This window comes from Triturus cristatus, chromosome 12 (assembly GCF_964204655.1).
Source record: "Triturus cristatus chromosome 12, aTriCri1.1, whole genome shotgun sequence".
Taxonomy (NCBI): domain Eukaryota; kingdom Metazoa; phylum Chordata; class Amphibia; order Caudata; family Salamandridae; genus Triturus; species Triturus cristatus.
The window spans coordinates 687,143,641-687,431,998 of record NC_140595.1 but is presented as its reverse complement, the minus strand read 5'-3'; the positions used below and the strand labels follow the sequence as shown (position 1 = coordinate 687,431,998).

The window sequence follows — 288,358 nt, the reverse complement described above, 5'->3', positions numbered from 1 at the left end:
TTCAGCACTGCATTAGGTGTAGCACGTGCGCAAATGCACTTTTGTAGGTGTTGAGCCAAAGGGCACTCTATTCTGTTTGGCGTTGGAAGTACCAGTAGGGCAGTATCATGAAAAGCTGTGTTCCTCAGTGGAGAGTCGAGCACCTGTGTTTTTTAAATAGTCATCTAAACTTCATACATCTCACACAGAACGTCTCTAAACTTTAAACAGAACAAGTCAGTAGCAGGGGCACTCTGTGCTCACTGTTTGAGACTTGTGCTGCCTGTATATAATGCTCAGAGAACTAAACTTTAGACACCAAAGATGAAAACAAGAAAAACATTTTTGAAGGACAATTGAAGGGACGAATAAAAAGGCAATGGGCGGGCTGTAAGCCCACAGAGTGGATACAACATGTCTCAAAAAGACAGCGCATGCACTGCCTAGGCTCGACCTAAAAAGGAGGGTTGCAGCTCTGTGCTGAGCCAGCGCAGCTCGTCATTATAGGCCCATGCTTCTCCAGATGGTTACTGTCCATGCAAATCATGACCCTATGGGTCTTACTCATGTAGCAATGGCATTTGTTGCCCCTTTTTAGCCCCTATGTCTGGATCGTGTGCACAAACACTGGGAGGTCCTGGTGCAAGGATTGTATGTATTGTGCTATTTCTGTACCAAGTTTAACAGCCAGATCTAAATAACCACATACAATTACTCCCAAGGAGCAGCAGATGGGGAGGTAGGGGGCATGAGAGAGAGGAAGCTGAGGACAGCAGCCACATCCCTCCTCCAACAGAGGAAAAGTGTTTTTTGAGCATGAGATAGTAGTGTAGGAAGGATAATGACATGAAAACACTGTGGAACAGACTCCCTGCATGGGAAAACACATGGGACGGCTTGATAAACAAACGCTGCCCCTGAGCAGCTGGAAGTCTTTCCCCTGACAGGGTCATGGAATAAACAGTGATCTGTGTGTAACAGTGTTAGCAAGTGCTCAAGGCATCACGTGACAGCATGGATGCCGCAAAGGGCAATGTCCTGTCTGTGCTGGACCTCTGAAAACATGTCACCCTGGAGAAAACATTTACAAACGACTGCAGAGACTTCAGTCCACAGACGGACCAGAACCAAGTGTGCCCTGATCCTGTGAACGAGTGTTGGGGAAGAGGCGCTTTAGCAGATAAACGTCACTCTGAGCAGACAGAGGAGGTGTGGCTGTTCTCTTTAGATCTGATGCTCTGTTTTGTCTTTTATGGTGTTGTCTGATGAGCATCTTCACAGTGCAGTGCCACCCTCTGGACAGTGATTTCCGAGTCCAGGCACCCAGTGCACTTCTTTGGACAGTCTATTTGATCTCGTTTGGTGCTGTTCACTAATGAATCATATGGGATAGAGGCCCCCATAGATGCTATGATGGACCTTCTTGCAGACAATTTTATGGCACACAATCTGCAATTGGTATATGGCCCCTAGAGCTTTCATCAGGCTGGGGGCGGAGATGGCATTCCATGTTATGTCAATTTATGTAATGTTATGTCATGTCATGTCAAATCATGTCATGTCATGTCAAATCATGTCATGTCATGTCAAATCATGTCATGTCATGTCATGTTATGTTTGTTATGTCATGTTATGTTACGCTGTGTTGTGTTGTGTTATGTTATGTTACGTTATGTCAGGTTATGTTTGTTATGCTATGTTACCCTGTGTTATGTTAAGTTATGGTATTGCATGATTTGCTGGTTTCTTGTGCCTACCTTATTCTTGCAGGTGACCACCTCAAAACACCAAAACACCACAAGAGAGTTCAAAACGAGGGACCATAAGGGAGGATGGGAGGGAGCAATGTACAGGGAGTGAATACACCTGCAAGTTACAAAACCTATAATAATAATAATTTAACACAAAAAAGTTCCTGGAGAGTCGGCCTTGTAATGGTACAAGATTGTGGGTTTCGTAGTATCGCACATTTGCATTACTGCACAGGATTTCTAGACTCCTTTCGATAATAATGAACTCTGACGCGCTCGTGACAGTACTTGTGTGTGTTCAGGCAATTGCAAAGCAAAACCCATCAAGCGACAACACCCACCAGCCATTGCACCGGAATGTATACATAATGCTTTTGGAAAGCGTTCAAATTCCCAGGAAAAGGGAGTCCAGGCGCTTGCGGAAGAGACAGTGGAGGCGTTCATTAATTAACACGAGAATAGAAAATTCAGTTCATTTAGGAATTTGGCGAGGCAGCGGACTGAGCACATTTAAAGAGCGAATGCTCCAGGATTTGGAAGAACAGAGAAGAGACGGACACACGAACGCCTCCCTCCCCCCCCCCTCCCCCCAACACACACACACACACACCTCCCCCACTTCCCAGAAACCTAGAATCTTTCAAAGGGCAAACCAGAACTAACCTGTAGAATCCTAGCGGCCAGAAGCCAACGTCAAGATTTAAAATGGCTTCTGTTGCTAAAGCGCCTTTTCAGTCCCACTGGGAGACGAGGTGCTACATTCTGAATGGGGTGCTGTGTAGCCGAAGTGCATGCAGGCAGACATACATGAAGCCTGTGAGTATTAAACATGTGCAAGGTAACTCCGTTTCAACATGGTATGCCTCATGTTTACTAGTAAATCTCCAAATCTGGAGGAATAGCCCTGTGCGATATGAGTTCCCGAATTAGCGAACGGCTCTGAAATGAATGGAGTCTTGTGGTAATATTGGTAATCTGAGAGAACTTCAATGAAGGGCAGTCGTTAGCAATTGACGATCGGAAAATAAAACAAGCATTTACAATGCAATGGTCTCGGCATTGTTAAAGTTAGAGCTATTGGCATTGCTCATGACAATTTTTGTTTATGTTTTTGTTTTTTAAACATTTAACCCCTTCGCTGCTGCGGACATTCCGCTGCAGCGCTGGGGGGGGCAGGGGGGCAGCGCAGTGGGCCTGTGCTCAATGACGGAGCCGCTCCGTCATGAGCCACAGTTGAGCTGTGCTCATGACGGAACGGTTCCGTCATGACTCCGCCCATTCGCGTTGTCCCCCCGCACAGGCGGGGAAACAGCGCCTCGTAGGCGGAGCGGCCGCCAACGGGCGTGTCATGACGGAACCGTTCCGTCATGAGCACACGGCAACCGTGGCTCATGACGGAACCGTTCCGTCATGAGCGGGGAAGGGGTTAAAAAACCGGCATTGTTATTTACAATGCCAATAGCTTAATCACTCTTAAAGGCGAGACCTTTTGCATTTGCACCCACACACAGAGCCACACACACAAAGCCACCCACACAGAGCAACCCACACACAAATAGAGCCACCCACAGAGCCACCTACACACAGTTACCCACACACAGAGCCACCACGCATAGAGCCACCTACAAAAAAGCCACACACACACAGCCGCCCACACACACACAGAGCCTCCCACACACACAGAGCCTCCCACACACACAGAGCCTCCCACACACACACACACAGAGTTGCCAGATTACTCAGTGTCAGAATGACAATGTTTCCGGCCCTGATTTTTAATCATGAAATCAACGGATTCTACAAACCAAGTCATACACTGTTTTTAAATGCATAGCCCAATACTGTAGTGCTTGTGTACAGTCAACATGGAGCGACCGGACTTTTGTGAACTTTATTGGCCTGAATTCTTACAGGTGTGCATTTCGTTACGTGTAAGGATAGTAATTAGTAGACGACGGCGCTAAGCTGCACTGGCCATGCTGTGTGGGGTTGACAGCAGCGGAATAAGAAGGCAGGCTGCAGGGCAGGGTTGAGGGACATTGACAGAGCTGTAATAGGAAGCTGCATTGGCTTTCTGTGTAATCTAAGCGCCTCTGTTTGCATCTGCGTAAACCATTCTTGAGCACAAGTATGCTGTCAATGGAAAATGTGAAAGTTTAATGGCTGTGCGCTCTACAGGTCAACTATAGATGTTAAACTGCACCCGCAGACCACGCTTTTGCTTTAATCTAGTAGAAAAATCACAATAATCTGTTGTGCAAATGGCCATCTAGGCTGTCAGCTGCTCCCGTCTTGTGTTTCTAAAGTATATGAGACTCCTTCACGCTCCTACTAAGTATCCAGTAGTACTGCCATCAAGAGCTCCAACGGGAATGACATTGATCATTCAACCTCCTTGAGCATAAATCCATCACCTTGTCAGCTCATTGGAGTCCCTTTCAACGTTCAGGATTATTCATAAAAGTTGCATTGATACTATATAACCTGGCACTTTATTACAACTTGAAGTAAACAAACACCTCATTCCACAAAACACATTAGGCTGTTTCAAGGAGCTTTGTCCTGGTTTAAAGGGCAAATTAAAAGAAAATTCTTCTAGAAAAAATATAAGCTTAAGTTTACACTTTTTGCGTAACCCACCACAAACAAGCATTGGCAAAGCCAATAGGTCTACGTTGGCCTCCAGAACGTTGGTGCTGTCAATGCTCATTTTGAGATGGTCTTTGCAAACTGTATTGTAGGGTAAACTGCTTGGCACCTTAATCAAACACAAATCACAGCCCCCGGCACAGGGAGCTAATTTGTATGCGTGCTCCTTGTGAAAGGGAAAATTATTGTCACTCACAGTGAAGGTGGCTCATCCATCATCCCATGATGTGGTGGTTGAAACAAAAATGTGAATGACACAATAATAGACCATGGATGAAAACGGTTGACTGGAATACATATAACCTTAGTAACATTGTAATGTCTTTGTTAACACCAGTCATACGGAGCAGTATTCCATGAAAGTGGCCCGATACAGTTGTGCACATTTATAATGCAACATTTGACTGTTGTAGTGGAGCAGGAATGACTCAGACTCCGTGTTTAAAACTCCAACACGGATTGCAGGCGGAGATATGGAACAATACCACTGCGCAGGTAGGAGAACCACAGTCTGCCATGTTGGAAGAGGTAACACCGATAGTGCACCATGACTGCTTTCCAATGGAGCAACACATCGTAAGGCAATGAACCACTTCCGGGCTGTAGTTTTCTAGATGACTTCGTTTTACATTTCACGTTAGGATGTTAAAGGGCCTTGAAGTCCCCGCATGCAAGGCCAGGCGTGGGTTAATCGGTCACATGCACGGCTAAACTTGCTAAAGAGAAACACTTGTGATGGCAAACTAGTTGCCAAAGCTTACTTTGCATACATGCCAGTCCTACGAGCTTCAGATGTCCGCTTCTACAGTGGGTGAATGAAAAGCCTCGGGTTACGCCCACATCGCCTCTAAAGTTTTCACAAACGTCAGAGTGTGCATGCACCGGACATGGTTTGGGGGTATCACAAAGAAGCTATACGAACGACCAGAGCTGTGCACTAAATAAATGCAGAACTCGGGTCTCTGAGGTCCCTCTTACCCAGTCCAGCTTTTGTATTATGTGAGCTGACCTTTCCCCCCCCCCTATAATAGTAAGGACTACAAGTCCCAGAGTGCAAAGCAAAACCCTGAACTAAGTTTACTACTCGCGCACGGAGCTAGAAAACATGAAATATCTGCAAACACCAGAACATTCACCAAAAGACCACGATATACTCACAGTTCAACAATCCGATGATGAGAAGGCACCGAGCAGCACGACCGGGCCAGGCCTCCGGAAGGCTGCCGTAGCGGGTCAGAACTCTCGGTAAAAGCAAAACCCTGAACTAAGTTTACTACTCGCGCACGGAGCTAGAAAACATGAAATATCTGCAAACACCAGAACATTCACCAAAACACCACGATATACTCACAGTTCAACAATCCGATGATGAGAAGGCACCGAGCAGCACGACCGGGCCAGGCCTCCGGAAGGCTGCCATAGCAGGTCAGAACTCTCGGTCAAAGCAAAACCCTGAACTAAGTTTACTACTCGCGCACAGAGCTAGAAAACATGAAATATCTGCAAACACCAGAACATTCACCAAAAGACCACGATATACTCACAGTTCAACAATCCGATGATGAGAAGGCACCGAGCAGCACGACCGGGCCAGGCCTCCGGAAGGCTCCCGTAGCGGGTCAGAACTCTCGGTTAACTCTGCGAGTTCTCGACGGCAGTTCTTGCCAACACCACCAGTCGATCCTAGCCCAAGCACTAAACGCAACACAGCATGTCTTCACGCTGCCTGCACGCGCCAGTCGGCTCTCTGATTGGTTGACAAGGTCCACCAATCACAGTGCTTATTTGGTAGTTGCCAACCAATCAGAGAGCCGACTGGCGCGTGTAGGCAGCGTGAAGACATGCTGTCTTGTGGGCGTGTAAGGGGCGGGCTGCCAAAAAGCGAAAAGCAACAAAAAAGCAATAAAAAAAACGCCCCCGAATCCGAAAAGGACGGGGCCTGTTCGGAGTGACAAACCTCTTCTCCAATGGCTGGCCAGCATTTAAGAGGCCAGCCAATGGAGAAGAGGAGAGAAGAGGGGCGGGTTCAAGCCCCTCTTCTCCAAAACGTTAAATCTCGCGAGCGAGACTGCGCAAGCGCAGCCTTCGCTAGCCGAGACCTAAAAAGGAGCAAGTACATCGGAGAAAACGTTCTATATTAGTCACAAATGCAGGCTAAGAGTGCTAATTCTGGAGGTAATTCTGAGAAGTAACATATAACTAGAAAAAGCATAGCTTCTTAATTGCAACAATTTATTGCAGTTGAGTTGTGATATAATGCCTTTTGTCAGAGCCCATGGTCAAGGTGAAAAGAAGGTCACACAGCCTATTTTCATACAAAACATGTTTTTCTCTCTCTTCTGATCTCTTTTTCTAAAATGAACAGGGATTAGTGGAAAGGAGATAATTATAGTAACATGTTCATTTTTGCCCGCTATTGGTCATTAAAGGAAAGATAGAATCTCTCTGCATGTTTCTACACATTCGGAGCTAGGGGACGCAACAGGGGCTTTTAGGACGCAACATAGCATGTGCTGCATGCACTCTCACTTGACAGCGATATTGTACATAAGAAGGGGCATGGACCCTGGCTGTTGCTTACGATTGGTTGGCTTTATTGTCACTCTTATTTACTACCACACAGTTAGATAGTACGTGTTGGGTTCACTTCCCCTTCCTTTGTGTGGAGCATGGTCCAAGTACTGTCATTTTGCTTCTTCCCTCCCATCAATGTTGCCCGTGTTTCCTTTAAAACAGTAGTGGGAGTCCCATGAATGGAAATGACGGCTTCTGAACAACTTGGCCCGAGATAAGGCATCTGCAGTGGTATTACGGATGCCCGGGGCTAGTTGTCTGAAACAAGATGTTTCCTTTCACACATGACAATTCCAGCTGTCTTAACAACATCAGTACATGTTTAAAAGATGAGGTACATATTTAAAATATGCTCGCTGCAGGATGTTCGCCTCCACCATTGCCATTTTATCAGACCAATAGATGTTTTATGTACTTGCTCATTGTTAGATGACTTTGTATGAACAGGTCAAGAACTTACAGTATTTATATAGTAATGGTGGACACACTGAAATAGGCACTGTCCTATGCCCACAAAATCTTGCAAGTCCTAGGGGCGTTTGGATAGACAGAAGACACACAAACAATTGAACTGCCCACTGATGGCACCAATGCATGATAAATGACACAATCGTGCACACACAGAGACAAGCATTGATAGAAGACACATGCACGTACAAAAACATAGACCCCCACAGACTAGGGACTCGCAATGTGATTGGTATGGAAAATGGCTGGGATTTTTTCCATCCTTGGTATCAGTAATTGCAGTAGTCAGGAAACCCCATGCAATTAGAGGACGGACCCTGACGGTCTTCTTAAAATGAGGAATTAGCAACAGTAATTTTGTGTCTGATTCCCCTGTTTCAGCTGCTCCGCGTGGAAATGAACAGATCTGCAGAAATTTTCCAGATCTCATAATTTCAATGCGGCTTGTTCAGTGCTTAATTTGAGCCAGTGGTTTCCGGAACTCCCTGCCAGCACTTAATTGTCGGCACCTGCACTTAATTGTCAACACCAGCACTTATGACAGATGCCACATGATGGCGCTGTTTGTATAATTTAGAGACGAGCAGAACAGCAATTGTTTATTAATTCAGTATGCAATAAAAGCAACTAATACCTGTCGCCCAAGCTTTTTTATTCGCTTTGGTGGGCCTGGAATAGGCCGAATTGTCACACTTGTAGCAGTGTGCTGGTTAGTAGTTGTGTAGGTACTGTCATTGGCAACACTGGCAGTAGCAATGTGTGGTGCAAGCTGCATAGGCCTCCTGACTAGAGCCCTGGCACTAATTTGTTCACAAATTACTGACCCCTTCGAAATTAAGAGGCTACTTGTAACAATGACCTGGTTATCAGGCCTACTCAGATTTATTAACAGAAACACAAACAAGGGACAGGCACATTATGATAGGCAAGTTAAGAGATGTTGACAGATGAACACTGAAAGACACACCTACGTGAACAAACATTCAGAAGCCTGAATAAACACACTCTCAGAGATGCTTTACACAGGATTTGAAATGAGGTGGCCTAGATTGTGATTACTTTGGATAAGGTTCTGGGGCCGCTTCCTCTTCCCTGTGCCAAGAAGAAACCCCTGGGGAAACATGACCTTTATAAAATCCAGGTAACATTAAACAGTGGTGGAAGTCCCTGTCCCTCCTCGTCTTCCTGTGCTACATCTGACAGGAGCAGCCCTTATGCCAGTAAAATCTTGGAATTCAGTATGTAGTCAAAATAACAGTTCACCTGGAATTCATTCATACAAACCTTGTAAAGAAGAAAATAAATATATTCTAAGCATACAGTCACAATAATAAAACCAATAATACACTTTAGCCTTTTAATTCAACTTGAAAAGTTTTCTAACTATATGTGTAGTGTAGTAATTTGTAGCCCTTATATTCCTTCAGACAGCAGGATGACATTTGCCCATACAAACAATTTTAGAAGACAGTGGCCCAGCCCATCACACATGTGCGCCTCCTCACTAGTTTCTGTATTAACCCAGTCTTTACCGTTGCATGAGGCTTTCTTGCAAAAGCGCACCTTGCGCCGGTTCCCCTAGCAGGCTGATGCTTCAGAAGATGCTGCCCATTCTCTAATACCAAAGTTCCTGTAGTTCCCTGGGGTGAGTATTAAAAAGCGGTCACTCTCTCATTTGCATGGGGACATGCCAATGAGGTTGACTGACCACAATGCCAGCTGTAGCGCCAGCTGTAGCGGAAGTGACATAATGCAGCAGCAGCTCCTCTGCTAAGGTGCAGGAACTGAATATATGGCGTTACAACGCAAACAATTACAACGCATGCTTTTACAACTCGGTTTTTACATCGCAACTACCATTACATCGTACGATTTTACAACGCATGCCATTACAACACATTTTTAAAAACTACCATTACAACGCATTCCATTACAACACATACCATTACAACGCATACCATTACAATCAGTGCTTTAAATGGGAAAAAACAAGTGCAGGTACTCATTAGAATAGAGGCGTGGCAAGTGGACGGGGCGAAGAGCAATATATGAACGTACCTAATGACTTCTGTAGCAGATGCAGCACATGTCAAAACACACGAGAAATGCGTTTTTGGCACTAAAACAGATTAACCCACTACACATAATTACATGCTCCTCCGAAGCAGAGCGGAATCTGCCCTGGAGGAGAAACCTAACCTGCGCCTGCCGTGCTGTGGATCAGGGTACCGGTACTCTCCCTGGCTACAGAGAAGTGCCGGTACTGAGTGCAGAAAAAATCGGAAGTGCCGGTACTCAGTACCGGTGAGTACCGGCCCATTTAAAGCACTGATTACAATGCATAATACTTTTAGGGCAACAACGGGGTAAGTGATGGATAGTGTAGGGGTAAAAATAACTATTCACACTCCAGTGAGTGCAACAGCAGGGTATGCTTTGGATAGTGTAGGGGTAAAAATTACTATTCCCACTCCAGTGAGTGCAACAGTAGGGAAAGTGATGGATAGTGTAGGTGTAAAAATTACTATTCCCATTTACCCCAAAACCCATACCCACTCTAAAACTAAAAAATCTCTATTACTTACCTTATAATGCTTTGTAATGGCATGCGTTGTAATGGTATGTGTTGTAATGGTATGCGTTGTAGTGACGTGTTGTAATGGCATGCGTTGTAATGGCATGTGATGTAAAGGCAGTTGCGTTGTAACAGCTGCGTTGTAAAAGCAGGACGATGTAATGACTGCGTTGTAATGGATGATTCCTGCAGGAACGTCACCTCACTTGCAAAAAGGAAAATTAAAAAGATAACAATGCAATTTTATTATCATTTAATTTTTTCTTACTGCCCAAGTTTGGTTTTTAGTGCTGGGTGGGGTGGGGCTCGGCTGTTACACAGGGGGGAGTGGTTGATGTACCATAAGTGTGGATGACGGTTTTGCCAGCCGTCTTTGGCCGGCCATACCATCATGCACACCTTAGCATTTTTCCACCCGGCTGTGCTGTACTGCTGAGTGGAAAACTGTCCCAGGCTCCCAGTCCCGGTATGAGCGGCAAACTAGGCCTTTCTCTGCTGTCGTGCTGGTGACAGAAGCTTGTGATTGGCTAGGTGAGTCTGGGGGCCTGTGTGCTTCCTGCTTCTGTGTGTGGTGGATAGAAGAAGGACAGAGGAGAGGCGGCAGCCAGCAGGTAAGTGCATAGTTTTGTCTACCCTCCTGCCCACCTGTACTATTCAGTAGCAGCCGCCACTGATATTATGCACTTTTTGACATTAGTGCTATCACAGGGATTAAGCCTTTTCTCACCCTCAACCCCTCAACAGCATGCTTATTGGTGCTGCTTAGGGGTTAGTGGAAGGGTAAGGAGGGGAAACTACACAAGGAGCACAGGGCTCTAATACCCCTGTTCGTTTTCTGTTCCTGCCACTGACTTCACGAACCCTGTGTCAAGGGGTACCTCACGGTAAGCTGGGCCCAGCAAGGGACGTGTCTCATTTCTTTAATATATATGTTATCATTACAGAAACATACATTGAAATACATACCACCCGGCACACACTGTCTATGTGTCATTGACATTATGCACATCCCGCCCCCACCCATAGAGTCATAGATTTAGAAAACAGGTGGAATACAGAATCTATAAGCAGAGCAACTGGATATTGTGGAAGAGCAAACTCACTTTTCCCTCCATCACAAACTCCCAAAATGGCTCACCGAGTTAAACGCTCAGCGCTGATATCTGTAAGTCATAACTTTCTGCTAAGACTTAATCTGCCTTTTATCTTTCCGAGTCAGAAACTCAGTGGCAGAAAAAATCGGAAGTGCCGGTACTCAGTACCAGTGAGTACCGGCCCATTTAAAGCACTGATTACAATGCATAATACTTTTAGGGCAACAGCGGGGTAAGTGATGGATAGTGTAGGGGTAAAAATAACTATTCCCACTCCAGTGAGTGCAACAGCAGGGTATGCTTTGGATAGTGTAGGGGTAAAAATTACTATTCCCACTCCAGTGAGTGCAACAGTAGGGAAAGTGATGGATAGTGTAGGTGTAAAAATTACTATTCCCATTTACCCCAAAACCCATACCCACCCTAAAACTAAAAAATCTCTATTACTTACCTTATAATGCTTTGTAATGGCATGCGTTGTAATGGTATGCGTTGTAATGGTATGTGTTTTAGTGACGTGTTGTAATGGCATGCGTTGTAATGGCATGTGATGTAAAGGCAGTTGTGTTGTAACAGCTGCGTTGTAAAAGCAGGACGATGTAATGACTGCGTTGTAATGGATGATTCCCGCAGGAACGTCGCCCACTTGCAAAAAGGAAAATTAAAAAGATAACAATGCAATTTTATTACCATTTAATTTTTCCGTACTGCACAAGTTTGGTTTTTAGTGCTGGGTGGGGTGGGGCTCGGCTGTGTCACAGGGGGAGTGGTTGATGTACCATAAGTGTGGATGACGGTTTTGCCAGCCGTCTTTGGCCGGCCATACCATCATGCACACCTTAGCATTTTTCCACCCGGCTGTGCTGTACTGCTGAGTGGAAAACTGTCCCAGGCTCCCAGTCCCGGTATGAGCGTCAAACTAGGCCTTTCTCTGCTGCCGTGCTGGTGACAGAAGCTTGTGATTGGCTAGGTGAGTCTGGGGGCCTGTGTGCTTCCTGCTTCTGTGTGTGGTGGATAGAAGAAGGACAGAGGAGAGGCGGCAGCCAGCAGGTAAGTGCATAGTTTTTTCTACCCTCCTGCCCACCTGTACTATTCAGTAGCAGCCGCCACTGACATTATGCACTTTTTGACATTAGTGCTATCACAGGGATTAAGCCTTTTCTCACCCTCAACCCCTCAACAGCATGCTTATTGGTGCTGCTTAGGGGTTAGTGGAAGGGTAAGGAGGGGAAACTACACAAGGAGCACAGGGCTCTAATACCCCTGTTCGTTTTCTGTTCCTGCCACTGACTTCACGAACCCTGTGTCAAGGGGTACCTCACGGTAAGCTGGGCCCAGCAAGGGACGTGTCTCATTTCTTTAATATATATGTTATCATCACAGAAACATACATTGAAATACATACCACCCGGCACACACTGTCTATGTGTCATTGACATTATGCACATCCCACCCCCACGCATAGAGTCATAGATTTAGGAAACAGGGGGAATACAGAATCTATAAGCAGAGCAACTGGACATTGTGGAAGAGCAAACTCACTTTTCCCTCCATCACAAACTCCCAAAATGGCTCACCGAGTTAAACGCTCAGCGCTGATATCTGTAAGTCATAAATTCCTGCTAAGACTTAATCTATCTTTTATCTTTCCGAGTCAGAAACTCAGTGGCATTAAGCTGGCTAATAGTTATGTTTGTTGTTTACATATTCTCATTTATAGTTTTCCTTTTAAAATTCAAAATATTCTTTTAACATTCATTCCACCATGAAACTGTTCAGAGTGCCAAATTGGGAGGCATGATCAAATTTTAGCATGCTGGAAAATTACCAGTACGAGGTTCCCCCGCCACTCTCTGAAGAGCACTTTAATAAAGAGGGGGGTATAGTTACTGTTCATGTGGCACCAAATATTTCTCCATCACTCACAACCCAGTGCTGCACAAATACTAGCCGTGTTGCACCAATGGGCGGATTTAGAGCAGAGCCATATGTAATGCGTCGCGAGGTAATGAGGCCAATGCAACTGCAAATGTCCGAGAACTAGCGTGCCGCAAAACGAGATCTGGCGTTGCACCGAGGCGCAAAGGCTATTGATGATTGTCTTTCATGACTATTGCACTTGAGGGTCTTGTAAACTTACCTTCTCTCAGACCAAGGATGCATGGGACAGTAAGGATTGTTTTCAGGATGTTTCCATGTATTACGTACAGAAAACTCGTGCAATGCCCCCCAACCTCTACCCTTAGTTTGCTCCTGCTTTCATCTTGAGTTAGTATACCTAGCAATGCAAGGGAATGGTACTTTGCATGACTTCAGTGAGTATGGGTTTGGGTTGATTCCTTGAGTTGTTGATTGAGTGTTTGACTCTTTTCCATCCTAGAAAACCCACTTTTCATACATTGTGAGGGTTGCGCACTACTTGACTTAATGTCATTGAGCACTGTGCTCGTTGAGACTTTAGGCACAAACAACATTTATGCATTAGAGCTGATAACCATTATCATTCATGTTGCTTTCGATCATGAGTATCCTTATAAAAACTTTAGTAAATCTGGAGCTATGATCCCTATTTAGAGTTTGATGGATGGTATACTCCATCAGAACGTGATGGATATCCCGTCCACGACAAGTGCCTTAGGATTTAACGCACTTGTAATATGGCAGATGGGATATACGCCACGTTTACGATGGAGTATCCAGTCCGTGAAACTTTAAATAAGGCCCTAAGTCTCTTACCTGAACCTGAAATCTGGAATGATAATTGTACATGTCACAACTGCTAATGAGTACAAATATTTATTTCTCAATTTTCAATGGCATTTTAATTCTTCTGTCCCTATTGCATGATTATGTATTGCTGCCTTTACCATAAACTGTTCGGTATACAAGTTGCAAAATGAGCCAATCATTTAAAAAGAAATCATAAAAAATACTTTTACAATTGAAATAATTTCACAAGCAAGAGCAATGATATAGGGATAACTGGTTGACAAATGTCCATTAATGTACACTGGTTGTCAGCCAACACCTTCTATGTATCCCACAAAGAGATGAGGATGTAGAAAGGATCAAGTTTTGATAAGAGATTCTTTCTATGATCTGGTATCTTGATGGGTTCCACAAATCCTCCTTAGTAAGGTGGAAGTGCTGCGTTTCGACCCACTAACAGACAAGTGAATATTTTTGGGGACTTCCTCAGGGCAGGCCCATGTTGTCTTATATGGAAAGTCTGTTTGGTTTGGGAAGTCTCTGGCATGGTGCCTAAACTTCTGTTGCATGACTTATCCACGGCTGCTTGGTATACGTGACACTATGCCTAGCCTGCAAAAGACATAAGTGCCTGACAGGAAGAAGAGGTGAACTAATGCCTGAGAGTTATTGACATGTATTACATAATCCAGGGCACTGTGGTGCCACCCCTTGATAAAAGAAGGGGCTGGTGGTACTTCCTTGAACATGATAAGCCTGTGTTTGGAGAACTGAAAATGAAAGTGTGCAATATAAAAATGTGTGTATTTTCCTAAATAGACAGGCTGATGCGTAAAGGCAAAAAGCAGATATCTAAATGATAATCAATACCTCTTTTTTAAAAGCTAGCACAAAAGATTAGTGTAACCTGTGTAAACTGTCTGCTGGCCGAAACTGCAAAAAATCTGTAAAGGAATCAACAGCACTTCTGTTTAGCCTGTAATACCAGCCTATCTCAGCTGTACAACCTGAGATTGTGAAATGTGTGTCTTTTTTATTTTTCCACCCTCTTTATTCAAAGAAGATTCACAGTCATGACGCATAATTGAGATGCTACTTCCAGGGGGCAGTAGAAGTGTGGATAGATTTGATGGTGAATCAAAAAACCACACAAAATGTAATTTTCTGAGCTGTCTGTATTGATTTTACATTTTTGGTGGAAATTGTGCTGAAAAGTAAACCATTTTGCCACCATTTTCATAAAAACTCCTAAAAATCATTCAAGAATGGGGGATTCTGCTACACTCCTGTAGCGAGAAGGGCAAACTTTAACACGCTAAGAAAGTACTGGAATATTTCATGAATGCATTTTTGGAGCTTATGGCTTGTTTGCAAATTTATGTGGAAGAACGTGCTTTATAGCATTATTTTAAAGCATTTTTTCCACATTTTTTCCGCTGCGAAAATGTCACAGATCCTCTTCAAGCAGTGCGGCTCGTTTGCTTAATTTGCTGGCTACCTGCAATTGACAAACTGTATTGTGCCCCATCACTTTCAAAGATCTACAGCCATCAGCATTCACTTTGTAGCTTTATGTCTTGACAATGACCCCTTTAAGCCCTACAATGCCTTCTCCAGATAAACAGGGGCGTCGCTTTGAGGGGGGTGTTTGGGGAACTACATGCCCCTAATAAATGTATTTATGTGATAAATAGCTGAGTACAGGTGCTTTTATTCAGGTATGGTGAGGTATCTGTCAGATTTCACCAGGTATCTTTACACACAGAGACTAAAAATACACACACACACTCTCCCTCTATCTGTTTGGAAAGAGAATGAAAACAATGTTGGTTATTTCACATAATAATGTGTTTTCTCACTTAGTACCCCTTCCAATCTGCATCACTCTCCCTTTACACTGCCCCCTTAAGCCCCTCTTGCACCTCCTGCTACTTGTATAATGTATTTTAACATTATGGGGTATATTTACTAAGATTTTGTGCCGTGTTTGCGTCACTTGGATGCAAAATCTTTTTTTCCCAATTTGCTTTCTATGACAGATTTTGTTTTGCGCTGGAAATTCACTTGAAAGTGATGCAAAGCAGCACACTGAGCTGCTTTGCATTACTTAGCGCCAAGGAGGCGTTCCATGGGTGATGCATGGGCGTTCATGGGGAGGAGAGTGCCATATCTCTGTAAATATGGTGTTCTCCTGCTCTCTCCTCCACAAGCAGCCCAGCATTTATGGCTGCTGCGCTGCATGAGAATTTGGGGGCATATCAGCAACAACCGGCAATAATTATCGCTAAGCGCTCTTAGCGCTAGGATAATTATCGCCGGCTAGTGTGGATTTTTATCACTGAGATAGCGTGCTATTAGCAACGCTTATCTAAAAAGCAATAAAAATCCTAGCGCTAACTGCCTACCTTGAGATTATCGCTGGAAACCAGCGATAATCTCACGCAGTGTGGCGTTAGCTTGTTGATAGGGCCCCACAAACTTAGCCATGATATCCACCTTCCATAGGATATCATGGCTAAATCAGTCCTGAAGCAGGCGTAAGGAAAGTAGCGATAACAGGGGTTATCGCTACTTTTCTTGCCGCTATGCTTCATAGCGTGGTGCTTGATGATAGGAGAAATGTCGCTTAGCGACATTTCTCCTGTCATGTTAGGTCTGGAACGCCCACTTTGCATCTCATTAGAGATGCAAAGCTGGGTGTTAAGATTTTGTGCGCTACTGCAAGGTTTCACGCGTTAGCGTGGCCTTGCTAATTAGGCGATAAAATTATCGCCGCTTTTCGGCCGAAAACGGCCGCAAAAGCGGCGATAATTTTCTATCGCCGCCTTGCTGATATGCCCCTTGGTATATAGACCCTCCTATGTGCCAGCCTGACCAAGGTTGACCCCTGCAGCCATGCCATCCCAGGACATGCCTGTTCTAATACTGCTCTATCTCATAGCACATTTGTCATCCTCGCAAGGAACCCCTATCTTTTGCCCCTTCAGTTCTGGTTTGATGTCACACAGGTTAAAGGTCATGCTTTACGGTTCAGCCCCCATGAATCCTCGGCTACAAGACTCTCCCAACTTCTGCACCCTTTCCCATCATGCACCTCGCCTGGCATAGCTCCCGTGAATCCACCCAATGAGGAAAGGAGAGGAATGGTTCCATGACAGCAGCAAGCGTGCATCGGACCAGTGCTGTCCTAATGGCCTTTGATGACACAGGCAGACGCAGCACCATCATGACTATGGGCCCAGCACGAATTCTTACAGGTTCATACGATGCTGTCAGTCAGAACACAGGTATCAGGCCCACGTCATCCTGATCACTGTTGCCCTGACCTCCCACTAAAATAAAGCAGAGATGTCCCAGCCATTCCCATGGACCTAGCCCAGTTTCCCCCAAACAAAGCTACAACCCAACAACTGCATCACACTGACAATGCACACCCCTGCCACCCACCTCATCTGAACCTCTGTCGCAAAAACCCAAGGCAATCTCGGCAATGGAGAAGAGGCCATATGAGCAAATGGTCCAATGATTGGCCAGTGCGCAAGGCCCTGCTCAGACCCGCTTTCCTGGCCTGTCCATTTACCCCTCCTGCAGGAAGCATCTTAAATGCCCCTGAATGAAACCAATCAAAAATGGCACCAGGCAAAGTGGTCCACTCCAAAATTGTCCAAGTCCATGGATTAAGAGGGTGACACCCACAACTCCAAAATGCCTCATACCAGAAAAACCCACTGAAAAAGGAATAAAATGCCCACCCACAGGACATTTGTGTATGTTCCAGGTGATGTCCTTGTAGACTCGGAGGTGTCCAGACGCCAGTGCCTGGTCCTGGCTGATATGACACAGTCCCGTTAAATTGAGTTCTGTGAACAGTTAAAGGCCTACTCTTAGAGACTGTGCAACGATATATATGACTTTTATTCGTATTACTAAGGGAATAAGCCTGCTAACTTTGTGTTACTGCATTAACAGCATTCTCTGGCTGTATGTCTTACATTACTCTGTGTCTGTACTCCATTCTATACGAGCTCTGCTGTGAACCACCTGCTTGCAACTGCTCTCATTTCACTGTTTCTGGTAGCAGGGGTGGAGGGTCCACACACTAGTGCACAGCAGTGGTTTCCCAACTACTTGGGGCTGCAGATTGTGGAGTGGCAGCAGCTTCAGCCACACCCACACAGAAGCATCAGCAGTGGCAGGGACATGAGCTTGCGTCCCTGGGGGGAGGGAAGTATGAACGCAGTTGCAAGGGGTCATGTGAACACAGACGTCACACGCTCCTCACTTGTTTGAAGAAATGACGTGGTGTATGAAGTAGAGGGCACAAGGGGGATGCACAATTGTCAGTCACTAGAAGAAATGATGCGGTGTACAGAGGTCAGAGCACTGAGGCCACACAAAGTCATCAGTCACCTGAGGAAAGGGTGTGGTGTACAGCGGTGAGAGCCCTGAGGCCACACAAAGTCATCAGTCACCTGAGGAAAGGATGCGGGCAGAGAGGTCAGAGCCCTGAGGCAACACAAAGTCATCAGTCTCCTGAGGAAATGATGCGGTGTACAGAGGTCAGAGCACTGAGGCAACACAAAGTCATCAGTCACCTGAGGAAAGGATGCGGGCAGAGAGGTCAGAGCACTGAGGCAACACAAAGTCATCAGTCACCTGAGGAAAGGGTGCGGGCAGAGAGGTCAGGACACTGAGGCAACACAAAGTCATCAGTCACCTGAGGAAAGGATGCGGGCAGAGAGGTCAGAGCACTGAGGCAACACAAAGTCATCAGTCTCCTGAGGAAATGATGCGGTGTACAGAGGTCAGAGCCCTGAGGCAACACAAAGTCATCAGTCTCCTGATGAAATGATGCGGTGTACAGAGGTCAGAGCCCTGAGGCCACACAAAGTCATCAGTCACCTGAGGAAAGGATGCGGGGCAGAGAGGTAAGAGCCCTGAGGCAACACAAAGTCATCAGTCTCCTGATGAAATGATGCGGTGTACAGAGGTCAGAGCACTGAGGCAACACAAAGTCATCAGTCACCTGAGGAAAGAGTGTGGTGTACAGCGGTCAGAGCCCTGAGGCCACACAAAGTCATCAGTCACCTGAGGAAAGGATGCGGGCAGAGAGGTCAGAGCACTGAGGCAACACAAAGTCATCAGTCACCTGAGGAAAGGGTGCGGGCAGAGAGGTCAGAGCACTGAGGCAACACAAAGTCATCAGTCACCTGAGGAAAGGGTGCGGGCAGAGAGGTCAGGACACTGAGGCAACACAAAGTCCTCAGCCACCAGTAAGAAAGAAGGGAGATCAGGTGGTAGTTTGCTAGCTGGATGGGGTCAACTGCGGGTTTCTTTAGAAGTACTTTTACTGCTGCGTGTTACCAGGTCTCTGGGAACATTGAAGTGATGATGAAGGTGTTCAGGATGAGTGTTTCTGGGTTCTCTTTTGGTTGTTGTGTTTGAGGGGTGACAGAGAGTTTTCACATTCTGTGATCCATTTGTCGAGTTGCTTGACATCACAGTTTAGATGACTAGTGCTGTTGGGCTGGTTCATGCGCCAGATGTGGGACCAGTCTGATTCTGCGATGCTGATCCAGCAGCCTTTGACCTGATTGCATTTGTTCCTGCTGTGCAGCTTTGCAGGCGGGCGGGGCTGCTCTGCTCTCAGAGCATGGGAGGAGTGGTTTGCCCACTCCTAAGCACATGACTGTTTGGCCAGTCCTCTCGTGCCGGTCAAACAGTCATGCACACATTACATGTTGTCCTTGCAGGCTGCATTACAGCCTGCGTGGATCGCATGCCCAGTCCCCCATTCACTGGCTGAGTGTCGAACCACGGTGCTCAGATCAATCACAACGCTGCATTGCAGCATTGTGATTGGATTAGGGGAGGGAGCCTGGCTGCTTCCTCTTCTGACCCCGGAGAGGAGAGACTGAGACGACGTAGGAGAGAGTGGCGAGGAGGAAATCTTTTTTTTTTTTTTCTTTTTTTTTTACATCCCACCACCACCCAGCTCGGCCCACCACTTCCGATTAGTGCCGGCAGCTACTGGTACACGGGATTCATCAAACAGCTCCTGAACAGGCTCCAAACCATCCAAAATGCATGCATTGTAAACATGTGTAGTAATATCATACAGCTGCCACGGCACATCAGAGCCTCCTCATCTCTTCTTGAACTCTGCAAAAAACTGAAGACCTGACTCTGAGAAATCTCACCTTGGGAGTCCACAGCCTACCTACCTGCAAACACCGGGATACACTCATAGGTGATTAGTGCGCTATGCAAATAGGCATAACATATCATAACGGGGAAATATAGGCCCAACAAGTAGAGCATGCAGAGAGAGGGGAGAGGGGAAACAGATATCTCTGGCTATGTTAGTCCTAAGGGGTATTTTACAACTTTAAGGGCTACATGCACACATGGGGGCCCCAAGATTTGCACTACACCTCACATTCCAAAAGCAAAATCAAGCATGCGCGACAAGCAGTGAGTGGGAATGAGGAGACCTAGTCATAACGAAGTTCATGGATCTATTTGGAAGAGTCAAAATATAGTCTCCCCACTGGTGTTCAAGTAAAAAGGCCTGTCCCCCACTTACATAATCATGTGCCACCCATGGTCGGTAGTGTCATGGCCTAGTCAATGACTAGATAGTCACTCACACTAACATGAGTGAACATCAATACCCCAAACGAGTCTAAAACTCTGATGGTGAATAACTGAGCCATATCATGTAGAGCTCTGATTAGGGGACATGTGACACAGGTCTCCTGCATCAGAAATATACAAGGTCTGTCAGAATTATAACATGATGAGCATGTTGCCATGAAGAAACTGAGTCAAGAGACTTTTGACCCTGCAGCCAGGCTGACCCTTCTCAGTTACTGAAGGCAGTTGAACAGCACCTCAATCTACCTCTCGCTTTTCTGAGGCAGCTAAGCCAGAGTTATCTGTGGTTCCTGGACGGTCTCAGTTCATTGAGCAGTCCTCATGGTGGTCCTTCCAGTCAGCTGGGTCCCATGCTGCCTTCCTCAGCATTAGTAGCATTCCTCCTGGTTGAAGCATCCCATATCCTCCAGCAGGCAGAAATGTCTTCCCTTCCTTCTAGGTCCTGCAGCAAAGGAATTCTGCAGGATTCCCAGATTTAGACACAATGTGGAAGGAGATTGGCAACCAGGCAGACGTTTCACTCCTGGACCAATTGTCTCCTTTCTCAGATCGGTGTGTAAGCCTACTGAGTGCATTGTTAATGAAGACTGGCTAAGCACTTCCTGAGGTAAGCGATCCCATCCTCCTGCAATGTCCAAAGCGGACTCACTGAGCCAATCAGAGGGCGTTCAATTTTCAAAACACTCAAGTCTCCTATTTCCTCTGCTGCTCGCCAAATGTATCTACTTCCTGGCCAATGTCCACACTGGGATTATTTTGAACAGGCTCAACTGTGATGAATAGTTGTCTTGTGTGGAGGCTTCATTGTCAGGGAAGATGGAAGCAAATCAGGAAATACTGGAAGGATGGGTTTAACCAAGCCAAAGGTAACCTGCATCAAAACAAAAGCAATAGGCTGATTGCCTTTCCCATGCTCGAAGCCCATATGTTTTACGAAAGGGTAGGCGAGTATATGTATGCAGGCTAGGACATCACCAGTCCGAAACAAAAGCGACCGCCATCTTGAGAAACACACACATGGGTCCAGTGAACCCGAGCACTTACCAGTCAAGTTACAGGCATACAGATCCATCCAAAAGAATAATTATTCATATACATATCAAACAAGAGGACCCAAAAACACCACCTACAGCGACTGCATATATGTATTCCAGGGGAGACCCGGAAGGCCTTTGCCTCTGACTACACATTCACTGCTACCCCTGTCAGTCACCCTAGAGTCCGGGCTGAGAAGGCAGTAGCCACTTACAATCACAATAGTGCACAATATAGTGGTCCCTGTCAGTAGAGCAGAGTTCTGACTGCTACAAAATCAACTGTAATAGGGAGCACGTCCAATGGGCTTGCACGTTTGCCACATCCAAGGGATTGCACGTTTGTTGAGTTCACTGGGGGAAAGTGCAGGGCAGTCCAGCATTGCACAAGGGAAGAGCAAAAAAATGTTTTACCAAAGCCATTCCGAGGACTTTCATTCCTACACACAGTTGCCAAGTTTCCCAGGTCCATGCAGGAGGTGCTGCTCCAGGCCAGGTTTTTTCCTTTGAATTTTGGGACTTGCAGTCCTGATTTGTAATGGATTAAACAGGACTACAAGTACCAAAATGCAAAGGAAAAAAAAACAGGACTGGAGTAGCATTCCACTTATGGACCTGGGAAACCTCCCAGCTATGCCTACACGCATACATGCCAATAGACCTGATTCAGGCAGGAGACTACAGATTTTTCAGCTGTCTCCTGCCTGAAATTGGATTTTCTACAATAGCAGTCAATGGGGAATTTTCATTCTCCCGATTTTTACTTTAAATCTCCCACTTCTCTGGCCTATGCCTGCACGGTGCACTGTCCTTCCTCGTCCTTCTCTTCCTCCTTATGTTGTTGCCACTCGCAGGCTCCATACATTCATGGATACTACATCTGCAGAAGGCTTTTGTGATTCAAAAACCTTAGAGCATGTCACTCTATCATATCTCTCTCATCTCCCCTTGGCATTGGTCAGGTGAAGCACAAGATGAACGCATGAATGCACCGTTTCCAGAAGAGAAATAGCCTGGCAGGGGGCGTCTCTATGCACGTCACGAAGCACGTGGCTGTCATCTGCACGCCGTCCGCCATGTTGGAGTGAAATGGGATAGGCAGCTGTAACGTGTTATTTTTGCTGCCGAGTTTGACGCAAGCAGTAGAGCCCCTCCCACTACCCCTTGTGGAGAATGAGATTCCTGCAGGGATTAAATGACTTAGGCTCCTAATAGTTAGGGGATAATGAACAGTCCCTCCCGCGCTGTTTTACTGGCCCTCCAACCCTAAATAGAAAACGGAATGAATGTCAGCAGTTGCTCGAAAGCCAGGGACTTATCTTGTGAGCCCCTCGTGACTCCGGACACAGAAAATAGATTACATGGGGGCAGTTTGGGGAAATAACCTGAGCACACATGTAAGTGACAGCTTTATCACACACTCCATTCTAGAGACAGGGCAGAGTATCTTGGAGCTAAAGCTCTTGGCAGGACACGTAACCATAGAGAACGTGTGTGCATTACACCTCCTGTATGGGAAACCTTTGCGCATGTAAACAGACTCCCCCCTGCAGGGAGTCCGAGGATGCAAAAGGACTCTTCCACATGTAAAACAGCTGGTGTCAACCACCCAAGTGAGCTGGCTCAATGTGACATAAACAGATGGAGACGTTGGCCCTTATTATGAGTTTGGGGGTGCAGGAGCGGGACCGCCCGGCATTACCAAACCCACGTTTGAACCGTCTGCCAGATGAGGAACTTTCTCCTTTCTGGTGGGCTATTCTTTGCCGTTCTCATGGCGGTGCCTGTGAAATAGACACTGCAATGGGAACTTCAAAATCAGTACCTGCACGGCATGGACTGTTATAGTCCATGCCATGCAGGTACATGGGTGCATGTACACAGAGGGGCACAACAAGTGCCCCCATGCATAGCACCCATGGCGCATGGAGATGAGCATTAATTTACAATGACTCATAACATGATCTAGCCCGTAGATACTGAATAGTTTTCTTAATGGGTATACAGTTCCTTTAAAGTTGGCGAGATGTCTTGTACAGATGGCCATGTATAGATTCAACTTCTAGGGATGCCCCGATTCTCATGCACCAGTCCAATAAACGACTGTGGGAAAGAGGTCCAAAAATCCATCAACAACACTTGAAACAGGAATATAGAAGTATATGTCCTCAGACTCCTCACTAGCCCTTAGTAACTGCTACTGAGAAGAGTTGGTACTCACCCATTGAAAGTAGTGCATCTCAGTTGAGAAGTGCAGGTACTCTCCTTTTAAAATGAAAGAACATGTACTCAGTAACTGATAGCACCTGCCCATTTAAAGCACTGCCCATCAGCCATAATGAGATACAAATAGAAATAGAGGAGGCTAGGAACAGCTGTGTCCCCGGAAAATATATAAATGTAGACCACAATCCGACATATTTGGCCGCCAGCTGGCACCAAAGCAATAATAGAAGGTTATTGTGGGCATTCGTTTGTTGGATTACGTTTATTGTCCTATACACTGGTCCTATGGAGGTTACTTTTTACACAGTTTGTATTTTCTTGTGTATGTGGCTGTTCTCCGGTTTCTTACTTGTTTCTTAAAGTATATCGCCTGTAAAGCACTCTGATGACCTCACAGGTAATATTCGCGCTACATAAAACGTTATAAATAAAAATAAATATACAGAAGTATTGCTAGGAAGTGATATTTCAGACGCAGGTGAGCGAAGGCCAGCGGCAGAATTCCTGGGGGTGCCAGCGTCAGTGTGCCACCCCAATTCCACCACCATCCCTGGGACTCCTTGCAGGCACCTGAGAGAGGTGTGGGCTGGTAGGGTAGGTGGATGGCCATCATCGGCCAATCCACAGTCTTGCATGGGTCTCTGATGGCTAAGGTGATGTAGGGGAAGCCTAGGGAAGTGACAGGTTCCCTGTGAATTCACAGCAGCGGAAAAATGGTGAATATGTGGATTTGAATCTCGTGTTCACTCTAATGGTTTCCAAAGAAAGCTGTACATAACAAATTCACTCACTGCTGTTCTACTATCATTTTACCGTCAGTAGATAAGTACTTGAAACTTTTTGCATTTGTAATTTTGCAATATTTTTATGGAATTATGTGAAATTTCAAGAAAAAAAACATTATGCAATTTGAGTCACTCTTAGTCAGTTTCTTAGGTAAGTATTGATATATAATTCTTTACTCCACATCTGCGTAGCTTGACAATGTATGTATCAACAGGAATGCACTTCCCATATTATACAATAAATACTAAAAAGAAAATTGTGCATCTCTACTTGACACATTTTAAACAAAGAAAAAAATCCTATGACAAACAAACACAAAACTGGAATTTTCTATAGTGGTTCGCATTGATCACTTCTTGATTTTGGTGTAGCTAATTATGATAAGAGCATAGCATGATTTGATGTTTCAGGAGTGGCGGGTGGTGACCATCAACAGTGGTGAGTCGTGGAGCGGAGCACCAAAGTTAGTGGCAGGCACTGTAATATATCATAATGCCTTTAGGCTGTCATTCCGAAGCTCTCAATCATGGCTCTTTTACAGATTTTATAACAGATCGTGACTGTGAGCCCTTGAATTAATGCTTAAAGTCAATGCAAGTTTCTCACAGTGCCTTTCAGTGGATCAAAAAATTAAAAATATAAAGTAAAGCGTACTTACACATGCTTCCTCTGCAGTCAGCTCAAATCCTCCTGGAGGCTCAGCGATCCCTCTCCAAATCCTGATGCTGCTCTCATGCTGCAGATGAGCATCATGAGAACAGCCTCAGGATTGGCTGGGGCAGGGTACCTCTATGCTCCTGCTGGCACTGGGGGCCTGTGGTTGCTCTCTACCCAGCTGTCTAAGACAGCTAGGTGGAGATGTTTACACAGTGCATGACTGGCTGGCCATCACAAGATGGCAGGCCAAAATGACATGCTCAGTGTAAACTGGAGTGAGCACCACTCCCCTTCTGCAGCTGTGCCTCGCCCCGAAATATTGCTCGGGCTGGGAGCAGTGAAGAAAAAAATAGTAATTCATTTTATTACTATTTTATTTTCCACTTTTGTTGCACTGGCTGTACGGGGGCGTCGCTTCTCTACCTTAATGGGGGGGCCACCGCTGTGTTTCAGGCTGGTTGTCCTGGCTCTGACATACTGACGGTGATAGAATGCTAACATCAGTGCTTATTAAAAAAATCTATAGTGCAAGGGCACAAAGTGTTCCTTAGGAGCCCACCAACATCAGTGCCGAATGCCAGGGCTGCCAAATGCCAAGACTGCCCTCCCTTAATCTAATCTCATGCCCCTTCCCTCTACCACTCTACACTTCCTGTATTTTTATCTCACTCTTGCAAGTTGTTTTTCATTCTTGCTGTTTCTCCCTGTCACTGTTTTCCTATATTTAATTTCCTCCTCCTTTTCCCATTTGCTGCATTTCTCGCTCTGGTTAAAAGTATGATGATTAATAATAGGAACTGATTACCAAAAATTAGTACTGGGGCCCACCCATTGAGGCTGAGCTGACTTTTCTCTACCTTGGGCTAAGCTAGGCATTAAAGAGCATATTTGCAACAATTATTCAATTTTCCTTTATGGTAAAATAATAATAATCCACATTTGTAAAGCACGAACAATCACCCGTAAGGGTCTCTAGACGCTGGGGGCTGTCGGGAAGATTAAGCAAGCTATTGCCCAGAGTCACATGGTGCTGGGCTAATCTGCCTCCGGCTCTGGGGATCGAACCATGATCCCCAGATTCCAGAGTCAGTCGACCTGGCCGTGGCGCCACACCTCTTACTACCCTGGCACTAGTATTAGGCCAAAAACATATTATTTTGAAGAAGATGTATGTATCAGAGGAGCAGTCACAGGTGATAGATGGCAATGGGTCAGAATCAATACAGTGGGAACAATAGAGGCCCAATATGTTTACATTAAAATGTAGCTTGTCCTTATATGTGTGTTTGACACACTCGTTGTTTTCCCCTGAAAGGTATCAACAGGTCAAACCAACATTTTATGTGGATAGTATGAAAAAAGGCAATACATGCAGGATTAGGTGCTTGATATATAGATTCTGTATGTTTAATTTATTGTCCGAATGAAAGACTGAAAAACGAGCATTTACCACACACTATAAATAACTCACTGTTGGGCAATGGTATTTAAATGGTTCTGTAAGTATCTCACCTCATCCAGCCCACATGTAATCAGGGCCATTATGGCTTACCATCTTATCAGGTTTTGAGGGGGTTTGATGTAATGATAAGGCCTAGACGAAAATTCCGTTCCGCTCGTGGAAATTGCGTATAATTTGACATTTTCGCGTTCTGCGGAGAGCGCGAAAATGTCAAAATTTCCGCAATCCACATCTTACCGGAATTTTTTTTCTAGCTCGCGCTGTAAAAAAATACATTCTCGCGTGCGCGCAATCGCCTTACCTGAATTCCCGCGTTCGCCGACAAGTTTTCCCGATCCGGTTGCGTTCTCCACGAGATGTTGGATTGTTGGTAGCCATTTGCGCTGTCTCGCGACAGTTCGCACCCGCATTAACGCATTTATCGCGCGATCATGTCATTCGTTGCGCGATCACGTCTTTCTTCTCGCGATCATGCACCACGAGAGTATGAGATGCTTGAGATCTCGAACACGTCATTCTCCACCGCGAGCGAGAGCGTGAGGACGCGGGCACGCCATATAGAACACGAGCGGGCGGGACAAGTGAAAACAAGATGGCCGCGCCCGTGAGCAACCAAATGGGTAAGTTGGCGAGCCACAATCATGCAGAAAATACCGCGAACGGGCGGGAAAAAAACTTCCGAATCTTCGCGATATTTCCACGTGTTTGCGGAGATTTTTAACATTTTCGCGATAGTTTGCGAAAGTGAATTTTGCAAATTCCGCCCACCCCTAGTAATGATCATCTACCAGATTTGCTTTTAGAGAAGAATAATTTCAAAGGCAAAGTGAGCAAGGGACCCACGTCTGGGCATACCCTGCCAACTTAGGGTGAACAAAGCAAACACAAGCAGATGATGGGTCCCTTGCTCGCTTTGCCACTGGATTCAAGCTAGCCTGGCTGATGAAGGGTGTTACCCAAAAACCGGTCCCAGGATGCTTGTTTCCAGTTCAGGGAATACCTGGCTTGATATTCGAGCTGGAATGTTCGCATGGGGCTCAGGGTCAAGACTGATTTGCATATAACTGGGTCTGAACTGAGGTGGCGAAGTGTGCTAAAGAACGATGATGGATTCAACCCAGATCTGTGACTGGGGGTGAGTGTCTGAAAAGATTCAGCACACCGTCCATCATCTCCTTGTGTTTGCTTTGTTCGCCCTAAGTTGGCAGAGTATGCCCAGACGTGGGTCCCTTGCTCACTTTGCCACTGAATTCAAGCTAGCCTGGCTGATGAAGGGTGCTACCCAGAAACTGGTCCCTGGTTGCTTGTTTCCAGTTCAGGGAAGACCTGGCTTGGTAGTTCAGGCTGGACTTTTCCCATGAGGCTCAGGCTCAAGACTGATTGGCATATAGCTGGGTCTGAACAGAGGTGGCGAAGTGAGCTAAAGAACGATGATGGATTCAACCCAGATCTGTGACTTGGGGTGAGTGTCTGAAAAGTTTCAGCGCTCCAGCCATCATCTCCTTGTTTTTGCTTTGTTCGCCGTAAGTTGGCTGGGCATGTCCCGATGTGGGTCCCTTGCTCACTTTGCTACTGGATTCAAGCTAGCCTGGCTGATGAAGGGTGTTACCCAAAAACCAGTCCCAGGATGCTTGTTTCCGGTTCAGGAAAGACCTGGCTTGGTAGTTCGGGCTGGACTGTTCCCATGAGGCTCAGGGTCAAGACTGATTTGCACATAGCTGGGTCTGAACAGAGGTGGCGCAGTGAGCTTAAGAACGATGATGGATTCAACCCAGATCTGTGACTGGGGGTGAGTGTCTGAAAAGTTTCAGCGCTCCATCCATCATCTCCTTGTGTTTACAGGAATATTGTTGACATTAATATCGATTTTCTAAGGTAATATCGATGTTATTTCTAACCAAATGAAGGAACTACACTGAGCTGAGACAATTTGAGACTGTCGTATCTAATTCGGAACCATGTCACTCTTCCTTGATGAGGGTGCCTGAATCATCAGAGCGGTAAAGTACCGGCAGCCATTTTGTATTAGTTTGTCCCCTCGCAGTATTTCCACTTTACCAGGAGATTATCACAGTGACATGTGCTCCTTTCATCTAAAGCCTCTGGCATTGCTTCAGTTTATTAGCTGCCTCTCTTAATCTTGGTCTGCTTTTTGCTTGCCTGCTTGCCCTTTCTTTTAGTCATGATGTTCATCTGCTGAGAGAAGGCAGAGCTGACGACGGCCATTTTAATTTCGGCGTAATTCATACCATTTTCTTACAGGACCAGCATCTGGATCCCCAAATGAAGAGCTTTTGGTGACCTACATTAGACGCAGCAAGTTCCTCTTCATTTACAGTAGCTTACACTGTAATTAAGTTATTTTCTACATTTTAGCAAAGACACGCTCTTTACGTCTCGACTTCCTTTCTTTGATACTGTGATACTACTCATTTTTCTCTTTGTGTTACATGGGCAGACTAAAGAAATTTGAGTCTCTTTCTTCAAAACCCACCAAATCTTTTATTAAGAACTCAAAGATTTTTACTGAATTCTCCAGGATGGAAGACGCTGCAACATCCTCAGCTAAGAGTCCTAATTCAATGAATCCAGCCTCTTCTGCTGTGGGAAAGGCTAATATAAAACGCTTGAAAAAGGATCCTCCATCTTCACCAAAATCTTCCTCCCCTGTTTCAATGGAGACTCTGTTGGAAGAGATACGGGCTCTTCGGCTCTTAATGGAAAAAACTAACACCAAGTTGCAATTTCTCACTGACAATTGGTTTCAAATGAATGAAAGACTTTCGGCAGTTGAACATAGCGTCTCTTTCTTTGGGGCCATTGATAGAAAAGTCTTGGCACTTCAGTCCCAAGTTTCCATGCTTAACAAACAGGTTGAAGATCTTGAAGAAATAATTTGCGCATTTATGGTTTTCCGGAGAGGACTGAGGACCCAGACCGCCTTATTTTTTTCAGATCCTTCCTCCCCAAGGTACTCAATATGCCAGAGGAAACAGTCCTTAACATCCAACGTGCCCATAGACTTGGACGCCCATCATCTAATGCATCATCCTCGCAAAGACTGAGAGGAGTCATTTTATATTTCCTCGAATATGCTGACCTACTAAAAACTCTTTCGGCTGCCAAGGCATCTCAATGCATCGTGTGGTCTGGATAGACTCTATTTTTTTCACAGGACTACGCCAAAGCTACAGCGAAGTAGCTAAGTATGAGACCGGATTTGCGATCTATGGAAGCTCGCAATGGACTCTTCCACCACTGCTTGTTCAAGGTCACATATAGAAACAGAATGACAACCTATGAAGAGCCAATGAGATTACAGAGCTTCATTAATTTCTGCAAGTCAGAGAACATGGATATTTCGAAAGCCTCAACTTCATATAATGTGTGATTCTTGCTGGTGGTTTGGGACTCTCCTGTCCTTCGATTTACATTTTTCCTTAGGTTCTCTCACTGGTTTTATATTCTAAAGTTGATAGATGCTTTGTTTTGTTATTTAATCATTTGCATGCCTTTAATTGATTGTTTGTTTAGCTTGCTGAGATAATTCTTTTATTTGTTCTTCTTGTCTTCCCTTCTTTTTTAGAAATGTGATGTTCGCTGCCCGCAGCAGTCTTGTCCCTCTTTTTAATGGCGTGATCCCATCCCTGCTCTCCCTTTCGTCGCATTTGGTCATGCCATGTGTTCCATGTGGTTTCACTAACCACCTCATTCCTGGTAGATATTTGTAGGTATGGTTTCCTCCTACAATTTTTCTTTTTTCTTCTCTTCTTTTCATCTTTATCTTCTCCTTTCACTTCTTTCTCAGGTGTCTATAATGTTCTTTTATTCCTTTCTGTAACTTCTCATCTTTTTGTACTCTCACAATGGACTTTCCTTCTAATCTTTTTCTCATTTTATCTGGTTAACCTTTCATCTTGTTGGTTTTCTATTCCCTATGTTTTCTATTCTTTATTTAACAAATTGGATTGGTATTTCTTGTTTTTTATTTTAATTGTTTCATGTCTTTAAATATAATTTCTTGGAATGTCAGGGGTCTTAATTCTCCTATAAAAAGGCAGAGGGTCCTGACTCATTTGGCCAAATTAGAAGCTGATCTAGTTTGTTTACAAGATTCGCATTTAACGGTTGATGAATCTTTAAACTTAAAGAAAGGTTGGGTTGGGGAAATTTTCTTTTCTCCAGGTGATGGTAAGCGTAATGAAGTCATGATACTATGTGGCAAGTCCCTTTCTGTTAAGTTTCTTTCCCAGGTTGCTGATAATGATGGACGCTGGTTACATGTTAAATTGTTGATTGGGAATGCTCCGGTTTCTTTACTTAATGTATATGCCCCCACTGTTGGCGACTCCTCGTTTTGGACTTCCTTAGCCCAACAGATTTCCCATTGCATTGAAGACAATTTTATTTTAGCTGGAGATTGTAACCAGGTTTTTGACCCATTTATAGACCGTAATTCAAAGGTTTCTTTTATTCCTAATAAGGCCCATAAATCCTTTGTTCAAACCATTAATCAGTACAAACTTATTGATGCTTGGCAGCTCTGCAACCCTTGTGCTAGATGGTGTTTTAATAATGCTCTTCTTCTGGACCCGGTGTTCACTTTTTCCTTTACTTCCTCTTTCAATGAATATTTTTTATTTAATCAGAATGAGACTTTGCCAATTCATGTTGTCTGGGATGCTTTTAAAGCATCAGCTAGAGATTTCATCATTGGTTATGTGTCCAAGAAGCATAGAACTGCACGCAAACTAACCAATGACCTTCTATACAAGATAAAGGAACTGGAGCATTCCTATTATACTAATAGATCAAAAGACTGCTTACTGCGCTTATAGAGGCTAAACTTCAATTTCACAAATAGTCTACTGATAATGCCTCATTGTGCTTGTTAAAATCTAGTGCTAAATTCTATGGCGGACAAAACAAAGCAGGACAAATCTTAGCTAACTACCTCAAGGTAAAACATAAAAAGCTTAACATTGAATCTATTTTTGACGAACACTCAACTTTGAAGTTTAAAGACACAGAAATTTTGAATGAGTTTTTACTTTTTTTACAAATCACTTTACACCTCAGAAAATCATCTGTCACAGCTTCACATCTCTCAATTTTTCTCCAACATTCAACACTCTTCAGACACTACTCCTGACCTTTCTTCTTGGGAACTTAATTTAATACAGAACAAACTCCTTGTCGCCCTACAAAATCTCAAAATGGAAAAAGCACCAGGCCCAGATGGTTTCACCATCGAGTTCTTTTTTTTTTTGCATTTTTCCAAATTGATGCTTCCCAAATTACACTACCTCCTAGAATCCTTTTTGCATTCAGGAGGCTATTTTGGTTTTTTTTCAGAAGCATTAATTTGTCTAATCCCCAAAGATGGTAATACTGCAAAAATTATAGACCTATTTCATTAGTTCACATTGATTATAAATTGGTTTAGAATCACTTTTCCCCCATTTGTTAAGAAGGGAACAATATGGATTTTTTAAGGGTCGTCTTATTACTGACTATTCTCGTTTATTTTTTGATATTTTATCTAAATCATCCCATTTACCTCATTCCTTGGCCACAATAGTTCTAGACGCGGAAAAAGCGTTTGATAGAGTCGAGTGGCCTTACCTTTTTCACGCTCTTAAGTGGTTTGGCTTTGGACCTAACTTTATTTCTTTAATATCTCTCCTTTATTCAAACCCACGTGCAGCAGTTTGTGCTAATGGTGCTACTTCCTCTTTTTTTGATTTGGGCAGAGGTGTTCATCAAGGTTGTCCTTTATTCCCTTTTCTCTTTAATTTGGACCTTGAACCCTTTTTATCCAAAATTCGCAAAAATCAAGATATTCATGGATTTGACTTCAACATATCCCAAACCAAATTAGCGGCCTATGGTGACAATATTCTGTTATTTATATCGCAACCACAAACCTCCCTTCCTGCCTTTTTAGGGGAGGTTCAGTCTTTCTCCGCAGTATCTGGATACAAACTGAACAAAGATAAGTGTGAAATACTGCCTCTCACTAAATACACTTTTAAGGAAGATTTTGCCACTTCAAATTTTGCCTGGAGCCCCAACCACATTAAATATTTAGGTTTACATTTTACTCCATCCATTTCGGACGCGATCTCTTTGTGTATGACTAAATGTATACAAAAGATCTCTGAACTAACTACCAAATGGCATCCCCTATATCTATCTTGGTGGAGTCGTTTAGACACCATAAAGATGATGATAACTCCCATCATACTTTACATAATTTCTAACATTCCAATCCCCATTCCTGCGAAATTATTCAAAAAGATTAATTCCATACTTTCCTCTTTTTTGTGGCTTAATAAAAAATCTTGCACGTCTTTGTCAAAACTAATGCGTTCCAAAGCTGAGGGATGGGTCAATTTTCCTGATTTTCCCACATATCAGAAATCGTTTTTGCTCCGTCAAACTTCACACTGGTTGACCGACCCTTCAGAAGATTGAACTTTATGGACCGTACTTGAGCGCCTTTTTTTGTCCCCTTTCTCCTTTCAAGAATATATTCCTTTCTCTCGCAAACCCCAATCTCTTTCTACCCCTATATTTAAATACACTTGCAGAATCATAGACTCCAGTTCTTCCTCACTCCCTACAGATTTTGAATCATTTCTTAACTCCAAACTCTGGCACAATAAATTACTTTTGATTATAAATATACCTTTCTACTGGAGTTCTTGGAAGCAGAAGGGTCTCATTTGGGTCCATCAATTGTTTGCACAGAAGGAAATTTTGCCTTTCTCTGTCATTAGTAGACTCTTTGACCTACCCACCTCCTTTCGCTCCAAATATAGCCTTTTGAAACAAGCCCTACTAAATGCTTATGCTCAATTTGTATCTACAAGTACTTCTTCTCCCTTACCAATTAACCGACTACCAGCCTCATGCATCAAGCCAAAATCCAGCCGGTAAAATACCGATTCGCTAATAGCTCCCGGTATTGAGTTAAAAATACCCAATCCCAATGCATCAACCCAAAAGCAAAAATCGCTATTTAAGGAATCCTTAAATAGCGATTCCTTAAATAGCGATAGCATTTAAGGAATCCCAAATTGAGATTCCTTAATTTAAGGAATCTCAATTTGGGATTCCTTAAATGCAATGCATGAAAGTTAAAAAATTAGCGATTTCGCTAATAGGGGGAGCAAATTACCATGAAGATGAACTGCATGGTAATTTGCTAAAAGTTTGAAAAATGCACGTTTCATGTTGCGCACACACATGCCCTTAGAGCATGTGTGTGTGCAACATATGTGCACATATCAATTTCAGGGGTGCAATAGGGTGTCATTTTGACACCCTTACACCCTTGAAATTGCATGAGCAATTTGCGAGAACCTACTGGTACTCACTATTTGCTCATGCAATCTCCATTTCATTCCTATGGGCCTGGAGGCCCATAGGAATGATTGGGATGGCATTCCTTAATTGCTACTCGCAATTTGCTAGTAGCAATTAAGGAAAGTTAAGGAATCGCTATTTGAATAGCGATTCCTACATGCATAGCCTTTTGCTATTCCTTATTAGCGATTCCTTATTTTTCGCTAATAAGGAATCGCAAATGGCATTGTTGATGCATGTGCCCCTACATGTCCTGCTTCACTCTAGACCCAAAGCTTCTGCTATTTACAAACATTTACGCTCTATTTCCATCACAAGAGATAAAACACAGGTGGAACTTGCCTGGGAACACGATCTGCAGGTTTGTTGGCTGGTACCTTTATGGAATAAAGTCTGGACCAAAATCAGGAAATCATCCCGAGCAGCAAACACAACGCAGACCCTTTTCTTTATATATAATAGACTTTTGCTTTGTCCGGTTGTTTTAAATAAGAGATACTCTATTACACCAGATACATGTTGGATGTGCTCAACTCCACATGCAGACTTACATCACCTGCTATTTGTCTGCTCACACGTTCGTACTTTCTGGCAAGATGTTCGGTCCCAGATCAATTTAATCTTTGGTTCTGGTTTTCCCTTTTCTATTACTCATGTCTTCCTGGGAAGTTTATTTCATATTTGGGCAAATTGCACTATTAATACTAGGATCATTGATTTGTTATTGGCAGTTGCCTTCCAACAAATTACCAAAAATTGGAAAGACCTCTCCAAAATATCATATCAAGCATGGTGGTATGCTGTATGTTATAACTTATAATCACAGATAAGATACCTCTTTTGTTTATCCTATCCATATGGTCACCAAGTGTTTAAATCTTTGGTTACCTGTTTGTTACACTGTTTATTGATCGGAGTCCTAAAAAGCCTTTTGCATTAAAACCTGACCAACAAAAAGTTCTACAACCCCCATGACTTTCCTAATTGTTGCTTTGCATTCTTTTGTATGAAATGTATCATATCTTTCTCTCCTCTTTCTTTTTATTTTGTTGTTCTTTGTACCAATCCTACTCATTGATTTTTTGACCTATGTTGTATTTAGTAATATTTCATTGTTCTATTGTATTTTGTATTGACACCCCTATTTCATCAATAAACTTACTTTTGAACTAGAATTGATCAATAATTATGTAAATTGTGTAATTAAAGTCTTTTTAAAGTTATATTTTTTATGCGATTTGCGGCATGTGTAGGGGTACAGGATGGGATATAATTTAATTATTAGTAATTAACAATACATTTTTAATTATTATTATTTAATTGATAATTACTTATGTAAATTACACAAATAATTAAAATGTATTTATATTTTTGATGCAGGCAGTGAGGTTTGTAGAAGTAAAGGGCGTGAAATTAATTAATTATAATAATTAGTTATTAATGTTAATAATACATATTTACTTGAACATTAATTATGTAAATTGTGTAATTAAGATCTTTTAAGTGATATATTTCAGATGTGGGTCGTTGGTTTTGTAGGGGAAAGGGTGGGAAGGTAATTAAATATGATTAATTAATTATTAGTTAATTATTATCAATTTTTTCATTGATAATGAATTATGTAAATTGAGTAATTAAGCTATTTTTAAAGTTATATACCAAGTGTGAGTTGTTAGGTTTGTAGGGGTAACGTGTGGGAGTTTACTAAATATAATTATTGTATTATTAGTTAATTAATATTGATTGTTTAATTGATAATTAATTGTAAATTGTGTCATTTTATAATTTTTAAGATATATTTTATGTGTGGGTTGTTGGGTTTTTAGAGGTACAGCATGGGGAGTTAATTAAGAAATAGTTTATTGATAATTAATTATTGTGTTATTAATTAGTCAATTGATAATTATGTGAATTGTGAAATTATCATATTTGTTAAGTTATATTTTAGGTGTGTGTTGTTTAGTTTGTAGAGGTATGGGGTGGGAAGTCATTTAAGTAATAATACATTTAAAAATATGTATTCATTTATTAAAAATTCTGTTGTTTATTACATTGTATGTTAATTGTGTTATGCTTTTAATTTCAATTATATTTTATTTGTTGGTTGTTATGATTGTGAGAATATATTGTGGTATTTTAATTACCTTAGTATTATTTGTTTTAATTCATAATAATTATTGAACATTGTAATAAATATGCTAAAATTTAGACATATTGGGTGAACTGCCACAGACAGGCCATCAGTCTGACCACCACATTTCAATGCAGGCGGTTGAACCGCAGAGGTTTGGGAAAAGGCAGCTGCCTTCGACAGGATCTAGGATCCCATCGTGGTGGCGGTCAGAATCGTACCCCTAACATTGGGGCAGTGCCTGCACAGGCACCACCTCAGGGATTACGATGTCCTTTTCCGACAGCCTTTTCATGGCGGTCCGACTTTCATGAAAAAGCAGACAGAGATGGACTTTAGTGGCCCCAAACAGGGCCCCCTCCCCTGTGGACCATTGCTAAGTGGAACTAGGGGCACATGAAGTGCCCCCCCACACAATCATGCACTGTGTACCAGTCACCACATGGTGCCTGGCACACGTTGCATGGATGTGCACAAAGTGCTTTTCCTACTGTGGCTTGTTCTGTGACCCTTTTCCTGGGCCGCAGCAAAACCCGCAGTAGAAAAAAGCATTTTCCATTCCAGTCAAATTGTAATTGGGTGGTCGGACTGCTGCCTGCATGTTGGGCGGTACCAGGACTGCCGTGATGGTGGGCGCTGGTCCGACCGTCGGGCATCAAAAGGATGCCCATAATTTTTTTATTTAAATATTTAATTTTTTTTGTTATTTAATAGATTTGCTAATATACGCTATTTGTTTGAAGTGAACTACTTTCTCTCTACAGCTGCACTGACTAGAGTGGGAATTTTACACCTCCTCATTCCAGCACTTTCCCTACTGTTGCACAGACTGGAGTGGGAATAGTAAGTGTTACTTCTCCTCATTCCAACGCTTTCCCCACTGTTGCACAGACTGGACTGGGAATAGTAAATGTTACACCTCCTCATTCCAACGCTTTCACTGCTGTTGCACAGATTGGAGTGGGAATAGTAAATTTTACCCCTGCTGAGTTTAACACTTTCCCTAATGTTGCACAGATTGGAGTGGGAATAGTAAATTTGGCCCCTCCTGAGTTTAAATCTTTATTTACTGTTGTATTCATTGGAATGGGAATAGTTTATTTATAATTTATAGAATTTGGGGTTTTTATTAATATTGGTTAAATATATATTGTTATGTGTTTGTGTATTTAATTTTATATTTTTTATATATATAAATGTATGTAACTTTTAAGAAATTTTTAGTAAAACATATTTTTATATATTGTTTACTTTTTAAGTACAATTAAACTGGAAATATCTTTTTAAAAATTGCTGTTTATTTAGTTTACTTTTTTTTTATGTGCAGGTAAATATATATGTGAAATAGTACCAAATCCCAGATAAAAGGATTACTCGGACTCTCCAAGATCAGAGTGCACAGTGTTTATTTGGAAAATCTGGTCCTCTACAAATTGAAACCTGAATTAATCATGGATTCTGAAGACAACAGTGAAAAGGTACACAGTGGATACAGTAATAGTACAATGTTCTAATTCATTAAGTTGACCATAGAGTAAGGGGCATCTCCATAGGGTGGAACTATATAACTAGTATGCGCCAGTTTAAAGTAAAAACAATGTCAATCCATCATGAAGAATGAGGTCCAAAAGGGTGGGAAATATGTATCCATCATGTGTCAATTTGGAGTAAATACAATTTTCATGCACCATTAACAATAAGTTTTGAAATGCATTTTGAGATACATAGGCATGTGAGGTGCAAAGTATAGAATAATATTTGTTATGCGCCTAAATACTGTAAATTGTATGATGTGAGAAAATTATGCATTTTAGCAATTATGTTTCTATGTCTCATATAGTTTGTGTTTGAAAAGATATGTCCTGATGAAGGTGGTGTGAACCATATCAATTTCCACCGAAACGCTGCATCGACAGAGTCATTTTAATCAGTGCTTTTGACGTGAATGGGAAATGATTTTTGTACTTGAACTTTATGTACATGAAGTAAATATTTTTTAACTAATGGAAGTGTTTTAACATATATATATATATATATATATATATATATATAAGGTGTATATTTTTTAACTATATAATAAATAATAATTCTTTAAACTATAGTGAGGCAGAGACTGTTTTTAACATTGTTGTATTTTTCCTAAGAAGTACTAATTTAAAAAAAATATATCTTTATTGCGTTTTTTCAATTTTACAGGGGTCGTTCAGAATCGTATACATACATATATGAACGTGCATTATTATATAAAGATCTTATTATGAGTTCACCATGTGTTACATTGTCAAAGCATTTTAAGGCTATTTATTCATGCATCATAGTAAGGTCAACAGTGGTGCACAGTGTTCATTAGAGTCCATGTCACTTCTTAATTCCTGGGTAATAATGGCGCCGTTGTGAATCACAGTTGGTCAGAGCATATGTGTACCCAGTCACACTATGTAGTGCATTAGTTGTGCGTCCTGTAGAGGCAGCTTACAAGAAGTTACCTCAGTATACACTTGCGGAGTCAATGAGGGATGCAAATAAGATATGTGTGTTTCTAAACTATCAAAGTATTAACAAACTAAATCGCCATCAACACCTTGGTACAGCTGGGTCGGGGTGTTTGTGACATGTGTGTGTTTAACCTGGTAGCTCGCTGGGGTAGCTTGCCGGCTTGTTTGTGCTGTTATGGCCAGGTTCGACAGGTCTAAAGTAGGCCTGGGCTAAAGTTTTGTTCCGTTCGCGGAAATTGCGATAATTTGACATTTTCGCGTTCCGCGGAAAGCGCAAAAATGTCAAAATTTCCACATTCCGCAGCGTGGCTATAATTTGATTCTTGCTCACGCTGTAAAATAATACATTCTTGCGCGCGCGCGATCGCCTTACCTGAATCCCTGCGTTCGCCGACAAGTTTTCTTGATCCGGTCGCGTTCTCCATGAGATGTTGTATTGTTTTCAGCCATTTGCGCTGTCTCGCGACAGTTCGCGCCCGCAGTGACGTCATGCGTCGCACGATCACGTCTTTCTTCTCGCGATCATGCACCGCGAGACAACTGAAAACAAGATGGCCGCGCCCGCGAGCAACCACATGGGTAAGTTGGCGAGCCGCAACCATGCAGAAAATCTCGCGAACATGCTGGAAAAAAACTTCCGCATCTTCGCGATATTTCCGCATGTTTGCGATAATTTTGAACATTTTCGCGATAATTTGCGAAAGTGGATTTCGCAAATTCCGCCCACCCCTACTCTAAAGTTGCTGTCTTAAATGTTGCGTCTAGTCTGTAGACACTAGTCACGTATTGATGGGGGTTTGGGTCTCGTCTTGAGTTTGGGGTGTGGTACGCCTATGTGTTCTTGGCTGCTTCACTCGTGCTGTTGCCCTGTGTGGGGGTGTTGCTATCCTCCCTATTCCCATGTATGAGTGCTGTGAGGATAGTGTCCCAGTATTGCGTTATAGGGTACTTGCGTAGCCCGGCTGTTTCCTCCTTATGTAGTGTTGTGCTCTCTGCTTGTGCCCATACCGTGAGAGACTTTTTCCAGCTGTCTACTACTGGGGGGGCTGTGTGTTTCCATCTCTTGGTTATTAGTCACTTCGCGATGATCAGTCCTAGGTCTCTAAATCTAGAGGTGACTCTGTTCTTCTTGGATCTGCGGTAGAGGCCTAGAATACAAACTTCCCATGTGTATGTCAGTGGTTCGTCGATGCAGTTTGTGAATGTTGTGTTGACTGCATGCCAATAGGCGTTAAGGGAATTGCAAGACCATACCATATGTAAGAGATCTACATTTAGTTGTTGGCATCATGGACATGCTGAGGTGGTTAAAGCATCTCTTTATTTTATCATTTGAGAGGTATCCCCTCTGCGTTATGTATGTTCGTATAATCTTGAATTTCGAGCTTCTTGGTATGTGCGTGGAGCTGGCTAGAATTGCATCCCATTCTTTCTCTGTTCATGGTTGTCCTCTGTCAGTTTCCCACCGTTCACGGATGGTCGACATGGGTTTTAGTGTGTGAGTGAGTAGCACCTCTACTAGCCAATGTACTATGTGTGATCCTTTTCCCATGATGTGTAAATATTGCAGCAGTAGATGCGTTTCCAGTGCGACTGTTAGGTCTCCCCATGCGGCCGTCAGGGACCTCGTGCGAGAATTATGCAGGAGAAACTGTCCTGTCGGTAATTCTTATTCTGTTGTCAGTGCCGTCGGCGTAGAGGTTACCCAGTGTGTCTAAGCCTATTTCATGCCAGTGCACGAGTGTCCCCTCTGAGGTACCTGTCCTCCCTGTAGGTGTCCCCGCAAGCGGCAGGGACGGAGCAAAGGGGATGACATTCCTGGTAAGGTGTAAGCATCTCTTATAGCATTTGAGTGCCAGTTCCATATGTATCTGGGATGGGCGTGGAAGTCAGGCAATAGTGTGGAACAAATGGTAGATCTGAGATTGAGACAACGGCTGCTGCATGGTTACCGTGTCTCCTAGTCCCAAGCCACTTAGCCATCTCGCCACCCACTGTAACTGCGCCGCTAGATAATACAGCTCCATGTTAGGGACCGACAGTCCTCCTTTACTGGTGGGGACATATAATTTCCACAATGCAACATGGGGTCTGCCCTTGTTCCAAATGAGGTCTCGGAACAGTTGTTCATGTTCACCGAATGTTTTGGCCGGGACATAGATCGGGAAGTTCGAAAAGTAATATAGCAGTTTTGGTAATATAATCATTTTTGTCAATGTTATTCGCCCCATGACACTTAATGGAAGTGTCTTCCAAAATTGCATTTGAGCTCTGACAGCAGAAATGGCCCTGTGTACATCGGCATGGCTCTGGTAATCTCCCTTGGACTTCAATGAGTGTTACTGCACTGTATATTGGATGATTTTAATCTGGTACAACAAGCAAGAGACTGAAGGTGTCTTAAAAGGAGGGACACAAAATATGAGGATGAATAAAGCATTGCAGTAAACATGGGTTGCTCCTAAAAAGCAGTGCAGCTAATTAATGTAAATTAATTCTGCAAAAAAAGATACCCATCAACACCATTAAGAAGGATGGCTCATAAGAAGACACCTGAGGTACTGAGGCAAGAACTCCTAGGCTTCAGAAAAGATAACCTAGATAATTGCACTCAGTTAAAAAACAACATGTCATGTATAACAATGGAAGACCCCTTCACATGTAGATCATGCTGCTTTCAGAGCATGAAACAAGCTACTTATACTCCTAAGAGTAAGATGTCTGGTGGGAGCATATGGTCAAATGGTGAAAGTTGCCAGCTCGACCAGACTGACTCCTCTCCCCTGATTCCTCCGGAATCTCAAAACTGTAATTGTCTATTATGTAATGTGAGATCCTTACCCAAACATACAGCGGAAGTATGGGACCTGTTCTCATCCAAACTCCCTTATATCAGGTTCCTAACGGAAACCTAGATGAAACCATGCTCAAATCCAGCTATTGCTGTGACTCTCCAGGAAGGATATCGGATCCAAAAGTTGGATAGAGCTTCCAAGATGGGTGGACATAGCTATTATCCACAAGGAGTCAATTAAAGTGTTTATACTTGATCAACTAAGTAATGACACTTTGGAAGTTATGATTTATAGAATAGATCTGCTCTCCCAACATTGCTGGAAAGGGGCTTTGGCCTATCGGCCCCCGGGTTCCCTTTCTAATTTTTCGCTTCAATTGATGGAATTTATTTTACCACATGTGAACTCGACTAGAAACGTTGTGCTTCTAGGAGATTTCAATATCCATAGTGAAAACACTACAGACCTAACCGCACTGGAATTAGGTAAGATCAACAGTGATCCCACCCACTTAGCTGGACATACACTAGATATTATCTTTAACAACTCCCCTAATATCATCTGTGGTGCCACCTCTCCACTCACCTGGACAGACCATTCACTAATAGAGTTCGATATTAGGGGACCAGCGACACCCAACAATTCTTGCACTAATTCACCTAGGTGGCACAGACAGTGGTACAAACTCACGCCCGAGGATTTTCAAAAGACTTTCCCTAGCCCTCAGAATTCTGATACAGACAATGTGGAGGTGCGCCTAGCTACCTTTAACTCTACCATCAAAACCACCATCGATCGTCTGGTGCTGCTGAAAAAATGCTCCAGTGTAGCTAGGCGTCCTCAGACAGCTTGGTTCTCTCTTACCCTCCGATTCGAAAAGAGCAGCTGTAAAAAATTGGAATGACTATGGCGTTTATCACATCACATACAGGATAAAGAAAGATATAAACTTGCACTGGCCCAATACCATAAATATATTAAATATGCTTGTGGAACCTATATAGTGCAGGAACTCGAACTGGCAGGGAATGCCTCAAAAACCCTCTATCAGATTTTAAAAACTTTTACCAATCCCAAGGCATGCGACAAAGAAGAAACACCCTCCCAAGTCCTATGCGACAAATTAGCAATACACTTTACTCAAAAAATTGAATTGATTTACAACAAAATCACTTCAGCTGGAAGCCCTCAGACCAAATCCATGGATAACCACCACGCAGTTACAGACAACGCACAGAGGTTGGATACATTCACAGCACTCAAGCCTGAATATGTAGAGGTGCTACTTAAAACTATAAAATAAGGTTCCCCGCTGGACATCATCCCTGCTAAGACCACCTCATTGCTGGCCAAACAACTTGCAGCTCCTATCTGTTCAATTTTGAACTGCTCTATAGAAAAGGGTAGCCTCCCCTCCGCATGGAAAGCAGCACAAATAATTCCCATCCGGAAAAATCTTAAAGCCCCTATGGAGGATTTATCCAATTACCGACCCATTTTGTTATTACCTCTCCTGAGCAAAGTACTAGAAAAGCATATTAGTATACATCTGTCTGATTTTGTCGAAGCCTCGAACTGCCTTGATTAATCTCAGTCAGGCTTCCGACCCAGACATACTACAAAGACTGCTTTGATTGAAGTTATTGACAACATCAGAATGTCCCTAGACAACGGACAAGCGGTGCTGCTGGTGATGCTTGACTTATCGGCAGCCTTCGATACTATTTCCCATCAGACCTTGCTCAGGAGGCTTGGGGAAATTGTCCTCCAAGGGAGTGCTTTGAAGTGGATGACAAGTTTTCTGTCTGACAGAATACAAACTATAAATCTTGGCCCATTCCGTTCAAGAACCACAAAAGGGAGTGCCACAGGGCTCCTGCTTGAGTCTCACCCTATTTAACATGTATGTTGCCCCCTTAGCAAGATTATTAAGGAATTTAGGTTGTGTTCCTATGTCTTATGCTGATGACACTCAGCTACTACCCTTTGACAAAAAAAATCCTAATGTTCAGTCTATCTTCTCGGAGGGTCTGCGCACCGTTGTAAGCTGGATGCGAAATAACTTTCTCCAGCTTAATGCGGTGAAAACTGAGATAATGCAGTTTGGCGAGGCAATGCTGAGGTGGTCTCCTGGGTGGTGGACCGAGGAAATGGGCACCGCACCCATTCCCAAACTAATGGTAAAAATGTGGGTGTCCGGCTGGACCAGAAGTTGACCATGAAAGAGCACGTTGCATCTACTGTCGGGTCATGCTTTCATGTGCTTGGTCTCCTAAGGAAGGTATTCCCCTTTCTGCCACTAAACACGCGGAAAACACTGATCCAGGCATTAGTGTTAAGCCGGCTAGACTATTGCCTGAGACCACTAAATTTCGGTAACCTTGCTCCAGCTGCGGAGATCTTATTCCTGGTGATGGTGTGCTTGGCATTGGTGATGGTGAAGTGACCGATGGTGTGGTCAGTCCAGGTGAGTTCTGTGGTGTGGCTGATTTTGATTCTGTTGCTGGAGGTGAAAATGAGGTTGAATGTGTGTCTGGTTTTGTGCATGGGTTTGTAGACCAGCTGGGTGAGGCCAATGTTGTTCAGGTTCTCCAGGAGGGTGATGGATTTGGCATCATTGGGGTAGTCGATGTGGAAGTTGAGGTCACCAAGTAGGAAGTAGTGGTGGAAGTCTATTGCTAGGGGGGCAATGAGGTTGTGGATGTTGTTGCAGAATGTTGCTTGAGGTCCCGAGGGTCTGTAGGCGAGGGTGCCTCTTTTTGAGGTCTTCGCGTCAGTTTGTATTAGGAAGTTGAGATGTTCCATGAGCTGCATGGGGTTGTCGTTGGTGATGGTGCATCTGATGGTTTCTTTGAAGATGATGGTGATTCCTCCACCTTGTGTTTTTTTGCGCAGTCTCGTGTTTCATCTTGTAGCCTTCAGGAGTAGTGATGGTGATGTCGGAGTTTGAGGAGGGGATGACCCATATTTCAGTGATGAAAGTGACATCCGTGGAGAGGGTGGTGATTGTGTCTCACATTTTCGTGCATGTTTGCAGAGTGAGCAGGCATTGAGCAGGATACACTGGAGTGGTTGCAGGGTGTTCTTAGTCTTATGGGCAGGAGTGGTGCAGGATCTTTCGTAGGTTGTGTTGCATGAAAAGTGGCAGTGTCGGCAGGTGAAGGGTCCTTTGGTGGATCGTGGGGAAGAGGAGAGGCAGCTGTTGTTCCCAGGAGTTCCTTGGTGGCCTACTGTTGGATGGCGGGGGGCCAAGGGTCCTGGCACTGGGCGTTGTCCAACCGACGATGTGTTGGCAGTGTGACCGCTGCGTGCGTCTGTTGCATGCGTCCGCTGCGTGCGTCTGCTCCGTGCGTGTGCTCCATTGTCATGTAGTGGCCCTGGTAGGACATCCTAGTGGAGTAGGGTGCTGGATAAGGCTCTGGAGTGGGTATCCAGGGACAGGGACAGCAGGCAGTGCAGGGTTAGGGATAGCAGGTATACGAGGGAAGGGATGGCAGGAAGTGCAGGGACAGGGACAGCAGGCAGCGCAGGGATAGGGACAGCAGGCAGCGCAGGGATAGGGACAGCAGGCAGCCCAGGGACAGAGACAGAAGGCAGCGCATGGACAGGGACAGCAGTCAGCACAGGTATAGGGACTGCAGGCAGTGCAGTGACTGGGACAGAAGTCAGCCCATGGACAGGGACAGCAGGCAGCACAGGGGTAGTGTCAGCAGGCAGCGTGGGGACAGGAACAGCAGGCAGCACAGGGGCAGGTACAGCAGCCTGCACAAGGACAGGGAAGGCAGGAAGTGCAGGAACAGCAGGTAGCTCAGGGATAGGAACAGCAGGCAGTGGAGGGACAGGGTCAGGAGATAACCCATGGACAGGGACAGAAGTCAGCGCAGGGATAGGGACAGCAGGCAGCGCAGAGACAGCAGGCAGCACAGGGATAGGGACAGCTGGCAGCGCAGGGATAGGGGCAGCAGGCAGCGCAGGCACAGCATGCAGGGCAGGAATAGGGACAGCAGGCAGCGCTGGGACAAGGATAGAGGAGCAGGCACAGTACCTGCAGATGGGGGTCAGGCGAAAGAGGGGTGGACCAGCATAGTCCCCTCTGGGCTTTGACCGAGGCTTATTTAACATTCCCAACCCACACCCTGCTCCTCAATGTCTCCCCCACCTCTACCTGCTCCCTGATGCTCCCGCCGCTCAGCAGCGTTTGCTTGCTTCCCCTGCATGCCACCCATCCCTCCCTGTTACATTATTTTTGCTATTTGTTTTTACTTATTGTTTTTTTCTGTCTTTTTATTCCGGTCCATGGATCCAGGATACCTGGTCTGTTTCTTTCATGACAATGTGTGCGTGTCTCTTTATTTCTTATTTCATCCCTCCAAGATGAGCACCTGCCGCCATGAAACTGTGAACCAAAAAATCGCTGACCTCAGTGTTCTTGACACATAGGTGCACATGCATGATGATGGTTAGGGCTGCTTTTTGGACTTTTTATACAGATGCTGAACAAAATTGCCAGGAAAGCATTTATTTTCTTTTTGTCTATGCAGTTAAGCAATGGTAATAAGCACTGGCAAAGCTAAAGATTTGGCTAATACTAATTAATCCCCGAGTATCTCTGACAGTATGAAGGATTTGAATACCCTACAGGAGAAAGGGGAAAACAAGGAAAGGAAAGTGAGAATTATTGGCTCAAGTCTTTCCCAGGTTCCATTGCCCAGTCTTCCACAGTTTCCAGTCCCTTTCCTATCTGTATTGAATTAGTCTGTGCTTGCTGCGGGATGTTTCGCAGCAATATTGGGTCTCCTTTTGGTGAATAGTAGAAAGCCACGGTTTGAGCTCAATGCGCCTTTCCCTGGTTGTTCTTGGCTGGAAACCCTGAAATTGACACTATCTCTACAAATAACAGATCTGAAACTTTATAGAGTGTCTCCGGATCCTCTGAGTTTTGCATTTCCAGCTCTATGGTTTCTGGTTTTCGTCTTCATTCCTTTCTGCTCAGTTCTCTTTCCACTTGGTTCCCAGTGGACACATATCGCGTCTGCGGCTGGGGTTTGGGCACTAATCTGCAATGTGGATCAGGAGCGTTTTAAATAGTCTCTCATTTGTGTTCTTGGCCACAAAATACTCAGACTTCATTAAAAATCTCAAAAATAGCCAGCTGGTCGCTTACCATACAGAACAAACATATCAAATGGCTTTTCGGGAATTGGCAGCTTCTCACCAAAAAAAGCATAAGTGATTGAATCCAACAACAAAGCTGTCCTGCCTGTCTAGTTTCTGGGATTTTTGAAGGGAATCCCATTTTTGGAACCATTGTTGTGGCCACCTGTAGTCTCAATCTCTCAGCCTCTCACTTGAGACAGCAGCATTGAGAAGGTGATCACAAGCTGTTGACAGCTGACTCTGAAGCATAACAGCACTGCCCTATGCAACCCTGGCCATTCCTACCCTTGGTTGACGTAAACAATGTGCGGAATCCTACAGAACCAGAGGCGCACGCCCAACTCTTTCAATATTAAAAATACCACAGCCAGATGTTTTTCAGAAAGAGTGAAAGCGCTTTCAACATATCTGAGCTGATACATTTCTTTGCAGAGTTTTATATGGCGCGAACTAGACCCGAATCCAATCAGGTATCAGAGCGCTTTACATAGCACCAGTTGCGTTACATGAGGACACACATTCATTTTGTTTGTTAGGCACGGGGAGATTAAGTGATTTGCCCAGAATCACAGGATGTTCGGCGTCATTACCGAGACTCGAACCCAGTTCCCCGAGCGCCCTAGCCGTTAGGCCAACTCCTCTCCCTTAAGGGCTAACCCCTGTGTACACACGAGTGTGTGCACAGAGACTGAAATCATGAGCTGTGTGATAATTATCATAGTTTTTACCCTTATTGATCCCAGCAGGTCAAATCTGCCAAAATGTATCAGGAAGAAAAGGCTTGTAACAGAGGCAAACCATGTGGAATTTGGTGTGTTAAATATTGGTTCTGCATGTTATGATTCATTTTGAAGTTTAAAATTAGAAATAGGAGGTATTTACCACAGATGGGGAATAACTCATCATATTCTGCTCAGCTTGTAATGATGCCCTAAATCTTCAGGAATTAGACACCACTATAATCAATAGTACACTCACCCATGAGAACAACAATCATACTACTCATGCATCCTCACTCATCAACGTGCAATATGAAACAGTGATACTCAATAAATAAATCATTACACCAAGGCCATCAAAAAACACGACTGTGCATAGTAATGAATCTCAATACTATATTTTACACAAGATTGGCCGTAGAAGAAAAAAGGTCTACGCATGGTGGACACCACGAGAAACGTTACTGGAAAGACGTGAAAAATCAAAAACGGAGAGAATTGTTTGCGTCTCTACATTCAGCCCAACATCCAATTGGTTTAAGAAAATCATCAACCAAAATTGGCACCTGATAAAGAACTTGGATAAAACACTAAACGAGATCCCGTTGTTTGCATTCAGGAAAGATAAAAACATCGCAAACCAGATAGTGCGAGCAGCGCTACCCAAAACAAAAGGTGCTGACATGAGAAACATGTTGAGCCTTCCGCCCATACAGGGACACCACAGGTGCGGGACATGTGTATGCTGTGACTCTACCATTGAAGGAAATTTTTTTGCCCACAATCGGATTTATTGGAAACATGAGAGTTTTTCGAATTGTAAATCAAAGTTTGTAGTATATGGCATTTGCTGCCCGTGCAATAAACTCTATATTGGTAAGACCAACCAGGAGGTCAGATATCGAATCCAGCAACATAAATCCCGGATTCGAAAAAATGTCCCAAATGCCCCATTGGTGAATCATTGGTTGCTGAAAAAACATACAGAAAAGGATCTCAAATGGTCAGTTATTTCCAGAGTGGAACAAGACCAGAGAGGTGGCGACCTGGATACTAAACTACTCCAAAGAGAAGCCATGCTTATCATCAAATTTAATACGTCGGTAGACGGACTAAATGAACTTTCTGAGATATACAATTTATGATCATCGTCTACACAGTGATCGATTAAGCTCTGTCTTCATTTATACTATCGATTGAAATAATCCTTGGAGCAAACCTCAACTCTCATGTACATTGGAGTTCATCAGCACTAACGCACCAATCATTTAAAATTACAACTTAGGTCCCCTAAGTTTGTCACTCCACCTGAATCCGTTTCATTCCCGTTATTCCACAAATTTCTTCGCTTTGTCTTTTTTCACCTTTGGAATATCCTCAAAAAAACAGATTCTCTATACATTCAAGCAAAACTACAAATCCCAGAAGTCCCTCAGTTGAGATTCCGCGCGTGTTTAAAAAGTGGCTCCAATCAGATAGCTCGTACCTACTGGGTGACAAACAACTGAGGCAAAGAAACACGGACACTGCCGTTTCCTGAGGTAAGAGCTTCCGCCTTGTAACAGACTCCATAAACTCTGTCCGACTCTCAGGCGCACAGTACCTGATGCCGCATTTCGTATTCCTTAGATTCTTCACTTGTGGAAAGTTGTTTCCCCTGATGGCCGGCTTAGTTCCTGCCTCGCTAGTCCGTGCTCCGGAGAGCAGACGAACGTGTGAGCAGATTGACTCCTCCTGTTTTCGCTCGTGGAGGTAAGCGCCCACACACCCCCATACAAGCTCAAGTAAAAATTTTACATTACCGAAGCATTTCTTGATAGGTTGCTCCTCCATGTTTACAGATAGTCCAGAGCACCTGTAACACTCGTGACTCTTCAAATGTTCGTTGATTCCAAAACGCCAGAAAGAAGTTCCTTTGGTTGACTCGACACCCCTCTATACACCCTAAAGCCTCACTAGTAAGAAAAGCCAGGTTTCGTTTTGGTTGTTTTTGACAGCGTTTTCAAGGTGGTGGTCTTGATTTGTTGTTAAAACATAAAGAGGTAACAATTTGTCAATTTTTGGCTTGTTCTAGGATTCGGGTTGAGTTCCCCCCTCCTTAGATTAAGGTAAGAACTCTCTTCACACAGCAGTCTAACGCCTACAAAGTGGGTCAGCTTAGTAAATTATTTCTTCTCTGCTTTGTTTGCAGCCAAGTGTTGGTCCTGATGAGAATCCCTGTCTACAAAGGGATTCGAAACGCGTAGACCTTTTTTCTTCTACGGCCAATCTTGTGTAAAATATAGTATTGAGATTCATTACTATGCACAGTCGTGTTTTTTGATGGCCTTGGTGTAATGATTTATTTATTGAGTATCACTGTTTCATATTGCACGTTGTTGAGTGAGGATGCATGAGTAGTATGATTGTTGTTCTCATGGGTGAGTGTACTATTGATTATAGTGGTGTCTAATTCCGCAAATGTTTATATTGTTGAGTTAATTGTATCTATGTTTTTGTAATGAATATGTATCGTCAATTGAAAATGTCTTCAAATGTAAACTGAAAATATTTACAGGATTAAATCCAACGGAACAATTGGTTGCTAGTGTTACTGATTCACTCAGTTCACTTTTCAAAGTTTAGGTAATTTACATGCAGCACTGGCTTTTGCTTTTGTTTTCTCATTATAATTGGTTTGGCCTTGCTGCCACTTGAGCCAGAACCCCTTATTGGTTTTCTAAATCTTCAGGAGCATATCAACATTGTAGTTCAAAGCATCACATTATAAAGTGTGCATGCTATGCTAACTGTCAGTAGGGTCTAAAAGAGAAAAGTATAATCTATATTTATTTGATACTCACAATAAGTCATTAAAATCAATAGGAACGGAAATGTAAAAGAACCAAGGGAAGAGAAAAACAGGGGAGTGGTCTTAGGTCCTCAATGCAAGTTGTAAAATTAAGAGATATAAAAGTGAGAAAAGAATGTGTATAAGGAACATATAATGTTTGTAAACAAAAACACACAGCTTCGGTTAGTATTTAACAGGGCTTCTACTTGCTTGCAGCCCAGTTTAGGAACATGAGTTCATTAAGTTTGTGGGTAGCATTTTGTCAACGACGTTTTCGACCTCTTTTGAATTGTTGAGTCTCATCAGGCCTAACAAGAGGTGGGACACTTGGATGGAGAAGTCATACCCAATAGTATTAGAAATTGGTAAATGAGAGGAATGTACTAGGCTAGATGAAGTTTGAGAACTGAGTTGGCCAAGCGAGCAATCGCTGAAATCCTTGGTCCTGGTAGATGTTTACAATGCGAAAACCATAATTATTGGAATTGTCTTAGACCTGACTAATGCGGCTACATGACAGGATTGCAGCCTCTAGAATGTGGGCATGGCCGGGGAGTCACAAGAGTTGCAAGCAGTGGAATAGACAGTATCTGCATAGGGGACACCTTCCATAGAGCCACAGCCCAACTCCTGCCCCTGTACTCCCTTGCGACAACAGGAACAATTTACCACTGCTATGAAGGAGCCAACTTCATGTATTTATTGTACTTTGTGAGCTTTACACTTTGCAAAGCTCGCAGAGTTTTAATTTAAAAAAAAAATCAAAGTTGTATGTCTGATGATTTAGTAACTTTATACTCCCCTTTCTACAAGACACAAGGTAAACCAGCACCAATTTGTCATAACTGTACAATCTAACATACACTTCACACAGGCAACCTAAGAAATGCTGAAAGAAGCAAGTATGGAAGGGAAATACGTTTTATGTGACACACACACATTAACATTCTAATGCACACTTACAGGCGTGTCAATGACCTCACTGCCTCTACTAAGGATGAAACATCACTTGACCTTGACAAATGCACATTCTAATATATGTGACCTGATATTAACCCTGGGAGGAGCAGGCATGTAAGACTACGTGGAGGTCCACGGAGCTGGGGGGAAGCTCATTGGAACTTCGCTACGCTCCGCTATGCTCGCTCCGCCACTCACACTCCACAAAAAACAGTTAAGATCATTTTAAATTTATATAAAAACACACTTACCTGTCCTGAGGAGAGAGAGAGATGGCGAGAAGGCGAAGGGCAGCCCGAAGACACCGCAGTACAGGTACGTTTTTTTTTAACAATTTTAAAATAATCTTTAACTGTTTTTCATGGTGGCGGGCTGGTTAACTCCGCTCCGCTGCAGAGTCAGAGTTTTGCCCTATACTCCGCGTTCTCAGCGGAGCGCTGAGTGGGCAAATCTCTGCACACTCCGCTGGCGAAGCAGAGTAATATGCCCAGGGTTACTTGATATAGCAACAGACTGGGGTAGTACTCAAAGCAGCAGAAAACTTACCACAGGTGTGTATCTTCAGTAACAATGCCTTCTGTAACGTCCAGTAGCATTGTGGGAGACGTAGACTTTTCATTGTTCTTTTCCTTTGTCAGTCTGTTCAAAGCTCTTCAGTGGAACGTAACCTTGGGCCTAATTTGGATGTCAGTAGGACTGCCACCACCAGCCCGTTGGTGGTGGTCCCTCTGACATCCAGGACAGCGGTCCAACGGCTACATTACAATACTGGCAGTCATACCGCAATGGTCTGAGGGAAGGACCGTCGCCTCCGACAGGATAAAAGATCTAGTCAGGGCAGCGGTCGGAATCCTATCCCTATAATGGGATGGTGCCTGCACAGGCACGGCCGTAGGGATTAGGATGTCCCTTTCCCTCAGCCTTTACATGGCAGTCCGACCGGCATGTAATGGCAGACCGAAACTGACTTTCATCCACATGGGCCACTCCTAACTGGCCTGGGGGGCACATGTGGTGCCCCCCGCACATCCATGCACTGTGTGCCATGCACCACATGGTGCCTGGCACACGGTGCATGGATGGTCACAAAGTGCCTTTTTCTACAGCGGCTTGTGCTGCGGTCCTTTTCCTGGAATGCAGAGCAAGCCGCTGTAAAAAAATACATTTTATGACTGCTTACATGGCGGTTTTATCATAATTGGGCAGGTGGGACTGCCGACACATTGTCAGACGGATACCTGCCCGCAGCGATGGCGATCGGACACTATATATTCTAGAGGACATTTGCAACTCCCAAAATTATTTGAACACATTGCAATTGATTGCTCACCCTCGCAAAGTATGCAGCATTGCACAGCGCAGACTTTGCAACACTGAAACCGTTTTATACATCAGGCCTGACCCACTGAAAAAGCAGCCTAAGGGACCCTTACCAAGATAATTTATTTGGAAATGACTTGCTTTGTCTGTCTGTATATGAATGATATAGGAAATCCTTATTGCTCATTGCGTTGGGGCAGTGGCTTAGCTAGTGTGTCGTGGGCCCTAGTGCAAGAGAGACCCATGGCTGCTGTTTGAACTGTAAAATATAGCAATAATCAGGCTTCACTTGGTCCCTCAGGCCTGTGGGCCCCAGTGCCACTGCACCTGCAGCACCAATGGAAGGTATGACCTCGCGCTGGGGGACGTATTAGCTTGAACAAGTACTGCTGCACAATGAGTCCAGTTCTGCGTAAATTTGGATAAACAGGAAACAGCACAAACATATAATAAATAAAGGATGCTGCAGAGAATTAGCCATTCTGCACAAATGAAGTCTGCGGAATGGTAAGCGCTGCTGTATTGCGCTAAGATTGGCCGCGCCCGCTTGTAAAGCTTAATGAAATAGTATGGATTTACACTGCGGGCCAGATCGAAAACCCAGCAACTCGAACAGAACTAGACATTAACTGAATTAGTTCACCTAGCAAGGCAATTTCAACTGAAAGGCAAATCCTACTGACCTATGCAGGGGCCAACTCACAAAGGTATTTTTGACTGTAAATTTACACCCGCTTACAGCGGAGAATACCACCCTTTATGGCATCCAAGAATTCATAAAAGGATTCCTGGCAGGTGAAAATGGTTTTACTGCCCCAGGATTCCTCCACCACAAGTATGGAAAAATATGCAGGAGTTAATCCCAAGCTAGGTGTGGAATATGGGCTGAGCAAAGTGTGGTTGGCCTTGTAAGTTTGAGAACACCCACAGACTCCTGTCCGGCTCTTCCCCACCTTGACGATCGTGAGAGATGTACTTCAGCCCAGGGCTGGAGTAAGTGCCCTTCTGTGTTGGGCTTGATCACCACCAGATTTTGTAGAGATGTGGTGGAAGGGCTTTCTCCACAGGCTAAAATGTTTCCTCCACAGAGAAAATAAAAATATTCTAAAAGTGTGCGGTTGCACAGTGGGCTCCAGCCCCCCCCCCCCCTACACGTACTTAATTATATATCATGTAGAATTACCCGAAAAGTTAAAAGGAGTTGCCAGATGGCATTCCCACTACTACTTTTGCATTTCACATGCATTCACTTTCCAGTAGTACTGCTCGGAATGTATGTGAACTACAAAAAGTAATAAATGTGTCCCCGCATGTAGGCTGACTTTTATGGTTACACATTTATCGCTCACTCTTTGTGAATTAGCCCCACAATCCTTTGTCTTAAATTCGAGCCACATAAATAATAGTTGTAAAACCTCTCTGCGTGTATTCTCGTAGAGTACCGGCTGCTAAATGCTTCTGGCACAGACAGGTGGCGCTCTTATTGTAACTGCTCTGGAGTGAAACCTTAGCGAGAAGTTCTGTGAAACCAAAGGACGTCAAAACCTAGAAAGCAGAAATGTATTCTACAAAAAGATGTACAACAACACGTAGTCCAACAAAATCTTGACCTTACATAAATTTACCCCTACAGAAATGTTTGCCCGAATCTAATCTCACGACCAAGCACTTGCACCACTCATCACCAAAAACAGTGGGACTGGATATAGAATAGTAATACTAAGGTAGCCCATTTGTAAAATATGAGGGAAATATTTTTGGCTGATTTAGTATGTGAAGATTGACATTGTTGAAAGCAATTTGGGGGCATATCAACAAGGGCTTTATCTCTGCTTTTTTGGCTTCAAAAGCCAAAAAAGCAGAGATAAAACTAGCGCCCTATCAACAACAGGGTGCTAACATGCAAATTTGCATGTTAGCACCCTTTTACTCTACGCTTCCCCTTGCATCTCTAATGAGATGCAAAGGGGGCGTTCCAGAGTAAAATAATAGGAGAAATGTCGCTAAGCGACATTTCTCCTATTATCAAGAATATCGCTAACCCTGTTAGAGACAAAAAAAAGCAGCACTAACCGCGGTTAACGCTGCTTTTTTACGTCTGCTATTTTTCTGACTTAGCCATGATATCCTATGGGAGGAGGATATCATGGCTAAGTTTGCCTGTCCCTATCAACAAGGTAACGTGAGATTATCGCTGGGTTTCCAGCGATAATCTCACGTTAGCCTGTTAGCGTGAGGATTTTTATCGCTATTGAGATAAGCGTTGCTAATAGCACGCTATCTCAGCGATAAAAATTCACGCTAGCCGGTGATAATTATCCTAGCGCTAAGTGCGCTTAGAGATAATTATCGCCGGTTGTTGTTGATTTGCCCCTTAGTGTTTGGTGGATAAACTTGGCAGAGTACCCTGTCTGCCAAACTCCCAGTTTACCTGTTCTATTTAGAGTCAGATAAACCATCATGTTTTATGTTGTGTAATGTTTTGTTTTGTTATGTTACGTTACATCATTTCATGTCACGTCATGTCATATCATGTTGTGATATGTTATGGTGTTGGCCAGTTGGGTTGTATGACGTTACAATGCATTCCGTTGCAACGCATGCCTTTACCATGCATGCGTTACAACGTGAAGGCCTTCTCCACGCATATCCTTCACCACGAAATTGCCTTTAACACGCACACTTTTACAACGATTTTCGTTGTTAAACTATGCATGTTTATGGCATTTTTATGTTAAAGGATATCTCCGATCACTATTTATTAACCCTAAAAATCAACCCTTATAATTTACCCCTGCGCAACACCACCCCCTCATTCCCCCTAACCTCTCCACGTCCTCTCCACTCCAAGCACTTCTGAGATGACGTTTCACGTCGTTAAGAGGACACGGAAGTGTCTTTCCGTTTCCTCTAACGACACCGATTGCCTCCACATTTTTTTTCTTCAGATTCATAAATTGACGCAATCAGCTGCGTTTCTTTTTTTGGGGGGGGGGAGACCCCCCAAGCCCCCTTTTTTAAATCCACGTTGTTGTTTTTTTGGGTGGGGTACCCCCCAAGCCCCCTTTTAAAAAAAATCTTTAGCACACATGCCTTTACTACGTATCTCGTAGTAAAGGTATGCGTGGTAAAGGCTATTCGTTGTAACCACGCATGCGCTGTTGCATACGTGGTTATGGTTACGCGTGGAAACGGCCGCGTTGTAGTGGCCGTTTCCCAGCCAGTTGTGGGTTTAGCCACACTTTGGGCCTAGTGGGACTACATGAAAATCCACATCTTCAACTTCTTGTGGACTTCAAGAAGTGAGGTTGAAGTTCTTAAATGTAGCGGCAGGTCATTCCACGCTTTAGGAGCGATGTCGAAGAAAGCTCGATTACCAGATCTGGTTTTCCGTATGCGTGGGATGTGTGCAAGTAGCAATTAAGATGAGCGGAGGTGTCTGGAGGGTTTGTGAAAGCAGATGCGATTGTTGAGGTATGTTCGGGCAGTGTTAAGTAGTGCCTCGAAAGTGTGGGTGAGGACTTCGACTTGTGCTCATTTGTGAATGGGTAGCCCAGTGTAGCTCCCTCGGGTGAGGTGTGATGCGAGTGCAATGAGGGAGGTTGAGGATGATTCTGGCCACTGAGTTCTGAATAGTCTGCAGCCGTCGGGTGAGGTTTTGTTGAACCCGGCATGTTGGTGTCTGTTGGTGGAGGCTCTGCTGGCTTTGTAGATTGGAAGATTGGACTGGCAGTCTGACAGACATCGTACTTCAGACTCTCTGCCCTGTTTAGGGCAGGGATTCCAACATACTTTTTAGGTCTCGGCTCGAAGGCTGCGCTTGCGCAGTCTCGATCCGAGATTTAATGACTTGGAGAAGAGGGGCTTGAACCCGCCCCTCTTCTCCCCTGTTCTCCATTGGCTGGCCTCTTGAATGCTGGCCAGCCATTGGAGAAGAGGTCTGTCATTCCGTTTAGGCCCCGTCCTTTTCGGATCGGGGGGCGTGTTTTTTTCAGAAAGTCTAATTATCTCCTCCAGCCAATGGCTGGAGGAGAGAAAAGACAAACACGCCCCCGAATCCGAAAATGCCGCTGCCTTTCTCCAAGGCATTTCTTCTTGACCTCGGAGAAAGGCAGTGGTGTGCCTTTTGCTCTGCCTTGTTCAACGTTCCTTGTTCGCTTCCGCACTTCCTCCGGGTCTCTGCGCCTTCGCCAGGACCTCACTCGCCCTTGCCACCCCGTCTCTGGCCTGAAGTGCCCTGCGGCCTCGGCCAAAGCAAGGAAACTTACTGCTGTGGATTTCCCTGCTTCGAGCTTCCCCAGGCTGCCTGTGCACAACGTTAAGGTCCAGCTGTCTGGTGACACTTGTGGCGGCCCCTACACTCCCACCTCTCTACTCCTCCCCCACCCCCTTTACTTCCTCCTCTCCGTCCCCAGGGACCGGGCTCGCTCCGCGCGAAGTCACCGCTCGGCTGCGGCCGTTCACGAGGAAAGTTGTGTCTGGAGAGGCCTGGAACACGGCCAGGCGCCCCTCCCTTTACTACAGGAACACAATCCTCTCCTTTCAGTCATAAAACCTTTATTCCGTTGAATGTGGACACAGGGGGCCCACGCCCACCCGTGCAGAGCGCACATTGGACGACCCCCAGCCCCCTCCGCCCAGAGCATGGGCGGGCCATCACTGCCGCATTCCCGGGGTTACCATGGCTGAAGGAAATCCAGGAACCACCCCCCCTCCAAAGACCTGCCCCAGCTAACCACAGCATACCAGTACCCGCGAGGGGAGGCGAGGCGAGGGCTGTCAAAGCAACAATAGGCATGGCCCCTCAAAACCGGTCACCCCGTGGGTTTAAAGTTTTCCTACAGCTCTTCGCTGCCTCCTAAGTGCAACCAGACACCCCTGAATGGGACACGGACGCTCTACACCCCATGCAACCCTAGGCCTGTGTCCTACAGCTGCACCTAGTTTTACAATCCCACGGGGCACTTGATGCAGTGAGGTTGTATCTGCTCCTATGGAACCCGTCGCTCAAGTTTAACATGAATGACGACTCCTTGTGATGGAAATCTTTACTGACGTCACTCTCTGCCACGGGGATGCACAGCAAGGCTAGCGGACTGCCAGACCACTCGGAAGTCACGGGGATGCACAGCAAGGCTAGCGGACTGCCAGACCACTCAGAATAGAGCTAGCCCCTTCCCCACCACAATCAATGACACAGACTTAATGCCGACTAATGTGTAATCCTAGAGTTAACACTGCGCCTTTGTTCCCGCCAATGTAAAACTTCTCTATTAATACGGAAACAAGCAAGATCAAAGTGACCCTGCTCCCTTCAGTTTCATGCAACCCCCCTGTCCCCCCCCACACACAAGGGTTGTCAGGGCTTTACAATCACATCTGTGGGGCTCCCCCCTGTTCCCCCCCACACACCCTGCGCGAATGGACGCGGTCGCCATGGTTACCACGGTGTGTGCATATGGTGACCACTTCACTGCGTTTGGGAGTACACGAGATCGTGTGACTATGCCATGCCTTTGGAATGAAGTGATGTTGCAGTGAGAGCTCTTTTCAAGACGTATGCGATTCAGTCTCCTCTGAAATAACCATGCAGGAGCAGGGCCAGTACAAACAACAACCATGGTGAGTTCCCCGACGAATGCCCGCAGAGACCGGTGCACGAATTTTCTGGAGGGTGAACTTTAAAAAAGTCTATAATCATTATGACTACATAGCTTCATCACCTCCTGAACAAAGACTTTTAAATGCTTAATTTTTAGTGATAAATGCAAAGATCTAGAAACAACGGTGCCACTTCTGCTTTGGCTCCCAAGATCAATGTGTATGTGTCTAGATGTATGTGTGTGTGTGTGGTTCTGTATGTGTGTGTGGTTCTGTATGTGTGTGTGGTTCTGTATGTGGCTCTGTGTGTGTGTATGTGGCTCTGTGTGTGTGTGGCTCTGTGTGTGTGGCTTTGTGTGTGTGGCTCTGTGTGTGTGGCTCTGTAAGTGTGGGTGGCTCTGTGTGTGTGTGTGGGAGGCTCTATGTGTGTGTGTGTATATGTGTGTGCCTCTGTGTGTGTGGCTCTGTGTGGGTGGCTTTTTTTGTAGGTGGCTCTATGCGTGGGTGGCCCTGTCTGTGTGTGGGTAACAGTGTGTGTGTAGGTGGCTCTGTGTGGGTGGTTCTATTTGTGTGTGGGTTGCTCTATGTGAATAGCTCTGTGTAGGTGGCTCTGTGTGTGTGGGTGGCTCTGTGTGTGTGGGTGGCTTTGTGTGTGTGGCTCTGTGTGGGTGCAAATGCAATAGGTCTCGCATTTGAGAGAGATTAAGCTATTGACATTGTAAATAACAATGCAGTTTCTTTAAATGTTTTAAAAACAAAAATAATGTCATGAGCAATGCCAATAGCTCTAACTTTAAAAATGCCGAGACCATTGCATTGTAAATGCTTGTTTCTTGATGGTTCAGAATAGAAAATGAAATAAAAGATCACCACCTACTGCGAGGAAACCCCCAAAGTGCCAGGGACATTTTTTCTGTTTTTCAAAAATAAACTCCCGCTTGGTTTCTGAAAGACAAAAAAAACTTTTCTGTGTGGGCGCACTGACATTGGTGTCTAGACAGCAAACCTTCAGTGACTTTAGAGGAACTGCCTCCATGGAACATACATCTCCACCAGGCAGGTAAAGATATCTAAATGTGCCGGATTATATTCCACCATGGCAACAGGGTACAGCCTCCGCTCCCCTGGCTGAACAGTACAGCCCGCCAAAAGCTATACGAGCCTCTTTGTTTTTGCAGAAGTAGCATTTTACTGGCTATGGGATTATTTAGCATTTACAGAAATAGGAAAATCACCACAAATCAATTGTTTTCCAGTTTCTGCCAAAATCACGGTTTCCGTGCATCACTTAAAGGTGGAGGATCTGGCAGGTTTCGGATGGCGGGCGGACCCTCCTCCAAGAAAACACCTTTGTCAATGTATGAAAGGCTTGTTCCATGTAGGACGGGGCTTAAGCCATTCATCTTTACTGCTCAGTTACATCATGAGAGCCATGGGAGACCCAGGCAGGAATATTCATCATTGACCCCCCCCTCACCTCCCCCCCCACACACACACACAGGGAAAACTTCCTTTGCATCAAGGATACTGTTTTTTTATGTTCTGCAGAAAGAAACTCCCACTTTAAAGGTTGTCTCTGCAAAACAATACAAAATGTATTATTTTTTTGACACTTGGCGGAAATATTTTCATCAGCTACTCCCCACCAGGGGTGGGCGGAATTTGCGAAATCCACTTTTGCAAATTATCGCAAAAATGTTAAAAATTATCGCAAACACGCGGAAATATCGCGAAGATGCGGAAGTTTTTTTCCCGCATGTTCGCGAGATTTTCTGCATGGTTGCGGCTCGCCAACTTACCCATGTGGTTGCTCGCGGGCGCGGCCATCTTGTTTTCAGTTGTCTCGCGGTGCATGATCGCGAGAAGAAAGACTTGATCGCGCGACGCATGACGTCACTGCGGGTGCGAACTGTCGCGAGACAGCGCAAATGGCTAAAAACAATACAACATCTCATGGAGAGCGCGACCGGATCAAGAAAACTTGTCGGCAAACACAGGGAATCAGGTAAGGCGATCGCGCGCGCGCGAGAATGTATTATTTTACAGCGCGAGCAAGAAACAAATTATCGCCAAGCTGCGGAATGCGGAAATTTTGACATTTTCGCGCTCTCCGCGGAACGCGAAAATGTCAAATTATCGCAATTTCCACGAACGGAACAAAATTTTCGCCCAGGCCTACTTCCCACCAGAGTAGGAGTGGGCTGTACATACAGTGGTCTGTGTGCTGGAATAGACTTTACCCTGAAACATGCCTGTGGATGCTAAATCATGAATTCACAAGGGTGAGTGCAAAGCTGAGGGATGCACAATGGGGTGACTTAAGCAATGTGATTAATTCTCAAAAATAGCTTAACAAGGGCCTTCCTCCACATGTTTATTTTGTTTATGCTTATTGTCATCTGACTTAAAATTATATAGCAATGAAGGAAACATTATTAGAGAACACTTGTACCTTGGGAAAGCTCAAAGTGCATCCACCTGTGGAGAGCGAAACATGTGTTTGCGTTATTAAGAATCATGCCGCTCTCTTAATGAAATATACATCTCAAGAGCAACTGCTGTTCTTCTTCCATCTTTTCAGATAGTGTGCACTTGAAGAGTAGAGGGAGTTCTAACTCCAGTGAAAGGTTTTCTTCACACAAAAAGGTCACTGCACTTAACAGCACATGCCAGTGATAATAATAGCATTACATCAGAAGACAGCTCTGGTGGTCTTTTAAGTCCCTAGTCAAATAATTGAAATATTTTGCCCTAAAAAAGATTATGGCTCAAATGAATTCAACCAGAGCATTTTGTTTGAAATTGTTTAGAGTTGGGGTTTCTAGCTTCTGTCCATAAAGACCGGATGTATGTCATATTGTTTTGGGATATGCACACCAAGCAAATTTGCATTTAAAATATCTAAATGTGATGGTCATCCTAACATTCTAGCTTGGATCCAGCCCTCATGGGCCTCGACTTTTTTCGAAATCGAGATAGTCAAAGTATCTTTAATCATAATTTGCTGAACATCCAATATATTGTACACACTTTATGTAGGAGGGGAACTCACCAATCATTCCATTATGGCAATGGCTTGGCTCTTGCATCAGGTCCTTCATTTTTGCCTGGGAAAGGCCAAGTTCCGTGGGTCGACGCAAACCCATTTATTATTCTAAAATGGGGAGGGGGCATGGGTGGGGCCTGTTCCCCAGATGCTCTTTTGCCCCTGGGCATCTCATCTCTCAGGGCCTGAGGCAAGTATAGATGTGCCGGGACCCCATCCACGCTGGACAAAGAAGAAGAGAGCATGAGCCAAGAACCAAAAGGTCTGCTCACCATGAGGTTGGAACCAAGAAGAGAATGTGCCAGCCCCATGCAGTATAAATCAGCAATGCTGCAGCAGGAGCTGGTAGGGCACATGAAAGTGGTCTACCCCCATAGCCCCAGCCCTAGATCCATGCCAGTTTCCTCATCAAAGAGACAGGGGCACACGGCTCAAAGAGCAGGGTGGCAAGAGGCCTCGCAATGTAGGAAAAGGAAAAAGCACTGACTGGGCGATAATTTAATGAGTGTTGTTGCGTACCAGCGAGCTGAAGTTACTAGCCCACTCTCCCCTGAGTAGCCATTGGCCTGCTCTGTTTCACTACCCTGAAAGAGCTAAGTGCTACAATGGGGTAGTTGGTCCTAGTAAAATTTCTGACTTATTGCTTGAGAAGGACTCACATCCTTCCCACCTAATAACCCAATTTCCTGAACCTTTTTTTTAATTGAATGTAATCATAACGCAAACACCAAATTCATTACCAACATTGTATACAAATAAATTGGTTGTGATAGTCTACAGTAGTTTTGTATTCAAAAGATTTAAAATGTGAAGGGTAGAAACTAGGTGGAATTTGAACCAGCTGAATTTGAGAAGGAAAACACCCCACCCCAGGAAACTCCACTGGCTCTCCGTACAGAAGGGATGCCAGTTCAAGCTGCTGACCCATGCACACAAGGCTTTACACAACCAAGGACCCACCTATATTAACCACAGCCTGAACTTCCACCAACAATTGATAAGACTGTGATCCACCTTCCTTTAATTTTCCCATACTCCCCGCATCTACCGAAGCAGAAGTGAAGGATGCTACTTCTCCCACAAGGTAGCAAAGAGCTGGAACAGCCTCCCCACATACCTCCGAACCATCACCTCACTTCCGGAATTCCAAATGGCCCACAAGACATGCCTGTTCAAATAAGCCTCTGAACCCTGCACGCGCCTGGATACCCATCGGGTGATTAGCTGTGCTTTATAAATGCTGATTGATTGATTGATTGATTGATTGATTGATTGATTGATTGATGATTGATTGAAAACAGGGTTAGCACAGAGCTGGACTAGAGAAGAGATAAAGGGGACACGTCCATGGGCACATTTGAAGATCATGCTGAGGAAATGAGTAGCGGAGTATTACAGGAAATAAAAGCCAGTGCAAGAACTTGAGATTAACTGAAGGGTGTGCAGTGGAAGAAAAGCTGCAGAGAAGATTGATGGCAGAATTAAGAGACTGCGATGGGTGAGGGACTAAGTGAACCGGAAAAAGAAATTATAAAGAACACTAGTGTGTCTGCGTTTTCTCTTGTGAACTTCCAGTACTTCCCACAAATACTACAATTACTACCTGTGGTTTACAATGTACTCCGCAAATAGATTTTCACATTAACATTATAAGTTTTGTTTGCTTTTTAAGTCATGAAGATTTGTTTTTGGAATTAATACCTGTGTTTTCCGCCATAACTAGCAGATGCAAGGAAATATTGCCAGTTTGCATTGAAAAAATATATGAGGACCTATTTGTCTGAATAGCCAAAAATTCTGCGACCTATAATTAGGTCAATATTTGGGATTTTTCCAAGACTTTGCTCGAATAATCAAAACTTTGCACATCTCTAGTCAAAATGAGATAAAACTATGACGGGGTGTGGATTTTAGTTGCAGCAAAAGTAAGGTTGGTGGATCTTGTAGACTATAAAGGTGGAAATGGCAGAGGCAAGCGACCATGGGAAATACCCTGGGTAAATGTTAAGGTGGAATTGAAAATGAAACATAGCCTCTAAATTCAAATTCAGGCCTAAATGTGCGGGGCAAAAAACAAATTGCAAGGGTGGGGAAAGAGAGTCAGAATCTAGAAAATCTGATAGTTTATTATGTAAAAATGCATTCCAAAAGTTTGAAAAAGAAAGGGAGCAGGTAAAGGGCACAAACAAATTTCATAGGGAACAAAGATGTAGATTTTTTTTTTTTACAGTAGTAGATTTGTGTTATACTGTAATTAGTTAGGGGAAGAACCTGGGGGAAAAGAAAGATTAAGAAGTTTCAAGAGATATGGGGAAAGAAGAGCAAAGAGTTGATGAGTGAGTAGTGGAGGCATGGGATTAGAAGAAGTGGCAGTGGGTTTAGCATGCGAATGGGAAGATAGTAGTTCAGAGCCTGCTATAGGAGAGAAACTAAATAAAAAGTGGGGGCAATGTAGTGTAGCATGGTCATCAAGGGTAAAAGCTGAATGAAAATAATATTTTGTGGAGGTAAGAAAAGAATCAAAGTCAGAAGTAGGAAGGTAAGAGTGAGAAGAAAATAGCGGAAGGTGGTATTAAAAAGTAGGCCAACATTAGTCAAGGGATTACAAGGGTTTGAATAAGAATTTGAAAATAGCTTTCCTTACTTTTTGAGGCGCAGGATCATAGGCTGAGGAGAGTATAAAAAGAGAAGCTTGGACAGAAAAGGAATGTTTGCTCAATTCCTTAAAAACAACTTTGAAACCCCCAGCCAAAGGTTTAGGATCTAATTGGAAGAAGTTCTCAAAAACGTCTAGGAATATACCAGCAAGCTTGAAACAGTTAGAAGTTTCCACGCAAGCTCCTAGAAAATCTTTATGATTCAACACTAGCAAATTAACATATGTTCATTTCCTCATACGGAAATCTTTTTTGTCTACACTAGAAATATATTTTTCCATTTAAGAAACCTCTTCCTTGCCTACGCCATCAATTTTAGTAGGGTTCTGATTCCAGGACCCACTGTCATCATTCAAGTGTCACTCAGCCATTTGCAAGGGAAATGTCAAGGACTGATATGAAAGGCTGAACCTAAGTTAGCAAAGGTTGAACGATAGTTTGAAGAAATGAAAAGGATATGCAGCATCACAGCCAAAAGTATGCTATATTAGATAAAATTATGCAAAATTACGTCTTAATAGCAAAATATGGTTGCCGGTAGAGCTTAACTTGAGCAGTGGTTTCTGGTGCTCAGCACCGACACTTAAATGTCAACATGTGCACTTATGACGGTATGCCAAATTGTGGTGCTGTTTGTCTAATTTAGTGTTGAGCAAAACTGCAGTTGTTATTAGTTCAATATCCATTAGAAATTACTAAAACCTGCCATCCAAGCCATTCTTATAGCTTTGTGGTCCTGGAATAGCCTGCATTGTCACACTTGTAGGAGCGTGATGCTTAGTAGTTGTGTTGGTACTATCTTTGGCAGAGCTAGAAGGGGCAATGGGTGGTGCAAGCTGCAGTGGCCACCTGACGAGGGCCCTAGCACACATTTTTTTGCGTGCAAATTAAGCACTGGTTGCAGTATCTCAGTGTTTTTTTTGAGCGAGAGCACAATTTTTAAAAAAGCAGAGCAGAAAATGTCTCACAGCAAAACATTTTTTGTTATCCAGTTTCCTGCTGTATCTCGCAAGAATCTTTTTTAAATGAGGAGCACACTAAAAAAGTTACTCCAAATTGCCAAATGAAAACTTTTTTGCAATTTTCACAAATTTCAAATAACATGAAATTCTGAAATTTTTCTGATTTCTATCTGTATTTAAAATGTTACCAGGCCTAGGAAAAAATGTCAAATAGTAAATTGCTATGTGTTATTCCAAATTAAAAGTGAGGAAGCTTTGAATTGAGAGGAAAACCAGCTGGATACTGTGCTGTAATACTTTTTACTCTGGCTATCTGTTATAACTGGCCTATCAATCCAAATGTTACCAGATGGAAATAAATAAGGCTGGTAAAATTGTAGTAAACTCACTGCAAGTGTTAAGCAGTCCTGGACCCTGTTTTACAGCAAGGAGGAGTGCAGTACACTTTCTTCCACCTCATACCATCCTCCCCTGCTCTGATGACCTCATATACTTTACCTCGCACAGTCTATTTCTCCCATTTCCCATAGAAGCAGCAATGGCAAAATTAATCACCATAGATATGGATTACTATGCGCAATTTGACCCAGAAAAAGCTGGTCTGCATGGTTACTCTACATTCTGTGGTTTTGCACCTAGCTACCCTAAGGAGCCCTGCCCTGATGAAGAGAGCCTGAGTCAATAGGGGTGTAACCAATGTCACAAACAATAGCTCTTTATGCATGTTAGAACTGTTCTCAAACATCAACAGGCTTTTTATCCAAGAGTTGTGTCACTCTTGCACCACGTTAGGGGACGTAAGGACAACACAACTACTGAGTTAAATTTATAAAAGCCACGCAAGGCCAACTTGGTAGGGGTGGAGTGGGTGTGTGAGTGGCTATGTGGGTCAGTGAGTGGGGTTTGTGAGTGGTTTTGTGGGTCTGTGAGTGGCTATGTGAATGGCTGTACTGGTGTGTGAGTGGTTGTGTGGATGTTTAAAGGGTTGTGTAAGTGGATATGTGAATGGCTATGTGAGTCTAGAAGAGGGTGTATGAGTGGTTTTGTGGGTCTGCGAGTGATTGTGTGGGTGTGTGAGTGAATGTGTGAGTGGGTGTGTGGGTATGTGAGTGGGTATATGTGTTTTTTTATTGGGGGCTGGATCCACAACTCTATTCAAATTCCTGAGTATCCGCTGATCCTCACACATTTCTTGCCTGTGAGGGGTGCCTCCCAGACCCCTCCATCAGTCCCATGGGCTCAGGGTTCCTGTACTCTGACTCCTTGAATCATTTTTACATTTTATTTCCCCCTGAGAATCCTGACCTGATGCACAAAATGTCAGCCACAACTTTCCTCTTAGGTTGCGGCCACCCAACTACGGCATTGCTGTTGGCGTGTGGATCTGTGCATCTGCCCAGATCCGCAGGGATCCGCTGCAGATCAACATCTCTAGATATACATACATCTTTTTACTTTAAGAACTCCAAAACTGCAGAACAGATTTACACCAAATTACAGAAAGCACTTTTTCTGAACCAAGATTAGCATTCTGCCCTATTTGCTCTAATGTCATGTCTAAAATCCCTATGGGAAATTGCATGGGTAAAATGAGTTTTGAGACCCCCACCTTCTTCTTGGACCCTACTTAAGGGATCACCCCGAAACTGTCCACTCAGCAGCTGAAGTTACTGGCAAACTAGTTTTGAAAATTCCATGAAGATTTGTCAAACGGTGCCAGAGTTATTAGCAAAAACAAAAATAACACTTTTCCTATGGAAACTAGGTCCTAACTATAACAATCTACTGGCGACTTCCAGTATAACCTGAGCCCATGGGTGCATTGGAAGGGTGTCTGAGGGACCCCTTATCATTTTCAAAATGTGGCAAATAATTTTTTTCCACAGGGCGAGAGTCGCAGACCTGTCATGACACTCAGCCCTGCACCCCCATGTAATTTTGTGGCAGAGTTATGAACCTTGCCAAAAACAAATTAACAAAAATATACAATCACTCACTTACATACTAATGCATGCACTCACAGACCCACACAGAGTCACACACTCAGTCTCAGACCCTCTCAGAGACTCTTACTCACAGACTCACTCAGATACTCACTTATCCACTCACTCACTCAGAAAATCAGGTACCCACTCAAAGATGCACACAGAGACTCATGCACTCACAGACCTACTCAGACGGTCACACCGTCACCCTCCCACTCAGAAGGTTATGCACCCACTCACAGAAACTTTCAGACACTCACCCACTCACAGACCCACTCAGAAACTCATTCACCCACTCACTCATCCACTCAGAAGCTTAAGCACCCACTCACAGACCCACTCAGACACTCATGAACTCACTCACAGACCCACTAAGAGACTCACACATCTACTCGCAGGTCCACTCAGATGCTCATGCACCCAGTCACAGACCCACTCAGAGACTCATGCACCCACTCACAGACCCACTCTCAAAGCCACTCAGACACTCAGAAGCTTAAGCACCCACTCACAGACCCACTCAGACACTCATGAACTCACTCACAGACCCACTAAGAGACTCACACATCTACTCGCAGGTCCACTCAGATGCTCATGCACCCAGTCACAGACCCACTCACAGACCCATGCATCCACTCACAGAGTCATGCACCCATTCACAGACCCACTCCAGGACTCATGCACCCACTCATACACCCAGAGACTCACACACCCACTCACAGACCCACTCTCAAAGCCTCTCAGACACTCATGCACCCACTCGCAGACCCACTCACAGACCCATGCACCCACTCACAGAGTCATGCACCCATTCACAGACCCAATCAGACAGTCATGCACCCATTTACAGGCCCACTCATATTCGCATGCACCGACTCACAGACCCAACTACACATACTCATGCTCCAAATCACTCACCAACTCAGAGACTCATGCACCCACTCACAGACCCACTCAGACAGTCAAACACCCACTCACAAGCTTATGCACCCTCTCACAGAAACACTCAGACACATGTGGCAAATGTTGGAGTACACCAAGGCAGCGCAAGGAAAAAGTGCTATTAATTGGTCACAGGTCACCGTCATTGTGATTTCCAATCCTACCCCAGTTACAGTGCCTAGGTCATAGCCACCACAGAGCACAGTTGGGTATTGCCAATCTTCAGTGCTCTCAACCAAATTTAGCAATTGCTGCCACTTTTACCCTCGCTGGCCAATCCAAGTCCCTGTCAATGCCACTCTTTCTAGAACACTGGCCCAAAAAACATAGCTGTGACCCACAGACCACACTCTAACCATTTTGAAGGAAGGAGCAGTGGCACACAGGAGAAAGCTGCAGCTGAATATCACAGCTTTTAGAATGAAAGGTAGTTAAAATGGAGGAGGGAACCTGGTTTAGGGAAACGTATTTGATTGGGTGGTGTAACTAATTTAGTAATTAAAAATAGATAGCGATTTAATAGTCAAAATAACTAGATGTGTGATTGGCTCTGGATAAGTTGAAGAGAAGTTACACAATTGTGAATATGCTTACATTTTCAAGCACTCAACCTCACCTGCTACAGATGAACTTGAAGCTAGTATGCTGCAATTAGAAAGTGCTGTGAACTTTTGACTTACTGGTGCAGTAGAGTGTTTCAAAGGAGGTTGCTATGGTAACTGAGGGAAAACAGTGTGGGAGTAGGGTTCTAAATACACTGTACTTTGGAACTAGAAAACAGAGTACTTTAGAGATAGTATATATTGTCAAATAGCAATTTCCTAATTCAGTAGTATGATAGGATGTCAAATATAGTTGTAAAATGATAGCACTATAATTTTAAATGCTTTACCAGGCTCCTGTGTGGATTTGCGACTCCGTCGCAAAGTTACATGGGAGGTCTGGGCATCGCGATGGAGTCGAGAATCTACCCACAGGCACTACCAGATTAGGCTTCTTAGGCTTCTTATCAGGAGACTAATAAAGGGTTAAAAAATGTAACCAATGAAAACTGTAATAACAACAGGAAACAAATTAAGGGAATATTTTGATTTGCTAACTACATCAGTATATGAAACTGTGGACTCTTTTTCAATAAAGGGGCAGCTGCTGTTTGCTTATGGGTCAGTCACTGACACCGCATAGGAGACACACATATAGACACTTAGACATCCACTCACAGAGTGGCTATGTGGGTCAGTGAGTGGGGTTTGTGAGTGGCTTTGTGGGTCTGTGAGTGGCTATGTGAATGGCTGTACTGGTGTGTGAGTGGTTGTGTGGATGTTTAAAGGGTTGTTTAAGTGGATATGTGAATGGCTATGTGAGTCTAGAAGAGGGTGTATGAGTAGTTTTGTGGGTCTGCGAGTGATTGTGTGGGTGTGTGAGTGAATGTGTGAGTGGGTGTGTGGGTATGTGAGTGGGTATATGTGTTTTTTTATTGGGGGCTGGATCCACAACTCTATTCAAATTCCTGAGGATCCGCTGATCCTCACACATTTCTTGCCTGTGAGGGGTGCCTCCCAGACCCCTCCATCAGTCCCATGGGCTCAGGGTTCCTGTACTCTGACTCCTTGAATCATTTTTACATTTTATTTCCCCCTGAGAATCCTGACCTGATGCACAAAATGTCAGCCACAACTTTCCTCTTAGGTTGCGTCCACCCAACTACGGCATTGCTGTTGGCGTGTGGATCTGTGCATCTGCCCGGATCCGCAGGGATCCGCTGCAGATCAACATCTCTAGATATACATACATCTTTTTACTTTAATAACTCCAAAACTGCAGAACAGATTTACACCAAATTACAGAAAGCACTTTTTCTGAACCAAGATTAGCATTCTGCCATATTTGCTCTAATGTCATGTCTAAAATCCCTATGGGAAATTGCATGGGTAAAATGAGTTTTGAGACCCCCACCTTCTTCTTGGACCCTACTTAAGGGATCACCCCGAAACTTTCCACTCAGCAGCTGAAGTTACTGGCAAACTAGTTTTGAAAATTCCATGAAGATTTGTCAAACGGTGCCAGAGTTATTAGCAAAAACAAAGATAACACTTTTCCAATGGAAACTAGGACCTAACTATAACAATCTACTGGCGACTTCCAGTATAACCTGAGCCCATGGGTGCATTGGAAGGGTGTCTGAGGGACCCCTTATCATTTTCAAAATGTGGCAAACCATTTTTTTCCACAGGGCGAGAGTCGCAGACCTGTCATGACACTCAGCCCTGCACCCCCATGTAATTTTGTGGCAGAGTTATGAACCTTGCCAAAAACAAATTAACAAAAATATACAATCACTGACTTACATACTAATGCATGCACTCACTGACCCACACAGAGTCACACACTCAATCTCAGACCCACTCAGAGATTCCCACTCACAGACCCACTCAGACACTCACTTATCCACTCACTCACTCAGTGAATCAGGTACCCACTCAAAGATGCACACAGAGACTCATGCACTCACAGACCAACTCAGACGGTCACACCGTCACCCTCCTAGTCAGAAGGTTATGCACCCACTCACAGAAACTTTCAGACACTCACCCACTCACAGAACCACTCAGAAACTCATTCACCCATTCACTCATCCACTCAGAAGCTTAAGCACCCACTCACAGACCCACTCAGACACTCATGAACTCACTCACAGACCCACTAAGAGACTCACATATCTACTCGCAGGTCCACTCAGATGCTCATGCACCCAGTCACAGACCCACTCAGAGACTCATGCACCCACTCACAGACCCACTCTCAAAGCCACTCAGACACTCAGAAGCTTAAGCACCCACTCACAGACCCACTCAGATTCTCATGAACTCACTCACAGACCCCCTAAGAGACTCACACATCTACTCACAGGTCCACTCAGATGCTCATGCACCCAGTCACAGACCCACTCAGAGACTCATGCACCCACTCACAGACCCACTCTCAAAGCCACTCAGACACTCAGAAGCTTAAGCACCCACTCACAGACCCACTCAGACACTCATGAACTCACTCACAGACCCACTAAGAGACTCACACATCTACTCGCAGGTCCACTCAGATGCTCATGCACCCAGTCACAGACCCACTCACAGACCCATGCATCCACTCACAGAGTCATGCACCCATTCACAGACCCACTCCAGGACTCATGCACCCACTCATACACCCAGAGACTCACACACCCACTCACAGACCCACTCTCAAAGCCTCTCAGACACTCATGCACCCACTCGCAGACCCACTCACAGACCCATGCACCCACTCACAGAGTCATGCACCCATTCACAGACCCAATCAGACAGTCATGCACCCATTCACAGGCCCACTCATATTCGCATGCACCGACTCACAGACCCAACTACACATACTCATGCTCCAAATCACTCACCAACTCAGAGACTCATGCACCCACTCACAGACCCACTCAGACAGTCAAACACCCACTCACAAGCTTATGCACCCTCTCACAGAAACACTCAGACACATGTGGCAAATGTTGGAGTACACCAAGGCAGCGCAAGGAAAAAGTGCTATTAATTGGTCACAGGTCACCGTCATTTTGATTTCCAATCCTACCCCAGTTACAGTGCCTAGGTCATAGCCACCACAGAGCACAGTTGGGTATTGCCAATCTTCAGTGCTCTCAACCAAATTTAGCAATTGCTGCCACTTTTACCCTCGCTGGCCAATCCAAGTCCCTGTCAATGCCACTCTTTCTAGAACACTGGCCCAAAAAACATAGCTGTGACCCACAGACCACACTCTAACCATTTTGAAGGAAGGAGCAGTGGCACACAGGAGAAAGCTGCAGCTGAATATCACAGCTTTTAGAATGAAAGGTAGTTAAAATGGAGGAGGGAACCTGGTTTAGGGAAACGTATTTGATTGGGTGGTGTAACTAATTTAGTAATTAAAAATAGATAGCGATTTAATAGTCAAAATAACTAGATGTGTGATTGGCTCTGGATAAGTTGAAGAGAAGTTACACAATTGTGAATATGCTTACATTTTCAAGCACTCAACCTCACCTGCTACAGATGAACTTGAAGCTAGTATGCTGCAATTAGAAAGTGCTGTGAACTTTTGACTTACTGGTGCAGTAGAGTGTTTCAAAGGAGGTTGCTATGGTAACTGAGGGAAAACAGTGTGGGAGTAGGGTTCTAAATACACTGTACTTTGGAACTAGAAAACAGAGTACTTTAGAGATAGTATATATTGTCAAATAGCAATTTCCTAATTCAGTAGTATGATAGGATGTCAAATATAGTTGTAAAATGATAGCACTATAATTTTAAATGCTTTACCAGGCTCCTGTGTGGATTTGCGACTCCGTCGCAAAGTTACATGGGAGGTCTGGGCATCGCGATGGAGTCGAGAATCTACCCACAGGCACTACCAGATTAGGCTTCTTAGGCTTCTTATCAGGAGACTAATAAAGGGTTAAAAAATGTAACCAATGAAAACTGTAATAACAACAGGAAACAAATTAAGGGAATATTTTGATTTGCTAACTACATCAGTATATGAAACTGTGGACTCTTTTTCAATAAAGGGGCAGCTGCTGTTTGCTTATGGGTCAGTCACTGACACCGCATAGGAGACACACATATAGACACTTAGACATCCACTCACAGAGTGGCTATGTGGGTCAGTGAGTGGGGTTTGTGAGTGGCTTTGTGGGTCTGTGAGTGGCTATGTGAATGGCTGTACCGGTGTGTGAGTGGTTGTGTGGATGTTTAAAGGGTTGTTTAAGTGGATATGTGAATGGCTATGTGAGTCTAGAAGAGGGTGTATGAGTGGTTTTGTGGGTCTGCGAGTGATTGTGTGGGTGTGTGAGTGAATGTGTGAGTGGGTGTGTGGGTATGTGAGTGGGTATATGTGTTTTTTTATTGGGGGCTGGATCCACAACTCTATTCAAATTCCTGAGGATCCGCTGATCCTCACACATTTCTTGCCTGTGAGGGGTGCCTCCCAGACCCCTCCATCAGTCCCATGGGCTCAGGGTTCCTGTACTCTGACTCCTTGAATCATTTTTACATTTTATTTCCCCCTGAGAATCCTGACCTGATGCACAAAATGTCAGCCACAACTTTCCTCTTAGGTTGCGTCCACCCAACTACGGCATTGCTGTTGGCGTGTGGATCTGTGCATCTGCCCGGATCCGCAGGGATCCGCTGCAGATCAACATCTCTAGATATACATACATCTTTTTACTTTAATAACTCCAAAACTGCAGAACAGATTTACACCAAATTACAGAAAGCACTTTTTCTGAACCAAGATTAGCATTCTGCCATATTTGCTCTAATGTCATGTCTAAAATCCCTATGGGAAATTGCATGGGTAAAATGAGTTTTGAGACCCCCACCTTCTTCTTAGACCCTACTTAAGGGATCACCCCGAAACTTTCCACTCAGCAGCTGAAGTTACTGGCAAACTAGTTTTGAAAATTCCATGAAGATTTGTCAAACGGTGCCAGAGTTATTAGCAAAAACAAAGAAAACACTTTTCCAATGGAAACTAGGACCTAACTATAACAATCTACTGGCGACTTCCAGTATAACCTGAGCCCATGGGTGCATTGGAAGGGTGTCTGAGGGACCCCTTATCATTTTCAAAATGTGGCAAACCATTTTTTTCCACAGGGCGAGAGTCGCAGACCTGTCATGACACTCAGCCCTGCACCCCCATGTAATTTTGTGGCAGAGTTATGAACCTTGCCAAAAACAAATTAACAAAAATATACAATCACTGACTTACATACTAATGCATGCACTCACAGACCCACACAGAGTCACACACTCAATCTCAGACCCACTCAGAGATTCCCACTCACAGACCCACTCAGACACTCACTTATCCACTCACTCACTCAGTGAATCAGGTACCCACTCAAAGATGCACACAGAGACTCATGCACTCACAGACCAACTCAGACGGTCACACCGTCACCCTCCTAGTCAGAAGGTTATGCACCCACTCACAGAAACTTTCAGACACTCACCCACTCACAGAACCACTCAGAAACTCATTCACCCATTCACTCATCCACTCAGAAGCTTAAGCACCCACTCACAGACCCACTCAGACACTCATGAACTCACTCACAGACCCACTAAGAGACTCACACATCTACTCGCAGGTCCACTCAGATGCTCATGCACCCAGTCACAGACCCACTCAGAGACTCATGCACCCACTCACAGACCCACTCTCAAAGCCACTCAGACACTCAGAAGCTTAAGCACCCACTCACAGACCCACTCAGACACTCATGAACTCACTCACAGACCCCCTAAGAGACTCACACATCTACTCGCAGGTCCACTCAGATGCTCATGCACCCAGTCACAGACCCACTCAGAGACTCATGCACCCACTCACAGACCCACTCTCAAAGCCACTCAGACACTCAGAAGCTTAAGCACCCACTCACAGACCCACTCAGACACTCATGAACTCACTCACAGACCCACTAAGAGACTCACACATCTACTCGCAGGTCCACTCAGATGCTCATGCACCCAGTCACAGACCCACTCACAGACCCATGCATCCACTCACAGAGTCATGCACCCATTCACAGACCCACTCCAGGACTCATTCACCCACTCATACACCCAGAGACTCACACACCCACTCACAGACCCACTCTCAAAGCCTCTCAGACACTCATGCACCCACTCGCAGACCCACTCACAGACCCATGCACCCACTCACAGAGTCATGCACCCATTCACAGACCCAATCAGACAGTCATGCACCCATTCACAGGCCCACTCATATTCGCATGCACCGACTCACAGACACAACTACACATACTCATGCTCCAAATCACTCACCAACTCAGAGACTCATGCACCCACTCACAGACCCACTCAGACAGTCAAACACCCACTCACAAGCTTATGCACCCTCTCACAGAAACACTCAGACACATGTGGCAAATGTTGGAGTACACCAAGGCAGCGCAAGGAAAAAGTGCTATTAATTGGTCACAGGTCACCGTCATTGTGATTTCCAATCCTACCCCAGTTACAGTGCCTAGGTCATAGCCACCACAGAGCACAGTTGGGTATTGCCAATCTTCAGTGCTCTCAACCAAATTTAGCAATTGCTGCCACTTTTACCCTCGCTGGCCAATCCAAGTCCCTGTCAATGCCACTCTTTCTAGAACACTGGCCCAAAAAACATAGCTGTGACCCACAGACCACACTCTAACCATTTTGAAGGAAGGAGCAGTGGCACACAGGAGAAAGCTGCAGCTGAATATCACAGCTTTTAGAATGAAAGGTAGTTAAAATGGAGGAGGGAACCTGGTTTAGGGAAACGTATTTGATTGGGTGGTGTAACTAATTTAGTCATTAAAAATAGATAGCGATTTAATAGTCAAAATAACTAGATGTGTGATTGGCTCTGGATAAGTTGAAGAGAAGTTACACAATTGTGAATATGCTTACATTTTCAAGCACTCAACCTCACCTGCTACAGATGAACTTGAAGCTAGTATGCTGCAATTAGAAAGTGCTGTGAACTTTTGACTTACTGGTGCAGTAGAGTGTTTCAAAGGAGGTTGCTATGGTAACTGAGGGAAAACAGTGTGGGAGTAGGGTTCTAAATACACTGTACTTTGGAACTAGAAAACAGAGTACTTTAGAGATAGTATATATTGTCAAATAGCAATTTCCTAATTCAGTAGTATGATAGGATGTCAAATATAGTTGTAAAATGATAGCACTATAATTTTAAATGCTTTACCAGGCTCCTGTGTGGATTTGCGACTCCGTCGCAAAGTTACATGGGAGGTCTGGGCATCGCGATGGAGTCGAGAATCTACCCACAGGCACTACCAGATTAGGCTTCTTAGGCTTCTTATCAGGAGACTAATAAAGGGTTAAAAAATGTAACCAATGAAAACTGTAATAACAACAGGAAACAAATTAAGGGAATATTTTGATTTGCTAACTACATCAGTATATGAAACTGTGGACTCTTTTTCAATAAAGGGGCAGCTGCTGTTTGCTTATGGGTCAGTCACTGACACCGCATAGGAGACACACATATAGACACTTAGACATCCACTCACAGAGTGGCTATGTGGGTCAGTGAGTGGGGTTTGTGAGTGGCTTTGTGGGTCTGTGAGTGGCTATGTGAATGGCTGTACCGGTGTGTGAGTGGTTGTGTGGATGTTTAAAGGGTTGTTTAAGTGGATATGTGAATGGCTATGTGAGTCTAGAAGAGGGTGTATCAGTGGTTTTGTGGGTCTGCGAGTGATTGTGTGGGTGTGTGAGTGAATGTGTGAGTGGGTGTGTGGGTATGTGAGTGGGTATATGTGTTTTTTTATTGGGGGCTGGATCCACAACTCTATTCAAATTCCTGAGGATCCGCTGATCCTCACACATTTCTTGCCTGTGAGGGGTGCCTCCCAGACCCCTCCATCAGTCCCATGGGCTCAGGGTTCCTGTACTCTGACTCCTTGAATCATTTTTACATTTTATTTCCCCCTGAGAATCCTGACCTGATGCACAAAATGTCAGCCACAACTTTCCTCTTAGGTTGCGTCCACCCAACTACGGCATTGCTGTTGGCGTGTGGATCTGTGCATCTGCCCGGATCCGCAGGGATCCGCTGCAGATCAACATCTCTAGATATACATACATCTTTTTACTTTAATAACTCCAAAACTGCAGAACAGATTTACACCAAATTACAGAAAGCACTTTTTCTGAACCAAGATTAGCATTCTGCCATATTTGCTCTAATGTCATGTCTAAAATCCCTATGGGAAATTGCATGGGTAAAATGAGTTTTGAGACCCCCACCTTCTTCTTGGACCCTACTTAAGGGATCACCCCGAAACTTTCCACTCAGCAGCTGAAGTTACTGGCAAACTAGTTTTGAAAATTCCATGAAGATTTGTCAAACGGTGCCAGAGTTATTAGCAAAAACAAAGATAAAACTTTTCCAATGGAAACTAGGACCTAACTATAACAATCTACTGGCGACTTCCAGTATAACCTGAGCCCATGGGTGCATTGGAAGGGTGTCTGAGGGACCCCTTATCATTTTCAAAATGTGGCAAACCATTTTTTTCCACAGGGCGAGAGTCGCAGACCTGTCATGACACTCAGCCCTGCACCCCCATGTAATTTTGTGGCAGAGTTATGAACCTTGCCAAAAACAAATTAACAAAAATATACAATCACTGACTTACATACTAATGCATGCACTCACAGACCCACACAGAGTCACACACTCAATCTCAGACCCACTCAGAGATTCCCACTCACAGACCCACTCAGACACTCACTTATCCACTCACTCACTCAGTGAATCAGGTACCCACTCAAAGATGCACACAGAGACTCATGCACTCACAGACCAACTCAGACGGTCACACCGTCACCCTCCTAGTCAGAAGGTTATGCACCCACTTACAGAAACTTTCAGACACTCACCCACTCACAGAACCACTCAGAAACTCATTCACCCATTCACTCATCCACTCAGAAGCTTAAGCACCCACTCACAGACCCACTCAGACACTCATGAACTCACTCACAGACCCACTAAGAGACTCACACATCTACTCGCAGGTCCACTCAGATGCTCATGCACCCAGTCACAGACCCACTCAGAGACTCATGCACCCACTCACAGACCCACTCTCAAAGCCACTCAGACACTCAGAAGCTTAAGCACCCACTCACAGACCCACTCAGACACTCATGAACTCACTCACAGACCCCCTAAGAGACTCACACATCTACTCGCAGGTCCACTCAGATGCTCATGCACCCAGTCACAGACCCACTCAGAGACTCATGCACCCACTCACAGACCCACTCTCAAAGCCACTCAGACACTCAGAAGCTTAAGCACCCACTCACAGACCCACTCAGACACTCATGAACTCACTCACAGACCCCCTAAGAGACTCACACATCTACTCGCAGGTCCACTCAGATGCTCATGCACCCAGTCACAGACCCACTCACAGACCCATGCATCCACTCACAGAGTCATGCACCCATTCACAGACCCACTCCAGGACTCATGCACCCACTCATACACCCAGAGACTCACACACCCACTCACAGACCCACTCTCAAAGCCTCTCAGACACTCATGCACCCACTCGCAGACCCACTCACAGACCCATGCACCCACTCACAGAGTCATGCACCCATTCACAGACCCAATCAGACAGTCATGCACCCATTCACAGGCCCACTCATATTCGCATGCACCGACTCACAGACCCACTTACACATACTCATGCTCCAAATCACTCACCCACTCAGAGACTCATGCACCCACTCACAGACCCACTCAGACAGTCAAACACCCACTCACAAGCTTATGCACCCTCTCACAGAAACACTCAGACACATGTGGCAAATGTTGGAGTACACCAAGGCAGCGCAAAGAAAAAGTGCTATTAATTGGTCACAGGTCTCCATCATTGTGATTTCCAATCCTACCCCAGTAACAGTGCCTAGGTCATAGCCACCACAGAGCACAGTTGGGTATTGGCAATCTGCAATGCTCTCAACCAAATTTAGCAATTGCTGCCACTTTTACCCTCGCTGGCCAATCCAAGTCCCTGTCAATGCCACTCTTTCTAGAACACTGGCCCAAAAAACATAGCTGTGACCCACAGACCACACTCTAACCATTTTGAAGGAAGGAGCAGTGGCACACAGGAGAAAGCTGCAGCTGAATATCACAGCTTTTAGAATGAAAGGTAGTTAAAATGGAGGAGGGAACCTGGTTTAGGGAAACGTATTTGATTGGGTGGTGTAACTAATTTAGTAATTAAAAATAGATAGCGATTTAATAGTCAAAATAACTAGATGTGTGATTGGCTCTGGATAAGTTGAAGAGAAGTTACACAATTGTGAATATGCTTACATTTTCAAGCACTCAACCTCACCTGCTACAGATGAACTTGAAGCTAGTATGCTGCAATTAGAAAGTGCTGTGAACTTTTGATTACTGGTGCAGTACAGTGTTTCAAAGGAGGTTGCTATGGTAACTGAGGGAAAACAGTGTGGGAGTAGGGTTCTAAATACACTGTACTTTGGAACTAGAAAACAGAGTACTTTAGAGATAGTATATATTGTCAAATAGCAATTTCCTAATTCAGTAGTATGATAGGATGTCAAATATAGTTGTAAAATGACAGCACTATAATTTTAAATGCTTTACCAGGCTCCTGTGTGGATTTGCGACTCCGTCGCAAAGTTACATGGGAGGTCTGGGCATCGCGATGGAGTAGAGAATCTACCCACAGGCACTACCAGATTAGGCTTCTTAGGCTTCTTATCAAGAGACTAATAAAGGGTTAAAAAATGTAACCAATGAAAACTGGAATAACAACAGGAAACAAATTAAGGGAATATTTTGATTTGCTAACTACATCAGTATATGAAACTGTGGACTCTTTTTCAATAAAGGGGCAGCTGCTGTTTGCTTATGGGTCAGTCACTGACACCGCATAGGAGACACACATATAGACACTTAGACATCCACTCACAGACTCAGGCACTCACACAGCCACTGACAGACCCACACATCCACTCACACACCCAATCTCAAAGGTTACAGTTATTAAATAAAACAATTTAAAAACGTAGAAATTCACTTAAAAAACACAGAGGTTACAGGGATGTTATATGTAGGAAATAGAACTTAAAAAACCTTAGAAATGTACTGGAAAAAACAAAGGTCACAGGGACGTTATTTTTAGGAAATAGAGTTTAAAAAAACCTTATAAATTCATTGAAGAAAACAAAGGTTACAGAGATGTTATAGTTAAGATCATATTTGACTTGTACAAAACCATAGAGATTCAACATTTATAGTTACCTGAGCCAACTATAACTAACGCCCCCACAATGAACAGCTTATGGCCTCACATATTATATCACTCATTACATGGTCAGTGACATGATAGATAGATAGATAGATAGATAGATAGATAGATAGATAGATAGATAGATAGATAGATAGATAGATAGATAGATAGATAGATAGATAGATAGATAGATAGATAGATAGATAGATAGATAGATAGATAGATAGATAGATAGATAGATAGATAGATAGATAGATAGATAGATAGATAGATAGATAGATAGATAGATAGATAGATAGATAGATAGATATTCAATAATGCTTAAGTGACTCTTAGTTTTAGATCTAGTGTTAGCCAAGACCTTTTGATTTTACTAAAAAAAAATATATATATCTACATCAAGGGGCTTTCAACCAGCTTTCTTAATTCATTGGTCTTTTGTTGAGTCATTCAAATTTTGATTACACCCACTACAGCATACATCGTGGGGCGATGAGTCTGCTCACTTCAGCCACTGGCTAACTTCATTTTGAGTGACTACATTTTCCTCTTTCACAAAATCGTACATCCCCACACAAGTGTTTTGTTTTTACTTAATAATTACTTTAGTTTTACCTTTGTGTTTAGATTTGAGGTGAAAGTAGAATCTTTCTAACAGATGTGAGCACAGGCCACATTCCACACTTCATCAGTTCCTGACTCCTGCAAATGCTGTTGTAAAATCCTTTTGAGGTTTCCTTTATTTACCTGACTGCTAGAATTTCACAGCATAACAGATTGCATCCATTTAAAACTGTTCTGTATTAAAATATACTATTTTTCTGTGCACATAAATCTTCAATATTAAATATGTGAATTCATAAACAAGAATTATTTGAGAACACGTTTATCCTGGACTCAGTTTCAACAATGGATCTTTAATAAACTTTGCCCAGGAAGAAAATCAGCTTTTATCATGTTTAATTTGCAGCACTTGGCACACTTTTTTTTTATTTCTTTCCTTGCTTCCCTCTTTATTTATTTTCTCCTTTTTTGTTCCTTTGCTCCCTTCTTGATTTTGTCACTCTTACCTTAATTTCTTTCCTTCATTTGCTTAATCTTTTTTTCTTCCTTTCTTTCTTTCTTTCTTTCTCTATGTCTTTCCTCTTTTTTTCTTGCTTGTTTCTTTCTTTTATTTGTCTTCCTTTGTTTCGGTTTTCCTTTTGTTCTTTCATTCCTTATTTCTATCATTCTTTCTTTCTCTCAGTCCTTCTTTCATTCTTTCTTGCTTTTATTCTTTCTTCCTACCTCTTATTTCCTTCTGTTTTTCCTTCTTTATTTCTGTCTTTGTTTCTTCTTTTCTTTCTTTGCTTCCCTTACTTTTTTGTCTTTCAAGCCTTCTTTCTTTTTTTCATTCTTTCTTTCTTGCTACCCATATTTCCTTTCTTTCTCTTCTTTCTTTACTTCCTTTCTCTCCTTTCTTTATGTCCTTCTTTCTTTCCTTCCTCCCCTCTTTCCCTTTTCCTACCTTCTTTCAATCTATTATTCTTTCTTTCACTCTTCAGTCTTTCTTGCCTTGCATCTTCTTTCTTTCTTTGATTCTTTCTTTCTTTCTTCCCTCCCTTCTTCATCCACATTTTTTGCTACTTTGTTATTTTCTTTTCTTCTTTCCTGCTTTCTGTCTGTCTTTCCTTCATTCCAATATTTTTTTCCTTCCTCCCTTCTTTCCATCTTTCTATCTTTCTTTTTTCTTTCTTTTTGTTCTATCTTGTTTTCTTTCCTTCTTTCTTTCTTTCTTTCTTTCTGTCTGTCTTTCCTTCTTTCTTTCTTGCTTTCTTTCCTTCCTTCCTTCTTTCTTTTCTTTCATTTTTAGGTCTCGCCTATGCAGCGCGCATGTGCTACATAGGAGACCTTTAGCCGTCGTGCAGCTCTTTTTCAAAGCACATACTCGTGCTTGTGGTGGCATTCGCCTTGCGAGAGTGTGCAGCGGCGCGCCACAAGTACGAGTATGTGCTTTGAAAAAGAGCAGACTGCTCTCCCCAGCGCGCGCGCGCGCGCACCACTCGCAGGCTCACCTCCTCCTCCCCCTCTCACAATTAACTTTCGCGGCCGTGGGGCCGCGCTTGTATTTAAGTGCTTGTTGAAATCTCTCTCCATCTTACCTTTTCCTGCTTTTTCAAGAAAGGAACCGCTTCAGTGCAGCAAACACTATTAGTCGATCCTGAGTTAAATCGCATCCACAGACAAGATTCGGACAAACAAGGTGGGATTAGCAGGGCTGTGCGCGGCATTGCCGGGACGCCCCTTGCTTGTCTCCATCTTTTCACACCCATCATTGAGGGAAGAGAATAACTGGCTGCCCTCATAAGCACCCGTGTTAGCCTGCACTTGTGTTACCTTGCTGTACCAGCTCTGAAGTGTGTGAAGTAAGTGCACTGCTGCTGCCCATTTTGCATTCGTGGTACTTGAGAAAACAGTTTTACTTATACAGGCGCCTAAAATATAGGCTTCGTTCAATGTATGTCCTGTATGTTATTCAATTCCTTGTCCCATACCCACCCCATTCACTCCCGTTGTCCTTTTGCTTTTAACTTGTTCTGTGGTTAGATTTTAAACCTTTTAAATCTTTTCTGGAAAATAAACAATTGTTTTCTTTCTTTTCTATCTATCCTGACATTTCCCGCACACCTTACCCCCTATGCCATCGAGACCTTGTTTTTCAACTTCCCATGTCAGTTCAGTACCGTGTCAGATCTTCCTCCCGCCTGTAAATAAGCAACAGTTATGCAAACAATTATCTTTCAGTTATTTGTGCCTCAATCTCTCTGCTTTAATCTGTTTCCAGCCTTGGCAGTGCATGTCGCAGGCACAGCCTGCCGTTGAGGTTGAGATCCCCTGTAAAGTTTATGGGCATGGATGGGAAAACACTTTAACGTTCTTTAAGTGCAGCTACCTTGGCTTCTCCTACCTTAAGCTAATAAAAAAAAGTCAAGCCAGGGCATAGATGTCCTACAGGGGCATATGTTCTTCCTCGTGCATGTCTGCCCCGTGCACTTCTGTTTACTTAAGTTTCTTTCTTAGATTTCAAGTGCAACTTTGGAATTCTTTTAAGCCTATGTCTTTGTCCGAGTTCAAACAGTGTTTAAATGAGAAAAATAGATGGCGTGATCACTGGATTCCTGTGCCCTCTGTGTGATACCACATTCTCCACTTACAAGGTCTCCTTCCAACTACTTTATTTGCTTTCACATTTTCCATATTCGAAAGTTTGAGGTGAGCCATCATGGAAAATGTGGAGTAAGCCATGCTGTTATCATTTAATGCTGCTCTTAAATAATATGAGAATGTGGGCCGTAATTAGAGGGCGTGTTAGTGCTACAGATGTATACCTCAACTAGCGTAACCAAACATGTAGCATCCTCATTTTGCCGGGTCTCATGAATAACATATTTTTAATATATATATAGGTCTCACCAGACCCGTCAATTATTGTGATCATATTCTTCAAAATCCGGTTATTTACTACAAACGTGTCACAAGAGTGAAAAGCAAAAATTGTTTGCCACTGCTGTGACGTAACAATGTTCACATGCCAAGCTGCATTTAGCAGGTCTGCAATAAAAAAGGGAAAGCAAAGACCTTTCTTAATTTAATGTGACAAACAAATAAAGTAGTACACCCTTGTGAGAAACCATTCACGTAGATCCAAATAGACATGTCATTCCTTATATACAACAATTGTACTACGTAGAATTACTAAGTGATAGTGTATGTGTATGGAACCGATATACATAACACAAAATTATAGATAGGAAGCTCTGAATAAAAGGTATGTCTCATTGTGTATCAGATCTCATTCAGAACCCCCAGCAAAAACATCCCTGTGATTCACAGTCACCCTTCGATAATTGTCTTTTTTCTGTGCTTGCAATATTGGCACACCTGAAACAAATCGCTTTTTAAAATATTTGCATATCTTCATTTGATTGAAATTACTATGTTTTGTCAACGCCAGTGGCTTGTGATGTCACCTCAAAGTGCCTTCTGTATTTTGTGTGTATGTTTAGATTTAATGTGTGCACACATCCCATAACAGCAGTGAGATTGGGCTCTGTCCAGATGACACACTTTTTAGCTATTTGTCTAAAGATGGGACTCCACAGCTCTCCCATGCCTCCACCTCCTTGAGATTTTTTTCCCAACAGCAGGGGCCAGTGTCTTACTGGCATGCTGAGCAAGCACCCTTAGTTCAAGTTCTTTAATATACGCATTTTCAGTTGAATTTACATGTTAAGTTATGATGGTAAGTTCGCCTAGGTAGGATTGAGCCTCCGCTCATTTATTCTGTTCAGAATTTTTGAGCATTAACTTTTAAATCTGTAGCCAATTCATGAGGCATGGTGAATGGCCTTAAATGTCGCCATCCTAGCATCGCAGCTGAGCACAGTGCACATTGCCTACGGTATTGTAGAATATCTCACTTACTTGGGCAGTCCCTGACCCTAGTATTACATAAACAAAAGACATCATGGTCGCCTTATTGCGGTAGGACATGGAGGACCATCAGCAATGGATGGATGCTACCACATGAAACAGAAAAAGCATTGGCATAGCCAATAGGTCTCGCCATTGGGACCTTATAAGTGTTCAGTTATCCAGCACAATATCCTTGGTGCAACAACATCAAGTGTTGCATGGCTAAACACTTATAAGGTCCCAAAGGCGAGACCTATTGGCTATGCCAATGCTTGTCTTATCTTCTTACCTTCTTTCTATAAGCAAAGATGCTGTCAACCAGTGGCAGAATGATTGGCTTTTTTAAGTCTTTGTTAGCCAAGACACTTTGATTTTACTAAATGTATGTGTATGACTTAGTTATGTTATTTATAGGGGTTTTCAGCTACACTTCATCCGTTTGTCTGTGGTTGTGTCATTCACATTTTTCTCCAAAGCATGCATCAATGGCCAGTGCATCAGTCCACTTCATTAATTGGCCGGCTTCACTCTGAGTTACAGCATGCAGACCTTTCACAATGAAAACATATAAAGTAGTTCCTTTCAGTGGCAGGGAGTACTATAGGAACATGTGCTTTTTAGAGACCAAGAAACATTTTTGCCTTTAGTCAATGTATTTTTGTTAGATTGATGAAGGCCCGTCAGCTTGCCGAACAATAAACTTTTGCAAAAACAATGACAAAACAAGAATTGCCAAAAGACTTGCGGACAATGCCAGACCTATTGGCTTTGCCAATGCTTGTTTGCATGGACAGATTACCTTGAGTACTGATTCTTAGAGTCTCTGAACCCGACCTGACATTCTACAAGTGTGAAAAAAGCCAAATGTTGCAAAGGGAGGGAGTGTGTTACCCAGCCACTTGGCTCTCCTGCATTTGCTGATTCAACCCGTTGATGAGTGGTGAGGCTTATTTCCACACCAGGTCAGTGTCTCTGGATGCCTTCGGCTGGCTTCTATGGAAGCAAAATCAGCAGCAAGGTAGGCCAGCGGAGCATCAGCAGGACACAGTGGGCATTAACATCAGCAGAGCATGAGGTCTAGCCCTAGCACAGGGCAGGTCCTAGCTCCACATTTACAAAGCACCATAGCAGGGTTCTTGCGTGTTGGGGTCAGCGTGCCTCTTTGAATTGCTAGAGTCCAGGTTTTACCTACTCCAAAAGTTTTTTTTGCTCCCAGTGTGCACTGTGCATGTTGTCTGTGTAACATCACACAAAAGAATAGCCTAATGGGGCTGCTTTGGTAGGAATCCTTGTGTGTGACAGCCAGATACGCCCAAGAGAGAAGAAATGGGATCTGCAGTGTTGCTGACAATGTGAGGATTGAGGGGCAGCAGCCCCTACGGACAAAAGCTCGAGAGGTGAGGTGGGGACAGAGCCCTTTCCAGTGTTTAATTTGTAAAAGAATCAGTTACTGTGGAAAGTTTTGCTCAGAAACCTGCAGCGGGTGCTATTGGATGCCACGGGTGCACAATACCGAGGTTACATAGTCTTAATTCTACTTCAAGTCTCTTTCATCCACCACCAGACACTACCTGGCCCTTTATCTCACTGTTTCAGCTTATTTTTCATCCTTGCTTTCTTAGTCTCATTGTTCTGTCTTTCTCTTCCTCCTTATTTGCCCCTTTTGTGTTTTTCTCTGGGTCAAAGTCTGATGAAGAAAAATAAGTGCCACTCCCATGGTCCCCACATGCAACCACCTGCTTAAATTAAACACTGCCAGAAACACTTTGCACTGGGGCGCACCATGAATGCCTCCATGTGTTTTGTTTTTCTCAGACAAGCTGAGAGGAGAGGGAGTACTTTGCAGCCTTGGCAGTATTTTATCTAAAGAATTTTGTTCAGTGGTGGTTTCAGAGGCCATAATTAATCAAAGACGCATTTCACCCATGAATTACGGCTGTAATGTATAGATAACAAACCCCTGAAGTGATTAGCTAGTTACACTGCAGCTAATCTTTCAACTACAAAAGCAACATATCGATCTCTGCTCTCATACTGTTGCATCTTGTTGCTAGTGGGGTTGACTTCCTCCTTTCTGGGTGCATCAAGGAAGATTTTAAAGGAATCCCCCAGACACCTGTCGGAAACCGGACCAAGGTTTTGGGAGCTATGAGTTTCAGGAGTGATATACATTGCATACGAAGAAATAGTTCACAATACAAAGATGAGCAGATATGGGGAAATTATGTCAATCAATCAATCAATCAATCAATCAATCAGGTAATTGTGAATCTTGCTACTCACCCGTGAGGGCCGCAAAGCGCTGGGGGGCGAAGGGGGTGCAGCTTCGAGTCAGCTGAAGAGCCAGGTCTTGAGGGTCTTCCTGAAGGTGTGTAGAGTGGGGGAGCGTCTGATGTTGATCAGGAGTTTGTTGCAGGTTTTTGCTGCAATGTACGAGAAGGCTCTTCCACCCGCTCTACAGATGCGTGGGGTTTTAGCGAGGTCGGCAGAGCGGAGGTTTCTCTTGGGTACGTGGAAGGAGACTCTTTCGTTCAGGTTTTGGGGTCCGGTGTTGTAGAGAGTTTTGTAGGTGTGAGTGAGTAGCTTGAAGGTTACTCTCTTCTCGACGGGAGACAGTGGAGGTCTCGTAGGTGTTGTGTGATGTGTTCATGTCGTGGGATGCAGGGGATGAGTCTGGTCGCGGTGTTCTGGATGGTCTGGAGCTTGCGGAGCAGCGATTTGTTGATTCCGGCATAGAGGGTGTTTCTGTAGTCCAGTTTGCTTGTTATGAGTGTGTGGGTGACAGTCTTTCTGGATTCGAGGGGATCCATTTGAAGATCTTGTGAAGGATGCAGAGGGTGTTGAAGCAGGTGGAGGTGACAGCTGTTGGGTCATGGTGAGGGAGGAGTCGAGTATGATGAAGAGGTTCCGGGTCTGGTCCGTGGGAGTGGGGGGGTTGCCGAGGGCGGTGGACCACCAGGTGTTGTCCCATGCTGAGGGGGTGGGTCTGAGTACGAGGACTTCTGGCTTCTCTGAGTTGACAGAAGCCCTCGGAAATAATGTGACCCTCTTTTAAATATTCTTAACCTTAGATGCCTTTGTAACTTTTGATCATCATCTGCCATTGGTCACCCCGCAACTCTGCGTCGTTGACAGTGACCCTTTAAGCCCTTTCTTATGGTGCCTTTTCCACCCCTTCCATCCCTGGCAGTGCATCCTGCAACACTCACAATTTCCTTTGCCGTCCTCTCAGTGCACCCACTGCTCTTTACCCCTTCACTTCTGGTCCGATGTCACACAGTTCAAGGCTTGTGCCCTGCAGCATAGTCCCTTTCGGGAAATTATGGGGAGGTCTCTTCTGGTAGGGAATGACCTGTCCTTATAATTACTGTAAGAGCATCCATCTTCCATCTTGAACACATCATCATTTGAACAAAGAGATGTATGCTAATCCTAATGACAGGTCTACCAGAAATGACTGTGTTCATCTCTTTATTAGCACACCTTCCAAACTTTGTGATCCTTATTGCAAACTCGACACAGATCATCCTCACAAACATGAACATTCATTAAATATTAATAAAATAAATAATATTTCAATAATTAATAATAAAATAATATCAGGCGACCTAATATGCATAGAGACAGCAGGTATCACCAATAGGTGTAGCTACAACAACCTAAATTGATGGAAATGTTGCCATAAGGAAGCACTAGAGAGCAGCCTAGCGAGATCACCACCTCAAGGCTATGAGGTAGAAGGACTGCTTTTTGTCCCACATTGATTCAAAAGTGTCTGTTGATATGGGAATGTCCTCTGCATGGTATAATGGTATGTTACCCTGCCTTGTGTGTCCAGCTGCCGGTGAATCTGGTCTTTTTTGTTTTTTTGGGCCTTGGCATCACAGTAATCGAGCTTATGCGTGGAGGGCTAGGTCAGCCCATGATAATGCAAAGACCAGGACTTGCCACCAAGCGTGCCCTCATGTGCGCAATCGACTACTGTCCTTGTCCGTAACCTAGTATGGAGGATGATAATAGCAGGATCCTCACCCTCACAGGGGGAGATAAACATTGATCCCTTTTGATGTCTCCCTCAGTGGGAGAAGATGATCTATTCCTTTTGATTTATCCCCATTACATTGTTTGGCTTTCTCACATTAAATTGGTTCCATGATGAGCATGGACTCTTTTTGAAATATGCCTCAGGGGCATTTCTGGCATTATTTTGTATTTTGTATCTTTTTAATGTTAATTGGTGCACAATAAAAAACATGGATTTGTTTCTATACATTGCTTTGTATGAAAAAATTAATATTATTTGATTTACCTTTGCATTATTGATATACTCAATTTATGAAGACTTTATTGCTAGTGTTTGATTTCATATGGCATTGTTAAAAGCAGACAATCCACCTTGAATAATTTCACAACTGTTCTCCTTGAGAGTACTTCCTTGTTTTTGGTTGATTTCCTCAACTCTATGGAGTTACAGGTAACACCCTACGTCTTGATCCGTCACCAAGACAGCTGCCACCATCCTCCACTGGGTCAATGCCCGGGACACGATCCATAAAGAGATTGTCTCTGGCTCTTACCATTACAAGTTCAGTGTTGTCATTAACCTGTAAGGTGCTAGGGGCCTAGTGAATTTTCCTATTCGGTTACTTCTAGTCAACGATGGCCCAGCCGTAACCGTATTGACCATGCCAAATCATGTCACAATTAATGCATGTGTCACCTACCATGGCTAGTATAGCTCACAAGTTTCTCAAGACAGTCACCCTCTCATAAATAATCAATGTGAGTATCGGTGGGCACGGCTGAGATTTGAGTGAGAGACTCCTGGTCCTCAGTCATATATCTAGGGACACCATGATCACTTCAGAGGAAGCAACCAATGGTTCTTATTTAATGTCAAATGCCAGGATGACTATGAGTGAACCCTCCCTTAGGTCTGGCTGAGTGAATGGAAACCCGATTTGGATTGGTGCATACAGGCTGAGAGGGTGTCCCTGAATCCATCCTGGCACTTGTTCCCAGGCTGAGACACCAATGCATTGGAACCCGAGGCTTGGGTCCATTACATGGGGGGTTTTCCATGGGCTTGAATCCTTGGATACTGGAGGATGGTTGGAAGAGTTCTTGGCTGACTGTTATGAATGTTCATCTGACCTTTGTGACAGTTTCACATGTCATCCCTTCTGCGGACGCACTGGTAGCTACACTCCTGTCTGATGAGCGACTTAGGTGTCAGCAAGATACTGGCTCAAACCTACCTGACAAGCATTGAGAATGTACTCAACCCAAAAGGAGGTTAAAAAGATCTTCAATTAATCAAATGTTTTATTTTTTGGGTTATAAAAACTACAAAAACCTCATTAACACATACAGTAATTCAATTACAATATAGAAATGCCAATCAATAAATATGACATGACAGAATCATTCATATGTGCCATAATTAAATGGGCAGTATCTTAAAATCTAATTTATTCCATTACCACTTCTATAATTTGTGATGGTGGTAATTGAAATTGCATACAGTTATAAAATATATTTTATAACAGTGAAACAAAAATGCAGGTATCGTGTATAGTGATTTATTATGGCAATCGCCAAGGATCTGAGCCTCACTCCCTAAATTATGTTTCATCAGTTGGTATTACACTCTCTGTACAAGAAACGAAACCATATACAAATAAGGCTCTGGATGATGCTGACTAAAAACGTTTTTAGTATAAATAACAAAAATCCTGTTGGTAATCAATTACATACAAGACCAACATGAATTAATGTTCAAACGAAGAACTGATCAACCACAACACAATAAAACAGAAAACACAACCAGGGAAAATTAATTACTTGCAAAAATACATGTATTTTTATAGCACAGGCACATGAAGATATCTATGTGCAATAGATTTAAAGTTGCTCCAAAAAGAGTGAACAATGCGACACATGTGCTACCGCAGAGTGACCATGTGAGGAATAAAGTGGCTGTTCATGAAAACTTCAATAAAACATGAGACGCAGTGCAACAGCACTCTGCAAGCTGTCTGCCCAAACCAAAATGAACAAATCCTCTTCCAAAGGGTCTTCTAGAAGTTTGTTATAAATCCAAGGTGGATTATTGCTTTTGTGCAGACGATGGATATCGTTGGTGTTTCGACTAAGATAATAGTGGCAGTATACAACCATTTCAGAGGGTCTTCATCAGGACGGGTAGGAGGGGCAACTTGTGTGGGAAGGAAAGGCTGTGATTACATAAACTATGGCTGGTGTGTTTTCTCTGAACAGTGTGGTTTTCATCCAAATGCATACCTAGATTTGCATGAAAGGTCCCTTCCATGGAAATCCTATGGAGGTTGGAAAGACGGCAAGCCTGCTTGTCTTAAATGGGTTCTAAAAAAATTGAATGAACCAATCAATAAAGGTCCCTGAAAGGTGATCTACCTGTAAAGTGGTAAATAAATAGGCACTCACCAGAATCAATAAACCAATATTTTGAACTTGATATATGCCCTTCAAAACATTGAATGCAAACAAATTGGCTGCAAAGGCAATAATTAAATGGGCAATAATGAGTTTTCATTTAGCAATTTTCAAGGAGCACTTAAAGTTAAACAAAACATTTTTTAAGGGACCTTTATTGATGAAGACCCTCTGAGATGGTTTCAAACTGCCACTATTATCTGGGTGGAAATGTCGATGATATTCATTGTCTTCACCAAAGCAATAATCCCTCTTTGACTTTTAGGAAACTTCTAGAAGCCTGGATGAGGATTTGTTAATTTTGTTTTTGGCAGACCGCTTGCAGAGTGCTGTTGCCCTGCGTCTCATGTTTTATTGAATTTTATATGTACAGTCACTTCATCCCTCACATGTTCACTCTGCACCTGTTTCACATTGTTCTCATTTTTTGGAGTAACTTTAAATCTATTGTATATAGATATCTTCATGTACCTGCACAATAAAAATACATGCGTTTTTGCGAGTAATACATTTTACCTGGTTGTGTTGTCTGATTTCTTGGTTTAAAAAAAAAAGCATTTAAATCTATTTATTGCAATTAAACACATGACAGCAATATTCAGCACATTTGACAAGACATTGTAGAGTATCTGGCATTACAAGTGTCAGGACATTCATTTTGCATTATTATTCCACTTCTTTCTCTCCCTACACTTAGGGCCCTGTGGCGTGACTACGTCACTGCACCCTTAGTCGTCCACCATCTGGGGAATCCTACTAACAGGTAAACAGAGCATTCCCCTACTCTCGTTCCAGTGCCCCCAAATTTTCATCCATTTATGCGGACAACCTCTACCCTCACTCACCACCCTCTCCGACTGTATGCACCAATCCATATAGGTTTTCCATTCACTCAGTTTAGGGCCTAAGGTCGCCCTCCATCTTCTTGCTATGTTGCGCTTAGCCACCATAAGGCCTAGTGTGACCCATAATCACTCCCCTGCCGTTAAGTCAGTTGTTTCCAAAATATTCAGTAGACACCACAGAGGCAAGGTTTTTTATGTCTTTCCCACATAGAGTCATGATACAGGTTATGACCGCAACCCAGTAGTCTTGAATCACCGGGCAGTCCCACCATATGTGGAAAAACGTACCCAAGTGGCCGCAACACCTGGGACACTGCATTGAATCTAGTCTGCCCATCTTAACCAATGTTATGCTTGTGTAATATGTCCTATGTAATATTTTCAGATGGACTAATCTGAAACGGGACCTTACAGTCACTTCCCTGGGAGACACCAGCACCTCCAGCCACTCATCGTCACCCAGTTACCCCAGGTCTTCCGGCCATTTATCACATCGTTTTTTTAAAACATCAGAGGAGTTGTTTAGTACCTTACGATACGTCAGAGATATGGTCTTCCTCTGTAGGTAGTCATCTAACAAAAATTTTCCAGAGGGGTGGAGTCTGGAAGATCTGTCCCCTTCGGAATGGCTTTCTGTAGTACATGTTGTATCTGGAGATATCGGAAGTCTTCCATCAATGTCAGCTCATAGTCCCTCTGATGGTCAACGAAGGGTCTTACATCCTGTCAGTACATAAGTCGCCCACCTTTGAAATACCAATAAGGTCCCATTTATCAAAACCTGGTTGATTCGCTAGTAGACCCAAACTGTTTCGAGTCCCACAGCAGAGTAGTTTGCGTAATCTTAATCTGCCACCCCAGTGCCACCATCGCTATCTGCCATATTCTCATGGTCACCAAGGTCAGGGTGACTTTTGGCATTTCATATCATTCCCCCATAGAGGGCTCTGAGGTATCCCCCTGTTCGCATATTATGTCTGTCCATCCTATAGGCTGGTTCGTCCTGTGCTAGATGGACCTAATGATTAACCACTATGAGTTGCGTCACCCAATAATAACACTGGAGTGCTGGAAGAGCAATCCCTCCATCGTACCAGCTTCATACCAGTTTTAGTAATGCTATCCATGGGGTCCCTCATCTCAAAGGAGTGTTTGCACTAGCGTGTCTACTGCTCGAAAGCATGTAGGTGGAACTAAGTATGGTGTATTATTTTGTAGAACATATAAAAAGCGGGGTAACACCATCATTTTATATAGGGAAGTCTTTCCCAGCAATGATAGGGGCAGCGCCCTCCAAAGCTGTACATCTTCACAAAGTCGTTGCAGGGGGGGTTCTAAATTATGCTCTTGAAAAACCACTGGATCTCTGGTTACGTATATGCCTAAGTGCTGAAATCCTTTCTGTCATAATCTTTGCCGTACATGACCAAGGGAGCCTAGGTCTTGTTTCCACGAAGGTTATATATCAGCGATTTATCCCAATTTATGGTATAACATGAATAATTTTGATACAGGGCAAAAATATGGAGTATCCTGTGCAGTGTAGAGTAAGGGTTCACCACATAAAGAAATATGTCATCTGCATAGAGGGAAATCCCATCTTCCCAGTTCTCGGACCCTTAATCAATGGGTCCACTGTATCCAAACCGCAAGCGGCTCTTAAACTAAGACAAAGATTATTGGGGAGAGAGGGCAGCCTTGTCTCATGCCCCTCTGCAATTTGAAAACCGCTGAGCGTCCCCCAATCACTATTACTTGCGCTAAGCGGTCCATGTATAAGAGCCGTATCCAAGCTAAGAATTTTGGTACGAACCCCAGTCTCTCAAGGATAGAAAACAGGAAGTGCCATTCTATCATGTCAAAAGCCATTCTAGCATCTAATGACACTACCACTGCCTGTAAGGAAGTAGGTTACTGTTGCAGTAACCCCCCACTTTTTGCCTGATACATGATGCACTTTTCCTTGATGTGCCCTGGGTCCCTGCCAATCAGGTACCCACGGCCTGTGTTCCTTCCCTAAAAACTGTACTAAAGCCTAAACCTAATTGGCATCTCTGGCCACATGTCAGCCCCTGGTATATGGTACCCTAGGTACCCAGGGCATTGTGACCAGAGAAGACCCCTAAGGGCTGCAGCACTTATTGTGCCACCCTTAGGGACCCTGTACCCTGACACACACACACACTGCCTTTGCAGGCTGAGTGTCCTGGTGCAGAACTATACATAGAGTCGACATGGCACACATCCCTGTGTGCCATGCCCACAAACCCACTGCCCTGGCATACACCAGCCACCCCTCTAGCTGGGTGCCCTATGCCAGTGGCATAGGGCACCCAGTGATGCACCCAGTGGCATCACTGCACTTACAGTGCCCAGTACCCAGGGCCATTCCTGAGCACTGTAAGTGCAGTGATGCCATTAAGAGTATATGGTGCTGGGAGGTTGTCATTACGAACTCCACAGCACCATAATAGCTACACTGTAGACTGACAAGTTTGATATCAAACTTCTCAGCACATTAAGCCCACACTGATGCCAGTGTGGTATTTAATGTAAAATGCACTACAAAGGGCATCTTAGAGATGACCCTGAAACCTAACCTACAATCCACATCTTGTCTGAGAGGCTGCCTAGGCTGCCACACAGCAGACATGTTGCTGGACCCCTGGGTGGAGAGCCCCCGCTCTCCTGGGTCTGCAACAATGCACATCCTGGGCGAGGTGCTACGTCTCCTCCCCCAGGATGGGCAGGGGGAAGCTTCAAAGGCATGCCGCCTTTGTGACCTTCTCCAGGCCACTTGCTGTACTCCGCAACTGGTCCCCACCGGTTCTGCGTGAGGAAAGGGGGTGTGCCAGCCTGTGCCAACTCCACCCCTCAGGTGGGAGAGGCGAGGTGAAGCACAACTCCGGGCTCTGGCCATCTTGAGGATGGGGAGCCCTGCCCAATCACAGCTAGGCTCCTGCCCCCCTCCCACCGGAGAGGAGCAGGATAGGGGGTGTACTCACCCTAGGACAGGGACCCATTCGTCCCTGCCCTCACCCTACCTGTAACACCCCTAAATTTAGTATTTAGGGGCACCCTGAACCTTCCTTCCTCAGATCCCGATTCAAAAACAAGCAAGAAGATCAAGAAACCAGAAGACCCGTCGCGCAGCTGCTAACAAGAGGACGACACCAACTGACTTGGCCCCAGCCCTACTGGCCTGTTGATCCTTGAACCTGCTCCTGTGGAACACCGGCACCTTCAGTGGTCAGCAACCTCAAAAACCCCGGAGTACCTGACCACCTTGAGACTCTACCAAGACTGGGATTTCCACGAGCAGTGGTTCGGCTCAAACAGCAAAACCCCTGGTGCCAGCCAGGAACCGCGAATCCAGCACACTCTGCACCCGCTGAGCCCGGCCTGTGCCCGAGTGGACAAAGACCCTGAGGACATCCCCCCGGCGATTCTGACCTGGAATCCAGTGCCCAAGGACCCTCCTCGATGACCCAGACGATGCCTGCAGCCTCAGAACCAGGGAACCCTTCAACCGCGACCAGCAGGGGGTAAGATATTCCGACGTTAAAAGACACCCCTGCACCCGGCGCCCCACGGCCCCCTGTGCCCAACTCCTGGGTGCCTACCTATCCTCCAAGATCCCAACTTACCCCTCGAAGTGTTGGTCGCTCCTGAAGATCCTCCGTCCCGAGCCTGCAGCCTTTGTTCACTTTCCAAGATCTCCATTGAATAACATTGAGCGCCCGACGGCTCAAAAGCACTCTGCACCCAGCCGCCCGAGTGCCCCTGGCAGTGCAACCTATGTCCTAATCTACTTCCCCATTTGCCCTCAGCAAACGACCAGGAGCCCAGCTCCCACAGCCGCGTGGCCTGCTCGCCAGCAGCCACCAACCGAAGGCCCCCTGCCTCTCATTGGATAACATTGGGCCTAACTACCTCTGCACCCGGTTGCCCCTGTGCCGCCGAGGGTGTACCAACTGTACCTACCTGACCCTGGGAGACCCCTGAGTCTATGCCCAGAACCTTAACTCTGCCAGTCAAGTACTTACCTAAAAGCCCATAACTCACTTTTCTTCCATAGGCTAACATTGACTGGTTTCACTTGGAAATTCTTGTGTGTGGAGTTTTGGAACTTTAAAATATTCATCTAAAATCAGCGGAACAACGAATTCCGATTTACTCACCTGTTATCAGGAGAGACCTCAGTGCTGCATCTTGTAGCTCAGTACTGACCCTGAAAAGTAATTTTAACCGTACTTACCAGTAACTTGAATTTCCTTCCATAGGATATCATTGCCTGCTTTTTGCTGAAAAAGTTTCTAAGTGTCGATTTTTGAAACTTACAAATATTCTTTAAAAATCGTGCCAACGATAAAAACGTAATTACTTGCCTGTTTTAGATAGATGTCCCAGTGCTGAACCTAGGAGCCCAGCACTGGATTACAAAAGTAACAAGAACATACTTTACTCGTAACTCAAATTTTCTTCCATAGGAAACCATTGACTGTTTTTCTGTGAAATTTCTTCTAAGTGTCGATTTTGCAAACTTATAAATATTCCTTAAAAATCGCCTGTATAACTTAAACGCAGTTTCTCAACTGCTTACAGGTGGTACACTAGTGCTGGATCCAGGATCCAACACTGACCAAGAAAAAGTAACCATAATCCCACTTACCGGCTTAGTGAATTTCCTTCTATAGGATAACATTGGTAATTTGATCAGAAAAAGTTTGTGTCACTTTTAAAATAGCAAAATATTGCTTAAAAATCATAACAGTAACTAAAACGTATTTACTCACTTGTTTCCAAGAACTGTCCCAGGACTGAATCCAGGATCCAGTCCTGGAGTTAGAAAAGTAATCCTGAAAGTAATCAATTGCATATAACTTAAAATTCCCATTGAGCTCAATGTATTATTGTGTTTGAAATTGTGTTGCCTATTGCAACAAACTGTAACTAATGCATTTCAAGTCAATTGCCTCTTGCAAAGTATTTAACTAAAGCATCTCATTCTGAGAAAGTATATTTTGATACCTCTTGTTGGTTCTAAAATAAAACAAAGCACTCAAAGTACAGAGGGGTGAGAGGAAGAACCCTCTTCGACCTCCCGCTCAATAATCAAATATCACAAAAAGAAGAGGGATTAAAAAGCTATGTGGAGATGAATAAGTGTGTGGGAATGCACCAATTTTGTAAAACTGCCCTCACACACAGCAAGCTGTGTCATGCTTCATCATAGGGCTGCTAACACACCTCTGCGCCAGCCAAACGCTGGAGGTGGAGCAATAGGGAAGTGAAGACAATACAACACACAATGTGAAGTGGAACCATAGGTGAGCTAATGGTGTAGAACAAGTGATAGTAAGTGATATAAAAGTGGTACCGGGAAATCCTTATTCCAATCTTAATATTAGGTGCCCAGTCCAAAGTTTATAAAACAAAAACAAAAAATCAAAAACGTGGGTGGTAGGTTGGAGAGCTTATAATGAGATTCCAACCCCCCCCCCACTTTGCATAAATGTCGACATGTTTCAGCCAGCACTAAATAATCCCTCTTCTAAAATAAAACGACCATATATTTTTATATACAAACCATTGGCCTAGAGTTCAGTTCTTGAGTGTGTGAGACCATTTGCTGACTGTGTACATAAAATGCTTTACACTGTCCTCTGATACTGCCTTACTGCTCGACCAAGCTACCACTTTAGCCTCTGCCAAACCTCTGGGGACTGTGGACTCTGTGCACATTGTACCTATTTGGGAACAATATATGCAGAGCCACTTTCTCACACTTCCTCCTCTTGAATGTAGTCTGCCCTCCCCAACACTCCGTGAAGGCCTCTCAAGTTGAGTGCGGTATTCCTACCTGGCATGAATCCCGATTGATCGAGATGGATCAACCTATGCAACATTGGAGCTAATAGGGTTGCCAACACTTTTGCTAATATTTTGACCTCAGCATTTAACAGGGAGATTGGTCTCTAAGACGCGCAACTCCCCGGAGGTATACCGGTTTTATGTATTACTACAATATTGGCTAGGCTCTGATTTTCTGGTAAATTCCCTATCTTGAGACTTTCCTGATACATCTTCAATAAATATGGGGCAGACTTGGATGCAGTTAACTTGTACAATTACATTGGGAGGCCGTAAGTGGCCCATACCTTCACGGCCTTCAGCCACCTAATGGCTTGAATCACTTCACTATCTGTAAGGTCTGTTTCCAAACTGTCCCTGTCAGTTGTTTCCAACAAGGGCATGTTTAGGGTGGGCAGCAAGTCATGCGCTTCATGTACACTGGCTTGTGACAACGGTGTATAAAGATATTTATAGTATGTAGCGAAGGCATTGGTCACCCCCTGTCTGTCTCTAACTGGTGTGCCATCCTCTTCAGTGATCTCAAATACCCACCAAGAAGCTGCTTCCCTTTTGCCTAACAATGCCAGAAGTTTACCCGATCTATCCCCCCCTCGTATAGGTGGTGTAATGTTGCCCAGTATTTTGCCTTGGCTTCCTCCCCTGCAAAAACCCTGTATTCTGTTGGTTTGACCTGCAGACTGTGCTGCGCATCTTCTTTTTCTGGCAACAGCAGTTCAGACTCTAAAGCCCTCATCTCTTCTTCTAGAACTGCCAGTTGTTTCATTTTTTATTTTATTGTGGACCTCAATAAGTGACACCCCTTGAACTCTTACTACTGCCATAAAGGTTTTTCATAGGACTTGGGCTGACTCGACCGAAACCTCATTCTCTTCAAAATAGTGGGCAGTGGCCGCTTGCAGGCCAGCTCGGATCAATGGCACCTTGAGATACCATGGGCTAAGTGGCATCACATTATTTCTGGACGTAAATCTTCTGCCATAAGTTGCGCAGAGCTGGGAAGGATCTGAGATTCCCCTTGGGAGGTGGTACACCTATCTGAATGTCAGGAGTCATTCTACGAGTCCAAACATGTAATCAATATGTCACAAAATGCAGTGTGCACCAGACTGAAAAGTATATTGGCGAGCCAGTGGATTGCTCATCCTCTACACATCCACCAGGCCCATTGCTGATAAAATAATCTGCCAATACCTTGCCAGAGGGGTCTCTCTGTCTTGCCGGCAAACGGTCCAGTTCTCCACAGAGAGCCACATTGCAGTCATCCCCTATGAATAACTCCCCCTGTGGCAAAGAAACAATGTGCGAGCCCAGATCGAGTGTCGCTGCATGGAATATCGGGGGAGTGTATAGGGAAAGTATGTGGAACAGCCTGCCCTCCCAAAGCACCTGTGAGAGTCCTGAGCAATATTTGAGATGGTAAATTGAAAGGAGCTGCGCAGTAGGAGACCCACCCCTCTCGAGCCCCTAGTGTAGCCAGCATTTACTACCAGCTTGTAACCCCATCTATTAAGCGCACAGTAGGTGGGTGGTTCCCTGCAGGTGAGTTTCTTACAGTAGGGCTATCTCGGGTGAATGACGTTTTAGATGTTGTAGCACTATCCCCCGTTTAATTTTGTCCCCAAAGCCATTTACATTCCAAGAAAGGATTTTAAAACTGAAGGAGACTTGGGTAGTACTCATTTTATAGTGCATATAAACTGTCGTAACATCTCGACCGGGACGTCGGTTGTCCAGGGTAAGAATCTCAGTCTAAACGTGAAATTTTGGAGAACAACGGGGGAGCCCACAACACAAGCCCTAAGGTCCACTGGGGAGACACTCCTACCCATACTATCCAAAAGTCCAGAACACTTGCCATACATCAATAACACTGTCATCAACATACATAGCCAACAGAACACAGCACAACTTAAATAACAGTCCCCCACCTTGCCCCTCCTTGCCTCCCTGCAGCGTGGACTCAAAACTGCCCACCCCCCAACATTGGAGAGCAGCTGTGTATCCCATCCCTCATGACTTAAGAAAGGAGGGCGTGCCCCAACCAGGGTGTTTGCCCCCACATACCCCAAGGTAAGCATGTGTCTTTTTTACCACACTGCAGCTGTCCAAACGGGTCACACATGGTCCCGGGTCCTCTTGGCATCTTTTCACAAAAGCAAATACTCAAGTTTAGTGATGGGGGAATATTCATCAGCCCGGCCCCTCACTCCCCCAGCAGATCCATTGTATGGGGGCAAGCTAGACCCGCTCGAGGCAAAGCCGCTATCTCTGTTCAAGTTTCTGTAAGTTTTACCAAGGCATGTATGGCTCCAGAGCCCCTTGGGTTCCAGCCAGGTCCGGACAAAGTATCCCTACGGTGGAATTGCATCAGAAGGCATCTCCTCAGCATCTTGTACCTTCTGACTTTGCTGTAGCACCTGTCGCCGTCTCTCCTTGCTGCTCTTTTGACGGTGGGTACACGTTCGTCTGTTCCCAGGTTGACGCCATTCATCAAGCCAGTCCCAGGCTTCCTCCGGTGAGCTGAAAAACTATATTTTCCCTCTGCTTCCACCCTGAGTTTGGCCAGGAACAACATTGCATATTTTAGTTATTTTTCACGTAGCACCTTCTTCACCTCAAGGAAGGAACATCTCAACTGCTGAACTTTTATCATAGGGTCCGGAAAAAATGTGACTGTGGCATTGTTCATATTTGAGTGGAGAGGCAGAGTGAGCAGTTTGCAGTATTGCATTCCTGTCTCTGTAGTAGAAGATCTTCGCAACTATAGGACGCGGGGGCACACCCGGTCCCGGCAGGTCCCTGGGACTCAATGGGCATGCTCCACCGAAAAGTAATTGGAGAGACCACGTGGCAGTAGCTATTTCACAATGAGATCCTCCATGAAGAGATCCATGGCCTGGCCTTCTGCCTTCTCTGGCACCCCTAGGCCTTGTGCTGTTTTTGATCAGTTCTTCGTTTGACCATTAATTCATTTTGGTCTTGTATGTAATGGATTACCAAAAGGAATTTTGTTGTTTATACTAACTGTTACCCAGAATCCTTAGGTTTACTGAGTCACCCTATTAGAAAGCAATGGTTAAAACAATTTTAGGACAGTTGTATATGTTCTAATCGCAACTGATCTAAACAAACAGGTGAAAATGATATAATTCACTACATTTTAAGCTGAACAAAGCCAGTGGGACAATTCCCTAAGGCAGCCTAATAAACAGTAAATTTACTTTTTTAAGACTTATCCAGTTCACGTATAGATCATACTCCCAGGGAATCTTATTATCTAAACATTGTTTCAGGAAAATGTACCTTTTTAATCGTGCAACACCTGACATTACGCCACCAATAAAACTCTTTTTTATGTCTGGCTGTCAAACTTTTGGGAATCAAGTTGTGCTTATCCCAGAGGGCTGGGTAACCTATACCGAGTAGTAAACATGCAAAAGCCAGGGTTAATGCCTCCATTTGGAATCCTCCATTAATTTGATTATTCCAGCTCTATAGATATGTGCAGAAGACCAGAATTTAAGCAAATACAGCAGTTTTCACCCCACCTTGTACTGTATTGGATCATGCCTCAGATATGTATACGTGGGAAGTAGGGTTGACGAGGAAGACCAACTAGCCACTCAAAAATGCATTTTCTAAAGTTATTATTTTAGAGACGTGTCTAAAGTTATTATTTTAGAGACGTGAAATGTCTCATACTTCTGTACTATGTCAATGCAGTCAAGGTTTTAGCACACTAAACCTTTAGGGTCTGCAATCAGCCTCTGCTAAGAAAACGTAAAGAGAATCTGTTAACTAGACCCAATCTAAGGCAACAGATAGACTGACTCCTCTTAAATACATTCATCCACTTGCCATTGACACCTGTTCTCTCCCACCCCAAATAGTCACTGTCCATACCTCTCTAAATAAATTGATCTAATGTTAATGTGGAACAGAAGGACTTGTGGGGCTTGAACGCCGCAACGTGCTCTTGCTTCTACTTATGGTGCGCCCTCTATCTCTGCGGAATTCCTCGCCTAGAGAGTAAGAGAGTCACATTGGGGCCTCGGATACAATAGCTGCATCATCTGCAAATAATAGAGTGGTTATATCTTTGCACCGCAGTGCTGGAACCTCTGCAGTATTTTTGGCAGGGATGAGCAGGGATGGTATTGATGTATAAAGTAAACAAAGCGAACGCAAGGACACGGGCTTGCCAAACCCCGCTGAGGACGCTGAGTTCTTCTCCTAACTCCTCTCGTGCAAAATATCTAACACTCTCAAAGTCGCTGGAATACCATGATTTAATAGCCGCAGGGAGGTAACTGGGACTACTTAACTGGGGCACCTAGCTCTTCCTGCACAGCCTGGGCTTAATCCTGGCCATGCTATCAAAAGCACACACGAGGTCCAAGAGTGCCCCTACAAAGGCGTGTTTTTAACGCACTGAGAGATAATAGGTTTCAGGTAAAACACCTGGTTCACCGTGATCCTCCTGGATGGAGATCCTGTTTGGAATTTAGAAGTTACACCGTCTAACTTAGTCAATTCTTCTAATTTATGGAGCAGAAGATAACCTTAGGTTTTATACAGTACATCAGTAAGCCCGATATGACATGGGACCTGGATGGCCACACTGGTCATCTTTAATGATCGCCACAAACTCAGCTCCCTACCATTGTTTTGTGAGCTAGGCACCCACAATTAGGATGTTCACAAGCTTGAGACTATGGGGCCCCTAATTGCAGACCCATGATGGTGTGCGCTCTCTTACGCAGCCTATTACACACACACACATACACACACATGCATACGTAGTGGAGTGGGTACACATGGCTTACTAATCCTGGAGGGTTAGTCGTGCGTCTGGTACCTCCCTTCTCTCGCACGTGCCATTCAGCATTGCAGAAGGACCCACTAAACGTCCTGTGCACATGTTTGCCTCCGCTCTTCCATAAGGGAGGGATGTAAATCTGGCAGCGGTCCTGCTCGTGAAGCAGTGTGTGATCACAGCAATACTTCATGTCTACTCTACTTAATTAAGCAAATGCATGGGGATATCACCCCCCCGTGCACTTGGCCAGAACTGAAGATGCATTTTTTATCTGTTCTGACAGGGAATCAATGCTCCAGGCACTGCAGCGATGGGGATGAGGGAGAGGCTGAAGGCGGCCTTCGCCACACTGAATGGGAGAGCCTGGAGGCCGGATCTTGGGTGATGTGAGGAGGGAGAGGCTGAAGGCTGCCTTCGCCACACTGAATGGGAGAGCCTGGAGGCCGGATCTTGGGTGATGTGAGGAGGGAGAGGCTGAAGGCTGCCTTCCTGACAATGAAGGGGAAAGGCCGAAGGCTGGGTCTTCACTGATGCTGATGAGAGAGATGCTGAGGCTTCTTTCACCACAGCAAAGGGGGGGAGGCCGAAGGCCCTATCTTCAGTGATGTGATGAGGAGGAGGCTGACGGCTCCTTCACCACAATGAAGGAGAGAGGCTGAAGGCTGGGTTATCAGTGATGGTGAAGAGAATGGAGGTGAAGGCTGCCTCCTGTAGTGATGGTATGTATGTATGTATGTATAGATATACTTATATAGCGCAATGACTGTCACCCAACGGGCATCCTGGCGCTTTAGACATTTGATGGAACCTGCACGATATGATCAAACCACTGTATAAATTACGTCACTCTTGGGAAAAGATGTGTTTTGAGGGGAAGGTTGAAGGAAGCCTGGTATTGTGATAAAGGAGGTTCTGAGGCTGCCTCCTGCAGTGAAGGTGATGAGGGACAGTCTGAAGTCTCCTCCTCCAGTGAGGGTGGTGCTGATGCAGGGTGATGGAGGGTGATGGGCAGGAATCAGACATCAGACATCCTATTAGTCCCCCAGTCTTGGAGTCCTTGCCTTGAGTTGAGTGTGCCATGGTGGGGGTGTGCGTGGTCGGTATTTGTTGATGTCTTTAGTTTGGCCTGAAAGATTCTGTTGGGCCTGTGTCTTGAAGTGTGACCTTTGACTGCATGTCCTGGTCTATTCTCCCACAGGACAGCTTAACATCCAACAGTTACTGATAAGCAGATCATCTTGACATTCAGACCCTGCATCCAACAGGAAACGTGACGGGACATCTTGCATGCAGCCAGCAGGTCCAGACCCCCATACAGTTTGGCATCAATGATCTAGCTCACAACTGCCTGCAGGACAATGAACAACATTCACATCCACACTCTGGGCGGGGCTGCACACACGAGTGCAGAGACAAGCAGAAGGGGCAGCTACTTGGATGTCGCTGTGCGCACAGCATCACCCTCAGAGTGAAACAACACACTGCACCAGCAGAACACACTGAGAACACTGAACACAGGTCAGAGACTACTCCTTGTGGTTGGCCATCACTGAGCTCACGGCAGCACTGACTACAATAACAATGCAACATCCAACGGAGAGCATTGGTCAGGACAAGGCACCGACATCCAACCCGGATCAGAGGTACCAGAGTCCCTGCTGCATAATGCGGCGCTCCCCCGCCTGCATAGCTGCAGTGGCCCTGAGCACAGCATGGGGGTACTAGGCCTCCTCATGCGATGGTGATGGTGAGCGAGAGACTGCCACGCCTGGGGTGATGCTGATGGCAGGCTCTATATTGCCCCCTGCTGGGATGGTGATGAAGGTGAGGTTGAAGGCTGTCCCCTTCGTGGATGGTTATGGGGAGTGCCTGCAGGCCTCCTCCTGAAGTGAGGATGATGAGGAAGCGACTGCAACCAGCCACATTGAATGCTGGTGACCGAGGCTGAATACTGCCCCCAGCAGGGGTGGTGATGAAGGAGAGGCTCAACGCCCCCTGCTGTGATGGTGGTGTGGAAGGGGCTTCCCCCCACCCCCTTGTAGCGATGGTGATGTGGGAGAGGCTGAAGGTTGCCCCCTTCATGGATGGTGCGGGAGTGACTGAGGCCTCCTGCATGAGCGAAAGCCTGAAGGAAGCCCTCTTCATTGATGGTTACGAGGGAGTGCCGGGAGGCCTCCTCCTGCAGTGACGATGGTGAGAGAGGGGCGCCCGCCCCCTGCCCTCCCCTGCAGTGATGGTGATAACAGAGGCCGGAGGCTCTCCCCTGCACACTCTCGAAGCCTCTTCCCGCCCTTGGTTATTAAAGCCCCTCCCGTCGGCCACCCCGTCTGGGCGGCCTGCTTTGAATAGAGCCCCCGGGGGCCGGGGCTTCCGCTCCCGGGTGCCCGGCTCTGCGGATCACGTTCCTCGGGGGTCTGTCTGCGGGAGGGGGGTCCCCAGCCCCGCTATGGTCGCCTGGATAAGCGGGGGCGGGCACGAGCGGCTGCTGAGCTGGCTTATCGATCGGAGGGGCATTTGCAGATTAGTTTGTGCGGCTGCAGGCCCTGGAGCCGTCCGTTAAAATAACTGTCAGCTGCCAAGAAGCTGCTGATTGGAGGCAAGAAACTGCTGAGGGAAGGAGACGGGAGGCAGAGACAGAGTGCTGCTGAGGAGGGAGCGGGCAGGGCTGGGTGCTTGGGAGCGCGCATGGAGGGGGCAGAGAGGGCTTCGAAAGGAGGGATGGGGGCCATGGAGCGAGCGAAGGGACAAGGCAGGAGAGAGACACGAAGAGGAAGATTGGCAGACGTGGAGGGAACGACCAGAGACGTTTTAAGGCAGAGGAAAAGTGGGCCCTGGCCTTGGGCCCCAACCTTACAGGGGGCCCCCTGACAGTGCCAGCTCTGTCCTGCAGAGAGTCTCCCCTGATGATCTTCTAATTCTTAAACACATGGTTTAAAATACCGTTTTCCTTTCATTTATTTTTAATGTGGCTGATGTGTGGGTCTATTACAGATATTTTGCAGAGAAATGTTGTGTTTATGTTTCATGCAACAACCATAAATAAGTTACAGGACCTCGCATATTCCTATGCTATTATTTGCAGCAATATTAGTGAGCTTTTGCTGTCTTACAATATTGAACACACACATCACAATTCCTAAATATTAGATGTTAACACATTTAGAAATTTGACCAGTGTGCATGTGTACTGTCAGTGACCTGGGGAATGACTGCATAAAAGAACTGAAACTGGATCATAAGTTCAAAGCTGTTCCGAACAGGGGCCCCCAAAATTCGGTTTGGCCTAGTGCCCCCAAAATCCTTAAAATGTCCCTGCGAGCGACGAGCGAGGCCCACGGGTGTCAATAACGAGACAGGACAAGAGTAAGAAGGGGATACAGGGGGAACTAGGGAGAGGTGAGCAACAGAGAGCAAATCAAAGGTACCCGGGGGGAGGGGGAGGCATAAGAGGGAAAGGAATGAATACTGGGACACTGGAGGGTCAGTACATGTACAGAGGGCGAGACATGGGGACTCCGTCCACAAGAAGTGCGTGTGAGGAAAAGAGACACACGAAAACTGGGAGATTGGCGGGGGTGTCAGTAAATGAATAGAAAAAGAGCGCTCAAAGGTGCCTTCTCTTGTTATGTGTGCCCTAGACCCTTAAGGACACGGATTCCCTCCAATAACCTTCTAGTCCCTTTCACGGCGGGGTAGGGCTTGAGCAGCAGTACTCCTGACAAGGAGAATCATTTGAGTAGACATTTCATATCTACTACCCACAGGTTATGTGTATCTCAGCACATGCACAGCAAGCCTTGGGGTACACCCAGAGACCTGCCTCTAACCCATTCAATGCAGCAGTAAAGGAAGCAGCACAGAGGGTAGACATGAACTGTAAAGTGGGGCCTGGTGATGCAAAACCAATGAAGAGGCTGATTGGACTGTGGAAGGTCAAAGGTAAGCAGAGAGATGAGTCTTCACCAGAGCAGCTGTCTGAGGACGTCATGCCCTGTTTGGTGGTATTAAAACAGTGTAATTATACCATTGTTGTGCCTACCTCGCCTTATTTATCTGAGCCACTTTGTGCGCTGTGCAGACGTCTTGGAATGAAGATCAGATAACGCCTGATGTGTTGTTTGTTTCCTTAACAAGTCCATTGAAGGAGCATGTAGGATGCTGCAGTCCGGTGTAGAGGGGAGACACCTTCTGCGTCAACCTTGGAACGCCCTCTCCTAAGTCTCAGTCAAAAGTCAATGTCATTTAGTGAGACCTTACACTTGGCCTTTATGGGCAGGGGCGTAACCCAAGTCCCTGTGGTGCAAGGGGTCCCCCACCTCTTTAGATGTCCCCTAATTCTTTAGGGGGTCTCCATTCAGACCAAGGTCAATGAAAATATCTGTGAGATATGGAAGACTCAGGATCCCCTCATCACATTCTGCAGGCCCACCATTTTGCGGTATGCCACTGTTTACAGTCATCAGCTTGCCTCTGCTCATAGCATGTCTGGTAGACTGAACTTCAGCAGTACGCAAGGCATGCCTCTGTGTCTGTGTTAGACCCAGCACCCTATCTGTCCCTTAAGCACCCTTTGTGGTCTTCCTGCTCATCTAGCTAGCTTACGTCTTGCTTTGCTAGCATCAATCATCGCACCTCACGCTCCTCTCCCAAAAGTGTCTGCCTGACATTTCCATCACATCAAGTGTGATGTTTTCATTTGGCAACAGTGCCAGACTGGCCGTAGCAAGCATCAGGCATTTCCCCAGGAGGATGGAAGGGTGGGGGCCAATTTTACAGTGGTGGGGGCCATATTGGTTACTGGGGGCTGGTTTTGCATCGGTGCTGCTATATCAGCCCCCAGTAACAAAAGCAGTGGGGGAGCTCGTCCGTCAAAAGTGCCAGTACTGCTTTGAGTTCCCAGTCCGGCCCTGTTCAGCAGCCTTTGTGTGCTCCATAGAGATCTGCATTAATGCTTCTAAGTGATGCCTAAAAGCCAGAATGTATGTCATTGCAGTCTGAGCCACGTGCCACTTGGATGCCTGCCATGTAAAAACTCAGACTAATCTCTGTGCTTTCTCGTAAGGGGAATAGCAAGACGGGAGAATTATTCCACCGTGCTGCCTCCTTTTTCATCAAGATTTGCAACATGCTCCTCAACGTATTACTAAAACGTTCTATGTCAATTTGCTTTTGGGTGATATCTCATGCTTCAAAAGCTAGTTATCCCCAATCGCACGCCACAAGGTGTGTATATGGAATCCTGGGATCTATAAGCAAAGGTCCAAAACCACTAGAGCACAAGGTCTACCCTGCTGACCACACACAGCATTGAATCTATAATAGTGTTTAGCCACAGCAGAGCGGTTCAGCTTCCAAACAGATTAATACATAGTCCGCCGCCCACACCTCCCAAAAAGGCCAAATCAAACACCAATGACTCAATGGATAACCAGAAGACAATACCTGAAATATATATTCACAAAGAAATTTAGACTCTGATCTGTGGTTATCATAAAATATATAATCACATATCGCATGCAAATTCAGACTCCATTCTGTGATGGAAGCCATGCTGAAAGACACTATGCCCCCCCATCCCCGCTACTGCACTTTGACACCCTACAGCACTATGAGGCAACACTGATGTGTGACCGCGTACTACAGAAATACCAATAGATAAAAATAACATATGAAACAAGTACCAGATTAAAATTCTTGCAACTGGTAATTTAAAGTGCAAGTGGACCAGTCACATTATTAGTAGGTTTTCTGAGGGATTCACTCCCATCAAATTCAAGGTAGATTTACATGCCAACCTGTGTACATCCATCTGGGTTGTGCAATGAAAGAAGAGAGAGGTAGACATACAGCTATAGTGTTGGACTTGGCCCTTTCTGCAGTGTCATCCCCAAACATTTTGTCTTCCATTTTCTTATTTTTGCTGAATTAATTTGTGCCCTCTCCTTAAAATACGGTAGAATTGCCTTATACCCAATTGACATATTTAATTTACTTGTAAATCCCAGTAAAGTGTCACTACCTATGCCCAGGACCTGTAAATGAAATGCTACTAGTGGGCCTGCAACACTGCTTGTGTCATCCACTTAAGTAGCCATTGAAACCTGTGTGTGCAATTCTAACCTGCCATGTTGACCTGGCAAAATAAACTTTTTGTCATGCCCAAACCTTCCTTTTTAATACATATAAGTCACTTCTAGTGTAGGCCCTGGAAAGCCCAGATGGCAGGGTGCAGTGTACTTAAAAAGTTGAACATGTACTTTTACGTTTTACATGTCCTGGTGTTGAAAACCTCATAAGTTCATTATCACTACTGCAAGGCCTACACCTCCAAAGGACAACAGTGGAGTTACCTTATTACATTTAATACGCTGTAACTTCCACTTGGGACCAGATAGACAGATCGAGTTTGGTGTCTTTGGAATTGTAATGAAAAATCATAACTTATGGTGAAGTCAGATTTTGAAATACAATTTGAAATGGTACCTTAAAAAAGTTGCCATTTTCCTGCCTCAGCCATTTGGTGCATGCAGCATATTTTTTGATTAGATGGCTGGGTGTAGTTGACAGTTGGGCTTTGTATATTCTTCCTAGTCAGCCACACAAAATAGGGAGCTTAGGTGTGTCTAGATGGGCCAACACTGGCAGGATGGAAGGTGGGAGCTAGGCACAGCCCCACTTATACTTGAATATGCTGTGTCCTGCCACCACACAAAGGGCTGCATACCCTGTGTAGTTTATTTATTTATAAAGTTTTATATAGCGCAAACATGACCCACGAGGATATCAGAGCGCTTTACAATACACCGTAGTTGAGCAATTAGATGGTTGAGATAGTATACATATACATTCGGTGTTCGCCATTCAATAAAAAAGAGGTAGGTAGGAATATATGGTTAGCATAGGGGACTAGTAACCATCAAGGAATGATCCACGAGGGAATCAGAGCGCTTTACAATACACGGTTATTGCATATTAGGTGGTTGAGGTAGTATACATACATTCGTTATTTGTCTTTCAATACAAAAAGAGGTAGACAGTAGTATAAGGGTAGCATAGGTGACTGGTAGTCATCATATAGTTAAAGTATTAGGATGTGAATTTGTTCATTAGAAGCCGTTTTACTTTTTTTTTTAAAGGAGGTAAGGGAAGAGATGTCGCATAGCACTGGAGGTAGGGAGTTCCAGATCATCGGAGCGATCCCTGAGAATGCTCTGCAACCGGTTCTCATTTTGTGGAAGGATTGTGGTTTCAGTAGGAGTGAACTCGCACTTCGCAATTGTCTGCATCCTCCTGATCGTTCTAGCTTACGTGCTAAGTAACTGGGGGTATTGCTATGCAGGGCATTGTGGGTCATGCAGGCGATCTTTAGGTGTAGTCTTACCTCGTAGGGTAGCCAGTTCAGAGCTTTCAAGGTCGGAGAGATGTGGTTATTTCTTTTGGTTCCTGAGACCAGTCTGGCCGCAGCGTTAAGCGACGCCCTCATTGGGGCCAGCTTGTATTTGGGGAGACCGCATAGAGTGGTGCTTCCATAGTCCAGTCTTGGTAGCACTAGGGCTTGTACCGCCATTTTTAAGTCTTTCTGTGGGAGGAAGGGTTTAAGTTTCCTTAGTATGCTCATCTGATGATTAGCTCCCTTGGTGGCAATACTGATTTGCGCCTGCACGTTCAAGTGTTTGTCTATGGTGACACCCAAGGATTTCGCGGAGTCAATGATGTGGGGAGCACAATCAAAGGAAGTTAGATGCTTCAATCATAAGTCTATCTTGGGTGTGTGATTGGGAGGGGAGATGAGAAGGAATTCGGGTTTTTTGGTGTTAAGCATGAGGTGGTTGCCAGTGAGCCAACTTTGAGTATTCTGTAGAATAGCGTTGAGGGAGATGAAGTTTTCTGGTTGGGATATTTTCATATACAGTTGGGTGTCGTCTGCATACAGGTGATATAGAATGTTCGCAGAGTTCAATGCATTTGCCAGGGGTTCCATGAGTAGATTGAAAAGAATGGGGGAGAGAGCTGAGCCCTGTGGAACCCCTGTAGTGACCATGGAGGGCTTAGAGAGTGAGTGTTTTGTCTTAATTCTTTGTGTTATGTTATTTAGGAAGGAGGTGAACCATTGTAGCACTGGGCCAGTTAGGCCCATCCTTCGTTCCAGTAGGGTCAGTAGGTTGTCATGCTTAACCGTATCAAATGCGGAGGATAAGTCAAGAAGTATCAATAGGCATGATTTGTTGTGGTCTATCATTTTTAGTATGTCATCCATTATGTGGGTGAGTGCAGATTCTGTGCTGTGCTCTAGACGGAAGCCGGATTGGTATTTGTCTAGGAGGTTGTAATTCTCGATATGGGTGCATAGTTGTATTTGCACACATTTTCCAGCAATTTTGCGGGGATGTTGGATATATGGCGGTAGTTGTTGAGATCTGAGTGGAGGGAGTCAGATTACTTTAGTATAGGTGTGACCTGCCCTATTTTAAGACAGTCCGGTATAGATCCTTGTCTCAGAGAGGCGTTTACAATCTTTGACCATAGGGGTAGAATAGAGGTTTTTATCATTTTGAATATAGAAGGAGGTAAGGGGTCCGCAAAATGATTGGAGGGGTTAATCGCTAGAAAAGTGTTATAGATTTCTTGTTCAGGGATGGGCGAGAAGGTGTGCCAAGATGCATTGTTTTTTGGAATTTCCATCTGAGTCCTAAAATGGACCTTGATCTGAGAGTGAAATTTAGTATCCAGAGCAATAGTGTGTGGGAGGGCCTTCTTAGATTGGATATCGAGTTCAATGGATTTTGTTTTTTCTAGGAAGAAATTGGCAAGCTCATCGCAGTTAGGAGTAGCCGAATCGCTTGTTTCTATGGATTTAGGCGTGTTGCGTGCTTGTTGTTTGATGATTTCAAATAGATGTTTGGGGCGGTTTAAGGCTTGGTTCAGCTGGGTTTTGAAAAGTCAGCCTTAGCCTTTAGGATCTTCCTGTTGTAAGAATTCCTCAGCATTCTAAGTTGATATAGGTGATCAGAGAAGGGTGCTGATTTCCCTAGTCGCTCAGCTGATCTTAGCTTGCGCCTATCCGAGTTCAGGTTCTCATTGAACCATGGTTTGGAGATTTTGAAGGAAATGTTTTTTTCTTGGAGGGGTGCTGCCGAGTCAAGAATTTCAAGCATAGTGAAATTTTAAAAGACTGTGAGGTCATGGACGTCGGCCATGTCTGTTTTGGGAATCACGGTGGAGTTGCATCGGTTTCCCAGGTCGATGGGGTTGATATTGTGTATATTCCTTTTCCATTGTTTTGTTTTTGTGGGTTGGCCCCTTTTTGGAGTTACCTCGATATTGATGGAGAAGAAAATGCTATAATGGTCCGTCCAGTCACATGGGGTGATGGATTCTAGTGATACCTTGTTCATTTTAACTATGATGAGGTCTAGTGTCTCTCCCTTGTTGTGGGTTGGACTGTCACAGAATTGGGTCAGATCCTGATCTGACAGAAAGGATTTGAGACAGGTTACGTCATGATCGCCAGTGTTGTTCCAATGGAGAGTGAAGTCTCCCGGAAAAATCTCTGGCACTTGTGAGTTGTCGTTGGATATATTGGCTTCCATTAACTCATCGATGAACGACAGATTGTCACCAGGGGGGGTGGTATATTATATTTAAGTTTGCTGGTGAGGCCCATATCATCAGATATGTTGGTGTAGAGCTATTCTCAAGAGGCTAAAGAGATGGAGTCTGCTTGATTGACTGTAATTGTGTTTCGATAAATGCAGGCTAACCCACCTCCGGGTTTCACAGTTCTATCTAGGCGTATTATATCATGACTAAGGGGGACCAGTAGGTCTAGGATGGGAGAGGAGGAGCTATTTAGCCATGTTTCGGTGAGGACGGTGATGTCCAGATCATTCGAGAGGATGAGATCGTAAATGTAGAAGGGCATGTTTGCTAGCCGATCTGCAATTGATTAGTGCACACTTTAGCTTGCTAGTCGAGTGAGTGAGAGTAGTCTGCACTAAGTTGATATTTGTGAGGTTATCTCTATTTATGGATCTGTAACTGGGAGTGGGTTCTCCGTAGGGGTTGGATTGGATAGTGCCACATAGAGACTTGTTGTCTTCAGTACTGGCATAGGATATGAGGAGGTCATGTATGTCATTTTCAGGTAGTTCCTCAATTATCCTCCTAGGACGAGACGGGTCTATGGACGAAGGAATCTTACTCTGTCTAGTGTTCTCAAGGTGTGAATTCTTGGTGACGTATCTGCTAGTTTGGTGACTAATTGGGTTCTCAGGGTGTGAATTCTTGGTAAAGTATCTGCTTGTTTGGTGACTAATTCGTTTCACGTGGCACTAGTTGCTTTATGTGAGTTTAGGATCTCTTTGGTGATGGTTGATAGATTTTGCATTTCGTCCTTGAGATGGGCTAGGCCTATGGCTAACTCGTTGAATCGTGCAATCCAGTCATGGTTAGGTTAATTAGTTATGTGTTTTGATGTGAGATCTCTTATATGGATAGGTCCTCCAGTTGGGCCTAGTTGCATGGGGATCTCGTTATCTAGTTACATGGGGCAATCTTTATTAGTTTCCGATGGGGTTAGTTGATCATTGAGGTTTGTTGGTGGTTCAGAATGAGTGTGTGGGATGGCCTTGAGAGGTGATGGCATGAGAGGGGTTGCTGCATGTGAGCGGGGTATGATCGATTGGTGTTGAGTTTGGATGATCAGAGAGGGTAACAAGGGCGTTAGGGGCCGATCAAGGATCAGGGTAGATGTCAAGTTATGGTGAGTTTTGCATGATAGCTCAACTGTATGTTGAGCAAGTGGGATGTCGGGGTGGAATTTAGGTAGGTGGATTCTCTGTTGGTCATCAAGGAAATCAGGGGGGTGCCTGCATTGGGATGGGCGGTAGCTAAGTGTATCCCTGTCCATGCTGGGCCAGGGGACTCTGGTGTGGTTGAGATCCTTGTGAGGGTCGGGAAAGGGTCGTTGGTGGTGTGGGGAAATTTAGGATCCATTGATGTCGTTATGGGATTTTGTAGAAGAGTTGGCATGTCATCCGGATAATCGGGGGGAGTAGTGGCTGGGAGTGTGTTTTTCTTGCTGTTCACTGCTTTCTTGAGAGTAGAAAAAAGATCTTGCCTATGAGTGCATTAGAAGCTTGTATAAGGATATTTCCATTGTTGCATATGGATATGGTTGCATTTGCCGTGCAGAAGTCAGAGGCGGGTACCAACAGTTTGAGGGCATGTTTTTTTTTTCACATTGGAGATTCGGAGCATGGAGTAGAAGGTGTTCCTCCACTGCGCATGTTTTTTGGTGTGGAAGATGAGGTCATTCGATAGTATGCCTTTGTTGATGCAGAAATAGGGTCTGAAATAAGAGTCTCCGGGTGCATTTTTAGTAGCCTATTTGAACTTCTTGGCTGCATTTTTGGATAGATTGGGGGGATAGCAAATAGTGAAGGCATTGAAACCTGATGGTTGTAGGCTTTTTTCCATTTATTTTTTTATTGCTTCACTTTCCTCCTTCTTTCTCCTTTTCTTTCCACTTTCTCTTTTTGTCTTTGTTTCTATCTCTCCTTAGTTCTCGGAGACACCCTCTCTGATTCCTTCTTTCCCCGATTCACTGGTAGCTTTACATATTATCTGTCTGGTGTAGGCACTGATGGAAGTTAGTACCGTTCCAAGATTGCCGCCACCTTAACACGCTTGTTGGACCTTGTTGGTCCTGAATTCGGGACCTTCTTCATTAGGTCCTTATTTCTTAGGGATACTCTTTTCCTTCACTTTCTGCCCTGTTTAGAGTTGATCAACACTGATTCTTTTGTAACATCTCTTGACTGGGCAGTGCATTGATTATTGTTGTAAGCCAATCCAAGATGTCCGCCGCTTTTGCTTTACTTATTAAGTCCTCTTTTGCTGGCCATTAGTGAGGGAGGTGGGCGCCATCTTACGATGGAGAGCTGAGTGCCCTCAACGCAATATCTAACCCAAAATTGAGGATTGAGTCCCCGAACACCGGGGGGACTGACCCCCCCCCCCCCACAATCAGGAAAAATTGGAATTAGTGGTGCCATAGACCGGAGGCTTCAGGGCAATTGAGATTGTTGGTGCAGATGACCGGAGCCTTCAGTGAGGTACTTTCTCTTCATAATGTTAGTAAGAAGTTTCAGGATGCTTTAAGAATGATGCTAACGCTTTATGATTAATGCTGCAATTGACTGGAGGCACCCGAGGCAAGCTTCCTTTCATTATGTTTGGATAGCACGAATAAAAACACCCCTGCGATGCCCCCCTCCCATGCAGGTTCCTGCCAGTCTGCTGTGCATATTTATTGGAAGTGTTGATCTTCACCACTGCTCCAAGGGGCCAGGGCAAGCCGCCAGGCGTCAGTATCTGCCTCCCCAATGTGCGTTTGTCAAGCAGCCTGCAGTTCAGGAGTCACGCTGCAGTTCTCGCTGGGACCCGGGCGATCGAAGCACTTACCGGCATGTCAGAAAACGATGTGTGTGCACTCAACATCGACACGTTTTAGGACCACAGGGAGCCACCAGGAGTCCGATTCTCTCCGGTCCTCTCTTCCCGGTGCTGGCTCGATAGGCGATCCTCTTCACCGGCCTGTCCGCGATGGGTCCGTCGCCAATTCAGTCCCAGCTGGCAATCTCAGTTCCGGTAGGTGACGGGGCGTGCAGGAGGCCGATGGAGGGGAGTGGTGATTCGGGTTAAATTGAGGATTATTACCCGAAGGTAATCCCAAACTCTAGGAGCTCCCATGTAGTGCTCCTACACCGCGGCCATCTTGCACCACACATTGCACCACATAGTTAGTCTGGAGACAGGGCAAGGAAGGCAGGGCACCTGTGCACTTCAAAGGCTTGCCTCTAGAAGATTCTCCCACTTCAAAGGCAGAGCTGGGTATAACTATTGGACCTCAGACACTAACTCTTCAGTACAGTTCTGGACCTGATGATACTCTGCCAGGAAGAAGGACTGCTGAGCTGCTGAAAGCACTGACAATCTATTGGACTGCTGCTTCACAGAACTGCTGCCCCGCTGACCTGCTGCTTGCTGCCCTCTTGCTTGGGAGAGAAGGACAGAACATTCATCTGCTGAACCCAGGAACCCAGAGTGACTCCAAAGGCTATTTGGCTGGCCTTCTGACTATAGCCTCAGGGATAGAAGGCTCCTGCGACCTTGATGCATGCAGCCTACATGGAGAAAATGGAGAGTGCGCATGACTGGTTTACTCAGCCCCAGAGGGCTGACCAAACAGTCTGGTCCCGCAACATTGGGCTAGCCACTCCTCACCTGCCCTCGAGCAGGACCACTCACCAGCCCGCCCCCAACCAAACCCGTCTTCTGCTTTCTCATAGTCCGAGAAGCAGAAACATAAAATTGTATTTATAATACCATTTTTATGTTTCTGCTTCTTGCACTGCGAGAAACCAGTGGGGCGATGCTCCCCTGCCCACATGGAGGAGCTGCCTCTGGCCCATCGCCAAAACTGCGTGGCTCTCCGCTGTCACAAAAACCCACATCACATCGCAGCCCGCCACCTCATTGGATCCGCCACTGCACAATGCATCTTCATCACAGGCACTCACATCGCTTATCAATGGCAACCTCAATGACAACGCCAGACTCCGCATCGCAACCTTGCAGCTCCTCTGAACCGATGCATTTCGACGCGGACTCTTGCAATGGTCCACAAACCAGGATTTAGGGTATTTTGTTCAGTGTCCCTAACTGGACCCCTTTAGCCAGCCCATGCTCTGTCGTGGTCTGCCTGGACTTGTGAATGTGTTCCGGTCCGGCATGACCAGAGATCCACAGTTGGCGTTTTGTGCTTTTTGGTGCTTTCTTCTCTGAAATCTTTGAAATTACTAATCTCTGGTTCTACAAATTGGATTTTTGTCATTTTGGTCTTGTTTTATTTATTAAAACATTTTCAGTGTGTCTAATCTGTTGTTGGATCCTTTTCATATGGTGTTTTCACTTTATTACTGTTTGAAGTGTTGCACAAATACTTTACACATTGCCTCTAAGTTGAGGCCTGACTGCTCTGTGCCAAGCTACCAGAAGGTTTAACACAGGTAAATGTAGGATTGACTTTTGCCTCATCCTGACAAGGATTGTGGTCGCTACTTGACCGGGGTTCACATCCCAGCCAACCAACAATATAATTTCTTACATATAGCTTTTTTCATCTTTAGATTTGGCTGTACAGTGTACCTGTCTGTAATAGCTATTCTTACCAGTTGTTCAAAATAAACAGAGTTGGCTTTGGCTGCATCCAGAGGAACATGCTCACTCACCACATGTGATGGTCTCTTTGGTATATAAACTTCACCTCTTTGTCGTGTTTCTATTGCAATGCACGTGGAACTATTTACAACCCCTTAGTAAATGGTATACAAAAATCATTTTTTTAAATTGCGACAGGCTTTTTAATGTTTTAGCCAGGAATCAAAATGCAGGCCAAAACCTATGGACTTTTCAAATGCTTGTTTATTTCATGAGGTTTAGGGTGGACGGAGATGTTCTCTGAAGACCAAAGTTAGGACCATGTGGAGGAGACATTTCTCTGTTTTGGACTACGCTGGCTCCTTGTGCTGGTAAGATGTATACTGGACTCAGTTTTGCTGTGAGTTTTCAGGCACTGAGCCCAAAGATATTTATCAGCACCTGGACTTAAATGAATTACTGGTTAAGCTGCCTTTGCATTCCATGTCATGGCTAGTACAAAGAAGCTCTGGCTTTCATATGGATAGCATTATTCGACCGTTGCTGATAAGTCTATAGTAAATCAAGGTAGTCGAAAGGACAAAGTGGATATGTAGTAGCTAGGGTAAGACTGTGGCAGAGGCAGATGGGAACTGCTCTGCACTAGCTGAAACAAGTGGCCTGAGTGATCACACCATTCCTGGCATACGTCTCTTAAACAATATACAACAAGACAAAAAAGAGAGATGTTCCAAGAACAAAGATAGGTTAAAAGAATCCCTAAAGGAGGATTTCGCTAAGTGAAAAACGGGGTCATACTTTCTCACCATTATGTATATGTTGCATTATTGCTTATTTACAGGTCACTCAAGGGAAGCATCCTTTATCGGATACACAAGCCCTCACCCACAAAGTGGCATGCTTCACCATCGGGCTCTGTCCCTCACTGGGTGGGCACTGCAATGCCCAGTGGGCTCCTGCTAGGGGGCTCTTTTCCGGAGTTCTTTTTATTACTTGGGAAGACGAGTAATGCCCTGCACTAAACTGGGATGAAGGAGTGGTAGATTGGAAACATAAGTGATTACAATTGGCTATGGGTTCAAAAAAGAGGAGACCTTTAATGGGAACTAATAAGAACTCATGCCAAGAATAAAAATAAGCATAAAATCCAAGGGGACACCAATGAATCCTGTATTGATTAGGAGTTCCGCAGTTTTCTTGCCTCAAACTGCTCAGGAAGGAGTCAACTGCAATTCATCAGGACTGGAAAATAGACCTAATCTCCCTTTTGAGTGGCATGCCATTGAGACACTGTCTGGGCTCCTCATTTGAATTGGCAAACAGCATGGTGGACAGAACTGACCCGGTCACAGCTCGGGATGCTGCTAACCATGTAGGTTCTGTCCACCACGCTGTTCACCAGTTCAGATGGGGAACTCGAAAAATCCTTAATGGCATTTAATGAGGCCCGCTTACTCTAGATAGCGGGTCACAATATAAGGATCAACATTGTGAGACTCCTTTGATATAAGTCTAATATGACAATCTGTATCTCATTTAGGATGTAATAGATATCCACTCAGTAGGTAGATGAGGTCTATTTTACAGTTTTGATGAATTGCTGTAGACTCATTCTTGAGCAGTTTGAGGCAAGAAACCTCCTAAAAGAATCCAGGGTTCATTGGTGTCCCCTCCTGTGTTTATTCTTGGCAATGTGTTCATGTGAGTTCCCATTAAAGGTCTTTTTTTAACCATAGCTAATTTTAATCACTCGTATTTCCAATCTACTACTCCTTCATTCCTCGCTCCTGTTTAGTGCAGGACTTTACTCACGTTCCCGAAAAATAAAAAGAACCCCGGCAAAGAGCCCCCTTTCAGGGGCCTGCTGGGCATTGTAGTGCTCACCCAGCTAGTGCCATTTTGGTGGGTGAGGGCTTGTGTACCCGATAAAGGAGGCTTCCCCTGAGTGGCCTGTAAATACAGAAGAATGCAACAAATACACAATAGTGAGAAAGCATAACTTCCTTTTTTCACTTAGTGAGAAAATCTACTTTTAAGAATTTTTTTTTACTAATCTTTGTTCTCGATACTGCTCTGCACAGACAGTGGACTTATGATAGTGTCTGATGCCGTCGTAAAGGATGGGGCACCACTTCTTTTCCATTCACTTCACTTAAGAAGAAAAACAAAGCACACCCTGCATGCAATAGTAACATTTAAAAAATGTTTTTTTTAATGAACCTTAGTAAGGTGCTTGCAAGTGGCAAATTCTGGCTACAGTGCTCACTACGCCACTGGAGTCAAGCTATCCTGGCTGAAGAGGGGTGAAACCCCAAAACCAGTCCTAGGATGCTTGATTCCGGTCCAGGGAAGACATGGCTTGGCAGTTCGGGCTGGACTGTTCCCATGAGGCACAGGGTCAACACTGATTTGCATATGGCCATGTCTGAACTGGGGTGGCGTGGTGGGCAAAATAACGATGGATTAAACCCAGATCTGTGACTGGGGGTGAATGTTTTGTCAATGTGCAACATTCCGTCCATCATCTTGTGTGTTTTACAAATATCTATTGCCAGTTCCCCTGAGGTGTTCTAATGAGAACATGGAATTCTCAGTCACATCCTACATTGCTGGATGTATGGTGTAAGACAGTGTATATTACCTCTCTCTTGAATTAAAAGTATGCCTTAGACTTCGCTCCCATGGCCTGTGCAAGCCCATGTGCTAAGAGATACTCTGTGGTGCTCGGGCCCTTGTGCAGTACGTTGTGCCAGCAGTAGATGTAAGTTTCACCAACAGGAACCACAGTAACAGCCACCTGGCAATTATTTTTTATTCACAAATCGGGCCCTGGATTTCTTTCACCACTATTAGCTGATAAGGCACTAGGCCTAATGTGAATCCTGGCAAAGGCAAAGCCTACTTTCTCACTGCGCTAAGTTCAAAGATATCTGCGGGCACCTCTGTCCATTCTCCTGACCTACTCCATACAGATGGTGGTGCTTTAGATCATCTTTTTCTTCTTCTCTCCCCTGATCTAACCTGGGGCCGGAGTTGGATCTCTCACTCCTCTACAAGGCCTGCTTCCAGCAATTTCTGAGTGGCAGAAAGAAGCAGCACCTTCTTGCACTGCACATGGTGCCGTTCGCGCTGATTTTGTAGCATGGGACAAACACCCGGCACTAAAAATCAGCGTGAATGGCGTGAGGTAACGCACACTGCCGCTTGCAGAACTCCACTTAGGTTGGCGGAGTGTTTTTGTCACTTCGCGGAGTTCTGCATAGCGGATCTTATTCTTCGCAAGCTCCGCCCATGCTTAGTAGGATCTAAGGAGCTGACTTGTTAGACTAGTCTCATATTCCAATCCTACTCAGTTAAACTAGTTTTCCTGGAGGGTAAACTTGGATCAGAGCTGAAATCATGGCTTGAGCAGTAAGGCTAAACTGAAGATGTTAATGTGTGTAATGGATGACAGCATTGTCAATATATATATATTTTTAACTTTAAGAAAGTGTACACAAAAAAAGATTATCCAGCAAAAATTAAGTTGGATTGAAAGCTGAATAGTCAGCAATTATAACCAGCATTACTGAAGTTTGAGCTATTGGCTTTGCTAATAAAAATGCAACGCCAATAGCTCAAGCTTTTAGTAATGCGAGATCTATTGCATTGCAAACAAACTGTGTTGCAGTCTCCAATGAGACAGCTTTAAATCTTGGTGAAGGGGCTCGATTTGAAGAAAAATACAAACGTGGTAATAATTTCTTGCTGTATGCCGGTCAGTCTGAACAGATACTGACCACATTTGACCATTGTAGAGGCATTACAAACACACTCAGGCTGCTAGACTCTCTTTAAAACCCACAGGTCAGCGGCAAAGGAGCCCAAGAACATACTGGGACAGGACAGTCAGACCACACCAGGGGAAACAACCTTTACAACACAGTCATTACATCTCACTACCTTTACAACACAGTCATTACAACGCAACATCCTTTACATCGCATGTCATTACAATGCAGCCATTATATCGCATGTCACTACAACGCATGTCATTACAACACATGTCCCTACAACGTAGGCATTACATCGCATGTCATTACAACGCATACCATTACAACGCATAGTACCCCTACACTATCCAACACTTTCCCTACTGTTCCACTCACTGGAGTTAGAATAGTAATTTTTACCCCTACACTATCCAACACTTACCTTAAATGCAATATAATGGTATGCGTTGTAATGATATGCATTGTAATGGTATAATGCGATGTAATAGAATGCGTCGTAAGTGTAGTTTCTAAAAATACGTTGTAATGACATGCAATGTAAAATAATGCATTGTAATGGATGTTGCGATGTAAAAACTGTGTTGTAAAGGCATGCATTGTAAATGTTTGCGTTGTAACGTCACACATTCCACCGAAAGCCTCACAATAGGCACCTGTAGCAGCCTGCATCCCTTCAACAGTCTGCGGGAGCCTGTCACCGGGACTCAAAGTCACAAGAGTGGTTTGCATACCCTCAGAAGGCAGTTTCCGGGGACTCAGTAAGAAGCGCTTCATATTTCCTCTTCCCAGTCCCAGTGCGGTCCTGTGGAACAGTAAACCTTACAGGGTTATTCAAAGGGTGCATACCTGTGCAATTAGAGGAAATCTTCTCATGCCAGGTTATACCTTTTTATCTATGAAATGGTGTATTTCAGCCAAAGAAGTGTGCCTTTGAAGTAAAACTCCCAGAGACCTTGTCACAGAACCATATCCAACATGGCGAAGTGCAAGCTCCCTAGAGCAAAACTCTTTCCAGGCTGCACACCTTGCCCTGTTTGCCTAACCCAGCCCCCGTAAAGAACAAATAGAGTTCTAACACTTCACAGCCTACAGCTGGCAGCTCCCATGCTGTACATGTGCAGTCAGTGGCTGCTTTCAGCCTCCAGCATCTATAGAACTGTTATTGGGGCCTGAAAAGTAATGTAATTCTACTTTTGGAGATTTTTCCACAGAAGCAATACTTCTTTTAACTCCCCACACCATAACTGCAGTAAGCTTACTGTGTTTCAGATGTTTATGTGACCTTGACACCCACCTGGTGGGTCAAAGTTAGAAGGCCAGACCCATCTTGCAGAGACTGCTCAGAAAAGAAGAGTTATCATTATCAAACAATACACAAATCTCTCAGGCCTGTTCCTCACATAAAATTTAACTCCAATTTCTTTTGTGATTTTTTTTCTTTCTGTATCAGTATAATGGGCCAAACACTTTAAGGTATAGTTGTAGGAGTCTGACCCTTGAAATGCCTATTTCAAAGACCATAAATGTGGTTTCTTCTCTGAATTCAGTGTTACTAAGCATGAACCTTGAGTTAACCTTATCTAATCATGTCTTTCTTGTTCTCTTGGTGTCATAAGATATTCCTGTGAGTGTTTTATGGATATTAACATAGTCACAGCAGGCTCAGGGGAGCGGCCGTTAAGCAGGGCACCCTGGTGTCCCAAGATGCAGAAAAAGATCAAATGATTGACGAAAGTATGAAATAGACCATTTTGTAAAATGCTTGACTAGTGTAGCCCTAGCTGTCATGTTTTCTGCTAATGCTAACTCTGTACCTTGGATGTGTCCATTTCCAAGGTGAGACGGGAAGTGCTTTGCTACCCGAGGTGAGGTTCTTAGAATCCAGCTTGTTCAGGTGAAACTTTACTTTCTGAAGGACACTTGCATCTTCTCTCTTGAGCTCATTCGTGTACCACCTCTATCATCGTAAGACCTCAAGATGTGTGACTTATACTGGAAACTTCTGCCTTGCCTCGGGGAGCTGGCCCCCATTGCAAGTGTTAGTTAGATGTCCGTGTCGGTTTGCTCTGTGATTCACAGATCTCTTTTTGCAGTATTTTTCAGACTCATCCCAAAATTTGGAGTCAGAGGGGCTGATTTTGTCCACAGAGGACGATTTTTACACCGTCAGGGCAAAGGAGTGAAATACTCCATCGTCCTGGTGGAGTACCCGTCCTCCGAATTTAGATATGTCCGCCGGCCCAGCAGTCATCTCATCCATACGTACTGCTATTACGGCATTCCTGTCAATGTATTAAACGTTTGATGGATAACTCCATCAACAGGTCGAGCACTGTCGGTATCACCCATCAAACTTTTAACCTGTTTTTGTTTTTTCAGAAATATAACCCGAAAGCAGGATTATTATTTTTTTAAAATAAATAAACGAATGATCCCCGTCACCATGGGAGTCATCTTCCATGTTGTGAGGGTTCCTTTTGCAGTTTTCAATTCCCGTTTTTGTCAGGTTTTACCTGGTGTTAACAGACAATGTAAACCCGACTGGTGATCAAATGGCCAAACCTCTGCCGGCCCTTACTCCACAGGGCCATCGGAGGTTGTATGTCAGCAGCAGAGTTGAAGTAGTCTCCATCGCTGACATACTCACAGACCCACCAACTCACAGCGTGCCACCGCGTGTCACACGATATCAGCTCTCATCACACGGTCACCCGGTGAGGTGCCAAAATCACAAGGTGGCAGGGAAAACGAGCTGAAAAACAACTGTAAATAGTGGATTATCAGCTCGTTTTCGGGGGCTGTCAGCAGCCAATGTCTATAAAAGGTGTGAAAACAAAACGCCCCAGGATATCGGCAACAGCCTTGATGACCCTTTCTTTTTTGTTTTCCTTGGAGGGGTGGGGAGGCTTGGTGAGGGGTAGAGGGCCCCTTTGTTAGCTCTTGGCACCAGGTCCTGCCCCCTCAAAGGCACCTCCTCACACTGTAAAAATATTTTGCAATAAGTTCTGGCCGACTGTAAATGAGGCGGGCAGAAGTTCCGTTTAGCAGAGAGGGTCCGTCGAACTGTAAATCAGGGCCAGAGTTTTTTCTTCAAAAGGAGTGAACTCCAAAGCAGGTGCAACCGGCACAGATAAGAGCGGTGAGGCGGCGGGGCAATGGGGCGGTAGGGCGGTGAGGCAGTGGGGGGGTAGTCGACAGACGGCGGGATAGGTAAAATTAAATAAAAATGTATTGCCTTACCTGGGACTCAAGAGCTGAACTGAGCCTGCCGTTTTTAGGAGCACCAGAGTGGGGATTTCATCTGCCTTTCACCATAGCTCCTCGCCGGACCCGCTGCGCGGGTCCCGCTTCATTTTTCCTGTTTGCCTGATTGGCGGTGAGCCTGCCTGCTTTTCCCGAGGTGACTGTGCCGAACTGTTGCTGTGAGTGCGTGCGTGCGTGCGGGACTACAGTGCTGCGAGCTGACCCGCAGGGACTCAAAGTACCAGGACTCCCTGCGTGAGGTCGAGACCCGCAACACCTGGGTCGCTCTCCCTGCCTGCCCCGCCCCCGCCTCAGCAAATAAGTGTTGGCAGCCTCGTGTCATCGCTGGGATTATTGCCTTACCTGGGACTCAAGAGCTGAACTGAGCCTGCCGTTTTTAGGAGCACCAGAGTGGGGATTTCATCTGCCTTTCACCGTAGCTCCTCGCCGGACCCGCTGCGCGGGTCCCGCTTCGTTTTTCCTGTTTGCCTGATTGGCGGTGAGCCTGCCTGCTTTTCCCGAGGTGACTGTGCCGAACTGTTGCTGTGAGTGCGTGCGTGCGTGCGGGACTACAGGGCTGCGAGCTGACCCGCAGGGACTCAAAGTACCAGGAGTCCCTGCGTGAGGTCGAGACCCGCAACACCTGGGCCGCTCTCCCTGCCTGCCCCGCCCCCGCCTCACCACTATCTTTATCACTGGCCTCTGGCCCCGCTGCGCGGGAGCACGCGGGGCTAAGCCCGGGCAAAGGGCGGGCCGTCTAAGGCCGTCCAAGGGCGTACAGGGACGGGCCGGGCCCTTTCTCTTTCATCGCGGACTTTAGGACTCAAAGTATGTTTTAGCCATAAATGTGATTAGGTTTTTAATTTAGTCATTTCGTGTAAGTTTAGTCTTATTTTCTTGCCTTATTTGTATTTTAAATTGTATATATTTTTTAATGATGTCCTTATTATCAGGGAAGGGTAGGCAGGTCACAGTAAAGTCAAGTAGTGGTAAAGCCACTGGAACCCTAGATGACTTCATTATTCGGGCTACGGGGATACTGGATAAAGAAATTGCCCTCACAGAAAAGCGTTTGTCTCTGGATCTAGTTACGGGGAAACGTTCATCCCTGGGACGGATTGGCTCTGCGGCCACCCCTGAAAAGAGCATAGTTAATGACTTGGAAGCTAGCCCAAATCTATTAGTAATCCCAGACTTCCAACAATCACCTATGGATGATGTAGTGGATTGCCCAATAGAAGATCGTACCGTACTGAGTATTACTGGGGATGGTACCCAACACTGTAATTTGAGTGTATTGGGGCCTGTTCCCTTACAACCTCAAGTTCTGGATTCTGATCAAGTAGTCACAAAAACTAGCAAACGTAAAAGAGGGGGGGGTCATATTAAGGGAAGGGGAATGCGGTTGGGGGATGTCGGTTATTTGACTCATTGCTGCCAAAATATTAACAACGAAGATCTGTTAGTACACATCGAGAAGTTGGTAAAAAGCCTCTTGATGCCCCTTATAGAGAGAACACAAATTGTTAACTTAAAATTAGACCAATTAGAGCATCTAATATCAGTTAGCACACACTCGCTGGAAACTCTGGCTAATAATAGTAAACCCCCTGAGTCCTTGGGGAATCGTATTACAACAGAGAAGGGGGCCCAGAAAAACCTAATCCAAAATCAAAGCAAACCACCCCAGCCTACTGCATCTGTTGATTCCCATGGAATCCCCGTACAGACAGTATTAAGTAAACCTACATTGGCGGCTGTTGTGGGCTCTCAGTCAATGTCTGCAACAGCCATAGCATCAACTTCAAGCTCAACTGCGTCTATGCTAGTGGCCGCACCTGGAGTTAAATCAACTCCACTGAGCGGATCATTAGTCCCGGGTAAAATAGCTCCTCCAAGTACATCAATTTGTGTGAATATACCCCCTGACTCTGCCCCTTTCATGGTAATCCTGACAGGTGTCCCGGTGGTTGCACCGAACAAATATGAATCAAGTCAGGACCTATCAAATAAAGTAAAATTTTGGCTCAACAATAATAGGCCACTTCCCCCAGCTTCTGCTACAAAAATACTAAGCGTACGAAGGGTCCCTTGGGTTGGACCAAGCAAGAAGGACCTAGAGGGGGATTGTATCCTTATCAATTTTAGGGATAGTTGGGTCAAAGACTTGATTTGCAATAAAGCAAGGTTTGCCAGAATGGGGGATATTCAATGTATAGGCCTTGAATATTTTTACCCCAATCTGTACCATGCTCCCCCTAAACTTTGCCACCCTGGGTCAAGATTTTAGGGCAATAGTCATTCTGGGTTAAGACTGCAGGGAAATAGTCACTCTGGGTGGGTACAGAGCAACACTGCACTTCGACCTTCCCAAAATCATCCTGGTATGTGGCACCAGGGTGATGGATGTCTCATGGGGCCGACAAGTATCAATAATTTTATGCAACTGCCCTATAATCAACCAAGAATAAGATTTCAGGGGGAGGAATACCTAGGGTGGATGCCAAATAACAATATTCCCCTAAGAAACCGTTTTGACCCACTGGCGGGAATGGAGGGTTTAGACTGACCGCTAGCCAGGAAAAAGGAAAATGTTTCATTTATACCAGATCTGGTCATGGGGGAGAACGAGGGAGAAAGGCAGAAGGATAACCCGGCGGTGGATGTTCCCGACCGCAATGTACAGTTTAATATACCTTTGGACACAGAGGTTGTCAGCAACTTAGGCTACGAGCCGAACCCACTTATTATTGGGCAAGACCTGGTAACTCCAAAAGAGCCTGTGGGTGATAACCTAGGGCACGGGTACTCATAGTACGGCCCGCGGGCCGGCGGCGGCCCGGCAAGCCTTCCGTGGCGGCCCGCGGACCTTACAGACATCATACCTGTGTGTTTTTTACATCGCCGGTTGCAGCAGAGTGGAGCTTCTGGGGCCCGGGCGATTTCTTTTAAAGACCATTAACTTGTAAATGAGGCTTTGTTGAATTTCACCTCTTCTTAGCGCCCCTGATGCAGGGGCGCTAAGAAGAGGTGAAATACAATAAAGCCTCATTAACAAGTGAATGGTTTTTAAAACACCTGTTAAGTACTTGGGTGCGGCGGGGGCTGTGTGTGTTCTCGGAAGCTGTCTCAGCGTGGGTGAGGTGTCAAAGGGTGAGGAGGACAGCAGGGTGAGGTGACGGAGGGCAGCAGGGAGTGAGAGCAGCAGGTGAGGTGACAGGGGGAGGAAGACAGAGTGCGCAGAGGGAGGAAGACAGAGGGAGAGGGGGAAGACAGAGTGAGACAGATAGGGAGACAGACAGGGAGACAGAGGGAGAGGGAGGGAGACAGAGGGGGAGGGAGGGAGAGCGAAAGGGAGACAAACAGTGATTCAGAGAGAGAGAGAGAGGGAGGGAGACGGAGAGAGAGAGAGGGAGACAGAGGGAGGGAGACAGAGAGAGGGAGGGAGACAGAGAGGGAGAGGGAGGGAGACAGAGGGAGGGAGACAGACGGAGGGAGAAAGATGGAGAGAGGGAGGGAGACAGACGGAGAGAGAGAGAAGGAGACAGGGAGACAGAGAGGGAGACAGAGAAAGGGAGACAAACAGAGTGAGTGAGACAGAGGGGGAGAGAGAGAGTGATAGAGAGAGGGAGGGAGACGGAGAGAGAGTGGGAGGGAGACAGAGAAAGGGAGACAAACACAGAGAGGGAGACAGAGGGAGGGAGAGAGAGAGAGAGAGATAGGGGGAGGGAGGGAGAGAGGGAGGGAGGGGGGGAGAGGTAGGGAGACAGACTGAGACAGACAAGAGGGAGACAGAGGGAGGGAGACAGACAAGAGGGAGACAGAGGGAGGGAGACAGACAGAGGGAGACAGAGGGAGGGAGACAGACAGAGGGAGACAGAGGGAGGGAGACAGACAGAGGGAGACAGAGGGAGGGAGACAGACAGAGGGAGACAGAGGGAGGGAGACAGACAGAGGGAGACAGAGGGAGGGAGACAGACAGAGGGAGACAGAGGGAGGGAGACAGACAGAGGGAGGGAGAGGGAGGGAGACAGACAGAGGGAGGGAGAGGGAGGGAGACAGACAGAGACAGAGACAGAGAGACGGAGAGAGACAGAGAGAGACAGACAGAGGGAGGAAGACAGACAGAGGGAGGGAGACAGACAGAGGGAGGGAGACAGACAGAGGGAGGGAGACAGACAGAGGGAGGGAGAGGGAGGGAGACAGACAGAGAGAGACAGAGACAGAGAGACAGAGAGAGACAGAGAGAGGGAGGGAGACAGAGAGACAGAGAGAGACAGAGAGAGGGAGGGAGACAGAGAGACAGAGGGAGACAGAGGGAGGGAGGCGGAGACAGAGAGAGGGAGGGTGACAGGGAGGGAGACGGAGACAGAGAGAGGGAGGGTGACAGGGAGGGAGACGGAGACAGAGAGAGGGAGGGTGACAGGGAGGGAGACGGAGACAGAGAGAGGGATGGTGACAGGGAGGGAGACGGAGACAGAGAGAGGGAGGGTGACAGGGAGGGAGACGGAGAGAGAGAGAGGGAGGGTGACAGGGAGGGAGACGGAGAGAGAGAGAGGGAGGGTGACAGGGAGATAGATAGATAGATAGATAGATAGATAGATAGATAGATAGATAGATAGATAGATAGATAGATAGATAGATAGATAGATAGATAGATAGATAGATAGATAGATAGATAGATAGATAGATAGATAGATAGATAGATAGATAGATAGATAGATAGATAGATAGATAGATAGATAGATAGATAGATAGATAGATAGATATGTGTGAATGCCGGGTCTGGTGGCTCAGTGGACGAAGGCGTCCGCTGCAGGGGCCTGTGTTCAACCTCATGGTCATAGGTTTTTTTGCTCTAGCCCCGCCTCCTCCCCCACTGCCCCCGCCCCCACCGGTGCGGCCCTCAGCCACAAACCACACTGTAAATTTGGCCCCCGAGAGAAAGTTTGTGAGTACCCATGACCTAGGGGAACCCATGCAGTGCCTAATTTCATGGAATATTGCAGGTCTTGCGGGCAGACTGGAGGACGAAGCCTGGCTGGATTATGTGGGCGGCCAGGATATCCTGTGCTTTCAGGAGACATGGAGCAGAACGGGAGGGAAAATTGGGGGTTTTCAATCTTTTAATGTCTTGGCGGTGCCATCACCAGCTGGGAGGGCTAGGGGTGGGATAATGACAGCACTCTCCATCAAATTGAAGAATTTGATAACTTCAAAGATAGTGAACGCTCCCTGGTACCAGTTCCTCCTGCTGGAAAATGTGTTCCCCGAGCCCTTGTTATTTATCAATTGGTATCACAATGTTTTTGATAGGAATGATGTATCCATAATTCAGAGTTTGGAGGAAGCAATATGTAAGGCACGTAGCGAACGACCTCTATTATTTGTTATTTGGGTTGGCGATTTTAATTGTTCATTGTGTAAATTTAGTGGTTCAAATGTGTGTGGTTTAAAGGACTTAAATGAACAGCCCTTGATGCACTTTAAACACACGCCCCAGGGGGACGCTTTAAATAATATCATTGTTTTAAATGATTTATGTATGGTAGAGCCCTGGGTTGCCCCAAATATATCGCCAATACCAACTTTTCAGGGAATAAGAGGTGCGATGAGCACTATTGATTTTGTATTTGTGTCCAGTAACTTTCTCCATTATGTTAATAGGCTTGAGGTAATAGCAAATGCTGTAAGTGATCATAACCCTTTAATGCTATCCTTGTGTACTCCTGTTAGTGGAAAACATCCGGTCTGGGAGCAGCCCATAAAATATAATAAGAATCGAGGCGTCACTTTGAAGTGGGGGAAAATAGACGCTGTAGGCCTAGAGTCGGAGATCTTTAATGTCTGTAAAATTGAAATTGATTCATGCCTACTGCCAACATCTGATCCGGAAAAGGTCATTGGGAGCTTCGAAAAACTATGCGGGCACGTGGCTGAGCATCTTAAAAAACCAGCGGGGAAAAAGAACTCAAAGTGTTTTAGATGGTTCGATTCCGCGTGTTCCACTTCACATAAATCCCTAAAAGTGGCCCTCATACAAAAACCAAGGAACAGAGAATTGGTAAGATCGACTAGAGGGGCCTATAAAGAGGCTACCATAAAGAGGAAGCAGGATCTAAAAAACTGTGCCTGGGAAGATCTAGAGAAGGCCTCTGAGTTAAAAGATAGTAGGCTCTTCTGGGAAGTAGTAAATCGCCCTCTGTTTAAAAGTGATGCCAAGGAAAGCATAGTGATGCAGGTCACTGGTGAATCCTGGGAAGCTCATTTTGGTAAAATTTTTAATCCCAAGGCACTATTACCTCTGGACTTGTTGGATGATGTAGGGGATTTGGTGGTACCATCCACAGCTTCGTCCCTTAGCTCTTCGTTCACATTGGAAGAGGTCGAGGAAGCCTTGAGGAAAGGTACATTATTAAAAGCCCCGGGTTCTGATGCTGTCCCTTTGGACTTTTTTAAGCACAATATTGAAGTATGGGCACCGTTGTTGTTGAATGTGTTTAGGGCTGTTGTTGTTGGTCGTATCCCTGTATCATGGAAGGAGGCAGTGGTGGTGCCGATTTTTAAGAAGGGCGATAGGTGTGATCCCCGATGCTATCGCCCTATATCCTTAATCGACGCATCGTGTAAATTACTGGGAAGGGTCATTTTGGCCAGATTGGAAACATGGGCAGACTCTGTTGGTCTAATTGTGAATTCCCAGTATGGATTCAGAAGAGGGAAGGGGACGGTCAAACAGTGTTTGAATTTGGCGCTAATTATTGGCAAGTACATGAAGGCAAGGAATTCTGCAATCTACCTTGCCTTCATGGACTTGTCAAGCGCCTTTGACACTGTTTGTAGAAGCAAGTTGTGGCAGATGATGGACGACATGAGTTTTGAAGAACCCTTGGTTACACTACTCCGCAGATTGCATGCAGCAACGACCGTGGCCATAAGGTTTGGACCTGGGGGTGAAACAACAAAATCCATTCCCTCAACCGAGGGGGTGCGTCAAGGCTGCATTTTGGCGCCTTTTTTGTTTCTAGTATACACAAACGGATTGGAGAAGTATTTGTTGGATCACTGTTGTGACTTTCCAAAGGTAAATGGTAAGAGTATTCCCATACTTTCATATGCAGATGATACTGTATTAATGACCCTCACTGGAAATAGTATGCAGGCGTGCCTAGATGGCTTTAATACCTTCATGTTGGACCTTGACCTGAAGGTAAACTTTGCAAAATCCTTTGCAGTGAGCTGTGGTCCAAAAGGGTCAAAATCTAGGAAATTTGTAGTGAATAACTTTACCATTGAAAAGGTGGATAACTTTAATTACCTTGGAAACTTATTTAATAACAAATTAAGTTGGGCTCCATTAATGAAGGCTCGAGTCCAGAGTGCCAGCCGCTCCATAGAAGGTCTTTTCCGTTTTTGTGGTAAGCTGGGTCAAAAACCCGTTGCGCATCTCAAAACCCTATATATATCTAAATGCTTATCTGTGGCCACCTACGGGGCGGGGGTATGGGGGACCGAAAATCCCTCAGCAATACAGGTGATGGAAAATAAATTCCTAAAACGGGTATTATCGATCCCATCGGGCTCATCAAATAGTTTTTGTCACAATGAAATGGGAATGACCAAAGTGACTGATATCATTCGTTTGTCGCCTCTATTATTATGGGGTAAAATATGGTTATCTGATGACCTGCAGCTCTCCAGAGAAATTCTCCTAGACTGTATGAGCCTGGATAATGCAAAGCAGATCCCTTGGTTGTCATATGTCAGTGATATGTTGCATAAGATAGGTTTGGGTTATGTTTACGAAAATCCTGAAAATATCCAGGGAAACATAAAAACCCAAATTAAAGTAAGTTATTGGAAATCTTTAAATACACCTTGTTTGGGAGGCCCAACAAGTTATGTACATAAGTTACAACATCAGTTTTATTTAACTTTTACAACTAATGTGCAATGGCGGTTTTATCTTACAAGGTTTAGGCTAAATATCCTTCATTTTCTTTTTGCCTTTCTTAAACAAGAGGGTTGGTGTGAGAGGCTACCCCCTTGCCCTTGCAATGACAGAGTTAGCCAAAGTACCATACATGTTGTCCTCTTTTGTTCTTTATATCAGGAACCAAGGATTAGATTTATTAAGCCTATCCTGAAGGGGCGGCAACCATGTACTTATAAAGAAGGCTACGACTACTTGCTATCGCTATCTTCTGTTGGAGTTTGTTGTGCCATGTTAAATTTCATACGAGTGTCACTCCAGATTAGGAAACGCTATGGATAATTTAGCTGTAGACCTGTATTCTGCCATGGGAATTTGTATCTATGCTGTATGATGGTCTCTCAATTACAATTATTGTGTCACAGATGGTTCAGCTTAATTGTGTACTCATGTTTTGTAACTTTGTGCTTTTATGATTCACTGTATGAATCGAATAAAGATTTTGAACCGAAATAAAAATTCAATAAAACCATTTACCTTGCGCTCACCGCATCGCCAAGTTAATGTTACCTATGTCGTCTGTCGACTTCCCCACCCTCCATCTCGCCCACCACTCTTGCCTGTACTGGCCACGCCTGATCTAAAGTGCCATGTAGATAAGCTAGACCATTTGATAAGGCCATACTATCAATATATAGGGTCACAGTTGTAACTCAAGAGTTCAGAATTCCAGATCTACCGCTCCGCCATCTTGGAATTCCTCACCATTCATAAACTACACTGAAATGAAAAGGCTGCACACAAGGGTGTTTCCCCTGTCCCGTTGTCTCGTGTCACTCCATGTCGCACTCCTGTACTGTCCTCACCAGCACATCCCCCTCCCTCGAGTATTGTCTCTTCATCTCTCCTGGCCTATCCCTCCTTTGCCCGCCTGCCCCTCCCTTTCAGTTACTCCCTTCCCTTCCCCTAACTCAGTCTTCGCTGCCCTGCCTCCTGCCTCTCACCCGCGCTCTAGACCTCTCGTTCTCTCTCTGTCCTACCATATCCTGTCTCTCTGGTTCCCCTTCAGCCTCCCCAGCCGCTGTCTCTCTCACTCCGCTCCCTGTCACAATGTCTGTCACTCTTCCTGTCTTTCTGTCACTTCTTACATCTCTAGGTCACCCTGCCTCTCTAGTATTCCCTCTGCACTCCTGATCTCGTGTCCTCTCCTCTCTCAACCCCCCTCACCGCCCTCCCCCTCCGCCGGTGTCTTTCCGTGATTACCCCCTGCCCCTCCATCACACCACTCTCCCCAAACCTTCCTGTAGTTTATATGCCCGTGGTCAATCCCTCACGCCTTATGTCTCCCGTCTTCCTCATGTCTCTCCAGTCCCCCTCCTGTCTCTCGCCCCCTCCCTCCTGTGCCCCTCCTTCCCAAGTCTCTCCCTCTCTCTTATCTCCATCCGCCTCCTCCATCTCGGATTGTGCTGTTCTCTCCGTACCAACCTCCCCCCCCCCCCCCCCCCCCCCATGCTTCTTAGCGGGGTGAGTGCTGCAGGGAGGGCGCTCGCGAGATCTGCGGGGACGGGTGGGGAGGGGGCGGGGGGAGGAGAGCCCTGAGCAGCAGCAGCAGCTGAGAGGCACTGGAGGAGCTGACAGCGGAGAGAGGGGCAGCGCTGCCAGGTGAGCCCCGGGCACTGCGCACTGCAGGTGGCTGGCAGGGGGTGGGGCGCTGCCATGGGCGCTGCAAGGGGTGCCGCGTGGGGAGCTGGAGGACTCTGCCTAGGTTCAGACGGAGGTAGGGGTCACTGCAAAGTCGGGGAGGGGGGGGGGGGCAACACTGCCAGCGGAACCACAGAAATTACGCACTGCAACTGAAACTGTTGGGGGTAGTCTCGCGATGGAGGGCGGCCTCTGCCAGGAATGGAGATTGGCACTATGACGGGCGAGCTGCTCGGAGTAGGGTACTGGTTGCAGTGCACTGCTGAGAGGTAGGGCATTGCATGCTGTCCTGTGTGTAGTCAGACGGAGCACTGCATGCCATGGTTGCCATATTTGGTTCCGGAGGGGCACTGCAGGGGACACGATGGCACTGCACGGAGAAGTAGGGAGCTAACCTGCATGGTACCCCAAGGGGCACTAGTGAGGGGAATGACGAAGAGGGTACAAAGTGGGCAAAAAGTGCGGTAAGCACTAGGAATGGCGCTCTGTGGTAGCACTGTATGGCTGGCCTTAGAGGCTATGGGCATTGGGGTGCACGCATAGGGTGAGGCGCTGCTGGTGCGTGCAGAGGCGTAGACATCCAGAGTGCAGTCGGTGCAGTGGCGTCGGGACCCTCTTTACCAACATGACTGACTGTTTTGTACTACAAGACCACGAGGTGACGCAGCCACTCTTGCTACCCCACCGGGTGGGCGCAGTGGCTCTGGGTGCCCATCACTAAGATGGGTATCCAGTCACCGAAGGGTCACTGCCCAGCACCCCGGACATGTTATGGGGTGAATCAAGAACACATTGGCATTTTAGGGGGAAATGAAGCATGCGTGGTATTTTTTAGATTGAGGGTAGAACACCTGAGCATTCTAGGGGTGCTGAACGGACCCCACATGGGCATTGTGGCAGCTGAGAGAGCGCTGGGGCATGAAAGGGCTGCGGAGCCCACAAGGACCTTGCCAGGTTGAGGCGACTTCACAGGGTGCACTTTATAGACCGGGGCCGGGGGAGGAGGTGATTTCTATGTTCTAATGCCCACCCCTTCATGCATTCTTTGTTTGTTTGAGATGCTGTTTTATAAAATGTCTTCTTACGCTCGTTGGATTGTTTGTTTGCTTTGGGTGTGAGTTGGGGAGGAGCCCTTCTGGGGTGTGGGGTTCAGCCCTCCCGCCATGGCGCGCGCCTGAGCGCAGTCTGAGCAGGAGGCTTGATGTTCAAGTGCATTGGCCGCCGGCGCCTGTCGGGATGAAGCAGGGTGCAGGGTACGGTCTGTGCATGAGGATTGCCGCGGTACACGAGGCGGCCTGTGTGCAAAGGACCACCTGCGAACACTCTCTGCACACGCCTGGGACAGCATGGGCTTTGTATTGCATCATTTATATATATGTAGATAGCGCTATCACTGCATGGAGCACCGACGCGCTTGCTTACATAGGCATGCTATGCCATGTAGGGTGTGGCGAGATGGGTGTAGGCCTTGGTTTCGAATCGATCCTTCATGGTGTACATGGCGCCTACAAGCAGGGACACCGAGGTTGGTCCGTGTTCACGGGGCAGTCCGTGTCCAGCGGACAATCTATATACAGCTGACCTCGTATGCAAATGAGGTAGGCTGCCGAGGGCGGCCGGCCTGTGTGCCAAGGGCAGCCTGTGCGCACGCGACAGTCTCTTCAAAAGGGTGACCTCTTTTCAAGTGGCACACTGTGTGCAAGGGTCAGTCTGCGTACCTTGGGCAGTCAGTCTCTAAGGGACAGTTTGTGTAGAAGGGGCAGTCCGTGTTCATGGGCAGACCGTGAAGAAGAGACATCCGACACACAAGAGAGATACCCCCACGAGCCCAAACTGATTCCCACTGTCCACCCCCGCCCGTCCCGCACACACTGGTGTTTGGAAAGACCCCCCTCCCGGTCGGTCTCCCCCAGCAAGGAAACCCACTGTTAGTGGGGTGCGCTCTAGCGAGTATCCAAGAGACAGCCGGCAGCGCCAAGATGCTGAGAAAATTAAAAACGTGATTTATAAATACTCCGTAAAATATCCTAGTATTGGGTTCTTTGGCGGCTTGTTGTGGATGAGGGGTCCTTCCTGGGGCCTGGAGCTATGGGTAAACTCCGGGATCCTTGGCACAGTCTGAGAACGGGGCGCGGGACCAAGGGCAGGAGCAGAAGGCAGCTGTCAGGATGAGGTAGGGGCAGCCTCGGGCGTACATAGAACAACTGGTATACCGGGGGCGCCCTGTGCACATGAGAAACCCTGATTTATACATGGAACAGCCTGTAGAAAAAGAACAGCCTGTGTACAGGAGAGAGCAACATCCTATATTCAATGGGTCGCCTCCTGCGCCGATGAGAAAGGCCGCTGCTGGGTGAGGTCGGCCTGTGTACAATGATGAGGGCGGCTCTGGAGACCAGAGGGCGGTCTGTGTGTGCATTGATTAACAAGCATTTGCAATGCAATAGGTCTCGTATTTACGCGAGTTTAAGCTATTGGCATTGTGAATGACAATGCCTTTTATTTATGTTTTAAAAACAAAAATAAAAGGCATTGTCATTTGCAATGTCAATAGCTCAAACTCGCATAAATGCGAGACCTATTGCATTGCAAATGCTTGTTTTTATAGATGCTTCCAGCTCGTTGTCAGACCTCATGCATCATCTCCATATAGGCAAACCACAAACAACAACCTTTAAACCATGCTCTACGGGGGGGGGGGGGTGATGCAAATTGAGGTGCTTCACAACCTCCCCAGACTTATAAAGAGCAATGTAAATATTACATGTGAACCACCCAGAAATCACTTCATCACAATACTTATGCATTGCATTCACCAAGGGTTGTTACACTTTGTATGAGGCCGTATATTGAACATCTTCTGCCATCTTGTGTGCAGCCTTGCTGGGAGTTTATAGACTTTCTACATAAGCGTTATTGCCTCAAATGCCTTTTTTTATAATGCCCCCTTGTGATTTTATTCAGTAATACTGTCTAGATCAGTTTTTTTTTCCTGTTTGTTTTGCATTTACACAAAAGCTTAGTAATACTTATTGAAATAAAAAAAGATAGCAGTTTAACCCTCAGAAGCGGTAAGAAAGCACTATGCCAATACAGTTGAACTAAGTTGTTGTGCAGTGTCCTGGCGCTTAAAATGGCAGGGCCCTAGCGCTCCATATCTGTAAATAATGTAATTGGGAATAATTCTATGTTGTAGTAGAAGCAAGCCCTACAAAAAGGGACAATCGTGAGTGAGAAGAGAGGAGGGGTGTAAACTTATGGAATGCTGATCAAGGAAAGATCGGTGAGAGGCGTAATAAGGAAGGAGGGGCAAGAGTTCAAGAGCCCCACTCGTCCTCAACTGCAGTCAGTCCCGATCGGAGAGCCCCTATGTATGGTGAAGGAAGCAGCTGCATCTGTGGTTGCGCGGGAAAGGTTCGGAGTCCGAGGATGAGCATCAGCATCAGGGCGCGCACTTAGCTTCAGGCGCCGGAGACCTTCACACACTCGGCGCTCGGGATGGAAATACAAAAACACACATAGCCCTGTAATCCCACCCCGCTCGCAGAGAGCCGTTGCGAGATAATAATTATATACCTTTCCTTTCTTTATCTTTATTTCGGTCTCTTGGACCATAAAAGAATTACAATATATTAAAATTGTGATAGATGGTAAAAACAATAAATTACAAACAATTGACCAGAATATAAAACAATCATTCGGTTGATAATAACTTACTACATTGGTTACGACTGTACCACATTGCTGTTAAAAATTTTGCAACTGCAAATACAATTGGGGCCGACAAATCTCTTTTTAAAATCCTGTATGCGGGAAGATACCGCCTAAAACCCAAGTTCTTAAGCAGTGGAACAAGCCAATAATTCCTTGCTCTTCTGTATGCTGGGCAGAAGAATATTATGTGCAAGTCACACTCCCTCGGGTGGGCACAAGCTGGACATTGTAATGTAGTCTCGGTACTTGTCCAGCGAGAAGTATGCACTTTAAGAGGGAGGGTACTAAAACGCCACTGCATAAAAAGCTTTCTAGTAAGCGGGGGGCCTATGTTATCATATACAAGCTCTAGATGGTATGAGTCTTTTGACCCCAAAAATTTTCCCGTTAAAGACTTCTCCTCAGTATTAACAATGTGAGCGCATAAGTGATACTCGTGATAGGCTTTGGAGAGAGACTTTCGTGAGGTTCTGGGGCAGGTGTTTTCAGGGTCCGACCATAGATTCTGTCTACCTAATGCCTCACAAGTTTGTTTGATATATCTCAGCCAAGGGATCCGTGCGGGATTACAAAGCCGCAAGATCTCCTGAAGCTCAGATCTGTAATTAGATAGTTCAGGTGTGGACCAAAGTTTTCTCCAGTACATTAGGGGCTTAAGGCCCAACTCTTCTGTAATTGGTCTAAGGCCTAGATCGAGTCTAAGGGGTAGGAGGGGGGTGCTAGACAGGAGGCCTGTCAGTTGCCTAACAAAGTTATTCTCAGTGACCTGCATGCTCTTGGTGGCAGTATGCCCCCATAATTCGGCTCCATAGGTCACTGCCCCTTTTGTCTGTGTTCTATAGATTTGCAAGCGAGGGGAGAACGGCTGGAAAGTCAGTCCTCGGGTCATCCTTGATAATCCTCCTATCATTTGGGTCAGTTTTAAGTTCGCCCTAATTATATACAGAAACAAGCATGGCCGAAGCGGACCGCACTGAAAATACAATTAAAAGAGTGCTTACCGACTTCAGAAAGAGACCATGTCAGGCTGCAAGGAAACAATCCAGTCCAGGTGGGCGATCCGAAAAGGAGACAGGGAGAGAACAAACAAGCCTCACTTCAAATAGAAAGCGAGCGTTTAATATAAAGGATGACGCGCGCCAATAAAAAGGATGGGCGGAGCTTCCACTCCACTTCCAAAATCTGCTCGATGACAAGATGTCTCACAGAGCGAGCAGCGCATGCGCTACAACGCTAGACGAGACCTAAAAAGTGCACAAGGGGCAGTTTGTGCAGAAGGGAAGGAGTGCCTTTGTACAATAGAAAGCGTTTATACATTTGAAGGGGCTAGCCCCTTTCAGCTGTGCGAATGGTCTTTGTCCCTCCCGGCCGACCTGAGCACCTTTCACACCTTATTGAGTACACTGAACCCTGGCGGCCCACCGGGGAAATGCCTGTGCCGCTATCGCCAGTCCGGCCCTGCTTATGGCGCACACATGCCACAGTTTATCTTGCGTAACACATGGTTTACAAAAAACACATTACTTGGTTATTGTAATCACAAGGCATAAATGGACAGTATTTACACAGTTTTTTAAAACATATTTTTATTGACATTTTCAAATTTTATATACTGTACATTATACAGATCCATCGAGCAGTTCCGCCATATAGTACAATATGCGGCATCACGTATCATCTGCATAGACAGGTGGAGAGTCAGCAAGGGAAACAAACGATCAAATATATCACGATGTGTGTACCCTATGGGCTCTGATATATAATATGTCACTTGAACTGGGGTGTAACACAGGTATAAACTAGGGGATGGGCATGGAAGTTCATATCCGGTCCTCGCAGACGAGTGCATAAACTGTCGTATGGGTGCGGCGCCTCTATGACTCGCGATTGCACCTCCTCTTAGGTTCGACCTGCAACTGTGATAGTATACCCAAGAATGCTGCTTTGTATGCGATCATGTCAGCGGTATATTACGGGGTTGGTCGGTTAGGGTTTGGGTCAAGGTGTGAGACTGCGCTTGCAGGGCTGGCAATGTGGATGTGTCGTCTTTAGGGTCCTCGCCTGGGGTTAACTGCTTGAAACGATATAATAACATGGCCCATTCCATGGAGATAGGATTCTTGCGGACCCCTCTCACCTCCTCCTCTCGCAATGTCTCCTCCGCCGCCGCCGCCCATTTGTGTGTAGCTCCCACCCAAGCCGCAAGCAGGGCCAGTGGGGGAACGCCAGTGCATGGCAATGCTGCGTTTGGCTAATAGCACCGCCAGGGAGAGAAAGCGAGTTCGCATCTTGTGTTGCTTGCGTGTGCGAAATATACCTAGGGCGCTGGCCTCCCATGCGTTCATGCAGGTAATCCCTGTAAGGGCACCCAGAGCAGTGTGAATGTGTTGCCAAAAAACTTGGATGATAGAACAGCTCCAGAACATGTGTTGGAAATCTGCATCCTGCGCATGACATCTGGGGCAAAAGAACTGCGTGTCGGGGTAGAATCGTTGGAGGCGTGCTGGTGTTAAATAAGCCCTGTGGAGTATGTAATATTGAATGTTTTTAAGGCGTGCGTTTCTTCTTGGGGTACTCCAGGGCCCTCTCCCACTCCTTCTCGTGAAGCGCGCGCCCAATTTCAGTCTCCCATGTGGCCCGCAGGGTCTCTAGTGGTTTATTAGTCAGTTCTCGTATGGCTTTATAGAGCCCTGTAGTTAGATGGCGCCCGCTCCCATGTGTAGAAGCGTGTGAAGAACTGGATGCGTGTGCGGTTCCCCCTTTGCGAGGTCTTGGTATGGCCGGTAGCTATCTAGTAGTTGGCGGTGAAGCAGGAACTGCCCCGGGGGAAGATCGTATTCATCCACAAGATTGCGGAATGGTCTAAGCTGCCCGTCCTCAAAAAGGGACTCCATCTCTGTAATGCCACAAGATGTCCACGTATGAAGCACGCTGTTTGTGTAATAGTGTTCCCGTTTGGGCCATCCAACCAGAGAGAGTAAAGGGGAATACAATGGTGTCCCCGAGGACATGCGGTGAATTCTTTGCATGCACTTACGGGACAGTATTTACATAGTTATTGTCCCAACTAATACTTTGGTGGAAAGAGGAAGGGAAGCAAGGTTTTCTCACTGAGACAGTAGCATGCAGGTCAAAGGTGGGATCCGGAACAGAAGAAGAGAGGAAGGAAAAAGAAGACAGGGCAGAAAGTGACAGGGGAGGGGCGTGATGGAAAGTGGCATGGGGGAGAGAGAGTTGGAAAGAGACAAGGACGGTCAGGAATGGAGAGTTGGCAATAAAGAGCGACAAGGCATTATATTCATTTCACACACTTTGGGGGAGCATTCTCCCACCTGGCGAAGCATAGCTCCAGACCAGTATGCACTGATTCGTATGTCTCGATGCTCATGATTTAATATGTGTGTGCCAACATGCGTGTTTTAATTGGATTATGTGCAGCTTTTATTCCTAGACATTTGCTTCACATGGACGTAAAGAATCTCAAGGTGGCAATAGAAAGCTTTGTCTTGACTGTCATCGACAGCTTTCGTGTGCAGTCTGTAAAGGATATGCAGTCAGCTCCCTCGCTAGTCAATGTCGTTTTTAGAAGATTTGTAATGGTTTTTGTTAATCGTACAAATACATTAAATTTAAATTTGAGCTACAAGGATTTAAATTTCAGCTACAAGGCAAAAGGTGCGGACAGTAGCAATGAGTTGCGCAAAATGAGGTGACACTGGTGATCATGCAAAAAAGACACGGAAGGAGATTCGAAACAGGCTGGTCCCACCTCACCTCAATGTTAGCATCATGGACACTGATCTAGTCCTGGGCTTTCCGGTGGCACCCTAGAGCATTCTGTGACTTGTAGTCTTGTGCTTTTACAGAAGAAGCTGGATAAACACACCTGACAGCAGCGCTTCATAGGTTAAAGCAGCGAACACGGTGTCTCTGATCACCAAGGCGATCTTAAGGATCTTTGAGGCCGCGGCCAAGTCATATGTTGGGGCCCAATATTCAGAGAAACTTTAAATGTATTACCTAATTTGAGTCCTTTTGATGCAACACTATTCTAAATTATACATTAAACTTTCATAAAGGGGTAAACAAAGCTCAAGCTTCTGGCATCACCCAGCCAAATAGTACTAAAAGAGAAAACGAACAAGCATTGCCCTGGGCCATTTTATTGTGTTTATATTTAGATTTGGTGTCTTACAGCAACAATTTTACTAGGAATTCAACGTTTAACAGCCTGTGCCTCCCTTGTACAAAAGACAAAAAAAGGTGACTCGGTGGGTGTTAGTGGGTTTGCGCATAATACTAAATAAGATATATTCAGATGGCTCTTAAAATTGTACCTTAATCCCCGTAATCATAAATAACTGCCGCTCTTCATAAGTGACATTCTCGCTGCAACAGGATACATCAATGCACTGATATCTAGATTCTCTACACTCTTCGGGATGAAATCTTATACTAACTTCAGGATACATCAAACCACTGCTATCTAGATTCTCTCCACTCTACGGGATAGATTCTCTCCACTCTACGGGATGAAATCTTATACTAACTTCAGGATACATCAAACCACTGCTATCTAGATTCTCTCCACTCTACGGGATAGATTCTCTACACTCTACGGGATGAAATCTTATACTAACTTCAGGATACATCAAACCACTGCTGTCTAGATTCTCTCCACTCTACGGGATAGATTCTCTACACTCTACGGAATGAAATCTTATACTAACTTCAGGATACATCAAAGCACTGCTATCTAGATTGTCAACACTCTACGGAATGAAATCTTATACTAACTTCAGGATACATCAATGCACTGCTATCTAGATTCTCTACACTCTACGGGATGAAATCTTATACTAACTTCAGGATACATCAAACCACTGCTATCTAGATTCTCTCCACTCTACGGGATAGATTCTCTCCACTCTACGGGATGAAATCTTATACTAACTTCAGGATACATCAAACCACTGCTATCTAGATTCTCTCCACTCTACGGGATAGATTCTCTACACTCTACGGGATGAAATCTTATACTAACTTCAGGAGATATCAAAGCACTGCTATCTAGATTGTCAACACTCTACGGAATGAAATCTTATACTAACTTCAGGATACATCAAAGCACTGCTATCTAGATTGTCAACACTATACGGGATGAAATCTTATACTAACTTCAGGATACATCAATGCACTGCTATCTAGATTCTCTCCACTCTACGGGATGAAATCTTATACTAACTTCAGGATACATCAAACCACTGCTATCTAGATTCTCTCCACTCTACGGGATAGATTCTCTCCACTCTACGGGATGAAATCTTATACTAACTTCAGGATACATCAAACCACTGCTATCTAGATTCTCTCCACTCTACGGGATAGATTCTCTACACTCTACGGGATGAAATCTTATACTAACTTCAGGAGATATCAAAGCACTGCTATCTAGATTCTCTCCACTCTACGGGATAGATTCTCTACACTCTACGGGATGAAATCTTATACTAACTTCAGGAGATATCAAAGCACTGCTATCTAGATTCTCTCCACTCTACGGGATGAAATCTTATACTAACTTCAGGATACATCAAACCACTGCTATCTAGATTCTCTCCACTCTACGGGATAGATTCTCTACACTCTACGGGATGAAATCTTATACTAACTTCAGGAGATATCAAAGCACTGCTATCTAGATTCTCTACACTCTACGGAATGAAATCTTATACTAACTTCAGGATACATCAAAGCACTGCTATCCAGATTGTCAACACTATACGGGATGAAATCTTATACTAACTTCAGGATACATCAATGCACTGCTATCTAGATTCTCTCCACTCTACGGGATGAAATCTTATACTAACTTCGGGATACATCAAACCACTGCTATCTAGATTCTCTCCACTCTACGGGATAGATTCTCTCCACTCTACGGGATGAAATCTTATACTAACTTCAGGATATATCAAACCACTGCTATCTAGATTCTCTCCACTCTACGGGATAGATTCTCTACACTCTACGGGATGAAATCTTATACTAACTTCAGGAGATATCAAAGCACTGCTATCTAGATTCTCTACACTCTACGGAATGAAATCTTATACTAACTTCAGGATACATCAAAGCACTGCTATCTAGATTGTCAACACTATACGGGATGAAATCTTATACTAACTTCAGGATACATCAATGCACTGCTATCTAGATTCTCTCCACTCTACGGGATGAAATCTTATACTAACTTCAGGATACATCAAAGCACTGCTATCTAGATTCTCTACACTCTTCGGGATGAAATCTTATACTAACTTCAGGATACATCAAAGCACTTCTATCTAGATAATCTCCACTCTACGGGATGAAATCTTATATTAACTGACTTAATGCTCTACCCCTGTCTTTTCCTCCCAGTCATCTTTCTCTGTGTATACTTCTCTGGCTAGACAGTGACCACCAACTCCTCGTAAGAGAAATGGGAGGGTGCAGGAGATGAGTAGAGATAGAGGTGAGTTAGAGAGTGGTCATGTAAAGAGAAGGATGAGAGAGAGGTAAAGAGGGGTGAGGATGGATATGGAGAGGCGAGATTAAGAAAGATGAGTCTGAGAGAGGTGAGGTAAATGGAAGAGCAGGGCTGGAAAGGCCTTTTATTGCTCCTGGCATTTCCCTGGTGAGCTGGAATCCTTGGAGGACGTTTTTTTAGGGCACGAGGTTTCTACTGGTGTCTCTGTCACTTTCCCCAGCTCCTGTGGTTGACCGCAGCAGGCACAGGGAGGAAGGTAGAGATGGAAAATAGAGAGGTATGGGAAAGCAGAGAGAATGCCATCTGATAGGGAGAAAACTTCATGCCCTGTTCTCCGATGACTGGCTTATGGGATGTATGGGATAAATTAAGATCCCAGTTACACAGCTCCTGTGACTGTTGGGGTGAGTAGGATCGGAGACGGGTTTCATTTGGTCCTTAGTTGTAGGGTGCTCGCCTTTCTTTCTTTCTTTCTTTCTTTCTTTCTTTCTTTCTTTCTTTCTTTCTTTCTTTCTTTCTTTCTTGGCCCTTTTTGCAGGGTTAGCCCCAAATTGTTTGCTTCTTTCTCCCATTTGTTTCCTGACCTGTGGTTGTTGGCTTTAGGACTCTGGGCACTTTACCCCTGCTGATCAGTGCTAAAGTGCATATGCTCTCTTTGTAAATTGTTATTGTGGTTGTTTATCCATTTTTGGTATATTTGTTTTACCAATAGGTCCCTAGTAAAGTGCACTGAGTGTGCCAGGACTGGTAAACCAAATGCTACTAGTGGGCCTGCTGCACTGATTGGGCCACCCACATGAGTTGCCCTAAAAGAGGTCTCAGGCCTGAAACCGCAGTGCCTGTGCGCAGTTTGTTAACTGCCATGTCGCCCTGGCAAGTGCACCCACTTGCCAGGCCCTACCCTTCCCTTTCTGTGCACATAGGACACCCCTAAAGCAGGTCCAAGTTACCCCCCTGGGCAGGGTGCACTGTATGTGAAAGATAGGACATGTACTGATGTGTGTAACATGTCCTGATAGTGAAATACTGACAATTTCGCTTTATCACAATTGAAAGGCCGTCTTGCCCATAGGACAGAAAGGAGAATGCTGTGTACCATTTTACAAGAATATCTTCCCATAGGGATAAGATATGAGAGATGGAGTTTAGTATGCCTGAACTCAGAATTTAATAATACACCTTTTAGTGGAGGTGGTTTTTAAATTATGTGTCTGAAAACAGCACTTTTAGAAAGTGACTGTTTTCTTGTCCAACATTCCTGTGTGCCTCTGCCTTCTTGGGGATTGACTGTCTTGCTTTGGAAGTGACAGGGGCTGGGGAAGTGCCATGGCTCCAGGAATCTGGGTGAGTCAGCCCTAGGCTGAATAGGCCAATCTGCATTTGGAGTGGTGGGAGGAGTAGCACCTGTGCCTGACTAGGGCTGTGCCTGACTTCCACAAAAGACTGGCTCCACCTCCTGCAGTGTGTCTGAAGACCCTGGCCCAAACTGACAAAGGCAGAAGTTGTGCACGGGCAGAGTGCACCCAGAACTGGTTTGGACTGGGTTCAGAACCCCTTACACAAAGAGAACAAAGATATTTTGGGGTATAAATATTAGAGCTGAAACCCCTGAACGTTAGATCATCCTGGAATCAAGAGGAACCTTCGCCGAGCAGATGAGCGGAAGAGACTAAGAATAAGGACGGCCCTTGATGTGAGTTCTGGGGCTGACTTACACTGGCCTCCTGTTGTGGAAACTCAGGAACACCAACGTTTCCAAGATCTCGGCAAAGCTGTGTGCGTGTGCCTGGGCACAGCGTGTACCCTTCATGAAGCCTGCATCTCCCGAGAGTGCTTTGTTCCCCAAGATCGTCTCCGCGACGCTGTGCGTGTGTGTCGGTGCACAGCTGTGGACAGTTGGGAAGTTGACCGAAGCCGCGATCCACTGAGAGGCCGTCACCGCCGCTGGCCCGAGTCGTCAGCCAAATCGTAATCGTCAGAGGAAGAAGCCGGGCAGGAGCAAGATCAGCTGCGAGGCATCTACTAGCAACTGGGACACCTCCGACGCTGAGCTGCCCAGCAGGACGTCAACTTCACTGCCGAGTGAGCGGGGCTGCGCTTCCACCAGGAAGAAGCTACCCCCGTGCAGCGTAGAGAGGATCGGCGAGTCAGAGTCCTGAAGAGCCTCGAGCCGGTGTTCATCTCATCTCCCAGGTAACGCTCAGAGCCGGGCACTCAAGCTGCCATGTGGGGGTGCTGCTGGGAACTGTTTTGCGCTCTTGTCCTGATTACGGCCCGTACCGGCATAACTGAGAGTTGCAGTACCAGGGCTCCCTTTTCTCTGACACTGATTTGAGCAGTTGGGGGCGTATCCTTTTTGTCGCTGGCCCCGGAGGCAGCCATGGGAGAGTATTAAAGGGTTCAGAAGGGGCATCGTCCGTCGGTGCCGAAGTAACATGCGGTTGTAATACCATGATTGGGCCCATAAATTACTACCAGTCAAGGACTGTTTTGCCCTATCACTCTTTCGCATAAAGAAATACAGAGGCTTCAAGTTTATTTTTGCAACACCTTTGAAAGACTACAAAGTCTACAAGTTTATTTGTGGCAACATCTTTAAAAGACATTTTTACTGAAAGACTTTTTCTGTGTATGTTGGATTTTTGTCTTTTTTGTGTCTTGTCAAGTTTAGATAAAGAAATTCTATTTTTCTAAACTGGTGTGGTGTCCATTTGTGTTGTTTCACTGTATTACTGTGAGTGTTGGTACAAATACTTTACACATTGCCTTGAGGATAAGCCTGTCTGCTCATGCCAAGCTACCAAGGGGGTGAGCAGGGCTTATCTAGAGTGTGTTTCCCCCTTACCCTGACTAGAAGCAAGGGTCCCTATCTGAACAATGGTACCTACCTCTGCCAACTAGACAACCCATTTCTTACTCTTTCTTTCTTTCTTTCTTTCTTTCTTTCTTTCTTTCTTTCTTTCTTTCTTTCCTTTACATAGTTTTAGCTCATGAATATCTCATAAGTCTCGCATGAGTCTACATTTCTCTGTTTTATGATATATTTATTGTCGCTGGTCAAACCATTGGGGCAGCTTGGTATGAATGCTGTACGGATGTTGAAATAGTAGTTATTTTATGCTCAGGATTTCAAACTGAGACTATTTTCAGCTTCTTTTGTTGTATACGTGGATTACAAGTTTTAAATTAATTCAGAAATGCAACCAAAAGAGAGAGACACAGAGAAGGATAGAGAGACAATGGATAGATGGAAAAAGAGAGATTGCATGACGAAATACCGAGAGTTGGTCTGGTTTGGACATTTTTACCAGGGGTGCTTTTGGTTCTCTAGTCCGTCCCTGTGAATGAGAGATAACGGGAGGTGCAATGGGAAAAAGACAATGTTGGAAAATAAAAAGACTCACAGGCGGAAATAGAAAGAAAAGATTAAAAAAAGGAGCCAGAAAGAGCATAAAAGAGACAACGAAAAGAGAAGAAAAATAGAAGGACAGGGACAAAAAGAGGCTTAAAAAAGAGAGTCAGAAGTTGAAAGAGACAAAAAGAGGAGGGCAGAAAGAGAATGAAAAGACAGAGAAAGGAGCGGTGGCTAGAGGCAGAAAAATGATGAAAGCGCCTTAAAAGTAGAAACTGAAAGGAACAGTGAATTGAGAGAAAGAGGCTTAAAGGGACAGAAAGGGGCAGAAAGGGACATTAAGAAGAAAAGGAAAGACAGAAAGATGACTGAAGATTAATAATTGGGAGAAATGTAAGAGAAATGACCAACAAAGGAAAGATAGGACAATGATGAGAGAGTTATAAAAGAGTAACTAAGAATGACAGAGAAAGGGCAGAAAGAAAGTGGTTGAAGGAGGGAGAAGGGAAAGGCGGAAAGAGATTGAAAGAAGATGAAGACACATAAACAGGAATATAAGTCAAATTCTAGACAGAGGCTTTGGGGGTGGTCTGGATCTGGAAGTGCACACAGTATCATATTCCCATCTTCTTGGCCATTGCCTCTGTAGCTCATTTTTTCTAGGCCTGGGCGGAGCTCGTGGAGTTTCACTCCGCAGAATTCCACAGTTACAGAAAACCCCCGCCAAATTCCGCAGAGGGCGGAGTATTGCTCGCCCACCCCGAAGTTTTTATTTATGCGTGCAAAGGTGATAATGATAGGTGCTGCTGGGCTGGAAAACAGTTTATGTCCCTTAAATGGACTCTGAAAGTGAAAAGAAATGAATACAAATGCTTTTTCAGGCATGAAGATAAGACAAGTCAAACACAAGCAGAAAACGATGCAAAGGCAAGAAAACTGCCTCTTGGTTGTTTCACAAACTGCTCATTTCGGGAACTGTTACCACCGCACGCTGAGGCTCACCAAGTCAGCATGACCCCGCTTTGTGCCAAGATCACACAAGGTGCCAGCCACTTTCCGCTTGGACATGCCTGGCTAGCTAGAGGTGTGGCGGGTGCCACCCACAGCCCAGGATTCTGTTTACATCATTTGCAGGCCGAAGAAAAGACAGAGAGGAGAAATAAGCACTTTTGACGGCACTGGCTTATCTTTGCAGTGAGGTGGAAATGTTCAGCAGGCAGCACTGCTGGGCCAAAATAAACAGCGTTGCTGGGGATTCAGCGAGCACCTGAGGGGAGAGGGCACCAGGCAGGACAAGACTCTTGCTCAGGACTTTCTGAGGTACTATGCAAGGAGAGCCGCCCCTATGGAATTAAAGCTGAGGTTTTGTCCTCTTGTGACAGCAAAGGGGCTGCGTGAGGAAGCGAGGCCTCTTTTTACCAGTGTCACTTAAGGGCCAAGGTATGCCTGATGGCACCCACCTGCCCTTATGCCTGCCCACTCTTGATAGACAGGTGCAGTGCGCTACCAACTTTACCCCTATACGTATGTTTCTTACCGGTGTTGGAAATTTGCCCTGCTTGCAGGGTCACCCCAGATTGTTGTCTTCTCAGAGTTATAAGACCATATAAGCGACATTTGCACTCACTTATCCAGAGTGAAGATGGAAGGCATCCGTCCACTCCGTCTGCAAGGCCGATCTGTCCTCCAGGGTCTCCAAAAGGGGCTGCAGGTTTGGGTCCTCAGTACGTGTCAGGGTTCCCCTGGAGCCTGCAGAGATGATGCGGCATTACAGCGTCCCAGAGAGACACCAACAAGGAAGGGGTGCTGGTTGAGGGATTGGATAAACTGAAGCCATGCAGGGATGTCAGAACAGAAATATGGTCTGATCTGCCAGAAGTAGGCGCTTGAGCCACAAGCCTTGGGGTTTGCATACAGCTGGGGGAAATCCTGCCTCTTCTGCGCAGTCAGTGTCTGGGCCCAAAGCAGTGCGATGGTCAGTGCTCAGCGGGAGCTGCAGCTCACAAATGCACTTTCGTGGGTCTTGCACTTAGATCTCCCAGCCTCGCCTCTTTTTGCCCCTTGCTCTGAAGCCTCCTCCCCATTCTCCTCCTGAATAAAATGACACACCGTGTAACAGAACGTGTGTAGTGCGCAAAATTGAGACAAGAACGTATCCATGGAATGTTACAACAATCGTTGCCAGGCACTCTGTGGCAAGCAAGTGCAACCTGTTTACAAAATAAGCTTAAATGAAGCAAAGCTCACTTAATGATATGGACATTGAAAGACTGTTCAACTCTAGGGGTGAGTGCACGCTGGTAAACTCCGCTCAGCTGGTGGTTGACGGAGTTTATGAAGAACTCCACACTCCAAGCGAAGCGCGGAGTGGGAAAACTCCACAAACTCTGCCGGCAGAGCGGCGTTTACCACCCACCCTTACTCATTACTTGCACTGCACTTCTCTGTCTCTCACATTTTTCCTAACCTTGCTTCCTCCATTACTTACTCTTGTAGCTGTTACTACTTGGAAATTTCAGTTTAATGTCTATTATTGCTTTGGAATTACAGTTTGATGTGAACGAAGGAGATATATTTTGAATTGAAAGTCTGGAATTGAATGTTCAATCTGTTTTATTTGAAAATCAGACTTATAAACTATACTTTACATTATCTCAGAGAACTGCGTTGAATGAATGGTTATACATAAGAAGTAACACTGGAAAGGGCTCTGAGAGGATGACAAGTGGTCTGAGAGGAGCGCTGGGCAATATCCTTGTTACCTGCTGTTAATTTAGACAAGGTGTATTATACATATGACTTTAGTAAAATTAAAAGGGCTTGGCTAATGCCAACCGGCAAAAAAACTCGCGTACATAAAGTTAAGGTAGTAGTACTGTTCACAAGGAATTTAAGTGGGTAAAGATTGAGATCACCCCCTTGTTAGTTTTGAAAAAGGGTTACTTTTCAAAGTAGCAAGTCTATGGGGAAATTATAGAGCACTATAGTGCAGGTAGTTTAGGGAATTATAGAAAGACAATGATTAAGGGGATTATAGAGCCAGTGGCTTCCCTAAACACTGGACCCCCTGGATCTACATCATGTGCCTTGGACTGTCCATATGATTCCCCCCAGCTGCACATACAGGAGGGTACTAGGTTGTATATGTCTTTTGATAAAAACTGTCATGAAATCACATATCCAAAGACGTTGTAGACAATGGCAAGGGTGTGCGACAAATCCATGCCAGATTCTCTAAATGATTTCCATTTATATTTATTGCTTGCACATTTATCTTCTGTGGATATCTTACATTTTGGTCTGGATCCAGTCTTCCGGAAGGCCCAGTGGCACCAGGAGGGATTTTCTCCTCGTGTCACTGGGCTTTCCTGGTGTCAGAGCACCTGTCTGCATGTTCTGTACTCACCTCACATTGTAGTTTATTGGCCTCATTCCAAAGCGCTGATTTGTTTTGAAAGATTTGGTAAGAAGCCTGTATTTATGTAATGTATGTGGTATTTGTATTGCGCAAACGAAGCCGAAAGGCAGCAGAGTTGTGTACAGGGTCAAAGGCAAAGATCTAGTCAATGAGTGATTGGAGGGATAGCTGGATGCTGGAAGTGGGTTGGACTGTTAGTTACGTCGCCACAAGGTAGTTTTATTTAAAGAGATGCACAGGAGCAGGGTTGGGGTGGTCTTGATGGATATGGGGTGTTGATTCAAATCCTGATGCATATATGGAGAAGGCCTGTTGCCTCTTTTTTTGTTGCACTTCTTGTTTACTATTCAGATGGGGTCCTGGCTGGGGGTGCCGAGAGCCACCAGAGGGGGTGAGCCTGGCAGCCGGATCTACGGGTTGACGGTCCTGATGGTTTTGGAGATGATGTTGCTGGTTTTGGAGATGGTGTGAGCTGGAAGGTGAAGCAAGTGAAATTACATCAGAATAGTGGTGATGGTGTCACATTTCTCCAGGCACTCAGCAAGGTGTGCTATGACATACACTGTGTCCATAAGAGGACCAATGAGGAGTGCAGGGGACCATGGCACAGGTCATTGCTACTGTCCAGATGCAAGAGTACAGAGGCTTAAACAGCAGGTCTGAAGTCACTTCCTGGGAGGAATGGTTTCATTGTTTTTAGTCGATAGTACTGGTACCAGGTTGCCTTGCTTTATTGACAATGTGTTCCTTGACGTTGAGGTCAGAAGAGTCTGCCATTGGATGAAACCTCAGGTTTAAATACATTTAGGTTCATGTTATTGAGTGAGGTTTGGACCAATTTTTGCTTGTTGCTCTTAAACAAGTAAAGTCTCCCACCAGAACAAATTCCCTTTGCCACCCAGTTCTAAGGACTCTCTCGCCATCCTAAACATACTCTGATCTCTACCTATCTTTATCCCACTCATTGTTTTGATCACCTTTGTCTCTGTCAGTCACCTTCCTTTCTCCACCCCTCATACTCCTTCTCTTCCTCATCACACATTCACCCCCTTCTCGTTTACCCTCTTTCCCCATGTCTCTCGCCTCTGTTTCACGTTATCATGCTCCTTCTTTTTCTTCTTTCTATATCTTTCTCTCTCCCCATTCTTGCTGCCTTTCTAACTTCCCTACTTTACCTCCTCAGTCAAATAATTTACTTTATACCACAAAAGAATACATGTTTCCCTCAGAAGCCCACTGCCAGAGCTAACTAAAGCTCTGTGGTCTTGATTCCACGTCATGCCTCTTTAATTCGCCACCAGACACTTCCTGCCTCTTTTTCTCACTCTTGCTGGTTCTTTTTCATCCAAATTTCTTGTTTGCTCCCTTTGTCACTGTTTTTCTGTCTTCCTCTTTCTTTCCCAATTTGTGTTGATCTCTCTCTTGCTCTGGTTCAAATTCTGTTGAGGAAACATATGTGCAGGTCCCCAAAAATGAGTGCAAATGTACCCCACCTGCAACCATGAGCTCAAATTCAGCACTGACTTCACCGGAGACGCTGCAAGACAGGCGCACAGTGAAGTGAGGATTCTGTCACCTCACAGCCTCTGGGGTATATGTTTACCTAGTTTTCTATACAGTTAGCCATCACTAAAGTGTCTGTGTACTAAGACTTCCCTTCAGTTCACAGCCTGTGAGGTATGCATGCATTGAGAATCCCCTACAGTTCACAACCCATCAAATATCCACATTTTGAAATTTGGCTGCCATCCCTCACAACCCATGAGGCATAAATGCATCATGCCTTCTATTTGCCTCAGTACCTCTAACATGACTGTGGACTGAGGCTTCCCATCACCTCAAAACCCACGAGATATCCACGCAATGAGACTTCTTTTCAAATCACAGCATTGGTTGAAATGGGCGGGATGTATTGGGAACAGTTTTTCAAACAATTTTTAATTTTACAAAAAGAGTTTCCTTAATTTTTGTCAAAAACAATCTTTCTTGAACAGTTAATGCAGACTTTGAGGTCCCTCTGGCTGAAAGGGAAGGGGGCTTCTGTAGTGCGGAGCCATGGGAGAGGCAGGCCGTGAAAGAAGACTCAAGCCTTCTGGCTAGGGCGCCTGCTAACTGAAGGAAATGTAAGTGTGTGGAATTGGTTAATCACTAAATCTAAAGGCTACTTGGGAGGCAGTATATGGTTTAAGTGCTGGAACTATTTGAGGCTTCCCGGTGGCAACACATTATTTTTTTTAAAAGGTAATGCAATGGTGTTAGTGCTGATCTGTGGAATAAGTCATTTTAGTGGAAACATATAAAAAATGTTTGCACTAGGTATAATCTGATTGTGCATTATTAAAAATGTATATTCTGTAAGCATTTGTTTTAGCTTAAACATTGAATCGCTTCACAATTTGTGTCAGCCTCTCTTATAATGTGTGCAATGCAATTTTATAACAATGATTTGCACATTTCTTAGTGCTTCCACTGACAGGCTGGGACCCGACCCCACAGCACTATAAATACACATCACTATTCTCCGCTGTACCAAACAGGATTCAGTTCTGTCCAGTGCTTAATTTGTAAAAGAATACATGCCGGTGCCCTAAGTTTTGATTAGAAGGACGTGGCCAGCTCTGTTGAATGTCTGGGGTGCTGAATACCAGGCCTGCGTTGGCTTGATTCCACCTCATGCCTCTTTCATCCACCACCAGACACTCTCTCCCCCTTTATTCCGCTCTTCTTCTTCCTTGCGTTCTTTCTTTGTCACTGTTCTTCCATCTTCTTATTTCCCTTGTGTATTTTTCTGTCTCTTGGTCTGGATAAAAGTCTGTTAAAAAAGGATCCTCAAAAATGGAAAATTCCCAGTTTCCATATTTTTGTTAATGCACTTCCACCGCTGCATCACAGACATTGAGATAGCCATACATGGGGATGAAGAACATATTTGCTCCATCTACTCACCTCACCAGGGGTTTTATGGACCTTGCTGCCTGCAAGGCTGGGTTGTGGTTGCTCAGAAGACTAATGCATCGACGGTCTTGTTCTGGGCTTCACCCAACCATCACATGTTTGATTCCCGACAGGTTATTGCAGACTTTTACATTGAGATGTTTCTTCACCTCCCGGCCGGTGCAGTAATAGTGCACTCGAGCATTATTTACTACACAGTCTGTAAGGTGTATGTGCTTTGAAGTGAATCTTCACAATATGTGCCGTATCTGCGGATCGATCCCAAGCCAAGTTTTTGCCTCCCATGCTGGGACGCAGATGACAAAGTCCATCCAAAGTAATCTCGAATATCCCAAAATGCAACACATTTTTAGTCCCTCATAAACCCACTCCCACAAGGTATTACCAAGCAGTACATCATTGTACCTTGCAAAATACATAAGGCCTGATTCACAAAGGGCCCCCGCAGTCGTGGGGGAGTCTCTGCACTCGGGCATAATCTCCACAATGAGAATTCTCAATACGGAGATTCCGGCCTCCCCATGACTGTGGGACCTCCGCCACGGGGGCGGAGAACTTTTGAGAATCATATCCTTGTGCATCAGTGCATAGACAGAACAACGTCCTGTCCTGATGGACTACAACCACTAACAATCAATCTACATTGGATAGTTCACTGTGCAGGCGTACGCCTCCATCTCGGTGAGGCCCACACCCAGGTGCGGCCCGTGCAGGTAAGAACGGAGGGGCAGTGAGTCGGGTTGGGGGGTATTCGACAGACGACCACGAGGGAAAATTAAATGAATAGCCCCAAACCCGACCGCTCCTACCTGCACGGGCCACTGCTGCCCACACCCACGCGTCCGTTTGACTAGTCTAGCAGTGACTCTCAATGGCGATGGAGAACTCCTCCTGCACCGCCTCTGCTAACGAGGAACCTTGTAGATTGCACCCCTGAGCCAATGCTCATTCAGTGCTCCTTCTGGGCTGAAGACTCAGAGGGGCACAATTACTCACTCGATGCTCACATATGTGCATGTAATTGTACGGTTTCGTGTGCACACTGCCCTGACGCTGTCAGGAGCCGGGTGCACGCTATATAAAACCACATTGGTTAAGTATTAAATAGCTATACGGTCGATTGATTAGGGTGACTAGATATTGAACTCCACAAACCGTGACATTCCACAAACATAGAAGTAGGACTGCAATTTTTCCTGGGACGAGGGTCACAGGGTGACCCATTTGACAGCTCTTACGAACATAGAAAACTGCAACTGTCGCTGCCAATCCGGGGTGCCTGGTCACAGAAACAATAAACCGGCTAGGATGACACAAGCTTTCTGAGTCTGTCACAGTGTGGTTTATAGTGATTTACAATACACAAATATCTAAAGCTGTGTGTGAGGCTCACAGAACAATAATAGCGCTCTGAGGCCTACATTGGCCTGACTCCAGCTGAGCAAGTCTGTAAAAATAAATACAAAATAAATCATCACTCCTGTTCCACAACTCTTACAACCAAAACCACGAAATAAACAAAAACGAATGTTTCACAACTCTCAGAGGGTTTCATATTTACAGAAACAGAGGACTCCCTGAACCGAAATGATTACTGAACTGTATAAGAAAGAGGGACAGCCTGTTATATTTATAAACAAACAGTTTATTTTACCAGAGAGTCTCTTGGAACATTTACAAGAAAAAGGGGTCCACATATCTGATATACACAGGGAACAGGAAAAGAAACACGTCAGGGAAAATACACTGGTGCGCATTAAGCAGCTGGCCAGAGAATGCCCCACAGCTTGAGGATAAAGGTACAGAGTTACAGAAACACACCAGCAATTTACAGAAGACACCGCAGCCTGAGGGGGAGATGCAAAGTCACAGAAACACACCAATAACTTTCAGATGACCCCGCATCAAAAGGGTGAAGATACAAAGTCACAGAAACACAACAGCGACTTTCAGAAGACTCGGCTGCATGAGGGTGGAGATAAAAAGTTACAGAAACACACCAGTGGATTTCAGAAGATCCTGCAGCATGAGGGTGAAGATACAAAGTCACAGAGGTATACCAGTGGATTTCAGGAGACCCTGCAGCATGAGGGTGAAGATACAAAGTCACAGAAGCATACCAGCAACTTTCAAAAGACCCAGCATCATCAGGGTGAAGGTACAAAGTCACAGAAACACAATAGCAGCTTTTGGAAGGCCCCGCTGCATGAGGGTGAAGCTACAAAGTCACAGAAACACACCAGCGACTTTCAGAAGACCCCAGAGCATGAGGGTGAAGATACAAAGTCACAGAAACACACCAGCGATTTTCAGAAGACCCCAGAGCATGAGGGTGAAGATACAAAGTCACAGAAAAACATCAGCAACTTTCAGAAAACCCCAGAGCATGAGGGTAAAGATAAAAAGTCACAGAAACATCCCAGCAACTTTCAGAAGTCCCTGCAGCATGAAGGTGGAGATACAAAGTTACAGTAACACACCAGCAGCTTTCAGAATACCCCGAGCACCAGGGGGAAGACAAAAAGGGTCTGATTTAGATCTTGGCGGGTGGGTTACGTTGTGACAGATATCCTGTTCGCCAATATATAAACCCCATAGGTTATAATGGGATTTATATTTCAGTGGACGGGGTATTGGCCACCATTGAGATGGAGTAACCCGTCCGCCGAGATCTAAATCAGTCCCAAAGTTACAGAAAGTCACCAGCAATACAGAAGACCAAACGGCAAGCGGCGGAAGATGCATTGTTACACACAGAGTGGCAACGCATAGAAGGCTTCAGAAGTGAAGGGAAATATAGCGATACACGTGCACCAGACTCACAGAATGTCCCACATCAAGAGGAAAAAGAGGCAATGTTACAAACATGCAAGTACATCACAGAAGACCCATCAACATGAGGACAGAGATATTTATGCCTCTATCAAAAGCTTTCACAGTATGTGGGAAAAACACTTTCACATCCAAGCAACCGTCTCAGGAAAGACCCACAACAGAGGAAAGAGACATGCCCCGGTTTACTATCATTTTGTGTCATGGGTGTGACAACTGTTTAGCAATCCTGTGCATCCGCCAATGTATTTTGATGCAAACCCAGAAGTACTAAAGTTTGTAAACTTGGGTTTGCGCCACAATGGTGTACCCAACTGAGGCTGGCGTGACAAGGGGAAATAGCTTTATTTCTCCTTGTTGCATCCTCTCTGCATGTGTACTGCCTTCTGCAGGACATATACCAAGACTCTGCGTGCTTTTGCAATGTATCATACCTGTACCGGGCACTCTGCATGCTTTCACTGTGTATTAAACCTTTATTGCACACTCTGCGTGCTTTCACTGTGTACTATACTTTTATTGCACACTCTGCGTGCTTTCACTGTGTATCACACTTGAACTGGGCACTCTGAGTGCTTTTGCAATGTATTATACCTGTACTGGGCACTCTGAGTGCTTTTGCAATGTATTATACCTGTACCGGGCACTCTGCGTGCTTTCACTGTGTATTAAACCTTTATTGCACACTCTGCGTGCTTTCACTGTGTACTATACTTTTATTGCACACTCTGCGTGCTTTCACTGTGTACTATACCTTTATTGCGCACTCTGCGTGCTTTCACTGTGTATCATACTTGAACTGGGCACTCTGCATGCTTTCACTGTGTATCACACTTGAACTGGGCACTCTGAGTGCTTTTGCAATGTATCATACCTGTACTGGGCACTCTGAGTGCTTTTGCAATGTATCATACCTGTACTGGGCACTCTGAGTGCTTTTGCAATGTATCATACCTGTACTGGGCACTCTGAGTGCTTTTACTGTGTATTAAACCTTTATTGCACACTCTGCATGCTTTTACTGTGTATTAAACCTTTATTGCACACTCTGCGTGCTTTCTATACCTGTACTGGGCACTCTGCGTGCTTTTACTGTGTATTATACCTTTATTGTGCACTCTGCATGCTTTCAATGTGTATTATACTTGTACTGGGCACTCTGCGTGCTTTCACTGTGTATTATTATACCTTTATTGCGCACTCTGCGTGCTTTTACTGTGTATTATACCTGTACTGGGCACTCTGCGTGCTTTTACTGTGTATTATACCTTTATTGTGCACTCTGCATGCTTTCAATGCGTATTATACTTGTACTGGGCACTCTGCGTGCTTTCACTGTGTATTATTATACCTTTATTGCGCACTCTGCGTGCTTTTACTGTGTATCACAGTTGCACTGGGGATTGCGTGCTTTCTCTTTACATTAAAAACTTGATTTAAGCACTCTGACTGCTTTCACTGTGTATCATACCCACGCTGTGCACTTGAAGAGAGATTTAGGGTCGCCCTGCAACCACTCAGAGGGCCTTCTCTCACTGATGCACACATTATGAACCACTGCCCCACGTTTCGGGGGGGGGGGGGGGGGGGGGGCTACTAAAAACTTTGGGGAGGGGGAATTCTTCCAGTGGTAGTCACAGTGGAGATGCAGGGGCTCTAAGAAGGGGTGAAAAGACAACAAAGCCTCGTTAGCAAGTACATGGTCTTTTAAAGACCTGTGAAGTGCTCGGGTGCGGCTGTTTGTGCCCAGGAAGCTGTCTCAGCCCGGGCTGCCACACACGATGGGGAGGGGGGGGGGAGGTGGGGGGGGGCTGAAGCCCTTTCAGCCCAATGGCGTTGCGCGCCTGCACGTGAAGTGCTTAAGACTGACGAGCAGCCAGAGTGAGAGAAGAGGTGAGTGAAGGGAGGCAGGCGCGCCTTTTTACCCAGCAGCCCTGTAGCATCTTGTATTCCAGAGGTGGCCAGACTGGTGATGTGCTCTCCGTTGCCATGGCAACTGGCCATGCCCCCTGCAGCATGTGGACAGCACTGAGTGATGCTCGTGCCCCACCTGTCATCGCAGACCTCGCCTCGGGAATAAGGAATGAGCTCCGGGAATGCCCGGGTCGCGGGTTGTCCTAGACCCCCCACCCCAACTCGCCCCACCCCACCCCTGGCACCCACAGGGCTTTTTAGGCAGATGAAAGGGCGTGATTTTGCACTGGAGTTGGGCGCAGGCCCTTCTAGCAGTGGGGCAGGCATGCTCACGTGGACACGCTGTACGTTTCCACCCTCACAGTTCAGTATCCGTGCACCCACAACATCACAGGTCTCTAACCACATGCCACATACACAACATCCAGTGGTGTCACAAAACCTCAAGGGCCCCCGTGCACGGTAAGATGAGGGGGCCCCATTACCTATTCCCTAACTAACTACCTTGCTGCTTCTGAGTGTTTTATTTTTTTTCAGCTGGCCAGCCCAAGGGGGCCCCTTTGAGGTGGACGGTGATGGGACCCTGCCACACCACAAGAGTTGCGGGGGCCCCGTTACGCCCCTGACAACACCTGGCACACATCACATTAGGCAAAACATTACACACACATTCAACACAGCATAGATATACCATGATGCTGGCTATCTCGGTGCTCACAAAATGACTCCCCACTGGAACACACCATGCACTGTCATACAAGCAAACACATTAAAACAGAACTCTTAACATACACCCAACAGAGCCCAAAATGTGCCACAAATTGGTTGTTATGGCACACAACAGAACTCACTAGCACCAGTTGTCACAGACACACTCATACACCTGTATGTCCACATGCTTGCATACTCTCCCAGAAGATACACAAAGGATGTTTTACAGCCCTCTGGTTTCTCCCATCAAGGACTCAGAACATTCACCTACAACTTAACTGAAGTTGACACACTAACCCAGCCTAGAAACAAACTCACTCACTCTAGTGACAGCACATCCTCCCCTGCCCAACCAGACCCTGGTTGATGATGGAAGCCCGGGGACCACATACAAGATCACCTCCAGTCTACCAGAAGAGCTGCATTGCCACCCCAGTGGCGGATGATTGTGTGCTGTACAAACACTAATAACAGAACATTCATTTCCCCTTCAGTTAAGAGCACACTGCGTTCCCCAGGAGAGGGCACTGAAGCCCTTAGCTCAGTTTTGGCTACGCAGATATAGGGGCAAGCCATGGGCCGTGTACATATATAAAGCACTGTATAGGAATGCACATGAAAGGCCTGGCCTCAACGCCGGTGGGCATCCAGGCCACACCAGGGAGACCAGTGCCGCTTGCCTGGGACGGCCATCGGTGTGTGACGCTATGAACTGACGCGCAGACTGTAGAGTACGTGGCACCTGACCGCTAAAACATTTGCTCAGCTGAGATATTGAGGAACCCATGACGCTGGGCCTCCACTTTAGTGAGAAGTCCAAACTGTTTTCAGCAGTAAAGCAAGTGGTGCAGAAAAGATGGAATTGAGTATGAAAGAATTGGCTGGTCCCAGTACACCAGGGTATCCATGATTGATCTCCTCAAGATAATCTGCCCATCCCATGTATCGTGCCCAAGAATGTGGGGTAGAACACTATGGATAATTCCGATCAAGCTGGAAGCCCTGCTGGAACTGTCTTGGGGCCACTGCCATGGACGGCTTGTGGTCTCCTCCCCTGCAATGACCCATCCTCTTCCTGTTCATCAGCTGACCTTGTCCTTTTTAGCTGTGAGGATTTGTAAGATAGGAACGGGGTTTCTGAGATGCCCAATGCCAACGCACATCCCGGAAACTGTGTGTTCATTCACTGATCATCAGGGCTTCCCAATTCCCATTTACCAGAGTCCAGGGCACCATCTTGGTGTCTTAGAAGGAGAGGTAGGACTGGCACGGCTGGGGTTATTAAGGCAGCCATGTAAAGTTATGTGGTTGCTGTCCCTTTAAATGGCCGACAGGACACAGGGGTGTCTATAAGTGAGATTATTTTGAGAGGAGGGTCACGCATCCGATCACTGATTGGCAGGGGCACATTGGATCATGGATACAACTAGTAGGACCGCATACAAAGGTTATATACACATACACATATTTGCTTAGACTGTTTAAATCTGATTTTGCATGCAAATGCCTACATATAACTGTATCCGTGTAGTGAGATATATATCTATACACACATGCACTCAAAGTGACATTGAAACATTTTTTGCAAACAACAGTGCATTGCAATGAAAGGTAATTGGACAAATGAATGTGTGTGTGGCAAGGTGCGCTGTCTGTTTTTCTGTGTCACCTCCTGGTACATTCAGCAGCTGTGGTGGTGGGGCACAAGTGGATGGGAGGGCCGGGACAAACACAGCTGGGGCACGGGGCACAACTGCCCCCCCTCAAGAGACACCACTGACATGATAGGCATTAGCGGACGCAGGCACCCCTGATTACGGGAATGCAGAGGTCACTGGCATGTTCAGCTGTACCTTCCCCACATGTTGCACGGTACTCTGAGCAATAGCTGTGTGTGTATCACGGTGTGAGGCAGGGTCTTCTAGGAGCTCAGGGGGTTTTTAATGTGCCGTGTTACCATCTGATACTCCTTTCAGTAAATAATGTATAAATGATGCCTCAATTCAATGATGACAACTTATCTTTGGTGATATTTCCACATCTCATCAGAGCAGTATAGGCGGTGTTGTATCGTGTGCAGTTGCCGTCATCATGCGGTGGGACATTCTCTGAGCCTGGTGTGTGCATGACACTTCTGTTTCCCCTCATATTTTGAGGTCTTCTGTGACTTGTTCATCTTTATAACAATTCCCTCATGCTGTGGCACATTGTGTAGGTGTAAAATTAACATTACATCTCCCCCCTCATGTTTTTTGGATCTTCTGTCAAGTGCTTGCCTGTGTGTAATGTTTTTCCCCCTCATGCTGTGCGACCCCTTTAAGCACTCTGTGTGTCTTCGCCTCATGTTTTGGGGTATTCTCTGAGTCGTTCGCCTGTGTGCATCTTTGTATGTTTCTCTTCATGCTGTTGGAACATCCTTAGACTTTAGAGTGTGAGTGCAACACTCACATCATCATGTATGTATTGGGCCTTCAGGCAGGTGCTCGTCTGAAACATTGTAACTTTTCTCTTAGGCTGTGAGACATTCTCTTGGTGTATGTGCAACATTGTATTTTTCTTCCTTTGTTTTGTGTCTTCGGTGAAGTGATTTCCAGTATGTAACATAATAACTTTTCTCTCATTATGTGGTGTACATATAACTATCCTAGTGTTTCTGTGTCTTCAGTGAGCTGCTTGCTTGAATGTAACACTGTAACTTTCCCCACATAATGTGAACCCTTCCATGGGGAATGCATTTCTTTCTTCTGTGATTGGTTTGTCTGTGTGTCAGACTGTAGCCTTTTTTCTTCTGTTCTTGGCCTTCTGTAAGGTGATTGCTTTCATGTAACACTGTAACTTTTCCTTCATACATGAGAAACGCCCCCTTTGTATGTGCCTATCTTTCTCCTCGTTTCCTTGGTTCTTCTGCGAGGGGTTTATTTGTGTGACATTGTGACCTAGATGCACAAAAAGGTCAGGAAACGCAGCACAACAATGAAAGTTGCTGTACTGTGTTGCATGAATGGTAGAAAGCTGAACCCAAAGATAGGGTGCTGTTTAGCTCACACCCTGCGCTGTCACACTTGTGGCACCCTTGTTGTGGGCAGGGTAGTTTTTGTGCAGGAAGATGTGCCTTCTTGCACAAAAAACTATACATAGAGGCCTATTTGTCGGGTGTGCAGTGAAAGAATGCAGGGTGTACAGTGAAAGAATGCAGGGTGTGCAGTGAAAGAATGCAGGGAGTGCAGTGAAAGAATGCAGGGTGTGCAGTGAAAGAATGCAGGGTGTGCAATGAAAGAATGCAGGGTGTGCAATGAAAGAATGCAGGGTGTGCAATGAAAGAATGCAGGGTGTGCAGTGAAAGAATGCAGGGTGTGCAGTGAAAGAAAGCAGGTAGTGCAATCAAAGAATGCAGGTGCACAGTGAAAGAATGAAGGGTGCACAATGAAAGAATGCAGGGTGTGCAGTAAAATAATGCAGGGTGTACGGTGAAAGAATGCAGGGTGTGCAATGAAAGAATGCAGGGTTTGCAGTGAAAGAGAGCCGGGAGTGCAGTGAAAGAATGCAGGGTGTGTAGTGAAAGAACGCAGGGAGTGCAATGAAAGAATGCAGTTGTGCAGTGAAAGAATGAAGGGTGCACAGTGAAAGAATGCAGGGTGTGCAGTGTAAAAATGCAGGGTGTGCAGTGTAAAAATGCAGGGTGTGCAGTAAAAGAATGCAGGGTGTGCATTGAAAGAATGCAGGGTGTGCACTGGAAGAATGAAGGGTGTGCAGTGAAATAATGCAGGGTGTGCAGTAAACAAATGCAGGGTGTGCAGTAGAACAGCACGCGCAGTGAGAACATTGGAAAGCGGAATGGTGAACGATGGCCGCAAGGACAGGGGAGTGCACAGTGGCAGCAGCCAGAGTGCAAATTTGAGTGACGTAGTTTGTGCATTGCTGGCAGGTTACACAGTGGCAACAGATGGTTAAAGCAATCCAGCCAGGATGAGCCACAGCAATGCAGTGTGCACAGCGCAGTCTGAGAGCAGTCGTGCACGCTGCATAGCGTCGGCAGACTCCGCAGTGCAGGCCGCGTGCACACTTGTGACCCCTGGTTACCTCATTCTTCGGTGGAAGTTTCGTCACGTGATTTACCAGGAAACTTTACTTCAAACACTGCTTATAAATAAGCCGGGCTCGGCTCGAGTGTCAGGGAGTTTATTCTCAGGGCGTCGAGCATTTCCGGTGAGAGAGATCGCCTGTCAAGTGATGGGAATAGCAGGCGGCGGGGCACATCTAAGGGGCTTCGGCTCAGTTCGCTCCACCATCCCAGGCCGGGCTCTGCTTTCACCAGCCTGGGGGGCCCCCCAACCCCCGAGAGACTGCGCAGGGGATCCCCTAGGCCTTCGAAGTCTGAGCAACAGGCAGAGTGCCTAGGTGAGTGTGATCTCGTGTGCACCCCGATTATTGGACTGTGCATGGAACACGTCATTTCTGTTTTCCATTCGTTTGCCGTGATTGGGTAATGTTCGTGGCCTGGTTTGCGAAGAAAATACGTTTCCTGCACGAAGTGTGAAAGTGGGTGATGCCAGGGCCACGTGCGCACCACGTGACTTTGGAAACTGTTTGGGCTTTACTTTGATGTGGTGTCTCGCGTGCCTTTTGAGGGCTCACCTCGTGTACATCTCTTTTGTAACTCACTTGTAACTTACTCAAACTGGTAGCCCTCATGAGAATTGCAGATATTAGTCATGGGATTGCCTGCTACTTATCCAGTCCCCATGGAGGGTAGTGTGAGATGACTCTCTGCGTGACCTTGGTACCCCGCCGTCTTTTCTAGGAGTAAACCCCAAACTCTACCCAAAGGGGAATAGACCATTGGGTGTTTCTCCTGGAATGTGACACTCTGTGTCTGGGCACAGACACAACAGCCTTTTTTCGACATGTGAAGGTCACCTGGGACTGTGTTATTCAAGGTTGCAACATCCCTTGTGTGTGCACGCTCTCATGCATAATGGTAGTGCTGCATACACACATGGACAGTGAGCCCCTGTAACAAAGCATCCACCTTCAAGTGCAGTGACTCTAAGTGCCTGCACAGGGTGTCTGTGCAGCAGACGATGACACTGAGGCTGATGACACACTCCATGAGTGTGTGCATGGGACCTCTCTGACCCTTGAGTGGAGACCTGAAGGGTGATTTGCCCAGAATCACAGGATGTTTAGCGTCATTGCCGAGACTCGAACCCAGTTCCCCAGGTCCGAGGTCGAGCGCCCTAGCCGTTAGGCCAACTCCTCTCCCCAAAAGGTGGAAGCATGCTTCCACACTGGAAGCATGCACGCAGGCAAAGCACATATCCTCATCTGCAGGAAGGTATGACCGCCGGAAATAAGGTGAACGCCCACTACTGTCACAAGATGGCGTTCATCATCACAGAAGGGCTCACGGGTACCTTCTATGTTATCTAAGTGCAGGACTTGCAGGGCAAGGGGAACGATGTGCCGTTCTAGCGGCAGCCTCACTTTCTGGAATGCCGCCCTAAAATAAAAAAATAATGTTACAGATGTGGAAAACTGTTTGTGCTGCCTTCATTGCTCCTAATGCCCATGATGGACTCAGGATTTCCTCTGCTACCCAGTCCTCAATCCCTTACGTTTATTGACCTAAAGAGAATAATGCAGCGGCTTGAAGCCTCTATGCTGACCGTAAGCCCTGGGGCTGTTCTAGGGCAAAACAAGTCGAATTAGCTACTTATGTGGAGGAGGAGGGACGCAGCATGGGGGCAGGAGTGGGGGTGGGGGGTAGTGTACATTTCCCCTATAAGTACCAAAACCTATCTGTAACTCCGTGAAGCAGAGGAATTTGAGGAGCTGTCAGATATGTATCATCGCTCCTCAAGTAGTGAGGGCCATAAGGCAGACCCCTACAGCCCCTATGATGCATGTGGATGTCACCCTTCAGGGACCCCTCTTTCATCCTAAATCCTATTTATAGTTGTGAGATGCTAGGATCTTAAGGACCTCTCTCCTCACATCATTTTGATTCACCCCTTCCAGCATAGGGTTCGCCTTACGTTGGGCCTTCAGCAGGACAAATAAAACAAGGGGAAAAGGTTATTTATGTTACTGTGGAGCGGAGACAGGAATGGTCACAGGAAAAGTCTAGGGTTGAAGTCCACTCGCACAAGGTGAATCCATAAGCGGGCAGAGAAAAGTAGAAGATGTGTAAATGCCTTGGACCAGCCCTCAGGCTTCACCTTTATAACCCACAGCTCTCCAAGGCAGTCGCCTAGCAGAGGCGCACTCCCTGTCCCCAACGACTGCTCATCTTCACACAGTGAGTCAGGCTCTGATCTGAGGTAGAAACTTCAGAACCCCTCGTGAAGTGACGGCTGGACCACCAAAACCAATGCCGTCACAATGACTAATGTCTGTGATGCAAGTAGCAAACACAACTAACAACAGAGCAGCGAGGAGATGCAATAGCAAAGGGTTGTCTGGGAATATTCTCTTTGCACAGCTGTGGGGCTCCTCCACCATCTTGATTTTTCACAATTTAATCTGCAGCTTTTAACATGGATGATCATCCCAGCCTCATGCAGGCAGCTGCCCTCAACTGTGGTCAGTGTGTCCGTGGAGGACAGCGCGGAGGGTTTCCACTGCCCTGAAGAGTCACCAACAGTGAAATTGGGCCAACAAGTCTCTGAGCTTATAGGGTCCACGTATAGGAACAAACAAGTCTCTCCGCAGCACCAATTCTATTCAACATTTATACTAGGCCATTTGTCTCCCAACCGTCCTTCCACAGCACCTCACTTCATGTACACATGTATTTCCAAATCCCATCCCAGACAGCCAGCCACAACCATCTCAACATGTCTCAAGAGACCTAAGTTTTAAAATATGAATTAGCCCCAAATGGATGTGTGGCCCCGAAAGACCTTCTCTGAAATCATCGGTCTCCAGATCAATCCCCCAATCTTCATCACGATTGTACAGCCAGCACCCACGGCAAAATAGGATTCACATTGCAAATAATTACTTTTTTCTAGTAACAAATAGAAAATATTGTGCCTTTCTGGCTCAGAGTATTATATAAAATCCTACTTTTTCTGCCAGACTTTCTGTACATTATTGCGATAGGGCCTAAGAAAACAGTCATGAATGAATTAATCAATGAACTACTGTAATACCCCCATACGATCACTATTCACAAGTGGATACATTAACTGTAAACTATCCAGACCCTGGCTCTCTAGATCAGGGGTCTCCAACAGGTCGATCGCGAGCTACCTGTAGCTCGCCGACCCTCTGAGAGTAGCTTGCGCTGCTATTTAATTTTTTGAGACGTCATTTACAATTTTATTTTGTATCCCGTCATTTTCTTTCACAACTTTCAGCCCTTTTCCACAACTAAATAGCCCTTGCCGGCCCTCACACAAACCAGCTCTCTGATTGGCTGTAGTGAGCTTAGCTGGGGCGGGGCTGGCTGAAGACGGTGATGTTTTTCCTCCTACTAACGCGCCACCTGCCTTTTCCAGGCTGGCACCGCGCTTTCCATCATCTTCCACTCCACTGACTTCACTTGGGCCTCCCGGAGCAGCTCTGAGGTAAGAGGGGCCCCTGACCCTGCATGAGCCGAGTCGCTGGGTAAAAGCACTCAGTGCTTGCAAGGCCTTTTGATTTTAGTGTTGTCTGCCACTGCACTCTAGATCTGCCTTCAGTAAAAAAGCGCAGTGGCAGGCAACGTTTAAAATTAAAAAGTCCTTTCAGGCACTGACTGGTGCTGGGCCAATATTCAGTGGCGTAGCTAGGGTGGAACGGTGGGAGCGGTCCATCCCAGGCGGCACTATATTGGGGACGGACAAAGGCATTCAGATAAGGCTCGGCTTGCTTTCGTGGACGTTCGGGGACGGGCAGAGAAGGAATAGGACTCGGGCAATGTCCTCTTCTTTTTTGTGCTGGCAGCTGTCCCGCCCTCTCTTCCGATTATTCCCTCTCTTTCTGTCTTGCTCCTCACTTACTGAAAACCGTGACTTGAAGAAACGGTTCACAACCTCTCTTTCCTTCTTTCATTTAGTTGCTCCCCTGTGAAATGGATCCAAAAAAGAAAAACACTCTTGCGGGAAATGCCCTTTTTCTGCCATTTTTCTATTTCAAAGTGCAGCGGGATGGAGAGAAATAGAAGGTTTTAAATATGAAAAATAAATACATAACTAAATAAAGTAAGACAGAGGGGTTGCAAAGTGGCCAGATTGGTTTTATTTACATCCAAATACATCAGCATCACTTTACAGAGTTTGCCAGCGAAGCGCTACTTTTGTTTTCTCGTCTTTCTTTGAACAGCATTGTTGTTCCCAGGTGGGAACGTGTACCATTCCTGGAGGTACTGCAATACCTGGTTGATGGGTGGATTGGAAAACACAATGTGTACCATGGCTCTGTGTTTATGAATGGGGTCTTTAAACCATACTGCTTAAATTTGTAAGGATATAAGCAATGGACATTGAAACGGTTCCCTTCAGGGCCCTCTTGTCATGTCCTTAACTTTTCAGGTAAAACCACTCGCTGATTTCTGAATAGTGAGTGAGAGATCCTTAAGGTAACCATGTTGTTTCTGCTCGCATTTCACATGATTTGTTTACTTAATCTTGCATTCCATATGAGGGGTTGCTTTAACTTTTTTTTTTTAGGCAGCATATTACTCTTATCAAGTGCATAATTTGAATTGAGCCACATCCAAGTGTTTATAGCTGGCACAATTAAGTTATAGCTGAAGGCAGTGCGAGTTTCTCTCAATGGGGAAATATGGTGTTCAGTGGGGGAGAGGATGTGGCACTATGGCCAGAGCTGTCAAATTTGGAACTGGGGAACCGGGTTCAGCCTTCATGACCAGTCCACCAGACCACTGTACTGAGGGAGCACATTCCCATGCTAGACCTTAGAAGGCCCCACTAGACCAATCTAGACGGGAACTCTTTAGTATTTTTTTCAAACCACAGTATGGGCTCTGAAGAAATTAGGCTTAAAATCAATGAAATTGGACGTGGGGGGTCTCTCGGAAAAATGTGTGAGTTGCTTGGGGTTTAGTAGCTCACGACGATTTTCACTGACCAGAAGTAGCTCTCACTACACAAAAGGTTGGAGACCCCTGCTCTAGATCAATTGGCTCACCTTTAGACAAGTGCCTTGGCTACCAATAGTAGCTCTTAAAACCTTCAGTTACACTGGGATCACAAACAAATGAACTGATGGCCAAGCTGCAGTCATCCTAGAAGACGGAATTCAAGTTAGCCTGACAACTCACATGTGCTCTGCCTCCTGTATATTCTGGAAACCCCAATAACCCCCTTGCTCTCTGATTGATGCACAGATCTCTGTCTCTCGCCTTCCCACAATTGCGGAACTTGCTCCCATCTGAATTAAATACTGCAACAGCTTACTGTGTTTAAGGGAAATGTGAAGCACGTACCTCTACAGTACTGCTTCACAAGTGCAATATAAGACATGTGGATAGTGATTATGTGTCTAGAAGACATTAGATTGGTAGTGTGGGCTCTACAAATTCCTTATTAAACAAAAGAGAAATGTGTAAAATCCATGAAGCAAGTAGAGAAGTATTTTCAAAAAATTCCAGAGACGCTTTAGTGAGGCAGAGGGGAAATATTGGAATTGTGAACGGGAATGTGTGCTGGACATTCATGTTGGGGACACTTGTGGAAACCTTAAATAGGACAGAATATTCCATCTTCATCACTGGGGTGGTTACAGGACCCTTGATCACAGGGCTTCACGAGCGGGAGATTATCGCAGGCGAACTGCGATGGTTGCAGGACAAGAGATGTAGCTCAACCCCACGTCGTCCCCGTGATAGACGTGGACGCGAGTGAAGCATTTTGTGTACGCACAGAAGTCCTGCAGACAGCTACCTGTGTTATTTATTCATTTGCTCATTAATCTCGTGTGACTAATCTCAGAAGGATTGATGTCGGATTTCAATGTTATTTTATTGGGTTTTGTTTAACAACAGGGCCTTTATTTCATGGAATTACAAGTTTAATATTTTAATTCCTGTTGTTATTTATTTTTATATTAAGTACCTATTTTGTTAGGAAAGGACCCTGTTTTCTTTACCACCAACCCCATTTATTTATTTTTATTAGAGTGTTATATAGCGGGAACTAGACCCGAGACATCGGGTATCAGAGCGCTTTGCATGAGCACCAGTTTCGTTACAGATGGATGGGTCTGTTTCCATTTATTTTAACTAAATGTGCCCTTCACTTTTTGTTTTAAATTGTTATTTTAAATAAACGGGGTGTTCTCCATAACACCTCTATTTTACATCTGTCCCCTATTACATTTACCAGTGTTTTTATAAACAATGTAATTGCCCTACATTTATTGTCCTGAGGTATTTGACCCGGGAAAAAAAACGTCACCTTGTACACAATGTTAACCTGGGAGCCAGGCTTCCATTCTGGGTTAGGAACTGACTGAGCATAGACAGCAGATGGTACACTTCAACGGGGTCACTCAGAGGCGAAGGGAAGGTGTCTGGGAAGACAAGTTGGGTACCACCTTCATCCGATCTCCATTGGACTGTCTTCAGCGCTAAATGAACAACACTGCCGAGGAGATGGGATGCGAGGGAGCCCTGTTTACTTGTGATCAGCGGCGTAACGAAACTTGAAGCCCCCCTCTGAAAAGTACACGGAGCTCCCCCTAACCACACATAAGGACGCGCGCGCCCTCCGGACCCAGTCCCGTGCTCTCACGCTCGGGCACAGTGCCGGAGGGGGGCCCTAGATTACGCCCCCGTGCCACCGCTGGGGATGTTGCTATGCCGCTGCTTGTGACTGAAAGACCTGTCACGGGGTTGACACCGAGAGGGAGTGACAAAGGTGAGACGTGGTTGTGTAAAGCTGCGAGACCGGTCTGGGAGGAGGCAGGCCTTAGAATGTCCTGCGAGGGTGAGGCTGTGTGCGGAGGGAGCCGGATCCTGCCACACCGTCAAGGAAAGGAGGTAAGGAACACAATGGGACCGGGATCTGGGAGGTTTCATGTTTGAACCATCGGAACGAGACGGCCCAATGTTGAAATGCCTGTTTGTTTTACAAAGAGGCCCGACATCGAAGCAACGTGCCCACAAAGCACTTCTGAACTGAGCGCCAAAACTGCACTCGAATAAGCACAGACTATTAAACATTCACGAACATCAGGCACAATTTCTTAGCGAGAAAGCAAAGCTGCCTTTGCACTCCTGCGGGCGAGGGGGAAGAAACGGGGCCCCCATCTCCCGATCTGGTCATCCAAATAGCTGTACTTTTATGCAGTGGCCCCTTATACCGGTCAGAAACATTCACCCCATGGTGGGGCTTTCTGCGGGGCTTTTATTGGTCTTGAACAGGAATAAAGATGCATCAAGGGTATAAGGTACCAAATTTAATAGACATAAAAATGGGGCCCCACCCTGGGAGGTAAAGGTAGCCTACACAAGTAGTCTTGGAGTCAGAGCCCGGCAGTCCTGTCCAAGGTGCTGATGTGCAATATTGCAGGTGTCCTGAGCACCACGGCTTGGAACGGGTATCAGCAGCTGCTTCCCTCTGTACAGCCTCACGCCTTTCACTCGTGAAGGAACACAGAGTGGGTCGTGGGTGTAAAACTGCACATTGGAGTGCCGCTATAGACCTCCAGGCACTTCCTCAGAGTGTCACTTGTCTATCTTCAGCCATTGAGACCTCAGTGGACAGAGAAGAGAAGGACCCTTCCACTCGCAGCATCCTCTATTGTACACGACATGAGTCATAATCTCAGGGCCGCGACCCCTCTAAAAGAGGCTCCTGCTCTACAGCTTTGTCTGTATTTTAAACATACAAGAACATACATGCACACCATGCTTTACCACTACTTAGCGTGTTTCACTGCATTCCCTCAGTGGTGCTTGGATCTGTCAAGGGCCCCCGGGGTTGTCTCGCCAAAATGAAAATGCAACAAAAGGTGACGAGTTATAGGTTTGCAAATGTCTCAGCCAATGGTAATCATTCAACCAATTGCTCGACCAAAACTAATTTGAAAATGATTGTCCCCTGTTTAAAGTGGTGCAGTAGGTGGACTCGACCGTGATCCCTGCGATTGCCAAGGGTTGAGACTTTGCAAACCTTTCACCCCATATTGTTTTACTGTAACTCTCGAAATGGGGCGGCAATGCCCAGACGTGAGTCCTAGGCCCGCTCTACTAAAGGATCTAAGATCCTTCGAACTGTTGAGGACAAACAAGCATGCATCCAATCGACGATTGCTTGTCATTTTGCTCAGAGGGAACATTGCTTGCAGGTTAGCTCGACCGTTTCTATTGGATCAGGACCAAGATTGTTTTGAATATGGTAAACCTCACCTGGAACGGTGCAAAAAGCAACGAACTGGGTCGTGACTTGAGCAATTTCCATTGGCTGAAACTTTTGAAAGCATTCCACCCATCACTTTTCTTAGTCTGGCAGTAGGCAAGAATTTTTGAATTTACTAAAATGATACATATTATGTAATTACTTATGACTGACTAATATCCACCACTCAAATTACTTTCATATTTCACCATACTAATTCACCACTAATCCTTTATGGTTTTCCGGAGTAGCGTGCTACTCACCCCAAACGGAAAAAAAGCACTTCAACACCCCATCAGGGGGTAACAAGCGCTATACATACCTTTTTTCCTCTTCTATCCTTCTGCTATCATTCCGAATCCAAATAACTGACTAACCTATCCGCCACTTAAAATTACTTGCATGTTTCACTATCCTAATTCAACACTAACCCTCTATGGGTCCCGGAGTAGCGTGCTACTTGCCGAAAAAGCGCTTTGACGCCTCGCCAGGGGTAGTAAGCACTATATAAATGCAATTACAATACAATACAATAAGGGCTTTAAGTCAGCCCTCTTCACCCTCTGGTCTGTTGAGTCATTATTATTATTATTATTATTATTATTGAATTTGTTAGGCGCACAGCTTCTCTATTAGGGTTTCCCGGCGCAGGTATGTCTGAATCAGACTAAGTAACTAGGCCAATTGCTGAGTGAAGAGCCAGGTCTTAATGTCTCGGCGAAATTTTAAATAAGAAGGTTCCTGCTTCACATGATTAGGACGGGAATTCCAAAGTTTTGGTCCAAGGTATGAGAAGGAGCGTCCGCCCATTCTTGTCAATTTGAACCTGGGAAGCGTCAGATTACTCTGGGCGGAGGAGCGCAGAGCGCGTTACGGTGTGTAAGGGCAGATGAGTTCCCGTAAATACACTGGAGCTGCACCTTGCTTTATTTTGAAAATATGACAAAGAGCTTTGAATTTAATGCGATTGCCAATGCAGAGCCAATGGAGATCCTGCAAAAAAGGAGTAACCGAGGCTCTCCTTGCAATGTGGCAGAGAAGGCGTGCTGCAGAATTTTGGACCATTTGCAGTCTCCTCAAAGGTTCCTTATTGCAGCCTAAGTAGAGTATGTTTCCGTAGTCCAATCGAGACATGATAAGGGATTGGACTTCGTTTCTTTGTGAGGAAAAAGGAAGCATCCAAATTATTTTGCGCAGCCATTTTAGTATGGAAAAGCAGGTACCCACAGTGCTCACTGCTTGTTGCCGCATGGAAAGTTGGCTGTCAATAATGAAACCTAAATTACGGGCTTGGGTTACCGGCTGAGGAAATAGACTCATTCACATATTTCTTCCGCCCACTACTACATACACCATGGGGCAATATGTTAGCCTAGTTCAGCTATTGGCTAACTTCGCAGTGAGTGACAGCGTTCTTCCCTTTCACCAGAGCACCTGGATACTCAAAGCATTTCCTTTAAGCTCCAGGGAGTACATTGTCAATATGTGTTTTTTGGGGCCAAATGCATCATTTTGCTTTTAGAAAATGTGTTTTTTAAGACAGAAGCTTACCCCACAATAAAGTTTTTCGAAAACCTTGAGAAAACAAGCTTTGACAAAGCCAAAAGACTGGGAGCCAACACCATACCCGATGGCTTTACCAGTGTGTTGTTTTATTGTAAAACTTTAGGTCTCACAATGCCCTAGAAAACGCCATATGAACACCATTGCAATACCATTCAAAGGTTGCTCTGCCTTCAGATGACAGTGATGCCCGGTGTCCTTAAAGGACATGGACAACATTGTGGCTGACCTTCAAGAATCAGGACACAAACAAGCAAGGCAGCTTCTCAGCAGGGCAGGTTTGCAGATGCCTCTCGCAGGTGGAGGGTGTTGTTCAAGAATGATTGGTCTGCACCTTGGGCAGGGCAGACAGTAAAGTTCACAAGAATCTTACATCAAGGTCAAGTCAAGGCTGTCTGACCCTGCACCGTAGACAAGAACTTGCCTATTATTAGGGCAGGAGGTGCAGTGGCACCAGGGCCCGAGGTCTGAGGGACCACGCAGCAAAATTATGGGGGTGTTTTCTTTACTTGCATTTTGGCCCTTGGCGCCCTTGCTATGCCACTGACTGACGTCAGAGTTTTCAACTCGGGTGATTCCTGCTGCCCAGCCAGGGTGCTGGCAGTGACATGACCCAGCACAGGAGCCATCATGACTGTACATGTTTAGACTGTTAGTCAAGGCAGTGGCCAAAATACTGGCAACAAGCCAGCACATTAAAAAAGGCATTGTCACGAATGTAGGTGAACCACTCAGAAGGTATTTTTTATGTAAAATTGGATAGGGGCGATGCATTGGCTGGAGGAGGGGGCGGAAGTGGGCAGGCTGGTCAAAGCAGGGGAGGCTTTCCTTCCAGCACATTACTCTTACCCTATAGGCTGGTAGCTACAGCAGAACCCAGACACCTCAAAAGGTGTGTGTGGGGTGTCTTGGAAGGGCCCTACCTGAAAGAGTACCGGCCCAGCAATCTTTTCCCTATTCCATTTTCACCAGGGAAATTCCGATGGAATTTGTGCAGGAAAAATAGTTAACAGTCTAAGATTTGCACTTGGCAGTGGGGTAATACATGGTTTTACTGTGTTATCCCTCATTCGGAGATGTGAACTTGGAAAGATGTGATAATACGGCAGTGGGTAAATACCACAATGTGTGGTCATGCTAGGTCCCAGGTGCGGTATTATCGCCTCATATAACAGGGATCTTGCATCAAGGCATGAATGTGTGTCCAATGGTGGAGGCTTTAACAATTCCAAATTGAACAAATGTCGTACTAAAGGCAGAATCTTCCAACAAAAGATAACTGTGCCCAGAACAGAGGCCCGTGTTGGTACTCAAGGGAGAAGTAACATTAGAGCACCTGTTGTTCATAGAAAGGGTAGTGGATGTGACAGACTAGTCCTGGCAGAAGGCCCAAAGAAGCCCCAGTATTAGGATGCAAGGGTAAGGCTGGTGGTCGTGCGTGGTTGATTAGCCTCATTCTCTAATAAATCGTCTCTTACTTTTAACTCTTGGCATATTTTATGGTACATTACATTTCTTTATATTATGCTATGCTATGTTATTTTATTTCATGCTATGCTACACTATGTTATGTTATGCTATATCATGTATGTAATGCTATGATATGCTATGGTACAATGTTTTTGTATGGGGCATGGTTGTCAGTTCCTTTGCCTCTTGATGGTCTTGGGTGTCTCGCTCTACAGTCTGCTTTCAGTTGAAAATGTGAGTTTCTGAAGAAAGATCAAGTCTTGTGACCATCTACTAACCATGGGTGGTACCTTCAGTCCTTGGTGTGCTGACTGCTGTGTGTGTGTGTTTCCCTAAAACAAGGGTTTGGCATCGCAGCAGGTTTTGTGATCTTCCGCTTCCTTTCTGTGGGTGCATCTTCTGTTGTTATTCAGGTGAGGACATTTGCTTCTGTGTCTGCAGCCCGAGGTTTGTTGAAGGTTGTCGGCCGGGTTAGGTTTCCTTGATGGTGTGAGTCAGGCCTAACACGTGTCTCCATCTTAGGGGCTTTACAGATGTGTTTCTGCTGGTTGGGGGTTGACGGAAGGGGGGGATGCAGGAAGAGGAGGTGGTTTGGGAGGGTGTGGCGAGAGAGGGAGTAGGGGCAGAGGCAGATAGAAGGGGGTGAGTAGGGAAGTTGAAGATTGTCAAATAATAGATATTGTATGCAAATTAGGAAAGGAAGGAGTAGAGGCTAAAGCTGGTGGGTGGATGTGTGGCAGGAGTAAAGGATGGAAGTGGGGAAAGGAGAAATGGTAGGAACAGCTGTCCCGGCAGATTTCAGCATTTTGGTTCATGCCGCGGTTTTTAGAGCTGTCAAGTGAATACAGTGAGAGGCACTTTTTTAGGTTTTCCAAGGCAGGGCCAGTTAGCAGCTGTGATAAGTAGGCACGTTTATTAACAGGTAAGATCAGGTTTTAAAAATTACATTTTATTTATGTGCTTAGTGCTTCTTCTGTGTTTTTATGCTGTTCTTCTTTGCCACTTCGTTAATTCAAAATGGTAGTCCTTCCTCTGTTCTTGCGGAATGTTCCGTTTGTTTGGGTCACAAGATCTGGTCACCCTATGATTGGGGTTTGAGGAGAAAGATGCTGGAAGTGGGGTTAACGTGAGGAAGGGTGTAGCTGATGGTGGGAAGGGTGCTAGAGAGAAATGGTACAAGTGAGGGTAAGGTGGGAAGTTGAGAAGTAAGAGGGTGGGGGATGTGGGAGGGTGCAGATATCCGATAGAAGGAATGGAGGGTGGGGAGGTTGAAGGAGGTTGGTGGGAGATAAAAGGTGCAGGGAGAAGGTAGTGGGGGTGAAAGGGAGGAAGGACAGTAGGTAGGAATTTGAAGAGCCCCTTGTCTCTGATCTGTCCTTTTTGGAAGTGGGCCCCTGACTGCACAATGTTTCTCTGTGCCTGTCCCTGTGTCTGGCTGTCTGTCTGTCTGTGAGTGTTTCCTACGGAGAAGGATCTGCAAAGCTCTGTAGCCCCGTATTTAGTGAGGTATATTCCCTTTCACAAGGGCGCATTGCTTTATTTGGGGATGGTTTCGTTAGGCAGATACCATGATGAAATGACAGGGGACACCTACTTGCAAAAAGGAGGGGCTTCCTTGAAGGCGGGTGGGGTCACCCGGAGTATGAAGGGCAGTCTGCAGAGTGGGCAGATATTCAACGCCGGGAGGAGTCGGAGAGTCCCTGCTGCTCGGAAGGTGGTGAGACCTTGGAATGGAGGAAGTGAACCCCCCCTCACCTCCGCCTTCCTCGGCTCCATCTCATTTACCTCCTGCCGGCTCCCTCTAGGCTGCTGTCTGTCCTGGAATCTCTTTGATGTAGGACAAGGGGAGGAGGGTGGGGGTAACAGAGTAAACAGCTGTGTGTATGTGGAGGGGCCTTCCATCTCCCCCGGTCCGAGGCCCACTCCTTCTGGCCCCCCAAATAGAGCATCTAATTCAAGCTGGAAGGCCGCGGCCCAATGACGCAATAGGCGTGGAAGGGGATAGGAATACGGAAAACGGGAGGAAAGAGGCAGAATGGAGGCGAGAGAAGGACAGAGGGAATGAGGGAGAGACGAGTGAAGGAGAGAGGGACACAGTGGAGAGGATGTGGCCTCACTGCCAGAGCTGCCGACTTCGGAGCTGGGGAACCAGGTTCGAGCCTCAGCAATGACGCTGAACATCCTGTTATTCTGGGCAAATCGCTTAATCTCCCCGTGCCTACCAAAAAGATGAATGTGTCCTTGTGTACCGTAACTGGTGCTCGGGTAAAGCGCTATATAAATCTACAACATAAAAAAACATTGTAGGAGAGAACGATTGAGGAAAAGGAAATAGGAACTGCGTGGAGGAGAGGACAGTCAAGAGAAAGAAAGTGGAGGGGGAGGTACAGCGTGGAGAAGCAAGGGAAAGAGGATAAACAAGCATTTGCAATGCAATAGGTCTCGCAGTTACACGAGTTAAAAGCTATTGGCATTGTAAATGACAATGCCAATAGGCATTGTTATTTGCAATGTCAATAGCTCAAACTCGCGTAAATGCGAGACCTAATGCATTGCAAATGCTTGTTAGCTTAAGAGTTTTAGGCCCCGCCCTTTATTACATCGGCCACGACACCATAAGCCCCCCCCCCTCCCCCCAGTTTTTTCATCCCAATTAAAGCCCTGGTATTTTGAAATAACAATGGTCTGGGCTGAGTCCGGGTCAGTCTGCTCTGGAGTGGTGACTGTCTTTGACTTTTGAAGCGCGGCGTGCTTTTTCGAAACTCGGAAGCCACCTCCCCTCTGAATACTAGTGAGTTCCAGGAAAGCACGGGCGGCAATGCTTTACTTTGTTAATATTTCACAGAGATCTTAAATCACTGTTTGAGGAGTGGGGCCGGGGGAGGGGGTGGGATTCGTGGTGACGGCGGCGAGAGCTCCGTAAGAGACACTCTGCCCTAAACCAAACCCCCCTCCCCCTTAAACACTCACACAAACAAAACAGAAACTGCCGGGACCAAAAGGAAAAGCGAAAGGAGGTGGGAAGGGGAAAAGAAGCTGCCAAAACTGCCATGAATATTAAAGTAAAGCTGGGTCAAAAGCTTCCAGCCACGGAAGTCTGTGACTCTTAAACGGCTGATAACCCAAGACCTCTGCTCTCCTCGGCCCTGGGCATGTTCACAGAGCCGCAGAACAACAGACATCATTAGTATCGGTGCAAAACCAGATGGCACAGTAATTCAAGCAAGTACTGGCACTCTGAATTGCGTGACAAAATATTTTGAGGGAATGCGAGAATACCAAGTATGCATTGGTGCGGAGTGACGCTTGGCAGTGCTGCGGTATTACTGGGCGCACTTACCTCCATAACCTGCTCCACCCACGGACCCTCGACATGCCGAAATGGTGAACTGTGAGGAAGTGAAGCTAAATGCACCAAGCAGCAATGCCCTTCCCCCGCAGCGCCCGCGGGGGAACAAGACTGATCTGAGCGCAGTGTCCCTGAAAGCGGGCGCCGTGTTGTTAAAATTAAAGCCCTGTGGTGTCCAAAACTATATAAACATATGTTTTACAATTGAAACAACAACAGGAGCGTAAAGTCAGAAAGCAAGCAGGAAGTGGAATAAGGGAGGGGGTGGCAAATGGTGTGCACTTTCGCGGGCGCTTTAATGTTCTCAGTGGCCACGCGGCTCACTGAGAACATCAAAGCGCCCGCGAAATGTACACTCAGGCTGCCAAATGGTGCGCGTGCCCGGCGCACATGCACTGTAGTTGGGGGCCTGAAAAGCACTCGTTTGCACTTCCAAATCCCCGTTTTCTATAGCTCTCGCCAGAGCAGTGCTAAAGCGCTGGCTCAGGCGAGACCTAAAAACGGGGGACAGTGAAGAATGAAAGGAACAGAGGGTAGGAGAGAGGGATGAAAGAGTGAAAGTGTGGAGTTGAGAAAGAGGCAGAATGAGGAGAGATTGTAGATGAGAGGGACGCAGAGGAGGAGAGAAGGACAGTGGAGACAGACAGGGTTGAGGATGTTGATGCAGAAGAGAGTCAGTGGGTCAGAATAAGGAAAGATGTACAACGAGGGAGAGATGTGCATAACGTGGAGGAGAGAAGACAGACTAAAGTAGGGAGGGCAAAGTGAAACTGAGAGGGGCAGGGCAGATAGGAGAAGGACAACATGGGCAGAGAAGGAGAGGCAAAATGGAGCACAAGGGGCAGAGAAGGAGGGAGGAGTAGAAGGGAGAAGACAGGGCGGATTGGTGGAAATTAGGCAAGAGTGCAAACTTGGAGGGTGGGAGGGATGGAAGTGAAGCGAAGAGGCATGGCTTCTAGTCGAAAGAGGAAAGCATAGAGAAGCAGGAAAGGCTCACACAGGCCTGGGACACTGTATCAGATCATAGAAAAGCTGGACAGTGGCACATGGAGACGCACAACAAGCACTGGCAAAGTCAATAGGTCCTGCGTTTATAATGAGCATACCCAGCCATTTCCTCTGCCAATGCTCGATTGTAAGCATTGATTAGAAAACAAATTTAAAAATTCAAAGTACTGCAGGAAGAGCAAACACATAGCTTATGGCGACTGAAATCTGTAAACTGAATCCAAAATGTTCACTTTTGTTTCATCAATGGGTTACTTTTCAAAAACTTTTCACTCAGGAAAATTCTGAACAGAATTAAAAGATTTAAGGAAGTTTAAAGGAGAACACTTGCCGAGGCCTAGTTTACTTTCCACAGGACTGAGAAATGAAACATGCTCCAGCCATTTGGTCCCCTGCAGCAGCCCAGGGAGCAGATTTATTTGCCTATAGTAGAAAAGATATGTCCTTTTCAGTTATGCCAATTACACCTTCTACCTCAAATGCCAGCTGAGTGAGCAGCAGCTGGCCCCTTCCCAGTGCAATAAAAGCCTTTGTATGCCAATGCGCCTTTGTATGTCAATGCGCCTTAAGATGCTAATGCACATGCTCTTGTGCAATATGATGAATGCAGGAGTTAAAACTTTGAGAACCCATGAAGTCTGGGCTTTATTCATACTGTAGCAAAAATATTCCTGTTACTGTGCTTTTACAAACAGACTGGGAGGGGTGGGGACCAACACTGAGAACACATATGGAAGTATCACACCGGACAAGCAAAGCAAGAAAATACATGCACTCTGATGGAGTGCTGAATGAAAATGAAAAAGTAGTTCCCTGAATGTGAGCAGTGGAAGAATACAGTCTCCAATCGAAATAACAATAAAGAAACTCTACTTCAGGGCAGGGAAAAACACAAGAAAAGGAAGGAAAGCTATAGCATAAAAAGAAATTAAATGAAAGTGACAAGAAAGCCAACCAATGATAAGCATGGGCTGGCACAACACCCACTGTAAAGTTTTTTTATCTGGTCTACAAGAAGTCTTTCAACAGCAGACAGCTAAAAGTAGTCTGTAGGCTAGAAGACCTAAACAAGCATTTACAATGCAATGGTCTCGGCATTGGTAAAGTTAAAGCTAATGATATTGCTCATGACATTATTTTTGTTTATGTTTTTAAAACATTTAAAGAAACGGCATTGTTATTTACAATGTCAATAGCTTAATCACTCTCAAATGCGAGACCTATTGCATTTGCACTCCCACAAAGGGAGAATGCACAGGCCGGTGTATGGTTGATCACACGTTGGCTGCAAGGCCACTCTATGAATTACAAAGGCGACACAAAACTCAGCGAACCAATACACTCTATAATTACCCAGACACAAGGGCCGCCTTGGAAATTCGGCATATGACAGCAATCAGGTACAGGCTGAGCTCTTCCCCGTCCCCATTCATTCCGCTCTGGGAAAATGTGGAATATACCCGGACCTGCATAGGACCTCATAAAGTGTGTTTAACCATGACACTAGAAGCCATTTGAGAAGCTCAAAAGAGGAACTTGCACTCCCAGAAGCTGAACGCTTCAGCTATCTACTACTGCCCCCATCGGTTGCTTTCCCCTAGAATCAGCAGACATCCGCCAGAGCTCTGACCCCATTCGAAAAATACCTATTATACTCTGACCCCATTCGAAAAATACCTATTACCTACCGTCGCGAATGGCGATGAGGGGAGGAAGAATGTTACTCAAATGGGGGGGGGGGCTTCCCATCAGTGACGCAAGCCCCTCAGACCACACTCAACACCCCCATCACCCCCTTAGCTCTTTCTTTCATCTCGAGGATCCTGGCTGGATGGGCATGCCAAACTGGGATTAGCAGTGCGCGTGGGATTAGCCAAGCCTCTGCTCTGAGTATCCAATCAGTGGCAGCAACGAGGGCGCAGAGTAAAAAGCCCAGACCTCCACAAAGGGAATGTCAACACAGTGATACAGCGAGGGCTACCATTAAAGAACTGCATTATGAATACCAGAAATGGGTCGCCAGGGTAACGGCCTTAAAAATAATGTCAGTCACCGGACTGGCACATCGCTCTCTGAGACGGCAAACGAATTGCGTGACAATCTCTGGTATTTGCTACGATATGCGGAAATGCGTAATTTTAACCAGTGATGCTGCACTTGACTTGACCGCTCAACCGGACGTTCATCAGCGTACTTCTCAGTTCCGTGCGTAGATAGCTAATCCAGGCCAGTCACTAATGTTGCATGATGGGATTTGTAGTACTTACTCCATCATAAAAGCAGGACTACAAATCCTACAATTAAAATAAAATACTGGAAGAATGAATGAGGCACTCGCACGTGGAACCGAGAAACTTGGGAGCTCGGTTGCATGTATGTGCCAAAATATGCAAACTGATAAGAAAATTCGTATTTCATATTTCCTGTGTGATTAATACTAATATGTACCCAGTTGTCCACCCGAAGGTATTGGAGCACTTTACCCTATGATCACCAGTTACGTTACTCAAGGACACGTTTATTATTGGGTAGGCAAGGGGAGATTATTTATTTGACCAGAATCACAGAATGCTGAGTCGACGCCAAGGCTCGAGCCCCGTTTCCCAGCTCAAAATCGGCAGTTCTAGACGTAAGGCTACACCCTCTCCCCAACTGTAGAGCGCTTACCTCTGTTAGTCCTAAAAGTGAAGTATATATATTAATCATGTCTTGTGCGCTCCTTGTAAGAATAGGCTTGCGTCAGATGCTGCCATTGTAGCCCTATTGTCACAATTTGCATATTTACTGGCTTCTTCGGAACATGAAAGATTTTGAAATCTGGTCAGACAGACAATATGATGCCGGCAACGTCGTATTACAATTACTTGGGGGGTGCGTGGCCGAGCCGTGCAGCAAGATGGGCGATTGGTGAAGGGGCTCTGCCGGCCTAGCACACTATCCGGCAATTATCCTGTTGAAAATTGCCCCATCCTGGCTCCCAAGTACGGGGCACTCACGCTGAAAACAAAGCGGCATGCAGTGATGTGATTGGTGCTTCGACATTCGGCTGCCTGTTGCTGTGATCGCCGCTGAGATTTGGCGGCCTGGTTCCGCCGGTGCAGGGGCCCGGACTCCAGGCCGAGATGATGCCCCACACGGGGTGCGCTGATCGCTGGGACCTAGTGTCCGTGTTCTGACTACCCGGACAGGGAGGCCGCGGTGGAGCGACGCGCACACGTGGAGAGGCAAGTGGAGCTGCGGGGGGGAGCCCCAGGACCCAAACCGGCGTGTAAAGCCTGGCCGCACTAGCGTGGCATGAGAGGCGGGCCTGTGGCTGCGGTGGGGCCCGACTACGAGAGCGGCACTCGGTGATTGCTGAGGCTCACGGCGTGGATGGATGGAGCCTGCTGAAGAGTGGGCCACTGGGGCGCTCCCCCCCCCGCTGCAGATTGGTGATGGAGCCGCCATACAGCGCTGAAGCGGTGGACTGCATATAATGCCTAAACGGTGCGACATTTAAGCACCATTGGGGCCGCACAGAGGCCTGGGAGGAGAGGCAGCGCGAAGTGCACAGGACTGCTCCCGTAACACTGAGGTACGAGGCCGTATTTAAAGAAGGGAGTTGCTGTGGGGACTGGTAGGGGCCCCTCTACAATTGATGCTGCTAGCTGCAAAGGTGCTGTGACTGGGCCCTGTTTACACGACCAACTTCGGCGCCAGACTTGGTGCGCTTCAACTTTACCTGACGATTGCTGCACCCACCCTGCGGCTCCGATGCGAACTCCTGGGCAAAAGTATAGGGGGAGAGGACGCCAGGAACACCGCCGCCTTTCTCCGAGGCGAAGCAGAAATGCCTCGGAGAAAGGCAGCGGCGGTTTCGGATTCGGGGGCGTGTTTTTCTTTTCTCTCCTCTTACCATTGGCTGGAGGAGATAATGAGAAAAGTAGCAAAAAACACGCCCCCGAATCCGAAAAGGACGGGGCCTGTTCGGGGAGACAAACCTCTTCTCCAATGGCTGGCCAGCATTCAAGAGGCCAGCCAATGGAGAAGAGGGGAGAAGAGGGGCGGGTTCAAGCCCCTCTTCTCCAAGTCATTAAATCTCGCGAGCGAGACTGCGCAAGCGCAGCCTTCGCTAGCCGAGACCTAAAAAGGGTCCCGGTTAGATTGAAATGTAGGTTCTGTTATTGTTCGCCCAGGTTTGCCCTCTATTGATTGGAGGTGCTAGGGATTGGCCTATGCACTTGCATTCTGAGATAGAGAGCCACTTGTCACAACGGTTCTGTAGGCAAACTTGTACTTTCTTTTGGGGTTCATAATAACAGACAGGAAGTGGGTAACCATGATATGCAAAAAGATGATTGTGTACTATTTTTAGAGTTATTTCTTTGGGTACACACACACAAAAGAGAGCACTCCCATCAATGCATTAACATGCTTCGTTTGCACAGCCTCTACAAGGTTACTAGAACACGTCCTGATAATAATAGTGGGTGAACTAATTAGCAGAAATCCTTCTCTTTTAACAAAATGGGCCAGTTTTCCTTCCTAGTTCTCAACTGTGTAAGCTTTATCAAGACAAAGCCTGTAGACTAAGTGGTGGCTCTCAACAATCTGAAAAAGTGCAACACCAAGGCAGGGATTGCATGGTGCACATACATTCAAAACATTTTTGAAGACTTTGGTGTGGATGTGCACCACCTAAAATTAATTACCTAGGATATTGTGGGACTGCTCCAATTAAAAATGACTTAATTGGTTAAATATACATCTGTAAAACCGTAACAGCAGATTCAGTGACAGTGGGAACACAGCAGGATATGATAACAATCCAGTGCTTAATTTGATTTGGTGGTTTCGGGAGCTCAGCACCAACACTTATGATAGTCTGCCACATGGTGGCGGCGTTTGTCTAAGTTAGAGATTAGCACAACAGAAGTTATTTATTAATTGAATATGCATTAAAATGACTGATACCTGCTGCCCAATCCCTACTTATAGCTTTGGTGGCTTCAAATATTCTCTGTGATCACACTTATAGGCTCTGAGGGCAGCAGTTGTGTTGGTACTGTCATTGGCAGTGCTGGCAGGGGCAATGGGTGGTGCACGCTGCAGTGACCTCTAGACAAAGGACCCAGCACTTGTTCTTTTACAAATTAAGTACGCCAACAATGGAAGTTACCTCAATGGAGTTGGTCTCAGTGACCACAGACGCATTTGCAGTAGGGCGAGAACCTTGAACTGTTGCTGCTTTACTTGTTCAATAGAGAATGAACGCAATGATTCCTGCTTCATGTGCACCTCTTTCGTGATGAAGAGAATCTTGCACTATTGCTGTGGGGTCCCTGTTCTGTGTGACGTCAGCTTATGCTACTCTACCTTCTCTCTATTAATGGCTAAGTTGAATGTGAAGCACGGTTCCAGACCTCCAGGGGTCATCACTTTAGATGCATGGGGGACACACCCATGGTCTGTGCCAATGGTAAGGTAGTGGATAGCCGTGGCCGTGAACTCCTAGGCATTTCAATCTCATGAAACAGTGTGCCAGCGCTATTTATTTCTAAGTGTCCTTATCCAGGACTGTTGAGTGGATTTTACCCAAAACATATGTGAGCAACTACTTCAAGGGGATCTTAGAATCAAGATTAACTTGGTGATTCCGCTCCATAGCCACAGGGTTGTGGGGGGGGGGGCGGGGGGGGGGGGAGGTGGGTCCAGGTCAATTTAGTCAGGGAATTCATCAGGTTAATCTGCACTGTAGTACCGGCTAAGGTGGGTGCTTTTGGTGGGGGGTGGGGTGGGGGGGGTGTTAAAAATGAAAAAGCCAAAGGATTGTTAAATGCACATTTAGGGACTGTTTTGTAGGACATGATCGGGTTAAGGAGGGACATTGGTTGGGAATTATAATTGGAAGACAATGTCTAGAATTCATATAATGTGTTGGAACGTAGCTGGCCTGAACTCTTCTATTAAGCGCTGATTAGTGTCGGAAGAACTGAAAGCATATAGACCACAGATTGTTGGATTATCAGAGACTCATTTGGCTTTTAAGGATCGCAGTTTTTTTAAGCAAATGGGGTTTGAACTAATTACGTGTACTACCCAGACTGTGTCAATACGTGGTGTTGCCCTCTTGCAAGCGCGAACTTCTAAATTTGTGGTACTCCGCTCACTTAGCGACAGTAAAGGTCGCTGGGTAATCGCTCAACTCCTGGCCTATGGTCAGAAGCTCACGATCTGTGTGGTCTACGGCCCAAATAACGACTGCCCAGAGGTTATCTCTTTTTTAAATTCAGAGCTGCTGGACTCGGATGGCGAACTTATAGTCATGGGGGACTTTAACTGTGTATTAGATCAGAAGTTAGATACCACAAACACTATGGGTAGGGCTAGAATGATACATACTAGGACGGCCATTAAGGATCTACTGCATATACATCAGTTGGTTGATTTATGGCGGGAGGCTTATCCACTAGTTAATGGCTTCATATATTTCTCGCAACCACATCAACAATATTCCAGGATAGATATGGTGTTCGCAAACCAATCTAGAACTATAGATTCTAATATTGAGATATGTCAGAAAATCACATCGGATCATAATCCCCTATTATTTACAATACTTTTAGGATCAATGCCACAGCGGACGATAAGGGGTTTTTTGTTTCCCAAATATCTACTTAAAAGCCACGATTATATTCAGTACATGCAAGGGCAATTAGTGGATTTTATAGAAATTAATGCCCATACTGCTTCATGGTCTATAGTGTGGGACAGTCTAAAGGCATACGCTAGGGGCATCACCCAACAGTATTTGTTTCGACAGAATCAGGTTAAATCACGACTGGCAGCGGCCGGACGCAGGGAATACCTAGTCTTAGAACAGCGGCATATTAATTTAATATTAACTAAGGATGCTCGGGAAGCTGAGATCTATAGGCAATTTATAACAGTGAGAGCTAAGATTACTCGTGAGTTAAGGGAGAAAGTTGCCAATCAGTACCATAAATTTAGAGCTCAACAATACGAATATGGGGAGAGGATTGGACGGGTATTAGCCTATCAATTGGCGGACTTCAGGGCCAACATCCAAATTAAAAGCATCATTGGTGGTGATGGCCTAATGTATCATCAATCTATAGAGATACTGGAGCAATTTAGGCAATTTTACATCGGCCTTTATAGCGATAATATGGCTTGTGATCAACAAGCGACGGCAGCTTATCTACAGGAGAGTGGTATGAACGTATTAGATTTCCCTACCACTGTCTCAATGGATAGGGACGTGGATAGAGCCGAAATCTCGGAAGCAATCAAGGCTCTCCCCCTTGGGAAAGCCGTTGGGGGGAATGCTCTACCCCTGGAGTTCTATAGAATTTTTATAGGAACTCTTGGTCCGGTTTTTATGAAGGTAGCGAATGATATATTGGATGGTGGGGACGCTCCCCCGTCTTGGAAACGGACTAATATAATTGTGTTTCTTAAAAAGGGGAAGCCTCCAACCGAGAGAGGTTCTTATCGCCCAATCTCTCTCATTAACCATGATGCTAAGATCTTTTCTAAAATGTTGTCTTCTCGTCTTGCATCATCCATACATTTAATAGTGTCTGACCAACAGCATGGCTTTGTCCCCGGGAGGGATACTACAATGCACATCAATACCGCTATAGCCGTGTTTGACGCTGCCCATTGTTTGGGCGGTAAAGCAGCGATGCTAATGCTTGACGCCGAGAAAGCTTTCGACCGAGTTACCTGGGGGGCACTCTGGGCTATAATGTTGGAAGTAGGAATTGGTCGCAAGTTTGTCTCGGCTATTCAGAAAATATATATGAACTCGCAGGCTGGTATTCGGCTTAATGGATTGATATCGGATCCACTTTACATTCAGAAGGGCACCCGTCAGGGGTGTCCCCTCTCACCTTTGCTATTCGCAATATACATTGAACCATTTATCCGCCATCTGCTACGAAATCAGCATATCAGTCCGGTTTCTTATAACCAAATACATATTAAGATAACTGCGTATGCGGACGACATAGCTGTCTTTACTACAGACCCGGTTCAAGCTTTGGGGGAGATCGTCTTGGAAGCGCAGCGATTTGGATCATTCTCAGGGTATAAGGTTAACACTAATAAAACCCAAACAATAACTAATTTTGGAACTATCCCTCTTGTACCCGCTTTGGGTGTCACTCATAAAGCTACTTATTTAGGGGTTTGTCTTAATAGTCATACGGAAGAAATAGTGAAACTTAATTATGAACCACTATTCAAGAAAGTAGCTACGGATTTGCGCAAATGGCATCAATTGCCTTTAACTATCTGGGGACGTTGTAATATTATTATGATGAACGTCCTCCCTAAGTTTTTGTATCTTTTTAGGAGCATCCCATTGCGGGTTCCGTTTTCATTTTTTAAAAGACTGGATGGTATTATAGGCAGCTTTATCTGGGGGTATAAAAGGGCCAGGAGGGCCATCAAATTTCTTAAACTACCATATGAAAGGGGGGGTCTTGGGCTGCCGGATTTTAAGTTATACTTTTGGGCCTCTTTTGCTACGCGCTTACAGAGTTTGATGGAAGGTTTTGGTATGTCACAAATGTGGCTAGCATATCAGTTAGTCGGCGGGCCTGAGTATAGGTTCGTACTCACTAGGATGTCTGACCCGAACTACTTCAAGCGCGTCCGCTTCAAGACAGTGAGACATGCTACTTGGATTTGGCGGGACTTAGTAAAGTCGTACAATATCCCTGAATTACATGCAACCACCTATCTAAGGGGGAATCCACGTTTGGGGGCCCTATTTGGTGATTTTGCTTGGAAGATCTGGCAACGGTGCGGTGTACTACAGTTAGGGCAATTGTACGATCAGGACGGTTTTAGATCATTTTCTTCTTTTAGAGACGAATTTGGGGTCCCGAACAACTCTTTCTTTAAATTTTTGCAGATTAGAGATTTTTTTATCAATGGGGAAGGTCTAGTGACTGTTAATGCACAGGGGAGCCCGCTAGCTCATTACCACAGTTTAGAGGCAGGGGTTGTATGGGAAAAATCTATGAACACCTTCTTACAGGTGTAGCTGATGATGACGTTCAGGCTGTAGAAAAATTAAATCGCTATTTCGGAACTAGTGTAAATACAGCAGACTTGCATAGGTCATTATTGACTATCAACTCCTCTGTTACTTCTATTAATTTAAAACTTCAGCAACACCGCATGTTATTTCTTTTGTAGTACACACCCGAAATTCTCTCTAAGTGGGCTACGCCCAGTTTGACACTAAAGACCTGCTGTCCTAAATGCTCACTTTTTGCTGCAGACATTAGACATATGTTTATAACTTGCCCGGAACTTTCGGTTTTTTGGACATTGATTACTAAGGAGCTGTGTAACTTGTCAGGCAGCAATATTATCATTTCTGAGAAAGAGATACTGATGGGATTTATAGAGGATCCCGGCTTAATCTCTGTTGCTTTATTTTCTATTATTATGGCTTGCTGCCGCTTATGTATTGCTAGGGTCTGGATCGAGTCAAAACCCCCAACACTAGCGGAGTTCTGGCAGCTACTGAGAGGGGTGTATGAGATGGAAATGGCTCTTGCTAAGGTCAGGGGCCTTTCTTCACGAGCCAGAATAGAACGAATTTGGCTCTGTCTACACTGGGACTAAGTGATATTGATTTTTCTTTTCATTCCCCTCCCAACTCCTGCGCCCTCTTTTTTCTTACTTTCACTGTGCGTGGCTATTGTGCCCTTGTACTATGTTTTTGAATCAATGTTATGTGCGTTATCTTTCTTTTGGAAAAAATAAAACATTTTAAAAGAAAAGAATAAAGATTAACTCATAGCCGTGACAATGGATCACTCTCTGGTCCCTGTTAGCTTTGACGCAGGAGACCCGGGAAGGACATAGGGGCTGAAAGATGTGGCCTACTCTAGGGGCAGTCAAATACGACATCAAAAACAGACTCCGCTTAGCCAATTAAAGAGACAAAAATCAGCAGTTCTCCAAAACAGAAAGAATCTCTCCCACCAGCAATTTGAACCCATTTAAAAATACATGTTTTATATGTGTATATATGTATACAAGGACGTTATGAGACTTCATGCATAAGACAGAGCACTACTTATGCGTTTATATTTTGTAAAAAAATGTTGTTCAATGAAATATTAAAGAATCTAATGAACTGCACCTGTGCCACATTCTATATGTCTTGGAACACTGCAAAATAAATTACAAAAAATAACATATAAGAACGTATATAGCAAGCAGGTGATTGATTTGACCATTTTGTATACAAATAGCTGATGGCTTCCTAGTTGAAAACATTTGGGTTTTAATAACTCCTACTGCTGACGTCTATTCTGTACCTATTTTATGGACAAGGGAAGCTTGCACTGATGGCTGTTTCGCAGTTCCTATGTTGTGTATCAATGAAGCTTGACATTACCCTTAGCATTCAGATGGAAAAACTATTGGTATTGTTAATTCTGGCCTCAATGCATGATCAAAAAATTGAACTCTCACAAAACTTGAACAAAGTTTGCTCTTTGCACATGAAACGATAAATCTCAGGTTTCAAAATGGATTAGAACATTTTATAAAATATAAATAGCTGTCAAAAGGCTCAAATTCACGTGTGAAACATCGTAATTCCTGGCTTGTAGCAAAAATAGCATTGCATATTAAGATTTCTGATACCATACTAAAATTCTAGTGTTAAAGGAAAAACTACAGGCCCCAGAGCCCAACAGGCACCTGGCTGAAAAGTCAGGATTGTCTGTAAACATGGAGCCACTTGGCCATGTGTTATTTGATGCGTTTTTTCACCTCTTCCTCCAACTGTGTACTTTTTTTGGGCGATACGCCATTTTTTTTGCATTTTGGTATAAAAACCCTGATAACAGACCTGGTGACGACCCCACCACTGCCCATGTTCTCTGGCAATGCCTACTGCCTGGGACCCTGCTCCAACGGGACTCTAGTAGTAGATCTGAAGAGCAGAGTGATCACCTGTTGATCAGGCAGGAGTGGGCGAGGGCAGGGATGGCACTCAAGTGCAGAATTTAATACACCTATCGAACAAAGAGCTATTAAAGAAACCTTCTGGCCCAGGACAGTAAAAGCCCACAGGACATAGTACCACCAGGATACTGAGGCCTTTCTGTAATTAGGACCCTTAGCAGCAGCCCGTTTACGGAAGGGGCATACTGAGTGAGAACCAATTTGCTGCACCAGAGCACAGTGAGACTGCCGGCGTCCTCTCTCTAAAATTATTTGGTGGACTCCATCCAGCAACGCCCACCCCCAACTTGTACCACGATGGCTCTACACCCAGTTGTTATTGACCTTTTTGAGGGTTTTCTGCTTTTGGCGGGGGTTCCTGGTGTCTTTGGAGGTGGTAGGAAGGGATCCAGAAAGATAACAGTGCACACCAGAAGGCAGTTCTTGTTTCCAGAGGCCAGTGTGTGTTCCCATGTCATTCTGGTTGTTAGAGCGAACTCTTAGTAAGATGCAAGCCAACGCAACTTCCCATTGGGTTGCGCTTTCTTGTGAGACGCTCGCTGCTGTGAGGATATATATCCATTTGAGTTGATGGTTCGCTGCTTCCACTTACAATGGTTTCTTTCTTCAAGGATTTTAACCCTTGATTTCCAGTGTCCTATTTCCTGCACTAATTCAAATGTATCTTGTATTCAAAACCCATCAGGAAATCTGGGCGCTCCACACGACTCTCATTGTATGAAAGAAAAGATGGAAGCTTGACCAAAAAAGTCTATCATCTTAAAATGCTTATTTGTTCGTTTTTGTAATTAAATCAGAGAGACTTTTCCACAGAGAATTTTATAGGGATGATGCCCACCTGCACTCATCTTTCTTACCTATGGGGCAGCCACAAGAATGTGTTTTCCAAGCATCTCTAATTTGTGTAAGAGGCTTGTTAAACTTGGCGTGCCTCTTTCAATAGTCCGACGAAGCGCTATAAATGTACAGAGGAGTTGAGGGCCACACCTTAAACTCAACTCATGCTTTTTCTGGAAATCAGTGCAACTGCCCAGAACCACTTTCACATGCACCCTCCTAACAACCTTGGCTCCTTGGTGCTGCAGCATCTGAGGATCTCAGCATCTAAAACTCCTGCTCGAGCCCTGGTTTCTTCTGATCCATTTGTTGTCACCAGTACGCAGAACAGCGGTCTTTTTTTTCTTTTTTTTTCTCTCAGTTTTATATAGCGCAAACTTGACCCGAATCGGGTATCAGAGCGCCTTATATAGCACCAGTTGCATTACATAAGGACACATTCATTTTTGTTAGGCACAGGGAGATTAAGTGATTTGCCCAGAATCACGGAATATTCAGCTGTCATTGCCAAGACTCGAACCCAGTTCCCAGATACGAGGTTAACAGCCCTAGTCGTTAGGCCAACTCCTCTCCTTAGATCATTCGGGACAGAAGTTCCCAACCAGAAGGTTCTGGCTCCATTCAGCTCATCCAGTCCAGAATTTATGAACAAGCAAAGACTTCAAAGAGATCTTGTCCCTCTTGTTGGATTAGAACCCCGAGGATTTTTTATGCCTTTTTTCTTATTAGTTTTTATTGCTGATATTTTCTAAGGGGATACCTTTGCAATACCTAATGTCTTTTGGGACAAACAGGGTGAATTTTAGCAGGGGGTCTTCTTTTTTTGAGAAAGGGACAAGACTGGTCACTATGCCCGACTCTTGACAAAGGCGAAATGAACAGCACACACTGAAGCAGTCGCACAAAGAGCCGCGGGAGCTTCAACAGGGACCATCAAATGGAAAATCTCTGTCCATGTGGTGCACTGTGCACTTTAACTCCACGCCATACTGTAATCTTTTTTAGTTCTTTTAAAACCGAAAGGAAAAATAATGTTATTACCGGTTATTAGAGAGCTTCAGATTCGACATACTCAAGATCTACTATCCCTAATACAGTATTGTAGCAACATAAAACCCATGTTCCAGCATTAGCAAATGTTTAGAGACCGTAAATAATAGGCTGAGTAAAGAAGTCGATGGTCAGCTATAATAATGGCAACCACCACTACTCGCGGTGATAACCGTATTTGAGAAGCAAATCCTGCTGCATTTATAAAATCTGTTTGTATATAAAATATGTTGGTTCCAGTTTTAATCCAATTGCACTTGTACTATGCTACAAAGTTTTTAGGTCTGAGATGAGTGTATAAAATATTTGAGTTAACTATTTATCAGGTTGTGCTTATCTTAAGCTATATCAGGTCTATTCTCAAAGGAAGCTATGGTCAATCTATCAGAGCTGGGGTAGTTTTGTGAGATGAAAGACATGATTATGGTTTTATGTTTTTATCATGTGGCTATGTAAAATATACGTAAGATTTTATCTTGTTGCCATGTGTATTATATATAGGGCTTCTGTGTCTTGCTAGGCGCAAATCAAAGGAATGAATAAATACATAAATAAGACACAGGATCGAATAATAAATTTGCCACACTGTCAAAGAGGTGTTTTTGTATTCTGTGCAACATTCAGCTGACTCAAGGAGTGATATATAGCGACGGGTGCATTTCGATTTCACACCTTTTACTTCCAATATACAATGGGTAAAATAATTGTTTATTTTTCCTACCTGAAAAGGCCCCAAACATGGATAGGTTTTCCTGAAAATGGACTATGGAGGCTGTTTTGTAGAGCCAAATCTTAACAAGAAACTGATGATAGGCAATATAGGACACTCTCCCATTATCCTTGACTTGCATTGCCTTCTTACACATTGTATATAGAAGGAGCATAAATATCCTCTGGACATAGTAGTCACTTGTTTTCAAGGAAACTTCACAGTGAGCTGATTGATGATGGACATTTAACAGTGAATTCCAGAGCCACAATAAATGATGCTTACAAGTTGTGGAGCTGCCACCACATCATTAGTAAACGCATCCAGCTGGGTGGATGTTAGGACTCATCAATTCTGTTGTTGTGAAATTAAGAAATGGAAATGTTGTTCTATGATTTAATTAACTCTGATTGTCTTTTTGATTGTGTATAAATGATGGTTTGGGAAATTGACTACACATTAACTCATTCTGTGTGTCTTTTTGATTGTGGATAATAGTCTGACACTAAATACTCATTCATGCTTTCTGAATATCTGTTTAAATGTGGATAATAGAGGATTTAGGTTATGAGATTCAGTGCCAATTGATTGCATTAGTATGACCCATAAGCCGTAAAGTGAGAACCATATGAAAAATGTTAGATGACAATTCACGTGGGCTGATGATTTCTTGCAGTAATATTCTAGCCAGCTCTGAAGTAATCTGGCTTATTTGCTAAAATATGAGATGTGAGTTTTGTAAAGTAATCTACTACCAGTCATATGCCTATAGTTTCTCATACAAGCTACTAGGTATATTTCCTGTTCTTCCCTCTGAGACACAGTAACTTCTGATATCATATTCTAAGCATCGGTTTTAGCTGTGAGGGGCCATTCCACAGTTTTATGTTGAGTTCACTGTAAGATGGCATGGCTTTTGTACCTTATTTGTACCTCTGATTCAAAATGATGAATTAAAAAGGAAAGTATTTCCTAAATTGTATTTAAAATTTCCTGGATAGTCTCAAGATGTTTTTTGTTTTTTTAACAGAGTTTATATAGTGCGAACTTGACTCGAATCGGGTATCAGAGCGCTGTATATAGCACTAGTTGCATTACATGAGGACACATTCATGTTTTTTGTTAGGCACGGGGAGATTAAGTGATGTGCCCAGAATCACAGGATGTTTAGCGTCATTGCCGAAACTCAAACCCAGTTCCCCAGATTTCAGGTCGACAGCCCTAGCCGTTAGGCCAACTCCTCTCCCCATGTTACTGCGCAGTCTTCAAAAAGATCAGAATATACTCAGAGTAGCCAAGAGATAGAATGGAAACAACGGATAATACAAAATAAAATTAATAAAGAAATGAACAAATAAAACTAAAAATCTAGGATATCTATATAATAGATATGTCTAATAAGAGAGACATCAATTAAGTATCAAGTTAAAAAAAGCAATGGTTTGCAATAATGTGAGAAGTTGGCCTGGTATATGATGCTCACTAGTTAAAGTGATCACCTTGTACCATGCCAAGCAACCCTTATGGTGTGGTTGTAAGTCAACCTTTTCGGACTAGCTGCCCTAGTGGTAGCGTAGGCTAAGCAGTCTTTGAGGCTAAACTCGTGAAGCGTGTTAAGCCAGCTGTTTTACCAAATGCAACCCCCTTTTATACCAATGAAAGGACACCACACAGATATATATTCAAAATATATATGTATTTATTTCTCAAAGTAACCCCTAGTCTCTTTATGAGCACAGGAGCACAAATCGTCAAACAAGATTATCACAGAATACACAGAAGTTGCACTTTATATGGATAGGCCCTGGTGGCCACTCGAACCATATACTAAAATAGTGGTATAAGTACCACGAACAGAAAAGGGAAAAGGCCTAGGGCCTCTAGAATCGCTGGGCCTACAAGGAGCTAATGTCAGTTAGTGACCAGGAGGTCCACGGGTGGCGTGTGCAGCGCAAATAGTCACACGCGTGCTCCCGTAGGTTTCAATGGGTGCGTAAAAAGTACAAAGTTACTGCAAAGAGGATCTTCCGGATGGACTAGGAACTCAAGATTTGGAACACAGGCACTAGAGATGTAATACTACACTTGGGCACAGGTGTGCCAGCTTTACCTCACCCACAGGAAGCGGGTGCATAGGCCTCGAAGTGCGTCGGGTTTCTTCTATCTGTTCCGTGGAGCTTGAAGACAAAGATGCTGCAGGCGGTCGGTCCGGGAGAGATGCAGTGGATCCCAGAGTGGATCGGAGATGTTGAAGACCTGTAAGCAGAGGGGACAGTGTTCACAGTCACTAGCCAGTGACCAGCGTGGCACCAGGTGGGTACCAGGCAATGTCGGGTGCAAACAGGAAGAAAGGGGTAGCTTGTCTCTGCAGCCACGTGGTCCCTGGAGGTCGACGACGTCCAGGAGTCGGTTCACGAGCTGTCCCACGCAGGCTCTCGTTGTCGGCGGTGTCGGCGACTTGATCGAAGCAAACAAGCCTTGGCAAAAGCAATTGTTGTAGGAGATGAAATAAGCTGATGGTTCTGACCAGCAAGGTCAGAAGGACTGCTCCTTTGGAGGGGAGCAAGGGCCAGTCTGGAGCAACCAGACCAGCGGTGTATTTTGTAGAGTTCGTCGCCAAGATGGCTACTAGCCAGCGGGCCAGCAACCGGTTAGGCGCGTCGAGTGGCAAAATGCAGAAGGGCCCCACGCAGATCGTGGAGATGCTGGAGGGCTCACCTTTGGTGCAGATGCTGCTCGGGTGTTGGGCTTCTCAGATCCCAAAGCACAAGTTGGAGGGAGCCTCGGTTGTTGCACTTGTCAGCTTGTCGTAGTCGTTCCAAGATGGCTGGCTCCACGTGTCTCGGTGCCTCCACGGGTCTCTTCTTTTCAGGGACTGTGGATCGGGCGGTGAGAGGTCTGGAGGTCCAGGTCTTGTCAGTCTCTGGGCTCGGGCTCCGGCGGGAGGCGGCGGCAAAGCAGACGTTGATTCGCTGGATGGTGCTTGCGTTAGCAAGGTGGTCACTCCCTGACCACAGGGGAGATTGGCTTCAGTCCTCTGTGCAGCAGAGCGTCGAAGTTCCCGTCTTCTTCTTAGTGTTAAGTTGATTCCAGGATGTCTGAAGTCTTAGGACACAGCTCCTACCTTTAAGCGGATTCTAGGGGCCGGACTACCTGCTAGGTCCCTCCCTATGGGTGGGACCAGGAAGGGGGGTGGTTACACCCCCAATCCTTTGTCCAGCTCGCCCCAGGCCCGGGACTGGTGTGCCCCAGGACCGGTTTGAACTGGCATATGCACCGAGGCTCCTTGTGAGCCACAGGCATGTCTGGTTTCTTTCAAGCCCTACCTGACCAATACACAAAATCCTGTCTGGGGTGGTGCACGCACCTCCCCTGGCAGGAAACCCTTTGTCCACACCTCCCAAGCTGGAAGGACTCGCAGCAGCAGGAGGGCAGACTTGTGTCTGTGGTGGCAGCATCCATTTTGTGGAGCTGAGGCTATGTCTGATTTTACCCGGGTTTCAGGTACTGTACATGTCGTGTCCCTCTAGAAGGGTGGAATGCTAACCCCGTCGCCAGAATTGGCGAGGGGTTAGTATTCCAATTCGTATGACACCTTACTCGACATGTTTTGATAAAGTCAAACCAAAGATAGCATTTAACCGCGAGGTTCATAATGCACTTAAGAGTATATGGTATGACGATATCTGGAAACAGTAGAAGGAAGTTGTTCCGACCACTGCAGACAGGCTCAGCTCATGCCAGAGCACCATCTCACATGGAACCAAGCACTCTGCCTTCAGGATTGTTAAGGCCTGCCATAGGAGTGACTTATAGGTTACCAGGTGTCCCATTTAAGGTTAGGTATAGGTATACTACACCTAAGTAAGAGGTGATTACACCAATTTACCCCAGCTGAGTGATCAGCCAGTTGTGTCAAATTGTTAGGCCAAGCCTGGGGTGGCATAATACATGCTTCAGCCCTTGGCAGGCCTTGGGTACACCAATGCCCTGGGTACCTAGTGTACACTGGTACAGGGGCTGACAGGGTGATCCAACCAATTGGGTATGTACCTAGGGTACATGGAGTCCATTTTAAAGAGAGAACAGCCAGGCTGAGATCCTGAATAGCAGGATCTCAGGCCAACTAAGTCGAAAAACCAGCTAGACACTAGGCAAAAATTTGGGGGTAACCATAGTCAGATATCCACCTTCCTACACAACCCCCCCCCCAAACGAAGGGAGATAAGGCTGACCTTGACCAGGTAAGCCTATATTGCCCAAGTGGCCATATAAGGAGGAACCAGCACTGGCATGGTTACCCCCTGTCTCATGGTCCACTAAGCAATCCCTCACCCTAAGGGTATCAGAGGGTCTCCACCATAGGGAATCTCTACCTTTGGTGTGTCTTGGCAAAGTAAAAGGCTGGTGTTGAGATGGAGTACTGAAGTGAGTGTCCTCAAAGTGAGGCCTCACCTTCCTCCAATCCCCCTCCACCATGGATGCCTTTCTTTCCTTAACTGAGTTGCACTGTGCTCTCAGGGTCAGCCTCTGGCTACCTAAAGCTGGAGGCTGGGTCCCTTTTGTGGGCTTACTGGAGGGACAGGTCAGGTTTGGGGCCCTAAGGTCCCAGGTTTGCCTGTGCCCAACAGAATCCCTCTGGGGGAGGTCCCTAACTACCTGTAAAGGAGATCCCTCAGGAATGTTTTTACCCATCACCTGACTAGGGCTACTAGCCAGGCAATCCTCATTCTTTTGATGGGGGGGTTCTTGTGGACAGGGGCCCTCTGGGGGTCCACTGGCCTCCCTGACCTCTGCAGCCCTGGGCTGACTGAGGCAGGGTAGAGAGAGGCAGGCTACCTGCACCAGACTGGGTCCCACCTTGGAAGGGGCCACTGACATCAGAGGCTCTGCCAGGCCAGGCCTGGCTACCTCTGGGGCAGTTCCTTCACAAGGGGTGAGGTCAGATCCCTGAGGAGGCTGACCTTTTCCTAATGTCTGGGGAGAGGGAGACTTTTCTTCCTCCCCACTACTCTCAGTTTGTGTGGAGTGATCCATTGTTTCAGGCTTCACTACACCTATGTCAGTCTGAGTATAGGCTGAGACCATTACAGCCTTGCCAACCTTTTCAGGGGGGCACTCAGTTTGTGTTTGAGCTGTGACTGTCACAGCTCTGCCAGTCTCTACAGGGAAGTCTGTCTGTGCCTGGGCTGTGGCTACCACTGCCCTTCCAACCTTTTCAGGGAGGAAATCTATTTGGACAGGGGTTGTGAATGGCACAACCCCCCTACCCTTTTGTGAAAGGCCTACCATTTTAGAATGGGTGTCTTGTTCAACTCCAGCCCAAGCTGAGAGTTCTAAGTCATTCCCCAGCAAGCAGTCTACAGGCAAGGTTGGGGACACTGCTACCCTTTTAGGGCCAGTGACCCCTCCCCAGCTGAGACATACCTCTGCCATGGGATGACTGTTCTGTTTGCCATCAATGTTAGTCACCTGGTAGGAGAAACCAGGCAAAAGCTGCTCAGAGGGAACTAGCCAATGGGCCACCATTGTGATGCTAGCTCCAGTGTCTCTGTAGGCCTCAGCTTTTGTACCATTGATGTAGGGCTCCTGTCTGTACCTACCCAAAGTGTTGGGACAGGCAGTGAAGTTGGCAAACCCCATGCCACCATCACAGACAAGAGTATCTGCTGCAGGGGAATTGGCTAAGCCAGGGTCCCCCTGTGTTCCCCAAGTAAACCCACCCAAATTTTTGGGGGCACTCCCACCACCTGGGGGATTACTGCTGACAGTAATAGGTGGTGTGACAGGAGTAATTGGAGGAACAGTTTTGTTTGTAGCCCTTGGGCAACTGCTGTCAGTTTTCCAATGCCCAGGAGTTTTACACTCATGGCAGTAAGGCTTTTTACCTGTGGTAGAGGAGGGAGCTTGGGACCCACCACCCTGTGTGGAGTTTTGGGGCCCTGAGGAAGATTTCTCTTTTGCCTTATCCCCTCCCTTCTCTTGAGGTTTGGTGGTATCTTTCTTTTGGTCACCACCCTGATTCTTAGGCCTGATCCTGGTCCTGACCCACTTATCTGCCCTCTTTCCCAATTCTTGGGGAGAGGTCAAATCTGAGTCTACCAGGTGTTGATGGAGGAGCTGGTTTTGACAGTTACTTAAAATCTGTTCTCTCATCATCAAATTGTACAATCCTGTATAATCAGATACCTTACTTCCCAGCAACCAACCCTCCAAAGCCTTAGTGGCACATTCAACATATTCAGACCAGTCCTGAGTCTGTGTCTTTTGGGTGTCTCTGAACATTAACCTGTACTGTTCAGTGGTTAAGCCTAACCCATCTACCAGAACACTCTTCAGGACTCTGTAGTTTCTGACATCCTCTTCTCTAACAGTGAGGAGTCTGTCTCTGCCTCTTCCTTCAAAGGAGAGCCAGAGGATTGCTGCCCACTGGTCTTCTTGAACCTGCTGTACTTTGCAGGCTCTCTCAAGAGCAGTTATCCATTTGTGGATGTCATCCCCACTTTTGTAGGGGGGCACAACCTTAGACAGGTTCCTATTATCAAAGACCCTATCTTTGTCCTTAGGGACAATGCTGCCACCAGTGGGTATAGACCCACTCTCTCTAGGTTGCCTAGCCTTCCTCAGTTTTTCTTCCATCAGGGCTACTTCTAGCTCCTGCTTCCTGATCCTCAGCTGGGCTTCCTGCATTCTGGCCTCGTGTTCCCTCCTCTGAGGGGTGGTCATCCTTTTCCTGGAGTGACCTTGAGAGCCTCTAGAGCCATGAGAAGCATTGGAGTCACCTGAGCGATTCCTTTGCCTCCCAAGCCCTGTGTTAAGTCCACTGGGGAGATCCAATGGGGTAAACCCACTGTCAATCCCCAATAGCCTTGGTTTAGCTGGGCCAAGTATAACACTTGGCACTGGGCTAGTTCTCCCTTCATCCTCACCACTTTCTGTATCCCCATCACTTTCCTCCTCTGTAGTATGGTGCTCATCTAAGGGATGGCTATTGGAAGGGGGTACCTCTCTGGCATCTTCAGAAGGGGGGCCTCCTGTTCCTGACCCTAAGGGGGCTAACTGGGAAGCTTTCTTGAGTTCTCTCTGATTCTCATCATTCTGTAAGAGTTCTCTGAGCTCAGCAGAGGTAGGGTTCTTGGGCTGTTTAAGGCCTCTAAGAGTTGCCAAATGCCTGAGCTCATTCTGGTTAAGGGTAGCAAAGCTGGATGGTGCCCTCTGGGGGTCACTCTCAACAGAGATGGGTACAGTGGACCCCTCTGCCCCGGCCATTGCTCTTAAGTGTGGGTGGATGTGTTGCAATCTACCTACACTTGGGTTTACCTACTAAACCTATCTAGTAGTTGTAGTCAGGGTGTGCTACTCCCTTTGCTCTACAACAACTAAGTTCAGTAGAACTTATGTATATCTAATCTTGTTTTATATGTACCTATAGGTACCTATGTGATCTTTCAATTGGTAACCAAGAGATTACAATGGTAAAACACAGCAAGCTCAAATCCAACCGCTGCTCACCAATGTGAGAAGTTGGCCTGGTATATGATGCTCACTAGTTAAAGTGATCACCTTGTACCATGCCAAGCAACCCTTATGGTGTGGTTGTAAGTCAACCTTTTCGGACTAGCTGCCCTAGTGGTAGCGTAGGCTAAGCAGTCTTTGAGGCTAAACTCGTGAAGCGTGTTAAGCCAGCTGTTTTACCAAATGCAACCCCCTTTTATACCAATGAAAGGACACCACACAGATATATATTCAAAATATATATGTATTTATTTCTCAAAGTAACCCCTAGTCTCTTTATGAGCACAGGAGCACAAATCGTCAAACAAGATTATCACAGAATACACAGAAGTTGCACTTTATATGGATAGGCCCTGGTGGCCACTCGAACCATATACTAAAATAGTGGTATAAGTACCACGAACAGAAAAGGGAAAAGGCCTAGGGCCTCTAGAATCGCTGGGCCTACAAGGAGCTAACGTCAGTTAGTGACCAGGAGGTCCACGGGTGGCGTGTGCAGCGCAAATAGTCACACGCGTGCTCCCATAGGTTTCAATGGGTGCGTAAAAAGTACAAAGTTACTGCAAAGAGGATCTTCCGGATGGACTAGGAACTCAAGATTTGGAACACAGGCACTAGAGATGTAATACTACACTTGGGCACAGGTGTGCCAGCTTTACCTCACCCACAGGAAGCGGGTGCATAGGCCTCGCAGTGCGTCGGGTTTCTTCTATCTGTTCCGTGGAGCTTGAAGACAAAGATGCTGCAGGCGGTCGGTCCGGGAGAGATGCAGTGGATCCCAGAGTGGATCGGAGATGTTGAAGACCTGTAAGCAGAGGGGACAGTGTTCACAGTCACTAGCCAGTGACCAGCGTGGCACCAGGTGGGTACCAGGCAATGTCGGGTGCAAACAGGAAGAAAGGGGTAGCTTGTCTCTGCAGCCACGTGGTCCCTGGAGGTCGACGACGTCCAGGAGTCGGTTCACGAGCTGTCCCACGCAGGCTCTCGTTGTCGGCGGTGTCGGCGACTTGATCGAAGCAAACAAGCCTTGGCAAAAGCAATTGTTGTAGGAGATGAAATAAGCTGATGGTTCTGACCAGCAAGGTCAGAAGGACTGCTCCTTTGGAGGGGAGCAAGGGCCAGTCTGGAGCAACCAGACCAGCGGTGTATTTCGTAGAGTTCGTCGCCAAGATGGCTACTAGCCAGCGGGCCAGCAACCGGTTAGGCGCGTCGAGTGGCAAAATGCAGAAGGGCCCCACGCAGATCGTGGAGATGCTGGAGGGCTCACCTTTGGTGCAGATGCTGCTCGGGTGTTGGGCTTCTCAGATCCCAAAGCACAACTTGGAGGGAGCCTCGGTTGTTGCACTTGTCAGCTTGTCGTAGTCGTTCCAAGATGGCTGGCTCCACGTGTCTCGGTGCCTCCACGGGTCTCTTCTTTTCAGGGACTGTGGATCGGGCGGTGAGAGGTCTGGAGGTCCAGGTCTTGTCAGTCTCTGGGCTCGGGCTCCGGCGGGAGGCGGCGGCAAAGCAGACGTTGATTCGCTGGATGGTGCTTGCGTTAGCAAGGTGGTCACTCCCTGACCACAGGGGAGATTGGCTTCAGTCCTCTGTGCAGCAGAGCGTCGAAGTTCCCGTCTTCTTCTTAGTGTTAAGTTGATTCCAGGATGTCTGAAGTCTTAGGACACAGCTCCTACCTTTAAGCGGATTCTAGGGGCCGGACTACCTGCTAGGTCCCTCCCTATGGGTGGGACCAGGAAGGGGGGTGGTTACACCCCCAATCCTTTGTCCAGCTCGCCCCAGGCCCGGGACTGGTGTGCCCCAGGACCGGTTTGAACTGGCATATGCACCGAGGCTCCTTGTGAGCCACAGGCATGTCTGGTTTCTTTCAAGCCCTACCTGACCAATACACAAAATCCTGTCTGGGGTGGTGCACGCACCTCCCCTGGCAGGAAACCCTTTGTCCACACCTCCCAAGCTGGAAGGACTCCCAGCAGCAGGAGGGCAGACTTGTGTTTGTGGTGGCAGCATCCATTTTGTGGAGCTGAGGCTATGTCTGATTTTACCCGGGTTTCAGGTACTGTACATGTCGTGTCCCTCTAGAAGGGTGGAATGCTAACCCCGTCGCCAGAATTGGCGAGGGGTTAGTATTCCAATTCGTATGACACCTTACTCGACATGTTTTGATAAAGTCAAACCAAAGATAGCATTTAACCGCGAGGTTCATAATGCACTTAAGAGTATATGGTATGACGATATCTGGAAACAGTAGAAGGAAGTTGTTCCGACCACTGCAGACAGGCTCAGCTCATGCCAGAGCACCATCTCACATGGAACCAAGCACTCTGCCTTCAGGATTGTTAAGGCCTGCCATAGGAGTGACTTATAGGTTACCAGGTGTCCCATTTAAGGTTAGGTATAGGTATACTACACCTAAGTAAGAGGTGATTACACCAACTTACCCCAGCTGAGTGATCAGCCAGTTGTGTCAAATTGTTAGGCCAAGCCTGGGGTGGCATAATACATGCTTCAGCCCTTGGCAGGCCTTGGGTACACCAATGCCCTGGGTACCTAGTGTACACTGGTACAGGGGCTGACAGGGTGATCCAACCAATTGGGTATGTACCTAGGGTACATGGAGTCCATTTTAAAGAGAGAACAGCCAGGCTGAGATCCTGAATAGCAGGATCTCAGGCCAACTAAGTCGAAAAACCAGCTAGACACTAGGCAAAAATTTGGGGGTAACCATAGTCAGATATCCACCTTCCTACAAATAAGTAATGACCTAACATGCCACCCATGTGGCTTAATTGTTTATATATCTTTTAAAAGTAATCAGTGTTTATTTAATGTGGCAAGAGCTACAATGTCTCTTAAGATTTTTCAGGAGTAGATTCCTTAAATATTATCCATTTGCATGTCACCCAAACAAATTCTAGCAACTGGTATATACTGGATGGGCTTCATAAAGCGTTTTGACGCCTCGTCAGGGGTAGTAAGCGCTATATAAATGCAATTACAATTACAATACAATAATTTGATCATGAGATATGGATAAGTATGAAAAGAAATTATGAAATCAGACAAGTAACCAGAGGAAGAACTGTTGATCAATTTCTCTATCATGTTCAGGAAATAAGAGTTGATTTGGGACTCCAGGAACAACCAACCTGGTTCTTTTCACCATGTAGGGTGATTGTTGTAATGTTTAGATCACGGGGAATCCTACTGAGCCTGTTCTGGATGGCCAGAAGCTTGGGAACATTCAGGTATTGTGCAGTATAGATGACACAATAACAATACAGCCTGAAGCAGCAGCTTCAGCGGCTACGTTCGAGTAGTGTACACATTGTGGAAAACTAGCAGAGATAGAAATGCACTGTATTCACAACTGCTGTCTCGTGAAGTTTGCAAGAGAACCTGTTGTCACAGAACGCTCCAGGATTCCTCAATGAATCCATAGGTGAAGCTGTGATTCCACATCTACTGGGCCATCAACTGGAAGTGGAGGGAGGTTGGGTAGGGCGAGTCAGCAGCAGAACATCTGCATTCAGTGGATGTATGACGTTACAACGCACACTTTTACAACGCATGCACTTACAACGCATTTTTTACAACGCATAATCCATTACAACGCATGACATTACAACGCATGACACTACAACGCATTTTTAAAAAATACCTTTACAACGCATTTCCATTACAACGCATACTACCTTTACAACGCATACCATTACAACGCATAATATTAAATTACATTTAAGGTAAGTATTAGATAGTATAGGGGTAAAAGTTACTTTTCTAACTCCAGGGGGTGCAACAGTAGGGTAAGTGTTGGATAGTATAGGGGTAAAAATTACTATTCTAACTCCAGGGGGTGCAACAGTGGGGTAAGTGTTGGATAGTGTAGGGGTAAAAATTACTATTCTAACTCCAGGGGGTGCAACAGTAGGGTAAGTGTTGGATAGTGTAGGGGTAAAAATTACTATTCTAACTCCAGGGGGTGCAACAGTAGGGTAAGTGTTGGATAGTGTAGGGGTAAAAATTACTATTCTAACTCCAGGGGGTGCAACAGTAGGGTAAGTGTTGGATAGTATAGGGGTAAAAATTACTATTTTAACTCCAGGGGGTGCAACAGTAGGGTAAGTGTTGGATAGTATAGGGGTAAAAATTACTATTCTAACTCTAGGGGGTGCAACAGTAGGGTAAGTGTTGGATAGTATAGGGGTAAAAATTACTATTCTAACTCCAGGGGGTGCAACAGTAGGGTAAGTGTTGGATAGTATAGGGGTAAAAATTACTATTCTAACTCCAGGGGGTGCAACAGTAGGGTAAGTGTTGGATAGTATAGGGGTAAAAATTACTATTCTAACTCCAGGGGGTGCAACAGTAGGGTAAGTGTTGGATAGTATAGGGGTAAAAATTACTATTCTAACTCCAGGGGGTGCATCAGTAGGGTAAGTGTTGGATAGTATAGGGGTAAAAATTACTATTCTAACTCCAGGGGGTGCAACAGTAGGGTAAGTGTTGGATAGTGTAGTGTAATATTATGCGTTGTAATGGTATGCGTTGTAATGGTAGTATGCGTTGTAATGGAATGCGTTGTAAAGGTAGTTTTTAAAAATGCGTTGTAGTGTCATGCGTTGTAATGTCATGCGTTGTAATGGATTATGCGTTGTAAAAAATGCGTTGTAAAGGTAGTGCGTTGTAAAAGTTGTGTTGTAAAGGTTGTTCCCCGCATTCAGTGTTTGCTTCTTGGCAAGTGAGAGTATCAGATGTATGTGTGCATGTGTGACAAAGACTTTGTATATGGGTGGATGAGCATACAAGCCCTTGCATGAATGTGTGTGGGGGTGGATGGATGAGTGAACGTTAACCAGTGATTTGGTGGAAAGGAAATAATTAAAGGGATGAGTGTATGCCTCCCATTAGATTGAGTTTGAAAAGTGAATGTGTGAGTGTATGGAGAAGTGGGTGAAAATATTATGTTGGTTTACGACTAGATGGATCAATGGGCTGCAATCTTTGATTGTAGTTCAAAGAAAGCTGCACACAAAATGGTATGAGTGAAGTTTCCCTGACTGCACGTTGAATTTATATTAAGGCGGAGAATGAGTTGCTGCCAGCTCTCAAATTGTATATGTTGGTGGTGCAGTGACCATCCATCTCAGGGTGAGGGTGCGAATAAATATGGACAGGGAGGGAGGTGTCTGGGCAAATAATGGACATTATCAAGGCAAAGGGGTTAGTATTATTAATGAGGACAAGAATCCTCAAAGCAGACATTGGACATCCAATGTTGTCTGCCATTTTTGTTTAATAAATGATGACAGTGGAATTTGTGTTTATTTGTCCCAAGGTCATATTTACGAGCTGCGAGGAGCTGGTGAGCACCGGCTGAAAGTCAGATATGGGTTGATGTGAAAAACCACAGAATCGTAATAAGGTGTATTTTTGGTTTCATGTTACTGTATTTACATACATATATTTTAAATATGTTGTGGCATTAACTTTTGAATAATGTGAACATGTATTTCAATACATATAGCCTCCACGTTACCTATTAAATAAACACATTGTGATTGTCTATATATTATAAGTAAGACGGACTAAGACATAATGGCTGAACTTATGACAAATAGTACACCATTTTTTAAATAATAAACAATATTCAAACCTTCAGTTTTGGGTGTAAAACATTTTATTTAAATTTAAAACATATAACTGTATTACATAGGTTGAAAACCCTACTTGACCCAACTTATAAACCTTTCTCTTCCCCTATTTAATGACAACACTGTTAAGTAAACCTGGTCATGACACATGCTTTGATTACATGTAATAATTGGATTGTGCATCACAATTCAGTTTGAGATCTTGATTCCTACCATAGGTTTCCTACACTATCTCCTTTCTTTTTGTGAAAGGATTGGTACCTGCAATGGGGCATTCTGCATCCCGTTCTGCATCCCGTTCTGCATCCCATTCTGCATCCTTCCTCTCTTGAGACGCTCATTCTTCAGTCCTCTGAAACAATAATGATAAAGAGGATCATAACTCTGTTACCCCAGTTCTACTAACCCATGGATGCGGGGCAGTTCACTTGAGCACTGTTTGCCTCAGTGCGCATGTCACATGCAGCAGCACTCTGAGGTGGACAGTGTGGTTCACTCAAACACTGTTTGATGCCCACTCGTTCGATACGCCTGAGAGAAGCTCACGCAACTCTCCAAATGTAAGAGCTATCCCGGGGTTATCTGTGCCCAGGCTTCCGCAGAAAGATACAAATCTCGGCCTCCATGTCTTCTCTGGTTAGCTTCTAACTTCAACCCTCTCTGCCTCCAACTCCCAACTGATGAACAGTCTCCTTCATCTCAACAGTGATGGCCTCTCAGGTGGCTTCAGCTCTGGCAGGCGCTGAACTTTCTGCACCACAGCACTCATGCATACTTCTGGTATAGAGACAAACTGTGTACATGCAATTCAATCGGTAAACAAGGCAAACATTGCAGTGAATTCTATTTAGACTGAATAGCACAAACAAGCGACCATTGAATCATTGCTACTGTTAAAACAGACACTCGTATGCAACTGTGTAACGTTCCTCATGGGTGCTACATACAGAATTGGGCATAATGTGCCAGTTGTTTATTCTAGTGGTAGGAGCAATACTCCAGGAGAGGCATAAAAAAATAAAAACCCTCCAGGACCACATTATGTAAAGGGCGCACTGTTCCCGTTTGATCTGCGGCACACTTAAGGGTGTTCTCGGGGCTCACACAGTGGAGGTGCACCCCATTACAGACAACGTGCAGCCCTCAGGGCAGATGCAAACACACGGATGCCCCGGTGGCAGCGCATCAATGAGGGGCGGAGCTGCTGTTGGAAGCTGCTGATCCATCTTTCACAGAAGCTGCAGAATCCAGCCTTCTACTGAGAGGGGAACAGAGAGCTCCCTGCAGCAAGGATTGGTGAGTGGCGGCACTCACCTGAAGGGAGTGCCTTGGGGGGGGGGGGCTTTCCCCTTCTTACAAGGGGTTCCCTGGGGGTGACCTGACTCTGTGGCGCTTCCTCAAGGTATCTATCCATGATAGGGTACAGGTGCAGGGATAATGTGACTATGACCCATGCGAATGAGGGACACCCCATTACAATCAAGCGGGTGTTGAACGTGCCCCAGTGCAATCTGTATTACAGAAGGGGCCACAAAAGCATCCGCAGCCCCTTCTGTAATACTAGAGTGCCCTGAGGTGCAGAAAGCAGGCGCACATGTCCTTTGCATCCTCAGGGTACTTTGTGTAAGACAGCCCTAGACATGGTGTCTACAACTGGATGCAGCCCATTAGATGTGTCATTTAAGGCAAAAGACTGTACTGCATTTAAAACCTCCATAAAACTGATCACAATATTCATGATGTGTTTTTTTCTTAAGAACTGGACACATATGGGTTCTGAAAAGTGCAGCAAAACCCCAGGTGAACCGTGTAGAACTGAATGTAAAACTACAAATGCGGCCTCTAGAATTGAACAGAATATGACAGAGGAGGCCGTGAAAACTGGAGAAACATTTCTAGATTAAACCCTCAGAACCGGACACTGCATACCTGATGCGGCGTTTGGACCTGGAGGCAGTGCACTAGGGCAGATACCTAGACCGTGGCACACTATGCTATGCTGGAAGTGATCCATAAATGTTCAGCACAACATTCCAGATGAGTCACCCAGAACTGACCAGAATAATTTAGATAAGAGCACTAGAACCGGGACAACATTCCGAGTGTGGCCTCCTGAAATTGACGCAATACTCAAGATGAAGCCTTACTGTAGATGCGTATACCCTAAAGGGGTAAAACAACCTAGCTTTGCTTAAAGTGGTATTACTTACTCTGCACCCCAACACTCTTCTTTTCCCTGTGACTGTGCCATATTATTTACCCACTTTGAGGTCATCCGATAGGAGAACTCCAAGACGCTCAAAGACAAAGGAAATTTGCACGGCTGCTGCGTCTGCTGTGTGTGTGCATCTGCAGCTTTCCCATTGGGTGTCTGTGTTGTATGTGATGGAAGCTTGCCCCACTGCTATACCTAACACAGCCTGTCAACACCCTTTCACATACAGAAGGAAAACTATAGCATTTGTTGGTACTTGCTTGTTTGTAATGCCGAGCTCTGGATAACCAGCGAATGACTAAGTTCCCCGTTGTGCTCCAGAACAAAAAATAATGGGTTTCTTGTAGCTAAAATTGAGTAACAAGTAGTGCCTTAGGTTTTCTTCTATATACTTTTGCAGTTCTTATAATTTTTCTTCCAATGTGTACCTTGAATTGTGGAGATCCCAGAGCCTGGGGGATGGCCAGACTAAGAAATTAATTATCTATGGATTCATCCATATGGAACTCTCTTAACATCTTCAGATCTAAGTCAGAGTCAACAGTCAGCAGACCCGGAACACCGGTTGTCTGACAGTACTTTATAGATAAGGGCAAGGTTTATAGAAAATACAAATCTGAAGTTGGGATAGTGACGTTGCACGGTACCTGAAATCAATTTTAGGCAGAGTGTGTCAGGCCAAATGTATGCTTTCCAAACACCCATTTGAGGAAAGTTATATAAAGCGGAACAGTGTCCCAATCCGCAATCTCGATGTCAAAGGATTGTTTTGCCCAGCAGATTATCTTCCTCCAAAGAAAAAAACCTATTGATTAAAGGACTCTGGGTTTTGTGAATCCCAAAAGGTGAATATGACCACTCCAACTAGGATTTGTGTCAACTCCTTGGCAGTCGCGGCTGCTGTCAATATGCAGTGGTGGAGTGGCAGGGCAGCAGCAGCGGAGGGGGTAGGAAGGGAGGGTTGAATTAAAAAAAAAAATAACGTACTTGATCCTGTGGCCGCCTCGCGGAGCTCCTCTATTCTCCTGCTGTTCCTGGCAGTCCCTGGGACAGACTCCCCATCCAATCCAGAGGCTGCTCTCATACTATGAGAGCAGCGCCGGGATTGGCCTGAGAGGGCTGTCTTGACGCTCCGCTCAGGCACAGGGAGTCTGTGCTGTTTCTCCACACAGCTGTACAATTAGGGCTTTAAGTGGGCCGGGTCTCACCGGTGCTGAGCACCAGTAGTTTTTTTAGGGGGGCCTTGAAAGGGGTCTCTATCGGGCTCTTTTATGTGCCCTGGCACAGGCGGTCCGTTTTTTCCCGGACTGCAGTGACATGATGTGCGCGTGCTCACACTACTCACTTCTCACTTGTGAAGAAGTTACGGCATGACGTCATGCCAGGTGAGCGTTGTAGGGGAAGGGAAATCCTTTAAAGAGAGTCATTTTCTCTCTGGATTTCCCTTCTCTTTTTGAAACTCAGGAGCAGCAACATTGTTGTGGTGTCACCGGGGCCTTAAGTGGAAGCTTTTTCAATATTATATAGAAGCCAGAGTTGCTGCTTATTTATCGTATGCAACTAACAACCATTGAGAAAGGCAATAGTCCTGACTTGTTGTAGGTCTGATGTCACTTGGGGTATCATATATCTGGATGCAATGACAGAAACAGCAAAATACCAGTCGGGCGGCACACTAGGCTAATCACAGATTTTTACTTTACATGTTTTAAGCCACGCCCTTAATTTCATTGGCCACGCCTCTTTAGGAGACCCTCCAGTTTTTTCATCCCACTTAAAGCCCTGTGTACAATACAGCCAGGTTAGAGAAACCCAAGTGTGCATGTTTGTTTGGCCGACCTAAGATGGCCAGGCAAACGGACACACGCACTTACACATGCACAAAGCACTCCATTTCTTCTCCCTGCCATGGCCCAGCCCCGCCCCTCTCTACATACTCTGGCTCAGCCAGCATATGAAAAATAAAACGATAAAAAAATATAGTTTTATTTTTAAGCTGCTGGCTCTGAGCCAGTGGGGACACGCTCCTCCGCCACTGCTCTTTGTTTTTTTGTCATGTGCTGGGGTTTGTGTCACAGGCCGTGTGCCAGCCTCTAGGGTCTACGTCACCTCATTGGGATCGTGGGAACTCCTAGGGTTTTGCTCCAACTGCTGGGCTCAGCTCCAAGGGTTTGTCCCAGCTCAGATGGAAGGACGACTCAGTGAGGTAAACATCAGCTGGTAACAAATGAGGCATTCCTGAGGTCATCAAACTGAACTCTGGCAAGGAACACTCCGTCTTCCATCTTTCTGAGGTGGCCAACGCGAGTAACATAAATTGGGTGCTAGTGACGTATTAATTATAGTGCTTGGAAACGCAACAAGTGCGCGATTAATTGCTATATAAAAACACGTTATTATAACTAATAGGTTTTGTATCAGTTGCGAGAGTCTGCCAACTTCCCAGGTTTTCGTCCAACTCACAGTTGCTATGCCAACTGCTACGGTTCATGCCAGATATGGCCAGATGATATGGTGCAAGCTCGCTCGTGCCAGCGCCAGTGTGTTGTGCCAGCTCCAATGTTATTTTTTTCGTATAATGAAGGGTCCTTGGCATCTGTGCCAGCTCCACCGACGGCATTGCAGGTGACTGTTGCACAGACATTGGCTGACCGCGGCGGTGAGGAGGTGGTCTGGCCCCTTGCAGGCCTCTGGCTTCCAGACCTCCCAGTCTGGCTATGGGCGTCGAGGGAGACCACGGCCTTTTATGGGAAGCCCGCCGACTGCCAGCAATCGTTTGTTTCAATCTGAGAGGATTTCATTAGGGGAGACAGAGTGTGCTGTGCCGCGCGCAGGGCCATTAGCCGCCCCCTGAAGGCTCATATCTTCTCCTGCACGAGCGGAGGGTGGGTGAGGGGGCGGGGCAGCGCGTGCGTTAGTCTGCGCCAATAGGAGCGTCTGATCTGCGGCTTCGCCTTCCACGAAGGCACGGGAGCTGCATGGATGAAGCAGATAAGCGCCCTGGGCCCGAGTAGCACCGGGCCTCCGGATACATGGGCGCGGTGTTTCAGCCTTCGGAGCTCCGGCTACGGTCGAGCAAAGCGTTCACCTTTCCAGGTCAGGGGAATGGAGATTCCATGCATGCTCAGACCTCACAAGGTTCCCAGTCTCATGCGTAAATGAGCTTACACAGTCCAGATATTTTTTGTGCATTGTGGGAGCTATAGTCCTATTGATTCCATCATGAAATCAGGACTGCATGCCCCACAATGCACATTAAGAAACTGCCGTGCGTGAGCTACTCTTTCATGAACTCCCTTATGCCAACATTTAGGCCCAGGGAAAATCTATTTATGGAAAAAATCGTCGGCTGGGGAATTTCATTTCTCCGTTAGCATTCAGTGAAGTGGGTGACCTTTTAAGCAGAAAAATGGTAAAATAATAGCACGTGTGTTTTTTAAAAACCATTGTGAGTGTCCTGCCTAAATCGGTAGCATTGCCATGTATTGGTTATGAAAAAGACACACAACGGCTGACCAAGGTTCAGCACTTCAATCCCTGTTACTTTTGGTACAAGTGTCCTGTGCATCTACTTCCAGCACTCGCAGCCTTTGAGTGCCACTGTTACGAAAAGATTCTTTGGAATGGAGGGTGCACCCAGAAAATGTTCTAGAGAACAAATTGAGTCCATCAGTTTTCTTTATTCAAAACATATTTTAAAACCCGCCCACAGCCAACGCGTTTCGTTCCTTGTGCAGAAGGACCTTCATCAGGGATTAATAAATAATGTAGAGTGTTCACAACGAAACCTACTAATACACAGCAGAGTAGTCCCAGTGTTCAAATCACATTGAGGGGGAAACGGATCAGATCCCAGCTCGAATTCTTAATAAAAAGCAGAGTGTTCACACTAAATCCATGTAATGGGTTGAGAAGTTGTCCCGTTGTTACACTCTCAGTTGGGGGGGAAAGTTAAATCCGATTCTAGTTTACATTCTTAACAGAACAAAAATCATAGTAACGGCATGGGAACAACGGGATGCCGAACCATACAGTGGGACATGGAAACACAGACTGGGATATGGAACAACACAGTGGGACACAGAAGCACAGGCAGTGGGATGTGGAAGAACACAGTGGGACATGGAAACACAGACAATGGGATGTCGAACAACACATTGAAATGTGGAAACACCGACAATGGGATGTGGAATGATTCAATGGGACATAAAACACAGGCAATGGGATGTGGAACAACACAGTGGGACATGGAAACACAGACAATGGGATGTGGATTGATACGATGGGACATGGAAACACAGACAAGGGGACAGTGAAACACTGTGACTGGGAAATGAATTGGGACAGTCATCCAAAGGTATGGGACATTGGAAAAAGAGTCACTGGAACAGTTAGACACCAAGATAAGGAGTCAAAAATACTTGGAGAGGAAGACACCTGGGCAAAATGCACAGGGCCACGAGGCATGGGACATTGAGAAACATGAGCAGCACAGAGGACTGCAATGAACATTGGAAGGTTGAAGGACGGGCAGGTCATGCACCCTCAGTTGGGGCCAGGGACTGTAACCTCATAGGCAGCCCATGATTTGGTCTAGGTATTTGTATAGCACCGTTGTGCCACAGGTAGGCCTTGTAGGTATGCACGTATTTAGCTGGATACTCTCTCCCATCGACTGCCTCTCTGTTGCTTGGTCTGACTATTGTGTCTCCCTGTTCCTATCTTGTTGTAGTCCTATCCCAACTTCTGAGTCTGGGTTTCTCTGTCCCAGTTTTTGTTTCCCTGTCCTTGTGTCTGTTATCACCCGTCTCTGTGTAAATGTTTCTTGTCCACTGAAAGACGCTGAAACATGGGAGCACCGGGACTAGGAGACAATGTGACGGGGACACACAGACAAGAGGTCAGCAAGTCAGAGCCACTAGGACATACAAGATGCCCAACTGGAACTTTGAATGTTGTGGACTCTCAGTAGTTCTTTCATCAAATTGAGTGATCCTCGGCAATTCACTTTATGCCCATGGGCCTTAGTTCCTTTTCCCTCTAAATTTTTGAGGTTGCCATGAGGCAGTTCATTTTGTCTTCTTCATTGTTTCATGATTAGGGTTATTTATTCATTCATATGTTTTTACTGTGATCTTTTTTGATCAAAAAGATCTTTTTATTGTGTTTTGAAGAAATACATTGTATCATAAATTGTATTGTAATAAATTGAAGTCAGAAACCCATCCACTTTGAGTCCTTGTGCCAATGCATAACCACTGGTGAGTGTTTTTTTAGAGTGGCCCTAGAGTGAGTGGCGTGTATAGGATGAATGTAAGTTGAGGTAGTGTTGGTATTCCTCCCAGAGGACAACTTCTGATATATTTCCGTGTACGAACTCTACTCCTTTGGGTTTCCAAGTGTTCCTCTCTTTGTTTATATATTCATTCATATTGAGCCATTGCAAAGCTCTCGCCTTCTTCTGATGTGAAGGCGTCTGTCACTCCCCCCTCCCACCCACAATGGCCCGATAGTGCCAGACATTTGTGAGCAGCGTCTTGGCTTGTGATGAGGTTGCTGCAGCCAGACTCTTTCACAGAAACGAATGAAACTAGGGTGAAGGGAGGACTCATGGCAGCCGTTCCTGTTCTTGATCCCACTTCTTGTGGTCCAGCCTCTTACTGGCACATACTGAACTGCAAACTGGTTTTGATCCAGGAAGTGACATACTGCATGCTGATGGAACCCGTACGAAATATGTTTAAGTCTCTGCTCGCTCCTACTTGTATCCAAGCAGAAGCTCAACTCTCACAGCAGTGGACCCTGACTTGTTCATGCCCTCGGTTATACTGACAGAAGACTCTGATCTGCTGCCACCCGTTTTAGAAGCATTAGGGTTCTAGCCCACTGCCAAAGTCTGGATCCCCAGATTCAATGTCAGTATGGCTTTGGCCTGCGATCTGCTGCCCTGTCCCTCAGTTTTAATGAATGTGTGCGGGAGTCCCACAAACACAATCTGCGGCTGTGCTATCCCTTCTGTTCTTCCTTTGTCCCTGAAAGTTTAAGCCCATGGACCCCTAAAAATACACACTGGTGCTCCTCAGGGTCGGTGCACTCTGATACAGGAACCCTTAACAGGATCTCCCTACCCTGTTGTCTCTAGGAGGTACCTCTGTTGAGGTGCTCTGCACGAGCACCAGCTGTTGTCAGCTTCATATTGTTCGTTGTTGTACCTGGTGCCAAGCAAGGGCCCCTATTTGTAAATTAGGTACTTATGCTCTAGGAAGGTGATAATGCTTGGGAATATTGTGGGCATTAGTTGCTGCTGTAAACATTAGTGACCGTTAGATAAAAAGTGCAAGGTAAATGACTCACAAACACTACGAGTGCATGTGTCGTTGGGGCTGCCCCTAGCTGGTCTCGTACTTTAGTTACAACTGTGGCTTGCAAGATAGAGGATGAGTCATTCCTCAATTCTTCTTGTTCCTTTAGCTTCACACCAGAACCCTCCAAAGCAAATTAGCATTCCATGCCTCCCACCCCCCCCCCCCCAACATGGCCAACCACCGTCACCCTTAATCCAGTATAAGGGAGGGTCGACCCACCCCACTTCCTGTAGAACTACCAAGCCCCAAAAAACACATAAAGCCGATAGCCAAACAGGGATGGAGAGGTGGGAACTCATGTGGCGAGGAAGACAATAGAGGGGGTGCACACAGGTCCGCCCCATATGTCCCGGGGCATGACAGGGCATTTGGTGAAGTGTGGAGGGAGTTCTTCTAAATTTGGTTTCACCCATGGCACTGTCTGAGCCAAAGCCGGCCTTGGCTGCATCTTCATGCCCCTAAGACCGATCCTGGCAGCATGCTCCTGGCCTGCTGCCAGCGTCTGGTGCCCTCTTCTTGATGCCAGTCTGGAAGATGGCAGGCCATGCATGAATTCTTGATTTTCACAACCATAGTTTTCTGGATTGTCGCAGTGCCACAACCTTAACAGTACGTGTCTTATGGGCAGGTGGCATTTGGAGACAGGGTTGCGGGCAACAGTGGTGTGAGTGGGCACAGATGCTTTTCTACTGGCCTGGCCCCAACAAAAACCGGTAACAGCTGCACTTGCAAGAGAGACTAGAGGCAGAGCCCACCATTGCAGACCCTACTTTCAGACATCAGCGGACGGTGCTGAACTTGTCATCAGTGGCGGCTGCAGGCCCCAGACATCCACAGAAGTGTACAGACTCTGGGCTCTCAATATAGGTTACGGACTTGGCCTCTCAGTGGGGCTAATGGCCACTGATCGGCCAATGAAGCTTACTTTCCTGGACCCCAATTTAAATGACATATACCCTAGTGATAGATAAAGACAGACTGCACCCCCACACGTTGAGGTTACAGACCCTGGGCCTTCAGAGGCGGTTACAGACTCTCTCTCCTTTAGAGTTTAGATGCTCTGGCTCTAGAAGTTGCTGACCTTGTGCCCCTAAAGATGTCATAGACCTTCGGCTTACTATAAAGTATCTCTGGGTCCTTCAGGGATGGGTACAGACCACTTCTCTGAGGTTACACATCCTGGGTCCCATGGGAGGCACTGCCCTTCGGCCTCCGATAGAGTTTAAAAACCAGGCCTCCCTCGTGAACCATACAGACCGCTCAGACAGGCAGACAACTGGGGTGACTGGTCCCAGACCTCAAAGGAGGCCACAGACCCTCTGCCGTCTTTAGTGGGTACAAATAAAATCCTTGCCCCCCCTCCCCCTCTTGTGATGGATAAAGCCCCCCACCCACTCAACTGAGATTACAGATCCTATAGGATGTCACAGGCACTCGAACTTCTACAGAGGTTAAATATCTTGGGCTCCCAATTCAAGGATACAGCCCCCCGCCCCCCGGCCTCCCTCCACCCGAGGTCAGAGGCCCCGAGTCTGCGGGGTTATCAATTGTGTCTCGCGACTGGAGTTGACACACGGAGCCGCACAGACGTCCAATGGGGTCTGGGGTCAAAGAGACATCCTACGTGCTGCGCCGCCAGTAGCGAGTGCGCTTGCGCCGGGGGGCGCGACGAGGGGTTATTTTAGGTGCGTCTAGGATGTCGGTTCGGTCATGTATTCTTTCCGATTCAGGCATATTAATATCTCCAGACGCAGGGCTTTTGGGCCCTGTGTATTTTGATAGTGGAACAACTGCGTCCATGTATATGGCATGTCTTCCGTGCCCTAAATAGCCGCGGGCAGCTGCTCCCGGGTCACTTTGATGCCACACTCCATTCATATACTTCACAAACTAACAGCAAACTGCTTCTACCGCAGTCGGGTCTGCCATTCCACGTGCCCAACAACAGACTTAATAGCTGTCACTCTCTACACCCAGATGCCAGTCTAGCAAGTAGTATCTTCCAAGTCCGATGCCTGCAGAAAAGTTGCCAGCCCAGCAGCTGTGAGCCTCTGTGCCCAACATCTAGTTTAGCTGGCAAGCCCAGAGGCCAAAACCCATCCCACGGTATGTTGTGCCACCCTTTATGTTAACAAGCAGTCAAACAGTTGCCATGGTCTATACCCAACAGTCGCTTTCACAGCTGCCACCCTCTGTGCCCAACGACCACTCTATCTGTCACTCTTGATGGCCAGCAGCCAATCTGACAGATGTCGCCCGCTTTACTATCAAGCAGTTCGACAGCTGCTATACTGTATGTTCAAATGCCATGGTAGAAGGTGGCATCCTCTATGTCCGAGAGCCAGTAAAGCAGTTGGCATCCTCTGTGCCCATCCACCAGTCTAACAGCTGCCATCTGTGGTGCCCAGGAGCCAGTCGAACAGCAGCCAGTTTTTGAACGCTGTCGTCGCTGTGCCCCATGGCCATCACCGTCGCCCATGACCAAATGCCTGCCTAATTTTTTCCACCTTCAAGGCTATTAAGGAAAGTACCATCTAGTATTCTGTGTCCAACAGCCAGCCTAACGGCGGCCTTCTTTGTGCCCTACAGCCATTCCCACACATGCTTCCTCTATGCCCTACAGACTGTCGTAAGCTGCAGCCAGCCTCCTTCTCCAGGAGCCACATTTACCACTGGGGCGATCTCTGTGATAAACGGCATGTCTAGAGAAGTGACCTCTGTAACCCAGAAGACAGCTGCACAGTTATCGTCTTCTGTGTCTTACAGGCTGTCTCTCAAATGCCTTCAGCGGTGCCCCATATCCAGTCTTAGTGCTGCCATCCTGCAGTCTCACTGGCATCTACCTATGGTGCAGAACAACCGGTCAGATGCGCCCCTGTGCCCCATAGTAAAATACGCCCATGTCCATAATCCACACCAGGGGTGGGCATAGTGGGCGTAGTGGGGCTACGTGAAGCAGCGCGTAGTGTGCCCAAATCTACGCACACTCGCGCGCTCCGTGTAGCCCCACTACGCGCCGCCCGCCTCCCGCCCACCCTCCTTTTAAATTAATACCCTGCATGTTAAATAAATAAAAGTAAAGAGACTTACCTGAAGCGCGGCGTCTCCGGGGCTCCCTCTTCCTCGTTTTCAACTTCTTGACAAATGCGCATGCACGGACGCCCGCGCATGCGCATTTCTTGCGATTAATTAATTGTTGCTGTGGTCATCTCTAAATTAGCCAGACATCGCCACCTTGTGGCAGACTGTCACAAGCGCCGGTGTTGACAATTAAGTACCGGTGCCCAGCACCGGAAACCACTGGCTCAAATTAAGCACTGGTCCAACACACTTTTGCTAGTTTCTCTGGAAACCACTCTTGACACTCTCTGTACATTCTTCCACCTCTATGGGTGCTAAGGTTTTCCCTTATTTCTAATCCAGTTTCCAACACTGTCTATCAATTTCCTTTTCAGTCTGTGTCTGTAAAATCCTTCGTTACCAAGCTGACTCCTACTCAAACTTTTCATGAAGAACAGATAGTGACACGTTTGGTTCCCCCAAACAACCTGTCACAAGGTTGTCATTTTCCATTCACCTGTAACCAGTCTTACAGCCACCATCAATTATGCCCAGCAGCCAGCTTCACTACTCCCATCTTCTGCACAATGCATCCTGCTTCACAGCAACCTCAGCTGTGACCAGCAGCCACCTTAGCATTGGTCTTCTTTTGTGCCCTTCATTGAGATGGCAGAGTTGGCACCCTTATGGCAGCTACTCCCTGTGTCCCATATCCCATCTTACGTCTCCCATGCATTGTGCCCAACATGCAGATTTGCAGCTGATTTACAAGCTGTCAGCACTCCCACAACAGAAATTCTACATTCTGGCATCTTCCTTGCCCAACAGACTTTCACCCGGCTGACATTCCACAAGCACAGCAGTCAGTCCAACTTTTACCATCCTCCGTGAATAACAGAGTCTCACATCTGCCATCTTCTGTGTCTAAAGGGAAGCCTGAAAATGTGGCATTCTTTGTATCCTACACACAGTCCCAGAACTGATGCCCACTTTGCCCAACAGTGTTACAGCAAACAAATGATGGACGGAATGCTGACAATGCAAAAATTCTCCAACAGTCAAAAGATCTGGGTTAAATCCATCGTTCTTTTGCCCACTACGCCACCTCTTTTGGACCCTGCAATATGCAAATCAGTCTTGACCCTGCACCCACTGGGAACAATCCAGACTGAACTGCCAGGCCAAGTCCTCCCTGGACCGGAAACAAGCATCCTGGAACCGGATTCAGGGTATGTCACCCTTCTTCAGCCAGGCTAGCTTGAATCCAGTAGCACAGTGAGCAAGGGGCCCACGTCTGGGCATACCCATCCCACTTAGGGCGAAATGTGTTACAGCAAACAAATGATGGATGGAATGCTGACAATGCAATCATTCTCCCCCAGTCAAAAGATCTGGGTTAAATCCATTGTTCCTTTGCCCACTACGCCACCCCAGTTTGCCCAACAGTCACCCTCATCATTGCAACCACGCATACACAAGAGCTATTCTAGAAGGTACCAACCCATGTACTCAACAGCCAACCACAAGGCTATGGTCATGCATGCCAAGCATCATGGTTCACGGCTGCCACCCTCAGCAATCAACAGCTAGCCTTTTGTCTGCCATCCTCTGGGGTCAACAGCCGCTCTCACAGTTGTCATGCTTTAGAGCCAATTGGAAAATACCCATCCTCTGCAGCCAGCATCCATTGTGACCATTACAGTCTCATATGCCCAACATCCATTCTAGCTCCTGCTACCCTGTATACTCAGGTACCAGTCTAAAAGATGTATCTTCCAAACCCATTAAATGGTCTCACACCTCCAGATATTACTGACCAACATGGCGGGTAAGGATGTCAGCCCTCTCTGCCAACAGAAAGTCTGCCCACTGCCAACCTCTTTCCAAGGAGTCTTTACATAGGTGTTCTCTTCCATACACAAACAAGCATTTGCAATGCAATAGGTCTTGCATTTGCGAGATTTTGGCTTTTTACATTGTAAATGACAATGCCTTTTATTTATGTGTTTAAAAAACCTGCAATAATAAAAGGCTTTGTCATTTACAATACCAATAGGTCAAAGTTACGAAAATGCGAGACCTACTTGGGGGCCATGTGGGAGGAGGGGCGCACTGCGGCAGCAGCCAGGCGTCAGGCGTCACGTCACAGCTATCGCCTTCTTTGCAAAGCTAAATGGGGGGGTGATCGCACAGGTACCTTCATGGTGCGGAAAGCTCTTAAGGGGTGGCAACGGTAACAAGGTAGCCAGCACGACGAGAGGAGGCACAGTTCCCATATTTTTTTAATGCACTTCCATCGATGGTCATAAAGACCCTTCTCTAACCACCGTGGCTCTTTAGGCCCCCCCTGCACCAGTGAACCAAAGCATTAAAATGAGCTTCCAAAAGAAACATTCGAAAGCGCGGTAGCAAAAACACAGCCATGACAGCTCCAGGCCTTCTGTTGCTCCCAGTGCATTCTGCATCACACGGCAAGCATCAGACAGGCGTCCGGAGCCAGGGCCACTAACCAATCACATACTTCATTAAAGGAGGGCAGAAGAGGGAGAGCGGAAGCCCTCCGCCAGCCTTTTGTTGAGGCAGGGGGCACGCGTGTACAGCGGATGCAGATGCTCCTCTGCACACAAACTGCTGGGATGTTCGGAGGAATTAAACAGCTGTGTCTATCGCAGTCTGCTGGGAGCAGACTGAAATACTGGCGCATGAACACACCACGCTGTTGTTTAGTACTTCTCTAAAGTCTGCGCTTCGAGCAAGGGAGAGGATGGCTGCATAGACAACATTTCTATCAAACAGCAGTCACTTCCGTGCCCAAGCAGATAAGCTACATCTTCATCAGCAGCACGCGATCTCTGCTGGCACATTTGTTAGTCCAATGGAGGCAGCCACGTTTGCCGCTAGGAACAGAAAAAGACGCGCAGCAATGCAAGCACGCTGACGTGGCAGGGGAGAACCACTAGGCATACACATGACGCAGCACCTACTAGTGCTAGCCGATTCTTGGGGGTCTCAATGTTGGCAAATTAAGAACTTCGGCTCAATTTGATCAAGCAATTTGTTCAGGATCACACAATTTGGATAGTGGAGCAGACTAAATTAAACTACTAGGTTCGGGAGAAACTTCCAATACGCCGGAGTAATCTTACGCAATTTCGCATAATGCATGCTGCCCAAAAATCCTGAAATTATGATTATGCCTCACGGAAAGGTGTTAACAAGAAAGAACAGGCGCAATGCTGATGACCATAACGCGAGTGGACGCCGTTCGCGGCACTTGTGATTTTTTAGCTATTTTTAATAATTGTTTGAAATTAATAATCATCTGGGACTATTTTGCATTGACATGCTTTGAATATTTACACCAATTTGGCCCGTTGACATGCTGCATAGATGAAGAGGCATGAATCAGCAACTCAATCTTCTGCCACGTTAATATCCTGACAACGTGTTCCTTTTATAACATTACCTGAAGCGAAACAGAGAGAGGTGATTCATGCCTCTTCATCCAAGCGGCATGTCAACGGGCCAAATTGGTGTTAACATTCAAAGCATGACAATGCAAAATAGTCCCCGACGAGCATTCATTTCAAACAGTTATTTCATCTTTAATAGATTTCGAGTCTGCGTCCAGTCACTACTATGGATATTTTTGGCTATCAAGTTCAAACCGCAAATTAAAGTTTTAACGTACGTGGTAGCTTGTAACCACGTAATTAGTAGGCACGCATTTTTGATGATGCATAGATTCAACAAAGTATATCGTACATTCAATGTAAAGGTAGAACACACAAAATATCAATTAAGTTAGTATTGTAACTAACTGTAAGCACGTAATTATTAGCCACGCATTTGCAAAGCCACGAGTACAGCGATCGCGAAATCGAAAGCAATACCTTTTAGAAACAGAGAAATCCGCGAGTGGTGCGCACGCGCGCGCCTCAGCAAGCCATATGCTTTCAATTATCACGCCCGTGTCTGGGCATGATAATTGAAACCATATGGCAGCATTGCGCGTAATAGACACCAATGGTCTATGGGCGGAGCAATGCGCCTGCCTTTGGCCTATTGCGTGCTATCTTAAAAACAAACACGCAGGCAAAAGCCAACAGCACGACATGTAACTAAAAATACACGCACGCGCATGTAAAATACACGCACGCGCATGTACAATTCCAGGGTCCATTTCGGAACCCCGGACAAAAGGACTCTCGCTGCACGAGCAGTGCTATGCACTACATCGCTAGGCGCGAGACCTAAAAATGGTTTAGGAACAGCCACACTCTACAAAGAACAGCGAGTTTTGCATCTTCTCTTCTTTGTGCCCCACAACCAGTCTCACTTCTGCTCTGGTGTTCACCCCCAAACCAGTCCAACCACTGCCAGTCCATCAGCTGGAATCTTCTGTGGCCATCAGCTTGTCTGACATCACTATGGCCAACTGTTTATCTTACAACATTTTCTCGACGTGGCGGTAGATCATTTAGGTTTCTTGCCCCACCCATTTAGAATTATCTTCCTGTGTTTAGAAGGCTGTTGAAACATGCCTATTTAGTACCTTCATCCTCTTGGTACGTGCCACCTGCTCCGTAATTGGACATGGGCCAGAATACCTCTGGCAGTTCACTGCTGTGCTTTAGCAAATTGTGCTGTTCATTCATTCATTCATTCATTCATTCATTCATTCATTCATTTATTCATTCATTCATTCATTCATTCATTCCACTTGCAATGGTTGTGTTGCTGCTTGTTGCATTTATTGTCTCACAATATTTCTATTACTGACATTACATAGAAATGGGGTGGTTGGAACCCTCCCTCTATCTCTGGCAGTTTTGCGGTGGTATAACCCATCTTACTCCATTTCCTACTTTGCCCAACTTGTTTAGATTCTGGAAAATGCTAGTGAATACCAAGGATCAAACTGACTGTGATTGCAGACTGTGGGAAGGCCTTGAGTGTTTGGCATTGACTCATCCCTCTTGTGCAGTTTCCACTTTTATAACATATTTCTGAAGATCTTGCCTGAGAGTGCTGGTTGGCAGTAATAATTCTCATTGGATTGTTTTCATATACCAGTGCTATTAGTGCAGGTGCAAATCATACATTTACCAAAAAATGTACGCTTATATTACAGGCCGTATCCATAGTGTATTCTAATTTACTAGAGCCACACCACACATGTAATAATTGGACCCAAATGCGACAATGTACAGATCAATTAACTTTATTTATTCCTTTTAATAGGAGTGTATATATTGCCTCTATGTACATTTCTGAGGGTTCTTTAAATTGTATAGTTCTATGGTTTTCAACTGAAGTAAACTTGACATTCATGTGTTTTTCAACTGTTGGTGTTTTACAGATCCCCTTTGGGCAGGACTGAGTCATTATATTGTGACTTATTCAATAGAAACTTCGGGGTTTGCGGGTTATCTTTTAAAAGTTAAGGGTATTAGAATACTCTTTGTTTCTTCGACCACTTTCTACCTTGCAGTTGCCCACGGTGCATTATGACTAGGGCTCCCGGTTTTATGGTATTTAGGTTTTTTACCATTTCCGTCGGTATTTATCCATATTTATTTTTTGCCCATCTTATTGGTATTTATCCATATTTATTTTGAGTTTTGAGAATATATGGAGTCACAAATGGTATATTTCCACATTTAATTAACTGATAACCATGCACTCATACTTTGCAGCCTGTCGCTTTTTAGCAAATTAAGCAGCCAAATATAGCAAAACTCTACACTTAGAAATACATTTGAGCATTATAATACAAATATACGTTACCATACACCTACATTTAGGAAAATCTCAACCTATTTTTAACTTCTCATGCTGCATATCTGCTCAGCTAGAAATCACGAAAAACAGCATGGAGAGTCACCCACAAGAAGCACAATGTTCTGTATTTTTCTGCTTTTAAAAATAAATACAGACAGGAAACACTTTGTTTTTTGTCTGTAATTAGCTGTAAAATGCAGTAAAAATGGAAAACCGGGAGCCTTAATTATGACTCATTAATCTGTTGATTATTCCTCTGTGCCGAAGTGGTTTGATGGTGCCTTTGTTTAGTTTTGGGTCAGCATGTTTTCATTTTTTTCCCTAGATGCTTTAGTGTGTACAGGGTTCTTATATACAATTTGGCTTAGCACAATCTCACTTTCTCCTTAGCCACTTTCTGGTTTGTGCATCACCATTGTGCAGGTGGTTGGTCCTCCTCCACTCTGGTGGGTTTGTTGGTCTCTTCTTTTTAGTTTTGGGCTCAGTATGTTAACATTGATCCCTTAATTGCTTGTATGTATTTTCAGTTTCTCTGGACTGTTTGGGGCCAGCATAATCTACTACACCATTGTGCAAGTGATTTTCCCTCCTCTGCTGAGGTAGTTGTGTTGGGGATTATTTTTGGCTTGGGGTAAGTGTGTTCTAATTTGATCCTTAGGGGACTGGGTAGTTTTCTAACTACCTTTCGTACAGTTGTGGGTCTTGGCAATCTCCTTTGCTCCATCTTTGCCACTTTCTGGTTGGCAGGTGCCTATTCTACTGGATAACCCATTAGGTTCTTGATTGTTCCTCCACTTGGGTGGTTTTGGTTGTGTCTTCTACTCAGTTTGAGATTAGATTGTTGTCATTTGTTCCTTGTTTGCTTGGATGGGATTGCAGGTATTGCAGAACATATTTAGGTGAATGTCCTTGCTGTTGTTCCTGTGCCACTTTGTGGTTTTGCAAGGGTCTCTTGTGCAGGACACGAAGTTTATGCTCATGGTTGTTCCTGAGCCGTTGGATGGTTTTGCTGCTGCTTTTTGCGTCTGGCTAGAGACAGCTTTAGCCATATACCAGAGCCGATGTAATCACTACAAACAGTATATAAAGAGGCATATTGGCTTGCTAATATGTGTATCTTCTTTATGGGCATTGGATAGGGCAGCAGTGATGCCAGCGGCTCCTGGCGTAGGGCAGTGGCTGGTAACCGATAGGCATATTAGCACAGACCCTGCATCAAATACAGTAGGAAGGGTTTTCCATGGTTTATCTGTGACAAATACAACACAAGGAGGGTTTTCATTCTAAACTGCACGCAAAACACCATAGGAATGGACTTTACGTTAAGTCAAAACTAACAGATCTTCTCACATAGATCTCTAGTTGCGGAGAGGCAAAAGAGGCTCGGGTTTCATTGTATATATCTGTAAATATATATTTTGCGGCAGATTTATCATTATTTCACACAGCGCACACAGCCACCCGGCTGCACTGCATAAATGGAAAGGGCAGAAATGCGCAGTATTTAACATGACGCAGCACATCCCTGTCCTTTCCTTGCTCTGGCTCACAGTCTGCTGCCTAGCACCAGTGCAGGCCCCCCTTGCACCATGGTGCAACGGTGACTGTTTTGGAGGCAGGATTGGTTTTGTCCAGGAAGGGGCACCATCCTGCACAAACATCAATCCTCGGAGGCATTCTCCTCTTTCTAAGTGTTGCTGCACACTTTGGAAGAGGAAGCAACAAGGAGAAATAAATATATTTCTCCTCATAGTTCCTCCCCCAGGAGATGCTAGTAAACACAACTGCTTGTGTGCTTGATGTGTGGGTCAGTGAGCCATGTGTTGGGTTGGGGGGGTGGGGCGATGTGCCAGCGGTCACTGGGAAAGGAGCCTCGAAAGTAAATAAAGGGTGAGGTTGGGCTATCATTGCACCTCCCAGGCCCCCAGTCTTTGGCAATTCTCCTTAGTCGAAGCATTCCCACAAGGCTCACAAGCGGAGGAAGACGGCTCCCGCTTACAAAGGGTCTCTACCACATTATATCATGGGTAAGTGTCGTCCATCTTTAAATAAGTACCCAGCATGCCTTCTCCCATGGCCTCAACCAGAACAAGGCAACTTTTAAAGCCCTTATGGTGGAAAAGCAAAACACCCTAAACTCTGACCGCTCTATCACGGCTCACACACAAGAAGCCAATCACAACCAGAAGCAATCTCGCGCGCCTCACAGAGTACCAGTAACACACTAATGGCAGCATTCTTACACTATCATCTTCCACTATTGACAGCCCCCTCACACCCTTCACAGTAGAAGTCAAAAACTTTCAGAAGGACTATCAGCCTTCACACACTAGTCATCTATCACTATCGACAGCACTCACACCCCTAAATAACTTGCACTCCTAGACCACTGATGGCACCCTCACAGCTGACACAGACTGGCAGTCACACACTACTAGAGGCACTCTCGCAGCCCTCACAGACTAGCAGTTGCACTCTGCAGTAAGTACTCTTACACTTCTCACCCACTAGTAGTCACACAGCACCTGAAGCAATCTCACAAACTACAAGTCACATTCTCCCAGAAGCACTTTCACACCCCTCACAAACTAGCAGCAAAGCCGGTAAGTCTGGCCAATAGCTGAAATTGGCTCTTTTTTTTCTCCAGTGTTTTATTTAACATGAACTTGACCCGAAGGTATCAGAGCGCTATACATGAGCACCAGTTGAGTTACAGATGGACACATTCATTTTGTTTTTGGGCACAGAGAGTTTTTAAGTGATTTCCCAGAATCACAGGATGTTGAGCGTCACTGCCAAGACTCGAACCCGGTTCCCCAGCTTTGAGGTTGACCGCTCTAGCTGTAAGGCCACATCCTCTTAATTGATTGGGGAGTTTGTGTTTATATTATTGTGGCTGGGTAGGTGGGTGAATGCAAAATCGGCTTAGTGAGTCAGAAAATGGAGGCATGAGTTCACAGATGAGTGGCTGAGAGCATGTATGTCCGTGGGTGTGTGGATGGATGAATGAATGAATGAATGAATGAATGAATGAATGAATGAATAACCAAACCAGTTAAAGCATGAGTAGAGGCATCCAGGCATCCAGACATTTTTTGTTATAAATCAACATTATTAGAGTTGCCAATTCTTATTATATAGGTTGGAATTAGAATGTTCTTAAACTGTCCCCAACTTCTGTGAAGCCCGCCTGAGTTCTTGGTTCTTGTAAGCTTGTAGAGACCTGCTGGCAAATCATAAGAGGGTAAATGTTGGCATGGAAAAACTTCTCTCATCTAATCTAGTGGTACCATATGCTTAGCCCTGCCGTTTGATTCGTCACATGCAAATTCAGCTTAGGGTTGGTGTCATGTTGTACTGCTGTTCGTGGAACAAGATGTAAGTGTAATGGTGAGTTTACATCGTGTGTTTTATTCTGATACTCTTTCATCCTTCTTTTACTAAACACAAAATTAATAATTTTTACTTCCTGTTTTTTTTTTCTTTTTTCTTTGTTGCTCCCTGTTTTTCTAGGTGTACTTAGTTTTTTCTTCCACTTCACCCCTAACTTCTATTCTCACTGTACATTTCAGATAATCCACAGGCGAGCAGCAATGGTGGCCTCCGCACACGACTCATTTCCTCTGCTTGGGCTCTGTCTGCTAGCCATCTCTGCCACCCTGGTTGCGGCACAGACCGACAGTGAGCTCGTGGTCAGCACCAGATCTGGCAGATTGAGAGGTGCCAGAGTTCCACTTCTAAATGGCCACCTTTCGGTCTTCCTGGGGATCCCTTTCGCTGAACCACCTATTGGTAAGATGAGATTCCGCCCGGCTGAGCCGAAGAAGCCATGGAATGGTATACTGGATGCCACGGAATATTCCAACGCATGTTATCAGTATGTTGACAACCTATTTCCGGGGTTTTCTGGTGCTGAAATGTGGAATCCTAACAGGAACCTGAGTGAGGACTGTCTGTACCTTAATGTCTGGGTACCCTCTCCCAGACCTAAGAATGCAACTGTGATGGTCTGGATTTATGGCGGTGGCTACTACAGTGGCACCACGTCATTAGATGTGTATGATCCAAAGTACCTCAGCTTCACCGAAAAGGTGGTGGTGGTGTCAATGAACTACCGTGTTGGGCCGTTGGGCTTTCTGGCCCTTCCAGGAAGCCATGATGCACCAGGGAACGTCGGGCTGATTGACCAGCGGATGGCCATGCAATGGGTTCAAAACAATATCCAGTTTTTTGGAGGAAACCCAAAATCAATCACCATTTTTGGAGAGAGTGCAGGGGCAGCATCTGTGGGAATGCACCTTCTTTCACTTAACAGCAGGTCTTTGTTCCAACGGGCGATCTTGCAGAGCGGGGGACCCACTGCCCCCTGGGCCACTCTCACTCCAACTGAAATCCGTCGGAGAACCAAACTGCTAGCCAAGCTGGTTGGGTGTGAGAGGAACAATGACACTGACCTAGTGAACTGCCTGAGGACCAAGCACCCCCAAGAGCTCATCGATGAAGAGTGGTCTGTCCTACCTCATCCAAGCGTCTTCCGTTTTGCATTTGTCCCTGTTGTGGATGGAGATTTCCTTCCTGAGCCTGCAGAATCCATGCTGAACTTGGGCAACTTCAAGGAGACTGATATTCTGGCGGGTGTAAATTCGAATGAGGGTTCCTACTTCCTTGTGTACGGTGCTCCAGGCTTCAGCAAAGACAATGACAGCCTCATCTCACGAGAGGACTTTTTAGGAGGTGTTAAAATGAGCGTCCCCCAAGCTAATGAAATTGCTAATGAAGCTGTGGTCCTCCAGTATACAGACTGGACAGACGAGAACAATGGCTTAAAGAATCGCAAGGCCATGGACGATCTTGTAGGAGACCATAATGTCATATGCCCTGTAGTACAAATAGCATCAAAGTATGTGGAGCACGGCAACAAAGTGTACACATATCTGTTTTCTCATCAAGCATCTAATCTAATGTGGCCCAAGTGGATGGGTGTGCTTCATGGCTATGAGATCGAGTTTGTGTTTGGACTGCCACTGGATAGGACACTTAACTACACGGAAGAAGAGGAGATGCTGAGTCGGAAGATGATGCGCTACTGGGCCAACTTTGCCAGAACTGGGTAAGAACATGATGAATTCAGGAGCTCTGGGTGATGGGTTGGATAGGGATAAAGTTGGAAGCAATCACCCTAGAGGTACCAATAAGGTTGGAATGAGGAACAGAATGGGGCATTTCTTTTGAGATATCAGTGATGTTGTAAAAAAGATCAGAAAGGCATAGGTTTGGTGGTTAAAGCTACAAACGTGCCCTTAATGGACACGCGGGCCAAAGAAGGGTTTGAAGACTTCATAGTGCTTGTCACAGGAAGTGTTGGATATCTGACTTTCTATCATCTTACGGACATCTAGAGCTCAATTTCTGCTCTTAGAAAAGTTTAATGATTGGGCTGATAAACCAGAACACCCGAAATTAAAATTATTGTTTGATTCCCTTGACATTATTAATAATATGCTGTATCATGCTACTAGACCTATAAAGTTCCTAATCCTAAACCAATTCCTTTGACAAATTATTTCAGAGTGAAGATGGCACAACCAACTGATCTACAGATAACATCCTCCAAATGAGTCTGGGCAAAATCCCAATCCATTTAAGCCAATTCCTAGCCACAACTCTCAGACAACCCTTATTTTGCAACCGACTACATGAATATCTGGATTCACAGACCAATCTCCATCTATTTATTTATTTAAAGGATTTAGAGAGTAACTGGTTACCCCAAATAGTGTCCCCGCTCTAGGCGATAGCACCATATCGTGGTCAGATAGAGTCAGAAAGGGTTAGGGCCCACTCGTTCCACTAACTCTGCCTAAAGAGCCAGGTCTTGAGGTTTTTGCGGAAGCTCGTCTCCGAAGGTTCGAGTCTCGGGTTCAGTGGCATTGAAATCCACAGCTTGGCTGCCTGTAGTCTAAAAGAGCTACCGCCCAATCGAATTGGGGACTCTTGGGATGACTACCAGAGCTGCCTCTCTGGATCTGCGATGTCTAGAGGGGAAATAAGCCATAAACAGGGGAAAAAGGTAGCTAGGATCCCTTTGAATCAGTTTCCTCTGCGCAAAGCAGAGTGCTTTAAAAGAGACGCTATGCTTAATGGGGAGCCACTGTAGTTCAGCAAGACCCAGACTAATGGTAAGCCATTTTGGAATTCTTAGTAAAATCCCGGCTGCTGCATATTGTACTCTTTGAAGAATTCCCAGTCTGTCTTTGGAGACCCCCAACTAGAGCACATTGCCATAGTCCAGCTGAGACGCCAAGAGAGCTTGTATTACCGTCTTTGTACCTGAGTCCGGTATAAGCCCTATAATCTTCTTCAATGGCCTCAACACTCTGAAACACGTGCCCACCGTGGCCATGATCAGACTTTCAAATGATAACTGCGCATCAAAAATGATGCCCATTTTTTTCACTTTTGATTTAAGGAGCGGAGTAGCGGCCGGTTCACAAGGCCACCATGCGGAGGACCAGATTGAAGGCTGCTTCCCGAACACCATGACCTCTGTCTTGTCTGCATTTCGTTGCATGCATCGATTTTTTCTGATTTCTAGCCGCAACCCTCAGACAGCCCTGATATCACTACAGAATATGAATTCCGCGATCTACAGATAAATTCTAATCTATTTTAGTCGATTTTTTGGCAGCAACTTGGTGACAACCCTAATATAACAACAGAACATGTGCACACCTGGATGCAATCCGGGTTTCTTTCTGTTCTTTCTCTTCAGCAGGTATTATATAGACACACCTTCCCCTCAGATCCTTGGTATATGAGTTAGAGGGCCAAAAAGTGAAAACACATGCATTGAGGAATCCATACATTCTGACGGAAAACTGTAAATATTCAGGGCTAACTCCACATCTACGTGACTTGGAGATGTATGTACCGCATATGTATATATATGTATCGGAAGCAATAGAAAATCCAGAATTACTCGCCTGTCAATATTTATTTTCGATATTTTGTCCTCCATATTGTGTTACATCGATATCCTGGGATCGATATTCAGGGAGCACACTATTGCAAGGGCTTGATTCTACAAGCATGACCTCTTATCTACAAGGGTGGATACATCCCTGTCTTGGTACCAGAGAGTGTGCTGCTTCCCTTCCCCATCGCAATGTGCCCCCCCCCCCCCCCCAGGTATCTGCACTGTTCTCTATGCTCTTCAACACATATGCAGCAGTGTTAGCTGCAATTATACAATACTCTGCCTTCAATGTTTACTTACTCTGACAAAACCCAGATTCTTGTAGGATTGGACAGCTCTACTGGCACGGCTTCCTCTGATTTTCAAAAGTTCCATTCAGTCTTGGCCAAATGATTGTTGGAAAACTCACTGAGACTTAGTTGAACAAGACACAGAGGTATTATTTACTTCTGAATTAGGCACAATGCCGGAACCAGTATATTCTGCACAAATAATTTTTGGTTCACTGCTTTCTTTTGTACCTTGTGTTAACAAAGTTACTGATTCCTGCTTTCTGCCATTAAAATCTCTGCGGAAAATGCTTCCTTTCCTGATGCAAGAAGCCAACAAAGGTTAATCAGGCATTTATTTTGGTCAGATTGGGAATGTCCTCCATTTTGGCCAACCATGTGGCGGATAGGTAGAATTGAGATTATTTCTAATATGGCAGCAAGACTCTTACTAGACTTAAGGAAGCATGATCCTGTAAAATCTCAAATGGCCCCATTACAGTGGCTGCTGGTAGGCAAATGCAAAAAAACAGAGCCATTGGAATTATGCGGCAGGGGGGCACCACATTATGCAGCAGAGTTGACTAAGTTATGCGGCAACAAAGCGCAAATTATGCTTTATAATTTGACACATTGCTTGATAGTATTGCTTCAATATTTTGTCATTTTACTGTCTGGGCAAAGATTTCACATAATTAGTACTAGTTTAACAACCCAATTCAGAAAAAAGCAACTGAAAGATAACCAGTTAACCTTTGCACTGGGCCTTCCACTGCACCTGAATACTTGTTGCCATGTTTTTAGTAAAGTTTGATCTGTTTGAGCTAGCAACAACATTTTTTTGGCCAAATTGGCAGATTATGCAGCAGATAATGGATTATATGGCAAACGCTGAAAATCCATAACTATGCAAAAAGAAAAGCTGCAGCCATAACATTGCATAATTCCAGTGGCTCTGCTTTTAAAAGACTCTACATTATTCATCGGGCAGTACATGCAACAGAATCTAAATCTATTTAAACAAAAATAAATTGTGTGTGTACTCCTTGACAGATCCATTTGTTGCAGAAGGAAAATGCTCCTTGGTCAACCTCTAAGTAAGAGAGCAAGGCAAAGAGACAAATTGTGTTCCTATCCCTGGAAATCTTTTCAGATAAAACTGCAGTTCCTGGCTGACATCTTTCCTGTTTGTAGGATACTGAAAACGTTCCTGTTCTCACACTAGTGTAAATGACTTGGTCCCACATCCATAAAGCTTTGGAAAAACAGGAACTGGTGCTTTTGTCTTGGTCGCCGCTCCATATAGATTGAAGTCACCACATCTGGGGCAGACAAAGCTATGAGAGTAGTTGCATAGCACCACCTGGTGGTGTTGGGGAGTTATTGTTAGGGGAAAAGATTTAGATTTCTTGGATCCAGTCTAGTGCCTTAAGGGCATTCATAAGGTGAGGAATCTGTTGTAAGATATGTTACCAAAGGTACGTAACCTTTTCTTTTCAGCCTATTGTGAATAGCCTGACTTGCACAAGGGCACCTGCAGGCAATAGAGTGCGACAGAAGTACAGAAATGAAACCGAAAGGACAATGGTGTCGGGTAGGTGGGGTGGTATGATGGTGCACGATGAAGGTGGGGCACAAGACAGGTCCTTTGATGGCAGAAGATGCTGCCTTTCTAAGGGTGGAAATGTTTGGAAGTGGGAGTTCATGGTAGAGGGGACAAGCAAAGGGAAGGGAGATTGGGATGGAGATAGAATATTATGGCATGGACCAATCCTGTGAGTACCCACTTGCTTTATACTCCCATAGGAACCCCAATGAGGCGAATGAGCATGAGAGGAGGTGGCCCTTGTACAATCTGAGTGACCAGCAATTCATTGAACTCAACACCAAGCCCGTCCAAGTCCACAGCGGACTGCGCGTGCAGATGTGCACCTTCTGGAACCGGTTCCTCCCCAAACTTCTGAACATGACAGGTAAACACCGCCAGCACCTGCCCGGCAGGTCCATGCCTTGCATCTCATGTCACCGCTTATGCATAGCTCATTGCATCCTCATAGCCATCTGTACAGCTCAGTCCCAGATTGAGATGATCCATAGCTTATCAAAGGCATGGAAGGAAAGCAAAGACCCTGTACAGAGAGGAGCGGTGTGATCTTAGAGGCTGGTACCAAAGAAGGAATCAGTGACTGAAGAGGAGAGGCCCAGTGGGCAGGTGTATGTAAAGGAGCTCAGAAGCAGGTGTTGAAAACCTGCCAGAGTACTCGAAAAGTAGTGCAGTACAGATAGAGCAGTGCAGCACGGGTGAGTGCATGACTAGTGAGTGATAGAACAGTGCAGTACTTGTGATAGAATGACAGGTGAGTGATAGAACAGGGCAGCAATTGTGATAGAGCGACAGGTGAGTGACAGAGCACAGCAGCACAGGTGAGTGCATGACTAGTGAGTAACAGGTACAGCAGTGCAGCGCTTGTGAGAGAATGACAGTTGAGCGATAAAGCAGTGCAGCACAGGTGAGTGCATAACTAGTGAGTGATAGATACAGCAGTGCAGTATTTGTGAGAAATTGACAGGTGAGTGATAAAGCAGTGCAGCACAGGTGAATGCATGACTAGTGAGTGCTAGATTCAGCAGTGCAGCACTTGTGAGAGAATGGCAGGTGTGCGATAGAGCACTGCAGCACAGGTAACTGCTTGACTAGTGAGTGATCTATGCAGCAGTACAGTACTTGTGAGAGAATGACAGGTGAGTGATAAAGCAGTGCAGCACAGGTGAGTGCATGGCTAGTGAGTAATAGGTACAGCAGCACAGCACTTGTGAGAGAGTGACAGGTGAGTAATGGAGCGGTGCAGCATAGGTGAGTGCTTGACTAGTGAGTGATAGATACAGCAGTGCAGTACTTGTGAGAAAATGACAGGTGAGTTATAAAGCAGTGCAGCACAGGTGAATGCATGACTAGTAATTGATAGATACAACAGTGCAGCACTTGTAAGAGAATGACAGGTGTGCAATAGAGCACTGCAGCACAAGTGAGTGCATGACTAGGGAGTGAGAGCTACGGCAGTGCAGCGCTTGTTAGAGAATGACAGGTGAGCGACAGAGCACTGCAGCACAGGTGAGTGCATGACTAGTGAGTGATAGAAAGAAAAACAAAGGGGGGAGTAGAGAGGTTCCACTCAACGAGTGGTGGAGGTGGATACTTCCTCCCAATGAGGCGTACTTAAACAAAGGGATCCACCCGCATGTATAGTAGATCAAGAGACTCCCGTTCATACCATGTGTGTCCCACGGTCGTGGAGAATACACATCAGTTGTTAAAATACCCCTCACACACCAAAAGGGCCCTTGGTGTCATGCTTCATCATAGGGGTCTTCCCGCCCCTCTACGGGACGGGGCGTGCTACGACCAACGTATACGTGGGAGCACTGTTCTTGGTGAGACTACTATGTGTAGTGCAAGGGTGTGCAAGGAAGGGTCAGGAGTGAGTGGAGAGTGATTTTAAAAAAATACCTGGCTCACTGGACTAGGAAATTTTTTTTTATTCTGCCATCTAAGCTGGTATTGGTAAAAAGGTGGGGGTGGAGGGTGTATGCCTCAATGAGCTTGACCTCCTGGTGTCGACATGTTTCGAAGCTTCCCCAAGCTTCTTCGTCAGGACCTAAGAAGATCCCTTCCAACGACGCACTGTGATGTGGTGAAAAATAGTGGGTGAAAAAAAAAAAAAAAAAAAAAAAATAGGAGGTAAATAGCCTCCAAGAGTTGGTAACGCCCCAATGGGTCTTACATACTCCTTGTAACTTGCTGCAAAGAGAACAATTTCCTCGGAGCCGACCGGGGTGGTTATTTGAGCGGGACACTGATCCTAGGAGGCGTAGCCTATTTGGCACTCCAACCACTCGGTATATGAGCTCATGAGGAAATTGTTCTCTTTGTAGCAAGTTACAAGGAGTATGTAAGACCCATTGGGGCGTTACCAACTCTTGGAGGCTATTTACCTCCTATTTTTTTTTTTTTTTTTTTTTTTCACCCACTATTTTTCACCACATCACAGTGCGTCGTTGGAAGGGATCTTCTTAGGTCCTGACGAAGAAGCTTGGGGAAGCTTTGAAACATGTCGACACCAGGAGGTCAAGCTCATTGAGGCATACACCCTCCACCCCCACCTTTTTACCAATACCAGCTTAGATGGCAGAATAAAAAAATTTTTCCTAGTCCAGTGAGCCAGGTATTTTTTTAAAATCACTCTCCACTCACTCCTGACCCTTCCTTGCACACCCTTGCACTACACATAGTAGTCTCACCAAGAACAGTGCTCCCACGTATACGTTTGTCGTAGCACGCCCCGTCCCGTAGAGGGGCGGGAAGACCCCTATGATGAAGCATGACACCAAGGGCCCTTTTGGTGTGTGAGGGGTATTTTAACAACTGATGTGTATTCTCCACGACCGTGGGACACACATGGTATGAACGGGAGTCTCTTGAACTTAGTGAGTGATAGATACAGCAGTGCAGCACTTGTGAGAGAATGACAGGTGAGCGATAGAGCACTGCAGCACAGGTGAGTGCATGACTAGTGAGTGATAGATACAGAAGTGCAGCGCTTGTGAGAGAGTGATTGGTGAGTAATAGCCCAGGTGAGTGCTTGACAAGTGAGTGATACATGTAGCAGTGCAACACTTGTGAGAGAGTGACAGGTGAGTGATAGAGCACTGCGGTACAGGTGACTGCTTGACAAGTGAGTGATACATGTAGCAGTGCATCACTTGTGAGAAAGTGACATGTGAGTGATAGAGCACTGCGGTACAGGTGACTGCTTGACAAGTGAGTGATACATGTAGCAGTGCATCACTTGTGAGAAAGTGACATGTGAGTGATAGAGCACTGCAGCACAGGTGACTGTTTGAGTAGTGAGTGATACAGATGTGCAGCACTTGTGAGAGAATAACTAGTGAGTGATAGGTAGAGAAGTGCAGCACAGGGAAGTGCATCTCTCATGAATGACAGATAGAGCAGTGCAGCACTCATGAGAGAATGACTGGTGAGTGATAGAGCAGTGTTGCACAGGTGAGGAAATGACTGATGTGTGGTAGGTAGAGCAGTGCAGCACGGGTGAGTGCATGACTAGTGAGTGATAGAACAGTGCAGTACTTGTGATAGAATGACAGGTGAGTGATAGAGCACTGCAGCACAGGTGAGTGCATGACTAGTGAGTGATAGATACGGCAGTGCAGCACTTGTGAGAGAATGACAGGTGAGCGATAGAGCACTGCAGCACAGGTGAGTGCATGACTAGTGAGTGATAGATACAGCAGTGCAGTACTTGTGAGAGAATGACAGGTGAGTGGTAGAACAGTGCAGCACAGGTGAGTGCATGACTAGTGAGTGATAGATACAGCAGTGCAGTGCATGTGAGAGAACGACAGGTGAGCGATGGAGCACTGCAGCACAGGTGACTGCTTGACTAGTGAGTGATCTATGCAGCAGTGCAGTACTTGTGAGAGAATGAAAGGTGAGTGATAAAGCAGTGCAGCACATGTGAGTGCATGGCTAGTGAGTAATAGGTACAGCAGCGCAGCACTCGTGAGAGAGTGACAGGTGAGTGAAGGAGCAGTGCAGCATAGGTGAGTGCTTGACTAGTGAGTGATAGATACAGCAGTGCAGTGCATGTGAGAGAACGACAGGTGAGCGATGGAGCACTGCAGCACAGGTGACTGCTTGACTAGTGAGTGATCTATGCAGCAGTGCAGTACTTGTGAGAGAATGAAAGGTGAGTGATAAAGCAGTGCAGCACATGTGAGTGCATGGCTAGTGAGTAATAGGTACAGCAGCGCAGCACTCGTGAGAGAGTGACAGGTGAGTGAAGGAGCAGTGCAGCATAGGTGAGTGCTTGACTAGTGAGTGATAGACACATCAGTGCAGAATTGTGAGACAGTGACAGGTGAGTGATGGAAAAATGCAGCACAGGAAAGTGCATGACTAGTAAGTGATAGATACAACAGTGCAGTGCGTGTGAGAGAATGACAGGTGAGTGATAGAGCACTGCAGCACAAGTGACTGTAAGACTGGTAACTGATGGAGGAGTGCAACACAGGTGAGTGCATGCCTGGTGAGTGATCCATGCAGCAGTGCAGTACTTGTGAGAGAATGACAGGTGAGTGATAAAGCAGTGCAGTACAGGTGAGTGAATGACAAGTGAGTGATAGATATAGCAGTGTAGCACTGTGAGAGAGTTACAGGTGAGTGATGGAGCAGTGCAGCACAGGTGAGTGCTTAACTAGTGAGTGACACATGTAGCAATGCAGCACTTGTGAGAGAGTGACAGGTGAGTGATAGAGCACTGCAGCACATGTGACTGCTTGACCAGTGAGTGATACATGTAGCAGTGCAGCACTTGTGAGAGAGTGACAGGTGAGTGATAGAGCACTGCAGCACAGGTGACTGCTTGACTAGTGAGTGAGACAGCTGTGCAGCAATTGTGAGAGAATGGCTGGTGAGTGATAGGTAGAGCAGTGCAGCACAGGGAAGGGCATCTCTCATGAATGGTAGGTAGAGCAGTGCAGCACTCATGAGAGAATGACTGGAGAGTGATAGAGCAGTGTTGCACAGGTGTGACTCTTGAGCCATAGATAGAGCAGTTCAGCACAGGGGAGGGAATGACTTATGCGTGGTAGGTAGAGCAGTGCAGCGCCGTGAGTGCATGGCTGGTGAGTGATGGAGCAGTGCAGCACAGGTAAGAGAATGACTGGTAAGTAATAGAGCAGTGCAGCACAGGTGAAAGAATGACTGGTGATAGAGCAGTGCAGCTCAGGTGAAAGAATGACTGGTGAATAGTAGATCAGTGTAGCACAGGTGATGAAATGGCTGGTGAGTGGAAGAGCAGTGCAGGTGAAGAATGACTGGTTGTTTAATTGATAGAGCAGTGCAGAACTGGTAAGAGAATGACGGGTGAGGTATAGAGCAGTGCAGCACAGGTGAAATAATGACTGGTGAATAATAGAGCAGTGCGGCATAGGTGAAATAATGACTGGTGAGTGATAGAGCAGTGCAGCACAGGTGAGAGAATAACTGGTGAGTGATAGAGCAGTGCAGCGCAGGTGAAATAATGGCTGGTGAGTGACAGAGCAGTGCAGCACAGGTGAGAGAATAACTGGTGAGTGATAGAGCAGTGCAGTGCAGGCTAAATAATGACTGATGAGTGGTAGATAGATCAGTGCAGCACAGGTGAGAGAATGACTGGTGAGTGATAGAGTAGTGCAACACAGGTGAGAGAATGACTGGTGAGAGATAGATTAGTTCAGTGCAGGTGAGGGAATGACTGGTGAGTGGTAGATAGATCCGTACAGCACAGGTGAGAGAATGACTGGTGAGCGATAGAGAAGTGCAATACTGGTGGGAGATAGATTAGTGCATCGTAGTTGAGAGAATGACTGGAGAGTGGTAGAGCAGTGCAGTGCAGGTGAGAGAATGGTGAGTGGTAGAGCAGTGCAGTGCAGGCGAGAGAATGACTGGTGAGTGATAGATAGATCAGTGCAGCACAGGTGAAAGAGTGACTGGTGAGAGCTATATCAGTGCACTGTAGGTGAGAGAATGACTGGTGAGTGGTAGAGCAGTGCAGTGCAGGTGAGAGAATGACTGGTGAGTTGCAGATAGATCAGTGCAGCACAGGTGAGAGAGTGACTGGTGAGAGCTAGATCAGTGCAGTGCAGGTGAGAGAATGACTGGTGAGTGGTAGAGCAGTGCAGTGCAGGTGAGAGAATGACTGGTGAGTGGTAGAGCATTGCAGTGCAGTTGAGAGAATGACTGGTGAGTGGTAGAGCAGTGCAGTGCAGGTGAGAGAATGACTGGTGAGTGGTAGATAGATCAGTGCAGCGCAGGCGACAGAATGACTGGTGAGTGATAGATAGATCAGTGCAGCACAGGTGAGAGAATGACTGGTGAGAGATAGATTAGTTCAGTGCAGGTGAGGGAATGACTGGTGAGTGGTAGATAGATCCGTACAGCACAGGTGAGAGAATGACTGGTGAGCGATAGAGCAGTGCAATACTGGTGGGAGATAGATTAGTGCATCGTAGTTGAGAGAATGACTGGAGAGTGGTACAGCAGTGCAGTGCAGGTGAGAGAATGGTGAGTGGTAGAGCAGTGCAGCGCAGGCGAGAGAATGACTGGTGAGCGATAGATAGATCAGTGCAGCACAGGTGAAAGAGTGACTGGTGAGAGCTAGATCAGTGCACTGTAGGTGAGAGAATGACTGGTGAGTGGTAGAGCTGTGCAGGTGAGAGAATGACTGGTGAGTGGTAGAGCAGTGCAGCGCAAGCGAGAGAATGACTGGTGAGTGGTAGAGCATTGCAGTGCAGGGCAGGTGAGAGAATGACTGGTGAGTGGTAGAGCAGTGCAGCACAGACGAGAGGATGACTGGTGAGTGGCAGATAGATCAGTGCAGCACAGATGAGAGAGTGATTGGTGAGAGCTAGATCAGTGCAGGTGAGAGAATGACTGGTGAGCGGTAGACCAGTGCAGCGCAGGCGAGAGAATGACTGGTGAGTGATAGATAGATCAGTGCAGCACAGGTGAGAGAATGACTGGTGAGTGGTAGAGCAGTGCAGTGCAGGTGAGAGAATGACTGGTGAGTGGTATAGCAGTTCAGGTGAGATAATGACTGGTGAGTGGTAGAGCAGTGCAGTGCAGGTGAGAGAATGACTGGTGAGTGGTAGAGCAGTGCAGTGCAGGTGAGAGAATGACTGGTGAGTGGTAGAGCATTGCAGTGCAGGTGAGAGAATGGTGAGTGGTAGAGCATTGCAGTGCAGGTGAGAGAATGACTGGTGAGTGATAGATAGATCAGTGCAGCACAGGTGAAAGAATGACTGGTGGGAGATAGATCAGTGCAGCACAGGTGAGAGAATGACTGGTGAGAGATAGATTAGTTCAGTGCAGGTGATGGAATGACTGGTGAGTGGTAGATAGATCCGTACAGCACAGGTGAGAGAATGACTGGTGAGCGATAGAGCAGTGCAATACTGGTGGGAGATAGATTAGTGCATCGTAGTTGAGAGAATGACTGGAGAGTGGTAGAGCAGTGCAGTGCAGGTGATAGAATGACTGGTGAGTGGTAGAGCAGTGCAGTGCAGGTGATAGAATGACTGGTGAGTGGTAGAGCAGTGCAGTGCAGGTGATAGAATGACTGGTGAGTGGTAGAGCATTGCAGTGCAGGTGAGAGAATGACTGGTGAGTGGTAGAGCAGTGCAGCACAGGCGAGAGGATGACTGGTGAGTGGTAGAGCATTGCAGTGCAGGTGAGAGAATGACTGGTGAGTGGTAGAGCAGTGCAGTGCAGGTGATAGAATGACTGGTGAGTGGTAGAGCAGTGCAGTGCAGGTGATAGAATGACTGGTGAGTGGTAGAGCATTGCAGTGCAGGTGAGAGAATGACTGGTGAGTGGTAGAGCAGTGCAGCACAGGCGAGAGGATGACTGGTGAGTGGTAGATAGATCAGTGCAGCACAGGTGAGAGAGTGACTGGTGAGTGGTAGAACAGTGCTGGAAAGGGGAGTACATGGCAGAGGGGTGCAGGGTAGAGCAGGGCAGGGCAGAGGAGTGCTTGGCAGAGCGGTGCATGGCAGAGCAGGTTAGAGCAGTGGAATACAGACGCGCAGGACAGAGGAGTGCATGGCCCAGCACTGCAGGACAGAGCAGTGGAAGACAGACACAGAGCAGTGCATGGCCCAGCACTGCAGGACAGAGCAGTGGAAGACAGACACAGAGCAGTGCATGGCAGAGCAGCGCAGGATAGAGCAGTGGAAGAGAGACGCGCAGGACAGAGGAGTGCATGGCCCAGCACTGCAGGACAGAGCAGTGGAAGACAGACACAGAGCAGTGCATGTCAGAGCAGCGCAGGATAGAGCAGTGGAAGAGAGACGCGCAGGACAGAGGAGTGCATGGCCCAGCACTGCAGGACAGAGCATTGGAAGACAGACACAGAGCAGTGCATGGCAGAGCAGCGCAGGATGGAGCAGTGGAAGAGAGACGCGCAGGACAGAGGAGGGCATGGCCCAGCAGTGCAGGACAAAGCAGTGGAAGACAGACACAGAGCAGTGCATGGCAGAGCAGCGCAGGATAGAGCAGTGCAGGGCAGTGCAGTGCATGGCAGAGCAGCGCAGGATAGAGCAGTGCAAACAGAGGACTGCATGCCAGAGGGCAGGAGAGACAAATGCTAGAGAGAAGATTATTCGACAGGAGTGGAGGGAAGAGGAGTTCTTTGTAGCGGAGTGGAGGGATCAGGACAGAGAAGTGTTAGTGCAATGCTGGAGAAAGAAGTAGAGAAGGAGGAAATGTCAGAGGCGGGGAGGAGATTTGAGTGCAAGAGGACAGAGTGCCAGACTGTAGTAGGCGTGCGGGGGAGAGGACGCTAGACAAGTGAGTACAGGGACAAGGGTGCTATAGAGAAAGTGCCAGAGGGGTCTGTGGAGTGCAAGGGGTGCATCATAAACAAAGGCTGGCACACCTCTGCGCTTTGGGGGGCATGGCACTTACTGAAGGTTTGCTTGCTCTGTTAGTGGCATACTTGTACACGGCGGCTGACAGGGGTGCATCCTGGCATGGCACACTACACATGGCGTTCAGTGCGTCTGTGTTCGAACTGCTGCCTCGTGGGATAGTACTCTGCATGTAGCACTAAATGTATATTATCTGATTCTGGCACTGCAGGCTCCTTATTGTCTCTGCTACCTCCTAGGGTATGTCTTCTCAGCACTTCACGGTCTCCTAAAAAACATCCTATGATCAACTATTGATAGTACTGTCAGGTTATGTGTGTTTGCAGCCACCAGGGGATCTCCTTAGACTTAGAGCGATTGTGGAGGTTTTCAGCATTAGCCATAGTTTTGTACACAAATGATTGACAGATTGACATACTTTGCACACTCCTGACATCTAGTGGCTGGTTGCAGAAGAGGCCAAAAAGCTCTGCAAAAACTACCATTGTCCCCTGTGGCATTAATCTAAACACCAGAACACCCTCTGATTCAAAAGCATCCTCATGTCTCTTAGTCCACCAATCCACTCACTCAAGGGAGCTTCAGCTGAAAATACTTTGGAGCTACTTCTGCAACAACAGAGCATCCCAAAAGGAGAGGGCAGGGGCCCAATTCACAAAGGCATCAATGAGTAAGTATGTGAAGTAGCACGTCAGTAATACTGCGTCAATTACTCTTAAGTGCCTTTGTAAACTGGCCCCTAAACATCTAAAATGGGAGTATTCAGGGAACATTCATATATGCAATTAGTACAAACAGAAAACTCTGCGCCTTCCTTGTAGTTCTAGGTGGAAGAGATGTGGCGCCACTGCCAGGGCGACTGACTCCGGAATCTGGGGATCGCGGTTCGATCGCCGGCGGCAGATTAGCCCAGCACCATGTGACACTGGGCAATAGCTTGCTTAATCTTCCCGACGGCCCCCAGGGCCTAGAGACCCTTACGGGGGATTGTTCGCGCTTTACAAATGTGGATTATTATTTATTTATTTACTAGTAGGAAGTTCACAGAGGCGTTTGTGTGGCAGGACTCCTTTAGTATCATTTCACGTACACATAATGCCGTTGTGAGTTGGCCCCTGAGGCTGCACTTGCATTGAGGGCAGATACAAGCTGTACAACTGTATTTGATTTTGTGATCAGAGGTGACTTGGCCATTTTGCCACGCTGGCACTTTGCTAGCGGCCTGCAGGCTCGGGATCTGCTTTCAGAGCAGGGTAGGTTGCGGTGATATGACCACACCGCGTGGACGCATTCTCGTCACAGGACCCTGCCATGTTGTGGCTGGTTTTGATGTTTTTTTTTACCAGGGCTGATTTTGGTTTCCTGTTTAATGATGTATTGTGATTTCTTTTCCCTAAATTGATTATGCCAAGGTGTTGGGCCACAGAGAGCACACTTCCAAGGTGTGTCATAGCTGCAGTTGTAAGCATGAGATCAGTGTTGACGTCGGCTCGAGAGCCCGCTGTTTGTCATCAGATCACGGTGAGCATGTCGACGCTTAGGATAGGTTCCCAATCAATGCACTAAAGGTGAAAGGAAACCATTTTGGCACATAAAAGGGCTTGAAGGACAAAATGCTCGGATTATTTACCAGTAATCTTCATTACTCCGAGTCGTAGTCCTCCTCGTCGCTGGAGGTGAAAGCCTCATTAGTAAGGACTGGGACTAGGAAGACAGATCAGGAGGTGATGGTAAACGCACCCCTGTGGGTATTTGTCATTACCAAGGATCTCAAGAACCATCTTGGTACGCACAAGCCTAAAACGGGTTCTTCCTTGGCGATTCTGGAATCAGGCACACGTGCGTGAGGGCCAACTTCCTTAATACAGAGTAAGATGAGCCCAGCTGTGAGTCTGTTCCACTCCCTTCAGTGTGCCGCGGGCTCTTCCTAGACCATACCTAAAGCTGAACATTTGTTGACCCTAGCCACGGAAGAAATGGACCAATCTTCCAGCACTTTCAGATTCAGCATCGGCTGAAACCTTTTCTATACAAATTCACTGTAATGTAATGTAATGTAATGAGGTGCTTATATAGCGCTCTATCACCCGACGGGTATCCTGGCGCTTAAAAGGAGAGTCCCCACCAGAAGTTAATAGGGGCAGCCGAGGTGTGACACAGGAAGGGAGGAAAAGAGAGATGATATCAGAGGGAAAAATTACTCCAGCCTTGGGAATAAAAACGTTTTCAACTTTTTCCTGAAATCCATAAGACTTTGGACCTGACGTAGATCCAAAGGGAGAGTGTTCCATAGCCGAGAAGCAGCGGCAGAGAAGGATCTGCCACCTGTTCTGGACCGCCTGAACCTGACTACATTCATCAGAAATGCAGAAGCAGAAAGAAGGTTTCTAGTTGGAGAATACCAGCTGAATTTTCTTTGCAGGTTCTTAGGGCCCATCCCATTCCTGTCGAAGTCGAAAGAGAGGAGCATGAACCGAGAGCACTGAAGACGTGCTTTGTAGACTTCGAAAGCATCAGAGTTGAGAACTGTTTAAACCACACATTTCAGCATCAGAAACTACATCTGTGGTGTAGAAAATCCTCACTTTAATGGTTCTTATCGAAGTGGTGGCGGTTCAGCCGACAGGATACACTTACGATGATTGACTTGATGGCCTGGATTCAAACCCTACTTCCGAACTTTAAATAACAGTTGGGCCATGTGCGCCAGAGCACGCACAGCTAAACAAGCACTTAGGCGCCATTTTGTGAAACGCTGTTTCTCTGTGAATTGACCATGATGCGTGATGGCCACACTTTCCATCGCAAGTGCAATCTCTGCCTGACTATTGGAGCTGTGCACAGAGGGTCATAATGTGCTGTGTGTGCTGCCAATGTAACCTTTCACAGGTAGGAGAGCTCTCTCTTTTTTTTTTTTACATCTCTGCTCTGCAGTAACTTATTTTATCACATGTTTTCCAAAAAGACAGGTTTGGTTTACCCTGCAAGCAGTGCGAATTATGAGCCAGAGGTTGCTTGTGGGGGCCATAGCCTCTCATTTTTGGGGACTGGCACTTATTTTTCTGCATCAGACATTTACCGATAGCAAGAGAGGAAAAACGAAGCAGAGAGACGGAGGAAGAGATAGCCAGGACAACCATCACAAAGTGAGAAAGCAAAGAGATATATAGAGGAGCAGGGAGTGTCTGGTATTAGGTTTACCAGGCATAAGGTGGATTCGCGCACAGACATTTAATTGCACCAGCCTCTGGCTTCTGTGCAGAGCTCTGCGTACCGACTCTCATTCGTTTAGGATCTAAGCACTATTTGCAAGTATGCTGTCTGCAGGGCTGACAGGCCCATCTGTTTCCCACTTCCTGGAAGCATGAGTGGTAAGAATGATGGTGCCAGGCCTGTCTCTTTGGATGCCAGCCCTGTCTCCTTTTCCTTAATCATGCAGCATATCACAGAGACTCGCTAGGATAAGCTGTGAAGAGGAAACCCAAACACCTGTCAGGCTTGTGTTTATTATCTGCGCACCATATTGTGTGTGCTGTCAATGAATATTCTTTCCTATGAGCGTGTTAAAGAAAATCTGCTCTCCAGCTTAATTGAAGTCTGAACATATTTATTAAGCAAAACACAATATCGCCATGCAAACTGCGAACATTCCCCCTCAGAGCAGATAAGCAGCTAGAGCTGTTTGCACCCCCCCCCCCCAATTACATGGCCAAGTTATGGACATTTTACCCTAAAAAATCTAAAGAAACTACTTATGAGAGAAACATAGATAGCACAGCAGAGGCACAGCTTACATGAAGGCAGAAGACCTTGAGAAGAGATACAGGATTGTATGACGGTATTCTGCATGCGTTTAGCACGCATGCCTTCTTAACGCTGTCATTAGTAGGAATGCCTCTTTAGCACGCCTTTGTTCAGCATGCAAGTCATTATAATGACTTGCCGTATGGGGCACTGGATTTTGGAATAGTTTTATTTACTATTCAAACTTCAGTCTGCCCAACAGTAGGGAAGGTGTTGGACTTTAAATCCAACACCGTTCCACTAATGCGTCCCCCCTAAAGCAAGTGATTCTAACGACTTGCATGCTGAACGAATGCGTGCTAAAGATGTGTTCGTACTATTGCTGGCACCGTGAAAGCACAGCATGGTTCAGGCTTCGTCCTAAAGGACTTTTCCCGAGATACAGACATAATAAGTTTTAGATGCTGAGCTAGGAAATAAAAATCCTCACTTAGGATTGTCAAGTACAAGTCTAATACTTCAGAGGCTAAGCAGCCTTGGCAACCATGTTTGACATGGAGTTAAAATATGGTCTCAGTTAATACAGTATTTTTAAAGCAAATTTGTGAGGTTTCTCAGAATGTTTGGCTTTTATTGGAAGATCGTAATCCACAGGTTGCAGAAGCGGTCTCAGAGATGACTGACTGACTGAGACATTTATAAAGCGCACTAATGCAGAGGCGTCTTGGCGCTAAGATAAGGTACCTGCGAGTGCGACTAGATCGATTAGCATTGAAAGTAAAGCCAGGTTTTAATTTGCTTCCTAAAAAGTATTCTACTTGGTTGAAGTCGGAGTGGTGTCGGAAGTGAGTTCCACAATTTTGCGGCTAAATATGAAAATCGCTTTCCTCCCCACCTCACTCTATTTATCTTAGGACATAACACCAATCCCGCATTAGAGGATCTAAGATGGCGTGATGGGTTATAGCGAAGGAACAGAGTTTGTAGATCAGATGCCCCTCCTCCGTAGAAGGCTTTGTGGCCTATACACAGAACCTTAAAATCCACCCGTCGTTTGACTGGAAGCCAGTGTAGTTACTTTACCCCGGCAGATGTGGAGTGATGCTTTGGAAGATTAAGTAATACTCTTACGGCTGCGTTTTGTAATGATTGGAGTTTGGAAAGCTGGGCTGCCCCCACTCCCAGATATAGAGCATTGGAATAATCCAGCCTTGACAGCTCCAAGCTCCAACCACCGTTTTCCTCAGTGAGAAAGGGATGAAGGGTAGGATCTTCCGGAGGACCTTCAAGATGCAAAAACAGGCTGAGGACACCTGGTTAATCTGTGGGGCAAGAGTGAGGTCTTTATCTATCAGGACACCCACATTTCTTGCTTTGGGTGCCGGCACCGGACACGTTACTGCTTCAGGGGGCCACCATGGTTGACTCCAAACAGATGCTTTAGTGCCAAATTCCACAACTTCGGTTTTACCCGCGTTTAGCTTTAAAAAGTTGTGGTTCATCCAGATCATCAGGTCCGTGATTCAGTTTCGGAAGCGTTCCGCCGTAGCGTCTATACTGAGTGTTACGGACACCACTAATTGTGTGTCGTCAGCGTAGGACACAATCGAGAAACCGTGGTTCTTTATTAAGCTGGCTGAAGGAGTCACATAAATGTTAAACAAGGTGGGAGATAGAGCAGAGCCCTGAGGGACTCCACCCGGTAGAGTGAACCAGTGTGACTTAAGTCCATTCCAATTTATTAGCTGTTCCCTAACTGACAGAAAGGATGATAGTAGGGTTAGGGCCTTTCCACTGATGCCAACCTTCTGGAGCCTATGTATCTGCACTTCGTGATTTACCGTATCGAAGGCAGCTGTGAGGTCAAGCAGGATAAGGGCCGCCCACCCATCTACATCCATTGCTTTACGAACTTCCTCTGTCGCCAGAATCAAAGCAGACCCAGTGGAATGCCGGGCTCTAAAGCCATGTTGAGTGGAATCTAGTAAGTTGTTATGATCTAGATATGATGTTAGTTCGACATTCATGGCTTTCTCCAGAACCTTGGACGGCAGAGGAAGACACGAGATGGGGCGATAATGTTTGGCCTCTAGAGGATCAAGCGAGGGCTTCTTCAGTATAGGTCTTATGCAAGCCCTTTTCCAGTCAGAAGGGAAAATTCCGGTACTAGTGACGTGATTTAACAGTGGGGTCAGGGAAAGAGCAATTTCCTCTGTAGCCAGATGTGGAATAAATGGGGGGCAAGGGTCAAGAGGAGACCCGGATTTTGTTTGAAGCAAAAGCTCATGGACCTTTTCTTTCTCCAACACAGAAAATTGTGTGAAGCTTCCTTGTGGTGAATTCTCTGATACATCCCCCTGATGAATAATGCCACCTGCTAAAGCTGTGTTTGCAAAATCATTGTAAACATTCTGAACATTGCTTTGAAAGAACACAGCCAGATCATTTACAAAGTTCTGATCCGGAGCAAACACAGCGTCTATCGGGCAACTAGACAGGGCATTGACAGTTTTAAATAGCTCCTTCGAGGAATTAGAGGCCTCCTGGATTTTTTGAGTAAAATAGGCTGTTTTGGCCTGTATTATGGCAATCTTATACTCCTCAAGGGCTAAGCAGTAATCCTTCCTGAGGGCTGAACTATAATCAGTCCTCCAGAAACGCTCTTTATGCCTGCATTTAATTTTAATCAGCTTTAAATCAGACGTGTACCAAGGGGATGATACCTGCCTCACTCTAGGATGTTTGCTTTTTTCTAGTGCCAAAGTGTTAGCTACCTGATTTAGCCACTTGTCGAAATTAGAAGCTGCCTTGTTAGTGGTGGTCAATATTGGGGGCTCCTCTGTTAGTGTTCTGATCAGATCATTTTGTTGAACCGATTACCAGGCACGAAAATTAGTTACCCCAGGTCTGCTTCTACGACCCAACTTCATTGGTGGAATTTTAACCTCAAAATTAACTAAAAAGTGATCAGACCAGGGTAATGGCAACACAGTCTTTACTACAATATTCTCATTGTTGGTAAAGATAGCATCAAGGGTATGACCATCTGTTTCAGACCAAAACTAGCTAAGTTGTCTATCAAAAATGTCGTATCATAATTGTTCTTAGCCTCTAAATGATAATTAAGATCACCTAATATTGTCACAGAGGTGGAGTCCAGGCAGGATTCCAGATGCGTCTGTAGGGAATTGGTAAAAGATGTACGTGAGCCTGAGGGTCTATAAATAAGTAGCCCCTGAAAGAGTTCTGTGTTGTTTTTTTTAACACTAAATGAGATCGCCTCAGCCTACAAAGTGGGCTCAGGCGAAATCCTCACCCCATAGCAGGCTCTGTAGATCAACGCTATCCCCCCCCCCTTTGGACCCACCCTGTCGCAGTTGACAACCAGATAGCCCGCTGGGACCGCCATGTTCCAATCTGGCTTGCTAGCTTCTGTGGCCCAGTTTTCCGTCAGGAAAACTAGGTCCGGGTCTCTAGTTTGAATCAGACACTCTAGGTCATGTTTGTGTTTGACCATCGATCTAGTATTAAGGAGGATGCAGCTTAATATATTAGAATTATTGTTGGAGGCTGTTGAAGTAGTGATTACCGATGGAAGATAAGTGTTATTTTGGCTGGAACCTACCCTGACCTTGTTAGTATGGTTTGTGCTACCGTCTAGGGCCTTCAATCCATATAGATTGCACCACAAGAAGCTACCATTCACAGTATCCAGCTTCCATTTATAAGTAGAGCCCTCACCAGTATTTAGGCACATCAGTTCGCTTCACGAATAACAGCGCCCAACAAATTGGGCAGGGGTTCTGGCGCTGGTCGCGCTCCAGGCGCCAACGGGCGCAGATGGGCTTGTCTTCGGCGCGGTCTCAGCATCCGGTAATTTATGTTGGTGAGAGGAAGTGGCTGCAAAGCGATGAGTCAGCTACTAGAATGCTGACCTCACTTCGGGTCCACTCTGACAGACGGGCACCGAAGTAACTAATGTGCAAAAAGGCGAGTAAATTTAATTTAAAAAAAGTTACCACACACTGTTTAAGAACACAGAATTAGAACATAGAATTGCAATACATACATTTAAAAAGCACAGCAAAAATGGACCAGCACTCACAGCGCACGGCCAGCAGGTACTCTAACAATTGTGTGGTCTCAGCATCTGGTAATTTATACCGGTGAGAGGAAGTGGCTGCAAGGCGATGAGTCAGCTACTAGAATGCTGATCTCACTTCGGGTCCGCTCTGACAGACGAGCACCGAAGTAACTAATGTGCAAAAAGGCGAGTAAGTTTAATTTAAAAAAAAGTTAAAATAAAAGAGATAGTATGCACAGACTTCCTACAGCCCTGTTATAGGGGTTTCACCCCTGAAAAAAAGGCTTAGTGGCAGGTTGTGGGTAGAAATATTTTCACAGCCAACGCAAAACGTTTTTGCTTGAGTGTTAAAAGTTCAGAATACTTTCACAGTTTAAAGCAGTGTCTCTTTGAGTGCTGCCTGGTCAATGAAATGCTGAACATATTGAATTTGTCAAACAAGTACAGAGCTCTCCAATACATATTCCACAATCACAGACATGTTCTGCTTGGTGAGTTTTGTCATGTTCGTAAAGGGAGCAACAGCGACACATAGCATTGTTTCAGCTAATGCTCCAATAAAGAATAGCTTCTTTATAGGGTCTTTAGATCGCCATATGCCTTCAATAGCATCAGTTTTGTAATGCTTGACAATTTCACTTAGCCAGCAATGTGCTATTGTCGTGCATCGCCTGATGCCAAACTGCTGGCACCAAAACCTGGTACAAAATGGAAATTACATTGAAAAGTCTGCAATATGGTTAAGGACTCGCAGAATGTAAGCCTTTGGCTCGGGCCTTTAATGCTGGAGCGGGCCTTTAATTACCTGTATAGCCTGCTGAGGCGTGATAGAAGGCTATAATTGTGTCCAATGCATGAAGAAGATCTTTACACCCTAGCTCTGTCTCTAGTGCCGCTTCAATAAGGGGGAAATGAAGAGACCAAGAAGGAAAATCCATAGCTCAGCCTCTCCCACCTTAGAAACAGCCAATACCCTTGTCAAGCACAACAAGCATTGGCATAGCCAATAGGTCTCGCCTTTGGGACCTTGTAAGTGTTTAGCTATGCAACAGTTGCATAACTAAATACTTATAAGGTCCCAAAAGCGAGACCTATTGGCAATGCCAAGCGGCCGTGCGGCCTCAAAAGTGAAAGTGATCGCAATCGTGATCAAACATCAAAGAGGCCGTGCGGCCGCGAAAGTGAAAGTAATCTCGGTAAAGTGCGGCGCGCGCGCCCGCGCACATGCACTGTAGCTCTAGGCTGGCCTGGTAGCACTTTTTGGAGCCCTCTCAATAAGTCTCGCCAGACCAGCGCATGCGCTGGGTCAGGCGAGACCTAAAAAGTCATGGCTAATACATTTCCAGGCAGATGGAAAGCAAGAAGGGGCTGTGGTTGTCTTATAGAAAGGGCAAACTTCTAGACAGACATTCTCAGCTAAGAATATCAGAATTTATTCCAGGTTTGCAAGTGCATTACGTAAACATCCATTTAATGTGAACAGGCTGTTTGACGAACTTGTGAAACGTGAAATATCTTCAGTAATGAAAGATGCCATCCGTTGGAGACCTCAAAAAGCACTGAAGCAACAGCTTATAAACAAAATCGCATGCAGTTAGTGCCGCTGCGATTGCCACAAACACATCAGGTGGTGCCCCAGCATGGCAGGAGGCAGCCAATTTGATGCCATGACATAGCAGACACAGCACTGCAATGTGTCTCTAAAACTGGCTTGTTGCTGATCCACATTGTTTCAGCATTGATGAGCCAACCAGTGCTTCAGACATTATGCACATGTCTGCGCATCCTGTGCATCCATACCCATGCATCTATCTCGACATGCCTTGTTTGTGGCGCATGGTAGGATTCTTCTCTGGAATGCAGAGAGTCTAGACCAGGGTAGTATGGCTCCAGAGGTAGACACTTTCATGTAGCTCCAGAGTTTATAGTAGTTCATGGCAGTCCTGATGGAGGCAGAAGGCATGCATAGAGATAATGTCATACTATAAATTGGAACAGCATTGTGTGTCTACATGTACTTCATCTAACACACACAAGACTTTGCACTTCCATCCAGGAGAACATGCCTAAAAACGTCAGCCCACCACAGGACATGACCTAGTATTTGGTTGTTATGTAGAAAAATGTAAGCGCACACCTTTTGAAACGGTTTAAGAGGAGCTTCCTACAGCAAAATATCCTGCTCTATTTTAGGACCTTAACTAACTCTTACCTAAACCCACAGCACGTCCATCTGCGACCACCCAGAAGCCTGGCAGAAAGCAACTTTCATGGAGGTGGCACTCAGAGCTGCAGTCTCCTCTGCCTTTTTCAGTGAACTGCAGGCATTTTTTCTAGACTTACTATTTGCTCTGCGTCAACTGGCCTTTGGGGGAAGGGTAGAGCCCGGAAGAAAACTACGTGCAACTTTGCCCTTTTAACGTTTCTTTTATTATATGCGTCTGTTTCTTCATGTCACGGGGTTATAAGTCTGGAGTTGGAGTTCCTCGCTGTTCCTTGAGGTTGTCTGGCTTCTTGTCACAATCAAGGATTATACGCCCCTCGGGGAAAGAAAGAAAGAACGAAAATGCTGGTGACGGTCAGGAAACTGACCAGAGCTAAACAAAAAAGGGGGTGGGGCTAGTGCGGGAGGTATCACCAAAACAAAAGAATAAGGACTGCCAACAGTGAATACCGGTTAAAGCACTGGCTCACGTTTTGTAAGTCGGTGTATGTCCTCCCCGTTTCACTCCCCTTGCTCGCCTGCCCCGTGCCCTGTGAGCGCCCGCAGCCGGAACCATACCTTGCTCAGCCACACTCCTCCAGGAATGTGGTGTGGCGAATAACGGGAGCATTGGCCTCCTGGCGTCTCGTCTGCTTCGCGGTTATCTTCCCCGCTTCTCGCTGGTGCTGTTCTCCCTATTATCTTCCACTCTCCCAGGTCCTCCTCGGTTCTTCGACATTGTCCGGCACTTGTTCTCTCTCCAGTCTCTGTTCCGGCATGCTTTTCTGGCTTCATCAGAGTCCTTCCCTCTTCTGATTGGTCAGGAGGTGGAGTCCTTGTCAGGGCAGGCGGATCTCCTTCTTCTGAGACATTAGTCTCTGGCTCAAAGGGACAGGCAGGATATGAAGCCTGTGTAAGGAGGAAGAGCACCTCATTCGATACAGTCACGGGTGGTATGATATCTCTACCCCTACTTCCTCTTCATCCCCGTTACACTCTGCTAAGATTACACCTACAACATAGGAGCCTAACATATAGAATATGGCTCATTAATCGGTTGCACGACTTTGGTTGCAGCAGAAGGGGGTGCAATAGAAAGGGTCGGCATAAACAGTGAGTTGCAAAGTAGTGGGCAAAAAAATAATGTTGTCTCTCAGCAAATCTATCAGAATTATCTTAAAGGTTGCAAAGAGAAAAAGATCAGTCTTACCCAGACTAATGTGGGTAAGAGAAGAGTGGATATGTATCTGTCTTCTGCATAAAGCATTAAACACACCACCCACTTTCATTAATGAACACCCACCAGGTCATTCAAATGTTGGCCTTAAGCTTTATCCTGAACATCAAATTTAGCATCAATCCATCAATGTGGAGGTCTTGACTCAAACCCTAATCATATTCATTGTAATCAATGTGACCAAATCTACAGCCCAAGAAGATCAAAACTACTAAACGCAACCCCTTCAGATGCACTAAGAAAGCCACTTTCCATAAGATGCACTGCTCTGTATTTTCTACTGACCCAGCTGATGCCAACCTGTGATGAAGGGGCTCACAGAGGGCACCCAATGGAGCAGAAATAGCCTCAAACTCTAAATATGTAAATGAGCTCCCTAATCAAACAAAAGAACAATTAGTATCTTCAGGGAACTTACCAAATCAAGCATCATCAAAAAACATCCCCTCTCAATCTATCAGCAAAGTGAGGATCTTCTATTATTCTTCTAGTCAAAATTCTACTAATACGGTAGGCTAAGCCAGACCCATCGTTGTTTCGCCCTCCTCAATCCTCCCTTATACTCGCAAGTCTTCCCACACCAGTGAAACCAAGGATGTTAGGAGGCTGCTCTAAAAGAACTAAAGACTTTGAGACACCAAAACACATTGCATGGCAGCCTGCCTTAGCGCTTTGTTTCAGCTCTTGCAGGTGATATCACAAATGTGGTCAGTGCTTCCCTCGCAGAGGATGCGACCCTGAGCACTCTCAAACATGCATTCATAACTCCACCGAATACGATAGCGGACATCGTGAATTACAAGGTGCTCCCAAAGCTACCAGATTCCAGCAAAATTCTGGAAAGGGAAGTGAAAAGGCAACAAAGCATGAGTTGGGCTTCAGATTAAAAAGGGGGGCTTAAATCACTCTGGTAGATGTTGGAGAGGGGTGTCACACCACCCCGGATAAAGACAAGAAAACCACCGTCATGATCATTGTCCTTTCATCAGCCTATTATAACATGGGCCATATTATTCTTGTGATAGAAAGCCAAAAGACTAGGCAGGAGTGACTAACACTGCCTTAAAAGAGATGCACTCCTTCCTAATTAACCACAATTAACTGGTATGAAGATGTTTTTCAAGGTCGTAGACAGTGGAACGGCTTGGACCCTAAACTTCAGGCAGAACCCGACTTCCTTCAATTCAAGAAGTTCCTTGAAAATTGAACTAATCGGGATGGACTTTGAGTTTGTAGATGCGACTCAAAAGCTGCAATTCAGGAATATCAGATAGAAGAACCTTCTTCGCACGCGGTTAGACTCCATCTTTGTCTAGCTCTCTTCATGATCATTATATCCAAGTATGTGGTGATACTGTAGCGCTACGCAGCTTTACATAAGTGAAAAAGCTACTCCTTGCTCCATCTCAGTAGACCTATAGATTTGGTTCTACTCTTTCGAATGAAAAAAAATATATAAACATTACAAATTTAGGATTAAAAAGCCATCAAATGAGTCAATCTGGAAATGTTAACCTTTGGGAATGAATGTTCAGTGATCCTTTCCTTTCTTTACTACAGCTTATCTTTTACGCAATTTTTCTTTTCTGATTCCCCAGAATGCAATAGGCTTCAGGGAGGATCAGTTAACCAGAGACCATGAAATATCTGGCGATCCAGGGGGCGTTCAAACAGAAATGGCTGCAAAAATTTGATCCTGTTGTCTGATAATTGTAGTTTGGCGCTCTACAAAAAGTGTCACCTTTTGTCCACTTTAAAGCACTCCTGTACACAAGTAGATTCTCTAGATTGTGTTGAGAGGGTAATGTTCTGGATAATGCTTTTGTTAAGGTGCCAATGTAACCATTTGTGGGGACAAGAGAGGGACAAGGTGGTAGGGGTGCAAGTATTGAAGGTATAAATAAAGGATTGACTTGTTCGCTTTTTTCCTAATAGCAGAGCAATAGATAAAAAGTCCTTGACTGGAAGTTACGTAGGTCATCCTTCAGCTTTCTTCGGTCTCTGCATCCGCTTCTTAGGAGTCATTATTGTCACAGTTCCTACTTGGGTGATGAAGGTTGGCTTCCTGATTTCCTCGCTTCAAAGTCTAGGTGAAGAATGCTATATGCGGTTGATCAATTTAACTACGATACTGTAGTATACTCTTTATATTAGTTAGCTAACAGCCAAACAGCAAGAGCCCACTTCATAAAAAGGAAGGCGACTACAGCTGTATTCCCAGAGAACAAACCACTCACATAGATATGCAAAACCCCAACAGGGTCACCCATCCATGCATTCAGAAAGCACAACTGTTGTGATTGTTCGGCCATACCAGATGTTTACGTTGGAAAATTGTTTTTAGAAACACTTCCCGTTAAGTGCATGCTTCAATACCTTAATTCTGTGAGTTCAGTGATATACTACTTGTTGCATTGTGTCCTGCACTTTGTGTCCTACACGTAAAGCTGTAACAAATCCATGTTGCAAAAGGATAAAGTTAATTACAAGTAACTCTAGTTTTGTAGCTTAATGCTTTAATATTTAATCAAAGGTAATCAATCAACCCAACCAACACCCACCGCGCACCGTCTGCGGAATTGTTCTTAAAACAAAGGCTGAAATTATCCTATTCAAAGACTCCAAAATCAGTCTGAGGATGTTGTTGATTCAGAGGGAATTCTAGGCATTGGTTTGACTGCACAGGGGATCCTGATGGCCTATAGGGTTGGTTTATAAAACTTTTCAAACTACTCCCTATGCAACCAACAGATGACAAGAGTAGACATGAGCATTTTTAACAGACTTCATTCTTCAAATGTAAAACCTGATTTAAAGTTGGGTTGAGTAGAAGATTTTGTAAGGAGTTTGCTAATCCAGAGGTGAGTACAGCTTTGGAATTTCCTCCACCGTATTAAGATTATGGGGGTGAAAATTCGACAAGTAGATTTTCCTCCAGATCTAGCACTTCCTCCAGAATCTTTAGGATTTTCTGTTACTGCCCACCCGTAAATCAGCCGATTGTGTCATGTATTACTACTCCTTCCTCCTCACACCTCAAGGTTCCTCCTCAAACCCCTGGGATCGCCTCACATTTCTTGGGGCTTACCCTACAGACCCCTGGGGTTCCCACCAAGTGCCCCAGGGGCTTTCTTCACATCCCTGGGTTCCCTTCACAGTCAGTGGACTCTCCCTCACAACCTGCCTGTCTCCACTATTTGGTTTGTTGTTACACTGATGCGCGGGTGGGTTTTTAACGTGCCTCTGTTTGTTTCTTGCTCCTTTGTAGAGACTGACAGGCCTTGCCTGAACTGCGTCCTGGGGCACAGCAGCTGGGCGCTCGTCTTTCTCCTCATGCTGCTCTTTCTTTGGTTCCTGTTCTAAGAACCAAACGGACTCGCAGCGTACTGAAGACTTTTACATGAACATCAAAACTTGAATGGCGCCTAAGGGTTGATGGTTTCTAAGAGATGAACTCCATCAGTGAGTCCCCAGGGATGTATGGCTAACACAGTGTAGCTCCCTGGGCGAATTCACATGGTCCCTCCCATATTGCACACAGTGACAGTAACAAATGTCACTTTCACCTCTCTGGCATTGCTTCTTCTAAATGTCATGCAGGCTGTAAGAAATATCACCCCTACAAAATTCAACAGCCCTGACAGTGCTGCGAGCATCAGAAAAAGTTGATACTAGGACTTTACCACAATATGCTTTCTGGCTATAATTAAGGTGTCTAAAGAGAAACACACTTACCTCGATCACATTATTTCTGGCTCTGTCCAATAGTAGGAAAGAACTCTCTGGAGGTAGACAACAGGATATACTTTGACTATTGGTCGTGTCCAGTGGTGGAAAACACTTTTATTGGACAGAGCACAGGATCCACACCTTAAGATCTTCAGAAAATGGACAATGAAACACTTCAGAATAGTAGCTAACATTGCTACATGAGGCCAACCATTTGTTTATTACCTTTTGACTTCATTTGCATGATCTCTGTAGTAATGTCACACAGTACTGATGACCTCCAGTGAGGTAGAACACATGACTGATATTCTTATGATTCTGCCCATTGGTGGAAAACACTCTTACTGGACAGACCAGACGTTTTATACCTTTTCTTTTTCAGCATAATACCTCAGGCACTGAAATATGGTAGCAAAAGCCCTTATAGGGTAGTTCATGGTGCTCATGCCTTTTGACTTTTGTTGTATGATCTCTATAGAACTGTGACATAGCTCCATTGACCTCTTTGGACTTGACCATTCTCTTTCACCAGCCATGTGTTTTCTACACTGTTGTCCCACAATAGCGGCAAACTCGAGTATGTCAGAGTTGAAACCCTTTGTTGTGCAATGGTAGCAAAGACCTCTAAAGGGAAAACCATATAGTGGGCATTTTTACCTCACTTGAATGATCTTTGTGGCATAGTAGCAATAATCTCCTTGGGGCTGGCCACATTGCTTGAACACTGTAACCCCAGTTTCAAGATCTACATCGGCCTGTTGATATGAAGCAATGGCCTTTATGCGGCAAGGCACAGATGGAGGCTTTATGAGATGAACAACATGATCTCCAGCATAATGCAATATTAAGAAAGACCTCTGTGTAGTAGACAATAAGGCTGTTAACCTTTTAATTCAATAGCTTCACTAAGAAACATATATTATCTGTAGTGTTTCTGGTATTCAGTTAAAACTGATTGTAACTGATAAAACACCATTGAAGAGATAATTGTCTTTTCAATGGAAATCTGAAAACACCAGCTTTGACTGTAGTTGTACATCTTTGGTATGAAAGCAGGATACTTGTATCTTCTACCATTACACACTTTTCTGTGGTGGGTGCTCCCAGCATCACCAGCATGGGCCATAGTAAGTCATGAAATCACATGCACATAGTCAAACAATGTAAAATAAATTCCATTCACCATGTGCACTGCCCAGACAAATGGCTCATTTCATCCACGTTTCTTTATCACCTGAGCTGCGTCTTTCTACAGCAACATAGTTTGCAATAGTGTGAATATTAATTTCATAGCAGACTCTACGTATGACCAGGTCAAGCAGGAATAGACCCATATCAGATACTAATTCCGCACTTTCATTTTTTCTGCCTAGTCCTTTCTCGATATCTGTAGACCGAGAACATGGCAGTGTGATAATGGCTTGCAAGAACAGAGCACTATAACAATATATCTGTATAGATATAGTTATATATAGATATATATATATATATATATATATATATCATGTCCTAAGTAGAAAATTTTAATTCAGTTGCTGTTTGCTACTTTTTGGTAGAATAGAGAAGTCAGGAGGTGAGGAGGTGTGTTAAATGCTAACTATTAATCTGTTATCAGCTGAAGTCAAATATTATTGAGGTGCAAACATATTCCCATCTATGCACACCTTGGACATGGTGAGGTCTGGACTGCTGAAAACAAGACACAGGGAGGAAAGGGAAATAATGAAAAGTAACTTGTAAGAGCAAATTTAAGGTAAAAGGATAGAAAAGGGAATTAGGAGCATGAAAGAAGGAAGGAAGATTTGACAATAGGAATTAATGGAGAAGGGAGGAAAGAAAGACTGGCTAAATTCTTTATAAGCGCTGGAAAAACACCATCTGTGTGATTTTTTTTAAGGAACAAGAAAGAGTAAACCGTTATAACTACTGATTTTTACAATTTGTGAAAACATTGGAAAACACTGAAAAAATCTCCGGAATTCATAACAAATAGAAACTGAAAACAGGAAAGCCTTATTACCCATATATTGCACTTCATAGTTTAATGGGTGTCTCACAAGCTGAGATCCTTCATATTTAGAGTCTCTGGCACCGTCCAATGTTAGAAAACACAATTTTAGAGTAAACTACAGTGCTCACACATTTAGACCTCTCTCTAGGCTCTCATTGGCACTCTTGAGTAATAGCAAAGTTCTATGAGGAAGAATGCATGGCCTATATGATTGACCTATAGTCACTTGACTTAGATGGCAATTTTCAGTGATTACATAGGGAAGACTAACGTTTTTGTATGATTAGATCCTAATTTGGAAATTCTAGTCACAGTGTTCTGCCTCTGTGGGGAGACCACATGTCTTGTATCCATTCACCTTAGTCAGAAAACATTGTGGCATTGTTCAATAGTACCAAAGTCGTCTATGGGCAAGACCACAGGTCTATATCCTTTGACCTTACGTGAGCATGGTGGCATTATTCATTTGTAGCAAAGAACTCTGTGGGCAAAATCACAAGACTGCTATTCTTTAACTTTTGTCAGGTGGCCTCAATGACACTAGTCAGTAGAAGCCAAGACATCCATGGGGAAGGCCGCAGTGGCTGTATACCTTGATCTAGACAAGTAGCCTCCATGGCAGTGTTAAGTTGACGCAGAGAACTATATGAAGTGGATCAAAGGATTTGCATGTTTGGTCCAAGTCACACGATCTCTGGCAGTGTCCAATGATAGCAAATATTTGTGTGGGGCAGATCTCAGCTGTCCTACTCTTCGACCATATAAACAGGATGCAATTAATGCACAAAAGAATGGGATGACAGAGTCTTTCACAGCAGCATGTCATTGTGTTGGTCATCTTGAATTTGAAGTATTTTCAAATTACTGCAATCAGTAACAGTTGAGAAACCACGTGTGTCTTTCATCATACCTTAATCCTTTCATAATCTCATCATACCTCTAAGGATTTGGAGTCCCTTTCAAAATGGTTCAATGTTCACAGCACCTACATAATTTTGTGATCTATGTGGTCTAGTGCATATCTGTGATAGTTACTTTGTCTGTTCGTCTTTTAAATTCCCTTGTTTTGAATTACTCAACTATGTAGTGGTTGTGCCCAGAAATATCCAGAGTAAGTAAAGAGTAAGTAAAGTTATTATGGCATTTAGCTCAAGCTCGCAGTGCCCCTATGCAGCACCTCCATCTTCAGATTCTTTTTCCTCCCATTGTGTTGGGGGAAAAGATCCTTTTTGTGCAAATGGAGTCAAGATTTGACAAGTAAGTATGAGATAAGAAGATCGTAACCAGGAACAAAGACGTACATGACCAGAAGAGACAACACCAAAGACATCTGTGAGGAAAGCAGGATTTTTAAGGAGCTTCAACGTTAGCAGGGTCAGAGAATGTACATTTCAGGGGTTCTGTTGATCTTTACGACAGTTCAACACCCTCAGTCTAAGGGTCATGTAAGACACTCCACTTATCCTTTGCCCAAAGTGCCACTGAAAGTTTGCTGAAACGGGTGGTCAGAAGATATGGAATTCCCATCTTGCTAAGCACAATAAAACTGAGGCCTATAAAGATAGGAGAAATGCAGCAGTGGGCACACAGTGCTGTGGCCCAAGCAAAGAAGCTGAGTTTGACTGAATACATTCTGCTCAATGATGATGGCTCGCTCATTTTAGAGGGTACAGAGGAGGCACAAACAGAACAAATCCATTAGTTGGACATCAAAGACACAACGTCAAAACTCTAATAGACACAGAGCCACAAGAAACACCACTGAAAGAAATTATTTTGATGCCAAAAAAGAAGCTAAAGCCAACAATGCCTCATAAATGGAAGTCCTCAAAGCCCAAAAATGTGACTTGAGAACAAACCAATACCTTTGACATTTAAAAATTGACGATCAAAAAGCAAAATGAATCAGCACCCAGATCAATCAATCAATAAATCAATCAGTATTTGTAGAGGCCTGCTAACCACTAGTGAGGGTATTTTGGTGCTAGGTTGCTGGGCTTAGTCAAAAAGCCATGTCTTGAGTCTCTTCCTGGAGTCCGCCAGCGAGGGTGATGTCCGAAGGTGGAGGGGTAACCAGTTCCAGGACTTCGCGATGAGGTAGGAGAAGGAATGGACATCACTGTGGCTTCAGCGGATGCATGGTGTCTGTGTGACGGAGGTGGAACGAAGGTCTCTTTATGGTTGGTGGAAGTTCAGGCAGTGATTCATGTATGCAGGTCCTTTGTCATGAAGGGCTTTGTAGGTGTGTGTCAATATCTTAAATTGGTATCTTTTCTGGATAGGGAGTCAGTGGAGGTTCCTAAGGTGTGGGATGATGTGGGTATGTTTGGGCAGGTTAAGGATGAGTCTGGCTTCTGAGTTCTGTATTGTCTGGAGTATTCTCATGAGTTCGGGATTGGTTCCTGTGAACAGTGTGTTGCCATATTCCAGCCGGCTGGTGATTAGGGCTTGAGTGATGTTTTTTCTTGTGCCAATGGGGAGCCATTTGAAGATTTTATTGAGCATGTGGAGAGTGTGAAAGCAGGCGGAGGAGACTGCGTTGATCTGTCATTTCATGGTGAGCTTCTGTCCAGGATGATCCCGAGGTTGCGTGCGTGGTCTGTCGTTGTAGAAGTGCGTCTGAGTTTGGCGGGCCACCAGGTGTCGTTCCAAGGGGAGATGTTGTTTCCAAAGTTCAGCACTTCAGTCTTGTCAGTGTTAAGCTTCAGACAGTTGCCATTCAGCCAGTTGGGGACATTCTTCATGCAGTTGTGGAAGTTGGTCTTCATGGTGGTGGGATAGAAAATAAAAGATATTGATATGCTGAAAAATCCTAAACCATTAGGCTCGACCTTGATAGACAGTAAAAAACAACGAAAGCAGAGCCAACGTTGATACCAAAAATAGAAGTATGGGTTCAAAACTGAAATCGCACCTCTTCTCCAAAAGAAAAGAAAAATTGATGCCATAATGGCTTCCTTCAAAATACCAACAAAGCCTGGCCATAAATAGCATGGAAAGGTAAAACTAAAGTGGACAGAATTAGCTAGATCTACTCCTGAACCAGAAATACTTACCCATGATCCTCAATTACAATGCAATACATAGACACACAAAATACTACATGAAGATTCTCAAGATGCTGGTATTACATCTGGGACTAAGTAGACCCTGTTTCCTCAGAAGAAGAAAGACATATCCATCCAGTCCATATTCTCCTGACGATATCTCCATTTACACATGTGGGACTGTTTTATGCACAGGGTGTACTCCCCCTGTTTACGCCAAGGTGCACCTTTCAGAAGGTGCATCTTGTGCAGCCGGGATAGTGCACCCTATTACAATAAATGCACTTCCCACAGCTGAAAACTTGCTCTGCCCTAGGGGCAGCTCATTGAGTGAAATACGGAGCATTTGCTTCCAAGCCGTTCTGTGTTTTTCTGTGCAGATACAAACCTGACTGCACTTTAGAGGGGCTAGAGATCCCCTTGACGGTGGGTGGAGTGAGTGACTGCACTCATCTTCAGTGGGGTGTCTGAGGGATCCCCCCTTCCTTTTAGTGGGGCTTTGTCACAAAGGGATTCCATCCTCTGCATGGGGCTACGCCCTCATGCAAATGAGGCAACACCCTCTCACAATAGCGTAGGCTAGGATCTACATGTGCACCAGCTCTAACAGTATTACAGAAGGTGCTGCACAAGTGGCTGGTGAAGAAGAGGTTGAATCAAGCTGTTTCTAGAGGCTCTACATTCTTTGCAACACAAAATCCATTTCCCAGTGCTTCTATGTATTTTGCAACAGACTAAGGAGGTATTCAGTAAACCAGCCTTCTGCAAAACTGTTGCACATAGAGTGGAGAAGAAGTTCAGACACCATCTGCTCGAGCGGACATATATAATGGGCCAGAGAAAACCAAAATCATTGATAAACAAAGAGTCAATAATGCTGCAACTACTGGACATCTAGTAGAAAGGGGCAGGCAAAGGCTTGACACAATGGGCTAGAAATGTAGAGGGCTACTTTGAAGCATTGGACAATTGTGTCTTCCAATCCTCTCATTAGAATTAATCTGCGTTGAGAAATATGGCCATCAGCTGTGGGAGAGGATAGAAGAACTAATTCAACACCTCTGTTAAGAATTTCATAAAAGGGCTAAGAAAGTAGTCAAAGAGAGAAACCCATATCTAATGCATCCTACGTTCCTCTCGGGATTCCAGACATACTTCCAATGCGCACAAACACATATCATCATGTTTTAGTAACTTTTGATCCGTTTGAGCTAGAAACTAATTTTTTTTTTTAAATTGCGGATTATGTAGTGGGTGACGGATTATGTGGCAAATACAGCAAATCCTTAATTTAGTGAAAAATAGCTGCGGCTGCAAAATCGTATAATTCCAGTGACGCTGATTACAGATTAGGGTAATCTTCCATTGAAGAATAAAAATCCCTAGAAGGGGTAATGGTGATACACAACCTTCCTTTATACAAACCTAAACACAGCTCAAGGAAAGGGGATATCGCAGATAACCCGCAATGGCAGCATAACTCCCCAGCATGCCACTTCTTTTGGGGAGAGCCAGGGGAAGACGTCAGCCATCAAGATGAGGTGTCTAAGACAAAGGACTGTATCGCACTGCCTTTCGACAGCAAGACATTTGAGAGGGGCAGAATTCAGGATTTCCTCACAAAGTGGAGAGAAATCACAACAGGAAAATTGGTTTTAAATATCATCAAACATGGTTACTGCATAGAGTTAGCAAGAAAATCAAAACAATGCATGCTGAAATGACAAGCCTACAACCCTCAGCAAAAGGCTGTGGAAGAATAATAACACTTAGAGGAGGATGCTATATAGACTGTATCACATGCACAAAGATACTCAGTAGTATACTCGAGTGTCTCATATTAAAACAAGATCTAACACTGAGTGACACACTGGAACTCAGATCCCTGAAACGTTTTGCAAAGACCCAAACTTTCAAGATGACATCGCCACCGGAAGTTATTCTGTGGCTAGAAGGAGACTGTCTAGCAGCAGTTGACTTGAAAGATGCCTCCTGCATCTCCATCACCTCAAGTACCTAAGGCTGTAATGGGGGACACACATTGTCAATCAAAAGTGTTACCTTTTCGGATGAAGTCAGCCCCACAAAAATTCACAGTGTCTAGCGGTGGTAGCTGCCAAACTCAGGATGCAGTCGGTCCACGTGTAGCCATCAAGCCACTTCGATAGGGAAGGGGATTTTCCCGTGAACTGACTCAACAGGAAGCATTCCTGAGGCCACCCAACAGATTCCAACTTGGATCTAGCTCTACCTATAGAGAAAATAAATCTGTCACTACAGGGACAAGTTTTCCTGTGCCAGACATCACAGTCTCTGGCACTGAGACCAGGGATGAAATTGTTGGACTTGTTGGCCTCATGTAGACCAGTAAACTGTAAATAATTTATTGAAGGGCATTTTAACAGCAAATATCTCAAATATGCAGGCTTTGTGATTATGCAAGGGAATCCACTGTACACTCAGTATGCACCTGCCCAGGCATGCTGTATAAAAGAAGGCGCTGGGTGAAACAGGCATTCACTCCTGTAGAAAGGAAGTGACGGCAGCAAGGCAGGAAGTAACGCCATGCTAAGCGCCCTCTTGGGGAAATTCATGATTGTTGCTGAAAAGGAATTAAAAAGGACATAAGTAAACCAAGTCAGTAAATGGCGTTTAACTAAATACCTTACAACCTGTTTTTACTATCGATAGGTCTTGACATGGTAATGCAAGCTGATTTTAAATGCAATGGTTTTAACTAACTGAGCAGCAATACATGTGTGTACATCTGCACCTTTACATACCAGTCATGCCACATGCAAGACTCCACATGATACCAGTACAGGATTGAATAGTGAGACAATGGTCACATAACAAGGGGACGTATAATGATCTAGTGGTTGTTACTAGCCTAATTAAAAAAGAATGCAAAATGGTGGACAAAAGAAATACAGTGGACCATTCAAAATACCTCTTCGTTCCGTGAACAGGAGAAGGGATGCATCATACACAGGGTGCATGTTCATTTGGGAAAACTCCAAATGAGGGGTCACTGGACAACTGAGAAAAATAAATAATCCAAAAACGTTTTAGAGTTAAAAACTATTTTCCTTGCACTGAAGGCAGTCAGGTCACAAACTAAGGGGAAGGTAGGGCTAATAGAGATGAACAATACTGCAGTAATGTTTTCCCTCAACAAACACCGTGAACAAACCCCCTTCGAACAGTGGTTCAGGACATGTGGAAATGGACAATACTAAACCACGTCACAATCACAGCTCTCCACCTGGCAGAACTGCTAAGAATAGAGGCAGATAGTCTAAAAAAGGAGGAAGGCCTCTCTTGTAAATGGACCTCAATCGCAAAAGCCTGGAGGACATTTTCAGGAGCTGTGCAATCCCAAAAATAGACTTTCTTGCAACAGTAGGACATGCAAAATGCTAAAACGTTTCATCCATCCAAGTGCAAAACATTGAAAATTCAAATGATTTTAATAGTACCTGTGTGGGCAAGAGAGCCGTGGCACACCCACCTAATGACAATGTGCAGGGGGCAGGTAAACAAGATGCTAACCTCACTGACCTGCATATTGAACAAAGCAACTCTCTCTAGCGGCCTGGCTCCTGAAGAGAAAGAATTTGAACTATATCTTCCTAAAAGGTGCTTAGCAGTAACACAAGAGGCCAGAAGACCAGCCACAATCAATAGTTATACTGCACTGTGCCTGTGTTTTCTATTTTGGAACAAGCAACATGGGTCTAGGGCTGCCATAACCAATAAAGTCAATATCACTCAATGCCTAACGCACTTGTTAGATTGCAACGGCATCACTCAGAGTAAAGGTGAGACAATAGTGGTATATGCCAGGAGACACAGTAATAGATAACTGTTGGAACTGTTGGAACTGCTAGCCACTAAATGATTCTTTCAAGGGGCTAAACAAATCTTTTACCAAGATTGATTCCACCATCCTTGTGGAACCCAAACACAGTTCAAACACATCCATTGAGCCCCTGCCCCTCACTTGAGTCTATGCACTGACACAAACAGACGGTCTTTTTTAGCAGCCACTTCACTATGCAGGGTAATTGAGCTCCAAGCCCTTTCTATACATGAACCATTTTCAAATATATATCTATAATTTAGTAATTAGAACTATCCCAGAAATCTCACAAAAGTGGCATCAACTTTTCTCAATCTAAACAATTCAAAAAGATGTTCAAAGGCAGGAGAAACACTAGAATTCAAACCTTGATCACGGTCTATAGGGAAGGGGGAGAACCCCTAGCATATGTGGGTAATGCGTCTCTGAAGTCTGTATGCCCAGCAGCAACATCATCATCCACATTCACCTTCACCACACGTTACCGCCAGCCAGTGCTAAAACGCATATTCAGTACTTCCCTTCCCTTCACACTTTTCCCATTAAAGGAAGGAAAAGTCTAAATAATCAGCGTAAATGTAGAAGACTTTCAAACTGCATATGAAACCAGTGGCGTAGCGAAAGTTTAAGGGGCCCCCCTGCAATATATGCGGAGGGGCAAAATCTGGAGCACTCCGACCCGAGTACTGTGCTGAGGGGGCCTTCTGCAGCTGCCCCCCCTGCACTGTGGGTGATGCGGGGGCCTGTGTATGCACCAGTATGAAACTAGTTTCTCCTCTGTAATGAAAACTCTTCTAGATTCACATGCAACCCTCCCATCCCCTCAGTGAGTGGGCTGGTAATCCCAAATCTATGAAGCGAATGACAAGAAAGGTAAATGTTTGAAGAACTAAATTATACACAAAACCGGGGGGGCAGATTTGCAGTAACTGGCACATCCCTGCAGATCAGCAGGGATGCGCCACTTATTTTGCGTGATGTTAGGAACCCCTTGCGCCACCATGGAAGTGTTGCATTTACAATGCGACGCAAGGAGAGACAGATGCGTCAGCGTATAGTTGATGCAGTGGTGGAGTCCTGTTCCAAGCCCAACGCAACTCCAGCACTGCTCAGGGGCATCCTATACTTGCAATGCTGCGTCACTCCTTAAGGTTTTGACGCAGCGGGGACGTAAACGTGACTCAGTGAAATCTTGTAGATTTCACTGCATCACTTTTACAGGGCTTCCTTGTGACGGAATGCCCATCCTGCATACATTATACCTGACGCAGATATAAAGTAGCGCAGAGCTTTAGAACGTGACGAGTCTCACTAGATGCGTCAAGTTGTAAATCTGTCACATAGCGGCGCATTGTTTACGACGCCACTGAGTCACATAAGTGACGCAACGGTGTCGCAAAGATGTGGCAAGGGGTTTGTAAATCTGCCCCAAAGAGTCTTAAGATGGAGGCAATGCACAGTAGCATTTTGGGTTTATGATCGATATTATAGACCCTGCCTATGGATGACCCACAAAAGACAAATCTTTTCTCACTCTGGATATTTCCGGGCCCAGCCACTAAATGGAGGAATAATGCAAAGTATGGTGACCCAGAAGACGTCCAGGCAGCAAAACGACTGCTGCAGGTAGGTGCATCGGCTTTGAAGTTAAGCTGCTCATGTGCTCATCCCAGACTCCATTCACTGCCGCCTGGCATCTAACTCCAGGGACCTATGATTGATATTACTTGACCAGTTGAGGGATTATATTGATCCAATGGAGTTGGGCTCTATAGTTTGTTTATAGTTTAGGGATACTTCATCGTTTGTTTCAGAGACAACGAAGGTGCATTGAATATCATACGTTTATGTTCTATAGAAAGTGTCGACTGTGTCTATAACTTTGCCACGGGTTCGATGTGGCCCTTTTGGTGGTCACAACCCACATGGTTTTTACTGAGTGTAATTAGAAACAATATAAATCAAAGCACCTTTACGCACAACGAGACTGGCCATAGGGGAGAAAGCCTGGGAGATTTCAAAGATTAGTTGAATGAATATTTGTTGATAGTGTTCTTGTATTTAATTTTCCCATGTACAGAGATCCTTTAAAGACCATTCGAACCATTAGCCCAAAGTTCAGAAATGTTTACCTCCTTTGGTAGATGAAACCAGAGCCAGCCATAGGCGGGGGCGAGCTGGGCCCAGGCCCGGTGGGCCAGTATTCCCGAGGGGCGTGGCATGGAGCTGCCTGACGTAATGTTGTGCAAGAGCAGCTTGTCCATCCCACTGGGTCTCAATCTGGTCCCGTTAAAGACATTGTAATCAGCCCATAATGTACCTCAGCGTAATTGTTACCCATCAACCCACTGCCCTCCTCCCATCTTCCTCACAGCTGCGGCAGTCACAACGCAATGTCCTTCCGCCCCCACAACAAACAGCAAATTTTCTTTCCACCCAGGGCGCTGTCCTGGTCAATCAGATTTAGGGATGGTCCTGGATGAAACTACATCGAGGCTGCTTCCTCAGTGGCACATTATACGGATATACCTGCCAGTGGCCCTGGTACATCCTCCATCTCCATTTTTCTCACCAGATATGCAGGACTTGGCAAGGACTTTTGAAATCTCACTAAACGCACAATGCAGTCGTAAAATCTGCCTGGCCTGATCTCACTTCTAGCATGACTTGGTTAACTTTAGTTATCTGGAAAACCACTTAACTAGTTGTGAACTTTTCATGAAGAAAACTATTTTTAATTGGTTGAATGGAAAGTAACCAAGAATACAGCTGCTATATGGCACTTGTTTTTTTAAAATAAATCTTAAGACAGTAAAAGCAAGTGGTGAACCCATGACTTGGTGTCGTATTGACATCCTGCTGAGAGCAGATCTTCTGGCACTGCAGTCTGTTACATGAGCGCTAGAGGGCGTACACATACCATCTAACACAGTTGGGACCTAATTGCATCACTTCTACTATGTCCAATTTCTATATCGGCGCTTCCTTTGCTCCGGAAATGCATTTCTTGCACTAAAAACCCAGGAAAGCGTTCAGGGTGTGTCTTTAATATCTGCCCAGTGTGTGATAACTTTAGCCAGTCCCGTGTAAAGGGCACGTGTATTCTTGAACGTCTGTGTTCTATTCGTTTATCTGAATCATCTTTTTTCTCTGCTGACCGAATGCAGCAGCTAAACTGATCAGTGAACCTGTACTTCGAATCAGAAATCAAAGTCCCATGAGTGTCTTCTTGGCATTGTCATAGAGTTGAAATAATAACAATAAGACAGCAAGCAATTAATGAGCGAACAGAGCAGTTGTAAGGGGTTTTCTTTCTTGAACCGGAGATGGCCTGACATCTATGGTCTCCGAAAGCAATACCATTTTCGAACAGCCAAATATGATCGCGAATCTCACCCCAGATTTCACATGTTCCTATCACGCAATCACCACGCTGCAGCACGATGGATAAAACAGGCATCTCCTAGGCGTGCTGAAAGCTGCCCAGAAGCCCCATCTCACCAGTATTACACTTTCATCCAAAAGCAGTTTGCAAGCTGGGACGGGAAACATCCTTTACATCGCGGTGATTACACCGCCATGCATTTAGACCGCAGCCATTACAACGCGAGCGTTACATCGACTTGCACTGGAGGGCGCTATAACCTAAGGAATAGTAAAATTTACTATTCCAACTTTTCAGTCAACACTTTCAATGTTAAAAGTGAAACTACAAGTCCCACGATGCAGTGTACTGCAGGTGTAAAAGGCAGGACTGGCTGGAGGTGTGAGGCGTGCCATAGCGCCAGTGACCAGCTATATATATGTGGTGTGTCATATCATTGCCCAGATACATTGTTCGATGCCGTAGAAATCAGAGTGTGCAAAGCCAGTGCTTAGTTTGTGAAAAAATAAGTGTTGGGCCCTTGTCAGGAGGTCACTGCAGCTTGTTGGCTTCAAGTGTGACAATTTAGACTATTTCAGACCCCAAAGCTATAAGAATGGCTTGGGAAGCAGGTATTAGTCATATTTTTTGGTACATTGATTTAACAAACAACTGTTATTTTGCTCGTCTTTAAATTATATAAACAGCGCCACATTGTGGCAGACTATCATAAGTGCAGGTGTTGCCAATTAAGCGCCGGTGCTGAGCACCGGAAACCACCGGCTCTAATTAGCACTGTAGAAAGCACAAGCACTTGAACTCACTTCTCTTTTACACAAACAACCAGTGCAGAGACTGGCTTCAGGCGACTCATGGCCAGAGCTGAGCTGCCTCATTCTGCTACCTCTGCGATATCTATCTTTGAGTGTCCCCAGCCAATGATATTTCGATAACCTTGCTGAGCTGCGTCAATTCAATTCAATTGATTCTGGTGCAAAAGTATCCATAAAAGTGCATTTAAAAAACACACAATAAGTATTATTAAAACATGTAGAACAAGCAAGTCATAAAAATCAGATTAGAATTCAGACGCTTGCTGAGTCAACATGCAAGCATTTGTGGCTGATTCTGTGGGGATATAAGTAATTACATTTACTCACCCATGAAACGCTTCTTTCTATCCACTGTAAATTTGGTCATCAGGATGGGGACCATTACATTTAAAGGTTACTTATGACCTCATGTCACTAGGGACACCATGTTCTAAGCCAGTGTTTTCTTCTACATCTCATTGCAATTTAAAGTTTTAGTTCAAGTAATTTAATTCCAGTTAACCACAACTCCCATAATGCATCAGGTTGTTTAAAGGACATTCAGGACTGAAATACAGTGTTGCTGACACTTTGATAAAGTGTTGAGGAAGTGATGAATGGCCTTGCAATGCCCACTACTGCATTGAAAAGCTGGGCACTAATTAAAGTGCCAGTTAATCTGGTCTGGGGATAGCGGTGAATGTTCAAGAAAGATTTTTCCAGAGACTGTCGAAAAACTTTTAGTATCAATGAGGAGATTTTGTTCTTTCTTGGGATCCAGGAAAGCAGACTACACTGTCCATAAGTGAGGAGATGCTGATGTGAATAATGTGGCTTGTGTGATTCTACCACTAGTGCCAATGAGTAGGAAGATGGTGACATCAATAACATGATGAACACTATGATATTATTACTGGTGCCAATGTGATCTGTTTAACACCATCACTAGTGCCCATAAGTGAGGAGATTCTTATATTACAAATGTGAGTGCTGTGATTCTAGCACTAGTGCCAATGAGTAGGGGGTGTCTTGCATCAATAACATCAACCATATGATATCATTATTAGTGCCAATATGATCTGTATAACACTATTACCAGTGCTCAAAAGTGAGGAGATTCTTACATTAATAATGTGAGATATTTAATTCTACCTCTAACGTCAATGAGTTGAGAGATTCTGACATCAATACCATGAACTCTATGATATTATCACTAGTGCCAATGTGAACTGTATCACACTTTCACTAGTGCCCATAAGTGAGGAGATTTTTATATGAATAATGTGACATATTTAATTCTAACTCTAATGCCAATGAGAGAGATACTGACATAAATACCATGCACTCTATGATATTATCACTAGTGCCAATGTGATCTATATAACACTATTACTAGTGCCCAATAGTGAGAAGATTCTTATATTAATAATGGGAGTTATGTCATTCTACCACTAGTGCCAATGAGTATGAGGATTCTGACATTGATAACCTGAACTCTATGATACTATCACTATGCCAATGTGAACTGTCTCACACTATCCCTAGTGCCCATAAGTGTGGAGATTCTCATATTATTAATGTGAGGTCTGTGATTCTACCACTAGTGGCAATGAGTAGGGGGTGTCTTACATCAATAACATCAACCATATGATATCATCATTAGTGCCAATATTATCTGTTTAACACTATCGCTAGTGCCCAAAAGTGAGGTGAATCTTATATTAATAATGTGAGATATTTAATTCCAACTCTAACACCAATGAGTAGCGAGATTCTGACATCGATACCATGAACTCTATGATATTATCACAAGTGCCAACGTGAACTGTCTCACACTATCACTAGTACCCATAAGTGAGGAGATTCGTATATTATTTATATAAGTCATGTGATTCTGCCTCTAGTGCCAATGAGTAGGGGGATTCTGGCATTAGTAACCTGAACTCTATGATGTTATCACTGGTGCCACTGCCAATTTGATCTGTATAACACTTTAATTGGTGGCATAAGTGAGAAGATTCTTATATTAATAATGTGAGTTCTGTGGTTATAGCACTAGAGCCAATGAGTAGGGAGATTTTGACAATATTAATGTGAACTTCGTGATATTATCACTAGTGCCAATGTGATCTGTATACCACTATCACTAGTGCCCATTAGTGAGGAGACTCTTATATTAATATTGTGAGTTCTGTGATTCTACTACTAGTGCCAATGAGTAGGTAGATTCTGACATCAAGAACACAAATGTTATGATATCACCAGTGCCAATGCAATCTGTAGAATAATATCACTAGTGCCCACGTGTGAGAAGATTCTTATAGCAATATTGTAACTTCTGTGATTCTACCACTAGTGCAAGTGAGTAGGGCGATTGTGACATCAATAATGTGAACTCTATGACATTATCACCAGTGCCAACCTGATCATATAATAATATCACTAGTGCCCACAAGTGAGGAGAAGCTTATAGCAATAATGTGAGTTCTGTGATTCAACCACCAGTGCCAATGAGTAAGAGGATTCTGACGTTGATAACATGAACACTATGATATTATCACTAGTGCCAATGTGATCTGTATAACACTATCACTAGTGCCCACAAGTGAGGAGAAGCTTATAGCAATAATGTGAGTTATGTGATTCAACCACCAGTGCCAATGAGTAAGAGGATTCTGACATTGATAACATGAACACTATGATATTATCACTAGTGCCAATGTGATCTCTATAACACTGTCACTAGTGCCCATAAGGGAGGAGATTCTTATATTACAAATGTGAGTTATGTGATTTTACCACTAGTGCAAGTGACTAGGGCTATTGTGACATCAATAATGTGAACGTTATGACATTATCACCAGCGCCAACCTGATCATATAATAATATCACTAGTGCCCACAAGTGAGGAGAATCTTATAGCAATAATGTGAGTTCTTTGATTCAACCACCAGTGCCAATGAGTAGGGGGATTCTGACATTGATAACATGAACACTATGATATTATCGCTAGTGCCAATGTGATCTGTATAACACTATCACTAATGCCCACAAGTGTGGAGAATCTTATATTAATAAAGTGAGTTCTGAGATTCTACCACAAGTGCAAGTGAGTAAGGCGATTGTGACATCAATAATGTGAACTTTATGACATTATCACCAGTGATCTAATAATATCACTAGTGCCCAAAAGTGAGGAGAATCTTATAGCAATAATGTGACTTCTCTGATTCTACCATTGGTGCGAGTGAGAAGGGAGATTCCGTCATCAATTTTGTGACCTGTATAATGCTCTCACTAGTGTCAATGACTTGTAAGATTCTGCTACAAATAATGTGACTTCTGCTATTCTGTCACTAGTGCCAATGAGTAAGGAGACTCTAATTTCAATGTTGTGATTCTGTGATTCTATCACGAGTGCCAATGAGTTAGCACAATGACACCAACAAAGTGACCTCTGTGTTTGTATCACTAATGGCCGTTAGAGATGTACTTCATATTGTGACACATGAAACCTCAGATAGACAGATTCTGTTCTATTTGCACTGAGAACCTTGTTCAGCTCATCTTTTATCCATTGCATGCCAAATTGCTCTCTTCCATGCTAACCCTTCCATCACTACATTGTCCCTACAACCTTTTATGCAATGATTCAACTATTCACTGTACTCAAGTCTAATTCTGATGGGTGACTCTAGCCTATTATACCATTTCATTTCCTGCAGACCACTCCTTCATATCCTGTGGTCTCACCCCATTTCCTGCAGGTCCATTGATTCCAACCTGAGGCACCACTGTAGTTCCTGCATCTCCCTCTTCATGACCGCGTGATGCCAGTGCATTTCCCACAAACCCTCTTTCCTATCCGATTATGTTAATTTCCTGCAGGCCTGCACTTCCCACCATGTGGCACCATTCTTTTAACTACAGGCCCCTTCATCCTTGCATGTGGCAATGCTCAATTTCCAGCAGGTTCCTTCTTCTAAGCGGTCTATAATGCCACTCATTTCCGGTGGCACCTTCTTCCCAGCCTGTGGTTCCACTGCGTTTCTCGCAAACCTCCCCCCCCCCCCACCTCTCCTCGTCTGGCCCTATGATACTGCTGCATTTACCAGACCTCTGATACCACCCTAGTTCCTAAGGGATCTCTTTCCCAGCAAGTGGTAGCGCTGAATTTCTCATGGTCATCCCCCCAGAGACTGTGACACCACTCCTATTCCCGCAGGTCCCATCTGTTCTCAAGATACCACCCCACCTGCAGCCCCCTCCTTCCTGCTTTTGATACCATTCCATTTCCCACAATCCCCTCTTCTTAAACTGTGAATCCTAGAACTGCCAACTCATACAATTCCATTGTGTGTCGCACATCATTGGCTCACTTCAAAGGATCACCATTTGAAGAGCCTAAACCACACAATGTGCACAAGTTGTGGTGCAAACTACTGCAGATAGTAAGTTTCCAGCTCAGGATTGGATGCTCTGCATTACAGCTGATGTCCATCAGGGGGTTTTCAACCTCTCCAGGATATTGATAAGAAGCTCAAACACGTTTGCATTTTTAGAGCGAGGGTGGGAGGTTTCTTGGCACAGTCTTGGGCTGTAAGCTCCTCCCACTCCAAGGTTCCTCCATTACTGGAAGGGCAGTGATGGGCTCAAAGCCCGTGCCCCGCTCCCTGGCCCCATCCATGACTAGAAGGTCAGAAATAGGCTCTTAGCTCTGACCCATTTCCAGACCCCACCCTGTCCAAGGACCCTGCTTTCCTTCTTACATGGTAACAATATCCTAAATGTTGGCAGGTCAAGATACCGTCCATTCTATAAGCCACTCCCCACCCTTTCCAAGCTGATGATACATTTCAATTACCCAATCCCCTGCTCCCCATCCCCAGCCAGTGAGGTTTCTTTTCTTCCAGCAGGCTGTTCCTTTTAAAGTTCTAATACCCTTCATGCAACCCCCATCATTCCAAAGATATTTACTAATTTTCACAGACTGACTCCTTCCAGTAGCCCCCTCCTTCATTCCAGGTAGGCCCTTCCAAACCAGGTAGCAATGCCCCCACCATCTGCATGTCTCCTAATCCTAAAATATTTGCCCCTAAATCCTCGAACTGAAGCTTTGTGTCTTTGCCATTTATGTTTAATTGTATAGAGAACGTGTGCCCTCCCTGATAGGTTTATCTTTATCAGGCTGTTTACTCCTTCCTGTTTCTGTACACTCGTCCGTCCTCTCCAGTGAAGGGCCTCCACCCCCCACGCAAACTGTGTTTTAGCTCTGTTTTCTGTATATCCCTGCATCATAGGCTTTTTGCCTTTCCCTTTCCAGACTGACTAATATACACATGCTCCACTTTCCTACTTTGAGACACAAATTCCCTTGTAGTATGTTCCAGCTTTAGAAAATGTTTGCTTTGTCTGGAATATCCTACACTCAGTTCCCCCTCACCCAACTTTGTAGGGTCTGCTACTTCTCTCTTTATATGCAGCGTGCCCCTCTCCTTCTTGTATGCCCTACATATCACGCTGTATGCCCCTCCCATTTCTGTGGGAAGGACCTACGCTGCATGCTCCTCCCCTTCCTGAATGACCGTTCATCTAAGTCTTTATGCCCCTCCCCTTCTGATATATTCCTCCATCACGGGATGTAGTTCCCTCCATCCTTGGCTTTTTACCCCTTTACGCCCTTCCCTTTCCTGGTGTTTTTTGTACCAATCTTGCTTTTTTGTACTCCTCAGATATATATTTTTGTTATCAGTATTTATTGATTGATTTTCTTATCTCCATTGATTTCTGTTTGTATTTTAAAGATTTAATAAAAGAGTTTATTTTCATGCATTTTTCTAAAGTCACCTTTATTTGGTTGCTGTATTTGTGTTGTATGTTGAACTAACAGTTGTATATGAATTGCAATAACTGTTTTTATCATAATCCAAACCCTACCTCCTCTTTCACTCACAACTACTCTCATCTCACCCCAAACGTCCACTCATCCTTCCACTCATTCATGTCTTTCCTCCTAAATGACACCTGTCCACCTCTCGCCCGCACTCACCTTCTCTTTATGATTCACATTGATTCCCTTTTTCTCCATCTTTATATTTTCATTACCATCTTTTTCCTCCATCCCATTGTATTCCTCCTCTACTCTACTCATATCCTTCATCTCCTTATCTCCTCTGATTACTCCTCCCTTCTTTAATCTGCTATGTCTTCCTTGTTTTTGCTTTCTGTCCTTCCACACCAATTGGCCGTGCCTCAATTTTTATCCCCCTCATTGTCTCTCTCTCCTACACCGTCTATTGATTTTTAAATTCCATCCCTTTGTCACTCTTACATTTATGCCTGTTACCCCATTTATTCTTTCTCGTTCGTATTTCCCCTTTCATACCCTCATTATCCCATGTCTTCCGCCTCACACCTTCTCTTGATGGTGGCTCTTCCTCTTTGTTCCTTCTGTCACTAATTTCACCTATCCCATCTCTTATTCTATCCCTTTGTCTGACATTCAACCTCTCCTGGGCCTGCTTCCACCTATGTGTTTCTTCTCTAACCCATTCCCCATCTTTAATTCATTTCTTTGTCCCACTCTCTCCTGATCCTACATCCTTCTCGTGGTTCCTTCTCTTATTTATTTCACCTATCTGCCCCTCGTTATCCTATCTGTTTGTCTCACTCATTTACCCTCCCTCACTTCATTCCATCTCCTTGTCCCACTCACACATTCTCCTGGTCCTGTCTCCCCTTCTTCGATCTTTCTCTCACTCATTTCCCCTGACCCTCCCCTTATTTATTTAATCGTTTTGCCCCCTCACACCTCTCTTGGTTCTGCCTCCCCCTAATTTGTTACTTCTTTCACTCATGTCATTTTTGTTCGCCACTATATTTCATCTTTGTTCCACTCACAACCTATCCTGGTCCTGCCTTCCACTCTTTGTACCTCCTCTCATTCATTTCCACTGCCTCTCCCTCTCTTCCTCTTGAACCCGTCTCTTTCTCTCTCTACCTCTGTAGATAACATTGATGAGGCGGAGCGCCAGTGGAAGCTGGAATTCCACCGTTGGAGCGCCTACATGATGCACTGGAAGAACCAATTTGATCACTACAGTAAGCAAGAGAGATGTTCCGATCTGTGAGGAGACCTCAAGCCCTCTCACAGCCATTTTGGTCAAAGCTCCAATACCCCTCCCCAGGCCAATGTCCCTCCCATTCCAACTCACACACAGATCTCAGGTAACTTCTTTACCTTCTGTTTCCCTGGTGGCAGCCCTCGTAGCAAACAGTATCTTCAGCCCTGGATGAAGTGCAAATTATCACTGCACACAACCAGTCAACGAAGGTCGTCGAAGAAACCAGGAACATCTCTCGAGCATGCAGCCCTTTCTGAGAAACTACACAATACACACCTGGAGTAGAAACATCATTGTCTTCCTCTCATCACTCCACCGTGGCCAAGAGGTCACCCGTTCCCTAAGTTGTTCTGCGAATTCACAGCTTTCTCGAAAAGCAGCCATACCTTGCATATGAACACCCATGTTAAGCCAGAAGGTTCTAAGTCTGAGCCAATATTTTGGTACATTACCCAGCATTTGCCCATTACCTGGAAACGTCTGTCACCTGACCTTCATATGTGCCTCCCTGATCGCTCATTGGAGCCATCCTGCATTTAGTGATGATCAGAAGATAGTCTCTAGTTCCACCTCCTAGTTAGTGTGTGTCACATGATAGTTCCCTAGTAAATAATATCATTGAGAATAGAGTACGTCTAAGCTTCTTCTCATGATCTTAAGCCTGATGATAGTGAAACATCAAGCATTACTGGTAATAACACCTTAGTAAGTGATTCTGTTAACTGTATGGGGAACCCAGGCTCCTTCTTAAGGTATTGAGCCTCATGATTGCCCAGTATCTAGCACTGTATGGGATGACATTGACCATAGGGATTCCATAGATACTTCTCATTACATTGAGCCTCATGCATGTGCAAGATAACAATACACAAGTTAAGGATAGTATTGACTGTAGCAAGTTCCAGAACTGCTTCCCATGGCTTTGAGGTTGCTGATTGTCCAGCATCTACTCTGATGGTAATAATGTCCTGGTAAGTGCATGCATTGATCATAGTGGGTTCCCAAACTTCAGTTTATGGTCTTGACCCTAATGATCACCCACCATTTAATACTGTGGTAGATATACTCAAGTAAGCTTGCCTCACCAACTTTAAGCTATCCTTTGTCTACGAACAGCACTCTGCTGCCTTTTGTCTAGGTTTGTGCTATAGAATATCATATACATACATACAGAGCATTAGCCTTAGAGGTTTCCCAAATGACTTCTCAAGGCATCAAGCCCAAAGAACATCCAACAACCAGTAGTCATGCTCCTGATCACGAAACCCTAGTAAGTGATATCTTCAGAGTGTTCTAAATGTTCTTTGCATGGTCTTGGGCCCAATGGCTGGTCAATGTCTACATGCTTGTTACCAGTTATCTGATATGTGATAGCCATTCCTTGACTGTGCAGGGTCTCCAAGGCTGGCCCTATGGCATATAATCTGATCCTTGCCCAGATATTCAGTACATCTTGGCCTCATGATAATTTTCTTGACATTATTTACCTCGAATGCCACAACATGTCTGCAGAAACCCTAGGCCTGAGGACTAGACCATCTCATTCTCTTCATAATTCTGATATTCTGTCTTAGTTCAACATCTGCTGATGATATGAATGGCCAACCAATCTGCTGATATATCTTGAGGGTCAAAATCATCTCCTCACCAGGGGACATAAGTACTGTTGTGGAGCGTTGTGTTACAACCATGGGACTGAAAAGGATTCTGAGTATATGAATACCATCCACATTTGGATTTGTGATGGGAACTGGACAGATCTCTAATTCCAAATAATGTTTAAGCTAATCCTTCATTCATGGGCCAAACACTCTTTGAATGATGCAGATACATGGCAACATCCAGATGAAGTAGGAAAATACAGGTTACACTTGTATATTAATTTGTTTTAATGTTTTTGTATTTTTTACTTGTTTACATTTTCTGTTGATCGAGTTTTTTGAAAATGCCAAAGCTGTGTGTATTTTTTAAAGTATTTTCTTAGTGCTTTCAGAATAATGGTGTCCCTACTGGGACAGAGGGTGGGTTCAGTTTGTCAGATCTGGGCAGAGATAGTGCATAAGCTATGATACCCTCACATCACCCTCACATCATTTTTTCTGCAGTAGATTGATCGAATACCACCTCTTCTGCACCCTTATGCATGTTCTTTGGTATTAGAGGTAGGAGGTGTGCATTCAGGCTTGGTTTACTCCTTGGCATGGTACTTTCACTATCACCACCATTCTATATGTCCTGTGGTAGTAGAGCTGTGAGACATGCATTTGGACTCTGTTGAATATGTGGAATAGCAATTTCACCACTGCAACCATTCTAATTGTCATGTGGTATGCTGGCTGTGATGCAGGCTTCCTTCTCCCCACACTCAGTTTACTCTGTGCTATAGCAATTTCCCTAAAAGCAGTGCATTATTGACTGGGATGGTGGTAGCACCTGGTACAGTCTCAGTTTATTCTATGGTAGACTGGATGCACTATCACGGTTAGCGGCATTATGAACAGTTACTTATAGCAGGTTCTGATTTCTGAGGTAGAATGAATACAGTTTAGAAGGGACTCCCACCCCAGACTCATTTTATCTGTAGAAGAGCGATTTATTTATCACCGTCTCTATAGATGATCTGAGGTATTATGGATCGTAGAAGTGCCATCATCCCAGGCACTGGTTTCTCTTTGATAGGACCCATGTGCTATCCATGCCTCCTACCTGCTGTGGTGTTATAGGTATGAGCAGGCAACCTTCCCCTTATTTAGGTTCTTCTATCTGATAACATTGGGGCAGTGGACACCTCAAGGTTCATTGCCTTCCAGTATGTGGACCTTCAAATGTAAGGGGTGGACAGCAGAATGGGGCTTCCAAGCACCAAACTCTGCCTTTTAAAAATAATCTGGGTCCAGTTCATGTGCCATGCAGGGTCTCAACCTTTAAGTGGTCTACAAACCCTTCTTAGATGCCAAATTTTCCCCTTACTAAGAAGGCTTAACAGAAATCTTCTGGCCATACTCTAAGCTCCCCTTTCATCTTGGTGTTGTTTCAGAATAGAGTCTCAGTAAGTACATTGTTTTCCACTGCTCCTTTCTAGGGCAAGGCCTCAGTAGAACATGTGCTGTTTCTTCCAATTTGTAGAGCAAACACCAACAAATATTGGATATAATTGTGTACTTCCTTAGCTCAGTTTCAAAAGACGTGAAAACTTTTCATGACAAAAGATTTGTTAAGGGTCAGCTGATGGTGTGGCTCTCTCTGACTCTCCTCCCCCCCCCCCCACACTCGGTTCCAGGAGATGTTGAGTTGCATCCTGGTTTCTTGCCCTACCCAACTCTAGCACCTATTGTGGTACTTTCAGGTTCTCATGCTCTGTACCTGGCACCTCATTATACTGTGGTCTATACATGTGGGTTCTTAGTAGATCTCAGCACACTGCCCCCTCTGAGTATGTTGAGGTGACTCCCACGTTTCACTACACTAGTCCCTTCAAGGGTTGACTATCCTACACTCTCTTGCTGTCTTCAGTGTCTCCGGATGTAATGGTTCCTCTTGTCTCGTTGCTATCAGTGTCACCAAATGTTGGAGGTGCCAATTGCACTCTTTATTTCCCTTTGAAGTACTGCGCTGAACATGTCTGCCTCTCTTTGCACGGTTATTTGTATATACTGTTGATTTAAAGATGTGTGAGAAATTATATAAATATATATATTATATATATATAAAATGGAGGAGCTCCAAACATCTGTGTATTTATTTTGGGATCTTTAATTGACTGCTTCTGCTGTTCTCATTGGTTTTTACTAGGATGGCTTTATTTGTTTATTTTGTTTGAGATGTTTAAAAGGTGTCTCTGGAGTTGGCCTCCTCTGCAGAAAGGTTCCCCATGAACTGGCCCTCAGTCACGCAGGAGTTACGGAGTTACATTTGCCGACACACTACAGGTGGTGGCATGCACACGTTCTCCACTGTGATAGTGGTACCTGCTCAGGCTGAAGGTCTTGATGCCCACATCTTCAGCACTGGTGGAGGGAGTAGGACCAGGATTCTATGAGGCTCAGGTCTGGTTATTGTGCCTCTCTGCAGACGTAGTTCCTCTCCCGAAATGGGTGCTTCGAGCCACGCCTTCCGATTCTCTCACCATTATACAGTCTTGCCCCATGCATTTTCCCTCAACCTTTCTTCATCCCCCTGTCTTAGTCATTGCACCTGAGAACACCAGGGGTCAAATCTCTTCCTCACTTTACTCTCTTTCTGTAGCACCAAGACCCTCTCTCTAATCTTCCGTAGCATCCTGCTTCCCCTCGGATCCCATGGATCTTTATTTCCTCATACCACTGCATCTCATTTCTCTGAGTGCCGTGAGCCCTCACCTTCTAACCAACACTATGCATTCCTTGATTTCCTCCTTTCATTCTCCACTTCTCCCTGTTGTGCACTCGTCTCGCTCATTTGCTTTCTCCCAGCCCACCAAAAATCTTCTTATATGCTAGCATGTATCCCATTGGGTTTTCTCTGATTTCCCCATTGCTTTGAATCAGATCTTGGACCAACTAATTTTTCCTCCAACCCCCCCTGGACCTTCAATTCTGATGTCCTGGATACTTACAAATTCTCCTGGAATCCCTCTGCATGATGTACTTTATGATCTCCATTTGATGTCCTGCTCAACTCCATGATGATGATCCTCTCTGTACTTGTTGCTCTGTACTTCAGGCAGTTCCCTATGAGTTGCCTCTCCATATCCCCCACTCTTTCTTCTTTCTTCTCTCTCAATCTTTCTTTTGCTTTCCCTGTCTCCTTCCCGCCTCTCCTTTTTCCTTTTGTTTTTCTCTCCATTGATTTATTTCACTCTGCCTTTCTACATGTGCCTCGTTTTTTTTCTCTTTCCTTTACTCTGACTAACTCTCTTCTCCTTCCTGTGCTTTTCACTTTCACTTCATCTCACTTTTTCTCTCTCTCTCTCTTTCTTTCGCCCTCTACTGTTCTATCCCTGTTTTTCTTCGACTTCCAATTGTTGTTTCTCTTGCTTTCTTCTTTACTTTTGCTCCCTCTTACTGTTCCACACCTCTCTCTTCCACATCTCTTTCTTTCGCTCACTCTTTTATCTGTGGATGTTCATCTTCCGCAGGCAGGATGCAGTGGAAATAAGCCTCAGGTGATTTTCCCTCTTATTTATATAGGATTATTTGGTGTTTCTGTAACTGCTCTGCTGATCCTTTGGTGTTTCTCTCAACCCCCTAAATCTCTGCTGATCCCTACTATTTCTCCACCCCTGAGTCTCTTCTGATGGTTTTGTGTTCCTAAGGTCCCACAGTCTCTGTTGATCATTTGGTATTTCTTTAACCCCTCAGTTTCTACTCATCCTTTGGTGTTTCGTGGACTCATCAGTCAATGATGATCCCTTGATATTTCTCAATCTCCTCAGCCTCTGTTGATCATTTAGTGTGCCTCTGACCCCTCAGATATCTGGCCCTGTAGTATTTCTCCACCCATCAGTCCCTGTTGATCGTTTGTTTCCCCTGATATTCCCATCTCTGCTGATCCCTTAGTGTTTGTTCAACCTGTCAGTCTCTGTTGATCCTATGTTTCCTCTGACATCCAACTCTCTGCTGACCCCTTAGTGTTTGCATAACCTGTCAGTCTCTGTTTGTCCTTTGTTTCCTCTGATATCCCACTCTGTGCTGATCCCTTAGTGTTTGTTCAACTTGTCAGTCTCTGTTGATCCTTTGTTTCCTCTGATATCCCACTCTGTGCTGATCCCTTAGTGTTTGCTTAACCTGTCAGTCTCTGTGGATCCTTTATTTCCTCTGACATCCCACTCTCAGGTGATCCTTTAGTGTTTGTTTAACCTGTCCATCTCTGTTGATCCTTTGTTTCATCTGACATCCAGCTCTCTGCTGATCCCTTAGTGTGTGCCTAAGCTGTCAGTCTCTGTTGAGCCTTTGTTTCCTCTGACATGCCACTCTCTGGTGACCCCTTAGTGTTTGTTTAACCTGTCAGTCTCTGTTGATCCTTTGTTTCCTTTGACCTCTTGCCCTCTGTTGATGCCTTAGTATTTCCATGGCTCCTATGTCTATGCTGATACTTTGGTTGTTTTCCCTTCTAGCAATCTCTGCTCTGCCTTTTTTGTTATTCTACTCCTCACCTATTCTCTGATGATCCTCCATGCCTTCAATCAGAGGAGAGCCTCAACTGTGTCTATGTTCTTGCATTCCCCTATGCTATTTATCCTTTCCTGCACCCCTTGCTAACTTCTAGTGCTTCTTCTTCCCAATTTCTATGTATTTCTCATATTCTTTCCTCGTATACATCTCTGGTGATCTGCATTTGTTTATTTTTGCCAGTGATCGCTGTCAAGAATTGTGGGCCTGATTCACAAACTGCACTTTGTTGTATGTTCTGTAGTACTACAATACATACATCAAAGTGCTATTCACAAACTATGTGCAGAGTTTACACCTCTGCATTACCTATACTTATGTATGCGGAGCTCTCCACCATGACTGCAGAGATCCTGCACACATAGTGGTAAATGTTGAAGGTACACAGTAGTGGCTTACAACAATAGGCAGGGATGGGATTAGAAGGGATAAGATAGGTTGAGGGATGGCCGGGGAGGAGTTGATGGAAGGACGTCACCCATTCTCACAAGAGTAGGCAAACTGCTGGAGGCGTGTAACTTACTTTCGAAGTAAATTTACATGCAGAGTTTGTGAATATCAAAAGGTAGTAAATGTACTCAAAAGTGTAAATTGTTCAAGAGTGTATGTTACTTCTGGGAATCAGGCCACTAGTATTGCTCTGACCTTGTTAGTTTTTCTCCCTCACCATCGCAGCCATACGTTTGAGTCTCACTTTCTATCACTCTCTGCCAATCTTCTAGATAGTTATTGTCCCACACCATCTGTTCCACTGCTCTATCTATGTCCACTTGTTCTGTGATGATTCTTAGCTATTTCTTCACTCCTTCAGACTCATTCATCATTTAATTCCTCCCTCCCTGCCTTCTATTTAGCTGATGTAGAGTTTTTCCATTCCTCCACTCTTTTATAGTACGCTGCACTTCTCCCTCGCCTCATTCTCCTAATCCTCTTGTGTTGCTGGTCTTTGTTGATCCTTGTGGTTTTCTGTTCTCTTCCTCCTATGATGATACTCTGACGTCTCACCTTTACCTTTTTTTCTAATTATCCTTTAGCGTCTTTATTGTCCTCTTACTCACTACCATTCCTCTGGACTTTGTGTGCAACTTCACTCTACGGATTCAATTGTGCTTCTTTATATCCTCGGTTTCTCCATTCTCTTTGTATCTCTACTGCTCCATTTGTGTTTCATTGCCTCCTAACTCTCTGATGATCTGGGCAATATCTCTTTATAGCTTTGTGCTGATGCCCTGGGGTTTATCTGTACTCTTACTCCCTACCTATTCTCTGGTGTTTCCCAGTCATCCTATTCCATGTTATATTGTGTGATATTTTGCCTTATTCTTATAATTTCCTGATCTTTGGCGTTCCTTTCATGTCCTACTCTTTGATGATACCTAGTTGTTTCTCTGTCTTCCTACTCTCTGCTGGTCACAAGGTGTGCCACTTTTCTCTTACTCCTTGATGATCATCTGATGCTTGTAAGCAAAGGTGTTCTGGATTCTCGGCTTGTTCCCTGTCATCTGCTGATCCATCACTTTAGTTCCATTCCTTTTATCTCTGCTGAGACACCTAATTTTCTCTGTTGCTGATTCTCTCGCCTATAATACTATCTCTCAGTCCATTATTACTTCAGTTTACTCCAGCTTATACATGATCCACTGGCATGTCTCTGTCCTCTTACTCTCTAATTGTCATGTGTGGTCTCTACTTCATCTCACTTTTATCATCTGGGGTTTTCCTTCTCCCAACTCTCTTCACATCTTGTAGTGTCTCTTTGTCCTCTTACTTTTGAGTATCCTCTGGTGATTGTTCATTCATTCACTAATTATCTGCTGTTTCTTTAGTGTTTATTCTTCTCCCTAATCTACTGATGGTATGGTGGTCATCCACTCAATCTCAGTCGATTCTCTGTTGTTCGTCTGCTCTCCACTCTCTGACGATCCACTGGTGTTTGTACATCCCTCACTATCTTTTGATTATCTGGTGTTTGTGTCCCACTCACTGTAGGTCCTCTGGTGTTTGTTTGTCCCCTCACTCTCTGTTGATAATCTGGTATTTATCTGTTTGCCCACTCTCTGACAATCATCTGGAGCATTTGTGTCACTCACTGTTGATCCTTTGGTCTCCTCACTCTTCTTCAGTCCTCTGATGTTTGTCTGCTTCTGTGTCTGTCCTTTCTCCTCCCTGCACACTCTCTATTGATCCTCTGGTGTTCATCTGTCACCTTAGTCTGCTGGTTTTCTGGTTGTTCATCCCCTCACTCTCTGTTGCTCCTCCAGTGTCTTCTGGTGTTTATTCTCGTATTTTCAGCTGAGCTTTTCTACTGTTTGCTCCCTCACTCTCTACTGATACTCGGTCGTTAGTCTCTTAATTTTACTGATGATCTCTGGTGTTTGTCCTCTTACTGTCTGTTGATCCTTCTTCTGATGATCTCTGGTGTTTGTCCTCTTACTCTCTGTTGATCCTTCTGATGATCTCTGGTGTTTGTCCTCTTACTGTCTGTTGATCCTTCTTCTGATGATCTCTGGTGTTTGTCCTCTTACTCTCTGTTGATCCTTCTGATGATCTCTGGTGTTTGTCCTTTTGATGTATGTTGATCCTTCTTATGATGATCAGATGTGTGTCCTCTTACTCTCTGCTGATCCTCTGGTGTTTGGTCCCTCACTCTTTACTGATCCTTTGGTGTTTGTATTTTCACTGTCAAATCATCATCTAGGGTTTGTCCCCTTACTCTCTGCTGATACTGTTACTTCTCTGCCACTTAATTCTCGTCTGAGCTACTGCTCTTTCTCTGCCTCATCACTCATTTTTGATCTGCTGGTGTTTCTCCTTTCTTCTGCTGACCCTGTAGTGTTCTTTCATTTATTCATAGTCTGCTGATCCTCTGGTGTTCCCTTGCCTCTTCACTCTCTGATCATCCTCTGATGTTTCTCCTTCCCCTCACTGTCAGCTGATCCCATGGTGTTCTCTACCTCTTCAGTCTCTGCTGATTATCTGGAGTTTCTCCTCCTAATCCCCTCTTCACCTTGGCCCCTTCCTCTCTCTAAAGGCAGTCTTGTGATCTTTACTGTAAACTCTGTACATGTTCAGCCTCCGGTATGGACAAGTCCTGATTCGTGATGTTTCTGCATAGTCCAATAAAACTGTTACAACCCCCACTAAACCTGTGTCTGAGTGAATATCTGTACTATCCAGATGTACTATGCATGTCCGTCTTTATAGGCATGTCTGTGTCAGTGCTGTGCCTCTGTACTATGCGTGTCCATCTCTCAGCAGAGTGTACCTGTACGATACATAAGGCTTACCAGGGTTTCTGCACAGGTCATCTGTACTACAGGCATGTCTGTCTCTGCAGGTTGTAATGATGCTATAGGTATGTGTGTTCCAGATCTCTCTTCTGTGTCTGTCAATAGGATACAGCTTTACTATAGTCATTTCTGAATGTAGACTGCATGGCATGTTTACAGAAGTTGTGTATTTATTTCTTGTTGTCATTACAGTTATGCTCTCTGTACAGTGTATCGTTTTGCCTTCCTCTTCGTTCAATTTGTGTGTCTATGTTGCGCACTGGGCTACATATTTAAGAGGTCCCTGACATTTATTTTACCTGGTGATTGGTAAAATCTCAAGTTTCCCACAATTATGTTAATCCACTGTTATCCCTTCATCTGCTCAGCTTAGCATTTTACTAGCTCCTCTGAAATTGCTAATTTATTCAAACCTTGTATATGTGATTGACTGTTGTACGCCTTTGGGTTTTATCCTGTCCATCCGTTTTGTGTGAATTTGAGTCAGTCATTTTCTTCACCTCACAGAATTTGGTCATCTGGGATCTTCTGACATGGGCTGGTCCACAGATAAATTTGACATAAATCTTCTACACACCTCCCCAAAAGGAGACCATAAAACACATCTTTAATTTACCCATCTGTGTCGTCTCTGATATTTTCCTGCAAATACTTCATGTTTGGGGACAGACTTGTGACTTGTCAAGCTTGAATTGAAAAATTAAGATCATCAGAACTGTTTTTAAATTAAGTAATGCCCCAGGCACTCAATTATGTATATTCTGGTTTGACATTCACTTGGTTTTGAGGCTTTGGAGACTTTTTATGACAATCCTTTGCCACAAACTAACTAGATATATTTGTTCAGCAGTGATTCTTTCACATTTCCTTGGAATGCTTCCACACCATCACCAGGCGACCTTCCAACCATTGTTGTGAGGGTGTTGCCCCGGCAACGTGATCATGCACCGATTGCACAACATGTGGATCCTACTTCTGATGCAAAGGTTTGTGTTGCTTTAGGCAAAGTGACATTTTTTGCAGGTCTGGGCTCATCAAACCATGGAACAATGAGATGTAGTCTGGTTTTCAGAAAGACCCACAACATACACTGAAATTAATTACATGTCAATTATCTTTATAAACATTCATTTTGACAATTCCGAATGGCTGACTGGATTTTTCTACTCAGTCCTCGAAGGACTGCCCATTTGTCTTTTGCCCACTTGTGGGCAGCCTCCCTCAACACACATTTTCCAGCTGTAGGACTGTCTTTGCTGTTTGTCAGGGCTAGGCCACCTGAAGGCTTGGAAAGAGCATTATAGGAAAGCACCCATATTGCTATCAATGTGTAACTGTAAGAAAATGTAACAGCAAGTGTCTTCTTAGGTAAGATATCACTCAATAAAGGAAGAGGTGAGTGCAACAATTGACTTGGTGAAACCTGAAAACTGAACAATGTTTGTAAAATGCATTAGGATCACATACTAAGCCACCCTACCTACAGTCACATTAAGGTAAACACCCTAAGAAACATTTCCAGAAATACAAAAAAGGAGAATGTACCAGTATTATTAAAATCAATTAATATTTTGGCAGAAATGTCATAATCAGCATCCATAGTACACCACAGAAAACCAGATATTGGGCTTGCTCAATTAAGTGTGTAATAGAATGACCTAAAAAGATTGATAATGGAATGTCATGAATAAAGGTCCAAGCATATCAAGTAGTCATTACTAGCAGAAACATTGAAAAGACATGTAGTTAAACATATTCATGCCATCTCAGGATTAGAGTGCTACATAAATTATACAGAAAAAGAACAGGGAGCCCGGGGTATTTTCCAGGTTTTAGGTGTAGAACAGCTCCTTTGTATGGAACATTCTACAATACCACTGACACTCCAAACCTGCTCACCCCAAATGTCTGTTTTTATAGCTGAGTTTTTAAGTATTGGATTAGCACAGTACTATCCACGCCAACCCAGAAAGTGACAAAGCCTTTTGCTAGTTTTACAGCAAAGTCTTTCTACAACACTTTCTTCTACAAAACTATACACAATAACTGAAAAGACAATCAGACACCTTCCTGTGTAGCTACTGATAAACCCAAAACAAAGAGAGGGGGAGAGGAGGAAATGGCTAGGTTCGTCCTCCTTAGTACTTGCAAGACAAAAAAAGATCCGAGATCGTGGCTCAGGGAACCTAGCTAATAGGGGAAAGGAGGGGTCTACTAAATGAGCAAGACGCACCTCAAATAAAGAAAAGAGAATTCTTTTCTTGAGTCCCCTCACTCACCAAAGGTTTCCCCTAGGTGACATGCTTCATCATTGGGGCCATCCCAAGCACCTACTGCTTGGGGCATGCTGCGAATTGCGACAGTTATGTAGGAGCACTGAGTTATAAAGACTATGTGTGGTGCAGTGAAGGCGGAGTGGTGTGGGTAGTTGTTTAAAAATTACCTAGCTAGTGAGCGTAAATGAATTTATTCTTGCTCCTAGTTGGTAAAGGATAAAAAGGGGTTTAATAAAAGGGAAGAATTAGGTATTAATGTACTAATAGTCCATAATATTGAAAGTCAACATGTTTCGAGGTTATCCCCTAAACCTCTTCTTCAGGACCGCCTGGGGACCAGCCCCATGTGTACCACTCCGTGCACAACCTGTAATAAAGTGATAAATAGGAAAAAATGATAATAATAAACGCGCACCTCTGTGTCAACGTAAATAAATTACATACGGTTAAACTGAACACGTAGTATCTAAAGGAATACAAAAAACAGACATGTTAATATGCTGCCAGCCCATCAATCTCATGGGCAGGTTGAAAAGCTGTTCTTCTTGGATCAAATTAATCCACAGGTGATGGTGCTCTTGACTGTAACTTAAGATAAGTGTAGAAATCCAGTGCAGTCTGGTAATCGTGTGTCTCTAAAGTGAGAAACCACATGGTAAAAATGAAAGAAAAACACTCTTGTGATGGGACATCCGACATAACAAACATAACATAAAACATATACAATAGCGTATGGACCTACTTAATAGTTAGCCAAAATGAGCCTCATGGTCAGCCAGGGTGGAGGAGCCTGAATAACCCTAGGAGAAAGTAGGGGTTAAAAAACTCAGAGTCGGTATGGCGTTAAATTAACCCCGCAAACCGGATGTCAAAATTAGAGAAAAGAGCATGGTCAGGCTCCCAGTTGCGAGTGAGCCTGGAAGCGGGAAAGAGAAAGCTTACTTGACTCGGCTTGCCTCCATCAAAATGACCTACTGGTTCCTATCGGCGGACCGCATATTAGCGTGTCTTGGGTTCTAGCGGTCTAAGTAGTGAGTTGGAAGGCTGGAAAATGCCTGGTCACCGACACGAGGGAAAAAAGACTTTGCCGCGTATTACGCTAGGTTGATGGGGGCCATCTTGGGTGTCCTTTTTGGATGCGTTTGGTCTGAGAAAGTTCGAAAAAGGTTGAAAAATTGTTGAAAACGGGCACATGAGCTTGGAGGATATAACCAATGGGGATTGGAAAAAAGTAGGAAATGAAAAATAGAAAAATAGAATAAAAGAAGAAACGGGTCTCGAACCCTGCAGTTGGAGAGAATGTCTCTATTGTGAACTGATCACAATAAGACGGTGGCCATCTTAGGCTAGTCGACTGGAAATGGCAAAAATAGTCCCAAATGGGGACTAAATCCTGTGTGAGCTGTGTCCAAAGTGGCATAGCCTTGGCACGTTACTAAAAATGAGCTAAAGGAATAAATAAGGAAATACATTTTCATAATTAGGGAAAAATAAGGAAAAATTA

General features: G+C 45.3%; 1 protein-coding gene across 6 annotated transcripts; it reads left to right on the top strand.

Moving 5' to 3' along the window:
- The first annotated feature begins 132,649 nt into the window (after nucleotides 1-132,649).
- Nucleotides 132,650-285,195, top strand: ACHE (acetylcholinesterase (Yt blood group)). Of its 6 annotated transcripts, none has more exons than XM_085638175.1 (4): nucleotides 132,650-132,801; nucleotides 225,765-227,302; nucleotides 231,244-231,410; nucleotides 275,024-285,195. In XM_085638175.1, the coding sequence occupies exons 2-4, from the start codon at nucleotides 225,786-225,788 to the stop codon at nucleotides 275,143-275,145; spliced, it is 1,806 nt and encodes a 601-aa protein (XP_085494301.1). In that variant the 5' UTR covers nucleotides 132,650-132,801; nucleotides 225,765-225,785; the 3' UTR covers nucleotides 275,146-285,195. The 6 variants fall into 6 exon arrangements, with proteins under 6 accessions (XP_085494301.1, XP_085494303.1, XP_085494304.1 ...); XM_085638177.1 differs by having other exon boundaries at nucleotides 132,766-132,916; XM_085638178.1 differs by lacking the exon at nucleotides 132,650-132,801 and adding an exon at nucleotides 132,964-133,109.
- Nucleotides 285,196-288,358: the final 3,163 nt, after the last annotated feature.

Bases quoted from the DNA above. Each gene is read 5' to 3' on its own strand.
- ACHE (XM_085638175.1), top strand. From the start codon at position 225,786: ATGGTGGCCTCCGCACACGACTCATTTCCTCTGCTTGGGCTCTGTCTG. The intron at 227,303-231,243 runs GTAAGAACATGA...ATACTCCCATAG, and splicing joins GCCAACTTTGCCAGAACTGG to GAACCCCAATGAGGCGAATG. The intron at 231,411-275,023 runs GTAAACACCGCC...CTACCTCTGTAG, and splicing joins CAAACTTCTGAACATGACAG to ATAACATTGATGAGGCGGAG.